The 288,358-nt window shown below is 37.7% G+C and overlaps 3 protein-coding genes, 1 long non-coding RNA gene and 3 pseudogenes across 7 annotated transcripts; 4 read left to right on the top strand and 3 right to left on the bottom strand.

The window, feature by feature from the left end:
• The first annotated feature begins 18,010 nt into the window (after nt 1-18,010).
• Nucleotides 18,011-23,061, top strand: LOC143563258 (protein disulfide-isomerase-like). The gene is made up of 10 exons (XM_077050844.1): nt 18,011-18,165; nt 18,972-19,002; nt 19,103-19,390; nt 20,087-20,275; nt 20,371-20,496; nt 20,998-21,135; nt 21,205-21,324; nt 21,876-21,993; nt 22,075-22,187; nt 22,265-23,061. The coding sequence occupies exons 1-10, from the start codon at nt 18,011-18,013 to the stop codon at nt 22,469-22,471; spliced, it is 1,485 nt and encodes a 494-aa protein (XP_076906959.1). The 3' UTR covers nt 22,472-23,061.
• Nucleotides 23,062-23,229: 168 nt separating this feature from the next.
• LOC143563261 (protein DOG1-like 3) lies at nt 23,230-24,022 on the bottom strand (annotated as a pseudogene).
• Nucleotides 24,023-35,065: 11,043 nt separating this feature from the next.
• Nucleotides 35,066-42,612, bottom strand: LOC143563259 (cyclin-dependent kinase E-1-like; annotated as a pseudogene). Its single transcript, XR_013140636.1, has 17 exons — nt 42,368-42,612; nt 41,609-41,819; nt 40,496-40,606; nt 40,280-40,383; nt 40,157-40,199; nt 39,963-40,061; nt 39,808-39,889; nt 39,637-39,729; nt 39,512-39,545; nt 39,328-39,412; nt 39,171-39,248; nt 39,027-39,074; nt 38,913-38,945; nt 38,190-38,298; nt 35,373-35,597; nt 35,223-35,286; nt 35,066-35,132 (listed from the first exon to the last, which is right to left on the bottom strand). The product of XR_013140636.1 is annotated as a cyclin-dependent kinase E-1-like (transcript).
• A 101,795-nt stretch (nt 42,613-144,407) lies between these two features.
• On the top strand, nt 144,408-281,337 carry LOC143563260 (uncharacterized). 2 transcript variants are annotated; one of them, XM_077050846.1, is made up of 11 exons: nt 144,408-144,414; nt 275,611-275,740; nt 276,116-276,288; nt 276,939-277,342; nt 277,944-277,998; nt 278,079-278,413; nt 278,980-279,308; nt 280,302-280,449; nt 280,572-280,733; nt 280,812-280,900; nt 280,979-281,337. In XM_077050846.1, exons 2-11 carry the CDS (start codon nt 275,628-275,630, stop codon nt 281,127-281,129), a joined length of 1,959 nt encoding a protein of 652 aa, XP_076906961.1. In that variant the 5' UTR covers nt 144,408-144,414; nt 275,611-275,627; the 3' UTR covers nt 281,130-281,337. The 2 variants fall into 2 exon arrangements, with proteins under 2 accessions (XP_076906961.1, XP_076906960.1); XM_077050845.1 differs by lacking the exon at nt 144,408-144,414 and adding an exon at nt 273,082-273,872.
• Nucleotides 197,598-199,303, top strand: LOC143563257 (uncharacterized). The gene is made up of 4 exons (XR_013140635.1): nt 197,598-197,649; nt 197,721-197,988; nt 198,069-198,135; nt 199,198-199,303. It is a non-coding gene; the product is annotated as an uncharacterized LOC143563257 (long non-coding RNA).
• On the top strand, nt 199,625-200,808 carry LOC143563262 (CBS domain-containing protein CBSCBSPB2-like). The gene is made up of 3 exons (XM_077050847.1): nt 199,625-199,715; nt 199,814-199,891; nt 200,626-200,808. Exons 1-3 carry the CDS (start codon nt 199,713-199,715, stop codon nt 200,806-200,808), a joined length of 264 nt encoding a protein of 87 aa, XP_076906962.1. The 5' UTR covers nt 199,625-199,712.
• A 2,000-nt stretch (nt 281,338-283,337) lies between the features above and the next one.
• On the bottom strand, nt 283,338-287,456 carry LOC143563256 (laccase-17-like; annotated as a pseudogene). Its single transcript, XR_013140634.1, has 7 exons — nt 287,146-287,456; nt 286,879-287,030; nt 286,535-286,779; nt 286,328-286,456; nt 285,379-286,249; nt 283,620-283,691; nt 283,338-283,530 (listed from the first exon to the last, which is right to left on the bottom strand). The product of XR_013140634.1 is annotated as a laccase-17-like (transcript).
• Between the last annotated feature and the right edge of the window lie 902 nt (nt 287,457-288,358).

Here is a 288,358-nt window from a genome sequence, read left to right as displayed (position 1 = left end):
GAATTATTTACTCTAATTTAGATTTGCATCCTGATTTTGTAAATTAATAAAAGGTATTCAAACAGTGTCTAAAAATTAAGATTTCGGACTTTCTGAAAACTAGATTCAAAGTACATGTTCATAGAATCAAAAATAGATCAAAAACTCAAACATATCATCAAGTTATCAACAATCCAAATCCGTAACATCTAATCTGCCAATAAACAGTTTTAACCACAATCAACTACAAATCACAACTTTTCTATCCTTTGATTCAACAATCATCAAGAAACATTCTTACCAAATCAAATTGCATGTCTTATTTTTATCCATTTGATTTCATAATAAGAACACAAGTATTTATAAAGGACTCAAAATATTAATCAAATTGATCATCCTCTTTCATGATCCAATCATTTGGATACAAGGTTCATATGAATTAAAAGAAAAATATAAACATAACCATCTACTCACTTGTTTGATCCAAAGGCTTAATCCCTTGTTTACCAAAAATCACCAAGTCTTTTGTTATGAAGATAATACTTGAGAGAGATTGTTTGTATGAAAAAAATGAGGGTATGTGTGTGTGTGTGAGAATCCACGACCAAAGGGAAAGAGAAAAGTCTTGTTAATCAATAGTTTGTAACCTATTTTCCTATTAACAACTCATTATTGTTGATTTAATGAAAGTGATACTTAGGTTATCTTTTATTAATTCATTTGTAACATGCTACATAATTTATAAATATTTTCTATACATCATAACCTAAGGTTCCATTTAAATAACAAACATGTTACATGACATATAATATAACCTATTTAATCATTTAGCTTACTTACAATCACATAATCATGTAATATAACATATTAATCACATAGCACGTTATACTTATCATACGTGTTATATGACATGTTTATTATAACATGCAAGACGAGTTTATTATCCAAGTTATAATTAGTCACTTATCCTTGTTTAAGTCACCAATGACACGTTGACTTAAATATACGCATACATGACATCACATGTACAAGAGTTCATACTCATAGTTAACAGAACTAACTGAGTTTATAGACATAGTCAATAGGATTTAACTGGGTTTAGTTAACAGAGTTAACCTAAAATGCCGGATGTCACATCATCCCCTTGTTGAAAGAATTTTCGTCCCGAAAATTAATGTGATGTCACCACTAGACTGGGACATGAAAGGGATAAAAAAGAAAAATTTTAGGTTTGTCACATCATCCCCTTGTTAAAAGAATTTTCGTCCTAAAAATTTAAATCGTACCTATGGTTTGGCTTCAGGTTTGAATAGGTGCGGATACTTTTCTTTCATCTGGTCTTTGCGCTCCCATGTGAACTCTGGTCCATGCTTAGAGTTCCAACGAACGCGAACGATAGGAGTTTTACTGTGCCTACGGGTCTTTACGTCCTGATCCATGATTTCCACCGGCTCTTCGATGAAACGTAACTGTTCGTCCACTTCTAGTTCCTCCAAAAGAACTATCAAGTTTTCGTCAGCCAAACACTTTTTAAGATTTGATACGTGGAAGACGTTATGTACCCCGCGGAGTTGTTCCGGTAAGTCCAACCTATAAGCCACTGGACCGATTCGTTCCACGATTCCGAATGGCCCTACGTAACGCGGGCTCAACTTTCCTCGTTTTCCGAAACGAATGACACCCTTCCACGGTGCCACTTTTAATAAAACTTTATCCCCGACTTCAAATTCCAAAGGCCTTCTACGCTTATCATCATAACTTTTCTGACGATCACGTGCTGCTGCCATACGGTTTCGGATCTGAACTATCCTCTCCGTCGTTTCATGAACTATTTCAGGGCCAGTTAGTTTGCTCTCACCCACTTCCGCCCAGCAGAGTGGTGATCGGCATTTACGCCCATACGGAGCTTCAAAAGGGGCTGCTTGTATGCTCGTATGGTAACTGTTATTGTAAGAGAACTCAACCAAAGGCAAGTGCATCTCCCAACTGCTCCCAAAATCGATGATGCACGCCCTTAACATATCCTCCAATTTTTGTATTGTTCGCTCGCTCTGACCGTCTGTTTGTGGATGATAAGCCGTGCTCATATCCAGTCGTGTACCCAACGACTTTTGCAACGATTTCCAAAAGTTTGAGGTAAACCTAGCATCACGGTCCGAAATAATCGATATCGGCACACCATGACGGGAAACGATTTCTTTAATGTAAATGCGAGCCAGCCTATCCGTCTTGTCCGCTTCCCGGATGGCTAGAAAATGTGCGGATTTGGTCAATCGATCCACTATGACCCAAATCATGTCACAACCGCTGGGTGTCTTGGGTAGTTTGGATATGAAATCCATGGATATCTGTTCCCATTTCCCCATAGGAATTTCGGGTTGTTGAAGTAATCCCGGCGGTTTCCTATGTTCTGCTTTCACTTTGGCACATGTCAGACACTTAGCCACGTACCCAGCAATTTCCTCTTTCATACTCGGCCACCAGTATAGCTCTTTTAAGTCATGGTACATCTTATCTGATCCCGGATGTACTGAGTATCGGGATTTGTGTGCTTCGTCCATGACCAGTGTTCTTAGATCCCCATAACGCGGGTACCCAAATTCGATCATGGTAATACCGAATGCCATCCGACTTAACCTCTGAGTTCCCGTCTACACCGCGCAAAGATTCGGCATCAAAATTCTCGGCTTTCAGAGCTTCTAACTGGGCATCCCTAATCTTTTCGGGTAGACCAGAGTGAATCGTTAGTTGTAAAGCCCTAACCCTCCTGGGCTTCAAAGTTTCCTTTCGGCTCAAGGCGTCAGCCGCCACGTTGGCTTTACCCGGATGATAGTTAATAGCACATTCATAATCGTTAAGCAACTCGACCAATCGTCTCTGCCTCATGTTCAGTTCTTTCTGCTCGAATATTTGCTGGAGGCTCTTATGGTCAGTGTATATCGTACACTGGGTTCCATAGAGGTAATGCCTCCAGATTTTTAGTGCAAAGATGACGGCTCCAAGTTCTAAGTCATGGATCGTGTAGTTCTTTTCAGCGGTCTTCAGTTGTCGAGAAGCATATGCGATGACCTTTTCCCGTTGCATAAGCACACATCCAATTCCTTGCAGTGAAGCATCGCAGTAAACAACAAAGTCTTCTACTCCTTCGGGCAGTGATAGGATTGGCGCACTACCCAGCTTGTCTTTCAGAGTTTGAAATGCTGTGTCATGTGCCTCGGTCCACTTATACACAATGCCCTTGCGGGTTAAGGATGTGAGTGGTTGAGCAATCTTGGAAAATCCTCCAATAAATCTGCGATAATAACCAGCTAATCCCAGAAATTGACGGATCTCGGTGGGAGTTTTCGGGTTTGGCCAATCCTTGATTGCTTCAATCTTGGACTGGTCCACTTGGATTCCTCCCCACTTACCACGTGGCCCAAAAATTTTACTTCACGCATCCAGAACTCGCACTTCGATAATTTGGCATACAGTTGTTCCTTCATGAGTAGCTCCATCATTAATCGCAAGTGCTCTTCATGTTCCTCCCTTGTCTTCGAATATATCAAGATGTCGTCTATGAACACAATGACGAATTTATCCAAATAAGGCTTACAAACACGATTCATGAGGTCCATGAATACGGCTGGGGCGTTTGTTAACCCAAATAGCATAACGGCGAACTCATAGTGTCCAAAACGAGTACGAAACGTTGTTTTCGCAATGTCTTCTTCCCGAACTCGGAGTTGGTGATAACCCGAACTAAGGTCGACCTTCGAGTAGTAACTGGATCCTTGCAGCTGATCGAACAGATCATCAATACGTGGCAAGGGATACCGGTTCTTGGTCGTCACCTTATTAAGTTCCCGATAGTCGATACACATGCGTAGAGTTCCATCCTTCTTCTTCACGAATAGGACTGGAGCTCCCCACGGGGATGAACTGGGGCGTATGAAACCCTTATCTAGCAGTTCTTGCAACTGATTAGACAGTTCCTCTAACTCCTTCGGAGCAAGGCGATACGGTGCACGAGCAACAGGAACAGCTCCTTGTGTCAGGTCGATTTGGAACTCCACTTGTCTGTGAGGCGGAAGGCCAGGTAGGTCTTCGGGGAAAACCTCAGTAAAGTCTCTAACAATAGGGATCTGGTCGATTGAGACCTCCTCCTCCACAGCCTCGTCAGTACCTTTGTCGGTGATTAGGGCTAAGATCGCAGTATGGCCTTTACGCAGTAACTTCTGCGCCTTCATAAGGGAAATGATCCCAACTGTCGCACTCTCTTTCTCACCATGAACAATGAGAGTTTCTCCCCCAGGGAGAGGTATGCGGACGATCTTCTCATGACAGACAACCTCGGTTCGGTGCTCGGACAACCAATCCATCCCAATAACTAAGTCGAAGCTACCAAGTTCAATCGGCATAAGATCTATGGGAAACAAATGACTAGACAATTCTACAGTACAACCCTTCAAAATATGGGACACTTGGATGGTTTTACCATCTGCTAACTCGATAGTGTACTTAGACTCTAGGGCAGATGGGGTTCTATTAAGCATTTCACAAAATTTAGTTGACACGAAACTTCTATCGGCCCCGGTATCAAATAAAGTTAACGCATAACAGCCATTCAATTTATATTTACCGGTAATAGTTACGGAGTCGTTAGAAGTCTCACCTGAACCACCACCAATAACGAAGGCTCTTTCCCTGCCTTCACCTCCGTTGTTACCATTCCCATTGTTACCATTCTTCCCGTTGCTATTGCCCCTCCGTTACCAGCATTCTTCAGTTTGGGGCAGTTTCTCTATCCAGCGCAGTAAACTGACAGCCCCCTCGGTGCCTTTAAACGCATGGGGTTTACAATCCATGTAGTTCTTAAAGGTGCACCCCGCGGCTCCTAGATTTTTGGTTCACAAAGTAAGTGTTAGTGCCTGAGTTTCGATAGGTCATAATGACAGCAAAGTGTATACTTACCCCCTGCCGCCTGCCCCGGAATCTGGGCGGCTGCAATCGCTGCGGTCACATGCTCGTTGATGAGTACCGCCAGTTCTGCTGGAGTGAGGTTAATGCTACCCCTGCCATGGCCACGTCCACGTCCCGACATAATCCTACGCAGTCGTGAACATAGACCGGATTAATGCCTTAATTCTAGTACCTCAATAACAATCAAACAACTAATTTATGAACATCTCAACACAATTTAAGAAAACAATACTTGAAAAGATAACTTGTAATCCGATTACAATCATTCAATCCAAACATCATAGTTAAAAAATATCCTCTGTTGGATGGGGACAACCCTCCCACCTAGGTTCATAAAAGAAAGAAATCCAAACGGATATCAACTGACGATATCACTCGTCAGATACTCCCGATGACCCGCTCACCTCGGGCTCCTCCTCGGGGTCTTCCTCTGGATCCTCCTCGGGGTCCTCCTCTGGGTCTTCTTCAGGGTCCTCCACTGGGTCCTCTGGAGGTGCCAGCCTGTCCTCCAGATCCCGAATACGGTTACGAGAAATGTTCAGTTCGTTAGTCAGATCTATCACCCTGTCTGCAAGCATCTGCATCTTCTCATATAGCCTCTCAACTTCAAAGGTTAACTTGTAGTGCATCTCTGACCTCCGATGGCAGAGCTCCCTCAAGAAATCCATCTTATGCTTGGCTCCACTCTGTTTCTGCGCTAGCTTAGCAATGTCCGACTTCATACCCTGTTTCCCACACTGCGCCTTATCCAGGCCAGAAACAAGTGCAGCTATCACCTGCTCAGGAGGGCATGGTAGGGCGGGTAGAGTAGGGCAAGAAGGACCTACAACAGCTAGGGGTGGAACCTCCTCCTTCTCAATCATCATGGTCACCACCTCTGGGTACCATTCCCAGTCACACTGAGGCTTAGGAAAGAACGTGTGCTCGGGTGAAGACTCCTCAGCAGTAGATGTGCCAGCATCAGGATGGTCCGCTGCCTCTTCAATCTCGGGGACGCAGGTGGTGTGCTCTCCTCAGCGATGATAGGTGCTTTCTCACGGGCGTGATCAGCTGACGACGAAGACATACTGTGACACAAGGGTTGGGGTTGGGATGAGTGAGTGGTATCTCATGTATATATGTGCAGTGTAACTAATGCATCATGAAAAGCTATAGACCGGACTGCAACCTATATGAAATGGTATGCAACCTGGTTCGCTATAACCAATGGCTCTGATACCAATCTGTCACACCCCCAAATTTCCACTAACGGAGTTTTACCGTAAGGCGGGTGACAAACCAGGATCCGAACACATTAATCACACCAAACGACATCTATATAGTCTTAAAAGTTTTAACAAATCAAAATAAAATGTTCAGAGTACTTAAGTGCTAGTGAGGAAGCTAAACAAAGTGCGGGAGCCATCTCCCAAACAAGTTTAAATAATTCATGGCGCTACAAGCGCAAAACCAATATCAAATAAATGTTTTCAAACTTAAACCAATGCGAGTCCATGCATGCAATGTTATCCTAATCCAAGTGCTTGCTAGTGACCTGAGGAAAACATGCTAAAAAGAGTCAACACATATGGTTGGTGAGTTCACAGGTTTTCAAAGTAAGTTATGCTCTATCAGTTCATAAACATTTATAAATAAAAGTGGCCCATGGTTAACTACACTTAGTTAACTCGTTGCCGCATAGTGTTATGTTTCCATCACGACCGAAGCTGACTAGTTATTGCCTCAAGTCAAGTATTGCCAAAACTTAACAATGTTTGGTCAAAGTTACACCCCGTTCGACCTCCAGTCGAGAATAATGCAGGGTGGGGTTTGTCAAACCCAATAGTACTATTTAAATTTACCAGGCCAGTTAACCTTAGTTAACGGTCCGATGTTCGTGAGGACTTTCCATGGCAAAGAAATACTACGTTATAAGCAACCAAACGGTTGTGTAAAGATTTAGAGCAAGTAAAGTAAAACAGTTTTGCATGTTTCCTCCCCCAAAGGAAAGGTATAAAAGTGGGGCCGTAAACTCACCTTGTTAGTGCTTCGGGTATTACACAAATCCGACCGAAGTAAATGCGTCACGTGCTAAGACCCTAAAAATGCAAGTACGTAAGTAACTTGTGGGATGGTTCCTAGAACCACTAGTATCTAACAATCTCCCATTGTTTTTAAACAGACTTTTGACCAAAGTTTGACTTTTGTTGACTTTGACTAAAGTTGACTTTGACTAAAGTTTTGACATTTGACTAAAATATTGACCTTTGACTAAAATATTGACCTTTGACTAAAAGGTTGGACTTAGAATGTTTGCCTTATAATTCTAGTCACACTTAATTAATCATCAAGTATACACACTTAGCCATATTCCTTGCAATTCTATGATCAATACACTTTCACAACATCACAAGCAAGACTAACTATTTAGTCAACTAGTTCTAAGTTGACTTAAAAAGTCAAAGTTCTAATTTACCACAACTAACATATCACAATTTGCAATTATCTCAATTCAACCAACATCTTTATCACCTTTAACAATTTATACCACATAAACCGATTTTTCTCATCAATCAAAACTCACAATTAAATTACCAAATAAATCACACATGTACACATCAGTATTAGGTTCAACATATATTTTTCTCACAATTTTTGGATTTACCAATTCGTCCAGAATATTCATATACTACAACAACATGATTTATATTTCTACAACAACACAGCAGTAATCAAAAATTTGTCAAAAATTCCATATTTGTCCAATTTATGCAAGACCAATTGGACTAGATTCCTAATTCAATTTACAACATCCTAGAAGTAGAATTATATCCATATCTATTTTTATCATCAAGTTATGAAATTTACAACTCAACTCAGAATTATTTTCTCTAATTTAGATTTGCATCCTAATTTTGTAAATTAATAAAAGGTATTCAAACAGTGTCCAAAAATTAAGATTTCGGACTTTCTGAAAACTAGATTCAAAGTACATGTTCATAGAATCAAAAATAGATCAAAAACTCAAACATATCATCAAGTTATCAACAATCCAAATCCATAACATCTAATCTGCCAATAAACAGTTTTAACCACAATCAACTACAAATCACAACTTTTCTATCCTTTGATTCAACAATCATCAAGAAATATTCTTACCAAATCAAATTGCATGTCTTATTTTTATCCATTTGATTTCATAATAAGAACACAAGTATTTATAAAGGACTCAAAATATTAATCAAGACTCATACAAAAATCCTTTTTATTTGTCAAACTTTGATCATCTCCTTTCATGATCCAATCATTTGGATACAAGGTTCATATGAATTAAAAGAAAAATATAAACATAACCATCTACTCACTTGTTTGATCCAAAGGCTTAATCCCTTGTTTACCAAAAATCACCAAGTCTTTTGTTATGAAGATAATACTTGAGAGAGATTGTTTGTATGAAAAAAATGAGGGTATGTGTGTGTGTGTGAGAATCCACGGCCAAAGGGAAAGAGAAAAGTCTTGTTAATCAATAGTTTGTAACCTATTTTCCTATTAACAACTCATTATTGTTGATTTAATGAAAGTAATACTTAGGTTATCTTTTATTAATTCATTTGTAACATGCTACATAATTTATAAATATTTTCTATACATCATAACCTAAGGTTCCATTTAAATAACAAACATGTTACATGACATATAATATAACCTATTTAATCATTTAGCTTACTTACAATCACATAATCATGTAATATAACATATTAATCACATAGCACGTTATACTTATCATACGTGTTGTATGACATGTTTATTATAACATGCAAGACGAGTTTATTATCCTAGTTATAATTAGTCACTTATCCTTATTTAAGTCACCAATGACACGTTGACTTAAATATACGCATACATGACATCACATGTACAAGAGTTCATACTCATAGTTAACAGAACTAACTAAGTTTATAGACATAGTCAACAGGATTTAACTTGGTTTAGTTAACAGAGTTAACCTAAAAATGCCGGATGTCACACCTTGTTCCGGAAAACTGTCGGAAAAGATTGATTCTCGTCCAGATCTATGTCGATGATATCATCTTTGGATCCACCAGCGCTGAGTTGTGCACGGAATTTGAAGGTGTAATGAAGAAGAGATTTGAGATGAGTTCGTTGGGAGAAATGACAACGTTTTTGGGACTACAGGTTCGCCAAATCTTGACAGGAATTTTACTGCATCAAGGAAAGTATGTTGAAGATATGCTGGAAAAGTTTGAACTTCAAGATTCCAAGAGTGCCAACACTCCCATGGCAGAGAGGCCACTACTGTCATCTGATCCTGAAGGGAGTCCCGTAGATCAAACGTACTATCGATGATGATCGGGTCTCTGATGTACCTCACAGCCAGTCGTCCTGACATCATGTTTGCCGTCTGCCAATGTGCTCGTTTCTAGGCTAATCCTAAACTCTCTCATTTAATTGTTGTTAAAAGTATCTGAAGAGACAACCAAAGTTAGGTCTTTGGTATCCCAAACAATCAGAATTTGATCTTTATGCTTTTGCTGATAGCAATTATGGTGGAGTTGACATAGATAGGAAATCCACGTCAGCTGGTTGCCAGTTCCTAGGAGACCGTCTCATATCATGGTAGTTTAAGAAACAACAGACGGTGTCTACCTCGACCGCCGAAGCGGAGTATGTTGCAGCATCTGCTTGCTGCTCTCAGGTTATGTGGATGCAAAACCAATTGCTGGATTACGGTTTGGAATTTATTGACACTCCTATTTTCTGTGATAATGATGCGGCCATTGCAATTGTGAAAAACCCAGTTCAACACTCTAAAACCAAGCACATCGATATTAAAATTCATTTTATTCGTGACTGTTTCGATCGAAAATTGATTCATCTTGAACAGACCCACACTGACAACAATGTGGCGGACCTATTTACAAAACCGGTCGAAACAGTAAAATTTAATGTGCTTGTGGGTTTTCTTAAAATGCTTCATTTTGAGGATTGATTTTTTTTGGGTATATATTTGTACATATTTGTTTATCTTTGCACAAATTTAGGGGGAGAAAAATCAAAAAGACAAAAATAGTGTGTGTGCGTTGTTTTTATTATTTAAGAAAAATCAAAAAGACAAAAATAGTGTTTGTGCGTTGTTTTTATTGTTTAAGAAAAATCAAAATGTCAAAAACAGTGTGTGTTGCTTTTATTTTGATTCATTTTCGCTCAAAATTATGTCGGTTGCTCAAGTTTGAAGGACATATACTTGTATATAGTTGGTCCACTGTTCTACCTGTAGTTTCACAGGATAGCCATTTACCTAACGAATGAAAGCATCTAGGGAGATCGTGATGTGTTTTATGTTTTGTATTCTTTCACTTAAAATTATGTCGGTAACTCTGAGCTGGAAGAACATGTGTTTTCATGCATGTTTGGTCCGGTTAACCACTTGTGGTCATAATAGATAGCCATTTACCTGAAAGCTTAAAGTGATCGGGGTGACTGAATTCTTAACACGTGTGTTTTATTTAACTCCCTGGGAAGTCATATTACTATTCAGTTAACAGCTTTTTAAAAGCTCCAAAATATTTTCAAATGAGAACTGATCCAACATTTGGAAAGTGATAGATAAATTGTTTTTGTGTGCCTCACAGGTGAAGTTATTAAGCTTAAAAGGCTCTAGAATAGTCATTGATTTGTATGGTAGCTTTCCATGATGCGTAAAAGTTGAGGTGATAGAAACTAAATTTGCTAAACTTAATGTGGAGAGTCATTTTGAAGAAATGTGCATGTCTCCATATACATCTCTCTGAATGATAGGCAGAAAAGCAATTACCCAGTCATACACGAGCCCGTTAGTGTCTTGATCACCAAAATATTGTATTATATTATTCATTAAAAAAATCATGTGAAGAGTTTCCCTTTATCCTATCAATTTAATCTATCAAAATCTATGTTTTTGAAAGCTTAGAGGGTCAAACTAGAACTACGGAGATGGGGGCATAAAAGTAAGTCCTGTCATGTCTCAAATGAAAGGCCTGTACGTCTGGATGGCTTGTAAGTCCAACGTTCAACCTTAAAGCTTAAACTATGTTTACTATCTATAAAATCTTTTGATCAAGCACTAGGGGTTGGAGTCAAATTGGGGTGATCTGAGGAAAGCCAAATACGCTTTGAGAAGAGATAGGAGGCATCACAAATCCATGAGTGATGTCCATCTAAGCTTTATGCCGAACTGAACCTTAATCATATCACTGATACAATGAAAATCATGCTAAGTATGTTATACATGCTATCAACCTGTCTCTTTATGTCATAATAACGCTGAACATGAATCCTAATGACAGCCTCTCAAACGATATGATTTCATGTTCGGATCTTTTCATAAAAAGGGCGGCGATTTTACTAAAACTGAAATTTGATCCCGACTTTATAAAATCAAGGGAGTTCCTGTGTATGTTAATTTTGATTTTTGTGTCTAATTTTTATTTTGTTTTATTTTTTTTCTCGAAACTACTCTCCTCGAAACGTTTGTATAAACTGAGCATATTTTCAATTTGGGCTTCGAAAGTCTTTGGGTTATCGGCTTGTTTGGGCGTGTTTTTGCTTGGGCCGTCTGCTGTTTGAGCCCATTAAGGGTTCTCGGCCCGTTTTGGTTACAGTATAAGTATCCTCAAGCCTAATTTATCACTTTTATTATCTTCAATAATTCAAAAACCTAATTATCTCTCTCAAGCCTTCTAGCCGAATACTAAGCTATCCTAACTAATCATCTATTGGTGTTCATTTGATTGATTCACATGTAATGAACAAGGTCATGTGAGACCTATGTATCGACAGATGCTTGTTTGATGTTATTATGAATTGGTCTCATGGATGGTTTGACAAATTAGAGTGGAATCATGAGTAATTAGGGATTTCGGTGGACATCTTAGGGTTTAATGGAGCTTTTTCGGTTGAATTGTGATATTGTTGCAGGTTTAATGGATGTTTTAATGGAGATCTCGGTGGGTTGAAGATGACTGCACATTTTCCAAGGAAGAACCCAAGGGGTTCTCTGTCCACAGCTGTCAAGGGGTTCTTGGTTGACTTTCGTTGACCGAGAACACCTTGTTTTGACAGAAAACTCACGTTCTCGGTTATAAGCTGACCGAGAACTTCCGTTATCGGTTAAATGTTAACCGACAACTCTGTTCTCGGTTGATTTCCTTGACTTTCGTTGACCGAAAACTCTGGCGTTGACCGAGAACTCACCTCGTTGACCGAGATCTCTCCAGCTGGGATTAAGACTCACTGTTGGGCTTATTCATTATACTGTTTTATCTTTGGGCCAACTTATGTGCCTTGTGGGCCCTCAAATGATTCTTCTTTGGGCCTGTTTTAACTTTATGGCCCAAATCCCTTATAAGTCATGGACTAATTTTGAATATTATCAAATGAATCTATATATCCACTAAAATGATGCGTTTGGTGCAGAAATGGCTGATCAGACTCCATTCTCCATTAAAGTTTGTTGATACGCATAATATTGCTGGTCACTTATTTGATCCACCCTTGACCCACAAGGAATTCAAGTCTATGCTAGTCGGAGTTAACACTTGTAGGATCTCTCATGCACTATGAGAGAAACCTGCCATATGCAAGAAAATGGTCACTGAATTTTGGAACAATGCGTCAATCAATCCACGAGGGCCAGATGGAGTCATGTCTATAGACTCCAAAGTACAAAAGAAGCCAGTTGTTATCTCAGAGGCCATTGTAAGAGAAGTACTTATGTTTGGGGATCAATCTGATTACCCGACAGAATACTTTGCTGCTGAAGTTACTGAGGTTCTCACCAGAATGGGTTATGAAGGCACTTATCCTCCGGAAATCAAGAAATTATTTCACCCGTATTGGAGATACCTAATACGCACATTCTTTACATGTGTCTCGGGGAGGAAGGGAGGATCAGACGAAATCAGCCACACTCAGATGTCTGCTATCATTGCTCAAATCATGGATTGGAATTACAATTATTCCAAGTTTGTTTTAAATGAAATGATGAGAAATTTGAAAGCGAAGAAGAAGGAGATGTTCCTTATGTATCCAAGATTTTTACAGATGATCTTCGATTCTCATTACACCGACCTGGTCAGATCTTTTGATACCTTGGATATGAAATCAATGGGACCCAACACCTTTGGGTTAATGAAACAGTCCAGAAAAGGGTCCAAGGTTGTATATCGGGGCCTAAATGCTCTGGTGAAATTTGGACAATTTGTTGAGATAGAAGCTGAGCCAGTCATAGCTCAGGTTGCTGATGAACATGTGGCACCGGCTCGACCACGTGCTGCAACTTTTGAAATCTCTGATGATAAAGAAGATGAGACCGAACACCGTCAGTCAGATACCGCTCCAAGCTCTGAGAAATTAAGTGCTTTTGAAGCTGCTAAAGCGTTACTACAGTCAACTACGCTGAAACCTCCTCAGACAGTTGCTAAAAACTTTGAAGAAGACGTGAGTGAAGAACCAACTGCTGATCTCATCCCTCGTAAATGGAAAAGGGTTGATCCGAGATCCAGTGAGTTGGACAGTGAAGCCGAAGCAACAATCACAACACCAACACAAACAACAACCACCAGCCCACAACAACAAATTGCTCAACCTGAGTCACATGCTCCAGAAACACAAGTTGAACCAGATACATCTACTGCAGAGCCATCATTTCAAGATCTGTTGTCTAGTGATTTTGTTAGTGAGTTTGATTTTGAAACAGATGTTCCACACACCGGCACTACAGATATTCCCTCCGGTTCATCTGGCCCAGATGTTCAGGGTCAATCAAGCTCAGGTACATCAGACAAGATTGCCCAAATTCTTGCTATGCAAGATACTTACTTTCAAAACAAGGGTAAAGGTGTGGTTCTTGAAGATGCCCCTGTAGACATTCGTGCATTACAACGTCGAGTCTTTGAACTCAAACAAGATTCGGTAGTCAAAGATGTCCGCATTCATGAACTTGAAGCGAGCAACTCAGACAAGGATTCCAAGATTAAAGAGTTGCAGTCTGGAATGGAAGGTTTAACGGCAATGTATCTTGACCTTCAACAAAAGTTATTTCAAAAATTTGGAGATGAGTTTAAAAGCAACGATGATGTGGCATCTCAAACTCCCACTGTTGATCAAGATAAAGGCTCTCCTATTCGTCCAGCCGACAACGTTGATGAGTCAGAATCACTGAAACAATACATGGATGCACCCCCCATCACCAAAGAGAAATCAGACAGAATTTTGAAGAAATGAGTTGAAAAGGGAAAGAAGAAACTGCTGATAATGAAGAACTCAAAAATCAGAATGTTGAATCATCGGATCATCCAGACAGGTTCGTCGTTACTTTTCAAAAGGGGTTCTCTGATAAAAACGGTGATCGATCGGGAGTTCTATCATGGGGTTTTGATGCGGACAAGAATATGTGGTGGGTAAAGAGGAAGTCAGGAACCACCGAGTATTACAAGAAGATGAAAGATTTTGGCTCCTGGACTAAAGTGGATCTGAGTGACTTAATAAATTCTCCTTTCACCAATCCAACGAATGACAAGCGTGGTATAGACTTCTGGAATTTTCTGAGAAGTCAGGTTGATCGAGGCTTTCCAAACATGACAACTGCATAATCGTTTTTAAAGAAAGCCAAAGGAGTCATGGATCCAAAGACAGGAAAAACAATGGTGAATGTAATATGGCCTCCCACAAAGAAGGCTACTTATATTCCTGTACCAGATGCCATCCCCGATGGCACTTTGGACAACATGAGGTTTTGGGTGTATGATAGTGAAACTGCCACTGTGATTGTTAAATTGGAGAAGGGCAAAGGCCAGTATAGATTCGTTGATCCAAGAGATCTGTTGAAATTTGGAGAGAAGGATATCAAGACACTCAGCTTGTTCCAGATAGTAGCTGAACCACTTTTTGAAGCAGCCGCTAAAGAATACACAGCTATGGTTGCCTCTATAATCATATGCAAGTTCTGGGCAGGAAGATTGAAGGATGCTGATATAGACTACATGGAGCATGATTAAATACAAAGCTACAAACCAATGGGGAGATTGTTGGGCCTAGTTTGTATGGTTTGTACTTGGTCTACATGTGTTGGGTTGGGCTACGGGTTTACTATGTAAGCCGAGAACTCTTTAGAGTTCTCGGTGGGCTTTTGGTTCATATGGGCCAGGTGTTTGGTTTCCCTATATATAGTTTATGTAATGTATAGAGTTAAGGTTGTTCATTCACTAGTTATTGTATTGTGTTTTTGGCCGTCTACGTGTTGCTAGACGTGCAAGTATTGTAAGTTCTTAAGCACCCGACGTATCTTAATATACGTGTGTTTTGAAGCAATTCTGTGTTACTCTTTTGTGTTTACTCGTGTTCTTGAATCACCAAGTGTTGGTATTCCGCACCAATACTTGTTGTGTTGATATCATAATTGTAGTGATCCAGATTCGGGACTTACATAAACTGTCAGGGGGATATCACTAGTAGTAATTTTCTTGCCTAAGGAAAGTAATTCGTACGAATCTCAATCAACCGAAGGACCTGTTTACTTACCTGGAGAAACTTACCAACGTGTTATAACCTATTAAGCCAAAGCATGTTATATCAAACGTCACATAAAACCAAGTGTTTTCATTCACAAACAAAGATAAATGATTTCAAGGTTAAGCTTAATAATCATAGCTTAATCAAGAAACACCATTCAAAATATTTATACAAACCTATTATTGTATATGTTAATATCATTCTCAATCAATCAAAGGTTTCAAACGCACCGACGATACAAGTGAATACGTTAACCTTTTCAATCAGTCAAAACATATTTATACTCGATAAGATGAACTGGTGTTTGTCTTAACAGGTCAGTCAATGTTTACATGAGATTACGTGATCTCTAAAACGTTATAATACAACATAGAAAATAAAATCAAATCAGACCGAATACACATGTGTCTGGATCCAAACATAACTATTCAGCCCAATCAGTCAAAGGCTACGTGGCCGCGGGCTAACGATCATGACTAGTTCTCTGTTAAGGGCTACGTGGCTTGGAGAACATAATTGTGTATGTAGGGCAGTGGTACATATACCGGAAGTAGAAATACTTTCGCTGAGTTTGTCAAGAAAACTATGTTTGTATTGTAAATGCCATTCAAATGTTTTATAGAGTCATACGTGTTCAACAACATATAGCTGACGTATTTTTCCAACCCATTGCAGGTAATTAAAAATTAGTAGCTATAGAAAGGATTGGAGTTTTATGAAGATAGAAACGTGTTACAAGATGGCTCTAAGTCGGGGTATGACACAAAACGTGCTGAATTATCTTTGTTTGGATAAACTTTTTCCCGACCCGAATGAACCTATGAGGATGCAAACAAATAGGGTATTCTAAAATTAAATAAGACATAATAATTTTAGCATGGAAAACCTCTCAAGGCGAGAGTAAAAACCATGGGACTACTAAAGCCGCTTCAAATCCACTATTACCAATAATAGAACTACAAACTCTTCTCTAGATAAAAACTATAGTCATACACAAATCATCATATACTTGACACAAACTAACATCAATTGTATGGAATCAAACTACAAAAGAGTACGAGTAAGAGGTATCACCAAAGAGAGAATATATCAATCTCTGAAACCTCTCTTATCTTCACAAAACACCAAAAGCTTGGAGCACAAAACTTCTCGTCGTAATGAATGTTGTCAACAGAAGAAGAATAATAATAAATTTTATTTTGATTTAAATAAAATCTTCGTAGTTAGTTATTTTGATTTGTAACAATAAATTTTATAAAAGGCCTCAAATCATTGTTTCGTTTTTGGCCTTTAAAAAGGTTAAGCCCAACCATGGGTAAACTCTATAAAAATACGTATTTCTAAATTTCATAGGCCCTCTCGGAATTATTGTTGGCTGACGTGTGAGTGATGGATTTATAATTTAAAGAGTGATTTTGGGTGTTATGTTTGAACAGTTCTTGTAGCACCCTTTAATATGTATTGAAAGTGATTGTGAGTGAACGAGAGGGAAAGAAAATGATGATAAAGTTAAAAGGTATTATTTAACTGAAAAGCAAAAAGAAAATATATTACTAATATATATAAAAAACAACTTTGATGCAGCAAATGGCCTATTGGGCAGCACCGTATTGGTTGAGTTTTGGTTTAAAATTTTTTTTAGTTCAGTTACCATAATAAACGTAATGTAAATTGATCAAACGTTAATTTTTTTTGTTCTTGTACCATAACAAATCTGAAACAAACCGACCGAGTTCGTGCGGACTCGCAACTCATTTACAACACATGACCGACAACGCTCGGATTTTACCAATGTGCAAATTTACCGACCCCCCCCCCCCCCTCCCCAAATTGGTCGTTGGTCCACATCAATTTTTATATGTTTTCGATTTAAAATTCCGGTACCATAAAATACATAAACATTTAAACTAAGACGACCAAATTAGTATTAAGTTACCACCTCAATTCTCGGGACCGACACCGTTTGGTTTTACCACCGCCCAGGTTTGCCAACCAAAATAAACACCGTTTTAAATATTTTGTTTTCTTTTATGTTATTTTTTATATGCTAATTTGACGAATTAAACTTTTGGTATTTAATGCTCAAAATTTACCAATGATGTATATATCGTAACGAACGCAGCTGATACCGACCGAATTCGTGTCGACTCATCGTCGTAACGCTCATATTTTACCAACGCCCGAGTTTCAGTGATTGGGTTTTGTCAGCTATCGCGACGCAACGCGTCAGATAGAAAAATTAGTTAATTTCTAATGTAATTTTAGATTAAAGATAATGAAACGAATGAAAATGCTATAAGTTTTTGTTACAAACTAGAGTATGAGAAAAAGCCACGTGGACGTACTAAGATGCGAAAATCTGTAATATATATATATTTTCCATAAAGACGACGTCGTATAAGTTGAAGTACCTATTTATTCACGCCAAATACGTAGTAGGCTACTTATATATAGTCTTGTTGTTGTTGTTGTTGTTGTCTCTCTTTAATTCACATGATAATTATAATTAGAGCTACCTATGGCGTCTTCCACTCTCTTCTTGTATATTTTGACACTACTACTAATCACCTCTTCTGCTACTGAGAAAGAATACGTGGTCACTTTAGACCACTCTAACTTGTCACAAGTTGTCTCCAAACACAACTTCATTGTCGTTGAGTTCTATGCTCCCTGGTACTTACTTACCACCTTCACTTCCTTCAATTCTATATTATATATTATATATGCTGATTTGAAGTTTAAACTATTTATTGTGAATTTGAGGCGTTGCATGTGTTTTTATTATACAGGTTAATTTTGTTTATGAGAAGAAATTTGTTATGTTTGTGTTTGTGTGCGCTTGCATGTGTGTTTGTTGCGAAAACTGTCTGTAAAGTATACCGAAGCAACAAAACGATCCATCGGAATTCTGAATTTGGTTTTTGGTTCGGATATCAACTTTTGGATTTGGAAAATTTGAATTCTATAGAATATTTGAATTCGGTTCGGTTGACAGACACAGACAGAATTCCTAATTCCGATCAGTTTGGACTTTAGACACAGATCTAACTTTGTAGGTGTGATTCATGCAAGGAGATGTGTGATTTAAGAAAATTTTGATAAAGTTATGATTTGGGATTTTTTTTTTATGATATTAACTTCGGTGCCTTTGTTTTAAACATAGTGGATGCTACATGCATTTATCAGATAAGATTTATAAATTCTGTTGAATATATTTGATGCTTCTGGATCTGGCTTTATTTGAAGATGTACAATTGAGTATTATTGACACTTTCCTTTAGTAGTTGTTTTTAGATTTCACAATGTCAAAACAACTATCATAGAAAATGAGTGTCAGTAATTCTTAGTTGTACATGATCAATGGTAAATACATGTTAATAAATTAAATATCTTACTATTTGTTAATATTTCCATAAATTGTTTTATGAAATAGAATCCATTGTAACAATCTAACATTTGTAAATTGTATCCTCTGACAGGTGCGGTCATTGTAAGAATCTTGCTCCGGAGGTACCTGATTGTCATTTAGAAGATAAATTGTTTGTTTTGAAATGCAGCATTTCAAAAACTCAAAAAGTAATGATTTTCACTTTGTATCGTATGCATGCAGTATGAAAAGGCTGCAGCTGTGTTATCAAGCCACGATCCTCCGGTTACTTTGGCAAAGGTCGACGCCAATGCTGAAGAAAACAAAGGACTTGCAGAACAATTTGGGATACAAGGTTTCCCCACAATCAAGATCTTGAAAAACGGAGGAGAAGTCGTTCAAGACTACAAGGGCCCCCGTGAAGCTGACGGTATAGTCGAATACTTAAAGAAGCAAGTCGGTCCTGCATCATTTGAGATCAAAACTCCTGAAGATACAAGCAGCCTTATAGATGACAAGAAGGTCATTGTGGTAAGCCTTTTAAACTCTCTCCCTCGCTACCTTTAAACTTGCTTGCTTTTAGGCCTTTAAACTAACCAAACATTCAGTGTACGGTTCGTGAACCGTTCGGCAGGAAGTTCGTTTATGTTTTTTTATTTAATAAATGAACTAACGTGAACAAAAAAAATTGTTCACTTAGTTAAACGAACGAACGTGAACACACGTTTTGTTCATGCATTTATGTTCATTCATTTAAATTCGCTTATGTTCGTTCATTTATATTTGTTAGTTTAAATTTAATTAAGGTTCATTCATTTACGTTCATTCATATAATAATTTAATGTTTTTTGGCCCATTACAACTTGGTCTAGTTTTAAATTTTTAATAAGTTTTTGGCCCAAGGCATTGTTCTTAACATTACTTTGAATTTTGGCTTAGTTATGTTTATGTTCGTTCATTTACGTTCATGAACCGTTCGATGTTCATTTATACTCTTATATTAACGGACGAACATAAACAAAGACGAACACGTTCATTTTCTAAACAGACGAACAAGAACAACATAAACCTGTTCGCTTGATTGTTCTTATTCAATCGTTTGTTTGATTAAAGTTAAACAAATGGACATAAACATGATCTGTTCGTGTTCGTTCGGTTCATTTACAAGCCTGCTAACTTTGATATGATTAAGAAGTCCTTAAATATTCAATATATCACTGATTGCAGGTAGGAATATTTCCCACATTGTCTGGAGAAGAATTTACAAATTTCACCATGTTAGCCGACAAGCTGCGTTCGGATTATGCCTTTTTTCACACCACAAAAGCTGAACTTCTTCCTCACGGGGAGTCAACTGTGACCGGCCCAACCGTTAGGTTACTGAAGCCATTTGATGAACTGTCTGTTGATTTCCAGGTGGAATTTGTGATTCTTTTTGAACTTTCATTATTGGTTTTATAAAGTATTAAGTCTTGTGATCGATTCGTTAACACTTTGTTGGTGAGTTTCAGAAATTTGATATTGAATCTTTGGAGAAGTTCATTCAAGATTCCAGCATTCCACTTGTGACACTCTTTGACCAAAGTCCAACTAATCAACCATTCCTAGTCAAATACTTTGAAAGTGCCAATGCAAAGGTACATACATGTCCTACTTGTTTTAATTTGAGAAAATTGCACAAATGGTCTTTGTGGTTTGAGCATATTGCAAGTTTGGCCCCCAGATTTAAAAGTTGCAACCTTTGTCCAAAGTTCTGTGAGAGGGTTACACGTTTAGTCCCCACCCGTTAATCCCAGTTAGTTTAACGGAATAGTGATGTAAAGTGCCATTCATGTGAGGCGTATCTGTGTCTTTTCAAATTTGGAACACTGATAAAATATTCTTTCAAATTTGAAAAGACACAAATACCTCTCACATGAATTGCACATGACATCACTTTTCTAGTTAAAAACTAACTGAGATTAACGGTGGGGACTCAACGTCTTACAATGTTTGGACGAAGTTTGCAGTTTTAAAAATCCGAGGACTAAACTTGCAATATGGTCAAACCACAGGTACCGTTTCTGCCATTTTCTCTTTTATTTTCTTCGCGAAGTTTGAAATGTTTTACAATATTTTTGCATGTTTCTTGTGCCTAGGCTATGCTGTTTTTGGATTTCGGTCACGAACATATTGATGCTTTCAAGTCAAAATACACGGATGTTGCTGGTGCATACAAAGGAAAAGCATTAGATTTTCTTCTTGGTGATGTTAAAGCTAGTCAAGCTGCCTTGCAGGTAAAGTTATCTTTCATCATTTAAAGTTTATTTATTTTTTCATAATCCTGAACTTACCTAAATGTACAGTTTTTTGGGCTTAAAGAGGACCAAACGCCTGTTATCGTTGTACAAAACAGTGACGGTCTCAAGTTTATCAACTCAAATGTTGAAGTTGATCAAATCGCTCCTTGGGTCAAGGACTACGTGGTATATATGATTATAATTTTTAAGTACTTTTAAGTATGACTCATTTCAAGCCAAGCTGCTCGCTCGCTACTAGAGATTGGATCGATAAAAAGCTCGAAACGAACTGAGCCTCAAATAAAGCTACTTTAGTTCTCGAGCTCAAGCCTTGTATGGGGAAATGATCTGGCTCGTCGAGCCTTAACAAGCCTTGTGTATTTTTAAAGTTTTAAAACTCTATTGGACTGCTATGTATTAATTTCACTCTGCATAGCCGAGCTCGAGCCTAGCTTTGGCTCGTTTAAGGTACTACAAACGAGCTCAAGCGGAACTTAGGCTCGTTTAAGGTTTCTTTTTTTTCAAAATATATGAAAACAATTAGAAATGCATATGAACTAGTAAATAAAAAACGAGCTGAACTCGAGCTTGAAAAAACGACTCACTAACCAATCTCAAGCTTTAGAAAAATAGCTTGAAACGATCCGAGCTCAGCTCGGCTCGTTTACACCCCTAATATATGACTTTGATCATTTGAATTCTGTAAATAACTAATGTAATAATTTCATACAAACTAGGATGGAAAAGTGAAGCCGTTTATAAAGTCGGAACCTATTCCAGAAACGAACAATGAGCCCGTGAAGGTGGTGGTTGCTGACAGCCTTAAAGACATGGTTTTGGACTCCAAAAAGAACAGTAAGACTTTGTATTTTATCAATATATTACTTTGATTTTTCATAGTTTCCTTAGATTATAATAGTTTAATTGTTTTGACAGTTTTACTAGAGTTCTATGCACCATGGTGTGGCCACTGCAAGAAACTGGCTCCAGTCTTAGACGAAGTTGCGGTCTCATTTGAAAATGATGACGCTGTCATGATTGCAAAACTCGTAAATTCCCGCTTTTAACAATCTATGTGTTTCATAATAATAAAATGAACGATTTGCAACTTGTATGTATGTGCCAGGATGGATCAAACAATGACATTCCAAGTTACATGTTTGAGGTTCAAGGGTACCCGACTTTATACTTCAAATCTTCAAGTGGGAAAGTGGTCGCGTATGAAGGGAATAGGTCGAAGGAGGATATTATTGACTTCATCCAGAAGCATCGTGAGGAGGTGATCATTACTGCAACTGCAACCAACGCTGAACCAGGCAGAGACGAGCTATGAAGGGCCGTCTGTCAGGTTTTAGTTTCGTGCACTCTTTTAAGTTAAGTTTTGGATTTTGTCTTTGTATCGCTTGTACCATCAATCACGCCCACCGCCATCGTGTTGTTTAGAAGTTTTGTAGTGCATGAGATGAATAAATGTTTGGCTAGAATGAAGGAATGAAGATAAATAAATTTGAGGCTCTACATTGCATATGCTCTAACGCCTTTGAACGTTTAATAGCATTTGCAGTCGAGATCTGTCTGCAGACGCCATTAAGCTTCTTTATAGGATGAACATGTTATCGAGTAGCCATACCAAACCAATGCCAGCCAAACATCATCGGAACCAGCACCTGTATTCGTTTTTCTTGTTTTCGGTTACTTACCCTTTGATCCTTCCGTTTCAGTACTTTTCATATTTTCAATGATACTGGTACCGAAAGGACAAAATCAGTACGGTATTCGGTTCATACCTTCCTTGGTTACTTTTCGGATCCATAAGGTCAAACAGGCTCAAAAGAAAGTATTAAAAAAGCCAAACAACCTTTTCCATTAATAGAAAAAAATAAACAAAAATAACAACTCAGTTTGAAACATTGTACATATTATTTTAATAAATAAAACACACTTTGGATTCATCACTAAAAATACTTCCTTTAATAAAATTTAAAATCAAATAAAAAATAGTTAAAAATAGAGGCCAAAATGTGAGATAATTTATGTAATTATACATTAATTATGGCCTAATACCAAATACTACTAGCTAAGTATTATTGATCAAATATATATACTTTGGTCATGCAACATGCAAACCAGTGGCAAGGTTATGAGTTCCACCAGCACTCACAGCCTTGATATCCCTCTTCTTCCCCCACTCATGTAACCGGAGATGCAGCTCCGCGGCCGCGATCAAGAAATGCACGGCCTGTATCGGTGTGAGTATCGAAATAACATGTCTCCAATCTCAAATCATCCGCCATATGCGAAAACTCCTCCATACCCTCCTTCTTCGGCTCCAACGTCGACTCCACTCTCTCATCATTATCGTCCGCATTAATATGATCTCTTTCTTCGTCCCTGATCATCTCCGATACTGCATTGGACAGCTCCACCATCGACCTGTCCGCCACCGACTCCTGTTGTTTCGCCAGCTTCTCGGTTAACACTCATGGATTGTTTTCTTTTGCAATGCGTCTATTCGTTCCATCTGACTTGACCCCAACTCTGCGAGGTCTTCTTCATATCCGCGAATGAGGTCGCCCATTTTAGCCTCCAGCTGTATTCCTGACTTGGAATACAGCAAATGGATGGCTAATCCGCCTATCCATAAAAACGCGTCCTCCAGCTTGGGAGAGAACATGGACATTGTGTCTAGTCTCTCCCACTTGGATTTTGTCTGGTAATACAATTCGTAGTGTCGTACCACCTTCTCGATCAGTGGGATCAAAACTTCTTCTTCTTCGTCGTTGTTGTTGTTGTTTTCGTTGTGATTGTTAGCGGCTGAAACTAGTTCTTGGAGGTACGAGTTCTGTTCGCGGAGCCAGCACTCGAAGAACTTACCGAAGGTTTCGCATCAGCAGTACACATTATTTGAGCCATGATATGATCAATGGTGTAGTGCAGTGTTGTGTTGTGTTAGGCAACGTTGAATAAATAGAGAATGCAAGTTGGAATGAATTGAAAGAGTTGGATTTTGTAGTTAAATAAGTTGGTTCATGTATTTGATTTGTGGGCTGCAACTTGGAACACATGGGAGATAATATAAAAATGTTTGAAATCTTACACTTTACAGATTTTGCCCCTGTTCTTTTTGCATATTATGTTTTCGGTTTTGATTTTGTTTTTATGTAAATAGAAATGGTTTAGAAATGACGTCGATGTAACCCGTTCAATCATATAGCTTATATGTTTTTAGAAAAGAAAAATTAGAAAGATATTATTGTAGCGCATGTAACACAAGAGGCACCTACAACATCCTTTAGAGACATCTAAGGCTAGGGACCTGAAAAGAGGTGATTTGACACAGGGCCGTCTCAGAACCTCTAAAACTTTCACGGCCCAGAGCAAGTAAAAAAATGGATTTGAACCAAAAACCGTTGGTTTCATACACTGTTTCCATCGCACTAAATAGATATTTTGTAATTGTAAACTTTAGTTTTGAAAAATAAATGTACACCCCACCCCCGCGCAGAGATTGTGGTCTGGGCAGTAGCCCACAAGCATCCTCCTCGGCTGATGTGTCTGCCACGTACGTCAAAATACGCCGAATAAGGAAGAGGAGCGGGGGAGATGGAAATGGTGAGCGTTGATGGTAGTGGCCTCCGTCCCCTAGATGTGGTAAGCAATGAGCAACGGTGGTGGTGCACCATACTCCCCGATCTAAGGATGCATTATGATTGACTTTATTGTTTTCTTATATTGGCCTTATGAAGCATAGTTCTTATCATTTGCGATAGATATATGATTTGTATATATCCCTTTTTTAGACCATAATCGTAATTCCACTACGAATGAGAGTTTACCAAGGGTGTATGTTACTATGGGCAAGTATAGAGTATATAAAAAACAATTAAAGTATGAAAATGTATTTGAAATGTGATCCTATTAAAAATGTAAGAGCCGTTGTATTGTATGAACACATTGTGATGTGTTTATGGTATTATTCCAAATTGTATATAGGTGGTCATTTGAACGTATTTAAACAGATGCTATGTTTACATATGAATTCTTTCGTCGTTACATTTCATTTAGGATTTGAAGAGGTAGGTCCCCGCAAAGCCCAGTTGGACCCGCAAGACACACCTTAGAGGTACGTCTGCGCAAAGATCAACTGGTTCTGCAGGACCCACCATGCTCAGAGAGATGAAGACCTTACACGCAGTAAGCGCCTGTTCCCGCAGCTGCGGATACAAGCCATGAGGGAAGGCTACCCGCACAAACAGTAAAGCTACACGCATAAGACACTAACTCTTATACTTCAGTAATGTCACCTGAAGAAGGAATGAGCAAGGCGGGAATATTCCCGCCCAAAAGAGCCAGTCCGTACGCTTCCAGAAGATCTTTTGTACTATACCTACCAGGATATGGACAAATAGACAAGATCTGACTAAAGCGACCCATGAACCAATCACAGGGTGACAGCTCACAGACAATAGTACCAGGAGGAGCACGCTCTAGTACAAAATGTCACTATCAGCCGCTGCCTACCCACCAACTCCCATCGTGGCACGAACATAGCCCGTAGTTGGTGGAAAAGGAATATTATACAGCTGGTCGTACCTGCTTGGAAACCTACCTTCGGCTATAAATACTCCAACACCTTGGAACGGTATCATTATCTTATATCATCTTATCTTCTCTCTAGCTATTTCTCTCAATATACACTTATATTCAGAGCAATCTAGTCTGATTCTCACGCTGGAGGGTGGTCACAAGGAGGAACCCCCCCCCCCCCCTCTCAGTGACGAGCTCACGGTGTCTGTTTTACAGGTCGAGAAGAACAACCATCTTTGCCGGACCTAACCCTCGTGGGAAAAATCTACTTAACCCTAAGATTATCCTTAATCTACCGGGGTCACTTAGTGTTTCTTCATTGGCGCCATCCGTGCATTAAGCTAGAACTAATTCTTCTTTTCTCAGTTTTTTCAAAACTTCTGGAAAGATGGTTAACGTTACTCTGATGCCAAAGCCACCGGGTAACCAAGAAGCCCCGGTAACCACAACCCCAGCCACTGGGAGGAACACCGGCGAATACACAAATGTTACGAACACTACCCCGGTTACCCAAGCCATGGCAAGTGCAGTAAACAACCCTCTCCTGGGATTCATTGATACCCAGGTGGGAAGACAACAGACGAGACTTCCCCGCCAAGCACTAGAACAAGTTAAAGTTTGGGCGGAAGCACGTCAAAAAGAATTCCAAGCCGAGTTGGACGAACGTTTACGTTCACTCCAACAGGCCAATGACAAATTCGGTACTCAAAAGCTCAACATGAGCAATGAGTGCGAGTATGATAAAGATTGGGAAGAATCTGACAGTGACGCAAACCCACGCCATAGGGCGAAAGGGAAGCGTAAAGAAGCAGACTTCCACTCAAGAAGAAATTTTGAAGAAACTTTCAAACCAAAGAACACGGGGGGAAACCCACGTGACTTCACCAAGACTTTCAGACCAACTGTTGCGAATGCGGGAACGTCCAAATTTGCAAGGGACATTGCGGAAGCAATCGCTCCAAAAAGTGCCAAACAGATGTCCAACATAGGCACTTATGACGGCGTATCTGACCCGGACGATCACTTGAACAGATTCATAGCGGGGGCAACCGTCAGTAATTGGACGGAACCCACATGGTGTTACATGTTCCAAATGACGCTCATCGGGGCAGCCAGAGCGTGGTTTGATCGTCTACCGGTCCACCACATCTACGATTGGGCAGATTTCCAGCACAAGTTCAGCCAGCACTTCAGTCAACAAAGAAAATATACTGAAGAGCAATGGACGATCCTCAACTGCATCCGAGAGGAAGATGAGTCTTTGCTAAACTTCATCACGCGCTTCAACTCAAAGAAGCTAAGTCTGGGCACTATTAGCGAAGATCTTGTTCGCGCTGCTTTCATCCAGGGCGCTGAAGACCCAGAGCTCATCCGCACCTTGACGGGTAAAGACGGCATGCCATCCACGTGGGATGCCATCATGACGGCAGCTAAACGCTTTGCGGAAACGGAGAAGCAACTGGGTAGAGATCTTCCCCAGAGCACAAACCTCTACACCCAGAAAACAAGAGAAAATAACGTCCTTACCGCCCGACAAAACAAAAAGAGGAAGCTTGGTATTTGGCAGTCAAGGGTAAACTTTGACACCTCATCCGGCTCTCACCCTCGGTTAGGCGGAAGGGACAACATGCAGTCGAACCGGAATCCCAGATGGACGCCACTCACCAAAAGCGTCACCGAGATATTTGTCACCGAAAGGCTCTTATGGCCAGAGGCTCCAATAATCCGACAGCGTCTAAACGCTGATCAAAGCAAATCCTGTGACTTCCACGGGACAAAAGGCCATACCACGGAGGAATGCATATCCTTGAAGGACGTCGTCGAAGCATTCGTCAGAGATGGGAAACTCACACACCTCGTGGTGTAATGGATGCTGAGCAGGCTAACGCGTGTAGAACCCCAGTTGGGGAAAACATGGGTGAAACTGCAACTTCAATGTCGGAGACTACATACTGCGTAACAACGAGGTTCCGAACCAGGCGCATACCGGCCCGAAAGGCTCGATGGCACCGCCATCCCAAGAACTTGGAATGGACCTCAATTACGCAGATGCCACATGTAGATCAATTCCAAACTTGTAAAGAAAAGGCCTAGAGCCACTTCTAATGGAAATGATTCTCCTTATCACATTGATGTTGATAGCCTTACCTTTATACTTATGAACTGACCACACTGATATGCCGGTATTCACCGCATAAATAAGTGAGGGAGGAAGTAAGTCGTTGCGTGTGGAAAGCGGCAAAACCCGCATAAACACAAACGGTAGAAAATTTCTAAAAAGATGAGGAAAACCTTCACGCAGGTCAGATATAGGTGAAGTTTGGTCATCCTACTAAGTGAAAGTGACGGTCCTACCCGCACAATCATGATAGAGGAAATTGAACATTAACCTATTATCAATCACGCGTCGAAAGGTTAACTTATTCAGAACACTTGGAAAATTTCTAAAGAAAAGATGAGGTAAACCTTCACGCAGGTCAGATATAGGTGAAATTTGGTCATCCTACTAAGTGAAAGTGACGGTCCTACCCGCACAATCATGATAGAGGAAACTGAACATTAACCTACTATCAATCGCGCATCGAAAAGTTAACTTATTCGAAACACTTAGAAAATTGCTAAGTTAAACTAAAATATGCATGAGCAAATCATATAATGTTTACAAGGCAAGGCGTTAACAAAATATTTATATTCACAATAAAAATTCAAACATTACAAGAAGGGCTAGATATCTACCCGCCTACAAAAATACAAATCTATCCTAACGGTTGGAAGGGATCTCAAGGTTCAAGCTTCGGGACCACTCCCTCCAAACCCACTTGAACCCGCACCATCAGTTGGCTGGGGCGGTTCAAGGAAAGCTTTGAGAACAGCTAGCCCGTCATCAGCAGCCGCAATTTCGTTCACCTTCTCCACAACCTGATGCGGGAAGGCAGCATACTGGTTCACAGCTTGGTCGTAGGCAGCTTCAGTGTCTGCATCGTGTAAAGGAAAGTTGGAAGGCGGGATGCCCTTCTCTGCAAATCCTAGACCAAGCAGGAAACCAGCCTTCTCCCCGTCCTCATGAGAAGCGTTGAGGGCTGCACTCATGGCATCGTCATAAGATGTGTTCGCGAAAATCCGATGCACAACCTACAAAAAAAAGAGTATATATAAAGGAACTTTTCTAAGTATAAAGAAAAGCGTAAATAAATTATGAAGCTACGCGTACCTGCGGCAACGCTTCTCGTAGAAGTCATTCCTTAGTGATCAGAGCTTCTTGGAGGGTAGCTTGAGCTTGATCGCGGGCGCGTTCGGCTTCATTCTTGTTGAGGTTGGCAAGCAACACATCCTTAGCAGCAGCCTCTTCAACGCCCTTGAGCTTGCGCTCAGTGCGATCAAGCATACCCTTCTGATCCAGGAGCTCTTGGAGCTTCTTGGCATCTTCTAAAGCCAAAGCATCATGAGCCTGCTGAAGCTTCTCTAGTTTGGCTTTGAGCTCTTCGTTCTCAGTGCGCAGAGGCTCAGCAACGGCTTCAGCTTTGGTGGCCCTCTCGGTCGCATTACGCGCAGTTTCCTTGGCCAACCTAAGCTGTTCGTTAACAGCTTGGGTAGCCTTGGAACGGGCCTCATGCCTGGCCTGAATCTCGACCTCAAGGTCCTTGAAGGCCTTCTCTTTCTCCGCGGCGGTGGCAGCAAGCCTCTTGTTTTCCTCCCGCAACGAACGCGCCTGAGCCACCTCCAGGTTACGCGCCGTCTTTAACTTGTCGTTTTCACGAAAAAGCAACTCGACACGCGGCTGCATCCGGGCAAGAAGGATTCGTAGCTCATTGGACAGCCTACCCTCCTGGTAGCTAGCCATTGCCTCCCCCAACGCACCGCTTGGAGCCGCATGGCGCGCCCAGTCGACACAATCCGCAGCCGTCCTTAGGGTTGTTCTTCGGCGGATATTCCACCTTGGAGCATACACCTCATTGGAATCCGAAACTGCAAAAAACAAACAGTTAGGAAAAAATGATAAGAATAGATAATTGGCGAAAGTAACCCCACGCACCTGTAGGGTCGATAACAGGCCGGTAGCCGCCAAACCCATCACCTGAACCTAGGGGATATCCATCCAAGAGGTCAAGGAGATGGGAAGGAGGCAAAGATTGGCTAGAGGTCCCAACCCCAAACATACCTGAAGAACCGGCCATGGACGAGGTAGTCGCTGACACTGGAGGGGGCATAGTAGAAGACACCGTGGTAGAGACCATCGAAGGTGAACTCATTGGAGATGAACTCACAACCGTGGTCGCCGCTGCGGATGAGCTCGCAGGAAAAGTCACCGCCGGTCCAGTGAAATATGTAGTAAAGATAGCACTTACAACCGGCGGAGATGACGTCATAACCGGAACAGTTGACTCAACAGTATGAGCAACTGAACCAGTACCGGAAACAGGCGCAGGCGCCTGGGTCATCGCCTCGGATAGGTTGACCAAACCTATCGTCGTGGGTCCGGAACTGCTTCCTCCCACACCGCTCTGGAAAGCGGATACGTCCACTCCTGCATAAAGAACAAAACATTAAAAACAATGACGGAAAGAAATGCGGAAAAGGTACACAAAATATACTTACGGGTTTTCTTAATCTTGAAAGACCTGACGGGCGGAGACGAGCCCGATGGAACGGGCCTCTTCACGCCAGTCACCGTCGTAACGCTTGGTTGCTCGGAGGTGACAGTCGTCTCAACCTCCGAGGCAATGGTCTCGCCACCACCAAGGTTCCCCGCCGCCTCCTCGCTTTCAGTCTCGGAATCAGACTGATTTCCCAGGTCGACGACGGAGGTAACTTTCGCCTTGCCCTTCCCGCCAGCAGCCTTCTTCTTCCTCACAAAGAAAGGCCCATCTGCGGATTCCTCATCAGAAGATGACAAAATCAGAGGAATTCCAGCAGAAGTTTGAGCATGAAGAGGACGAGGATTAAAAAACTCCTTACCTGGCCGGGTGGCACTCAAAATTTCGTGGCCCGGCGGGTAGACTTCTACGAATCTATCCGCCGTTTGCTCCAGAATGGTCAACTCGTTCTCATCGAGGTCACGAGTACCCAACCGTGCGGGACCACCAGTCTCCCGAGGATGCAGGAGCGATTGTAAGTCGTTCCCCTCTGAAATAAAAAAGATAACAATGTTAGAAGAAAAACCCTAAACCAACACAAAAAATGGAGCATACCGTAAGGAATAGAGCTCAAACCGTATTCAAGGACGATGGGTATTTGCGGCGTCCCGGACCTGGCATCCTTCCATACGCGGCTCATCCCGAGCATCACCATCCCAGACTCCGCGAAGCGATAAACCGGAGTCTGGATCTGGGAGATCTTAGCGAACCATTCCGTCTCCTGGTAATTGGAGGCGTGAAGGTTGGGAAGTGCCCTCCAGTTCTTGAACGTCATCGCGAGGGGGACGACGCGAGCGAAGATATAGAAAAACTCCCGCTTCCAAGAACGAAGAATGCGCTCAGTAGCGCAAATCTTCAACCCCTTGATCCGAGTGACCAGGGTATACCAACCCTGGATGCACCTCCAGGAGTAGAAGGTCATCAGGCGGTCGACGCGGGGCTCGATTCCCAGAATGCAGCACACCCATTCAAAATGGCGAACCTTAGCAATCGCCATCGGGTGCACCTCCGTCAAGTGTACACCGTGTTTCTCCAAAACACGGTATACGAACTTCGTTAATGGGAATCTGAGATTCCCATATATGAAGAACGAGGCGTAAACCCCTATCTTGCCCTTAGGGGCATCATACACCTTCTGGTGGGGCTCCGGAAACTCAGGCTCATAAGGCTCGAGCATGAACTTCTTGACGATAGTGGTATAAATCGACAGAAAGAGTACACTGACACTCGCCAGCAGTACTCTTATCGTCCTTATCAGACGTGGACGTCGGGTTCTCGAGGTATACATCGGACTCCTCGACGTTTACCTCGGGATCATGAGTAAAAGAAGACATTGTGTAAGTGTTAAAGAAAGCGATTTCAGAAGAATGCTCCCCGGAAAAGATGAGTATTCGCCGGAAATCGCATAAAAGGGAAAGAAGAGTGAAGTGAAGGTATGGGATGAGATGCACCCTCTACCCCCTTATATACTCATCGCAATGAATGCGATGAATTTAATGCGGAGGAAAGAGAGAGCGCAGGTGCAATGAAACGGCGACACGTGTGGATAAAGCAAGCTGGCAACAGGTGTCAGGATGGCGCGTGACATGAAACTGGCGCCCACAGCGCCTGAAAAAGCGTCCTGATTGACCACATGCTATCACGTCGTCATAACTTCCTGCACGTCCTGAAACCGTCAGAAGACGCCAACGTCCCTTCAGCCGTTTGGACTGTCCTTATCCTTTCACCAACTCTTCAAATTTCAGAAAGATTCAAAAAGATTCAAAAATAAGAGGGAATATACCCCCTTACCTTGGAGAACAAGAAACCATAAGACAAGTGCGGGTACAGTGTCAAGGCGAAACCCTTCACATACTCAGCACTTGCAGGGAATTGAAGCCAAGATACCTTGGAAAACAAGGAACCGTAAGACAAGTGCGGGTACAGTGTCAAGGCGAAACCCTTCACATACTCAGCACTTGCAGGGAATTGAACCCAAGAAGGATCTTATGGGCCATGCTTGCGGAAAGAGAAATAACACCTCAGCAGGGCGGGAACGTTGAGAACTAGATTGAAGCTTCAAGGTGGAATTGGTGGTTTAACATAACTGATCACTATGTCCAAAACTACCAAAACCTCGTGAAGAATCTATACAAATGAAACTCAACGCTCCCGACTTGCGAAGAGGTTAAACACCTACCCGCATCATAACCAAAGATCAGGCAGAAAAGTCGGGAATTTCTGCATGTGACATTAGGAAAACTGCGGGAAGAATCCCCACGGAAAACCTTAAAAAACAAAAACCCCTCTTTAAAACCCCTTGCTTAAAGTCCAAAAGTTCACCTCACTTATTAACAATTCATGAGAAGAACAATGGACTGGGGGGACTTGAAGAGGTAGGTCCCCGCAAAGCCCAGTTGGACCCGCAAGACACACCTTAGAGGTACGTCTGCGCAAAGATCAACTGGTTCCGCGGGACCCACCATGCTCAGAGTGATGAAGACCTTACACACAGTAAGCCAGCTGTTCCCGCAGGAAAGCCTCCCAGTGGTACAGTACCCCGCCTGTTCCCGCAGCTGCGGATACAAGCCATGAGGGAAGGCTACCCGCACTAACAGTAAAGCTACACGCATAAGGCACTAACTCTTATACTTCAGTAATGTCACCTGAAGAAGGAATGAGCAAGGCGGGAATATTCCCGCCCAAAAGAGCCAGTCCGTACGCTTCCAGAAGATCTTTTGTACTATACCTACCAGGATATGGACAAATAGACAAGATCTGACTAAAGCGACCCATGAACCAATCACAGGGTGACAGCTCACAGACAATAGTACCAGGAGGAGCATGCTCTAGTACAAAATGTCACTATCAGCCGCTGCCTACCCACCAACTCCCATCGTGGCACGAACATAGCCCGTAGTTGGTGGAAAAGGAATATTATACAGCTGGCCGTACCTGCTTGGAAACCTACCTTCGGCTATAAATACTCCAACACCTTGGAACGGTATCATTATCTTATATCATCTTATCTTCTCTCTAGCTATTTCTCTCAATATACACTTATATTCAGAGCAATCTAGTCTGATTCTCATGCCGGAGGGTGGTCACAAGGAGGAACCCCCCCCCTTCTCAGTGACGAGCTCACGGTGTCTGTTTTGCAGGTCGAGAAGAACAACCATCTTTGCTGAACCTAACCCTCGTGGGAAACATCTACTTAATCCTAAGATTATCCTTAACCTACCGGGGTCACTTAGTGTTTCTTCAGGATTAGGACTTAAAAGTTCTTTGAACAAGTGGTAATAAACATGCAAAGTTCTAAACTTAAATTGTGTTATTGAAAGAAGTATGGAACATGAAGGATTGAAAATGTAAACTCTGGCCAGTTGCATGAAACTTAAGAGAGAAGAGTCAAAACATTTTTGGGTCTCATTATAAGTTTGAAGGAAAAGTTTTTTAACGTTTAGTGCAAGTGGCCCCTCTTTCATTCATGGACCGTTATGTTTCTTGTTTTATCATGGGGAACATATACTTGTTATTATTATTATCAAGTATTAAATTACATATTTTATATATTTAATAATTAATAATAATAACAACTATACTAACAATAAATATTGTTAAATATTACCAAGGGAAAATTCTCGTAATAGTCCTTTTTAAAAGAGAGAAAAAATAAAATAATCCTATATATTTAGATATTCCTAAACTAGCCTATTAAATTTGGACTGAGTCGACGAATAGGGAAAAGATCCGACAAGATTTTTAAGCCAATAGATTTTTGACACGTGTAAAGATTCTGAAAATCCGATCATATTTTTGAAAATATTGAGAGACCCGTCCATATTTCTCACTAAAACTTCTTCTAATAAAACAGTCTTGGCCGACGGTTTAATAATGTTTCCTACCAGATCCCTAATGAATATAACTTTCATTATTTTTCACTTTTTTATATATGTTTCGTCTTCTTCTTCCTCCTTCATACATTGATAAACATTCATCTTTCATGGAATTTGATAATGTTTTCTGTTATGATGGTAAAGGGCAAACCAGTATTGAGAACAAGTGTTTGTTATGTTGTTTCCATGGAATATGATTCAAGAACAAGTGTTAATGAGATGATTGTGAAAGAGAAGGTGAATGATCGAGAAAGATGAGATTCTACATATATTAAAAGTCTATTACATGAAGATACCCCCAAGGCTAGGGCAAATGAAAGGTCAAAGCTAAAGATAATCTATACACTCACTAGAAGTTTATAACCTTAATCAGACGTCTTATATCTCTGATCATGTCTTCATCTAGGTGCAAATGTATATATTTGTCTATAGATTAAAACTTTTCATATTTGGTTATATCATTAACAAAAAAAAACTTACAGGAGTAATTTAGAGAAAAAAAAATGTTAAAAGAACAAAACTTAAAAATTCATATCTTGAAATTAAACAAATTTGCTTCTTCATACTTGTATGAAACAATTTTGGGATGAACTTGAAGATCTTGAAGAAAAGGAAACAATTGAGGTGTAAATAATAAATCTCATTTACCCTCATATGGTAAAGAGTAAATAAATGAAACCAAATGAAAGAATTGAGCCTAAAAGGTGAAAGTGTAGACCTACCTAAAATGCTGAGAAAAAAATAAGATGATCTAAATTATGAACCTAAAAAATCCATTGAGGGTTTTAAAATGACATCTTTACTGATAATTTATGAAGTCTTACAATATACAAGTTACAACTTCTGTAACAGCAACAACATTTACAAGAGTATGCTAATGTGCATATCGTCTTGTTACCTGCATAAACAACACCAAATTAATTTTTTAATATCAACTAATTATGCGACTAAAATTGATTTAATACATTAATAAATATGTGTGAATTACCTCAAAACCGCCTTGATTTCTGTTGTGGATATCCAGGCATCCCCATTCCGTCCTTCCTTCTCAACTGGTTTTATAAATTAAAAAAAAACATAAAAAGTTCTAGGAAAGTGAGGGAAGTAATAAATAATAAAATATTCATTTGAATTAAACCTGGTTCTGCTGTTGTTGCTGTGCAACACCGCGCTGCATTGGAATATTTCCAGGATTCATTGCAGCAGCCTGCGAGGCGATATTATAAGCAGCCAGAGTATTCTGCTGCTGCTGTTGCTGTTGCATCCTTTGCATTCCACCAACCATATGAACTGGTCGTGGAACGTTTCTGTTTCCCATTAAATGTATGCCTCCCATACCCCCCGACATTTGGTTTCCTGATGCCTAATCAAGTAACATTTAAAATACTTAATTGCTAGTCCAAGTATGAAACCTTTAGTCGGACAATTAAAGATTAGAATACCATAGATGCATATGATGTAAACAGTGCATCTACTATTATACATATAGTATTTGGTAGGTACAAGTATTCATTTTTATGGTTTTTGCAGTTGTGATTATTCTTTTTTCTCAACATTCCAGCATAAATTTTGTTCGAAAACGAAGTTGAGCTCAAAATAGAGTTTTTTTTTTGTATAGCAAGTTGCGGTATCGTACCAGTACAATGATGAACCGAACAATTACGCACGCCAATTTTACCGCCGTGACACACACCAACCACCACCTAGACCTTAGCATTTTTTATCGAGTACTGGTACCGTATTGATACCGGCCAAACAACATTCTGGTTCCGGTATTCACTCACATGTTTTTCGGTTTCGGTACCGAACCGGTGTTGTATCACCATAATCGGTTTGTATTTTTATAATAAGAATACACAATTGTATTTTTAAATTTCTTGTCACACCTATGTTCGTTAGGTTGATTTTGACTATATAATACGTGTTACATATCCAACATGTAATTGTTAGTTGAACCCTTTGGGTTGACTCTGACTAGGTAATACGTGTTATTAAGCCAACATGTAATTGTTAATAACTTAATAATATTTAAATGTAATTTTTGTTAGAAAATTAAAATTCTATGTAACTTCCTTTGGGTGAGCGTTGACTGGTCCATATGCTTTTATTCTATTCTTCTAATATACCATCTGACTGTCACATTCAACATTCATTTGCAAAATGTATTCCGATCAATCAAGCTGTTCTTCATCATCAGCGAGGACTACTGTGTCAAGCCGTACGTCATCAGCGCTGTGGACCGTGTCAAGTCGTTCTTCATCATTGGTGAGGACTGCTGTATCAAGTCATTCTTCAGCATTGACGAGGATTACTAAATCAAGTCATTATTCTTCATTTCAAACTAAAAGATATAGTCAAGCACCGTCTGTTGCTCCACGGTTAGCAACTCTATCCCAAGGGTCAACCACCTCCACTCGAAGATATAGTCAACCACCAACGTTGACCTCTATAGCTCGACGAGATGCAACTCTTTCCCACCGATCGACCATTGTCACTGAAAGCTATAGTCAAGCACCGTCACGAGCTGCGATAGCTCGACTAGAAGCAACTTTATCCCAACATCCAAGTACCTTTAATGGAAGATATAGTCAAGCACCGTCGAGAACCGCTATAGGTCGGCCAGAAGCAAGTCTATCCCAACATCCAAGTACAATTAATGGAAGATATAGTCAAGCTCAAGCACCGTCACGAACCGCTATAGCTCGGCCAGGAGCAACTCTATCCCAGCATCCAAGTACCTTCGATGGAAGATATAGTCAAGCACCGACGCTGACCGCTTTAGCTCGACCTAAAGCAAATCAATCTTACAAGCCAACCACCTCAATGGGAAGATATAGTCAAGCACCGGTGCAAACCACTACAGCTCGACCAGAAGCAAATCTGTCTCGCCAGCCAATCATCTTCGGCGGAAAAGATGGTCAAGCACCGATGTTGGCCTCTTTAATTCCACAAGAAGCAACTCAAACCCACTGGCCACCCACCTTCACTGGAAGCAGTCAAGCACCGATGTTAAATGTTGTAGCTCCACAAATAGCATCTCAAACCCACTGGCCGCCCACCTTCACGGGAAGCAGTCACGCACCGATGTTAAATGTAGCTCCACAAAATGCAACTCAAATCCACTGGCCACCCACCTTCACCGGAAGAAGTCAAACATCGACACCAACTCTTGTAGCTCCACAAGAAGCAAAAATCTCTACTGAAAGATACAGTCAGACGACCATAGCCCCCCAAGAAGCAACTCAAACCCACTGGGAAACCACCTTCACCGGAATATATAGTCAAGCCCCGACGCTAACTGTTGTAGCTCCACAAGAAGCAACTCAAACCCATTATCCAACCACCTCTACTGAAAGATCCTCTACCAAAAGATATAGTAAGGCAAGAAAGTTAACGGCTAAATCTCCACAAGAAGCAACTCAAACCCACAGTCCAACCATCTCTACTGAAAGATACAAACAAGCACCGACGTGGAACACTATAGCTCCACGAGTAGCAACTCGTACCCACCGGCCAACCACTTTATTGAAGCCATTATTAGTCATTACTATATTATCTATTTTATCAATTTGTTATGTATTTATTTAGCATTCATGTTTCATTATAACCAACTGTCTATAATATTTGCATTGAATATTGCTGTCTTCATAGTGCTTTTACATCTTTTCTGAAAGAACTTGTACCTCTGTTCTATTTCTATATAAAAATGTCCTCTGAAATTCAAAGTCCATCGTTAAAGGTGTGCTAATGCATTGTATTAGTCTCTACTCTCTCCCTCTCTCTCTATATATATAAATATATATATGTATGTATATCGTATATAACTATACATTTATACACTTTAATATATATGTATGTGTGTATGTATATATCACTAGTAAGAAATATAGCCATATTAGCAATTGAGAGGGAAAATGTGCAAGAACAATATAAAGAAGTGTACAATTAATCATACCTGTTGAACAGGCTGAAGACTTGCAGTGCCCTCAAAATCTGTGTTTGTGTCCACCGGGCGCGTTGGGTAATTCACTATTTTCTCCCCTGGCTGAGGCGGTATCAGTGCACTGCCCATCCAAGTTCAAAATCACCCATCAAATATGATCATATACATGCTTATATGCATGATAAACATTACAGCCACCAAAACTATAAAACGCTTAACCTCAATACAAGTTCAAGGATATAAACAACATTAACATCAGTTCATACCAGAAGTCAGGGCCGGCTCCGAGAAGGCGAAAAAAATTTTGGGCCAAAGGCGAAAATTTTTTTGGGCCTGAAGTAAAAGGAACATTTTGTTGTGTTTAAACAATTTAATTTTAAATGGGCTTACTTGATTATGATTTGAGTTGTGTAAAAATCTTTTGAATAAAAATAAGCTTAAAAATGTCTCAAATAAGATAGGAACCCGCAACCTTTTGGTTAGATGTCATACCCCTTTGCCACTAGACCAAGCTAGTGGTTATGTAATTATGCTGAAACATTGATTATACATGTTTTTTTTCATAAAAATACATATAATTTTTTTAACAAAAAAAATTTCGCGCCTAACGGGGTGTCGGGCATGTGGCTGTCGACTACCCTGCCATACTCTAAGGCCGGCCTTGGCAGAAGTATGTAGCATAATAAATGTATAACATGATATAAAAACAAAATCCTCTTAAGAAAGAAAGTTTACTTGCGTCCTGGTAAAGGTTCTATCCGAAAATACCTGCATACAAAACTCATTATGATAAGAGAATGTACAAGATATGTCAGTGTGTGTGTGTGTTTGTAAAGAGAGAGAACTCACTCGTGATCAAGAGCTTGTGCTGCTGTTATACGTTTTCGAGGATCATATCTGCAATAATAAAAACGAACCAAGAAAATAATAAAACATATTTCAAAAGATTTGTAATCTGAACAAAAAAGCTTCAACTTGAGAGGCAATACATACTCCAACATTTTAGAAAGAAGATCATATGCAGGATGTTTTGAAGGGAGATGAACAACACTGTAAAGACCGGGACTATCACTGTATGGAGCATACACAGCTGACACGTGTTAGATGCTGACCACAAAAACAAAATTCAAAATATAGGAATGAAACCTACTATTTGTGCCCTTGAATGTGCTGCTGATCCGATTGCCAATGTGGCAGATGAGCGAGTGTTGGCCACTTGTCTATAGTTGGATGACCTAAAATTGCGATTGCAGTTAAAGTATATCAGTATACATTAAACCAAAAATGAATAATAAAATAAAAACTATCAAATTAAAATCCATCTTTTTACTTACCTAAAACCTTGAAAATTTTATCTAGCTGATCAAGCTGAACAGATAACAACAAATATTATGACATAATACTATTATGAAGAAATATTAGTAAATTTAATAATATATAATATAGGTAAGATTATCACCTGAAAAGGGTTTGGTGTGGCCTTTACTTCTTGCCCTTGAAATAATGGCTTCAGTCAAAAGCTCCGCGAATATACACCCAACCGCCCACATATCTAATAATAATAAAACATATTGTTTCAAAATTATGATAACAAAAACAATAATTCTAGTTAGGAAGAAATTGTAGCAGCCATGTTTTGTAACAACAGCACTAGTATAGTGCTTTGCCCCAAGAAGCAACTCTGGTGCGCGATACCAAATGGTTACAACAACCTGCCAATAATTATTCACACCATATCAGAACTAGATATTATATATATCATAAGGTAAAATAAAAAGACAATACCCCGTTATCGGACAACGGCTTTAGTGGCGTTTGATATATTCTAGCAAGTCCAAAATCAGCAATCTTAACAACTCCTTGTTCTTCTCCGTCACCCATCACCTGTGATGTGAAGTACACATTTGAAAAATAAATAAATAACTATGCATTGTATTATTAATCAACTAACACTTAGACATCTATGATGATTATCTTACCAAAATATTGGAGGGTTTTAAATCTCGATGCATAATCCAGTTGCTGCATTGGTTTATTATTTATTTATAAGTGTTTTGCAGACGATGATTATGCAATCACAATGAACAGACGATGATTACTACCTGTGAAGATAATTTAACCCATTAAGCAACTGCCATAATATTGACTTTACGGTGTACGGGTTGATAGCTTGGTTAACCTTGTCTCTGTGATGTCTAATAATTTCCTGATGCACACAAATAAGTAACTCAAGGTGTTAACCTAGCATCGGTTAATATGTTCATATAAGATTTACAATATTTAACATAAAAGTTTGCAAAATAATCAGGTAAGCTCACATAGAGGTCGTGTTCGGCATAATCAAAAGCCAGATAGAGTGACATGTCTATATGATTGATGTGCACGTTCACCAGCTTTACCACGTTCTCGTGGGATATTTCCCTAAGCAACTGCACCCACATTGTAACTTGTTAAGCAAAACATGAAAGTATATATATACAAATATAGGATCAAGGGTTGGTTACACATTAATCTATCAACTAGCTAAAGAGAAGAAAATGAAGATAAAAGAGAGAAAAATATGTCATATCTTCAGAGGTTATAACATGAGTTATAAACCAGGAAATGTATTATAGGTTGATTGAGTGTAGGGGTGTGCAACAAACCAAAATAACCTAAAAAAACAAACAGATATAACCGGACTGAAACAAAAACCAACGGTTAGGTTTTATGTTTATGTAAAACCCAAACTTTCGTTTCGGTTTTGGATTTGCGTGGAATTAAAACCAAAAAAAAAAACAAATTGGACCAAAATTATATATTTTTATTAAATACTTTGAATTTTAAGAAATACAAAATAACTTAATATAAAGTTTAACCCGTATATTTTAGCCCAAATGCATATAATCGAATAAATTATTAAGTACCAAAAAAAGCAAGGCCTAAATTCAATATTTTTGGCCTAATTTTTTTTAATCCCAAAGCTTTCAAGCCCAAATGACAAGACCAAAAAAAGCCAAGACCGAACGATTTTTATCAGCCCAAAATCAAACCTACCCACGCACTCCCCTAAATTTGTCTGTATAACAGGGGCTTAAAAAATAAAGTTACACTTGAATACCTTTCAGACGTGATAATCATATAACTAGTCTAATAATAATATTATTAGACAACAGCCCTAAATTTTGCTAATAACAAAATGAAATTTAGACCTAAACTCAAAACGAAAGTTAACGGTTTTTAAGAGCTGAAAAACCAAAATTTCAGTTTTTGATTCAGTTCTAGCCCAAACCTGAACCGACCCATGCCCACCCCTAACTGTGTATATAAATGTTACACTTGAAATGATAATTATGTAACTAGTCTAATCTAACAATAATAATGATATTATTATGGAAAGCAAACAAACAACAACCCTCAAGTGAAATTGAATAATAATAATATAGAAAAACCATGATTTCGCGAATGGCGGTGGGGGAGACGCCATCGCCGTCTTTGGACTGCTTGAATTTCTTGATGGCAATGGACTTGCTCCGGTTGGATTTGATCTTCGCTAAGAACACAAGACCGTAAGTACCCTCACCAATCTTGCCGATCAAATCGTACTGTTGTAGCCATTCAGGCCGATTGCTGTGATTGTTACCTCCTCCTCCTCCTCCTCCTCTGTTTGTTTGTTTGTTTGTTATTATTTCAGAATCTAGTGAGAAGTGGTTTGTTTGTTTATTGTTGGTAAGTTTTGAATAATAGGAGAAATTTGTTCCGTTTGAAGTTTTATGTTTGGGACCAACGATGGTGTTGCTAAACGTACCCCTTTTCTCTAATTTTACTAAACATATCCCCTTCTAGTATTTAGGAAATACAATTCAAACCTCTTGTTTTTCTTTTTATAATGACCCAATTACAAATTTTGTCCTTTAAAATAAGACGAATTACAGTTCGTGTCCTTTTTTTAGTTTCCTTGCAGGCGGTGTACTTTAAACTTTTTTTTTCTACAAGTTTTGTCCTTTACGCTAACTGGGTTAGAAAAAGTCAGTTAAATCCCCTCACGTGAGGTGCATGTGAGGGCATATTGGTCTTTTTGCCTACCCTGCAACTTCTTCTTCTTCTTCATTTTGCAGATCTTTACCTTCCCCTCCTTTCTCTCTTATTTCTCTCTCTACGCCACCACCATCACCATACCACAACCACTCCGCCCATGGATATCCTCAAACACCATCACCACCGCCACCACAGCTCCAGCTCCGACCACTCCTATGACGCAGAAGCCGCCACAGCTCTGCCACCAGCCACTCCGGCCATGAATTAAGATCTGCGATTTCGATTTTTCAGATCTGCGACCACCAACCACAGCTCCGTACACCGCCGCCACCAACCACTCCGGCCACCACCACAGCTCCGCCACCACCGCTCCATCTCCGTCACTGCTTATTCGCCACCACCACAGCTCCGCCACCATTGCTCCAGCTCCGACCACTCCTATGACGCCACTCGATTCCTTATTAATTTATTTTAAAAAGTAATAATGTCTGGCCCCACACGGCCGCTCTCATCCACCGTCACACCTCATTTTCCAATAGCCCACACTACACCCGGTCACCCTTCTTCCACTCGTATTTCAGTGTCTAAATATTATTAATATCATTATTATTGTGTGTCGGTCATTCCATTTCCGTCAACAAATGGCCATCTCTGGTAGCCTTCGGAGATCTCCGACTACCGCCGGTAACAATCGCCGTATTACATTCAACCTATTCGCATCTTCACTCTCCATTGCTGTCATCTTCTTCTTCACAGCCTCCTTCCTGTTCACCTCATCCTCTCACTTCGTAAGATCCTCTTCCATTATTATTATTATTATTATTCATATTTATTCAATTACACATTATTTTCTACTTATTAATAGTGTAATTAATAATGCATCAATTAATTGTGTTTATTGTAGAATCTAGGTTTTAAATTAAGCGCCAACGCAGCTGGAACAACCACTCGTAGATCTATACTTGCTTTGAAATCCAATCCGTTAAAACCTAGATTTGATCAGATCCGTAAGCAAGCAGATGATCACAGATCCTTGGCTCTAGCTTACTCCGCTTACGCGCGTAAACTGAAGCTCGAAAACTAGAGCGGTGGAGTGGTGGATGAGAGCGGCCGAGTGGACCACACAACTCGTGTCGGCGTCATAGGAGTGGTTGGAGCTGGAGCGGTGGTGGCGGAGCTGTGGTGGTGGCGAATAAGCAGTGACGGAGATGGAGCGGTGGTGGCGGAGCTGTGGTGGTGGCCGGAGTGGTTGGTGGCGGCGGTGTACGGAGCTGTGGTTGGTGGTCGCAGATCTGAAAAATCGAAATCGCAGATCTTAATTCATGGCCGGAGTGGCTGGTGGCAGAGCTGTGGCGGCGTCTGCGTCATAGGAGTGGTCGGAGCTGGAGCTGTGGTGGCGGTGGTGATGGTGTTTGAGGATATCCATGGGCGGAGTGGTTGTGGTATGGTGATGGTGGTGGCGTAGAGAGAGAAATAAGAGAGAAAGGAGGGGAAGGTAAAGATCTGCAAAATGAAGAAGAAGAAGAAGAAGAAGAAGAAGAAGTTGCAGGGTAGGCAAAAAGACCAATATGCCCTTACATGCACCTCACGTGAGGGGATTTAACTGACCTTTTCTAACCCAGTTAGCGTAAAGGACAAAACTTGTAGAAAAAAAAAGTTTAAAGTACACCGCCTGCAAGGAAACTAAAAAAAGGACACGAACCGTAATTCGTCTTATTTTAAAGGACAAAATTTGTAATTGGGTCTTTTATAATTTGTATACCATATTAGCTATCTTCACCTTCTACAACCACTTTTTACAAATCATCCCACCAATCCACCATAATACATTTAACTTGATATAAATTTGAAAACCCCTTTAGTCATCTTGGTGATTAGGTATTTTTTTAGTATTAATATTATAAATATTAATGATATATTTTTTTTTAATTTAAATAGTATATATATTTATAATATCCTTATGTTACCTCTTTATCTTTTACAAAATAAACCCTAGCCCTAAACCCTAAACCCTAAACTCTAAACCCGAAACCCGAAAACCTAAACCCTAAACCCTAAACCCTAAACTCTAAACCCGAAACCGGAAACCCGAAAACCTAAACCCGAACCCTAAACCTTAAACCCGAAACCTAAACCCTAAACCCGAAAACCTAAACCCTAAACCCGAACCCTAAACCCTAAACTCTAAACCCTAAACCCGAAACCCGAAAACCTAAACCATAAACCCGAACCCTAAACCCGAAACCTAAACCCTAAACCCGAAAACCTAAACCCTAAACCCTAAACCCGAAACTCGAAATCATAAAAAAAACGCAACTTGTAAAAAAAGATATGAAATTCTTGATTTTGTGCTAATTTGGTAATTATATAATTTCAAGGGGTAATATTAAAGTTGGTTTTTCCAGGGGGGTATGACAAGCAACCAGCGGGGTACATTTAGCCTGACCCGACCAAAAAACATGTTGTCTTGTATTAGGATTTAAATCGGGTATTTTGTGAGTTTGGGTAGAGGTGTATGAATCGGGTATTTTCAAAAACCGCTTCAAATTATGGTTAATAAAAGTTAAAAACCGGGTTGGGTTGGAACCGTATTTGGATATAATCGGATATTTGATCCAGTTTGCTAGTTTTGGTCGGGTCTGGGTTTTGACCGGGTAAATGTGAAACCGGTCCCGCCAGTTTCAAGTCCGGGTACTATTTTCTGAGGAACTAAAACCTGGTTGGTACTTGCGGTTCGGGCATGACCGGTCCGAAACTAGGTTTTTTTTATTTGTTTTCATTTTGTTTCGATGTAATTAGTACTTTTAAATCAATATATTATTTGAGTATAGCTCTACTTGCAAAAAAAATTACTCTAATTGATTCTCACGTTTAGTGTGACATTCGTCAATTCGGGTCTCGTTTGTATTCGTTTTTGTATTCGTTTATCATGTAAACCGACCCATTTTGTAAACCAAAGCTTATGATATAATCAAAATGATGGATTTTATGTTACAATATTGTTTTACACTTGTTGGGTCTTGAAAACATCCCTTTTGGTCTTTAAAACTCCTTAAAAATGACTTAAACCAAACTTTGGGGACTATTATTGTCATTTACCAAAAACATGTTTGACCATTTCAATCCTATTTGTATGAACCATACTCTTACCATTATAAAAGCAAGGCTCCATACACCACTTTGGTTGTTCATCTTCTCCAAAATCTCGATCAATCCAAGTATTCATCTTCAACATTTTGCTATTTTGACTACTTAAGGTCAAACTAAAAGCTAACCTTGTTCTAACTAATTCTTATTACTTGAATATGGTGGTACAACATATATATAATACACACCCCTTGTTACCTTTGGTAGTTACTTCTCCGACTCCGGTTGGTTAAGTTTCGGACCTCGTAAGGCAAGGCTTCATGGAGGACTTCGTGTTCTTGATATATACACACACACATAACTTGTTGCACATATTAATCTTGTTTAATTTATGCTCTCTTTTTAGTTTTTTTTCTTATTTATGAAGTTCCATGGTGGGGGTTTGTAGAGACTAACCTAGGTTTAACCGTAAATAGTCCAAACCGTGAACCGACTTTTGCTTACTAGGTTTGTTAAAATACTTGTTTAAACATGTTTAATGTTAGTTTCGAGTTTCAAAAATCATTTTTACAAGTTCTTTGATATTAAGCATGTGGAATCCATCTATGAACTCGTTGGGAGATGGAAACCGAACCAAACCGAAACTTTTGCTTAAAAGATTTGTTGTAAACTTTTTAGTTGTAAAACTTAAATATTTTTCATTTAAATTATTATACAAGATCAATGATATTTGGGCATGTGGAAACCATCAAGGAACATATTGTGAGATGGAAAACGAACCAATCCGATTTTTTACTCGCTTAAGACACATGAGTGTGTTTTTAGCTATCAAGATTTGTATATTTCTTTAAAAATAGTTAACAAACTGATTTTAATTGTTTTCTTAAGTAATTGGAATTGTTGGATCCAACTTGATCTCATAAAATAGTTTTGACCGACAAAACCGAACACTCGCTTAACGTACGTTGTTAGTTCTAAAACAATATATCTACATAGTTGGTTAAGTCTTACAAAGTTTTATTGAGTTATCTCATAACATTCATTATTTTGGAAAGTTGACTTTGGGTTTGACCAATTATCAAGACCCGAACCAACAACCTGAACACTCGTTAAAGACCCGTTTTAGTGTCTTTGTCCCCAAGGAACTTGCATTTAGCATTTTCTCACCTTATTACTTAACATAAGTTAAGTAAATATTAAGGTTAGATACTTTAACCCGGTTTCGAGCAAACTTACATTTTTAAAGGGTTATTATTATAAATTCTTAAATAGTTACATTATAAATCATGAACTTTAATTGTTTACTTTTTGCAACAATTATTTTATTTAAAGATTTTCAAGACAACCTTTCTAAATCCAAGACTTTCTTTTATTTAGGCTTCATACGTTAACTCGTCGTTCCCGCAAATCTCCAAATAATCAATCTTTCAAGTGTATTACTTGAACGTGAGTAACTTCATACCCCGTTTTCTATCTTTTGTTTTGGGATGACATTTCATACTTATTCAAATCAAATGCTTTATACTTGAGTCTTAAATCACAAACGTTATTGTATACTTTACTTAAATAAATGCTCGATTTGGTGTTCTATGCTTACATGATTATATGCTTATGTGTTTACCGCTTTTGGAAGGTTGATTCATAAATCTGTGAACTATCTGGTATTCTCTTATAGCACGGTGCCGTTAATGTATTTTTATTAACGACCTCATGAAATCCGAATCTATTTGGTATTCTCTTATAGACGGTGCCGCTAATGTATTCTTATTGTAAGGCCCCGAACCCGGTAGCCTTACTTTAGCGTCGGATTTACTCATAAACACAGTTCTTACAAATCAGAGTTCATTAAAACTTTCGCGGAATATAAAAACTTTCATGAAACGTTACAGCAATCCAAAACTTGTCTCAATTAAACATTCTTGTCTTTCAAAATAAACGTCAATTACATTAAAACATCTTGAGTCTTTAGATGCCAGTCTCCTATTCGCCCACCATGTGCCCGCTCAAGCTAGCTGTCTCATTCTACTCACCTGCGTGCATACTAAAAGTCAGCTACGCTGAGTGAGTTCTAGTTAATCATACACTATACAATACACATAAACTTATATTCTTTCATTCATACTTTCATACTTTCTTTTGTATTAACTTACTTTCATATCTTACGTTATAAAGAGCATTACGCCCTACATTCCTCGAGTATTATTAGGGCTCGGTACCCTCCTTCCTCGAGTATTATTAGGGCTTGGTACCCTCCTTCCTCGAGTATTATTAGGGCTCGGTACCTTCTTTCCTAGAGTATTATTAGGGCTCGGTACCCTCTTTCCTCGAATATTAGTAGGGTTCGGTTCCCTAGTTCTCGAATATTAGTAGGGTTCGATTCCCTCTTCGTTACCATACAACCATACATCATACCTCGAGTATTATTAGGGCTCGGTACCCTCCTTCCTCGAGTATTATTAGGGCTCGGTACTCTCTTTCCTCGAGTATTATTAGGGCTCGGTACCCTCTTTCCTCGAATATTAGTAGGGTTCGGTTCCCTAGTTCTCGAATATTAGTAGGGTTCGATTCCCTCTTCATTACCATACAACCATACATCATACCTCGAGTATTATTAGGGCTCGGTACCCTCCTTCCTTGAGTATTATTAGGGCTCGGTACCCTCTTTCCTCGAGTATTATTAGGGCTCGGTACCCTCTTTCCTCGAATATTAGTAGGGTTCGGTTCCCTAGTTCTCGAATATTAGTAGGGTTCGATTCCCTCTTCGTTACCATACAACCATACATCATACCTCGAGTATTATTAGGGCTCGGTACCCTTTTCGTAACCATACAACCATACAACCATCATTTCCTTCTTTTATTAACTTTATCACGTTCATACACATAAGCATACACATCATACTTACCTTATACATAGCGTTACAACCTAACAGTACATGCAATATCCGAAGATCGTTCACGTACCATCAAGCAATCATTCATACATATCACATCATTCACATAAGGCATACACTTATCACTTAGGATAAGTGTATTAACAAACATATAGAGTATGCACACAGCCCCGAAAACATAACACAGAAGTGGGGCTAGAACTCACCTGAACTCTGCTTCTTCCTCCGATAGTTGTAAATCCCTTCTTTAACTGAGCTCGGCTGACTGTATAAGTTACACGTATCAATACTTGCCTGATTTAATCTGGTGGCCTAGTATTAGCTTACTTTTACTTATCGTTTTTAATTTATTTTCTAATCAAACTTGACTTTAGGCGAAGTTAAACCTTAGGCGAACTTAGCTTTAGGCGAAGTTAAACCTTAGGCGAACTTAGCTTTAGGCGAAGTTAAACCTTAGGCGAACTTAGCTTTAGGCGAAGTTAAACCTTAGGCGAACTTAGCTTTGCAGGCGAAGTTGTTATCAGGCGAACTTAGCTTTGCAGGCGAAGTTCATCAGGCGAACTTAGCTTTGCAGGCGAAGTTGTCATCAGGCGAACTTAGCTTTGCAGGCGAAGTTCATCAGGCGAACTTAGCTTTGCAGCGAAGTTGTCATCAGGCGAACTTAGCTTTGCAGCGAAGTTGTCATCAGGCGAACTTAGCTTTGCAGGCGAAGTTCATCAGGCGAACTTAGCTTGCAGGCAAAGTTGTCCAGCTGCAGGTACTGTTCGTCCTTAAATCCCTTAATCATCTTCGTTTCTTAACCAAATAACTCGATTTAGGTATCCACGGAATCGTCTGACCAGCGCCTACAAACCCCAACCATCAAATCGACCTAACATCGATGTTTAAAGGGTGCGATTTAGGCATATAGGTTACGGGTTCTTTTATCAATCGATTAACCTATCAAATCATATCCATTTTCAGTAAGTTTAGCTTTGTTGGATTCGTTTTTACCATACAAACACAGATCTATCATTTCTATACTAATCCAAACCTAAACGAACAAGTTCTCGATATAAACGTACCGTAAATGAGTCGAACTACGAACACGAGCTGGTCTTGTTGCTTTGGTTCGTCACGACGATCTAGCACCAACGAGCTCGGGTCCTCGTCTTTGGATCTTGGTTAGGGTTGTGTGTGTTTTGGAGTGTGTAGAGATTAGGATGGATAAATGGATGGAAGGATTGGGGTTTAAGGGGGTATTTATACTCCCTTAAGCCCATGGACCGAAGGCCCATATTTCCTTTTGGTCCATATCTAATCCCATCTAATTATCCTACTAAGTCTTCATATTTTGCTATTATTATTATTATTATCGTTCCACTAACTCATTTATTTCACCCGACAAAATAATATAATAAATATTACTTTAGAAATTTCGGGATGTTACACTTATTAGCGACCTAATATTATCCAAATTATTGCTATTTATTTGTTGTTGCGTATACAAGATTGTGGCTTTTCTATTATATACATATATGCTCAAAAAGTATGAATTGCTCACCAACCTTTGTGTTGACAAACTTTATTTTATGAAATGTTACAGGTTTGCATTTAGGTTGATTTTGGAGTTCGGTGAAGAAAACGTCACAAATACCGTTAGGATATTAGCAAAAATGAGCAATATTTGATTTGCTATATTTTGTTGTATGTGACTTATGATTATTGTTATGTGACATTTTCGATGTTGTGAAATGAAATGAGTTGTTAAATATTGTCGCTTAAAATCGTGTTATGCGCTTATGGGCAATCGTTACACCTCGGCATGTTCCGCCACCTTTGGTCGGGGTGTGGCATGACCAATTATCAAGACCCGAACCAACAACCCGAACACTCATTAAAGACCCATTTTAGTATATTTGTCCCAAGGAACTTGCATTTAGCATTTTCTCACCTTATTACTTAACATAGGTTAAGTAAATATTAAGGTTAGATACTTTGAGCAAACTTACACTTTTAAAGGGTTATTATTATAAATTCTTAAATAGTTACATTATAAACCTTGAATTTTAATTGTTTACTTTTTGCAACAAAAATTTTATTTAAAGATCTTCAAGACAACCTTTCTAAATCCAAAACTTTCTTTTATTTAGGCTTCATACGTTAATGTGCTAAAAACAGTCAATTAAATATCAACTAAATTAAACAAGAAATAAAAACTAGACCTAAGACTTAACTACACAAAACACCGGCAAGTGAACCGATCGATTGTATTAAAGCTAAGTAAGTCCGGAATATCGAACCCACAGGACTCTATAAATTACGTTAATGAACTAATTAGACTCGACTTACGACACGACTATTTATTATTAATGTTTTAAGGGGGATTTTAAACTAAAATTAAACTAGGAAATTAAATAAACAAGTAAACGAGAAACAAGCAACTAAACACAAGATCGAAACCAATAAGAGAAGGAATCTACCTAGGTAAGAATCCCATGTATCAACAATCATCAAGCAATGGACAAATAACATGATTATGGAAACTGATTTTAAACATATTCATCTAACAAACCCTAAGGACCATTGACTGAATCAAATGAAATCCCAAAGTACAATTATTAGATTATTAAGCAATCAGTATTATTGATTTCCGCAAAGTCATCAATTAGGGTTAATTAATAGTATCATAGGCAAGGAATCTTACGAAATACTAAACCCTAGATAACTTGATAAGCTAACATGACATCATGAACATGGATCAACACAATAAGCAAGAATATTGTCACTATCTATCCTAGCATGCAATTGACCAAGACACATGAACAACTCATCACCTTACAGCTATTGAAATTTAGCAAAGCATTCAAAATCCTAATCAACCATCAACAAGCTTCTATGATCTAATAGGCCTATTTAACCATAATAATCAAAACACCAAGTAAAAGATCTATGTGAAGCAATAGTTAATAATCAATCAAGATAATAAATACTTATACGCATCATGAAAACAAAACCAAGTCTTTTACTATTAAATTAACAAAACCATAATCAAACAATTGTCCAAAGCAAGAATCAAGTCAAAAACATGTTCATCAACCTAGGTAGACATGAAGTCTAGCCTAGAATCATTATTAAAAACAATACTAAACAAGCCTTAAAAACAAAGAGGAAAGACATGACAAATAATGAACAAGGAACGAAAGTTAGAGCGATAAAACCCTTTGAGATTGATCCTTGAACACCCGGATGAAAGCTCTCTCGATCCTCCTTGGTTCCTAGCTTCAATTCACCTTCAAAACCCTTGTTTCCTCTCCAAAATCGGCTGCCAAAAGTTGTAGAATCGGATTGGTTATAAAGATGTATATATAGAACGCATAATGGCCCGGTGGCCGCCTTGGCCCTTTGCCTTAGCGCGGCGCGGCACCCTCCATGGGTGGATTTCGGATTTTTTATTATTTCTTGTTAAATCTCTGCCCAATCTTTGATTGATCTTTCTTAAACTCCAAGTAACACTTAGAATCTTCTAGAACTTGTTTCCTTTGCTTCTCCAAGCCATCATCTACATGACAACAAATACAAACTCTAAGTGAAGCAATCATGTAACTAATGACGAACAAAACGAGCATAAACTTCGCATGAAAAGAGAGAAAGAATTAAGTTTAACGTTCAAGACACCAAAAGAGTTAAAACATGATAATTATATAATACTTGACTCAAAACCTAAATAATAAAAGATAAACAAAACACGAACTAAACCGAACTCGAAACATTAAAGAAACATAACTTTACACGGGATTCAAAATGTATAAATAGACGTATATCAAATATCCCCACACTTACTCTTTTTTCGTCCCTGAAAAAGTCTGATGCAGTTGGATCAGAATCGGAAAATTACAGTCTAACAAACATATAGGTTAATTTTTAAAACTTAGAAGAACGCAAAAACCGCGATCACCGATATTGTTGTCCACTTAAACCCATGCCTTAATCTTTACCGGGACAAATAAGATCCGACAAAAATATTACCCAGTGGTTTACACAATTAAGACCCGCTTATTTTCAGCTTTTACCGGACCAGACCACCCCAACTTGACTTAAACCTCAAAATTAGCAGATTTAAAACTTTTTTTGCTCTATTTTTTTATGAATAGTTAAGACGATCAAGGGTATTGTTTATCCACCTAAGCTTTAGCATCAAAGTCTATCAAGCAGAAAGGTACAATTAATTTATAGCTAGTGTTCCCCACAACATGACATACCCCCGTTATCAAGCAATATACCGAACCATTACCATAGGTGAGTATGCAAAATTTCATATGTAGGGCTTACATGTGGCGTGTCCCTTGTGGTCCGTTTCTTAATGGTAATGAGACGCGAGCAAGGGGACCCCACATGGCTAACAGCGTGGATAATCAAGTCTGTAATGTATTTGTACTTTTTTGTGATCATTTTTAAAGACTTATATGGCAGAAATCTGCGGGTTTGCTCTTTTTTAGCTTAATTTTAAATATTCACAGCCCCATTTGGAATTGTGAATACCCAGATGAATAGTCGGCATACAGACCCATGGTCTCCGGACCCGGGGCATCCCATCAATACAAGATTTAAGGTTATAAAACCATACGCCAATGATGTGTAAAACACTAAAACTAAGCAGTTTAAGATTTATATCACAGGCTACACGGCATACTCTAACGTTAAACCTACCCAAGCATCATATGATAACGTATTCAATTTTTTTAAACTTTATAATATTTTTCACTTTTCATACCAAGAATTGAGGCTTGAGTATGGCTGACCTTTCATTACTTATTTTCTACGGACAAAACGCTTTACCAACAAGAGATTTCCGACCCATTTTATCAAATTTGCCATTTCATTTCAAGGCTGAGCCTACCGACACATCCCGAGTTAAGTGCGCTTTCTTTTATTTATTTCATATTATTAGTAGTTTGAAAAACCAATTTCCGATAAATATCATCATCTCCCACTTTAACGCAAAAAAACTAGATTCAAGAGACATTTTTAAAGCATTTTTTCAAATTCTTTTTTATATTTTTATTTTTTATTATTTTTCAAACAAAAACTCAATTTAAACTACGAATCAAATATCCTATCCCCACACTTAAATTTTGCATTGTCCTCAATACAAGGATAAGGATGACTTAAATAAAAATAAAATTAAAAATAAAGTCGGAGTACAAAAAACTAAAAACTAAAAATTAAAAACAAAAGCAAAATAAAAAGTTAACAAGCTAGATAAATAGAAAAGACTTAGCTGGTAATATGCGAATGAATCACGATGCTAAGGTCTTCTTTCCAAGAATGGCTTCCAACTACGAACGCGCTCAGCAAATGGTAACTCCTTCGCTCTCACACGAACATAAGCGGCAAAACAAAACAAACATATCTAAAAACGTATCTTATCATACATGATAGATATTATGCAATAAAAGTGTTTCAACCGACAAATATATAAAACATGAATAAACAGCAGCAAATAAATAATAAAACATAAAGTATACGGCTCGGCTGCTCCTCCATCCCCACACTTGTCTTTTTCATTAAATTCTTACTTGGGGAATGTCTCTCTAGCTCATTCAATTTTCAAACTTGCAAAACTTAAAAACACAAAACAAAGTCGAACTACAAAAAACTACGTTAGTGACTCAAAGAAAAAGAAAATTGAATAAAAATAAAATAAAATATACAAACTCTACACTTGAGTTTTCACTCAAGAACGCATGTTATGTGAATCACGTGGCAGACCGAGTGGAGCTTCCTCCACCTAGGTAGAACTCCAATGCCCTCAAAGATGTCGAATCACGATCCGACCATTCGTCAACCTTTGTCTTCTTCTTTCTAACTCCACGAACCCTCTCAACCTTACGCTTTCCACCACCCCGTTCTCTAACACATTTTACCATTACCCGAGAACTTGAAACCTTTCGCTCCTTCCCCATACTTAAACTCACCGAACGGGACTCGTCAAGACTTGGATCCATGCCCGAGATAGATGATTCTATCGAGTAAACTAGGTGACATGGATCAATGAGACCGTCTTGATCACTCGGATGCCTCATGGACTTCGCCAAATAAGTGGCACTATCATCACCGGCTCTAAGGGTTATCTTACCTTCAAACACGTCAATGACCGCCCTAGCGGCACGTAAGAATGGACGACCCAAAATAATAGGAACTCTCTCATCGGCCTCCATATCTAAAACAACAAAATCTGCGGGAAAAACCAAATTATCTACCTTAACGAGCAAATTCTCCACAACACCCCTCTGATACTTAACGGAACGATCGGCTAAAGACAACTTCATACGAGTAGGGGTGAGCTCTCCTAGGCCTAGCTTTTCATACAAAGAATATGGCATGAGGTTTATGCTAGGTCCAAGATTGCCAATTCTTGACAAGTCGTATCACTTCCGAAAAGACATGGAATGGTAAAAACGCCGGGGTCGGGTAATTTTTCTGGAACTTTATTAAGCACCACCGCAGAACACTCTCCATTTAATGGGACGGTCGAAAGCTCCTCCAACTTATCCTTTATTTTAGGAAGATCTTTAAAAACTTGGCATATTTAGGCATATGCTGGAGGACTTCGACGAACGGGAGGTTGACATTTAATTGGCTAAATATATTGAGAAAATGCCCGTAATATTTTGTATACTGTTGATGCTTTAGACGAGCGGGATACGGGAAATAAGCAGGGTTAATGATGTGTGGTGGTGACCGAACTCCAACCGGCTTTTTTTCAATTAGTGGCTTAATAATCGGTGTTGTAACTTGTGACTTACCCGGAGCCTCTACCTCTATCTCCTCATCTACCAATTCATCGTCCCCATTTTTCCCAATTTCTTTACTAACTACCTCCGGACCAAAAACCCTACCACTACGAGTGGAGATGGCCTTCAATTGAGTAACCAGATTAGTTTGAGGAATACCCGAAAACTGACCTGGAGACCTTTCTTCTAAACGACGAGCAATATCACCAACAGTTCTTTGAATATCGAGAATAGAAGATTGTTGATTCTTGAAAAGCAAATCGTGCTCGGCAAACTTCTTCTGTGTAACTTGATCTCTCTCCAGGATTTGCTTCATCATCTCTTCCAAACGCCCAATTCCACCGTTCGAATCCTTCACATTATTTTGAACATTAGTATTATTGGTATTATTATCATTAGAATACTGACCTTGTGCTAGATCATAAGAATTTTTAAATCCAGGTGATGCGGCTGACGGACGCCAGTTGGAATTATTCTTATTCGGGTTTTTGTAGGTGTTCCAACTCTGATTATTGTTGCTGTAATTATTGGGAAACCTATTCTGACCAGCAACAAAATCGACTTGTTGATTCATCACCGGGCACTCCAATGTACCATGTCCACCTCTACAAAACTAACACCTGTCCACATTGGCCTTCAGCTCCTTAACCTCTCTAGTTAGTGATTCCAAAGCAGCAGCCACACTAGTACCCAGATTAACCTGGTGTACACCTCGAGCGGATGAGGATGTACTTCTAACGGGATTGGAATTCCCGCGATGTGGCTCTTTGGCATAATCGGATTGAGCAAAACTCTCAAACATCTCGTTACATTTGGTGACATTTTTCTTTGCCAGTAAACTTCCTCCCGCGGCCGTGTCAAACTGAACTTGGGTTTCGTAGTTCAGCCCATTGTAAAATTTCTCCACGAGAGCCCATGGTGTGAGACCATTCTGTGAGCAACGGGCTAGCATGTTCTGAAAACGCTCCCAAGCATGACAATATTTTTCCCTCGGTTCCATGTGAAAAGAATGAATTTGATCACGAAGAACAGCGGCTTTAGCAGGTGAGAAGTACTTTTTGATAAAAGCTGAACGTAACACCTCCCAAGTAGTGAACATGTCAGGTGGTTGAGTGTCAAGCCAAATAGCAGCTTTACCTGCAAGTGAAAACGGAAATAAATGTAAGAAAATAGCATCTTTAGTAGCACCTTGTAATTTAAATGTTTTCAAAATGCGGTAAAGTCGGTTAATGTGAGCTGGTGCATCCTCGTCATTGTTCCCATGAAATTGATTAGTTTGGATGATGTTGTTCATGACGTATGACGGAATCTGCCACGAGTTGGGGTTTTCGATCTGGGGAACGACGATGCATGACTGGTTTCCGGTTAAACCATCAAAGGCTTGAGCAGCAATTGTCCTCTCTTCGGCCATTTGAACTTCTGGTTGACTTTTCGGGCTTTCTGTTGGTGAACTATGCGGAGATGATCTTTGTGACGAACTAGCCTCAGACTTCAACGAAGAAAATTCAAGATCAGCTAGTGGTGGTCCTTGCGAACGATGATGTGGCATAAACATGAAAAACGCAAAAGACCAAATGAGTAGACTCGAAAACTAAAAAATAAATAAATAAAACTAAAACTTAAATTAGACTCCTACGACTCAAACAAAAATAAAACAAATAGCACGTATGTAGCAGATAAGTCCAAGTAAAGCTAATAACGCAATTGATAAGAGTCCCCGGAAACGGCACCAAAAACTTAATGTGCTAAAAACAGTCAATTAAATGTCAACTAAATTAAACAAGTAATAAAAACTAGACCTAAGACTCAACTACACAAAACACCGGCAAGTGAATCGATCGATTGTATTAAAGCTAAGTAAGTCCAAAATATCGAACCCACAGGACCCTATAAATTACGTTAAATAACTAATTAGGCTCGACTAACGACACGACTATTTATTATTAATGTTTTAAGGGGGATTTTAAACTAAAATTAAACTAGGAAATTAAATATACAAGTAAACGAGAAACAAGCAACTAAACACAAGATCGAAACCAATAAGAGAAGGAATCTACCTAGGTAAGAATCCCATGTATCAACAATAATCAAGCAATGAACAAATAACATGATTATGAAAACTGATTTCTAAACATATTCATCTAACAAACCCTTAGGACCCTTGACTGAACCAAATGAAATCCCAAAGTACAATTATTAGATTATTAAGCAATCAGTATTATTGATTTCCGCAAAGTCATCAACTAGGGTTAATTTATAGTATCATAAGCAAGCAATTTTACGAAACACTAAACCTTAGATAACTTGATAAGCTAACATGACATCATGAACATGGATCAACACAATAAGCAAGAATATTGTCACTATCTATCCTAGCATGCAATTGACCAAGACACATGAACAACTCCTTACCTTACAGCTATTGAAATTTAGCAAAGCATTCAAAATCCTTATCAACAATCAACAAGCTTCTATGATCTAATAGGCCTATTTAACCATAATAATCAAAACACCAAGTAAAGATTAGGGGTGTTCAAGAAATCCGAAATCCGAACCGAAATCGAAACCCAAATAAACCGATCCGAATTCTTATTCGGATCGGATCAATCCGAATATCCGAATAACTAATTCGGATTCAGATATGAAAATTTAAAAAATTTGGATTGTTCGGGTTATTCGGATATCTGTTTAATCCGAATAAAAAACATGATTTTAGTGCTATTTTCCGGTTTTGTATATTTATTAGACTATTATTTGAAGTTTAAACTTAAAATTTGTGTTAAGAGTAATTCGTATTTTCCGGTTTATATGTTTATTGTGATTCTAAACTATTAAATGTTAGGAACAAAAAAGTAGAAAATTTTTTTAGGTTTATTTCGGATTATTAGGATAATTTCGGATTATTCGGATATATCCGAATCCGATCCGAATTGAATTCGGATAGATTTAGATCGGATAGGAATATTCCTAATTCGGATCGGATCGGATTTCGGATAGGGTCCAAAAATTTTCAAATCCGAATAACCCGAACCAAATAACCCGAATAATCCGTTATCCGATCCGATGAACACCCCTAGTAAAGATTAAACATAAACCCTAAATCTAAAGAACACAATCAAAAGATAAAAGATCTATGTGAAGCAATAGTTAATAATCAATCAAGATAATAAATACTTATACGCATCATGAAAACAAAACCAAGTCTTTTACTATTAAATTAACAAAACCATAATCAAACAATTGTCCAAAGCAAGAATCAAGTCAAAAACATGTTCATCAAACCTGTCACACCCCGACCAAAGGCGGCGGAACATGCCGAGGTGTAACGATTGCCCATAAGCGCATGACACTATTTAAAGCGACAATATTTAACAAACTCATTTCATTTCGCAACATCGAAAATGTCACATAACCAAATATTCATAAGTCAAATACAACAAAATATAGCAAAATATGGCAAATCAAATATTGTTCATTTTTGCTAATATCCTAACGGTATTTGTGTCATTTTCTTCACCGAACTCCATAATCAACCTAGATGCAAACCTGTAACATTTCATAAAATGAAGTTGTCAACACAAAGGTTGGTGAGCAATTCATAAGTTTGAACAATATATATATAGTATGAAAAGCCACAAAACTAGTATACAAAACCATAAATAATAGATATAAACTTGGATAAATTGACAATCGCTAATAGAATTACGTTAGCGCCACCTAGCTACAAGGGATTGCCAAGTACTCTAGGATTTAATAGAATATCATTAATTGCATTACGTTAACGACACCTTGCTACAAGGGGATGCCAAGTAGTCTAGGATTTATAGATTCCACCAATCGAAAGCGATAAACACATAGGCATATAAGCATAGAACACCAAATCGAGCAATTATTCAAGTAAAGTATACAACAACGTTTGTGGTTTAAGACTCAAGTATAAAGAATTTGATTTGAATAAGTATGAAATGTCACCTCAAAACAAAAGATAGAAAACGGGGTATGAAGTTACTCACGTTCAAGTATAAAACTTGATCGGTAAAAGATGAATAACCGGATGGATGAAGTTTAACGAGCAAGGCCTAAATGACAATAAAATCTTGGATTTAGAATGGTTGTCTTGAAGATCTTTAAATAAAATAATTATTGCAAAAAGTAAAAAATTAAAGTTCAAGGTTTAAAATGTAACTATTTAAGAATTTATAATAACAATCCTTTAAAAATGTAAGTTTGCTCGAAACCAGGTTAAAGTATGTAACCTTAATATTTACTTAACCAATGTTAAGTTATAAGGTGGGAAAAATGCTAAAATGCAAGTTCTTTTGGGACAAAGATACTAAAACGGGTTTTTAACGAGTGTTCGGGTTGTCGATTCGGGTCTTGACAAATGGTCAAACCCAAAGTCAACTTTCTAACATATTAATTGTTATGAGATAACTCATTAAAATATACTAACACTTAACCAAGTATGTAGATCTATTGTTTAGAACTAACAACGCACGTTAAGCGAGTGTTCGGTTTTGTCGGTCCAAACTATGTGATGAGATCAAGTTGGATCCAACAATTCCAAGTACTTAAGAAAATAATTAAAATCAGTTTGTAAACTATTTTTAAAGAAATATACAAGTCTTGATAGTTAAAAACACACTTATGTGTCTTAAGCGAGTAAAATTCGCTATAGTTCGGTTTGGTTCGGTCTCCATCTCACAAATAGTTCATAGATGGTTTCTACATGTCCAAATATCATAGAACTTGTATATTGGTTTATAAATGAAGAAAACTTAAATTTTACAACTAAAAAGTTAACTACAAGTCTTTTAAGCAAAAGTTTCGGTTTAGTTCAGTATCCATCTCCCAACGAGTTCATAGATGGATTCCATATGCTTAATATCAAAGAACTTGTAAAAATGATTTTTGAAACTCAAATCTAGCAATAAACATGTTTAAACAACTATTTTAACAAAACTAGTAAACAAAAGATCGGTTTCCGGTTTGGACTAGTTTCGGTTAAACCGAGGTTAGTCTAATACAAACCCACTCCATGGAACTTGTAAATAAGATGAACAAACTAAAAGGGTTAGAAGTTAGTCATAAGTGATATGTATAATAAGTTATGTGTGTATATATATATCAAGAACACGAAGTCCTCCATGAAGCCTTGCCTTATGACATTCTAAACTTAACCAACCGGAGTCGGTGAAGTAACAAATAAAGGAAACAAGGGATGTGTATTATATATATATGTTGTACCACCATATTCAAATGTTAGTAATATTAGATGAACAAGTTAAAATGAAAGACTATAGTTAGTTGACCTTAAGATATCAAAATAACAAAATGTTGAAGATGAATACTTGGATTTGAGAGAGATTTTGGAGAAGATGAACAACCAAAATGGTGTATGGAGCCTTACTTTTATAATGGTAAGAGTATGGTTCATACAAATAGGGTAAAGATGCATGTGATGGTTGAAATGGTCAAACAAGGTTTGGTAAATGGCAATAATAGTCCCCAAAGTTTGGTTTAAGTCATTTTAAGGAGTTTTAAGGACCAAAAAGAATGTTTTCAAGACCCAACAAGTGTAAAACAATATTGTAACATAAAATCCATCATTTTGATTATATCATAAGCTTTGGTTTACATGATAAACGAATACAAAAACGAATACAAACGAGACCCGAAATTGACGAATGTCACAGTATCCCCTACTTTAGGAAATTTCGTCCCAAAATTAAGATGACGATGATGATGCAAACAAGTGTGGATACTTCTCCTTCATTGTGTCTTCTCGTTCCAAGTGAACTCCGCGCCACGCCGTGATTCCCATCGAACTTTTACTAACCGAATACGACTACGCTTGGTTTTCTTCTCGTTACGATCCAAAATCTCAATGGGTCGTTCAACCATGATCATCAACTCATCGACATGTACTTCGTCGAGAGGTATATGGAGATTACCCTCGGCTAAGCACTTCTTAAGATTTGATACATGAAAAGTCGGATGAACACCGGCAAGTTTTTCCGGTAGTTCGAGTCGATAAGCCACCTTCCCAACACGTTCATGGATTTTAAAAGGACCAACGAAACGAGGAGCTAGTTTACCCTTCTTTCCAAAACGGACTACCCCCTTCCAAGGAGATACTTTTAAAAGGACAATATCGTCAACATTAAATTTGATAGGTTTTCGGCGTATATCGGCGTAACTCTTTTGACGATTTCTATCGGCTAGGAGATTCTTACGGATTTGATTAATGACATCGGTGACTTCTTGGACCATCTCGGGTCCCGTGATTTGAGCTTCACCGATTTCGTTCCAACAAATCGGGGAACGACATTTACGACTGTAAAGAGCTTGAAAAGGAGCCACATCAATGCTAGAGTGGTAGCTATTGTTGTAGGAGAACTCGATGAACGGAAGATGAGAATCCCAATTCCCACCGAAATCAAGAACACAAGCTCGTAGCATATCCTCGAGTGTTTGGATTGTACGTTCAGATTGACCGTCCGTTTGAGGATGATAAGCGGTGCTAAGATCGAGATGTGTTCCCAAAGCTTCTTGAAGAGATCGCCAAAAATGAGAGGTTCAAGTATAAGGAAGGAGAGAGGTTGAAATCAATACTAGAACGTTTTCTAAGTATTGTGAATGAGTTGAGGACAACTGATTATGTAATGACTGACTTTGATTTAAATACAAAGTTACTCAACTCAATGCCAAAAGAATGGTATACTGCTTGCAAGTTCATCCTTCAGAAGCATAATTTGAATGAATTGAAATTGGATGATGTAGTATGCTTTCTTCAGGCTGCAGAACTTGAAATGATAGAGAATGAGATTATTAAGGAAGATAGACCCTGCTTCAATGTTTCAAATGCATTGATTGCACCCATGGGAAATCTGTCTACCAAGAATCAACAACAAATTCCCATTATTGAAGAACCAGCTGAACATAATGTTGTTACTCCAAAATCTTTCATTGGAGATAGCACAAGTAATCAAGGAAATCAGCAGTGGTTCAATGTGCAACTGATTGATGATACTGAAACTGCCTCAATGGCAAGTGGGAATGTGCATCACTCTAGTGGTGTAAATGGTCAAAACAATGAAACAAATGCTTTGCTGTCTATGTTTACTGAGTCATATAATGCATTTGTTGCAAAGAACCTAATTCACACAAGTATGGTACAAGATGATTTAGAGCAAATTGATGCAGATGACTTGGAAGACATGGATTTGAAGTGGCAAGCTGCCATGTTGGGTTTGAGAAGTAAAAGGCTGTATAACAGAACTGGTAGGTCTCTGGTTTCGGGTCCAAATGACAGGATTGGATTTGACAAGTCAAAAACAATCTACTACAATTGTCAGCAACCTGGTCATTTTGCAAGAGAATGCAATCAACCAAGAAAATTTCAAATGAATCAATACCAGAATCAAAAACAGGAAGGTCAGCAGCAATATCAACAAAATCAACCAAGAGGTCAGCAGCATTACCAACAAAGTCAGCTAAGATTCAACAACAACAACAGTCAAATGAATAACTTCAACAACAACAATTACAACAACAACTTCAATCCCAACAACAATTACAACCCCAACTTCAACAACTTTCAGCCTCAAATGAATAATCAACAACAAAGTATGCAACAGACTCAAGGTTTTCAAATGAATAACAATCAAACCCTTCAAGCAGCTCAAAATGTTCCAAACAACACTGTTCCATCAAATCAAAATCAGATCAGAAATCAAGGAAATGTGGCAGTGACTACACAGCATGAAGGAAATTTTGATTGGAGCAATCATGAAGAAGACATTGCAGATGATATCAAGAAAGCAAATGTGGCATTCATGGCCATAACTGAGAAAGAAAAAGGATCATCATCTCAGGTACACTCTGCTCCTACTGTTGATTTAAATGAACTTATCATTGAATTGAGAACAAAAGTAGGCAAGCTGGAAAGTGAGTGTTTTAGAAAACAAAGTATCATCAATGAGTATGAGGCAACTGAGATGATCAGTGAAGAAAAGATTAAAAGACTTGAAGATGATTGCATAATCAATTACAGAACTCAAACCAGATACATCACTGAGATTGATGGATTAAAGAAGATGTTGGTTGAAGAAAAGGTGCAAAACACAAGACTGAAGGTTGAAACTGAATTTCTGAAGAATTTGGTCTCAACAGGCAACATATGTGGTATACTGAACCAGGTGAAGGAACAAGATAAATACAAAGTAGTTCCACCTCCATTCAACAACAACTTCATGCCAAAAGTTGACAAAGAGAAAATAGATGCATACTTGCAACAATTCAGAGATGTCTTTCAAGACAAGGAAGAATTTGTTGATTTGTACAAAAAGGTAGAAGTGAATGAAGAAGGAGAGTTTGTGATTAAGAAAGAAGTAAAAGAGGATAAGTCAATTGGAGTTCAAGTCTCCGAGGATGACTTTGATTCAGTTAAATTGGATCAAGATGAGTTGAGTGATTTGAGTGATCAAATTATTGAAAAGGAAATCCAAGCTGCTGAAAGAGGAAGAAAATATAAGAAACCGGAATCTGTTGATAAACTTCCAAAGTATCCACCAGTCCCACCAAGATTGAAGAAACAGAATGATAAAATGAAAAGAGAACATGTTTCTTTTGACATTTGTGAAAGAGGAAGATAAACTACAATGCAGTCAGACCACCAAGCAAGGCTGTATTGGGTAGGATAAAGCAGAAAAACAAAAAAAAGATGGTGACTGAAAAAGTCGATACAGAAAATTTTATCCCAGTTTATCCAATCTTTTCTAGTCATGAGGTGTTGGATGTTGGAGAAGTGGAAACTATGGAAGAGTATGAGAAAAGACAGTCAAGGGTTAGAGAAAGCAGTGATGAAGAACCTATGATTATTAAAAAAATTGTCTTTGTCAAAAGCAAACTTGAAAGACAAGACATTAAGATTGAGGAGTTTGTGCCATTCTCAATTAACTTTGATAGCTTAAAGAATCAGAAGACTCTAGGAGTCAAGTCACCTAAGCCAAGTGAAAGATTCAAGAAGCCAAAAGAACATGAAATATTGAAAGGCAAGATTTGGTGCAAAAGGTGTGATGAATATGGTCACCACACAGATTTATGTAATGAAAGATTCAAATTCAAACCATTTCATGTACCAGATGGAACAAAGTATGGGCAAGACTTTGTTCTATACAAACAGAAGTATGATATATATCTGGGAAAAGGAAAGGTGTGTGGAAATGAAACTTTGAACAGAGAAGAAAAGAAATTTGCAAAGGAGACAAGGAGTGAGAAGAAAGCTGAAGTAACAACAAAGAAGCAAGTGGCTGAATTAGCAAAAAGAAGTAAATCTCCTAAGAAGCATGAGAAATTGACCAAAATGAACTATCAGTCTTTGAGAATCAAACAAGATACTCAATCAGTCAAATTTGATGGTTCTCAAGGATCATCAAGCAGTGAGAAGACAAGAAGAAAAGATGCACATTCTAGAAATAAACCAACAGAACTCACTGGTGATGAGAAGTTTCTATTAAAACATGGATATGAACCACATGGTTTCCTTTGGAAACCTAAGACTGAGAGTAAGGTTGAGCAAGTTGCTGATGTGAGAGACTACTCTGAGAAGAAGGACTATGTGATAAAGGAGTATGCCACTGACTCAGTTGAATACCAGTGTCCAACCTCACTTGTTAAAACTCCAAGAGAGTGTGGTTATGAAACTGATAATTCATACAACTTAGAATTGACTCATGAAGATCCTAAACCAACAACACTCACTTCCCAAGCTGTGTCTGAAACTGAATCTGATGAGCTACAAGTTGATAAGGCTTGCACTTCATCACTCAACTAATCAAACTTTCTTTGTATGTGCAGGAACAGTCCACTCCTCTAAATGATATATGGTATATGGATAGTGGTTGTTCTAGGCACATGACTTGTGACAAGAGATCTCTTGTCAATTATGAAGAAAAGTATGAAGGTCCAGTAGCTTTTGGGAGTGATGAGAATGGTGGAAAGATTGTTGGAAAAGGAATCTTAACAAATGGGAAAGTCTCATTTGATAATGTATTTCATGTTGAAGGTCTTCAGTACAATCTGCTGAGTATATCACAAATGTGTGATAAGGGTTACAAAGTCAGTTTTGATGATTCACACTGTTTCATTTTAAAACCTGAGTTTGTAATTCCACCTGAAATGATTATGATGATGGCACCAAGAAATGGTAACTTGTATGAATTGAATATGAAAGAAGCTATTTCAAGAGGAGGTGCATGTTTTGTTTCCAAAGCCACTAAAAATGAGTCAAAATTGTGGCATAGGAAATTGTGTCATGTGAACTTGAAGAACATGAATAGACTTGTCAAAGGTGAGCATGTCATAGGCTTACCTACAAGAAAATTCAAGTTGGAAGATCATTGTGATTCATGTCAAAAGGGAAAACAACACAAATCTACTCATAAGTCAAAACTCATCAATTCAATTGATCAAGTACTTGAATTACTTCACATGGATCTCTTTGGTCCTGTGAGTGTACCAAGTAATGGGAAGAAAAGATATTGTCTGGTGATCATTGATGACTATTCAAGATACACTTGGGTTTATTTCCTAAGTACCAAGGATGAGACTGCAGAGTTGATTAAAGGTTGTGTAACAATGATTGAGAACAAGTTGAATAAGACAGTCAAGATGATGAGAAGTGACAATGGCACTAAGTTCAAGAATGGAGTTATGCAAGAATTATGTGAAGCAAAAGGAATACAACAACAATTCTCAGCTCCTAGAACTCCTGAACAAAATGGTGTTGCAGAAAGAAGAAATAGAACTTTGATTGAAGCTGCAAGAACCATATTAGCAGATGCTAATCTGCCTGTCACTTTTTAGGCTGAAGCTATAAATACAGCCTGCTATGTTCAGAACAGGGTACTTGTGAACAAAAGGTATAACAAAACTCCTTATGAAATATTTCACAACAGAAAGCCTTACATCAAGTTTTTCAAGCCCTTTGGATGCAAATGTTTTCTTTTAAATACAAGGGACTATTTGAACAAGTTTCAAACAAAATCCCTGGATTGTTTTTTTGTTGGATATTGTAACGATTCCGGCAAATTCAGGTATACCCTAGCCGGAATATACTATTTACGTGTTATTCAATACTGAATATATGAATTATAATGTGTTTATACGAGTATATAAGATTTACAGTACGAATTATACTCGAATGTACAGTTAGTCGTATTGGAATTACGATTAACCGATGAACGGTTATTGAAACCCGAACGAATCGGGGATTACATTATAGACCAAATATATGATGTTTAGTAAGGTTTACGAAGTATTAAGGCTACGGGATAAGTGAATTATAGCACAGAAAAAGGATTTCGATTTATTAGTACGTCGGTACGATAAACGAAACCTTTAACATCAAACCAAGCAAGAGACGATCGATCAAGCCGAAAAAGATGCACAATTACCGACAATATGATATGTTAAGTCAATAAATGTCATGGTTTAAGTTTTTAAAGTTTTTAAATCGGTTTTATATAAATTTTATTTTTAAGCCGAAAGACGACCGTTTTAGCCTCGTTTTAAGCCGAATTAAGTGTTTAACCGAAAAACGAACTGAACCAGATTATCCACAACATTATCCGGATTACACAATCCAAATGTGTGGCCATGGTTTGAGATGTGGGCCCCCCCACACATACATGGACCGATCGGTCCATGGGTCACACACACACACACACACACACTTCATTTTCTTTTTTTCTACATCCCAACTCTCCAAATCCTCTCAACCCTTTACACATTCAACCAAAACCTTTGATTTTTAAGAAGATCCACAAGGTATAAACGTGTTATTATGGTTTGATCTTGCTTTTTAATTCCGAAATCATGAGAAAATGAGGTTTCAAGTGAAAAATGGGTGAAAACCCGAGATGAAACCGATTCTTGCATGATCAAGTGATGTATACAAGTTATACAAGGGATCTTGGTCCAAGAAAGGAGTTAAAAGAGTCAAAAACGAATTTTTACGGTTAAAACCTTTGTTTTGATGTCTTAACCGAAACCATGAAAGAAATGGCTTGATTGTGGGTATAAATTGCTTGGTGTGGTGTTGTTGTGTTTGTAGGTGTTGTATCTAGTTGCTAGCAAAGGCTAGAAAGCAAGATCTTTGCGATCTAAAGCTAGAAACACAAGGTAGTTCGGTTTTTCGTATGATTTGGACAGATTGTGGTAGACTTAGGGTTGAGTCACGAAATTTCATAGAGATGATCTACACATGAAAATATGAGATCTGTGAAATTTTGGTAATTTTTGGATAAAGGATGAATATTTGGTGAATTTAATGCTTTGTTTTGGCTAAAAATGGTGAAAAATAATAGCTAAACATCATGAAAAATTCTGGAAAAATTCAGATAAGCTTTTTATAACATATAAAACTCACACACAAAATTTCAGGTCCATTGGAGAAGTCTAAGTAGGCTTTTCGGTAAAACGAGTTCTAGGGTTTTCTAGCTCGGTTTTGGTGAAAATGGCATGAAAAATGAGTTTTTGGTTCTGTAAAAATTACTGAGAACTATATGGATGGCAGGAGTCATCTCAGAAAAATTTGGGATTTTTCTAAGGTCATTTGGTATTTTCGACATATTTGGTGTTTAAATGACGTTTAAAAATAGATAAATAAATGTTAAATATAAAAATTAATTCTGGAAATATTTTTATAAAATTCCTTACTGTCAAAAACTGATTTGTGCAAAATTTCAAGATCCGAGACTAAACGGATAATTATTTGTGCTAAATGGAACTTAAAAACAAACTTTTAAAGCTTAAAACGTGTAAACCAGCAAAGTTCGCCTAAGCGAGCTGACTGGTGTATAAAAACCGTAAAAATGGACTATTTTCATGAAACTAAGTTAGTCAAGTAAAAATAAATCATCCGAAAATAATTCGGATGATTTGGGTAATTTTACCCGATTTAGTCGTTTCCGGTATATTAAAGACGGAAACGGGCCCCGCGGCCAAACGGGGTGTCTAAACCGAGCTCTAATTTCACCACTTTAATTAAAATATAAATAACAACTATTTTCGGGTCGTATGTGACCAAACTCGTTTTTGAAAACATAAAGACGGTTAACCGTGCTAGGCACGCAAAACGAGAAAACAAACTAATGGTAGTTTTGACTAAAGAACTCTAAGTGATATCACAATCTAAGTCCTGAGAAGTGTATCGGGGTTAACATTGTCCCCGGATCGCGTACGGTACTGGGTTAACAGTGTCCCCGGACGTACCGGTTAACACGAATTTAAGTTATATTAATAGAAATTGTGTAGTAACGACTTAGGGATCGTATTACAGATCCGGACAGGTAGCCGTGCACGGTATTACACCTCTGCTCACCAAAAAGGTGAGTTTTCACGAGCCCCTTTTTATTGAACTATTTTAAATATTTTCCCGGGGCGGAAAAGCATGTTTTTATCAAAGTGTTTAAGTACATGCCGATCGCATGGAAATGAAGGTATTTATATAATGTTTATTGTACGGGAATCGTACGGTAATGTATTAAGATGGTAATTGTCTGAGTTGCTAATATTGTAAGGCCCGAAACAGTGTTCTGGGTTAACAGTGTCCCCAGAGGTTATTAAATGTATTTCTGGGTTAACAGTGTCCCCAGAGGCTATTAAATGTATTTCTGGGTTAACAGTGTCCCCAGAGGTTATTAAATGTATTTCTGGGTTAACAGTGTCCCCAGAGGTTATTAAATGTGTTTCTGGGTTAACAGTGTCCCCAGAGGTTATTAAATGTGTTTCTGGGTTAACAGAGTTTTCACTTGTAGTCTCAGCATAATTACATCATTAATTTATGATTATTAAAATGATTTGTCATGGTTTATTTAAATTAGTGAAACTCACCAACTATTCGTAGTTGACCCGTTTTCTTTACATGCTTTCTAGGTACACCCAAATTGGAATGAATGATACGTGCTTGATGATGTGTGCTATTTTGTGGAAGATTAAGGATCTATATTTTGCATTAAATATGTTAATGTACTATCGGTAAAACTTATGTGATAACACCTAGATGGTAACGAAACTCGGAACAATGTAATTCATTTAAAGTAATGTAGTGGTGTTTTCTTTATAAGCAATGCTGTTGATATCAGATGTGTCTGTTGCATCCCGTGTACGTTTCCGCTGCGGTTACGGGGTGTTACAGAACTTGGTATCAGAGCCATTGGTTATAAAGAATTAGGATGTCTTTAAAAGATACCTAAAATATAACCAGTAGCTCAAGTATTATAGGATCTGAATATCAACTAATAATTTATTGTGACGAGGTCTGGATGAACTTGGATGGACAAGTGAGTTATTATGGTCCGGAACATAATAACACACTTGTCCGCACGAGGGAATTCAGGGGAAGTCACGGGGGACTTTAATAGGTAAAATTGGCAACATATGTGCAAATATATGATAATATTGTATGTGGTCAAGTTGTATAAGTAAGTGTATATTAATTTGATTATGATTTACACTATGGAAAGAACTATATCTTTGTTAATTTGTGTGCAGGTTAGAATGTCAAGAACACCTAGTGTATCGATGGAGGAGGACCCGGAGGAGGTCAGCTCCGGGAACTCTGGGAGCCTCCCCGTATCATCCAGCTCTGAGCCTAGCGAGGCTAGTGTTAGGAGCTCTAGCCAGTCCTCCCCTGCCAGGATTGCTAGATCTCCTACCCCACCCGCACCACAGGCCGTCCCTATCCCTCCCGGATTCGGACCCCGCCTCACGGCGCGGATCAGTGTTCCTCAGGTCCCACCTACCTCGCCCCCACCCAGACCTGCTACCCGCAGGGGCGAGTCCTCCCGCTCCCAGCCCGAGCCTGTGACTCCACCTGTGTGGGGTCTCCCTAGGCAGGAGAGGGACGCGGCGGCGTGGCTACGAGTGCTCACCGAACAGGTGAATGAGCACTCCGCCGCCTTGACGGTGGGGGTACAGAGGCGGATGTACCTAGGGGACTGCATAATGGACCACCAGTATGCGATTTCGCAGCTGAAGAGGGAGTGCTCATACTCCCAGTGGATGATCGGCCGGATGGAGACGCGGATCCGGGTTATGCTGGCTGTGATGGTGGTGTTGGTGGGTTTGGTATACCACCGTGTTTAGTTGTGTTAGGATGGGAGTAGACATGAACCGCTTTTTGATACTCTATGTAAGCAGTTAGTGGTGATGCTAACATAGAGTGAATCTTGGGTAGTATAATACGACCACTGGCCCTTAGGGGGGTCTCTTTTGGGGTATATCGTTATAGATACTTTTGGGTATCATTCAAGCACTGACCCATTGTGGGTTATGTCGAGATGATGCCGACATAGGCCCTATGTAGGAAAACTTAACTTATGTAATGATGACAGGAAAAAGTATGTGAACTGACAGGGATGTAATATGTACTAATGTTTATTAATGAATGGAATGTTGTTGTGTTTTATGATTGGAATTTGTATTAATTATATATATTTTCTTGATGTTGTGTAGAATGGCACCAAAACGTTCAGCCCAATTGTCGGAAGTGGACGTGAGCCGTTTGATTGCTCAACAGTTAGAGGCGGCGATACCGGATATAGTATCGCGCATCGCCGCCAGTATTAACAATTCGGCCAATCCAACCCCTCCGAGCAATCAAACGACCACCAATAATGATGGGGAACAAAATGTTAATCCTCCACAGAATGATAACACGATTCCGAGTAATGACGCACCGCCTAGGGTGGTCGTTACAGACAGTAATGGCCCTATACCTACGGTAGAGACGAACTGTACTGAACCGATTCGTGCATCCAGGGGATGTTCGATCAAAGACTTTATGTTGTGCAAACCCCTAGAGTTTAGCGGGTCTGAAGGACCAAATGGGTTGGTTAAGTGGATGGAGAAAATAGAATCCGTTGTGAATATCAGCAACTGCCCCGAGGATTGTGTTGTTAAGTATGTTACCTGCACATTCACGGACCATGCCTTGACATGGTGGAACACGATAGTGCAGACCCGGGGTCAGACGGCGATGAACCGCATGACCTGGACAGAGCTCAAGGCTCTTGTACTGGAACATTTCTGCCCGAAAAACGAATTGCAAAAATTAGAAAATGAATTGTGGAACCTGGAGATGCAGGGGGCAGACCATTTGGGTTATACGAACCGGTTTAATGAGTTGTCGCGATTGGTACCATGGTTGGTCACCCCAGAATCGAAGAGGGTTGAGCGTTATATTTGGGGGCTAACTCCAGTTGTAAGGAGTATAGTCAATTCTGGGGGACACCAGACGTATGAGGGTGCGGTGACCCAAGCTGGTATCGTCACGTATGATTTCGTAAGGAGCGGGTCACTGAAGGTGGCGGGAGAGTCCGCTGGGGGAAAGCGGGGTACACATGACCATAGGATCCAGGAAAAGCAGCAAGGTAAACGTGCTAGGCCCACTGCCCAGAACTACGCCATGACTAGTTCAGGCGGAAGGCAAGAACCGCAGAGGGGAACGTTTCCTATGTGTGGGAAATGCGGTTACCACCATGGTGGCATGTGCAAAGAGGTGGTGTGCCACCGGTGCGGCAGGATTGGGCACTACGCACCGAGTTGTAGGACAAACCTGAACAGCTTGAACCGGCAACCGCAACCTATCCGTGCGCAGCCATTTAGGACCCAATCAGCCCGACAACAAAACCCACAAGGAAATCAAGTGATGACCACCAGTCGTGCTTGCTTTGAATGCGGTGGCACAGATCACTTCAAGAGAAACTGTCCGAAGCTGAACCAGGGAGTAAATGTGTGGCAACCCACGGGTCAGGCATCATCGTCCAATCCGGCGCGAGGCCGAGCATTTGTGATGGGGGCGAACGAAGCACGCCAGGACCCCAGTGTAGTGACAGGTACATTCCTCGTCTCTGATCATTACGCTTCTGTATTATTTGATACAGGCGCCGATAGGAGTTTTGTTTCCGTTAAATTCCTGTCGATAGCAAACCTTCCAATTGGTGAGACCATAGAACCTTATACCGTGGAAGTCGCTAACGGTAAAACCATGATAGTTAATCGAATAGTTCGGAATTACCCTTTTATTCTGAACGATCAATCCCTTCCGATTGACTTGTTACCGGTAGAATTGGGTAGTTTTGACGTGATAGTGGGAATGGATTGGTTAGCACGTAACAAAGTAGAAATAAACTGTGAAAAGAAAATCGTCAAGATCCGGGTGTCGGATGACGAAGAGGTATTAGTGCATGGTGAGAAGTCGGGCAATATGATACCGTTTATATCCCACCTCAAGGTGTTAAAATATATACGCCAGGGATGCGTGGCGTATCTAGCGAGCTTGACGGCCACGGATCCTGAGGAAAAACGGGTGGACGATATCCCAGTGGTACGTGAATTTCCACAAGTTTTCCCAGAGGAACTTCCTGGATTACCGCCAACCCGACAGGTCGAATTCAGAATCGACTTATTACCTCAACCTGGCCCTATTGCTAAGGCACCCTACCGACTTGCACCATCAGAGATGCAAGAATTATCCAACCAATTGCAAGAATTGTTGGATAAAGGATTTATACGTCCTAGTTATTCCCCGTGGGGTGCACCGGTACTATTCGTGAAAAAGAAGGACGGAAGCCTTAGAATGTGCATTGATTACAGGGAGCTGAACAAGTTGACAATCAAAAATAGGTATCATCTCCCCCAAATTGATGACCTGTTCGACCAACTGCAAGGTGCGAGCTATTTCTCAAAAATTGATCTTAGATCGGGATACCATCAGGCTAGAATTCAGGAGGAGGATATCCCAAAAACCGCATTCCGGACTCGCTACGGCCATTACGAGTTCTTAGTTATGCCTTTCGGGCTAACAAATGCGCCAGCAGTATTCATGGATCTCATGAATCGAGTCTGTAAACCCTACCTCGATAAATTCGTCATCGTGTTTATTGACGATATTTTGATATACTCGAAGAGTAAAGGAGAGCACGAGCAACACTTAAGATTAATTTTAGAGCTTCTAAATCAGGAGAAGTTGTATGCAAAATTCTCCAAGTGTAACTTCTGGTTACAAGAAGTGCAATTCCTTGGTCACGTTATAAACCATCAAGGAATACACGTTGATCCAAGTAAGGTTGAAGCAGTTAAGAATTGGCAAGCGCCTAAATCGCCAAAGGAAATCCGCCAATTCTTAGGCTTAGCTGGATATTATCGTCGATTTATAGAAAACTTTTCCAGCATTGCCCAACCTTTAACCCTTCTGACCCAAAAAGATCGAAAGTATGAATGGGGTGAAGAGCAGGAAACGGCGTTTCAAACGCTAAAACAAAGATTGTGCCAAGCGCCGATCTTAAGTCTCCCCGACGGAGACGATGGTTTTGTCGTGTATTGTGACGCATCCCGGAGAGGGTTAGGATGCGTGTTGATGCAAAATAATAAGGTCATAGCCTATGCTTCTCGACAGTTAAAAATACACGAGAAAAATTACACCACTCATGACTTAGAACTGGGAGCAGTTATCTTTGCACTTAAAATCTGGAGACATTATCTCTACGGTACAAAGTGCACCATCTTCACCGATCATAAAAGTTTGCAACACATATTCGATCAGAAAGAACTGAATATGAGGCAACGAAGATGGGTCGAGTTATTAAGCGACTATGACTGTGACATCCGTTATCACCCCGGCAAAGCTAACGTCGTAGCCGATGCCCTGAGTAGGAAGGATCGGGTTAAACCATTGCGAGTGCGAGCGTTGGGGATGATAGTCCAGTCGAACCTTTCGGATTTAATTTGAGTCGCTCAACGCGAGGCGTTGAAAGAGGAACAAATGGAAAAAGAAGGACTTTACGGTAACGAGATGAATTTCGAACAGCGCATGGACGAAATTCTCTATTTCAAAAATCGGATTTGGATCCCGACCCTCCATGACCTTCGTGAATTAATCATGGACGAAGCGCATAAATCAAAATATTCCATACATCCGGGATCGGATAAGATGTACAAGGATGTGAAGGAGTTCTACTGGTGGCCGGGTATGAAAAAGGATATAGCCACATACGTCGGCAAGTGTACGACGTGTGCGAGGGTTAAGGCGGAGCACCAGAAACCCTCGGGAATGTTACAACAACCGGAAATTCCTGAATGGAAGTGGGAGGAGATCGCGATGGATTTTGTGACACATCTCCCCAAGACGTCCCGAGGACATGATGCAATTTGGGTAGTCGTTGATCGATTAACCAAATCGGCACATTTTATTCCGATTAGAAATAACTATAACACCGAGAGACTTGCGCAGATTTATATAAATGAAATTGTGTCTCGTCATGGGATACCCATCTCAATCATCTCCGATCGAGATAGCCATTTCACCTCCAATCTTTGGCAAGCTGTACAAGAAGCGCTGGGAACGCGTATTGATCTAAGCACAGCTTACCACCCTCTGACCGATGACCAGTCTGAAAGGACCATCCAAACCCTGGAGGATTTGCTTCGTGCATGCGTACTGGATTTTAAGGGAAATTGGGATCAACATCTCCCACTCGTTGAATTTTCCTATAATAACAGTTACCATAGCAGTATAAAGGCAGCACCTTACGAAGCATTGTATGGACGGAAGTGCCGATCACCACTCTGCTGGACTGAGGTGGGCGACACACAGGTTATTAGATCGGATCTGGTCCAGGAAACGACCAGCAAAATCCTTGAAATTAAGAACAATCTGAAGGCCGCACGGGATCGGCAGAAGAGTTACGCCGATACCCGTAGAAAACCGTTATCATTTGAGAAAGGTGATAAAGTGTATTTGAAAGTATCACCTTGGAAAGGAGTAGTCAGATTTGGAAAGGCGGGGAAGTTGGCCCCTAGATACATTGGACCGTTCGACATTATTGCAAAAATCGGTCCTGTAGCATGCCGATTAGAACTGCCTGATGAACTGAGTGCAGTTCACAACGTGTTTCACGTGTCGAACTTGAAAAGGTGTCTGTCGGATGAAACATCGGTGTTACCTTTAGAGGGTGTCCAAATAAATGATAAGCTCAACATTGTAGAGGAGCCCATAGAAATAGTAGACGGGAAAATCAAGCAACTTAGACACAATAAGATCTCGTTGGTCAAAGTTAGATGGAACTCGCAACGAGGCCCAGAATATACTTGGGAACGAAAGGACGAATTTCGGAAGAAATACCCCCACCTATTTCCGCAAAAGGAAGTAGTTGATGCGTAAAATTTCGAGGACGAAATTTTTGTAACGGGGGGAGAATGTAACGATTCCGGCAAATTCAGGTATACCCTAGCCGGAATCTACTATTTACGTGTTATTCAATACTGAATATATGAATTATAATGTGTTTATACGAGTATATAATATTCACAGTACGAATTATACTCGAATGTACAGTTAGTCGTATTGGAATTACGATTAACCGATGAACGGTTATTGAAACCCGAACGAATCGGGGATTACATTATAGACGAAATATATGATGTTTAGTAAGGTTTACGAAGTATTAAGGCTACGGGATAAGTGAATTATAGCACAGAAAAAGGATTTCGATTTATTAGTACGTCGGTACGATAAACGAAACCTTTAACATCAAACCAAGCAAGAGACGATCGATCAAGCCGAAAAAGATGCACAATTACCGACAATATGATATGTTAAGTCAATAAATGTCATGGTTTAAGTTTTTAAAGTTTTTAAATCGGTTTTATATAAATTTTATTTTTAAGCCGAAAGACGACCGTTTTAGCCTCGTTTTAAGCCGAATTAAGTGTTTAACCGAAAAACGAACTGAACCAGATTATCCACAACATTATCCGGATTACACAATCCAAATGTGTGGCCATGGTTTGAGATGTGGGCCCCCCCACACATACATGGACCGATCGGTCCATGGGTCACACACACACACACACACACTTCATTTTCTTTTTTTCTACATCCCAACTCTCCAAATCCTCTCAACCCTTTACACATTCAACCAAAACCTTTGATTTTTAAGAAGATCCACAAGGTATAAACGTGTTATTATGGTTTGATCTTGCTTTTTAATTCCGAAATCATGAGAAAATGAGGTTTCAAGTGAAAAATGGGTGAAAACCCGAGATGAAACCGATTCTTGCATGATCAAGTGATGTATACAAGTTATACAAGGGATCTTGGTCCAAGAAAGGAGTTAAAAGAGTCAAAAACGAATTTTTACGGTTAAAACCTTTGTTTTGATGTCTTAACCGAAACCATGAAAGAAATGGCTTGATTGTGGGTATAACTTGCTTGGTGTGGTGTTGTTGTGTTTGTAGGTGTTGTATCTAGTTGCTAGCAAAGGCTAGAAAGCAAGATCTTTGCGATCTAAAGCTAGAAACACAAGGTTGTTCGGTTTTTCGTATGATTTGGACATATTGTGGTAGACTTAGGGTTGAGTCACGAAATTTCACAGAGATGATCTACACATGAAAATATGAGATCTGTGAAATTTTGGTAATTTTTGGATAAAGGATGAATATTTGGTGAATTTAATGCTCGGTTTTGGCTAAAAATGGTGAAAAATAATAGCTAAACATCATGAAAAATTCTGGAAAAATTCAGATAAGCTTTTTATAACATATAAAAGTCACACACAAAATTTCAGGTCCATTGGAGAAGTCTAAGTAGGCTTTTCGGTAAAACGAGTTCTAGGGTTTTCTAGCTCGGTTTTGGTGAAAATGGCATGAAAAATGAGTTTTTGGTTCTGTAAAAATTACTGGGAACTATATGGATGGCAGGAGTCATCTCAGAAAAATTTGGGATTTTTCTAAGGTCATTTGGTATTTTCGACATATTTGGTGTTTAAATGACGTTTAAAAATAGATAAATAAATGTTAAATATAAAAATTAATTCTGGAAATATTTTTATAAAATTCCTTACTGTCAAAAACTGATTTGTGCAAAATTTCAAGATCCGAGACTAAACGGATAATTATTTGTGCTAAATGGAACTTAAAAACAAACTTTTAAAGCTTAAAACGTGTAAACCGGCAAAGTTCGCCTAAGCGAGCTGACTGGTGTATAAAAACCGTAAAAATGGACTATTTTCATGAAACTAAGTTAGTCAAGTAAAAATAAATCATCCGAAAATAATTCGGATGATTTGGGTAATTTTACCCGATTTAGTCGTTTCCGGTATATTAAAGACGGAAACGGGCCCCGCGGCCAAACGGGGTGTCTAAACCGAGCTCTAATTTCACCACTTTAATTAAAATATAAATAACAACTATTTTCGGGTCGTATGTGACCAAACTCATTTTTGAAAACATAAAGACGGTTAACCGTGCTAGGCACGCAAAACGAGAAAACAAACTAATGGTAGTTTTGACTAAAGAACTCTAAGTGATATCACAATCTAAGTCCTGAGAAGTGTATCGGGGTTAACATTGTCCCCGGATCGCGTACGGTACTGGGTTAACAGTGTCCCCGGACGTACCGGTTAACACGAATTTAAGTTATATTAATAGAAATTGTGTAGTAACGACTTAGGGATCGTATTACAGATCTGGACAGGTAGCCGTGCACGGTATTACACCTCTGCTCACCAAAAAGGTGAGTTTTCACGAGCCCCTTTTTATTGAACTATTTTAAATATTTTCTCGGGGCGGAAAAGCATGTTTTTATCAAAGTGTTTAAGCACATGCCGATCGCATGGAAATGAAGGTATTTATATAATGTTTATTGTACGGGAATCGTACGGTAATGTATTAAGATGGTAATTGTCTGAGTTGCTAATATTGTAAGGCCCGAAACAGTGTTCTGGGTTAACAGTGTCCCCAGAGGTTATTAAATGTATTTCTGGGTTAACAGTGTCCCCAGAGGCTATTAAATGTATTTCTGGGTTAACAGTGTCCCCAGAGGCTATTAAATGTATTTCTGGGTTAACAGTGTCCCCAGAGGTTATTAAATGTATTTCTGGGTTAACAGTGTCCCCAGAGGTTATTAAATGTGTTTCTGGGTTAACAGTGTCCCCAGAGGTTATTAAATGTGTTTCTGGGTTAACAGAGTTTTCACTTGTAGTCTCAGCATAATTACATCATTAATTTATGATTATTAAAATGATTTGTCATGGTTTATTTAAATTAGTGAAACTCACCAACTATTCGTAGTTGATCTGTTTTCTTTACATGCTTTCTAGGTACACCCAAATTGGAATGAATGATACGTGCTTGATGATGTGTGCTATTTTGTGGAAGATTAAGGATCTATATTTTGCATTAAATATGTTAATGTACTATCGGTAAAACTTATGTGATAACACCTAGATGGTAACGAAACTCGGAACAATGTAATTCATTTAAAGTAATGTAGTGGTGTTTTCTTTATAAGCAATGCTGTTGATATCAGATGTGTCTGTTGCATCCCGTGTACGTTTTCGCTGCGGTTACGGGGTGTTACAGATATTCTACACACTCAAAAGCCTACAGAGTTTATGTGAAAGATCACTTGAGTGTTATAGAATCATCTGACATAAACTTTAATGAGAATCAATTCAATACAGTTAATGGTGCAGCATGGCTGTTTGATCATGAGAAGTTAATAAGGTCTTTCAAGATTTATCCTGAAGACTTTGATGAATCTTTCTACAAGACCAGTGAAATTGAAGAGCAAAAGAAGAAATCATTGGACTTGGAAGAATTATGGAAGAAAGTTGCTAGAAATGAAAAGGAGTATACATTTGTGAAGAATCCCTCATATGACAATGGTCAACATGATCGAGAAAATAATCACAATCCTGAACATGATCATACTAAGAACAATCAAGACAATCAAGATGTACAGGATGATCAAATTCAGAATGAGGGTGACACAAGCAACCAAGCAAGTGGAGAAGAAGCTGCATCTACAACAAGATTTCAAGATCTATTTCAAAGACTGAACTTAGAAAACAATGATGCATCAGAATTTCATGATGCAGAAGCTGATTTAATCATTGAAGAACCAGAGTTCAATGAAACAAATCTTGACACAAATTTGTCTACAGATATGATTGTACAAACTCCTTATGTGGAAAAGAATCATCCTTCTGAAAACATCATTGGTGATTTGCATGAAAGAGTTACAAGAAGTCATTCCGAAATTGCAAACATTTGTCTTTACTCTTGTTTTCTGTCCCAAATTGAACCAAAGAACATAGCATAAGCATTAAAAGATAATAGTTGGGTGGAAGCAATGCAAGAGGAATTGGCACAATTTAGAGACCTGCATGTGTGGGATCTTGTTGATAAGCCATTTGACAGATATGCAATTGGAACCAAATTGGTTTTTAGAAACAAAAGGGATGAAAGGGGTTTGGTGATTAAGAATAAATCTAGACTTGTAGCACTGGGATGTCTTCAAGAAGAAGTAATAGACTTTGAGGAAGTCCTTGCACCGGTTGCAAGACTTGAAGCTATGAGGATTTTTCTTGCATATGCTACCTCAAAAAACATTAGAGTGTTCCAGCTTGATGTTAAGTCTGCATTTCTAAATGGAAAGATTGATGAAGAGGTGTATGTTGCTCAACCTCCAGGTTTTGAGGATCCAATGTATCCAAACAGGGTGTATAAGTTAAACAAAGCCCTTTATGGATTGCATCGGGCTCCTAGAGCATAGTATGATGAGCTGTCAAATCATATTCTTGAAAATGGTTTCAAAAGAGGAGCCATTGACAAGACACTCTTCTACAAAAGAAAGGGATTAGACTTGCTTCTGTTACAAGTATATGTGGATGACATCATCTTTGGTTCTACAAATGAACAAATGTGTATGGAGTTTGAAGGGGTAATGAAGTACAAATATAACATGAGTTCTATGGGAGAAATGAACTTCTTTTTAGGACTGCAAGTTCAACAGAAGGCTGAGGGGATTTACATTCATCAAAACAAATATGTGCAGGACATCTTGAACAAGTTCAACTGTCAAGAGTACAAGACTGCTTCAACTCCAATGGACACCAAAGAAAGGATGATTGCAGATGAAAAGGGGGAGCCTATAGATGAACATGAATATAGAGCCAAAATTGGATCTCTGATGTATCTGACTGCAACAAGACCAGATATCATGTTTGCTGTATGTGTGTGTGCAAGATTCCAATCAAGTCCAAAAGTCTCCCACATGAATTTTGTTAAAAGAATATTCAGATATTTGAAGGGAAGACCAGACTTAGGAATTTGATATCCAAAGAACCAAGCTTTTGATCTGATTGCATATACAGACAGTGATTATGATGGCTGCAACATGAGCAGAAAGTCAACCTCAGGAGGATGTCAATTTTTGGGTGAAAGGCTAGTGTCATGGCAATGTAAAAAGCAAACTACAGTCTCAATCTCTACTGCAGAAGCTGAATATGTTGCTGCATCCGCCTGCTGTGCACAAGTTCTATGGATTCAAAACCAGATGCTAGACTATGGTTTGAATTTCTTGAACACCCCTATTCTTATTGACAATACTGCTGCATATTTTACTGTTAAAAATCCAGCTTAACATTCCAAAACTAAGCACATTGAAATCAGACATCATTTCATCAGAGATTGCAGTGAAAAAGGTTTGATTGAAATGCAAAGGGTTGATACAAGTGATAATTTGGCTGACCTATTCACCAAACCACTTGATAGAACCAGGTTCAACTTTCTTCTGAATGCCCTGGGAATGATCAACTCTGATGAAATTTGATTAAGGATGTGTGCCTGGTTGTGTGTCTCTCTGTGACAACTGATTATTTTGTTAGAGATTACACATATTGAATGTTTAGTGAATATGCTTGATTATGTTACTTAAGTATGATATTTGAATATGCTACCGAATATGTTAACTGTTATGTGCTTTAACTGTGTATGTATGCAAAATTTGACATGTTTGATCTGATTGATAGGTTTGCATGATTATCAGTTGATGTGCATTTGTGATGTTAGAATAAGTGTCTGTGTTATGATTTACTTGTGAGAGTAAGCTTATTTGACATCATTGCTTTAATGCTTGACTATATGTTTTATCTGATCATCTGATGTTGTTAGGATAGGCTTACACATGATTGTTGTTAAATGTTTGCTTGTCCTTATAATGTTGAGTGTCATTCAGATTTAATTATGTACTGCAACTGTTTATGTCAAAATGTGTTTTATGTCAAAATTAAGTGATTTAATGAAATTTCTAATGTATTTTGCATAAATACTTTATTTTGATCAAAACATGAGCATGTTGTTAATGGTGCAGAGATATGATTAGATTATTCAGTTCTTGCTGAAAACTATGTCATTTGCCCAGTTGGAAGGACATGAACTTGTGTATGTTTGGTTCTTAAATCTCTACAGATTCAAAGGATAGCCATTGACCTGAAAACTGAATGCATTTAGGGCAATTATGACTTGTTTCTTATTCCTTCACTTAAAACTATGTCAATAACTCTGACTTTGAAAGGACATATATTCACATGTATGTTTGGTCCTGTTGACCACTTGTGGTCAAACAGGATAGCCATTTACCTGCCAATGAAGAGAAATTGGGGTGATTGAATATTAAACTGTGGTTATATATGGGAAATGATAGTACATTGACTACTTAGCTGATCATATGGAATTAATAGGCTAAACAGACCTTAGTATAGTCATTAACATGTATGGTTGCTTTCCTATGATGATGTAAAATCTAAGGTGATATAAACATAATGAATATGCTAATCTTTATGTGGAGATACATAGTTGTCTTTGCATGTCTCAAGATAAATCTCTCCAAATGATAGGCAGAAAAGTGATTACCCAGTCATACACGAGCCTGTTGTTATTTGGTCAACCAAAAATGAAACATCTTTAAATATGACAAGGAACATACTTTAAGAAAATTTGAGAAAATATCAAAAACAAGGGGAAGAATGAATAAATCAACCAAAAGTTGATAAGTGTTTTAAATATTTTATCAAACAAGAGGGTTACAACAAGAACTACAAAGATGTTGACAAAATCTGTCTCATCTTGAATGAAAGGCATGTTGCTAACTGTAAGTCCAACGTTCAACCTCTGTATATGTTTGAATCTAAAAAATTGCAAAAATACAATAAGTTCTGTCATACAAAAACTATTTTTGACCAAATACAGGAGGTTGGAGTCAAATTGGGGTGATCTGGGGAAAGCCAAATAAGCTTTGAGAAGAGATATGAGGCATCATAGCACAGTGTTGACCATTAATGCATTATCCTTAAATTGAACCTTAATCATATCACCAAAGAAATGAAATTCATGCTAAGTTTATACCTGCTGTTAACCTATCTATGTTGTCATAATAATGCTGAGAGTGAAGTATTGAGATAGCTACTTAGTCAATATGATCCCATTCTTGAGATCTTTTCAGAAAATGGAAGAAACTGTTTTGAAGAGAAATATAACTGAAATTTGATCTCTAAATGCACCATTTGCTCTTAAACTATGATCTGAAAAGAAAAATATAATTTGACAAAGTGGTTTAAGTCAAAAAGTGTTGCATTTTGCCTAAAATAGGCTGAATATGTAAGTTCGGGTAAGGTTTGAAGTTTTATAACCTTTCTGGGCACAAAACAGTTGAATATGTTTGAATATGATATTTCGGGTAAGGTTTAATGATTTACAACCTTTCCGGGTACAAAACAGTTGATTATGTGTGAATATGTTGTTTCGGGTAAGGCTTGATATTTTCCAACCTTTCCGAGTAAGCTTAGTCATTTTTGACTAACTTTATGATTTTCGGGCATGCTTTGAAGTGTTTACACTTTCCAGGTAGAGTACACTGTTGTACTCATTTCCCGAGCAAGCATGAAGTCTTGAGATGATTATGTGTTGTTATAGCTAGCTTTTAACAAAAAATTCTTGTTTCGGGCAAGCTATGAATGTTATATGCTGATTGTTATTCCAAGCAAACTTTGTGAACTTAAGTTAGTACACCGAGTAAGCTTTGTAATTTGTGTGAATATGTTGTTAGGAAAGGTTTGTTAATCTTTCCGGGCATGCTTAGATATTACTATTTAAGTTTGTCATTTTTCGGGTATGGTTTGGCATGTTGAAATCCGTCGGGTAAGGGCATACCTGATGATTGAATGTGTTTATCCTTGCAAGCTTAGTGCTAACATAGGATTTTTGGGCAAGCTCTTTGAAATTTTAGACTATAGCACACTTAAATGTTTATGTGTTTTAATTTCATTCCGAGCATGCTCTGTGATATGTGTGTTTATGATTTCTTTGAAATTACAAGTGTTTTCGGGCAAACTTTGTTTTCCGGGCACACTTTATTTTGGGGTTCACTTTTGTTCCCTCAATATACTTGGTAATTTCAAAACTTAACTTTCCGAGTACACTGTCTGCTAGAATTCCTTTTCCGGGCACACTTTGTACTATATGAAGGTTATTCGAGTATACTTTGCATTAGAAGGTGTTCGGGCACACTATTCTCTTGAATGGTTGCTCGGGCACACTATGTTTTCAAGTATGCTTGATTGAATATGTTAATTAGTATGATAAAATTAATTATGATTCTTATTAGGGTTTATGCTAGATAAGTTTTAATTTGAAATTGAGAAATCTATATGGGTGTCTTGACTGATTCCTAGTAAGGATGTTTATTTGATGATTATACTTGATTATTTGCCTTGTGATTAATTTCTCAAGAAATCTAGTATTTCGGGTAAGCTTTCTTCATTATGTCTTAACTTAAAATTAATTAGCTTGATCGAGCAAGGTTTATAGATAGAAGAATTCGGGCAAACTTTGTATATTCAAAAATGAAAAATTTTCAAGCAAAGTTTGACCGGGTAAGCTTTGTAAGTGGATGTATACTGAGTAGACTTTGAAAAGAATAATTCCGAGTAAGGTTTTATTAACTTAAAAGATAAATATTGTTTTTAATATCAAGTGGATAATGTTACTGTATGACAGCTAATAATTCACAAAATGACAAAGAGCATTTAAAACCCACTTTCAAAAGGTATATAAGAGGGAGTTAGGAAAAATTTTCAACATTATTTTTCCATCTCTCTCCTTCCACTACAAACTGCTTACTCTCAAAGAAACCTAAACCGACTTATCACATTCTATTATTCCTAACCCTAACTTGAATTAGCCCTCTAATTCCGACTCGGTAAGCAACATTAATGTGTTTTTCGACCACGATTGGACTATAATGGGCTTTGATTATGTATCTGATTACTAACACTCTGTTTATGTGTTTAGGTTATAAATTTGTCGAAGAACAGGTTCTTGATGATTTTCTCTTTTTTCTTTCTTCTTCATTTTTATACCTTGAAATTATCCAAAAGTACTGAACTTTATGACTAATTTCACTTTGAATATGTTTGTTTACGTGTTTCGGATATGGCATACGATGAACCCAAGTATGTCTTTGAACCAAAACATAATATGTGTGCACTTCTACAGGTGACACCTGACAATGAGCCGATGGCGAGGATGATAACATGGATGGCACGGTCAAATGTCAGTTTTGCGTTCACCGAAAGCCCTGTCATATATAGAAATCATTCTTTGGATTTCTGGAGATCTGCTGAACTGGTTGAGGACATAAATGGTAAAAGAATCGAGGCAACCGTGGCTAGACAAGAGATACATATTACGGAGAGAATGATAAGAAGATGTCTCCGGTTGAATGATGGTGATCACAACTCAATAAACTTCAGCACACCCCACCTAATGAAAATATTTGAAGAGACAATGGGTTATCAAGGAAATGTTCATGATGGACAGTTTCAGAAGGGCATGTTTCCTATGTTGTACAGATTTCTTATTCACCATTTTATACACGGATTTGCTCCAAAGAAGGGATCGTGGAACTTGATGAGTCACGACTTGGAAAATGCCACAGTTGGGATTATATATGATCTGCCCTTCAATTTCTCTAAGATGATATTTGAAGGATTAGTAGGAAACCTGAAGAAGGCAGAAAAGAAGAGATTTTTACAATATCCAAGGTTCCTACAGATAACCTTTAACAGTGAACTCCAAGATCTACCCACTGTTGGAACTATACACATGTTGCAAAGCCCTGATACATACAGAAGAATCAAGAATACAGGTGTTTCAAATGTGTACAACTCAAATGTCCCATTTGAGATATTGCCATGGTTGTTGAACCATGACTTGGTTGTGATGCCTGTGCCTGAGTTAAGCTTAGAGGAGGAAGGAGGAGATGATGTTGAGAGTGATGATGATGGTTTTGATGATGAGAATGATGATATTGATGGAGATGGAGGAGGAGCTGGGGTAGCTATGAATATTGATGCACCTGTTCAGGGGGAGCATCTTGAGTAACTTGAACAACCTATTCCAACACCACCACAATCACCACCACACATTGACCAACCCATTGTACCTTCACCACCATAAACTCCAACACATCAAACAACTCAATCCCCACCTCAAACCCTAACCATTAGCCAACCTGAAACCTCATCACATACATCACCACCACCACAAACACCACCTACATATAGCCCAACCCACACAGACTCACTCATTCCAAGCCTTGTTCATACACAATCACCACCACCATCCACTTACCAAACTCACACCACAAAACAACCTGAACATGAAACATTCTTCACAACACCACCCACATCACCACTCACTAACACAGACCTGTTCCAGAGAAATTTTGATTTGACGTTAGAGAATGCTGAATTGAAAAGAAGAAATGAGGAGGTGACCAATGAAAATGTGATGCTGTTAGAGAAGTTGGTTCAAGCTAACATGAGAATTCAAGCCCTGGTGCAGGAGGTTGAGAAGACCTCAGCTGCCCCAGAACAGGGGGAGAATGAATCTAGGCCAACTGTCTCAAATGTGAATGTTGAAGAGATTGTAGCAGTTGTTGAGACTGCAGACAGTTTAAAGCTGATTATGAGTATGTATGATGATGGAGAGGAAAACAGTGATGAAAGAAGGATTGATGATGATGAGTATGAAGGAGATATGTCTGAGGGTGCAAAACAAGACTATGATTACATTAATGGAAGAAGTGATGAAGAGACTGTTGAGAAAGTAAATGAAATTGAAAAGATAAATGCTGAAGAGCAGGCTGAGACAGTGGAAAGGATTGAGGAGATAAATACAGAAGAGAATGTGGCTATCACTGATATGGCTACTGATATTCCTACTGACATTGCTACTGATGTCTTGACTGACATACTTACAGAAGTAGACACTGAAGTGATGAATGATGAAGATACTACTATTGAGGAGATTGTGCTCACTGAACCAGAAAATGAACAAGCAGAATGCTCCAAGACATCAGTTACAGAAAGTGAAGAAGATTTAAAGAAAAGGCTGGAAAAGGGAAAAGCCAAAGTTACAGAAGAAGAGCCTGTTAAGGCATATCCAGAAAAGGATATTTTCTTTAGAGAAGATGATGAAGCTGCTGCTGCTGCTCTAAGGGAACAAGAAAACATTTTGAGAGAAACAAGGGACAGAGAAATACTGGCCCAAACTATGGACCCTGTAGAGTTGGCAGAGCAGGAAAACATGATCAATCAAGCCAAATTTGCAAGGGAATTCATTGAAGAAGTGGCTGATCAAGAAGTGATAGAGGCCTTGATTGAGTTGAGAAGAGATGAGGAAGTTGATAACTCCCTAGCTATGGTGGTCAGCATGTTTCAAACTGAAAGTCAACAAGAAACAAAGTCAAATGAGACTGCTGAACTAGTAAATCTGAATACTGATATGATGGCTGAAGAAGAAATTGGTGAGTCCATGGCCTCAATGGCTGCACAGAAATGGGCTCAACAGATCAAATATGACATTAGACAAAATCCTGATGAATGGGAGTATGTGGATGACCCCAAGTATGGAAAGAAGTATTCAAGGAAAAGGGATCGACCAGAAACATTCATGTCAGATGAAGGTACTGAGTATGTAAAGAAAGGGAGATGAGATGAAAAGAACAAATACTATGTTGAGACTCCTGATAATGATAGTGAGAATGATGATAGCCCAATCAGAGCAATTCCTTTGCAGACTTTAAGGCCAGATGAACATGTGCAAGGAGTGCCAAATGTATCAATCCTTGAGAATCCACTATCTGATGAACACAGATTGATGCAATGAATGATCTAACTGAAGGTGAGGATGAGTCTGAAGACTCTGATGATGATGATGATGACCCTGAGAATGATCAGGAAATGAATGTGAAAGCTACTAATGTTGTGTCCCCTCAAGTCACAATGACTGAGGAATAAAGGACAAACATTGAGTTGAGTATGAGGGAGGCTAAAAGGAAAAATCCTTTGGTTGTAAAACTGAGAACATATGGCATAAGTTTTGATTCACTGGCTGATCTTGATGATGATCAGTTGCAGATGAGACTTGAAAAAGAGAGAGATGCCCTGAAGGAAAAGATGGAAAAGAAAATTTGGGAAAGTCAGAAATTCAGGGAATATCTCAGAAGGCACAATCATTCAGAAAAAGATCTGTCTAACCTAAACTTTGACAAACTACAAGATCTGTATAACAGAGAGAGAGAAAGAAGGTGATTGAGAAGTGTGTAAAAGAAAATGAGAAACTTGAAAAGATGGAAAATTTGAAGAAAAAGTTTGGAGGAATGTGTGGATACCTGCTGGAAAGAGGTATGAAGCCTGAGATTGTTGAATATTTATCCAGAGAATCAGTGTTGGACCAATACAACAAGTTGAAAAGAAAAGAAAAATTGAAAAGGGTCCAAACTGAGAGCTCTACCAAACAGACTGAACCAACTGATGAACCCCAAGCTAAGAAAAGAAGAATTCAGACCTTGAGAGAGAATGAAAAAGAACAAATCAGATCAGTTGAAACCCCTACTCCTCAATATGTTAAACCTGAACCTGAGGATTAACCATTTGTTCCATGGGAAAATGAAGAAATGATAAACATACTGAGAAACATAATGATAAACCAAAGGGGAATGAGTGAAGCAGACTTCAATGTCTTGGAAAAGGAGGATTTGAAATACCTCTTTTATATTAAAAGGGATGAATGGGAAAAAGCCCTAAGGGAAGGAGAGAATCCAAGATACTATGCTGATGGTAGGTTTGTACCTGCTGGATTGGCAAGAACTCCTGGCATGGATAAAATGTTAAAAGAACTTAAAGCAGCAGGACACGATGTGGTTGAACTTGCCAATCTACCAACAGAGATGGTAGAGGCTGTATACATTAATGTTTTTAACTTGAGGCCTGCAAAACCAAATAAGTCGATTCCCTTCAGACCTCCTATTTCAAGAAGATTTCCACAAGGAGGAAGAGGTGAATCAAGCAGTTCAGCACAACAAAGAACAAGACCACAATCTAATGTGGATCTACCAAGAGAACTGTACTTTGATTCTGTTACTGGTGTATTAAAAGTGGTTATGGAGAGTAGACGATTGAGAGAAATTGTTGTGAGAAGTGACTTCTATGAATTCAATGAAGAACAATTGAGAAGGATGACCACTCTCAGATTGTATGATTACAGAAACAGAAGCAGATTGGCAGGTAAATATATGAATGATGTGTCAAAATTTTTGTGGGAAGAAGCTGGAAAAGGGTTCAAGTTCTAAAAAGAAAAGAGGAGCTGGAGGTTGATTCAGTCTCACAAGTCAAAAAGGACTGCAAAGCTGAAAAGAATGAACATAGCTGAAAGAGACTTTCAGATGACCTTCAGAGATGAGAATCCATTGTGCAACTTGAATACATGTATAAGTCTGGGAAGAAGAACGAGACGCCCTATTACACAGTACAGAAAAATGGGATTATAGCAGATATTGAATTCAAAGAGAATGATAATCATTTTGAGCTGAGGAATTCGGATGGAAAAATTCTGGGGATCATTAAAAGGGATGATGACTTGACATGCCTGCACAATGAAGATCTAATGGATATAAGGGACTTGGCTATTCCAGAAAGTCACACTCACTACCAAGCCCTTAATATTTTAAAAATGAAAGCTGCTTCAGAGATAATCAATCGAAGACAAGCCATTCATAATGCAAGAAAGAGACAAGATCAATAGAATAGGCTTTGTCTTGTAATGTCTTCGGACAACTTTCTGATTATGTAATTTTGCTTATGTTATTTGAATATGCAATTTTGATTTTTGATTTGATGTGTATTTTTGCTGAGTGTAAGTAACCATAGAAATGTTTTGGGTCAGCTGAGGTGTTCCAATCTAGGGGGAGATTGTTGAGTCAAACAATTGACTTAAGGGGGAGATTGTTGAGTCAAAGATTTGACCAGAATGAAGTATATGGAAGATTGGAATTTTCTCAACCTCCTTAGAATTCGCTAAGTATGGATCCGGGCACACCTTAGACATCCGAGAAAGGTTTTACTTGGCCGGGTACGATATTTTGTCTATCGGGCAAGGTTATCTTCAAGTAGTCTTCTTTAGTGGATATCCGAGCAGGGTTTGCAAATTAGTGCATTGCCGGGTAAGCTACACTAGTTTATGTAAATCCAGGCAAGGTTCACTTTATAAAGCAAGTCTGTTCTTCAGAACCAAGTATATTACTCTTCCGAGTAAGGTTTGGTTGACCAAGTCCAAGATGCCAAGTGATTGGAAGACCGGGCAAGGTATTCATTAATAAGTATGATCCAAGTATGCTTGATAATCTAAAGGAATATCTCTAAGTAATATCGGGCAAGGATCAGCTCAAGCAAGGAACAGTACTCCCGAGTACACTTTGCTAATAAGTTATTTTATAGCAAAGAGCTGAAATGGATCATTGAAGAACAAGGTTGCTCGTAAGGAGTTGTCGGACAAAGTATGGCAAATTCAAGAAGACTGAAGTCTACTCGGTGAGTATTTTACTTGGTGAAATACTCTTTAAGCAAAGTCTACCCGGAAACTGATCCCGAGCACACTTCTATGTTACTAAGTCATGAAGGATGGCAGAGTACACAGCGTACTCGGAAAATGAAGATTTATGAAAAGCCTACCCGGAAGACTTGTTTTACACTTAGTTTATTTTGAATATGTATGATTGTATTTAGGGTTTCTAGAAGGAATGACAGTTGTCCTAGGTTGGCAGGCCTATAAATAGAATGTTTAGGGCACGCCGCCAAGAGAGAGAGGACACGGATTTTGAGCCTTTACACTTTTCGGATAAGAAAGAATATTTCTTGAAAGTGACGGCTGTCTTAGGATTCCTAAAAACCCTAAATCAATTATCCACTTTCTATGATGAAAATTATATAGATGGAAATCTTTTGAGTGAATCCTGTGTGTGCTTTCTACCTTTGATTATTCTTTGCAACCGTATGTTTGTTATTGATTCCGCCTTTAACAAACGGATATCTTTCTAAATATAGCAACCCGTCATTAACTCTCTTGTCAACACATTAATTTGTGTGAGTTATGACATGATTAATTAAGATCCAGCTGAAATCGAGGGGACTGACACGAACCATCCTTCTTTTTCACGAAGAGAACGGGAGCGCCCCAAGGAGAAGAGCTTGGACGAATGAAGCCTTTATCGAAAAGTTCTTCGAGTTGGTTTGATAGTTCTTGCATTTCCGACGGGGCAAGACGATAAGGAGCCTTGGCCACGGGCATCGCTCCGGGCAAAAGATCGATTTGAAATTCAATCGGACGAACGGGAGGAAGACCGGTAACATCATCGGGAAAGACATCAAGGAAATCACGAACAATAGGAATATCTTGGATCTTCCTTTCCTTTTTGTCTTTTATCACAGAGAGAGCTAGAAACGGAACGTACTTTTGGCGTAAGTACTTTTGCGATTGAGCACACGACATAAGGTTTAGCCTTCGTGACGTTGTGTTTCCATAGACCTTAAGAATTTTACCGTTGACGAGTGGGATGCGAATGAATTTATCAAAACAAACGACTTCGGCACGGTGCAAAGATAACCAATCCATGCCTACTATGACATCGAAGCTACCCATTTGCATCGGGATGAGATCGATGGAGAATTTATGCTTAGAAAGAATAAGAGAACAATCGCGGACGATGGAATTGATGGTAATAGAATTGCCATTGGCGACTTCAACAGAGAACGGTCGGGAAAGATTAGTTCGAGGCATCGCAAGTTTCGACTCAAATTTCAACGAAATAAAACTTCTATCGGCACCGGTATCAAATAAAATAGAAGCCAAATGATAGTTCACCAAAAACATACCATTCACAACATCGTTTGCCACTTGAGCTTGATTTGCATTCATCATAAAAGCTCGCCCTTGATTACCATGGTTGACTTGAGGTGCTTGTTGTGGAGGTGGAGGTGGTGCTTGGATTGCTTGGATGGGTTAGATGAGTGGTGCATTGAGTTGGGGAATTTGGGGTTGATAGGTTTGGACTTGGTAAGCTTGGGTTTGGTAGTAAGGTACGGTCATGGTTTGGTTAGCAAAGGTGAGGCGAGGGCAATTGTTGCGGAAATGGTTTGGAACTCCATAATTGTAACAAACTCGGGGTGGTTGGGGTTGGTTTGGTGGGTAGGGTGCATATCGGTTTTGGGAATTTTGGGGAAAAGTTCTTGGTTGGTTTGGTTGGTTAGGATGGTTGGGTTGGGTTCGTTGGGCGGATCGGAAAGTGGTGTTGAGATGGCCAAGTCGGTTACAAATGGTACATTGGCGACAAGGCGAGTTTGTTGGGTGGTGAAATTGGCAAGCGTTACATAGCGGGTAAGGACTGGTATAGGGTCTTCGGTTTTGGGGAGCTTGGGTTTGTTGTTGAGGTTGGGTAACGGCAAAGTTTCGGTAGTTGTTTTTGGGTTTCTTCTTGTTGTTGTTGTTATTGTTGTGTCGGGAGGAGTTTGAGTAGTTTATGGCTTGTGGTGCGGGTTCAACCTTGGCTTGCGGTGCGGGCTCGGGCTTGAATTTCTCACTTGCTTTCTTGAGGGTTAGGGTACCAGCCTTCACGTGATTTTCCGATAGGCAACCGGCTAACGTGATGGCTTCCTCAAGGTTCGCGGGTTTGCTACTCATGACCGAGTCCCGGATTTTCATCGGTAAACCCCCAATATATTTGTCAATTTCACGTTCGGGTGGGGTAACCAAGTGAGGTACAAGAACGCTTAGCTCGTGGAAACGGAGCGAGTAAGCGGCGTTATCACCAATTTCTTGTTTTAGGTTCCAAAATTCTTCCTCAAGCTTTTGGAGCTCGTGTTTGGGACAAAATTTTTTCTTCATAAGTGCTTTGAGCTCGGCCCATGGAAGAGCCATGGCCACATCCGTACCTTGGAGGTGCATAACACTACCCCACCATGTTAGGGCGGTTCCCCTAAACATTCTTGAAGTGAAGTTTGTCTTTTTCACTTCGGGGCATTCGCTGTGTAAAAACACATTCTCCATAGATTCGAACCATTGCAACAAGGTAGTCGCACAGTTGGTTCCAAAGAATTCGGACGGGTTGGCACTGGTAAATTGTTTAAGCAGGTAGGATGCGGGTTTGGGTTCAATAGGTGCAACAACGGGTGCGGGTTGGTTTGCTTGTATTTGGGTCATAAGTTCGGGAATCACCGCGGCCATTTGCTTGGCGACGAGAGCGGCCATACGTCGGGTGGAGTCATATCGCGGTTGGCGTCTTAGAGGAGGCATGATTATAAAGGTGTATAAAATAAAATGAGATTTCGATTTTTGATTTGTGAATCCTAGAGTTAGTATGGAGAAGATGTTAGTGTTAGATAAAATATAAAACTTTGTTTATAAATAACAAAACCGTAAACAAAACGTAAATGATTTTTTTTTGAGATAGTTAAGGCTTGAAAATTTGAGATTTTGAGATTTATAGAGTCGGAAGAATCGCGCAAGAAATCACCATGACTTGATATTCCAACACTAAATAAAAGGTTTTTTAAAACACCACGTTGAAGTCCAAACATATGCACGTAACCACCGCGACTTTTTCATGTTTTAGACTCAAATAACAATGATAACACAATAAATAGAGATACAACGTCATGCCAAAACACTAGTTCACGAAATCACCGTAGCCCTATTGTTTTAACAACGAAAAATTAGGATGGCGACCGGAACGCTCGCATTCGACTACTTAAAGAATTAATATTTATAACACGGTTTATGGCCTAGAAAACGAGCATTATAACTCAACCATCCCAGGTAAGTAAATCACCTTCGATCCTTGGAATCTTTTTGTCAAATGGTCATTTTATAATGTCTCGTTTTCTATGATGGCTACAAACCCGATATAAACGCAACCTTTAAGGGATTTGAAACAACGGGATCCAAGTTAATCTTGTAATCCATAAAACACAATAAAAATCTACTTTTTGCGTTTTAAGGTAAGGATACCTTGGAAATACTATGAAAGTGTGTGTATGTGAACATTTAGGATATTTGTGAATTTTAAACAAGTTCATAAATAAACATGCGATATGAACAATAAAATAGAGTAAACACGTATGAACACACGTATAGGACCCTAAGCATAACAATTCTAGGTCGTTACGTCTTACCACCTGTCTTAATTGTCATGGCTCTGATACCAATCTGTCACACCCCAACCAAAGGCGGCGGAACATGCCGAGGTGTAACGATTGCCCATAAGCGCATGACACTATTTAAAGTGACAATATTTAACAAACTCATTTCATTTCACAACATCGAAAATGTCACATAACCAAATATTCATAAGTCAAATACTTCAAAATATAGCAAAATATAGCAAATCAAATCTTGTTCATTTTTGCTAATATCCTAACGGTGTTTATGTCATTTTCTTCACCGAACTCCATAATCAACCTAGATGCAAACCTGTAACATTTCATAAAATAAAGTTGTCAACACAAAGGTTGGCGAGCAATTCATAAGTTTGAACAATAGATATATAGTATGAAAAGCCACAAAACTAGTATACAAAACCATAAATAATAGCTATAAACTTTGATAAATTGACAATCGCTAATAGAATTACATTAGCGCCACCTAGTTACAAGGGATTGCCAAGTACTCTAGGATTTAATAGAATATCGTTAATTGCATTACGTTAACGACACCTTGCTACAGGGGGATGCCAAGTAGTCTAGGATTTATAGAATCCACCAACTGAAAGCGATAAACACATAGGCATATAAGCATAGAACACCAAAACGAGCAATTATTCAAGTAAAGTATACAACAACGTTTGTGGTTTAAGACTCAAGTATAAAGCATTTGATTTGAATAAGTATGAAATGTCACCCCAAAACAAAAGATAGAAAACGGGGTATGAAGTTACTCACGTTCAAGTATAAAACTTGATCGATAAAAGATGAATAACCGGATGGATGAAGTTTAACGAGCAAGGCCTAAATGACAATAAAATCTTGGATTTTGAATGGTTGTCTTGAAGATCTTTAAATAAAATAATTGTTGCAAAAAGTAAACAATTAAAGTTCAAGGTTTAAAATGTAACTATTTAAGAATTTATAATAACAATCCTTTAAAAATGTAAGTTTGCTCGAAACCGGGTTAAAGTATCTAACCTTAATATTTACTTAACCAATGTTAAGTAATAAGGTGGGAAAAATGCTAAAATGCAAGTTCTTTTGGGACAAAGATACTAAAACGGGTTTTTAACCAGTGTTCGGGTTGTCGATTCCGGTCTTGACAAATGGTCAAACCCAAAGTCAACTTTCCAACATATTAATTTTTATGAGATAACTCATTAAAATATACTAACACTTAACCAAGTATGTAGATCTATTGTTTAGAACTAACAATGCACGTTAAGCGAGTGTTCGGTTTTGTCGGTCCAAACTATGTAATGAGATCAAGTTGGATCCAACAATTCCAAGTACTTAAGAAAATAATTAAAAACAGTTTGTAAACTATTTTTAAAGAAATATACAAGTCTTGATAGCTAAAAACACACTTGTGTGTCTTAAGCGAGAAAAAGTCGGTATAGTTCGGTTTGTTTCTGTCTCCATCTCACAAATAGTTCATAGATGGTTTCTACATGTCCAAATATCATAGAACTTGTATATTGGTTTATAAATGAAGAAAACTTAAATTTTACAACTAAAAAGTTAACTACAAGTCTTTTAAGCAAAAGTTTCGGTTTAGTTCGGTTTCCATCTCCCAACGAGTTCATAGATGGATTCCATATGCTTAATGTCAAAGAACTTGTAAAAATGATTTTTGAAACTCAAATTTAGCAATAAACATGCTTAAACAACTATTTTAACAAAACTAGTAAACAAAAGTTCGGTTTCCGGTTTGGACTAGTTTCGGTTAAATCGAGGTTAGTCTTATACAAACCCACACCATGGAACTTGTAAATAAGATGAACAAACTAAAAGGGTTAGAAGTTAGTCATAAGTGATATGTATAATAAGTTATGTGTGTGTATATATATCAAGAACACGAAGTCCTCCATGAAGCCTTGCCTTATGACATTCGAAACTTAACCAACCGGAGTCGGTGAAGTAACAAATAAACAAGGGGTGTGTATTATATATATGTTGTACCACCATATTCAAGTGTTATTAATATTAGATGAACAAGTTAAAATGAAAGACTATAGTTAGTTGACCTTAAGAAATCAAAATAACAAAATGTTGAAGATGAATACTTGGATTTGAGAGAGATTTTGGAGAAGATGAACAACCAAAATGGTGTATGGAGCCTTGCTTTTATAATGGTAAGAGTATGGTTCATACAAGCAACCGAGCATTATTTCTGAAAATTGGGTATGGAATCATCCATCCCTTGCCCAAGCGGGCTAAATAAGTACTAGTAGAATGTCTTGGCTCCCATGGCCATAAAAAGTATCCAACCAACCAAACAAACAAACAAAAGACAGAAAGTAAATTGTTCAAACAAATAGGGTAAAGATGCATGTGATGTTGAAATGGTCAAACAAGTTTTTGGTAAATGGCAATAATAGTCCCCAAAGTTTGGTTTAAGTCATTTTAAGGAGTTTTAAGGACCAAAAAGAATGTTTTCAAGACCCAACAAGTGTAAAACAATATTGTAACATAAAATCCATCATTTTGATTATATCATAAGCTTTGGTTTACAAAATGGGTCAGTTTACATGATAAACGAATACAAAAACGAATACAAACGAGACCCGAAATTGACGAATGTCACAAAACCTAGGTACATGAAGTCTAGCCTAGAATCATTATTAAAAACAATACTAAACAAGTCTTAAAAACAAAGAGGAAAGACATGACAAATAATGAACAAGGAACGAAAGTTAGAGCGACAAAACCCTTTGCGATTGATCCTTGAACACCTGGATGAAAGCTCTCTCGATCCTCCTTGGTTCCTAGCTTCAATTCACCTTCAAAACCTTTGTTTCCTCTCCAAAATCGGCTACCAAAAGTTGTAGAATCGGATTGGTTATAAAGATGTATATATAGAACTCATAATGGGCTTGGCTTGCAAAATTTGGCAGCCCAGAAGGCCTAGGCGCCCGGTGGCCTCCTTGGCCCTTTGCCTTAGCGCGGCGCGGCGCCCTCCATGGGTGGATTTCGTTATTTCTTGTTAAATCTTTGCCCAATCTTTGATTGATCTTTCTTAAACTCCAAGTAACACTTAGAATCTTCTAGAACTTGTTTCCCTTGCTTCTCCAAGCCATCATCTACATGACAACAAATAAAAACTCTAAGTGAAGCAATCATGTAACTAATGATGAACAAAACGAGCATAAACTTCGCATGAAAAGATAGAGAGAATTAAGTTTAACGTTCAAGAAACCAAAAGATTTAAAACATGATAATTATATAATATATGACTCAAAACCTAAATAATAAAAGATAAACAAAACACGAACTAAACCGAACTCGAAACATTAAAGAAACGTAACTTTACGCGGGATTCAAAATGTATAAATAGACGTATATCATACGTTAACTCGTCGTTCCGGCAAATCTCCAAAGAATCGATCTTTCAAGTTTATTACTTGAACGTGAGTAAATTCATACCCCGTTTTCTATCTTTTGTTTTGGGGGTGACATTTCATCTTATCTAAACTAAATGTTTTATACTTGGGTCTTAAACCACAAACGTTGTTGTATACTTTAGTTGAATAATTGCTCGATTTGGTGTTCTATGCTTATTTGCCTATGTGTTTATCACTTTTGGATGGTGGAACTATAAATCCTAGAACATTTGGCAACCCCTCATGGCAAGGTGTCGTTAACGTAATGCAATTAACGATAACTATAAAATCTTAAACTATTTGGCATCCCCTTATAGTTGGGTTTCGCTAACTTGTAGCGATAACTATTTTATCCAAGTTTATTACTCTTAGTTATTGTTTCGTATACTAGTTTGTGGCTTTTCTTACTATATACTATTGTTGCTCAAATTTAAACAAGTTAGTGTCGCTAACTTGTTTACTTTTATTTTATTTTTACTAATTATTAAACTATATATTTTTAAGGATAGCCTAAGCTTTACTTTAGCTTAATTAACTTATACATTAGTTTAGTTTTAAATAGCTTAGCATAATTTCTTGTTTAACTTCAACTAACCTTTAGTTTTAAATAGTTTAAATTTGATTTAACCCTATGTATGTCCTCTACATTCGAACTTGAGCTTGTTTCTCCAATTTCTGAACCGGAATAACTTTTTCGTCGACGAGCACGTAAACGGACTTTAGATCTGCCGAAACAATCAAAGACGAATCAGTAGACGCCAACACACCAGGAGAAAATCAAACCAAAGAAATGATGGAAGCACATAACAATGAACCAAACATGAGCCAGTATGCAATCCAACTCTCGAAGGCTATGGCAATGGAGTGGCTCCACCCGATATCACCGAACATTTCAAAATCAAATTATCACACCCCGACCAAAGGCAGCGGAACATGCCGGGGTGCAACGTGATTGGACAAATACACAAGACACTATTTAAAGTGACAATATTTATTCAACTCATTTTATTTCATAAATCAATAATCAATACATCTCGTTCACACAAACAAATTGAATACAAGTAACAATTATATTGTTCGTTTTACTAATATCCTAATAGTCTTGGTAACATTTTTCGTCAAATCCTCGAGTCAACAAAATTCAAACATGTAACATTTCATAAAATAAAGTTCGTCAACACAAAGGTTGGTGAGAAATTCACAAGTTTGAGCATATAAGTTTATAATAAGAAAAAGCCACAAAACTTGTATATGAAACGATAAATAAAAGCAATAACTTGGATAAATAGATATCGCTAATAGAATTACGTTAGCAACGCCTAGCTATAAGGGGATGCCAAATAGTCTAGGATTTTATAGTTATCGTTAATTGCATTACGTTAACGACACATTGCTATAAGGGGATGCCAAATAGTCTAGGATTTATAGATCAACCAACCAAAAGCGATAAACACATAGGCATATATAACAAACTACAAAATAAATAAAAGGAAAAAAGTAAGGAAATGAAAGAAGGAAAATTTCATCCCACATTGTTGGAGGAACGGAAAGGAGATGCTTCCACCTTAGTATAAATAGAAGTGTAAGTTTCTTGTCCCACATCGCTAGATTATAAAACTAGTGAGCTCCTTATAAGAAAGAAAATTCATATGTTAATGTTCTTATAAGACATATCACAGCCAGTTGTCCTAGCGGAGGGTGCGAAGCACCCGAACGCGCACACGCACGCGCACGGGCACGGGCGAAGTGCGATGGGCGCAATGTGGCGCTTTGATGGCACACTTTGCACTTCGCAGCGATGCGGTGGAAAATTAAGATTTTTCTTCCCATCGCGATACGCGACAGGTTTGGGTTAGCCTCATCTCGCGTACCGCGATGACGTAGAAATTATCCGATAAGTATTGCGGCGTAGCGATACGCGATGACCTGTCAAGGTAACCCATCGCGTATCGCGACGCGGAAGTTACGCGGATGACACGTTGCATGCCATGTGGCGTGCCACGTAGCATGCCTAGGGCTGACTCAACCAAGCGACGAGATTCTTCGCGATACGCGACGCCCGTTGTGTATGGCCATCGTGTATTGCGACGGGGTCCAAAATCAGCTATAAATAGGAAGCAAACGGGACTTCATTCTTTGCTCAAATTCCTTTTCTCTCTGAATTTACACACACACATAATTATATTAAGAGTATAATACCCGAGTTATCGTAGCGATATCCTATCCGATCGAAAGAAACTTAAATGCGAATCCAAAAGCTCGACATGTTAAGGTATGACATTGTGCCATCGTGTAAAGTTTCAACTCTCGTGATTATCTTTATGATTATTGGTTTTATACTAATCTAGGTATACTAATTGTGTTTATCCTAGGTGCTTAATACCAAGAGGCGTTCTTTAATTATAAACTTGCAAGGTGAGACATTCGAGTTTTTGTACCACTCACATTTATGTGAGACAACTATTTTTCTGACATTTTCATGATGATTTCAAAACTTATAAAACTCATGGCAAATGGTCTAAATGCTTTCAAATATATTTTTAAATTATTTTAAATACATTACAGTGATTAAGTCTCTGTATACTTACGGGATGGTTACTACTGGTATTGTGGGGTTTTGTATACAAGGCTTGCCTACTAGGCTATTACACGTTACTTATTGGACAAGTGTTAGCCAATAAGTAATATGACCACAGTTATAGATACGGTCGAGTGACAAGTACCTTTCGGTAATTTGTAAGCAGGCAAATGTAAAAACATTTTAATGATGTAACTGTAAAATGTGTCATTTACAAATGAATGTACTCACTAGTATTTCTTGCTGATCAAATATTTTAAACATGTTTCAGGTGACATGTTAGAGACAAAGGAATGATGTCTGCGGGCTTCTAGCTTAAATAAGTGGTTTGTCACCAGAATAAATAAACGTGTTTTGTAAATTAGGGTTTAACCCTATAAAACTTATGTTTGTATATAAAGGGATTAAATTCCCGGTTTATCATAATAATAATCATGGTGTTTTTATAACTCTGATCATTTTTCCTAACTACGGTTCTGATGAAATTTTCTGCTGCAAAATAATTTTATAAACACCGATACCACCAATCAATGTTCACGGCTTCCCTCCCGGGGTATAGGGGTCTAGGGCTGTGACAGCTGAAGTGGTATCAGGGCCACTGGTTTAAGAAATATGGGTATTTTAATAATACCTAGTTTTAAAATTAAGAGTTAGGAAATACATGCATTAACCTATGTGTTATCCATACATATAAGATTTTAAACACACATGAAAATAAGTACTATTTTCGTTTGGAGTTCGTTGTTTTATTGTTTTGATTAAACAGCATGAGTGAGCTAGTTGAAGCTTTCGAAAACATATCCGTTAACACCGCGGGTATGGAAGAAGGAGAATCTAGTCAACAACACCCTGAACCCATGGTCTTTCAAGCACAACCTGTAGAAAAACTGAAACCCAAAAGAAGAAGAAGGCTCAAAGGCTGGCAACGGGAGTTGAGAAAAAATAAGAAAGGAAGAACCACACAACCAACTCAACAACAACCAACTCAACAATAAGTAACTCAACCACAACCAACTCAACAACAATCACAACCAATTGAACCACCACCAACTTTACCACCACCCCTGTCAACAATACCAATGGAGGAGCGACTAGGCAGATGCCTAGATGAATGTGAAATCTTTCAACCGATATTCAACGATATGGGTGCAGAAAGTTCCAGCAACCCTAATATGCCATCTCAGGACCCAAATAATACACTGTTCTCTGATGATATTATCAATCAAGCTCAACTAGAAGAATGGTGGACCAATGATTGGCAATATCAAATAATGATGAACAACCCGTATGCACCGTTCCAGGCTGAAACCTCCAACTACCCCAACATGACACTGGAAATGATGGTTGAGCTCCGCCATTACGGGGAAGAATTAATAGATACTGGGAATAGAATAAGAAATATGGGGGAGAACTTAACCTGGAAGTACTACGACCGAGAACCATACATATAAACCATATACATAATATTTATATGTTCATTATCGTAATTTCTTTGGTGTAAAAAAGAAGTGTGTATGTATATAAGAAAAGTGTGTAGTGACGCGTATATATATAGTGTGTAGATGTAAAATATAGTGATGCATATATATATATATATATATATATATATATATATATATAAAGAGTAAATGTCGCAAATATGGACGATTTTGACATATTCTGTGCCTATGTGTTATTTATGCTTATGTGTTATTAATATCTTGCTTACCTTATTATTTGACTACGATATTAATAATTCCTTTCTCATATGTAATTCAGATGTCGAATGAGCACAATCACGAAAATGAGCATAATCGCGAAAATGAGCATAATCGCGAAAACGAGCATAATCGCGAAAACGAGCACAATCGTGAAAATGAGCACAATCACGAAAACGAGCATATTCATGAAATTCATAATGAAGAAACTCATCTGAATATGAATGCTATTGAAAATATGATAGCTCAGAAAATCACTGAATCAATTCCTTTAATTGCTGATGCCATTAAGCAACCCGTGTCTACAATTAGGCATAAGACAGAAAGTAATAAACGAAAGTCTAACACTGAAGCTAGTAATAATGTGAATGGAGGAAATAGCAAACCATTACCCAAAAAGTCAAAAGTTCATGGTTGTACTTACAAGAATTTCTTGGCCTGTAAACCAACCGAATTCTCTAGAAAAGAAGGACCTATTTCAGCACTATGTTGGTTAGCAAAGACATAATCTATTATAAGAATCAGTAAATGTGCTGAAGAAGATAAAATATTATATGCTTCTAACCTCTTTATTAATGAAGCAATGGAATGGTGGAACACGTTCCTCCAGTCAAAAGGAAGTCACATAGTTTATACTATGAGTTGGGAAGAGTTTAAAGAAAAAGTAGAAAGGAAATTTTGTCCTCCTCATGAAAGAGAAAAGATTGCTACTATGTTCTTAAACCACAAGATGGAAGGTGTGAAGTGTCGTGTGTATACAACAAAATTCTTCGAGTATGCAAGAATGGTACCGGCTTTGGCTTCGCCAGAATCAGTACTAATTTCTCGTTATATTTGGGGATTAGTAAGTGAAATCCGCGATCTGGTTATGTAACATCATGAAAATTTCGAGTTCAAAGTATCAACTTTCCAAAGTCTAGGGACTAAAATTGCCAAAATCCAAACCCGAGGGTTGAAAATAAAAATTATGTTTTCTTGACCCATCGCGCTACGCGATGGATCAGAAGAGACTCCCATCACGTACCGCGATGGTGTCTCTGGCAAAGTGTGACACGTGTGCCAAGTGGCACACGGTGGCACTATGTGCTGCCATGTGGCAACACTGCTGCCACGTGTCATCACGTGGCGCGGCGCCTGCCACGTGTCAACACCTGGCAGGTCTACGCAGTGAGTCAGCACACCTATATCGCGGTACGCGATAGGTCTGCTCAGGGACCCATCGCGTACCGCGATGGGGTCCAAAATATCGTCTATCAATAGAAGCCATGGGGTCTCATTCAATCCATCCCACAACTCAGTTCTCACTTCTCTCTAACATCTCTCTAGATTCCGACAATCATATTAACGATCCGCCTCGATAAACATGCCATATTTCCTCGTAAAACGTGTCTCGATCCCTCGTTTATGTACAACTTTTCCTCGAAGTTCGTTCCACCCTCCACCCACATACCAAGAAGGTGTTTTACGTAATGGCGATGAGTCTTGATAAGCGTGCCATCGTGTGTTGAAGATTGGCGTTCGTCGATTTGTGTATCGAGAAAAGAATTGATCGAGAAAAGAAGCGGCGTTGGAGTGCTGCTCGAGTCCCTAGGGTTTCTAAACGCCAACGAGGTTAGGCGTAACGACAAATTCAATATAATATAATATTATATTCAAGACTGAAGCCTTAAGTCGAGATTATACTCGATACCTCGATAAAAGAAAAAGAAAAGAAAACATAACAAAGAAATGAATGAAAGATTGAATATTGGATATTGTTAAATACATATATATGTGTGTAAGCATGTATGTATATTCTTTGTTATGAAAATATTATTTAATGAATAATGAGTATTCTTAAATAATAAAAGAAAATAATTACGTTTCTTAGAGAAGAAGAAACGTCGGGTTTCTATATAAACTAAAGGTTTATAATTTACTTTTAAACTAGAGGTTTTCTAGTAAAAGAAAATGAACTAAAGGTTCCTCAAGGATTGAGTTATAAAATAAGACTAAAGGTCTTAAGCCGGATCGTGTATCCGACTAACAAATATTTATACTCGTACTATAGGTGCGAGATAAATAAAGGGAAAGACCCTTGGACGATGAGTGAAGACGATCCTAAAGAGATAAGGTGAATACGCCCCCAAACATTTAAACTTGTTTTTTTTAAATGAGTCAAACTGTTATATGAAATTGTTTACAAGGAACTATGTGTTCCTAAAACCGTTATAAATAAGGGTATAAACCTAGCCCTCAGGATGTGGTATACGTATATTTGGATCCTTACATAGGTGGTACTATGCGGTGAATGGGCACATCGCACCACCCTTGGTCGTAGGATGCTCTCCTGCAGGGAGTACGACCTTATGTGTATATTTACGAGTACTTAACTAAGTCGAACGCTGCGGTGTTTGCTGAGGTGACCTAGAGTAGAGGCTCATGTTTATAATGTGTTATTTGACTTTGTTATTCCTAAGCCACGTTGGGCCGAGGCAGGCATAGTCTCGAGGGGTAATAAAGTAAAAGAAGTTATTTTTGCGTCAGCGTGTTCACCAGCATTCGTTGCTGACGTATTTTCTTACATTTTGCAGGTGAACAAGATTAGCACTTGGAAGTATCAAAGTGCTATATTAAATCCGATGGCTAGGATCTTTTGTTAAACTTTATTATGTAAATGGTGGTGGTTTTTAGTAATGTAAAACAAGTAATCTTTTTGTACTTCAGTTTGGGAATCTTTTAAAATCCCCACTTTTGTTTATATAAATATTTACATCTTAAATCCAAAAGTTTTTCAAGTCTTCCGCTAATATAACGTAACTCTGATTTATTTACACTTGTGGTACCAACTATTGGTCAGACTTCTAGGCCTAAGATGGGGGTGTGACAGGTTGGTATCAGAGCCATCGATCTTAGCGAATTGGGTATCATAAAACAATACCCAAGCTTCGATCCAAGTATAGGAAATAATTGTTTATTTGTTTTAGGGATAAGAAAGGCTGGTAACCTTTCTTTCCCTCTCTACATTCTAAACCACCTATAATATTAGATGTCATTCAAAGCTCATATAGAGAAATTTGTACACAAGGCCAAGGAAACCGGGATCGCCGAACCTTACCCTGAAGACAATATGAGTGATGTGTACTATGAAGCGTACTTTGACCAAGACGAGGAACGAAACTTGTCCAAACCTTTATATTACCCTGGAAGTAGACACTATCCGATAAATGTTCCCGATAGTCCACCAAAACTAAGTATTGAGCCACCAAGACACTCAAGTTACCATCCACCAACAATGCCGATGTATCATCCTTCCGAAGTACCGACGTATCACCCAACGGAGATCCCCACTTACCAACCCTCGGAGATACCACCATACTACCCTACTGGATTTCCAACTGGATACCTACCACCAAATCCTCATCCATCCTATGCCTTCCTTTCCAACATACCTATCAAGGAAGAACCAAGATCCCCATCCTCTGACTGGATGCAATGCCACTCCGATCCATGTCGATGGTATACTGGAAGCTCCACTTTTAATGAAGTCAGCTCTCAACCAAACAATAATGAAGGGCCATCCCGCAAACCAAAAATGGAAATTATGATGCCTTTTAAGACTTTCCAGATGCCCTCAATAAACATTGAGACTACACAACCCATGGAGGAAGAAGAACCAGAAGAAGAGGAACCAGAAGAAGAGGAGGATATTGAAGAAGAGGAGGACCCCGAAGAAGAGGAGGATCTTGAAGAGGAATCCGACCCGGAAGAAGAGCATCCCGATAATCCCAATGAGATATCAACATCCATGGAGGGATCACTCACTTCCCACAACCCAAGCTATGGTTCTATGGACCCGTATGTCCAATATCTCGAGAAACTCAGAAACCAAGCTTCGTCAAGCTTCCCACCATTCCAAGGAAAAATTCCATCAATCCAAGAGCAAGCCGATGAAGTTCGAGAGCAGAATTGAGCTGCCAAGACATACCTCTACCTGGCGTCCGACAAAACTTACGTTCCGTATCCTGAACCGAGGAATCACTACGAGATGGTGACATTGGGTTACCGCGACCCACCTCCACAATACGGATACCCCAACATAGTCCCACAGTCATATGAAGAACATTTGGACCGCGCTTTGCACGAAACTGATAACTGGAGGAAGAAGGTAGCAGAGGAAGGAAAGAAGAAAAAGAACTAATGAAGGTTGTGAAGAAGTTCATGAAGGACTGAAGATGGTGGCCATGTGAAGTTATGTGTGTAATGTAGATTATCTGTGTTATGTGAAGAATAAAAGAACGTATGAAATGTTCATATGTAATGATAGGGTGATCTATATATATATATATATATATATCGTTGGAACGATATATATATATATATACGTATATGTAATATAAAATATATATATATATATATATCTCATGTGATATATATATGTGTAATAAAATAAGTGTTTAATGAAAGAAATGTTGTTAATTTCAGACTTAATTGAAAAAGAAAAAGAAATATGTCTGAACAAAGTAACAACAACGAAAATGCTCGTAAAGAGAAAGAAATAAAAGGGGAAAGGCCCCGAGAATGTGAATGAACGAGAGGAAGAAATTCCTGAAAAATACATGAACAAAATTCAAATGATGATTAAGAAAGCTGTTAGGGAAGAATCCGAGTTTAGATCTCAATCTAGACAATCCAAACATTCCCGATCTGTTAATCCTTCTATTCATCCCTCTCGAAAATCTGAAAAATCTCGTCCGAACCCGTCTCGTGTCGAGGAAAGTGTGCATGAGTTTAACGCCGATGGTGGAGTTAGACGTGAGTTCAAGAAACTCAAGATAAGTGGGTGTTCGTTTAAATATTTCAAATACTATGGACCAAAAGAGTTCCATGGTGACAAAGGAGCCATCACAACCATGAGATGGCTTGAGGAAATGGAAACAATCGTTATAACAACCAAGTGTTCCGAGGAGGAGAAGATTCAATACTCCGCTCTAATGTTCAAAGGAGAAGCGCGTGAATGGTGTTATGCGTTATTGATGAGTAAAGGAAGAGACGTGATGTATGGCCAGACATGGGATGAGTTTAAGACCATGGTGATGGGGAAGTTTTGTCCCATGCACGAAACCGACCAAATTAAAACTAAATTTCTCAATCATAAGGTCGTGGGGACAAATCTTCGTGAGTACAATACCAAATTCCTTGAGTATTGTCGTCTTGTTCCCTAGCTGGTTAAACCTGAGTCCAGCAAAGTCACAAGATACATATGGGGACTTCCGCGGGAATCCGCGACATGGTGAGGTCTCACTTACCTCAAACCGCTGACTCTGCGATGGAGTTGGATGGTTATCTGATGGGCGGCTTAGTCCGCAACAAAGAGGAGGACAAGAAGGTTACTACTACAACTGCTCAAGGAAGGAATGGAGGAGGTTCCAACTTTAGAGGCAATGGCGTAAACCGAAACAACTCTACGCCATGCAAGACATGTAGGAGGTACCACAAGGGTTGATGCAACTTTGCCCCGCCTCCAAAAGTATGTGAATCATGCAAACGTACGGGTCATGCGGCTGCTGATTGCTGGAAAAAGAAAATGACGTGTTACAACTGCAAAGAGATAGGCCATCTAAGTTTTGAGTGCCCAAAGAACAAACCCGTTGTTAGTGGTGCGGGTGGAAGTGGCCAGAACCAAAAGGGAAATGCTCGAGTCTTCGTGCTCGACACAAAGAAGGCCGCTGATTTTCCGGAAACCATCACCGGTACGTTTCTAGTCAACGACACCTATGCTAGAGGTTTATTTGATTCTGGTGCCAATTTAAGTTTTATAGATTATAGTTTCTGTAGTCTATTAAACGAACCATTAACTAAATTAGATAAAACTCTAAGCGTCGAGACTGCTAGTGGCGAAATCATTAAGATCTCCTAAGTCCTTGAAAACGGAAAAATTCTTTTAGCTTGTTATATTCTGCCTATTTGTTTGTTGCCCATGAGACTAGCTGGTTTTGATATTGTACTTGGTATGGATTGGTTATCCGATAACCAAGCCCGTATCATCTGCAATGGCAAAACCATTGAACTTCAAGCCCCTGATAAACGAACGATTCAAATTGAAGGGGACAAAGACGCTGGCCAAGTTAGTATAATTTCAATAATTAGGGCTAACAAATGTTTGAATCAAGGATGCCTCGCATTCATGGCCTACGCCACTGAAGAATCAAAGCCAAAAGAAATCAAAGACGTTCCTATCGTTTCTGACTTTTCTGATGTCTTTCCTAACGAACTTCCCGGAATTCCTCCTGACCGCGAAGCAGAGTTTATGATCGATCTTATTCATGGTACTGATCCGATCGCCAAAGCTCCGCATCGCTTAGCGCCAACCGAGATGAAGGAGTTAAAGAAACAACTTGATGAGCTGTTGGAGGGTCCATTCGACCGAGTTCGTCACCTAGGGGAGCGCCAATTCTATTCGTTAAGAAGAAGGATGGATCTATGCGAATGTGTATCGATTATATTGCGTTAAACAAAGTCACAATCAAAAACCGATATCCACTCCCTCATATCAATGATCTTTTCGACCAACTTCAAGGTGCTAGCTTCTTTTCAAAAATCAATCTTCGTTCCGGCTATCACCAACTCAAAGTCTAATCCGAAGACATTCCAAATACCGCCTTCTGAACAAGGTATGGACATTATGAGTTCACGGTTATGCCGTTTGGACTTACTAATGTTCCGGCCGCGTTCATGGACATGATGAATCGTATTTACAAACCTTACTTGGATAAATTTGTTATCGTATTCATCGACGACATACTTATTTATTCAAAGTCCAAGGCTGATCATGAAGTCCATCTTCGAAGTTTGCTTGAAATTCTTTGAACCGAGAAGTTGTACGCCAAGTTCTCGAAATGCGAGTTCTGGTTGCACGAGGTGCAATTTCTTGGTCACATCATTAACGTCAATGGTATTCAAGTGGACCCCGCTAAGATTGAAGCTATCTCTAAGTGAGAGGTCCAAAAGTCGCCAACCAAGATTCGAAGTTTCTTGGGTTTGGCTGGCTATTACCGTAGGTTCATTGAAAACTTTTCTCGTATCGCCATTCCCCTAACTTCCTTAACTCGCATGAACATCAAGTATGAATGGGGAACGAAGAAACAAGAGGCATTTGATATACTCAAACAAAAACTCACCCAAGAACCTATCCTGGCTTTGCCAGAAGGTACTGAGGATTTTGTGGTATTTAGTGACGCATCACACTCGGGTTTGGGATGCGTACTAATGTAACGCAGGAAAGTTATCACTTATGCCTCTCGTCAACTAAAAATACACGAAAAGAATTATACGACTCACGATCTAGATTTAGGCGCCATAATCTTTGCACTTAAGATATGGAGACACTATCTCTATGGAGTAAAATTTACCGTCTACACCGATCACAAAAGCTTGAAACATATCTTCGAGCAAAAAGATCTCAATATGCGCCAACGACGTTGGATGGAAACTCTCAACGACTATGATTGTGAGATCGTTTATCACGAAAGTAAGGCCAACATTGTGGCCCATGCCTTGAGTCGTAAAGAACATGAAAAGCCAAAAAGAGTCCGAGTGTTGAGGCTAGAACTTCAAATCGATCTCTTTAAACAAATCAAATCCGCTCAAACTCAAGCGATCAACGAAAATCAAATCTCCGGAGAAAAACATAATGGCACCATTGACTCGTTAGTCAAGGGTGACGACGGTATCCTTAGACTTGGAAATAGGATTTGGGTACCCATCGTTGGAGGTTTGCGTGAGAAAATTTTAAATGAAGCTCATAAATCTAAGTATATGATGCATCCCGGGAGCGAAAAAATGTACCATAACCTTAAAACAAATTATTGGTGGAATGGCATGAAAAGGGATGTCGCTTCGCATGTTGCGAAATGTTTAACATGTTTAAAAGTCAAGGCTGAACACCAAAAGCCTTCGGGATTGCTTCAGCAACCCGAACTTCCCGTATGGAAGTGGGAGTTAAAAACCATGGATTTCATTACCAAACTCCCAAAGACAACTCGACAACACAATGCAATATGGGTAATTGTGGATCGTTGAACGAAGTCCGCACACCTTATACCCATTAATGAGTCGTACTCCATGGATAGATTAGCGCGTATCTATGTAAACACCATTGTCGCTTTGCATGGAGTACCGCTATCTATTACGTCTCACTTTTGGAAAAGCTTCCAACAAGCTCTTGGTACGAAATTGAACCTTAGCACCGCCTATCATCCACAAACCGATGGGCAAAGCGAGAGGACTATTCAAACGTTGGAAGATATGCTCCGTGCGTGTGTGATAGATTTAGGCGAAAGTTGGGATGACCACTTACCCCTAATGGAATTTTCGTACAATAATAGCTATCACACAAGTATTCAAACCGCACCATTCGAGGCGCTATATGGCCGAAAGGGTAGAACGCCCATGTGTTGGTCTGAAACCGGAGACAATCAGTTATCTGGACCCGAGATAGTCCAAGAAACTACCGACAAGCTTCTCCAAATCCGTGAACGACTTAAAACGGCACGTGATCGTCAAAAGAGTTACGCCGATATCCATCGTAAGCCGTTAGAATTTAATGTCGGTGACAAAGTGTTATTAAAAGTCTCGCCTTGGAAAGGCGTTGTTCGCTTCGGTAAGAAAGGAAAGTTAAGTCCACGTTTCGTTGGACTTTTTGAGGTACTCGAACGAATAGGTACTGTTGCATACCGATTGCGACTGCCTGAGGAAATGCAAGGAGTACACGACGTATTCCATGTTTCGAATCTGCGTAAGTGTTTGACCGATGAGTCATTGGCTATGCCATTAAAAGACGTTGAAATAAACAAAAATTTAAAATTTGTAGAACGTCCAATTCAAATTGAAGATTCGAAAACAAAGAAATTAAAAAGAAGGACATTGAAAATAGTGAAAGTAAAATGGGACTCGCGTAGAGGGCCCGAATATACATGGGAACTCGAATCAGAAATGAGAAAGAAATACCCCCACTATTTCTTGTAAAGCAATCTCGAGGACGAGATTTGTTTCAAGGTGGGGAGGATGTAACATCATGAAAATTTCGAGTTCAAAGTATCAACTTTCCAAAGTCTAGGACTAAAATTGCCAAAATCCAAACCCGAGGGTTGAAAATAAAAATTCTGTTTTCTTGACCCATCGCGCTACGCGATGGATCAGAAGAGACTCCCATCGCGTACCGCGATGGTGTCTATGGCAAAGTGTGACAAGTGTGCCAAGTGGCACACGGTGGCACTATGTGCTGCCATGTGGCAACACTGCTGCCACGTGTCATCACGTGGCGCGGCGCCTGCCACGTGTCAACACCTGGCAGGTCTACGCAGTGAGTCAGCACACCTACACCTTAAACTTGTTTTTTTTTAAATGAGTCAAACTGTTATATGAAATTGTTTACAAGGAACTATGTGTTCCTAAAACCGTTATAAATAAGGGTATAAACCTAGCCCTCAGGATGTGGTATACGTATATTTGGATCCTTACATAGGTGGTACTGTGCGGTGAATGGGCACATCGCACCACCCTTGGTCGTAGGATGCTCTCCTGCAGGGAGTACGATCTTATGTGTATATTTACGAGTACTTAATTAAGTCGAACACTGCGGTGTTTGCTGAGGTGACCTAGAGTAGAGGCTCATGTTTATAATGTGTTATTTGACTTTGTTATTCCTAAGCCACGTTGGGCCGAGGCAGGCATAGTCTCGAGGGTAATAAAGTAAAAGAAGTTATTTTTGCATCAGCGTGTTCACCAGCATTCGTTGCTGACGTATTTTCTTACATTTTGCAGATGAACAAGATTAGCACTTGGAAGTATCGAAGTGCTATATTAAATCCGATGGCTCGGATCTTTTGTTAAACTTTATTATGTAAATGGTGGTGGTTTTTAGTAATGTAAAACAAGTAATCTTTTTGTACTTAAGTTCGGGAATCTTTTAAAATCCCAACTTTTGTTTATATAAATATTTACATCTTAAATCCACAAGTTTTTCAAGCCTTCCGCTAATATAACGTAACTCTGATTTATTTACACTTGTGGTACCAACTATTGGTCACACTTCTAGGCCTAAGATGGGGGTGTGACAGGTTAAGTCAGCTAGACCTCAGACTATTGAAGAAACAGTTAAGCTGGCAGACACCATGACAGACGGATTAGTCCGAACTCAGGAAGAAAACAAAAAGAAAGATCTAGCCTAGAAGATTACCTAACAGTTTCAGAAGAAAGGAACAGGGCAATCCTATGCTCATCCTTTCTGTAGAACTTGCAGAAAAAGGCATTCAGGGAGATGCTTTTAAGAAAACCAAGTATTGCAATTATTGCAAAATGGCTGGACATACGGATGAAGAATGTAGAAGAAAGGAAAGTCGTGTTTGCTACAACTGTGGAGAACCTGGCCACATCCGTCCAGAATGTCCAAAGCTGATAAAGGTGCCTTACAACAAAGTAAAGAACACAGATGGATCTAAAAATAATGCACGAGCTTTTCAGCTTATTGCACAAGAAGCAGCAACGATTCCGGACGTCATTGCGGGTACGTTCCTTGTTAATAACGTTTACGCTAAAGTATTGTTTGATTCCGGAGTAAACCAAAGTTTTATAAACACAAAGTTTTGCCTAGCCCTAAATCAACCATTAACCAAACTCCATCAAGTCTGCACAGAAGAAATGGCCGATGGAAATTCCATTCATATTCATGAAGTACTTCAAGAAGAAAATATAAACTTACTAGGCCACAAGTTTAAAGCAAATTTACTCCCAATGAATCTGGCCAGATTCGATGTTATATTAGGAATGGACTGGTTAGCAGCCAATCATGCTCTAATCCTCTGTAACACAAATTCTGTTGAAATTCGCTCGCCAACAAGAAAAATTATTACAATTCAAGGAGATAAGATGCTCAAACCTAGAAAGTTCATATCAGTAACGAAAGCGGCAAGCTATCTAAGGAAACAAGGCGTAGCATATCTGATTTCTGTAATCATTAGCGCCAAAGGAAAAGAGCTAAAAGAAATTCCGGTAGTATCGGAATATCCTGATGTCTCTCCAGAAGATTTACCTGGACAACCGCTTGATCGTGAAGTTGAATTTAGAATCCATATAATACCAGGAATAGCGCCAGTTGCTAAAGCACCATATCGATTAGCACCAATAGAGATGTTAGAATTAAAGAAGCAATTAGATGAATTGCTAGAAAAGAGTTTCATATGACCTAGCTCATCACCCTGGGGAGCACCAGTACTGTTTGTCAAAAAGAAAGATGGGTCGATGCGTATGTGTATCGATTATAGAGAATTGAATAAAGTCATAATTAAGAATCGGTATCCCTTACCGAGAATTGATGATTTATTCGATCAACTCCATGGAGCTCGATATTTTTCTAAAATCGATTTACGCTCAGGATACCATCAATTAAAAGTGCAAGAAGTAGATGTTTTAAAACAGCTTTTCGGACAAGATATGGTCATTATGAGTTTATAGTCAAGCCATTTGGTTTAACCAATGCACCAGCTACATTTATGGATATGATGAACCGAATATGTAAACCATATTTGGATAAATTTGTAATTGTTTTCATAGATGATATACTTATTTATTCCAAAACCAGTAAAGATCATGTGAAACATCTTCATACACTTTTGACACTATTGAGAAAAGAGAAGCTTTATGCTAAATTCTCAAAATGTGAATTTTGGTTGCAAGAAGTATAGCTTCTAGGACACTTGATTAACCATGAAGGTATTCGCGTGGACCCTTCCAAAATAAAAGCTATTACTAATTGGGAAATTCCTAAAACTCCTACAGAAATTCGAAGTTTCTTAGGATTAGCAGGATACTATAGACGCTTCATTCAAAATTTTTCCCGAATAGCAGTTCTGTTAACCAAATTAATGTGAAAGAATGTCAATTCTGAATGGGGACATAAGCAAGAAGAAGCTTTTATAACTTTGAAGCAAAAGTTAACAAATGCCCCAATACTTGCGCTACCAGAAGGAACTGAAGATTTCACAGTTTGTTATGATGCTTCTAAATCAGGATTGGGATGTGTACTAATGCAACGTGATAAATTATTGCTTACGCATCTATACAAATAAAGAAGCATGAAGAGAATTATACAACGCATGATTTAGAATTGGAAGCAATAATTTTTGCCCTAAAGATCTAGAGACACTATCTATATGGTAGTAAGTTTACTGTATTCACAGATCATAAAAGTTTAAACTATATCTTTGGGCAAAAGGAGCTTAACATGAGGCAAAGATGCTGGATGGAAATTCTTAGTGACTATGATTGTGAAATCCTATACCGTGAAGGTAAGACAAATATAGTAGCCAATGCATTAAGCAGAAAAGAGCATGAGAAACCTAAAAGAGTGCAAGCTCTAAGGTTAGAACTTCAAATCAATTTAATTGATGAAGTAAAGAATGCTCAGAAACAAGCAATAGAAGAAAATAATATTGCTAATGAAAAAAGAAATGGTACCATTTATCTACTTGTTAAATAAAATGATGAAATTCTCCGAATGAGGAACAGGATCTGGATACCAATCATAGGAGGATTACGAGGAAAGATTCTCAAAGAATCCTATAACTCCAAATACACAATGCATCCTGGAAGAGATAAAATGTATCAAGATTTGAAGAAAATCTATTGGTGGATAGGAATGAAAAAGGACATAACCAGTTATGTTTCAAAATGCTTAACTTGTTCACAATTTAAAGCCGAACATCAAAAGCCATCGGGATTAGTTCAATAATTGGAAATGCCAGAATGGAAATGGGAATTACTAACAATGGATTTTGTTACCAAATTACCTACCACAAGAAGAGGTAATGATACAATCTGGGTGATTGTGGATAGATTAACAAAATCAGCCCATTTTATACCAATGAAGGAAACTTTCAAAATGGAACAATTAGCTAAGCTGTATGTGGAAAAAGTTGTCTCATTACATGGAGTTCCATTATCCATTGTATCGGATCGGGATAGCCGTTTTACTTCTCATTTTTGGAAAAGTTTCCAAGTAGCTATGGGAACAAAATTAAACTTGAGCACGGCATACCATCCACAGACTGATGGTCAAAGTGAAAGGACCATACAAACATTAGAAGACATGCTAAGATCATGTGTAATAGATTTTGTGGAAATGGGATGACCATTTACCACTAATAGAATTCTCCTATAATAACAGTTATCATACAAGTATTAATGCTGCCCCATTTGAAGCCCTTTATAGGCGAAGGTACAGAACTCCAATGTGTTGGGCAGAAATTGGAGGAAAACAATTATCAGGTCCTGAAACCATACAAGAAAGCACTGATAAGATAAATCAAGTTAAGGAAAGATTAAAAACCGCACGAGATCGTCAGAAAAGTTAAGAGGGTCATCGACGCAAAGCATTGAAATTTCAAGTTGGAGACAAAGTGATACAAAAAGTATCTTCATGGAAAGGAGTAATCCGATTCGGTAAGAGAGGAAAGTTAAGTCCAAGATTTGTTGGACCATTTCAAATTCTCAAACGAATTGGACAAGTAGCCTATCAGCTAGAATTACCAGAAGAAATGTCAGGTATACATGGTGTATTCATGTAAGTAACTTAAGGAAATGTTTAGCTGATAAAACACTAGAAGTAACCCTTCAAGATATAAAGGTAAATGAAAAGTTGAAATTCGTTGAGAAACCTTTGCAAATTGAAGATAGAAAGATCAAGAATCTCAAGCATAAAAAAAATAGTTATGGTTAAAGTGAAGTGGGATTCAAAACGTGGACCAGAATATACTCGGGAATTGGAATCCGAAATGAAACGGAAGTACCCACACTTATTCCAACCAAATATCGAGGACGAGATTCAAAATAAGGAGGGGAGACTATAACAAACCACAAAATAAATAAAAGGAAAAAAGTAAGGAAATGAAAGAAGGAAAATTCCATCCCACATTGGTGGAGGAAAGGAAAGGAGATGCTTCCACCTTAGTATAAATAGGAGTGTAAGTTTCTTGTCCCACATCGCTAGATTATAAAACTAGTGAGCTCTTTATAAGAAAGAAAATTCATATGTTAATGTTCTTATAAGACATATCACACCCAGTGGTCCTAGCGAAGGGTGCAAAGTACCCGAACGCGACACGCACGGGCACGGGCTCGGGCGAAGTGCGATGGGCGCAATGTGGCGCTTTAATGGCGCACTTTGCACTTCGCACGCTCGCATCGACCAAGCTAGGGCTGACTCGACCAAGTAGTAAAATAAATAGAACCCAAATGTCCCCAAAACGGTTAAAAATGAGTTAAAATGGGGAGTGAGATACTCACTTGATCGGATGAAAGAATTATAAATGATGATGTGAAAATGATTAACCCTACGGGATACACCGACAAGGATTCCTAGTTAAATGATAATAATAAGAATTAATTATAAGAGATACAACATGATTAAATAAATTAAGATTTTGATGGTGATTGAGTTATGATTGATATAATAATGTTTATTGAACGGTTGATTGATTTTTTATTATTTGTATTATTGCCAACCATTATTATTGTTATAATTTTAAAGAATTGTTACTTTTATTATTTTATAGAATCACCATTACGTATATTTGATAAAAAAATCATATAATTATACTTATAAATACATAATTTAAATAAATGATTTCAATATAAAGCATACATATAATAATATAAGTAAATAAAATACACTACGTGAATATTGACCTTCAGCCACACATGTGGTCTGGGCGATTTGCCACACTTCGCTTAAATGTGTGGCTAAAAGGTATTTGACCATGTTTGAAAACCTTTTAGAATGTTTTGGCCACACATGTTATTCTTCATGTGACCATTCTATACCTACTCAGGTACTTTTCGCCACACTTTGAAAAAAAACTGTGACAAAAGCTAGCCACATTGTAAAAACGTGTGGCGAAATGTGACCTACAGTCATAGTTTGTTTGATCTTTGATACATGTGACCAAAAACACATGCATTAGCCACAAACTGTGACATTTAACTAGCCACATGATTTAATAGTGTGGCCAAATGTGACGAACGGCTACTGTATTGATAAGAGGTGTGTCTAAAAGGTAAAAGATATAGCCACTTATATTACGTTGTGTGGCCTAATGTCACATTTGTTAGCCACATTTTTAATAATGTGGCGAAATATGACAAACAACCATTATATTATTAGTAATGTGGCTAAAACGCTTAAAATATATAGCCACTTATACGAGGTTGTGTGACCAAAGAGTAGTTTAGTTTTATATGGCTAAAACGCTTTATTTTTCCTAAGTATCATCACCTTCACCTCCTACCAATTACAAACCTAATCCATAAACATCGATTGAAGCTCATTACTCTTCTTCATCACTTTGATTCTTGCTCCAACTTCATCAAACATCCTGCGATCAAATCTAACGGGGGTTTTCAACATGATTAATTAGAACCCTAGAGATGTCAAAAAATGTTAGGGTTTGAGTTTTGTTGAGATCAGTTGGTTGACAGATTCGTTCTCGTTTATTGATTGGTCTGTAACTCGATGTTTAACAACAATTATGTAACCTCCCAAATTTCAAGATTTTTATAAATATGGATTTTAAACCAAAGAGGGGTCAAAGAGGAAATAAAACAAAAGGGTGAGTGATGTATATTTTTGGATGTTCTGGATGTGTGTGTGGACAGGAGAAGAAAACAAGCAAGAAGAAGAGAATGAGCAAGAAGGAGAACAGATGATTTCACTTCTCAAATCGATTATCAAATCTAGCATTAGAAAATACATAATCATCGTCTAGTAGATCGATTATTGGGTAAGTGTTTCTAACCCTAAAGTTGGGGCTTTGTTATCTACACTTCATGCATGATGATCTGGTACGTGTTTTATGTGATTATTGATGAACTGATAGTGATAATATTGATTATGTGATCTATTACTAGTTATAATTGTTGATTCTATCATAGTAGTGTCAAACTGTGTTCAAGAGTATACCATATTTGATGAACACAGTTGATAAATTAGAGATCTTTTATGGATGTGGTTATATGATTATAATTTGTACACATAAGTTGATTGTTGTAATGCATCAAACATAAGAGGTCATTGTTAAAATGTGTGAGCAAATAGGCATTTCAGATCGTGCGTAGAGATTTAAAGTAACGATTTCAAATGAATGCACACAAGGTGTTTGTGAAAATGTCTCAACCAACAAGGAATTATTAGAGTTGTTAAGATGTGAAATTCATATTACTACTGTCAATAAAATTCGTATAAAATCATAGAAAAATCGGGTGAATGTGTATTATACATGCTTGAAAACCTCTTTTGATGTACTAGGCTTCATCTTTGAATACGATAAGCTAATTCAGACTTAAAACAGATCAAAACAGTAGATTAAAATGATGACAGCATGCTGTTTGAAGTTAAATTATGTTGCTGTCCTGTTCTTTGAATAATCATATAAAATAGTATAAAAATCCGAGAAAGATGTATTTTATATTCTTTAAAAGCTTCTTGAGTCTATTACGTTTTATATGTGAACATGAGAAGCTGTTTCGGATGAAATATTGTTCAAAACAGTTAGTTTCTAGAGCAATACAGCAGATTCAGCATACTGTTTTGACATAAAATAAGTTGCTGACCTGTTTTGCTAAAAATCACATATAATAAACCGTAGCTCCGATAAAGGTGAACTTTATATGCTTGGAAACCTATGTGAGTTTAATACATTTTACTTTTGAGCATATTAAGTTAGTTCTGACTTTTAACTGGTCAAAAGTTGAGGTGAATAGGTGCTGCACAAAAGGTGCAGTACTGAAAATAGTTTTTTTCATAATAATAAATGGTATGCGCACTTGTTTAGAAGAGATTATGACATAACTGCTTTAATGTAAATTAATGCCATAATGTATGAAGTTTCTAAGTAGAGCCTAGTCGTATATGTACTGAGTTAACCGTTAAAATGGGGGAAGCGGATAAATGACTTGAAAATGTTTAACTGATAACTTGATGAACACATTGATGATTCTTGGCTTGTTAATTATTCGATATGAATGAGAGTGGTATGAAAATATAAAGAATACTAATGCCGAGTGTCCACATTATGTATTCTAACTTGTTGAAAGTTGACTTTAACAAGCTAGGTATGTTGAAGCTTGGAAGCCAACGAGTCAAATGGACGAAATGTAATCAAGCTCCTACGAACAAAGGTAAGTTTATCTTACATCTATTTTAAGAAGTTACAAGTCTTATTAGTATGTTTTGATTTATTATGAATATCAAATGGATACGGGCCACCCTGACCCATTAATTGAAAGTTGATTCTTTTGACTATACTTAGTGCGTACTGGTTGTTTTAACTCGTTACAGTTTGAAGTTTACCCCTACCAAATGTCTAAGTTGGAATTACTCGTGTCTAGAATATAAATAGTACTAGCATTGTGTAGTACGGTTTGATTTGGGTTTCGGACCAGCTTGTCGATTATAATAATAATATAGTAACTAGATGAAGATTTGACTCGTTGGTGAATATTAAATTAGTAGCATGATTTAATTAGAGAAATGATTCGTTAAGTTGTTTAGACGGGTTGTAAATAATATGTTGAAAAGTTGTAACCATTTCTAAAGTTGAATTTTAGTTGAGACGTGAAATAGCATTAAGATTAATTTAAATGGGTTGTAATCATGTTGATGGGTTTTAATCATGCTGATTAGAAACATGTACGTGAAGCTTATGATCAATCGGGCGAGTTAAGATACATAATAAATTGAATCATTGGAGTTGCATAACGGTAGCCGACATAGACTACGTTGGACCTGGTTTGGCGTAATATTTTGACTAATGTTACTTCGGGTTTAATATCTTATTTATATATAATATTTAAATATTGGCAATAACTAATATTTGGTATTGGATTGCTTTAGGCGAAGCCCACAAATGGAAGCGAAAAGCCGAAGATCAAGTGCTCGGATTTGGACACCAATACACATCAAAGTGCAAGTTTCTAATATTGATAATGAATTGTGAATAAGTTTTAAAATATTTACTATCTTTGATTAAAAGACAAGTTCCTACGGATATTATACGTGATGTTCGGATATTATACGTGATGTGTGGATACATGTTAGGACTTTTGGTACTGTTGACATTACTTATTATCACCAACTATATTTTTTAATTGAGTCGTTCCGACCATGACCTGTTTCGACCCTGACCCATTCCGACCCATAACCCATTTCGACCCAACCCAACCCATTTCGACCCAACCCATTTGCCACCCCTATGTTTAATGTATATTGACGGGTTAGGCGAGTTGTACCTCTTAAGACACAATTTAAAAAAATATTCAAAAATAATAATAAAAAAATCATAAGTCAAATTATAAATAAAAAACAAAAAAAGTAAAAAAACTAAACATTTCCTCCATGTCCTTGTTCAAAAAAAATCGACCCGAAACCCGTTTTGACCCGTTCCAACCTTGACCCATTTTGACCCGGACCCATTATGACCCGAACCTTATGACCCTGTCCCATTCCGATCCGTAACCCGTTTTAACCCAACCCAACCCATTTGCCACCCCTATGTTTAATGTATATTGACGGGTTATGCGAGTTGTACCTCTTAAGACACAATTTAAAATTATATTCATAATGGGCCATTAGAGATTTCAAGGCCCAATATGATCCATTAGGACATGTATGAGTTGTTTTTGTCTATTATGGTCTAATATGACTCCCTATAACACGATATAACCCTTAAATATCTAATGTTACATATCACATGCCATAATAGACCACTAAGAGATTTCAAGCCCTAATATGACCCATTAGAGCGACTATGACATGAAAAAGGCTATAATGGGCCACTAACACCAACAATGCCCAATAAGACCTATGATGAAAGTATCACATGTTATCAGCCATTAACATTTAACTATGACTAATGACATTTCCTATACAACCTTCTTAGAGCAAATATGATGTGATAAATGCTATAATGGGTCACAAACACCAGTTAAGGTCCAATAAGGCCCATTGATGAAAGTAAGACATTTTGTTGGGCGTTAACCAAACTATGACTCACTAAACTCATATTCAACCCTTTTAGAGCAGCTATGATATGATAGAGACTATAATGGGTCACTAACAACAATCAAGGCCCAAGACGGCCCATTAATGCAAAGTATGACGACCAACTATGCATGTGGCTCACTACACTCATATACAACCCTCTTGTAGCAACGGGGACATGATAGATGCTATAATGGCCACTAGTACCATTTAAGGCCCATTGATGAATGTATGACATGTTTTGGGCGTTAACATCTAAATATGACTAATGATAGTCATATACAAACTTCTTAAAGCAGCTATGACGTAACCAAGGGACACTAACATCTAACTATGAGTCTATGACTAATGATAGCCAAATAAGGCCTATTGACGAAAGTATTGTGTGTTTGGGGCGTTAACACCTAACCATGACTAATGATAGCCAAATAAGGCCTATTGACGAAAGTATGGTGTGTTTGGGGCGTTAAAACCTAACCATGACTAATGACACTCCTATACAACTTTTTAGAGCAACTGTGACATGATAGATGCTATAATGAGACACTAACACCGATCAAGAACTAGTATGACCCACTAATAAGCGTATGGTTTATTATTGGGCGTTAACACAGATTACTACACTCTTATACAACTCTTTTAGAGCAACTATAAATATCACTTGTATTTATTTTATATGTTTTTATATTTAAAATACAATTTGTTATATTATTTAAGGTTTAATTAGTTATTATATATATATATACACACACACACACACACACTAACAACTCTTTATTTTAATTAAAAATAAAAATATTTAATTCTATTTATTTCTTATTAATTTTACTTCCCTCAAAATTTCAAATTAAATTCACCCCTCTTTTCTTCAAAAAAATTTGAATTACCGTCTCATTCTTAAATCTAATTTCATATTAACCTACCTTTTTTTCTTTCTCTTCATTACTTCTTATTCTTCTTCTTCTTCATCTCTCTACACCCACCATCTTTCATCTTTAATTCTCTAACTCACTCAATTTTTAACCAAATCCTTTGATTCTGGGCTCTAATCTTATTATTTTTGCGAGAGGAATTCACGTATGGTGTCGGTTTCCATCAATTCTATCTCGATTTTTTCCGGATTCGTGTTGAGTGTGAAGAACCCTAAGAACCAAGTTTGGGGATTTTCAAATTTAAGTGTTATTTCTTGTAATTGAAGCTTAGTACATCTTCTTTCATCGCTAAAAAGGTATGTATTTCACTTGTAATTGAAGCTTAGTACATCTTCTTTCATTGCTGGCAGATTCATTTTTGTTTATTTATTGGTATGTAACTTGATGTTAAACGATGATTATTGAACGATTGTTGATTCTAGGATATAGTACTATGAGTCTAGTTTCCAGAAAAGTAAAGTTTGTAATTTTTGGACGAGTTTTGAATAGTTTTTTTATAATTTTACAAAAACACTAGTCAAAGCGGATTTGTGAATTATATTCTGGTCTGTCTTTCCAACACCATAACTCCCTAATGACAAAATCAAACGGGTTGGTTCCAGTTCTGAAAATTAGTATTATGAGCTTTGAAGACAACCCAATTGGTCTTGCACAATTTGGATTAATGAGTTGATAGAACTATTAATCAAGTGTTTGTTGTGCAATCTGCTGAATTGTTGGTACATATCTTTAATGCTTGAATTATTGTGAGTTTTGTATGCATGAGAAAAATATAATAATTTTTTTTTTGAGAAACCTAATTCAAATATCCTACTGTGGTAAATTTTGTAGAATTTATACTTCATCTTTTCATAGTGAATAAAATAAGTTTGTACATGTTATAATCTGTCTCGTGAACTAAGTGATCATAAGTTAAGTTATATGATGAATGTTTGGTTGATTTGCCATGATACGATGTGTGAATACATGTTAGGGCTTTTTAGTACAGTTGTCTAATGTGATTGTGCGTGAAGGTCGTTGTGCTATGCGTCGATTCAAGTTTTTATTTTTATATTTTTTACCCTATATATGTATCATATATTTTTCTCTCTTTATAGGGTTGGAACACAGAAAAATGGTTAAAGAAGTCCGCTAGCGGGAGAGACAACGATGCAGTATATCTCAGCATACGGGCAGTTCAATAGGGTTTGATGAGCATCGTATCCGCTTGGTAAGCTAGTTTTATTTGTAAATTCAATCTTAAAAAATTAGGTCAAAAATTATAATTGTTTGTGCTTTAACGTTTATTACATTACTTCTTATTAGGAAAAAGAACATGACCGAAAAGTTAAATGGATTGAAGTATTCTTAGATACCCACCTCAGCAAAGAAAGCAAGAAAAGGTATTGGGTGGGCGAGCTCAACATTAATAGCCTTGTTGGATTTGATTTTTGTATGGAAAAGTCAGAACATGCATTTGTAAGTTATCTTTATCATTTTTCGTTTTGTTATATAATTAGGTATAACATATCAACCAGGGGCGAGCAAATGAAATAGACCGTTTCATATTTCATATACATGTGGTAACATAAAAACTGATAACACTATAATTTAATATACATGTGGTATACTTATAAACGGGTTGGTTCGGTTTATAACTAAAAATTTAAATGAAAATTACATACTGATTTTGTGGGTGTAATATATAAACGGGTTGGTTCGGGTTCAGGTCCATGAAACCAAACCGGAACCAAACGGTTAGTAACGGTTTGGTTTGGTTTGGTTCGGTTTAAAAGTTATACGGTTTGGTTTTGGTTTACATAAATTAAAAACCGTTACCAACGGTTTGGTTTATCGTTTGACGAAAAACCGCGAAAACCGGACCGTGAACACCCCTACTTGGCTTTGAGGTTTCGCCTTACATTAACCCTTTATTAGTTATGATGGTAATATTTCTAACAATTTTAGGTTCAAAAAGTTAGAGCCGAAATGGAAAAAGAACTAGAAAATGAAAGGAAGTCAAGAAACGAGTTGGAAGAACGAGCAACGAATGGAACAAATGGAAAAAGAACGTAAGGAAAATGAAGAAATAAAGAAAAAACAATCTGATGAGCTTATGAGAAATTTTGAGGTCGGTAGTAATTAGTAGTAGTTTCAAATATTTTGAATTTATAACTTATTAGTGAAGGTTTGGTAATGTAAACCTGTTTTGAATTTATGTTGTTGGGTTTGTTAAACTTATGAAAAAACATGTTTTGAATTTATGCTAATGTGTTTAGTTACATTTTTAGCCACATTAACAATAACTTCCAGTGTCTATATGATATGATTGGCCATACAATACATCACTATGTGTGACGAAAAGTTTGACATTAGCCACACTTTAAATTAGGAAAAACATTATGTGTGACAAACTGTAAGACAATAGACACACCACAAACTACAAAAGAGTGTTTGACTGGCAAGTTCACATTTTTTGCCACATTGACAATAACCTCCAATGTCTATAAGATATGATTAGCCACACAGTACCTCACTATGTGTGACGAAAAGTTTGACAATAGCCACACTTTAAATTACGAATAGCATTATTGTGACAAACGGTAAGACAATGGCCACACCACAAACTACAAAAGTGTTTTTGACTAGCAAGTTCACATTTTTAGCCACATTGACAATAACCTCCAGTGTCTATATGATATGATTAGCCACACAATACTTCACTATGTGTGACAAAAAGTTTGACAATAGCCACACTTTAAATTAAGAAAAGCATTATGTGTGACAAACGGTAAGACAATAGCCACACTATAATCTACAAAGGAGTGTTTGAGTGGCAAGTAAACATATTTAGCCACTTTTAATGTAATATCCAGTGTCTATATAATATAATTAGCCACACTATTATTAAATTTAAGTGGCCATTGCTTTGCTATATCCACACGGTATAGGTCACAATGCACGCTTAACACAACCCTATTGGCCACATTATTATAAAATTCATGTGGCTGAAACATTAATTCATGTGGCTCTATACGTGCAATGGTCACTCATAGTAAATAGTCATGTGGCCATTTTCTACCGTTTGGCCACACTTATTGGAGAGGCTTCTTGATGGCCAGCAACTAATGCCTGTACCCTTTAGCCACACTTATTACCACATAAGGCCACTAAAAACTGTGTGTGGCTATATCATACCCACGGTGTCGCGACCTCTGGCCACATATGACCTGAACAAAATGTGTGTGGCTAAAGGCCTACGGCCACACTTTTTTCGTGTGGCTGAAGGTCAATATTCACGTAGTGATACTAATGTATAAATAAGTAAATGATCATAGTAATAATGTGTTATTAATTAAATATAATATATAGTAGTATATACATAAATATTTCGTTTAAATCTTTTATATAAAATCTATTTAATACGTTTAGTATATATATATATAATAGATATCTAACTATACTATTAAAGCAATAAGCTTTAAGTCCATATACCCCCTTCTTATTGGTTGATACTCATACTTTTCATTTATATCAATGTCTTCTCTAATTTTCAAGTTAATAAAATAAATCAATAATATATTAAATTAAGATTAATCAATGCTATTAAATTATTATATTTCCTCTTTCCTTTAATCTTTAATTTTTCATTTTTAATACTTAAATAATAATGTAATAATGTAATATTTTAATATTACATTTAGCTAAAAGTGTAAATTTAGATTAATTAAATAAGAAGATAAAATATTCTAATTAATGTAATATTTTAAAATCGTAGCTATAGTTTGAATACGAAATATTCAAAATTTCTTTTTGAAAATTTTATTATTTTTGGTTTATTTCATTCACCACCTTTGTTATTTTTTGTTTGATTTCATTCACCACCTGTATTAATTTTATAGATAATATATACTAAATAATTTAATTAATTATTTGTTATTATATCAATAGAAAAGATTACGGATTTAATATAGAGATTAAAATATTACATTAATTAGAATATATAGAGATACCGATTTAAAATATTATTATTCTGTTAAAATATTATATTATTTAAATTAAATTTGTCTAATTCGTAAGGAAATTAATGAAATTAGGAAAGGATGACCCATTTTATTAAGGAAAAGTTTAATTACGGATTTGTAAATTTGTAAATTTGATATTCCCCCCTTCCTATTTGAATTTGAATTAATTATTGTTCAAATTATGGTCTAAATTTGAATGTAAAGCAATAAGCTTTATATTTTAATATTACATTTAGCTAAAAGTGTAAATTTAGATTAATTAAAATAACAAGACAAAATATTCTAATAAATGTAATATTTTAAAATCGTAGCTATAGTTTGAATACGAAATATTCAAAATTTATTTTTGAAAATTTTATTGTTTTTGGTTGATTTCATTCACCACCTTTGTTATTTTTGGTTTGATTTCGTTCACCACCTGTGTAATTTTATAGATAATATATACTAAATAATTTAATTAATTATTTGTTATTTTATCAATAGAAGAGATTACGAATTTAATATAAAGATTAGGGATAATATATATATATCTATATATATATATATATATATATATAATATAGAGATACTGATTTAAAATATTATTATTTTAAATCAAATATTATATTATTTAAATTAAATTTGTCAAATTTGTAAGGAAATTAAGGAAATTAGGAAATGATGACCCATTTTATTAAGGAAAGGTTTAATTACGGATTTAAAAATTTGTAATTTTGATATTCCCCTCTTCCTATTTGAATTAATTATTGTCTAAATTATGGTCTAAATTTAAATATAAATTTTATTTAATTAACAATCATTAAGTTTTACTATAATTACGTTAGTTGACACATTGACTCATTGACTCACTGATTTAATTACGGTCATTTAGTTTTAAGAATTAGTATACAAATCCATTGACTTATTATTGTTTAACACAATAACAATTGAGTTACAAATCCATTGTTGCCCCTATTCACCCATTCACATATTATTGAAAACATTCACTTAGAATTACAATTTACTAATTAACAATTGAGTTACATATATATAACAAATTTAGTAACTTTTTATTCTCACATATATATAATTAGTATGTTACATTTTTACATTATGTAACATTGCATTTTACAGAACTACCATTACATAAAATTCAAAAATTTGGAAATATATTATTTGAATTTCGAATCTAATTATGTAACATTGCATATTATTTGAAAATCTATTAATTATGATATCAATTCTATTCCTTCTTACTATAATTTTTTTCAAATTTTTTGAAATTTCCTAAATTTATGTTTCTAATCAATTACATTTATACCTTCATTCTATATTTTACTCAACCCTAATTCATTTCGTATAAATATGTACATTTGATAGGCTAATTCTTACACCATCAATGCCTCTTTAGTAAAAACGAGTAGCTTTGTGCCAAGGTTTTTAGTTTTTGTTGTTTATATATCTTCCATTTTCATATTTCATTTTCGAGGCTTAAAAGTGTTATTGTTATTTAATTTTAAGTTTTTTGTGTTTTTGTTTAATTTTTCTAGCAAGATGGAGCCAACAAATATCAACAGGTTACTACACGGGTTAGTAACCTATATCTGCATAAATGACGATTTATGACGACTTTCATATGAACATTCAAATGTCTTCATTTATGACGCTTTGCTTGTAGTTGTGTCCGTTTATCAATGGGAATAATATAATATAAACCCTAAATCGTGTTTATTACGTATTTAGGTAGTAATAGATTAACAAGAAAGAGCCAATTGATGAGATCTATCACTTTGTTATTTTAATGTTGTTGTACACGACATTATAGTTTTGGTTCGGGCTGCTGTGGAAGTTGTCATTCACAAGATTAAGCTGCTAAAGGTTCAATGCTACAACCTCTAAGTGATTATTTGGTTTTTATAATTTGGTCCGAGTCAAATTTGAACTTAAAGAAGGTTATTAGTGAGCATATTGAAGGTTATCCAATGAAAGTTCACCGTAAGTCCAAATTGGTTGTTGCATTCTCTGATATGGATGAATGTTTTTCCATGAAAATTTTGTAAATTTAAAATCATCAAATTTGATTAATTAATGTTTATATTTTGCATTTGCCACTATTTTTAGGTACTTAAGAGAAGTGGCCACACTCGCTCCATTGCAGCACCAACACGCTCTCTGTTACTATCAGGTAAGTTTCTATGATTTCTTTTTTCCTATTCACAACATATATTAGACTTAGTAATATGGATAACTTTTTGCTACAGTTCTGGTCATTTTTCAAAGGTCATGAACAAATTAATTAGACCTATTATTTACTGCTTTATTAATAGCTTCCTAATTAATTAGTCAAATCAACGTGTAAAACTGCTTAATTAATTAACAACTTTTTAAATTAACAACTTTTCGATCGAAACAGTCCAAATCTTTTAATTAAACGTCAATCAATTTGTAAAACTGTTTGACATTTCCATAAATAATAAAATTTATATTAATGCTTTTTAAACCATAATTATTTTAATTTAGTATAGTCAATTCTAATTGATATCAGACAATTAATATATTAAAAATTCTAAATTTAATACACCCATTTTTAGGTATTGCATATTAATAATTTCATAATTGGTTTCTCATTCATACCAATTACAGAACTGCCTTTGAAGATTACATTGAACCACTTAAGTTATACTTGAGCAGATACATGGAGATAGCTTTTGAGAAGGAATAATATTTTAACTTATTAAAATAATTTATTGATTTTTAAACACCTTTTTTCGCCTTATCATTTTTCTATTGTGGTTGTCAGTATCAGTTGAATGGTTGAAGCAAGGCATGGTGTATGGAGAACTTACCTTTGATTAACTATAGCTATATCACAAATGTGAGTTTTCAATTATATATTTAGTACGTTCTTAAATATATAATATGCAGTGGCGGAAACTTAAACTTTTTTACATGGATCGGATATTTTACAGGTTGGTTGTCTATCGTTGAACGTTAAAATAAAAATCAGTGTCTTCAGGGTGGGCTGTGTAACATTAAAAAAGATAAAGCAAAATTACATCAATTAGAAAGAGTATTGTGGCAACAAGGTCTTCAGTAGATGCAATGCACACCGACTTACATATGCGATAAAAATATGAATAATATATATATATATATATATAGATATATATATATATATATATTATATATATATAAAACAGCTATTTAGCCAAGAATATTTAGCTTATATATAAACTTTATATGTTTATAAAATTTTAAAAATATGCGTAATCAGTTTTTGTTTAGCTAAACAAAATTGATTTATTCAAAAAAAAAAAAATAGTTGAGTATTTCTCGGTAAACAAAACTAATTAATTCAAAAAATATGTTAAGTTTATTCAGATTATTTATATATTATTGATATAAAAAAACAAAAAAAAGGCATATTGAAAAGTGTGCATACATAACTTCTCCCCAAGACTTCCCGATGCAACTCCCACTCGTGAATTTTCTTCGGCAATATTGTTTTCTCCTCCGTTATTTCTTTTCTCCTACTTTTTTCAAAGGGGTCGGTGTCAAAAATTTTTACAGGGACTGATCAGGGTTTTCTTGTATATTTAACACTTATATTTTTTATAGGGTAGGGCCGACCCTGTGGTCAAAGCGTAGGTCCGCCTGTGATATATGCCTACAATAGATGACTTCATGGAAGGAGTTGGCAACATTGAACTCATTAAGTGATGTTTGCAGCTGTCGAAAATTATATAACCTAAAGATGCATCAATCATCATAAAGGAAGACACCTTTCGTTGTGTTAAAGCTTCTTACAAAGTTAATGGTGGAGAAAAATTGTCATTTTTAATCTACTTTATAAATTACTTTATTTATTCTAAAGTTTGGTTGAAAATATTGTCGTTGTTGAGAAGGTGACTCTACCCCCGCATTTGATTTGGCCCCTATCCAGGTTTGCATAATAATCTGATTTTGAACAAATTAGTTATGGCTTAAAAGGTTATATATGGCATATTAACTATTTTGAATAATCTTATTATTTGACATCGCCTAGAATTTGGCATTTGTAAATGGACAAACTATCCGATCTGAATTCATGGATGGCGTTCCCTCCAAAAATGAGTAGGAACATACAATAGTAAGAGTTTGTAGTATATGTCTTCTAAGTTTCATGTTTCTCTAAGGTTGAACCATTATGATGACATTGCACTTCAGGTTTTGAGTTAATTACTGTTTTGTCCCACAAGATAACTGGTTTTGTAATAAATATCATATAGATGAGCCGTTTTTGGCTATGTAACCGCCACTACTTTTATTTATTATGTGGTTTTACATTTTATTTTAAACATTCTATGTGATGTAATTTTTTAAGCATGTCTTTCAATATCATGTTTTTGTTTGAATAACACGTGCAATATCATGTTCCCGTCTTAACAAACACTAAAATATATGTTGTTTAAAATTATGTGTGTTTAGTGAACGATTTCTATATTTCTACCCGTGTCGTACACAGATCAATAACCAAGTAAGTTTATAAAGATGTTCAATGATTACGAAGCGTGAATCAAAATGTCGGGTTTTATATAAAAAGAATTAGGTTTTCTATTATTATTAAAATATACTTATAATTATAAATACATCAATATTTCAATAAATAAATATAATATGTTATATAATAATATTAAAAACTATTTATCTTGAGTCTTTCACCAATTTCTAATGAAAATCATGTATTTAACATATCTAATTAAAATTATGTTTCTTTTATATATTTGCTAAAAATAAATATCTTATATCTATATATATATACATATACACATATATATAGAAAAAAAATGCTCAACGACGAGAAAATGTTAACTTAGAGGTGTCGGCTACGTAAAAAATATCATTCGTTTATTATTAATATGAATTATAATAATTAAATCATCCAAAATATATTTTAAAAAAATAATAACAACAAAACTGAGTCAGGGGGATTCGAACCCGCGCCCCCTGACCGGTACACAGTGACTAAGCCAACATGGACAAGCCATACGAGCCAGCGGCTCATATGGTTAAATATTGAAGCCATAAATTTATAACCAAATGCCCAGATTTAACCCCAAATTGATATAAACCCTAATTATCCAATCGATCAATCTGCTAAGTAATTGCATAATAAGTGTTAGGGTTAATGTTTACTGGATCAAAATGACTTGTATGCACTTAACAATTGCATAATAAGTGAACGGCCAATACATAGCCGCGACTGTTCTTGAGCTCGTGGAGGGCTCGACGGCAACATTGGGTGTAATTGATAAAGGTTTTGGGGTCGATGGGTCTTGATGATGGTGTAGGTACATTTGATTGTGATAAAATCCACTGTAATTGTATATACCCCATTCTAATAATGACGGTTTGATTATATTAGTAATTACGTATCGTTTTGATTATGATTTCCTAATTATTTAGGTCTATTAGTGTAACATCACGGGAATTCCGGGTCAAAAAGGTCAAGTTTCAAAAGTCAAGTGACCAAATTCGTCAATTTTCAAACTCAAGGGGCTAAATTATAAATTCTGAATTTCCTGACCCATCGCGCTACGCGATGGATCAGAAAGAAGCCCCATCGCGTACCGCGATGGGGTATCTAATACAACGTGCCACGTGGCACACGGTGGCAACGTCTGCCGCCACGTGTCACCACGTGGCAACACGTTCACCACGTGGAGCGGCGCCTGCCACGTGTCGCCACGTGGCAGGTCTAGTGTATGACTGGCCAGGCCTACGTCGCGGTACGCGACGGGCCAGCTAAGGGACCCATCGCGTACCGCGATGGGGTCCAAAACTTGGCTATAAATAAAGGGCCACAGGTTCAGTTGTTCTCACACCAAAAACACACACATTACTCTCTCACTACTCTCTCTACACCTCGAAGTACGTGCCATCGATCCATCTCGTTTTGCGTGCCCGATTCCTCGTTTTCCGTGCATATACCTCGATATTCGTGCCACCTCCCGATGATGTTAAGCAAGAAGATAATATTGGAGTGATGTCCCGACAAGTTACCTTGTAAAGTGTGCCGCCGTAGAAGATTGTCTCGAGAAGCGTGCCGAAGTTAAGTGTTGATCAATGTAAGCGTTGAAAAGCAAGTGGCGTTGAAGTGTTGCCCAATTGTAGAGGGTATATTAAGCCAGCAAAGGTAGGCATGATGCTCGATCAAAATAATAATAAAATATTATCAAGGCTTAATACCTTGAGTCGAGATTATACTCGATGTCTCGATAAACAGAAAGAAATATATAACAAAGAAAATAAAGAAAAGAAAAATAAAATATATATGTGAGTATATATATATATATATATATATATATATATATATATGATTATTCTTTGTTATGAAAGATATTATTTAAGGGTAATGAGTATACTTAAATGATAAAGAAAGAATACGTTTCTTAAAGAAGAAGAAACGTCGGGTTTTATAAATAAACTAAAGGTTTATAAAGATTACTTTTTAACTAAAGGTTTTAAAGTAAAAGAGATACTGAACTAAAGGTTCATCGAGATAAATAAGACAAAAGGTCTTAAGCCGGATCATGTATCCGACAAACAAAAGTTATACTCGTACTATTAGTGCGAGATAGCAAGAGAAAGACTCACGGACGGTGTTGGAAGCCGATCCCATTGAAAAGGTGAATACGCCCCACTTTTTACAAACTTGTTTTCAAACAAACAAACGTGTTATGTGTAAAACTTTACATGAGACTAAGTGTCTCTAAAAACATTGTAAATAAGAGTATAAACCTAGCCCTCAGGCTGTGGTATACGATTTTCTGGATCCTTACATATGTGAAACGCGGTGGGCACATCGCACCACGCCTGGTCATGACCTCCAGCCACCATGGGCCGAACCAAAGTATGTTCGAGTGAGAATGACCTTGTGTATATTTATGGTACCTAAGTACGTCGAAACGCTGCGGTGTTTTGATGAGGTGACCTAGTGTAGAGACTCGAGTTTATAATGATTGTTTAACTTGATTATTCCTAAGCCAAGATGGGCCGAGACTTACGTGTTCTTGAGGGGTCGTTAAGTAAAAGAAAATATTTTAGCGTCAGCATATTCACCAGCATCCGTTGCTGACGTATTTTTAATATTTTGCAGGTAATTAAGATTAGAGCTTGAAAGACGAAGAGCTCAAGAATCCGATGGCTCGGATAATTTTGTGTAAATATTAAAATATGGTTGTTTTGTAAAACTTTTAAACAAGTAAACTTAAACGAGAATTTCGTCTCGTATTTTGTAATGTAAATATTTATAATATCGATCCTTATGTTTTTATAAGTCTTCCTCATTAACCCGCTACTCTGATTTATTTACAAATGTGGTACCAACTATAGATCACACGCCTAGGCCTAAAATGGGGGTGTGATAGGTTGGTATCAGAGCCATCGATCTTAGCGAATTGGGTATCGTAAAACAATACCCAAGCTTCGATCCAAGCATAGGAAATATTTATTTGTTTATTTGAATAGGGATAAGATTGGTTGGTAACCCTTTCTTTCCGTCTCCACATTCTAAACCACCTATCAAGATGTCTTACGAGAAGTTAATAGAGTATTATGATAATGAAGCAAGAAGAGCAAGGAAGTATTATAAATTTCCAAGAGGCATCATGAGTAAGGACTACTTTGAATCATTCTTCAACGAAGAACATAACCAAAACCCCAATCCGAGTCCAATTTACCACTTAGATAATACTCCACATCAAACATATCAAGCACCAAGACACTCCAGCTATCATCCCACAAGTCTACCAATGTATCAACCTTCCGAGATCCCGACTTATCAGCCATCAGAAATTCCGCCATACTACCCATCAAATGTTCCAACATACTTACTACCAAATCCGTATCCTTCGTATCCTTTCCTCTCCAATTTACCAATCAAGGAGGAACCTAAATCTTCTTCATCCGACTGGATGCAATGCCACTCCGATCAACGAAGGTGGCATCCCGGCACTTCAACTATGGATTCTATCGATTCTCGTATCAAAAAGGAAGGGCCATCTCACAAGCCCAAGATGAGAGTAACAATGCCATACAAGAAGATTCACATGCCGGCAATGACCGAGGAGAAACCAGAAGAAGAATCAGAAGAGGAACCAGAGGAAGAAACTGATCCGGAAGAAGAATATCCGGACAACCCGAATGAAGTGACCACACCCGAGGAAGAACAACATTCAACCCCAAGCTTATCCGTATATGCAATTCCTTCATGAACTCAAGGGTAAGGCGTCATCAAGCATTCAACCATACCAAGGAAAGATTCCATCCATTGAAGAACAGGCCAATGAAATCCGTGAACAGAATGAAGCAGTCGATGCATTCTTCAACTATCCCTCCGATGTGACAATGTCTCCGTATCCAAACCCGAAGAACCACTATGACATTGTGATGATGGGTTAGCGTGACCCACCTCCAAGATACGGATATCCTACAGACATACCTAAGTCCCAGGAGGAGCATTTGAATCGAGCCTTGCAGGAAACGGATGAGTTGAGGAAGAAGATTGATGTTGATGAAAAGAAAAAGAAGAAGATAGGAGACAAGCTTCTTCACAAATGCAACAAGCTTACCAAAGTTGTGAAGAAGTTTATGAAGGATTAAGAAGATGTTGATGGCATGACTGTGTGTGTTAAAATAGTTTGTGTAATATGTGTAAAATACAATAAGGATATGAATTATATATCGTTTTTAAAACGATATATAAGTATGTTGTAAAAAAAATAATATACATATTATGTTGTGATATGTATATATATATGAAATAAATAAAAGTTTTGTTTTAAGAAAAGAAAATATGTTTAATTTCAGATAAAAGAAAAAAGAATGAAAGATAAAATATGTCTCGACAAAGTGATAATCGATAGGCCTCCCGAAAGGAAGCCGAAAGACGTGAGGAAAGAGGGAAAGGTCCCGAAAATGAAAGAGATGAAGAGATTCCCGAGAAGTATACGAATAAAATCCAACAAATGATTAAAAAGGCTGTTAGGGAAGAATCTGAATTTCGATCCCAATCTAGACAGACAAAACATTCTCAATCTGCTAACCCTTCCCAAAAATCTGTTAAGTCTCGTCTGAAACCATCTCATCTAGACGAAAGCCTTCATGAGTCGAATGCCGATGGTGGCGTTAGACAAGAATTTAAGAAACTTAAAATTGGTGGGTGTTCGTTTAAAGACTTTAAGTATTATGGACCAAAAGAGTTGCACGGCGACAAGGGAGCTATCACAACCGTTAGGTGGCTCGAAGAGATGGAGACAATCGTCATTACAAGCAAGTGTTCGGACGAAGAAAAGATTCAATAATCTGCCCTGATGCTAAAAGGCGAAGCGCTAGAATGGTGGAACACGTTGATGATGGGTAAGGGAAGGGATGTGATGTATAGTTTGACTTGGAATGAGTTCAAGGAGTTGACGATGTCGAAATTCTGTCCGATACACGAAACGGACCAAATTCAAACCAAATTCTTGGCTCACAAGGTTGTTGGAATGAACCTTCGTGAGTACAACACGAAAATTCACGAATACTGTCGATTAGTTCCCCAGCTGGTTACCCCGGAGTCCAGCAAAGTTAATCGTTATATTTGGGGACTACCACGAGAGATTCGTGACATGGTGAGGTCGCACTTGCCACAAACCGCTGACTCCGCGATGGAGTTGGCTGGGTACCTGATGGGCGGAATGATCCGCAACAAAGAAGAAGACAAGAGAGTCGTGACAACACAAGACTCAAGGAAGGAAGGAAATACCCGATTAAAGGGTAAGGGAGTCGATCAACGACGATCTGGCTTTAACCCCGGCATCCCACAATGCAAGATTTGCAAGAAATATCATAGGGGTAAATGTCATTTGACTCCACGTCTTTGTGAATCATGTCATAAACCTGGCCACGCTACGGCCGATTGTTGGAAGAAGAAGATGACCTGCTATAATTGTAAGGAGATGGGACATCTTAGCTTTGAGTGCCCCAAGAATAAGCCCGCGACTGGTGGTGCGGGTGGTAGCGGTCAAAAGAATGAGCCCAAGAAGGGCAATGCAAGAGTCTTCGTCCTTGATACGAAGAAATCGGCCGACACACCGGAAACCATTACCGGTACGTTCCTCGTTAACAACGCTTATGCTAGAGTCTTGTTTGATTCAGGATCCAACTTAAGTTTTATAGATTATAACTTTTGTAGTCTATTAAACGAACCTTTAATCAAACTTAATAAAACTCTAAGCGTCGAGACCGCTAATGGCGAAACTGTTAAAATTACCGAAGCCTTAGAAAACGGAACAATCTTATTAGCCGGTTATGTTTTGCCTATTCAATTGCTACCAATGACTCTTGCTGGTTTTGATGTTGTATTGGGTATGGATTGCTTATCCAAAAATCATGCTCATATCCTCTGCAATAGCAAGACCGTTGAACTTCGGGCCCCTGATAAACGAACTATTCGAATTGAAGGGGATAAAAACGCTGGCCGAGTTACCCTAATCGCTCTTATAAGGGCTAACAAATGTTTGAATCAAGGATGCTTAGAATTCATGGCCTATGTCACTGAAGAATCTAAACCCAAAGAAATCCAAGACGTTCCTGTTGTTTCTGACTATACCGATGTCTTTCCCGACGAACTTCCTGACATTCCTCCCGATCATGAAGTAGAGTTTAGGATCGATCTTATTCCTGGAACTGCTCCGATCGCCAAGGCTCCTTATCGTCTCGCGCCAACCAAGATGAAGGAACTGAAGAAACAATTGGACGAACTTCTCGAGAAAGGCTTTATTCGACCAAGTTCATCACCGTGGGGAGCTCTGATACTATTCGTAAAGAAAAAAGTTGGGTCAATGCGTATGTGTATCGACTACCGATCCCTCAACAAAGTCACAATCAAGAACCGTTATCCACTTCCTCGAATCGATGATCTGTTCGATCAACTTCAAGGTGCTAGCTTCTTTTCTAAAATCAATCTTCGTTCCGGCTATCACCAACTCAAAGTTCATTCTGAAGATATTCCGAAAACCGCCTTCCGAACAAGGTATGGCCATTATGAGTTCACCGTTATGCTATTCGGACTTACTAATGCGCAAGCTGCGTTCATGGATATGATGAACCGAATCTATAAGCCTTACTTGGATAAGTTTGTTATCGTCTTCATCGACGACATACTTATTTATTCAAAGTCTAAGGATGATCATGAAAATCACCTTCAAACCTTACTTGAAATCCATAGGACCAAGAAACTGTATGCCAAGTTATCAAAATGCGAGTTCTGGTTGCACGAGGTGCAATTTCTTGGTCACGTCATCAATGTCAATCGTATTCAAGTGGACCCCGCTAAGATTGAAGCTATTTCTAAGTGGGAGATCCCAAAGTCGCCAACCGAGATTCGAAGTTTCTTGGGATTGGCCGGCTACTATCGAAGGTTCATTGAAAACTTCTCTCGAATCGTTGTTTCCCTAACTTCATTAACTCGTAAAGATATCAAATATGAATGGGGAGCAAAGCAACAAGAGGCGTTCGATATACTTAAACAAAAGCTTACCCAAGCACCTATACTGGCCTTGCCAGAGGGTACTGAAGATTTCGTTGTCTTTAGTGATGCGTCTCATTCTGGCTTGGGATGTGTGCTAATGCAACGAAAGAAAGTAATCGCCTACACCTCTCGTCAACTCAAGGTGCACGAAAAGAACTATACGACTCACGATCTAGAGTTAGGCGCCATAATCTTTGCACTTAAGATATGGAGGCACTATCTCTATGGAGTAATATTTATCGTGTACACCGATCATAAAAGCTTGAAACACATTTCCGATCAAAAAGATCTTAACATGCGCCAACGACGCTGGATGGAAACTCTAAACGACTATGACTGCGAAATCGTTTATCATGAAGGCAAAGCCAACGTTGTGGCCGACGCCTTAAGTCGTAAAGAGCACGAAAAGCCAAAAAGAGTCCGAGCATTAAGGCTAGAACTTCAAATCGATCTTATTGAACAAATCAAATCCGCTAAAATTCAAGCGATTAATGAAAACAAGATCTCCGATGAAAAACGTAATGGCACCATTGACTCGCTTGTCAAAGGTGACGATGGTATCCTTAGAATGGGAAACCGGATTTGGGTACCGATCGTTGGAGACTTGCGTGAGAAAATCATGAATGAAGCCCATAAGACCAAATACACGATGCACCCCGGTAGTGACAAAATGTATCAAAACCTTAAGTTGAACTACTGGTGGAATGGGATGAAAAAGGACATCGCTTCGCACGTCGCGAAATGTCTAACTTGTTTGAAAGTCAAGGCTGAACACCAAAAACCTTCGGGATTGCTTCAGCAACCCGAACTTCCCGTATGAAAGTGGGAGTTAATAACCATGGATTTCATAACCAAAATCCCAAGGATGACTCGACAACATAATGCTATTTGGGTGATCGTCGATAGATTAACCAAATCCGTACATTTCATACCTATCAATGAGTCATATTCAATGGATAGATTAGCACGTATTTATGTGAACAACATTGTTGCTTTGCATGGAGTACCGCTATCTATAATCTCTGATTGAGACAGTCGCTTTACGTCTCATTTCTGGAAAAGCTTCCAACAAGCACTTGGTACAAAGTTAAACCTTAGCACCGCCTATCATCCACAAACTGATGGGCAAAGCGAAAGGACAATTCAAACGTCGGAAGATATGCTCTGCGCTTGTGTGATAGACTTAGGAGGAAGTTGGGATGACCACTTACCCCTAATGGAATTTTCGTATAACAATAGTTATCACGCGAGCATTCAAACCGCACCATTCGAGGCGTTATATGGTTAAAAATGTAGGACGCCCGTATGCTGGTCTGAAACCAGAGATAATCAATTATCTGGACCCGAAATAGTCCAAGAAACCACCGACAAAGTTCTTCAAATCCGAGAACGACTTAAGACGGCACGTGATCGCCAAAAGAGTTATGCTGATGTCCATCGTAAGCCGTTAGAATTCAATGTTAGTGATAAAGTCTTGTTGAAAGTCTCGCCATGGAAAGGCGTAGTTCGCTTCGGCAAGAAAGGCAAATTAAGTCCTCGATTCGTTGGACCCTTCGAGGTACTCGAACGAATTGGAGCAGTTGTATATCGATTGCGATTACCCGAGGAAATGCAAGGGATACACGACGTATTCCATATCTCGAATCTGCGTGTCTAGCTGACGAATCTCTTTCGATGCCACTAAAAGATGTAGAGATAAATGAAAAATTAAAATTCATCGAGAGACCAATACAAATAGAAAATTCGAAAAAAAAGAAACTTAAAAGACGAACATTGAAAATAGTGAAAGTGAAATGGTATTCCCGACGAGGACCCGAGTATACATGGGAACTCGAGTCCGAAATGAGAAAGAAATACCCCCACTTACTCTCGTAAGCAATCTCGAAGACGAGATTTATTTCAAGGTGGGGAGGATGTAACATCACGGGAATTCTGGGCCAAAAATGTCAAGTTTCAAAAGTCAAGGGACCAAATTCGTCAATTTTCAAACACAAGGGGCTAAAATATAAATTTGAATTCCCTAACCCATCGCGCTACGCGATTGATCAGAAAGAAGCCCCATCGCGTACCGCGATAGGGTATCTGACACAACGTGACACGTGTGCCACGTGGCACACGGTGGCAACGTCTGCCGCCACGTGTCACCATGGGGCGACACGTTCGCCACGTGTCAACACGTGGAGCGGCGCCTGCCACGTGTCACCACGTGGCAGGTCTAGTGTATGACTGGCCAGGCCTACGTCGCGGTACGCAACGGGCCAGCCAAGGGATCCATCGCGTACCGAGATGGGGTCCAAAACTTGGCTATAAATAGAAGGCCACGGGTTCAGTTGTTCTCACAAAAAAAACACACACATTACACTCTCACTACTCTCTCTCTACACCTCGAAGTACGTGCCATCGATCCATCTCGGTTTCCGTGCCCGATTCCTCGTTTTCCGTGCCTATACCTCGATATTCGTGCCACCTCCCGATGATGTTAAGCAAGAAGATAATATTGGAGTGACATCCCGGCAAGTTACCTTGTAAAGTGTGCCGCCATAGAAGATTGTCTCGAGAAGTGTGCCGAAGTGAAGTGTTGATCAAAGTAAGCGTTGAAAAGCAAGTGGCGTTGAAGTGCTGCCCAAGTGTAGAGGGTATATTAAGCCAACAAAGGTAGGCATGATGCTCGACCAAAATAATAATAAAATATTATCAAGGCTTAATACCCTAAGTCGAGATTATACTCGATGTCTCGATAAACAGAAAGAAATATATAACAAATAAAATAAAGAAAAGAAAATTAAAATATATATGTGAGTATATATATATATATATGATTATTCTTTGTTATGAGAGATATTATTTAAGTGCAATGAGTATTCTTAAATGATAAAGAAAGAATACGTTTCTTAAAGTAGAAGAAACGTCGGGTTTTATAAATAAACTAAAGGTTTATAAAGATTACTTTTTAACTAAAGGTTTTAAAGTAAAAGAGATACTGAACTAAAGGTTCATCGAGATAAATAAGACTAAAGGTCTTAAGCCGGATCATGTATCCGACTAACAAAAGTTATACTTGTACTATAGGTGCGAGATAGCAAAAGAAAGACTCACGGACGGTGTTGGAAGCCGATCCCATTTAAAAGGTGAATACGCCCCACTTTTTACAAACTTGTTTTCAAACAAACAAACGTGTTATGTGTAAAACTTTACATGAGACTAAGTGTCTCTAAAAACATTGTAAATAAGAGTATAAACCTAGCCCTCAGGCTGTGCTATACGTTTGTCTGGATCCTTACATATGTGGAACGCGGTGGGCACATCGCACCACGCCTGGTCACGACCTTCAGCCACGATGGGCCGAACCAAAGTATGTTCGAGTGAAAATGACCTTGTGTATATTTATGGTACCTAAGTACGTCGAAATGATGCGGTGTTTTGCTGAGGTGACCTAGTGTAGAGACTCGAGTTTATAATGATTTTTTAACTTGATTATTCCTAAGCCAAGATGGGCCGAGACTTACGTGGTCTCGAGGGGTAGTTAAGTAAAAGAAAATATTTTAGCGTCAGCATATTCACCAGCATTCGTTGCTGGCGTATTTTTAATATTTTGCAGGTAATCAAGATTAGAGCTTGAAAGACGAAGAGCTCAAGAATCTGATGGCTCGGATAATTTTGTGTAAATATTAAAATATGGTGGTTTTGTAAAATTTTAGACAAGTAAACTTAAACGAGACTTTTGTCTCGTATTTTGTAATGTTAATATTTATAATATCGATCCTTATGTTTTTATAAGTCTTCCGGATTAACCCGCTACTCTGATTTATTTACAAATGTGGTACCAACAATAGATCACACGCCTAGGCCTAAAATGGGGGTGTGATAGTTAGGCCGAAAATATATGAGGATCAATAATCCCAACAAATTTCCAAATTAAACGCGAAGATTTAGCTTCAAGAAATTAAATGGTTCATCGGGTACGGGTTTAAGGGTCGGATAACGGGTTAAGGAATCCAGGTTTGGATCCTGAATATTATAACCTTTAAATTAAATTTTCATATTGGTCCTTGAAGTTATGAGGTGGAAATAAACAAAGATTAAAGTTTAGTGTATGGTAAGAATTGCATATAGACTAAAGTTATCATATATATATATATAATAAACCATTATTAATAAAATATTATTACCCCGAATAATGCGATATAAAAGCGTGTCGGTTGACGAATATATAAATATTAGTTTAAAACCGAGTTGTTACACGACCACTGTTACCTCACCAACTTCAGAACCAGTTATGGAGAAGGAAATTCCTGACAAAACACAAGAGCTACTAGTTCCAGCAGGCACCGTACAACCCAAGAAACCAGTCCGAACTTATGTTCCACCTATTCCATACGTTGGACGGCTGAAACAAGAGAGATTGGAAGCTCAGTACGGGAAGTTTTTTGAACTCTTCAAACAACTCCACATCAACATCCCTTTCGTCGAAGCCATTGCTCAAATGCCAGAATATGCAAAGTTTCTCAAAGAAGTGCTGACAAACAAAAGGAAGCTGGAGGAGCTTTCACATGTCAACCTGAGTGAAGAATGTTCAGCTTTCCTCCATAACAAGCTGCCACCAAAGATGACCGATCCAGGGAGCTTTACTATCCCTTGTCTCATAGGAAATTTTTATGTTAGCAATGCCCTGGCTGACCTAGGAGCTAGTATTAACTTAATGCCTTATGCGGTTTTTGCAAAACTAGGGATAGGAGAACCAAAGCCCACCAGCATGAGCATTTAGTTAGCTGACCGACCGTTAAATACCCTCGGGGCATTGTTGAAAACATGCTTGTCAAAATTGACAAATTTGTTTTCCCAGTAGATTTTGTGATTCTATACATGGAGGAAGACAAAAGTGTACCTCTGATTTTAGGAAGACCATTTTTAGCCACTGCAAAAGCTATCATTAATGTTTTCACCGGCAAGCTCACTCTCAAGGTCAATGACGAGGCAATCACTTTTGACATAGGAAAATCTATGCAACATCCGCAACATCACAATAACACATTATATTGTTTTGATATCATCGATTCTATCGTGAGTTGCTATGTGCGAGATTCCTCCATCACTAACACACTAGAAACATAAATCTTAACTGACACCATTACCATATCCATTTTAGAAAACAAAAATCTCAATACTATCAATAACTATCAGGAAGCATCAGAAGTAGTATGTGAGATCACAGAATGCAATGAAAAATCAAAACCATCAATCGAAGAACCACCAGCCTTAGAGTTAAAAGAATTACCAAACCATCTCGAATACGCCTTTCTAGAAAAAAGACTCTTAACTCCCAGTATTTATTTCATCTCACCTTTCTAAAGAAGAGAAAGACGAACTTCTTAAGGTTCTCAAGAACCATAAGAAGGCTATCGCATGGAAGATCAGGGATATCAAGGGCATCAGTCCTTCCTCTTGTACTCACAAAATCCTCATGGAGGAAGAATACAAACCCGTGTTCCAACATCAAAGACATCTTAATCCCAACATGCAAGATGTGGTGAAGAAGGAAGTAATCAAAGTCCTTGATACCGGATTAATCTACCCAATCTCAGATTCACCTTGGATTAGTCCAGTTCAAGTAGTACCCAAAAAGAGAGGAATGACGGTTGTAATGAACGAGAAAGGACGAGCTAATACCAATGAGGAACATCACAGGCTAGCGAGTTTGCATTGATTACCGGAAGCTTAATGACGCCACAAGAAAAGATCATTTTTCACTTCCTTTTATCGACCAAATGCTGGAACGTTTATCTAGAAAAATGTTCTACTGATTTCTTGATGGATTCTCCGGATACTTTCAAATTTCAATTGCTCCTGAGGATCAGGAGAAGACCACCTTTACATGAATGTATGGAATCTTCGCCTACCGAAGAATGCCATTTGGAATATGTAATGCTCCGGCCACCTTCCAACGTTGCATGGTGGCCATATTTCATGAAATGATCGAACACTCTATGGAAGTTTTCATGGACGACTTCTATGTCTTTGGAGGCTCCTTCGATCATTGTCTGAAAAACTTATACAAAATGTTGGCTAAGTGTGAAGAAGTAAACTTAGTACTCAACTGGGAGAAATGCCACTTTATTGTCAAAGATGGCATTGTTCTCGGTCACAAAATATCCAAAGCAGGACTAGAAGTTGATAGGGCAAAAATCAAAACCATATCCAAACATCCGCCACCAACTTCAGTCAAAGTCATTAGAAGATTTCTAGGTCACACAGGATTCTATCGTCGTTTCATAAAAGACTTCTCCAAAATTACTAGATCTATGACCAAACTTCTAGAGAAAGATGCGCCATTTGTCTTCTCGGAAGAATGTGTTGAATCATTCAACATATTGAAAGACAAAATTGTCAACGCACCAATCATGACTACACCCGATTGGACCCTTCCATTCAAAATCATGTGCGATGCAAGTGACTTTGCTGTTGGAGGCGTACTCGGACAACGCAAAGAAAAACATTTTTACGCAATTTACTATGCTGGTAAAACTCTTAATGATGCACAAGAAAATTATACCACAATAGAAGAAGAGTTATTAACAGTTTTTTTTGCCTTTGAAAAATTTAGATCCTACCTAGTTCTTTCCAAAACCATAGTTTACACCAACCATGCCGCCATACCATACCTCTTCAACAAGCAGGATGCCAAACCTAGACTTATCCGATGAATTCTCTTACTCCAAGAGTTCGACATAGAAGTCAAGGACAAGAAAGGAGAAGAGAATATAGCCGCAGACTATCTTTCACGCTTAGAATGCCCAACTTCAAAAGAACATCATGAGGAAATTATCAATGATAATTTTCCACATGAAGTTCTCATGCATATCCAAGCAGTCATGAAGGAGGAAGATGAAAGTACTTGGTTTGCCGAATTCACAAACTATTTAGCCTGTAGAATCCTAAGAAAAGGACTAGCTCATCAACAGCGGAAGAAATTCTTCTCTGACCTTAAGTTCTATTTTTGAGAAGATCCGTACTTGTTTAGGATAGGTGTCGATCAGGTTGTGCATAGGTGTGTATCAGAAAAAGAAGTCTTAGATATTCTCAAACACTGCCATGAAGGACCTACTGGTGGGCACCATAGTAGCGCCACTACAGTCAGGAAAGTGTTTGATGCAAGGTTTTTCTGGCCCACCATATATAAAGACACACATGCTTTGATCCAAGCATGCGATGCTTGTCAAAGAACCGGAAACATCTCAGCCAAAAATGATATGGCTCAAAATGGCATTCAAATATGTGAAGTCTTTGATATATGGGGAGTAGATTTCATGGGCCCAATTCCTAACTCATTCAGGAATACGTACATCCTTGTAGCAGTCGACTACATGTCTAAATGGGTTGAAGCACAAGCTCTTCCCACTAATGATGCTCGGGTAGTTGTACGATTTCTGAAAAAGTTATTTTCACGATTCGGTACACCAAAAGCCCTAATCAACTACAGAGGTACCCACTTCTGCAATACATTGATGGACAAAGTAATCGCACGGTATGGAGTTTACCACCGACTGGCAACACCATATCACCCTCAGACTAGTGGGTAAGTAGAGGTCTCGAATCGAGGAATTAAAAGAATTCTAGAAAAACTATAGGAATTAATCGCAAAAATTGGGCAGAAAAGCTAAATGACGCTTTATGGGCCCTTAGGACAGCCTACAAAACCCCCCATAGGAACAACACCTTTCAAACTTGTTCATGGAAATGCATGTCATCTAACCATAGAACTAATACACAAAGCTTACTAGGCTCTTAGAGCAGTAAATTTTGATCTAACATCCGCCGGTAAAACCGAGAAGATCAAATTCACGAGCTCGAAGAACTAAGAGCAATGGCCTATTAAAACTCCTGGTCTTACAAAGAGAAGAATAAACATCTACACGACGCCCATTTAAAAGGAAACAAGAAATTTCAAGTTGGCAATCGTGTACTGTTATATAACACACGTTTACGTCTTTTCCCAGGAAAATTGAACTCTCGTTGGATACGTCCATACATAGTTGAATCAGTTTTTGACTATGAGATGGTCGAAATTTCAAATTCTGGCGGCCACAAGTTCAAAGATAATGGGCATCGATTAAAACCATATATCGATGGGCCATTCGAAGATGTTTTGGAGGTGGTAATCCTCCGTCAAAACCGATAAACATATAAGAAGAAGGGTCTGGCCAAGACCCTCGTTAAACTAGGCCTTCTAAATATTTTATTCAAAAAAAATGTATTAGTGTCTCAAACACAGGGGTGTGTTCTTAGAAGCACGGTCCTTTGCCACAAAGTGCGAGCCGGAATCTTCGTTGCAAAAATCTCAGTCAGACTGGTTTTTAACAGAATTTTCAGGCCAAAAGCACAGGGTCGTGCCTGACAACTGGTTGGCTATAAAAGGCACCTCTTGCCAATGCATTTCTTGCACCAACCCAAACACAAACACTCTTCCCTGAGATTACAACATGCCTACTGAGATGAGCGAAGCTATCCTCATTCCTCGTCAACCGAGGAATGAAACCCGGCACGTTTCCAAAACCGAGCTTCTAATGAAACTTCAAGAACTCGTCAAGGAACTTACCGAGATGAACCTCCTTGCAGAGATGCATCTCGTCCAACTCACCGAATCGGTGGAGAACATGAAAATGGAGCGTCGAGACATCAACGAACAACTCCAATTTCAAGTCCTTCACTTCACGTACTTCCCTCCACCCGGACCATTCGACGGAGGAGAACCTTTTGCTGGAATATAGAGATATTAGTTTTTATGTTTTCATGTGTAAACAAGTGCAATAGGCACAATGTTTTAGGACCCTTGGGCTTAAGCCGAGCAAAATATGTGTTTTTAGGAAAACCGGGCTTATCCCTTAATTGTTTCTAGGACTTTTAATTTATCGAAAAGTAATTTAGGATAATCAGACTGTTCAATTAACATGTTAAACATCATTCCAAGAATTCTGGCCCTCGCGTTTTGTTGAAATATCAAAGAAAAATTTATGTGACAAAAAGCATGGGGCCGTGCTTTTTGAAGCACGGGGGCGTGGTCACCCTAGAATCTTCAGCATGATACGCGCTGACTCCGTACACTTCTCTGAATCAATAACATTTATTCCCCTAGCTGCACGGGGCCGTGTTTCCACAAGCACTGGGACGTGCTCGACGTTACAGTCTCTATATAATGCTTGCAAAACTCACTTTCCATTCATACCAAACAAAGTTTAATGAAATTGAAAACAAAAGGATGGAATGGAGACCAGTGAGAAGGAGCAAGAATGGTGATTCTTCCTCAAACCTTGAGGAAGAAGTCATTAGGCTCCAAAGCATCGTTAGAGACCAAGTCGAAAGTAACATCCAGGCTGAAGCTCGTCTAATCGAGCTCACCAACAAAGTCAAACTGCTGAGATTTGAGAATTTCCACATCGTCGAAAGTCATAACAAAGATGTGGACTTTAAGCTCAATTATCTTAACCGGGAGATCGCAAAGCTCGACAAGAAGCTCTTCGAGCTCTTGGAATCCAAACGAGCCCCGCCACACATTCAAGACTTATTTGGGAATGGTGGTCGTTAAAAGTTCGGACTTTGTCTTGAAAGGATTTATTCTTGCTAGTTTCATGTTTTTAATGTTCGGGATTGTTATTTTGTGTAACAACTCGGTGTTACCATTTTAAGATAAACCAAAACCCGCTACCTATATTTGTACCCGTAAACCCGTGCCCATTTGATTTCTTGTACCCTAATCTATGAAGTATAAACAAAATTGATTCTATAAGATCGTTTATATGATTTAAGGTTAACAAACCGACCTATCAATTAGGTAAAAAGATTCTATATTGATCGTATACCAAAATTTGAGTAAAACTTGTCTATAGTCATTCGTATTTAGCTTCCTAAACTCAACAATAATCCAATTAAACGCATATACACCCTCTCCATAGCCCGACGCTCAAAACCCCTAAAGTTAATTTCATTTATTTCTTCCGTAGACCCTTCTGTTCGTTGCGTCCTAGTCGTCGGGTTTTGTTTATGGTTCACCAACAATCCAGCAATGTATTAGGTAATTAGTTTAGGCATTAATATAGTCTAAATCAGTATTACAATAGCCCTAACATTAAATCAACAAACTTGACCGGATTTCATCAATTGCAGTTCTAGGGTTTTATATTAATTTTGGGGCATCTGACTGTTTCTGTATATAATATATCGATTATGATTAAAACCCAACAGACTTGTTAGAACAGTTGGTTTGTGTGTGTTTGTTAAGATCTTGTGGTCGCGGGTTCGAACCCAGCCACCCGATTTTTAAGGGTTTTTATTTTCTTTATTAGTTTTATTCGTTAATTATTCTAATTAATTTTAATAAATGATAAATTAATATTAATTATTAAATAAATTTTATTTTACTAAACCGACATTTTGGAGTATATATTTTGGTCAAATCTCGTTAATATATTTCGTTGTGTGTATATATACACACACACACACACGTATATGTATGTATTATAAGTGTATTTTAATAATAATAAATCATCGTTATTTTATTTGAACCCGACACCATTATTGGTGTTTTCTTTTCATTGAACGTCTTTATAAACTTGTTTATATTAATTTTAGATAAATAAATATATATATATGTATATTTATCGTTCTTTAAAAAATGTACCAACTGCATATTAAACGTATTAATTGCATTTGTAAATTTGATTTTCGTTAAATAGTCCAAGATATATATCGTATGATATATATATATATTTTTTCGTTTATCTTAAATTAATTAATATATTACAAGTTATATTTATATATGTACACATGTATAATTGCATTATATTTAATTAAATATTATTTAAATAACCATATAATTATTCAACTCATATTTATTTAATTAAACTAATAATAATGATTTCACAATAACAAATAATCCGCAGAGATCAATCGTTTAAATCCATAATATTATAATCCTAATCATAACTCAAATCACACTGAAATCTTAATTTATTAAATCATGTTATACCATTTATAACTAAAGCTTGAATAATATTGTTTAACTAGGAATCCTTGACGGTATATCCCAAAGGGTTCATCTTTCTCATCATCATCCTCATTTGTATTTCGTTCCTCTAATAAGGTGAGTGCCACATTCCCTTCTTTTTACTCGTTTTATACTGTTTTGGGGACATATGCGTAAATTATATTTCTCATATATACTTATACACAAACTGCAACTATTGTCTTTTGTGTTAACAACTTATACCTTACTTGTTTATGTGCTTACTTACTTTATGTGAACCACATTCGGAGATGTCCAACATAATCTCATAATAGTATGATCATACGCCAGTCGTTATAGTTTTGTGCTTTTAGACGTCTCATTTATCTTTGCTCATTGGTTAAATTGCTTATCTCATTTGACTTGTTGCACAACATATTTTTTATATATACTATATGTACAATTAAACTGGTGTGTTGCTCACTCAGCAGTGTTTTGACAAAACTATCTTATTTTCAACGCATATGCATGTTACCGTGTAATGTGAAGAAATGGAAGTTAGAAGATCACTTAAGGATTTATGTTAGAAGAAAATTAAACGAGACAATATTAATTATGATTTTATATTTGTTTGATGTTTTATTTGTTTTTGGGATATTGTAATAGATATTTGTTTCGTTTGAAATTAATTTATTAGATATTGAAAGTTATAATGTGCATGATAGTAACCTTGAGAGCTGTGACAATCAGTTCACGCCCCGTCATTTCCGTCGTAGGTTGGGTGTGACATTTTGTCTTTCTTTCTATGATGTTTAATTACTTTTTATGTTTAATGAAGATTAGGACTTTCTATTGATATCTTAACCTTAATACTTAAATAAAATCAGTTAAAAATCAAACCAGCACGTTAAATAAATAACAAACAAAGAAAAACCTGACTGCTGCATGCAGCACGGTACCGTGCTTCCAAAAGCACGGGGTCATGCCCCACGCTACAGTACAGTTACGTATTTTTCTAATAAAATAACATTTTCCAACCACTTAACCCTAAAACCACTTCGTCCAAATGTTGGTGCATAAATGTCAGTAGTTCATATGTCTAATGTCTGTAATCGAGTCTGTAATATTGTTTATGTATTTGTTTGTTTAAAGCGAAGTTGTTGACAAGTTCGCTTAGGCGAACTTGTTAACCAAGCGAAGTTGTTGACAAGTTCGCCTAGGCGAACTTGTTGAACAAGCGAAGTTATGGACAACTTCGCCTGAGGCGAAGTTGTCGTGTATTTATATAGGTTACGGTTGTTCGTTTTAAGTTGGTTAAGTTACGTGTAATTCAGTGAGTCAAGTGACGTGAGGTCGAGAGTCTGTAAGTATCACGTGTTGAGTTATTAATATAACGTGTTTTTGTTCGTATCGTATTCGTGTGTTTGTGTGCTTGTGTTCTACGTCCGTAACGATCTACACAGGGATTCCGCACCTGTGTATATCGGGATATCTCGTGTGATCCGTCCAGGGAACCTACAATTGGTATCAGAGCTTTTGCTTGATTGTGTGGTTCGGGATATTCACGCGGGTGTAGAATTTGTCCCGTTTCGACTATTCACGGGACGAGTTTTTGGTGTTTTTGCTCATTCTAGCCTCCCCTAACTCAGCGAAGTTCTCCTCAAGTTCGCCTAGCTCAGCGAATTTTTCTTCAAGTTCGCCTACTTTCTAAGTTCGCTTACCCTAAGCGAAGTTATTCTCAACTTCGCCCAGTCACGCGAATTTAAGAAAGATCCAGCGAAGTTAGTACTTAAGCGAAGTTATCCTTAACTTCGCCTACAGTACTGTTCAGAGGAAATTTTTTAACTTCGCCTACTCAGAATTTTTCGGGTTTCTTAGTCTTCAAGAAGGATGTCGTCGATCAACATTTCGGAGCTTGTAAAGATGGAAGTTGAAGCGGGGTCAGCTACAAAGGCCCCAAGGTTGCTGAAGGGAACCGATTTTGTCGCGTGGAAGGATCGGTTCATACAATACGTTAAGTACCAGGATGCGAAAATGTGGGTATGCATCCAAGATGGGTATATTCCACCAGTTATGGAGTATGAGGGTCGAGACCAAATCAAGAAATACAGTAAAATGGAAGAGGATGAGAAAAAGATGTATGAAGCCGAGAGCAAGGCTCATGCTGCAATCACAATGGCTCTTCCACAGGAGATCCTCCATACGTTCAGAAAGTATACATCAGCTAGAGAGCTTTGGGAAGCTCTTGAGAACAGATTTGAGGGGAATGTAGGTATTCGGGCTTCAAAGATAAAGTTGCTCAAAACTCAATTTTCAGTCTTTAAGTACTTAAAGAACGAATCTCTTGATGATATTATCACTCGATATTATCATCTAATGACTGAATTGAGTAACTACTCCATTTCCTACCGAGAAGAAGAGATTGTGGAAAAGCTTCTCGATGCCCTCCCACCAAAATGGGAGATGTATACTGTACTGATGAGGGAAGACAAGGACTTCCCTACTTATGATCTTGAAACCACTGTCAACAAGCTCAGAACTTTTGAGCTTAATATGGTAAGAAAAGAAACATCTATGGATCAGGTTCAAGATCCAGGCATGTACGGTGCTAAAGTAAACTCCAATACAAGTTCAAAGACTGATTCTGCCGCCTACTACTCGAAGGGTGAGTCGGGTGCCAATTCTTCACAGGAGGGGCATGTGTCAGTAAACTCAAATGGGGATGTTTGCTTTGTTGCGGGTGGATCAAGTGGTACTCAACAGACAGCAAGCAAGAGTAGTGGATCTTCAAGTTCCTCAAGCAATAATTACTCTAAGATGCCAATGAGCGTCAAATCTGCTGAAGAGCAGTTTGGCCTCTATGTGTCACACCCCGGTCGTAATGGCGGAAAACCGAGGCGTGGCGACTAGGTCGTGATTGATTGAGCACAATAGTATAAAAGTCTAAATGCATAAACATAACCAAACTGTCAAATATTACATCATCCAGGTAACATGAAACAAATTGTTTTAATACAAAATATCAAGTTTCCAAACAACTCCTAGCCTAGCCTTCATCTCTCTAAGGCCTCTATCAGCTATTAGCTACTTCCTGCTTCATTTCCTGAAAACATGTAATAAAACGTCAACTACAAAAAGTAGATGAGTGAATTCATAGGTTAACTAATACTGTAGTGATAAGCCCTACACAAGCATACTAGGCTAAGTTGTAGGGGTTTATATATAGGGTGTACCATCGGCTAACCCACCACTCCTACAACTTATCCTACTATGCTTGGTATGCTTATCATCTCAACTGAATCTGCAAGAGTTTCGTATAAAGATTCCAATTATTGTTTCCATGCATGCAGGAGGAACGGTATCAAGGATATATGTATAAGATACCCAAGAATCATATGTAACCATGCCATGATGAAAAATGATAATGATGCATAATGATCACACAAGACCTGACATCGACCCCACACAAGACCACACTATGCTACTTGATTTCCTTGATGGTAACCCAAATCGATCACTTTGGGTACCATGAGAGAATTCTAAAGCGTACTTTAGTATCTCTTGGATTTCCTAATCGATCACTTAGGAGATCCTTCGGATCCTTCATCGAACACTTAAGAGATCCTTCGGATTCTTAATCGAACACTTAAGAACCCCATAGGTCACGTGTATTCTAAATCGATCACTTTAGAATCCCACATCTAGTGACGGCCTGTCTACCAATCGACCACTTGGAGATCAAACCTATGCACTATTGTGACCTATATTGCCACTGTTCACACGATCACAAGACTGACCAATGAATAATGTGTTTTCATGATAAAGTATAACGGGTACATGACTTTGATTTCCAAACGTCCAATGTTCCCTAAACGCTGAGTGATTCCCATATTTACTCCTGAATATTTGATTATGCATACACAACTTCCGAGAAAGTTAAGGTACGCGTAACCTGCCATGATTACTTGTTTTCCCAATGTTCATTGTTTGCAAAAGATTTGTCAAGTGTTTATGATAAGTAATGTTTGAATAAATGTGTTTTGTCAAAACGTGTACATTTACCATGTTTTCACCCCCAATGATTTGAAAGGCTTTAAAAGAAAAATGGGGGCTATGAACTCACCTTGTTGACTAGGTGTGGTTGCTAGGGCGGTCGGGTGCTGTCAAACGTCGATCCTCTAAGTCTAGACAAGGACATAATAAGTTAACAACGCAGTTTAAGTCTAAGAGTGTAAGCCTTACACGATCTCGAGCAAAAACTAGGTTTTAAAGACGAAACAGCTTGGTTCTGACCTGATTCGATCGAATAGGAACACATTCGATCGAATAGAAACACATTCGATCGAATAGACACACATTCGATCGAATAGAAACACATTCGATCGAATAGACACTCATTCGATCGAATAGACAGACGTTCGATCGAATACGAAGCTCATTCGGTCGAATGAGTTGGAGACCATTCGGTTGCTTTCCTATTCGGTCGACTGGACTGGTTCGATCGACACATTCGATCGAATGAACTGATTCGATCGACTGGTTCGATCGACTGGACTGATTCGATCGACTGGTTCGATCGAATGAGTCTGATTCGATTCCTTCAAGCTGGGCGACGGAGATACCCACGGGTTTTCCAGATTTTCCAGATTTTTGACCCAAAATCGAAGTTTTTGACATGGAAATGCTCGGGATTGAAAGGGGTATCGATTCCTAGTACTTTTAAACACAAAAGCTTGCATTTTGACACCAAAAATGACGGTTTTTGACCAAGAACACACTTGACACAAAAGTCGGAGTTTTTGCTCGATTCGGGGCGGGTTTTGGTTGTAAAAACGTATGATTTTCAAGAAGATCTTACCGACAACAACGATAAACAGATTGGTGGACTCGAATCTTAGATTGGATGACTTTCTCTCACTACTCTCTCTCTAGAAATGGGAGTGTTTGGGTGGGAAGTGTTGGTGGAAATGAAAGAGATGGTGTAAGAATACTTGATTTTCCGCTTAAATACTCGGGTGACTCGGGTTCGGGTTTAGGCTACCGACGGGTCAAGACTAGTCGAGTTCATAAGTTTTTAAACAAACTAAAACTTTTTCAGCAAAACTTTTATAAACCATTTTCCGAATAATTATTTAAAATCTTTTTTTTTTTTTTTTTTTTTTTTTTTTTTTTTTAAATAAGAACATTTTATTTTTCAAAAGCATAAAAATTAATATTTTCCAGGCGTAAATGTCGTTTTATAAAATAAACATTTCAAATGATAAAAGCAGATTTCTCCAATGATATGGGTTCCGAACTTATCGTCCAGAACCCCAAAGTGTATAGTTTCCGATGATTCCTTGATTTTTGTCTACCAGTCAAATTCCAGGGCGTTACATCCTCCCCAACTTAGGGGAATTTCGTCCCGAAATTTAGCTTTTTAGTATACTTGATGCATCGATGATTAAGATTACATGATCCCATGATGACCACTATGCGCCACCACTTCTAATATTCGTCTCAGGCACCACCCAAATCAAGCCGAAGGGGCTTATATATAGGGTGTACCAGCGGCTAACCCACCACTCCTTCAACCTTACTTGGGTGTTTCCTTCGACTCCTATTAGATCAATGACACACAGGACGACACACTATTTTCCACTACAAGGCATCATCCTCAAGCTTTACATCAGACATATTCATTTCGGATTGAAGGGGTTTATATATAGGGTGTACCAGCGGCTAACCCACCACTCCTTCAATCTTCCGCGAATATTACCCTCGGTAATTCTTGAATTCAATGTCTCACAGCTGCCACGCTAACTATAAGTCCCTAATTCCAGGTTTCGCTTCAGACATATTCAACTCGTGCCGAAGAGGTTTATATATAGGGTGTACCAGCGGCTAACCCACCACTTCTTCAACCTTTGTCGAATATTTCTCTACACGAACCTTGAGTTCACGACTTCTAGTTACACAATAGCATATTGCTTATACACATATACACCTGTGACCTTGATGTAATTATATTCCGGACTATAATTACGAGCTCACCTTGTATCAATGTATAAGCTCTATTGTGTGCGGCTAGAAAATTTGACACGACACCACACACATACACACAACCATGCTCCATGAATGCAAGAATGAATGACAAATTTTTGGCTTAAATAATGTATAAATTTCCCCAAAATTCATATGATTGAGTAGATATGACTTGTGCTCCCAGCATGAGCCCTGAGTAGCCAAATTTGTGGATGCAAATAAAAGAATACTTATAAGCATAATAAGGCAACACGATATTCATTGAATAACACAATTATTTGATACATGCTGCAAATGTTATATTGACTTCTAGACAATAGATTACAAGAATAGAGACTAAGAGAACAGATGAGGGTATTTCTCCTTCATTTGATCTTCGCGTTCCCATGTAAACTCGGGTCCGCGTTTGTTATTCCATCGAACATTCACAAGCGGTATGCGGCTACGCTTGGTCTTCTTGACCTCGCGATCCAAGATTTCGACGGGTTCTTCAACAAAAAGCAGATTGTCGTTAATTCGAACCTCGTCGACGGGAATGAGAAGGGCCTCGTCAACAAGACACTTCTTTAACTGCGAAACATGAAAAACATTGTGAACTCTACCGAGTTCCGGCGGCAGCTCAAGACGATAGGCAACTGGTCCGATCCTTTCAAGGATTTTGAATGGTCCAACATACCTAGGAGCGAACTTTCCCTTCTTCCCGAAACGGACTACGCCCTTCCAGGGGGAAACTTTCAGCAGAACACGGTCACCAACTTGAAACTCGAGTGGCTTGCGTCGTTTGTCTGCGTAGTACTTATGCCGACAACGGGCGTCTTTGAGTCGCTGTTGAATGATAGCGATTTGATCGGTTGTTTCCTGTATTAGTTCCGGGCCGATGATCTGTGAATCCCCGGTCTCGGACCAGCACAAGGGTGAGCGACACTTGCGACCGTAAAGAGCTTCAAACGGCGCGCATTTAATAGAAGAGTGGTAACTATTGTTGTAAGAAAATTCTGCCAGCGGCAGATGAGCTTCCCAACTATTACCGAATTCAAGGATACAAGCTCTCAACATGTCCTCTAGGGTTTGCATGGTCCTCTCGCTCTGCCCATCAGTTTCTGGATGATAGGAAGAGCTAAGCTTCACACTTGTCCCAAAGGCCTTTTGCAAAGATTTCCAGAACCTGGAAGAAAAACTGCTGTCGCGATCAGACGTAATGCCCTTAGGCACACCATGACGGGAAACGATCTCACGAATGAATATCCGCGCCAACTTTTCCGTAGTGTAGTCCTCACGAACCGGGATAAAGTGAGCGGATTTAGTTAGAATGTCCACAATAACCCAAATTGAGTCATGACCGCTAGGCGTCCGCGGTAGCTTGGTGATGAAATCCATAGCTAACTCTTCCCACTTCCACTGAGGAATAATAGGTTGCTGAAGCAGCCCAGACGGCCTTCGATGCTCTGTCTTGACTCGCGAACAAGTCAAACATCTCATCACGTATAAAGCGATGTCTTTCTTCATCCCGGGCCACCAATAATGAGGTTTAAGATCTTGATACATTTTGCTGCTGCCGGGATGAATCGAGTATCTGGACTTGTGGGCTTCACTTAGAATAAGCGTTCGAAGAGGCTCAGAGTTTGGGATCCATGCTCGATCAAGAAAATAGAGGATGCCGTCCAACTTGGTTTCGAATTTCTGTTCGGCTCCACACGACAAAACGCCCTTGAGATCTCCATTCACAAGCGCCTGATTCTGAGCTTCGCGAATTAAGGAGGGAAGATTGGATTGAATTCGAATAGAGTGCAGCTGGGTCCTTTCTTTACGACTCAATACGTCAGCCACCACATTAGCCTTTCCCGGGTGGTAGCGGATTTCACAATCGTAATCGCTGAGAAGTTCGACCCAGCGTCGCTGCCTCATGTTCAACTCTTTCTGATGGAGGATGAGCTGTAAGCTCTAGTGGTCGGTATAGATGACACACTTCGTGCCGTACAGGTAGTGTCTCCAGATTTTTAAGGCAAACACCACAGCACCCAACTCGAGGTCATGCGTGGCGTAGTTCATTTCGTGCACCTTGAGTTGTCGAGAAGCGTAAGCGATGACCTTCCCTCGTTGCATTAAAACGCAACCGAGGCCTTGATTTGAAGCATCGCAATAAACGGTAAAGTCATCGTCACCTTCCGGAAGCGATAGAATCGGTGCACGGCAAAGTTTATTCTTCAGAGTTTGGAAGGCTTCCTCTTGATCTCGTCCCCACACGAAGGGTTCTCCCTTCTGAGTCAGAGTGGTCAAAGGCAAGGCAATCCTGGAGAAGTTTGAGATAAATCGGCGGTAGTAACCAGCCAATCCAAGAAATGAACGGATTTCGGTAGGTGTTTTAGGCGCTACCCAATTTCTGATGGCTTCTACCTTGGCAGGGTCGACGTGTATGCCGTCGACATTGATAACATGTCCCAAGAATTGAACTTCCTTTAGCCAAAATTCGCACTTGGAGAGCTTGGCATATAGTTGTTCCTTCCTGAGAAGCTCCAAAATAAGCCTGAGATGAAGCTCATGATCGGTCCTCGAACGAGAATAAATGAGAATATCGTCTATGAAAACAATGACAAACTGGTCGAGATATGGACGGCAAACGCGATTCATCAGATCCATGAAAATGGCGGGGGCATTGGTCATTCCAAAAGGCATAACCATGAACCCGTAATGACCGTAACGAGTTCGGAACGCAGATCGATCTTAGAGAAAAACGTAGCACCCTGAAGCTGATCAAAGAGATCATCAATTCTCGGTAACGGGTACCGGTTTTTGATGGTCAGTTTATTAAGCTCCCGATAGTCAATGCACATACGGAAAGTCCCATCCTTCTTTTTGACGAAGAGTACTGGGGCTCCCCATGGAGACGAGCTAGGGCGAATGAATCCCTTGCCAAGAAGTTCTTGAAGCTGATTCGATAATTCTTGAAGTTCCAGCGGAGCTAGACGATAAGGAGACTTAGCAACAGGGAGAGCACCAGGAATGAGATCGATACGAAATTCCACCTGCCTGCTAGGAGGAAGTCCAGGCAGCTCATAGGGAAAAACATCAGAAAATTCACGCACGACAGGGAAGTCCTGCAGTCTCTTGACTTTGGATTCCTTGAGAGTAACACGGGCTAGAAATGCGGGATACTTCTTTTGAAGGTACCGACTGGCTTTTAAGCAAGAAACGATTCTTAGGCATCCACCCGACCTATCCCCTTGAATGGTTAGAATTTCACCAGAAGACAGAGGGATACGAATAAGTTTCTCGGCGCAGATTACTTCCGCGCGATTGCTAGACAGCCAGTCCATTCCCACAACTAGATCGAAGCTTCCAAGACGAAAAGGTATAAGGTCAATACTGAACGATGTGGTGACAAGAGTAAGGGTGCAATATCGAATGACAGACCTCACTTGTGTGGACTCTCCACTAGCAAGTTCAACAACCAAGGCAGGTTCCAACTCGGAAATTTTTAATTTCAGCAAAGGAACCAATTCGCAAGAGACAAAACTCCTATCAGCTCCTGTATCAAATAGGACAGACACCCAATTGTTGTTAAGAGTAAACGTACCAGTAATAACATCGGGGTTTTGGCGTGCTTCGGCAGCTCCAATGGTGAAGGCCCTCCCGCGAGCCGGAGGAACGTTGGTGACGCGAGGGCATCGATTTCTGTAATGGTCCATCGCGCCACACTCGAAGCAGCCTCGAGCAGGGTTAGGCTGAGGGTTAGCATTCCCCACAGCCAATTGGTTGCCAGGACTCCTGCAGCGCTCCACCAGGTGTCCGAATCGTCCACAATTTGTGCACTTGCGGCACAACTCACTTGTTGGGTGATGATAAGAACATAAGTTGCACTTGGGATGCGGCCCAGTATATTCCTTTCTCGGTCTTCCCTGAACTGTTGCGGCTGAAACGGGGGCCATGGAGTTGATAGGCGTAGCACCAGTGATCGCAGTTAAGTAGGTCGCTTTCCGCTTCCTATTGTTCCCCTTTTTCGCTTTCCCATCGGAAGATTTGCCCTTATCCTGATGCAAAACACCGGACCTGAGCTGTTCCCTGGTCAAACGGGCAGTGAGATCGATCACTGCCTTAAGTGTAGTGGGGTCAACTGCAACCGCAATGCCCCTCATAGAGTCCGGAAGACCGCTGATGTATTGCTCGACAGCGCGTGAAGCTGGGGTAACCATGTGGGGCACCAATAGGGAGAGTTCATGAAATCTCTCCGTGTACTTCATGTGATCGGCGCCCTTCATCGTGTGCGCCCTAAACTCAGCCTCCAATTTCTGGAGTTCGGTTCTCGGAACGAACTCCTGCGTGACTAGCTCAACAAACTCGGCCCAGGGCAAGGCTAAGACCGCGTCTCGCCCCCTGGTTCTAATCTCGATATTCCACCACGTGAGAGCCCGTTTGTGGAACATACTCGCCGCGAATTTGACCCTGAGTTCATCCGGGCAAGAGCACATGTTGAATGAAGCTTCGACTTTCTCGAACCACTGGAGAAGACCAGCAGCTCCCTCGGATCCTTTAAAGCTCGTAGGCCCAGTGTTAGTAAAAGCCTTATAGAGCCTGTCGGCCTGAAGAGTAGGATTCGGTTCTGGGGCTTGTGGCGCACCCGAGGTTCCTTCTTGCCTTAGGTTGTTAACCAGACCCGGAAGAACTGCTGCAATTTGCTGCGCTATGATGGCAGCGAGGTCAGCAGGGTCAGCATTAACGGACGAGCGACGAGGAGGCATTCAGAAAAAGAAAAAGAACGCGCAAGAATGATACCGGGAATAAGAATAACAGGATAAGGAATAGCCAAAGAATACATCGCTACGATAGACACAATTAAAGATGCAGCACATAAGCACATAGCAAGCACATAAGTGTGGGCGTGTGATAGTGATGCATGAATTATCTAGAGTTAAGGGTCCTAGGTTATAGTCTAGGTCGGTTTCCTAATTCCCTATAACCATTGGCTCTGATACCAATCTGTCACACCCCGGTCGTAATGGCGGAAAACCGAGGCGTGGCGACTAGGTCGTGATTGATTGAGCACAATAGTATAAAAGTCTAAATGCATAAACATAACCAAACTGTCAAATATTACATCATCCAGGTAACATGAAACAAATTGTTTTAATACAAAATATCAAGTTTCCAAACAACTCCTAGCCTAGCCTTCATCTCTCTAAGGCCTCTATCAGCTATTAGCTACTTCCTGCTTCATTTCCTGAAAACATGTAATAAAACGTCAACTACAAAAAGTAGATGAGTGAATTCATAGGTTAACTAATACTGTAGTGATAAGCCCTACACAAGCATACTAGGCTAAGTTGTAGGGGTTTATATATAGGGTGTACCATCGGCTAACCCACCACTCCTACAACTTATCCTACTATGCTTGGTATGCTTATCATCTCAACTGAATCTGCAAGAGTTTCGTATAAAGATTCCAATTATTGTTTCCATGCATGCAGGAGGAACGGTATCAAGGATATATGTATAAGATACCCAAGAATCATATGTAACCATGCCATGATGAAAAATGATAATGATGCATAATGATCACACAAGACCTGACATCGACCCCACACAAGACCACACTATGCTACTTGATTTCCTTGATGGTAACCCAAATCGATCACTTTGGGTACCATGAGAGAATTCTAAAGCGTACTTTAGTATCTCTTGGATTTCCTAATCGATCACTTAGGAGATCCTTCGGATCCTTCATCGAACACTTAAGAGATCCTTCGGATTCTTAATCGAACACTTAAGAACCCCATAGGTCACGTGTATTCTAAATCGATCACTTTAGAATCCCACATCTAGTGACGGCCTGTCTACCAATCGACCACTTGGAGATCAAACCTATGCACTATTGTGACCTATATTGCCACTGTTCACACGATCACAAGACTGACCAATGAATAATGTGTTTTCATGATAAAGTATAACGGGTACATGACTTTGATTTCCAAACGTCCAATGTTCCCTAAACGCTGAGTGATTCCCATATTTACTCCTGAATATTTGATTATGCATACACAACTTCCGAGAAAGTTAAGGTACGCGTAACCTGCCATGATTACTTGTTTTCCCAATGTTCATTGTTTGCAAAAGATTTGTCAAGTGTTTATGATAAGTAATGTTTGAATAAATGTGTTTTGTCAAAACGTGTACATTTACCATGTTTTCACCCCCAATGATTTGAAAGGCTTTAAAAGAAAAATGGGGGCTATGAACTCACCTTGTTGACTAGGTGTGGTTGCTAGGGCGGTCGGGTGCTGTCAAACGTCGATCCTCTAAGTCTAGACAAGGACATAATAAGTTAACAACGCAGTTTAAGTCTAAGAGTGTAAGCCTTACACGATCTCGAGCAAAAACTAGGTTTTAAAGACGAAACAGCTTGGTTCTGACCTGATTCGATCGAATAGGAACACATTCGATCGAATAGAAACACATTCGATCGAATAGACACACATTCGATCGAATAGAAACACATTCGATCGAATAGACACTCATTCGATCGAATAGACAGACGTTCGATCGAATACGAAGCTCATTCGGTCGAATGAGTTGGAGACCATTCGGTTGCTTTCCTATTCGGTCGACTGGACTGGTTCGATCGACACATTCGATCGAATGAACTGATTCGATCGACTGGTTCGATCGACTGGACTGATTCGATCGACTGGTTCGATCGAATGAGTCTGATTCGATTCCTTCAAGCTGGGCGACGGAGATACCCACGGGTTTTCCAGATTTTCCAGATTTTTGACCCAAAATCGAAGTTTTTGACATGGAAATGCTCGGGATTGAAAGGGGTATCGATTCCTAGTACTTTTAAACACAAAAGCTTGCATTTTGACACCAAAAATGACGGTTTTTGACCAAGAACACACTTGACACAAAAGTCGGAGTTTTTGCTCGATTCGGGGCGGGTTTTGGTTGTAAAAACGTATGATTTTCAAGAAGATCTTACCGACAACAACGATAAACAGATTGGTGGACTCGAATCTTAGATTGGATGACTTTCTCTCACTACTCTCTCTCTAGAAATGGGAGTGTTTGGGTGGGAAGTGTTGGTGGAAATGAAAGAGATGGTGTAAGAATACTTGATTTTCCGCTTAAATACTCGGGTGACTCGGGTTCGGGTTTAGGCTACCGACGGGTCAAGACTAGTCGAGTTCATAAGTTTTTAAACAAACTAAAACTTTTTCAGCAAAACTTTTATAAACCATTTTCCGAATAATTATTTAAAATCTTTTTTTTTTTTTTTTTTTTTTTTTTTTAAATAAGAACATTTTATTTTTCAAAAGCATAAAAATTAATATTTTCCAGGCGTAAATGTCGTTTTATAAAATAAACATTTCAAATGATAAAAGCAGATTTCTCCAATGATATGGGTTCCGAACTTATCGTCCAGAACCCCAAAGTGTATAGTTTCCGATGATTCCTTGATTTTTGTCTACCAGTCAAATTCCAGGGCGTTACACTATGCTTCGTTTATTGCTTCATATGAAAACTATATTCAAGGAAAGGTGGTTGATCCAGCGATGCTGGATGAAGACTATGACCAGATCGATGCTGATGATCTGGAGGAAATGGATTTACAATGGCAGATGGCCATGATAGTGAGGAGAGTGAAGAAGTTTATGAGAAAGACGGGGAGAAAGTTTGTTGGTGGCAGGCCAGGGTTCGATAAGTCTAAGGTGAGGTGCTATAACTGTCAACAAAACGGGCACTTTGCCAAAGAGTGCAGAAACGAGCGAGTTGAACGTGGTCTAGGCCGGTCTGCACAGCACACTGGGAGTAGTAAAGAAGTCAATGCCATGATGTCCAGAGAAGCAGGTGAATACAACTGGAACCTGCATTAGAATGAAACTAGTGAGCAGGCAAATATGGCTAAGGTTGAGAATGAAGAATGTGAGAAGATTACCGGAGAAGAGAAAGCTACTGGTAAGGAAAAAGCTTTCATGGCAGATAACGAGGATCAACTCTCCGATGTAAGTTCTAAACCTATTTGTACTAAATGTGAGAATTTGTCTGAGCAACTTGCTACCATAACTGATCAGTATGTTCGTTTAGATGCTGAATTTAAAACTCTTAAAGAAGATCATCACTTTATGAAAGCAAGAGAAAACAGTTACAAAGTTAAAATAAAAGCGTGTGAAAAAGATGTTAAAAGCTTAAAAACAAAACTTGCTGAAAAAATTGAAGTAATTGATCTAAGTTATGAGGTTTTAGAAGAAAAGACTAAACTGATTGCTGAACGAGAAAAGCAGATTGCTGACCACCAGGTGAAAGTGGTGGAACTGAACCGAAAACTTGAGCAGTTCAGAAATTCCTCAGCTATTCTTGATCACCTTGTTAGTGATCAAGGTACCTCTACGAAGAGAGGAGGAATTGGTTATCACGAGGTTCCACCACCTTATAACCACAATTACACTTTTAACCCTAGTGTTCAGAAATCAGTTGATTTTGAAGTTCCTCAGACAGTTCCAATCAAGGTTACGAGTAAAGAACCAAGTGTTAGTAGTGGCGAAACGAGTTCGCCTGTTTCAAGTGTGAAAATTTCTGTTACGAGTCCAGTCTCATCAGATTCGGATAAGTTGTCCGAATCGGGTAAGACAAAAGAGAAGGTAGTGTTACCCACTGGTGGAGAAAAAGATAAAACCTATAAAAAGAGTACTCCACTCAACCCGTACGTCCCACCTTATGTGAGACGAACGGCCGGTAACACAGCCTCGACATCCAAAACAACCTTTGAAAAGAAAATGGAGCATAGGTGTTGTTTTAGGTGTAATAAGTTAGGACATCTTGTTGCAGATTGCCCTCTGACACCGAAATTCAGAGGTGTGAGGCCTATTAAAACTGAGCGTAAGCCAAATGGTAATTTTAATACTGCTAAAAATGAAAACCCTTCAAAGTTCCGAAATGTAACTAATTCAGGTTTTCACAGAAACAAACCTCAGTTTAACAATGCTATTAACCAAACCGTGAGATATAATACTTTCAATATACATAGGTTTGGAAGGCCTCACACTCAATTTCCAAGGAGATTTCCTAATAGGACTGACAGGAATTATCCAGATGCTAACTTTGGAAAGCAGAAGTACGGGATATATAGATCCAAGACCAATTGGTCTTGGGTCCCTAGATTCTAATCCTTTGCTTTATTGTGCAGGAACAGTTGAACAGGGCTGCCCACAGTCTTTGGATTGTAGATAGCGGCTGTTCCCGGCACATGACGGGTAACAAATACTTGTTGCACGACTTAAAACCTGTTCAAGGAGCGAGAGTTAGCTTTGCCGGTGAAAGTGGAGGCAGAATTACTGGAAGAGGAACGGTGTCCAATGGAAAAATGACTCTTGAGAATGTGAACTTTGTAGAAGAGTTGAAGCACAATCTGCTGAGTGTGTCGCAGATTTGTGATAAGGAGTACACTGTTCATTTCACGAAGAATGAGGCGATCGTGTTGAAGCCTGGTTTTCAGATACCAGACGAGTGGATAGTGATGAAAGCTCCACGTGATACAAATACTTATGTGATGGATATGAGGTCTACTGAAATGGCCACGGAAGAATCATGTTTAATGACGAAAGCAAGCGAATCGGAATCCGAACTGTGGCACAGGAGGATGGGGCACATTCATCTTCGGAAGATGAACCACATTGTCAGGAATGGACTTGTGATGGGCGTTCCCTTGAAAAGTTTTAACTTTGAAGACAAATGTATTGCATGCAAGAAGGGAAAGCAACACAAGAAATCCCATCTCACCAAGAAGGTCAACTCTATTGCCAGTACTCTAGAACTGCTTCACATGGATCTCTTCGGTCCCGTGAATGTAAAAAGTCTAGGAGGTACTTCTTACTGCTTGGTGATCACTGATGACTACTCGCGATATTCGTGGGTATATTTTCTGAAATCGAAAGATGAGACGGCTCAAATGGTGAAGAATTTGATTACCAAAGTTGAGAACGTCATGGGTAAAACAGTGAAGTTCATCAGAAGTGACAATGGAACGGAGTTCAAGAATTTTGAAATGGAGATCTTCTGTCTTCAGAAAGGAATTGAACACCAATACAGCGCTCCGTATACTCCGCAACAGAATGGAGTGGCTGAAAGGAAGAACCGAACTTTAATTGAAGGAGCCAGAACTATGCTAGCAGATTCGAAGCTTCCTGTGATGTTCTGGGCTGAAGCAGTTGCTACAGCCTGCTATGTTCTGAATAGAGTGTTAACCGTTAAGAGACTTGGTAAAACGTGTTACGAGCTTATGCATGGAAGGAAGCCCAACTTGAGTGGTCTTGAACCATTCGGGTCCCCTTGTTCGATCTTGAAGACAAATTCTAAATTTGGCGAAGTAGCCGATGAAGGAATCTTAGTCGGTTATGTTGTTGGTACTCCCAACAGACGTGTCTTCAATACTTCGACCTGCAAGGTGGAGGTGGTGTGTAACACCGACATCACAAGTTACCAACCGCCAAAACCAAGCAATGGACCTGCTGAGCTTTTCGACTATGTTAAGCTTTTTAAGTCTTTTAACATACCGGAGTTGGAAATTTCTGAAGAAGAAGAAGAAAGTGTTGCGACGAAGATGATACTCGATGAGGAAGAAAATCTATTGCAAAGACAGCTGATTGATAAATGTCAACCTTCCTCATCAAACACTATCGGTACCCCTGCTGCCTCAGCTGAAGAAGAATTTATCAATCCTTTTCACTCTCAGCATGAAACAACCATTGACGAGATCTCTTCTAATTTGGAAGATAATTTGCATGTCGGTTCTGTTCCGACCACGAGAATTCATAAAGATCACCCTTTGGATAATGTGATTGGTGATGTGTCCTCAGGTGTACAAACGAGAAGTAGCTTGAATGAACACACCTGTGTTTATACAAGCATTAAGGAGACAGGAATAATCAATGAATGCCTGTACACCTGCTTTATAAGCCAGATTGAACCGAAGAATTATCAAATGGCTTTAAAGGACAGCTCGTGGGTCGAGGCCATGCAAGAAGAGTTGGCTCAATTCGAGAAGATGGAAGTTTGGACTTTGGTTGAGAAACCAAAGAATGTGCATGCGATAGGCACAAAATGGGTGTTTAAGTGCAAGAGAGATGATAAGGGGATTATTATAAGAAAGAAGGCGAGGCTAGTCGTTAAAGGTTTTAATCAACAAGAGGGGATTGATTATAACGAAGTGTTCGCTCCTGTCGCCAGGTTGGAAGACATAAGATTGTTTTTAGCGTTTGCTGCTTATGAAAAGATGAAGGTGTTTCAGCTAGATGTGAAGAGTGCGTTTTTGAATGGGAAAGTTGATGAGGTTGTGTATGTTGAGCAACCTCCGGGTTTTCCTGACCCAGACTTTCCAGATCACGTGTACAGGTTGAGCAAGGCGTTGTATGGATTACATCAGGCACCTCGTGCCTGGTATTCAACTTTATCGGATTACTTGCTCGAGAATGGTTTTGAAAGAGGGAAAATTGATAGCACGTTGTTCTTCAAAAGAGATGGAAGCGACTTCCTGCTGGTACAAGTCTACGTGGATGACATTATATTTGCTGCGTCAAAAGTCTCCATGTGTCAAGAGTTTGAAGCCGTCATGAAGAAAATGTTTGAAATGAGTGCTATGGGTGAACTAACTTTCTTTCTAGGATTGCAGGTTGATCAGAAGAAGGACGGGATGTTCATTCATCAGACGAAGTATGTTCAGGATGTGCTCAAGCGCTTCAAGATGGAGGACAGTTCTCCATATGATACTCCAATCTGCGTCAATCACAAATTGGGTGCTGAAGTAGACGGTGATGCAGATGTGGACCCAACTCAATATCGGGCAATAATAGGTTCTATAATGTACTTAACTGCATCTAGGCCTGATATAATGTTTGCTGTTTGTCTTTGTGCACGTTTTCAGGCAAATCCAAAAGAATCTCATTTGAAAGGTGCAAAGAGGATACTGCGGTATCTCAAGGGCAAGCCGAAGCTGGGGTTGTGGTACCCGAGAGGAGGAGACTTGGAGCTAGTCGCTTACACAGATTCTGATTATGGAGGGTGCAATCAGAGTCGGAAGTCAACAACTGGAGGATGTCAGTTTCTTGGTGGCAGATTGGTGTCGTGGCAGTGCAAGAAGCAGACTTTAGTCGCAATTTCAACCTGTGAGGCAGAATACATGGCAGCATCCAACTGCTGCTCTCAGGTTCTTTGGATACAACAACAGTTGCGCGACTATGGTCTGAATTTCTTACTTACTCCTATTTGCATTGATAACACAGCTGCTATCTCAGTAACTAACAATCCCGTGAAACATAGTAAAACTAAACATATTGACATACGTCATCATTATATACGGGATTGTGCTGAGAAGAAATTGATTGTGCTTGAAAAGGTGGATACGCTTGATAATTTCGCTGATTTATATACTAAAGCGTTTGACAAATCCAGATTTCAAAACCTTATTGAACTGAATGGGATGATCAATCCCGAGTAACCATGCTTTTCTTGTGATATTTAAAAAAAAAAAAAACAAAAAAAAACAAAACAATGTCACTAATCGCTTAAAAATATGTCGGTTACATCAGTTTGAAGGACTTGTCTTCGGATATGTTTTGGTCCTCATTTTCTACTTGTAGATTTTGAGGATAGCCATTAACCAGATTACTGATAGTGACCGGGGCGGTTTATGATGAGTTTTTCATTCTTTCGCTTAAAATTAGTCGATCATACTTAGTTAGAAGGACACATACTAGTATGTGGTCAGTCCAGCTGATCCATTGGATCTTCGGGATAGCCGTTTACCTGGAGACTTTGTTTTGGTCGGGGCGATTAATGTTAAAATTTTGAAAGAAAGGGGAAATGAAATTATTTTTCAAGTCTGTTACTTCGTAAGAAGTTCGTTAGCTATGTTTAACAGAAAATTGATCCAACCTTGGAAAATGATAGATATACTAACTTTGTGTGCTTAACTAGTGAAGTTATTAGGCTTAAAAAGCTTTAGGACAGTCATTGTATGTCAAGGTAACTTTTTATGGTGCGTAAAAGTAGACGTGATACAAACTAAATCTACTTGATTTTACGTGGAAACTCCTTAAGAGTTTTGCATGTCTTCATATATATCTTTCCGAATGATAGGCAGAAAAGCGATTACCCAGTCATACACGAGCCCATGTGTGTTCTGATTCCCGTGAAGATAGCGTCTCAAGATACTGCAGTGATCCAGATTCGGGACTTGCAGTTAATTTCTACTTTGAAGTCTATGTTTATTCGAAAAATATATATATATATATATATATATATATATATATATATATATATATATTTGGAGTTATTGAAACATTTTAGAGATGACAAAATATCAAGACTTCTCAATCTTAGAGTAAGAAGAAGAACGGGAACCAGAAGAAGAGTACTTACAACTTAATCAGACACTATGGGTCGAGGTCAATTCGGGGTGACTTGGGGAAAGCCAAATACGCTTTGAGGATAGATAGGAGGCATCAATATTTCTGAGTTGTTGCCCACTTAAATTTTGAGGCTTAATTGAATCTAACTCGTATCACAGAAACGATGAAAACCATCTTAAGTTATTTACCTGCTTACAACCTGTCTCTTTATGTCATAATACAGCTAAACACGGATCTATGTGACAGTCACATACTTAGTATGATTCCTGTTCGGATCTTTTCTAAAACGTAGAAGTCCCTATTGAGACTGAAATTTGATCCCTTATACTTTAAACTTTAAACTTTTTGTACTTAGATAGTTTTATGATTTTTTAACTGGTTACTTAGAATTGATCATGTCATTTATTTCTTAAAGGGAAGTTTTAAAGAGTTAATTGAAAAATGTTCAAATTATAAGGTTTGATTTGGTAAATATAGGCGATGTTGTTAAACAGGCGAAGTTGTAAATAACTTCGCCTAGGCGAAGTTATCCGTAACTTCGCCTGTATAACCCAGACCCTATATAAGGATGTTCAATCGTCAAACTGTTCATCACTTTTCAAAAAAACAGCGAACTTATCCGGCGAACTTACTTGATTATCCGGCGAACTTATCATCATTCAGTTTACTTGTTCTTATTTCCCAGTTTCCGTTACGTTTCAAGGTTCGTGATGCCATTACATCGTATATTCATTGTTCTTCAATGATAATCAGTGGTCGTTTCGACCCGATTATGAACCTCGAACCGTCGGACCTTCAAATCGGTCTTTCAAAACTTGCTGTTACGTGTTAATAACTATACTGATCGTCAACATGTCTTAAAAAGCTTGGTTTAAGGGTCCTTAATCGTCTAAACTAGCCGAAACATCAGATTTACGATGTTTGCATTAACCTTACTGTCGCCGTTTCAGATTCAGGCGAAGTTAGGGTTTAGGCGAAGTTATCCGTAACTTCGCCTGAAGCTTAAGTTCGCCTGAGGCGAAGTTATCCGTAACTTCGCCTGAAACTTAAATTCGCCTGAGGCGATGTTGTGATGAGGCGAAGTTAACATTAACTTCGCCTAGATCATTTTTACTTAATATTAATTAGACGAACTTAAAGCTGACGCGAAGTTGTTCCCAACTTCGCCTCATCTTTAACTTCGCCTATACAGAGTTTATCACAACTTCGCTCATGGTAACCAGCGAACTTGTGTTATTCATTAACGTTTATCTAACTTGGTTAGTTTGTTGCAGATATGGCTGCGGTAGCTGGTGCTGGAGGTGCAGGAGGAGACGATGGTGATAACCAACGTCAATTTTTTCCGGGTCACAATATGTACATCACCCTTGACCCGGAAGCGAGCGGCGTTGAGGATTACCGCGAGATTATTACTTTCCTCATACCCTCGAGGATTTTTCATGCCATCACAAACACTCTGCCGATATCCTTACCAAATATCGAAGACTTTTGGCAGACGGTCGAATACGACTGTCGTGTTGAGCCCCCGGTCATGCGAGCGACTGTGAACAATCAACAAGTTCAGTTCAATTCTGAACAGATTCGGGTGGCATTACGGTTTGGAGAAGAGACGAGGGACGACCCAACTGAGTTTGTGGCTCCGTTTCGTGATGGAGCGTTTCTCCGAATGGGCTATTCTTATCCATTAGGCGATTCACAGAGACGGAAGGGTTTTCTACTTGGTCAGTGGTGCTTCCTTATGCACGTCATGATAGTTTGCATGTCAGGAAGGAAGGCGGGCAGTGACGGTATGGGTGCGACCATGCAGTCCGCAATGACTGCACTGACTTACAATAAACGCTATAGTTTTAGTCAGATGGTCTTTTACGAGATTGACAGACAGAGAAGGGCGATGGCTCGGGAGCGGTTCATTATGTACCCACGTTTTATCCAGATGATATTGAACCATGTGGCTCCGAATCTACCTCAGAGACGCCCGATCAGATACGTGGAATCTGTGAGCAAACGTATCTTTGCTCAATGCCGCACTTCGAGTGCGAGGAGCAACCCTGAACGTCGTCCAAGGCATACTCCACTGTTTGGGTTTTTAATCAACCCAGAGTATGTTCCTGCTGGTGGGGACGAGTTCAGAGATCCTCAACCGCGACAGGCAAGAGCAACTCAAGCTGCACCTGCTGTACCTGTTGTGTCGGCTGCAAAGGATATAGATCTTGATGCTGTTTTTGGAGGTCAAGGTTATTTCGAAATGGATCAAGTTGAAGAGGTGCAGGTCTCTGCTGCACAGAGTTCGGGTGTGAGTGTTACTAGAGCAGCAACGTCGATGGCTGACTCAGATTTGGATGAGATCATGAATGAGGGGAGACGGTTGATGGTGTCTCGAGAGAGAACGTTTGGGAAGAGAAAGAGAACGGAGGATGATGATGAGTCAGAAGAGGAAGAAGATATACATAAGCTGATAAGAAGATCAAGACGGGAAAGGACATGTGCTGGTATGGGAGCTGGAGAGACTTCAAGGATGGTACGTTTTGCTCCGGCCTCACTGTCTGGTATGTCTATCGTTCCTACTTCTGTACAGGTTACAAGTACAAGCGCTGCGGATGTTCCCGTGGTGGCTACATCATCTGCTGGCATTCCATCTACCACTACCATCCAGACGTCGACTCCGGAGATTGTGTCTCTACCACCTCAAACGCTTACTCAGTCGGTGGTAGCTGCACGATTTGTAGAGTCAACGGTCGTCACTACTGCAGGGTTATCAGGTATGGTACCACCTGCGGTTACGCCTGCTTCTGATGTCTCGCCTACGCCTATGTCTGATTCAGAGAGAATAGCTTCACTAGAGCGGATCGTGGCAGAGCAATCGAAGACTATTCAACGCCTAGTAGAAGCAAATCAACTACAGTCATCCCTCCTGGTTGAGCATGGGAAAATTATAGATGCCTTGAAGGAGTTCTTGGCATCTCAGGGAGAGATGAGCTGTAAGGGCGACGAGCTAAGGACGAAAAGAAGAAATGACCGAGACGATGATCCCAATGCATCGAAAGATGCAGGTGGTGAGCTGCCAAGAACTTCTCAAGCTCTTGGTACTTCCACAGCTGAGGGGGAGTCTGCCGACGCGGCTGGTGGTTCTGGTGGTGATGATGTGGTGTTGGTTGATGATGACGTGATTGATGCGTTGAGGGAACTTGACGATGATATGTTCAGCGACGATGTGTTGTTTGATGAAGATGTGATGCCGAGTGATGTGATTGAGAAGATCGGTGAGCAGATTGAGATTGAGAATAGAGGAAAACGTCGAACATGACATTCCAGAAGTTGAGAAGGCCGATATGGGTGATCAGACGGAAGTTGAAGATACTGAATGGGAAGTGCAACCGAGGTGGAAGGAAGGATACGCTCAATGGTTCGTCAAAACGAAGAAACCGGCAGTCCCTACCATGTTCAAAAAGAGTTACAATATTAAGGGCTATGCTGAAGCAAAGAAAGGGATTATATGCTGGATTTATGATGAGCAGTTGCGGCTCTTCGTGATTAAACGATATGATGGAGTTCAGTACCTCAGAAGAATGTTGAGATCGTTAAACACACTGCCTGAGTGCGAGGTTAAAGACTTAGCCAGATTGGGGTTGATCAATCGAAGTGACGATAATATGGCTAGAGTCATAGGGAAAATCGTATGGAAAGAGAGCATAAAGGAAAAGAAGTTTGAGTTGCTGAAACCACAGAAAGGGAAACTTGTTGAAGACAAGGATAGAGGTTTGAGAGCTGATGGAAAGCCTTGGATGGTTATGAAGTATAAACCAATCTGATGCCTTAAAGAAGTACCGATGAAGCTTATGCCCAAGGATGTGCTCAAAGACCTAAAGTGGTGGTTCGTTGATTGTGAGACAGCGGAGGCAGTGATGGAAGATGAGGATGAACAAGAGATCCTTAGAGTTTACGATCCGATGCATCTTGTTAACTTATCGCAAGCTGATCTGAAGGTGCTTAACGAGAAAAAGATCTTTTATATTCCAGCTTGGAAGGACGAAGCAAGAAAGTATCAACGAGTTGTGTCGGTGTGTGTTAGAGAAGGAGTGCACGCGTGAAGATACAGGATTACGAGACAAGAGCTGAAAGATCAAGATATGAAGCTACTGTCAAGGGGGAGTCTGTTGGTGCATAAATGTCAGTAGTTCATATGTCTAATGTCTGTAATCGAGTCTGTAATATTGTTTATGTATTTGTTTGTTTAAAGCGAAGTTGTTGACAAGTTCGCTTAGGCGAACTTGTTAACCAAGCGAAGTTGTTGACAAGTTCGCATAGGCGAACTTGTTGAACAAGCGAAGTTATGGACAACTTCGCCTGAGGCGAAGTTGTCGTGTATTTATATAGGTTACGGTTGTTCGTTTTAAGTTGGTTAAGTTACGTGTAATTCAGTGAGTCAAGTGACGTGAGGTCGAGAGTCTGTAAGTATCACGTGTTGAGTTATTAATATAACGTGTTTTTGTTCGTATCATATTCGTGTGTTTGTGTGCTTGTGTTCTACGTCCGTAACGATCTACACAGGGATTCCGCACCTGTGTATATCGGGATATCTCGTGTGATCCGTCCAGGGAACCTACACCAAAGCCAAAAACCGGCGTCTCTTTACCAATTTCTCAAATCTTTGCCTCAAATCCTCGATTTCCAACCAAATGTATGTTAATTTGACAAATCTATTGCTCAAATTCATCATTCTAGATCTAAAATAAACCCCAAATCTCACCAATTAATAAAATCGGGTTTAAACCCAAGAATTAGATGGGTTGATTGTTTAAATCTAGGATATTGATTTATTAGATAGATTTGCAATTAAGTTTTGTTAAGAAAAAACATTCGGGTTTGGATCTTAGATGATCCATATAACAAATCAAACCCAGATATAACCGGTTGGAATCACAAGTTCGAGTCTTGAATATTGTAGAATTAGGATTAAAAACACGAGCTATGCTTTGAAAAACACGATTCGTGGTCAACTGCAGGTCAACAAAAGTCAAAATCAGAACTGGTCAAACTGCCAAACACCCGCAGCATGGGGTCGTGCTTCAAGAAGCCCGACACCGTAGTTTTTGCTTCTGTTCCAGGTTTTCATCAATATTTTTAAAATTAAACTAATCTGAGTAAAAATTAGAGATGACTAAGTACAGAGAAGATGAATGTCACACCCTAACCTGCGACGAAAATGCCGGGGTGTGAACTGATTATTTAAGAGTTTTATAATATAAATTAGTTGATTAAATAAGTTAATATAACAGTTTAATTATTTTTTTCTAAAATGAAATGTAAACGCGCTGGGGGTGGCTGGAAACCGCGCCCCCAGCCTTGACGAGTCTTAACGCACCCCCTAGCCAACTAGGCTAGGGGGTGAGATGGTTAACAGATAGAACGTGATTTATAAACAAACAAATAGTGGCAGATTAACACAAGAACCCTAGATAGGTCAATGGATTAAACCCGCAGATGTTTAATCAATTAACCATAGGGTAATTGTAGAAGATTCAAAGACGTTCAAAACCATATATAGAAATACCTGTAAAGATGTTTATACGAGGATTAATTGGTCAAACAGTCGCCGGCCATGACGTGCTCAAGGACAACATCAAAACAGCAGCGATGATTCAATTGATTAAAGGGGTTAGGTAGGCGATAGCATAAAGAAGATGCGTGTAAGTTTAATTGAATTCTAATGACCATCTCAATGTTTAATCATAAACGGGTTTAGGCGGTTTAGGTTAATTAATCAATACGAATAGTAGGTGATCTTGTTTCCTAATCGCGATTGTTGGTGAAGCCGAACAAGGAATGATCGATATAAAATTGATTCAAATTCCATAATGAACGCAAAGATTATGGTCCAAGCTATACCAAGTATAAACGGTTTCTAAATACTGGTTAGAATCTGGGTCAGATCTTGGGTAAATGGGTCCAATATGGGTTTTAAAATAATAATTATGACAGATATTGCAGTATGGTCCCTGAAGATAGAATGTGGAAACACAATAGGGTAATAGTTTATGTCTGTGTTAAAATTGCCACAATTAGAAAGTTCTAAATATGTTTTATATAATTAATTACATAATAATATAAATATAATTAATTTACTCGATAGATGCGGTAAAATATCTCGAACAACGAGATGGGTCGGGTTTTAATGTTAATATTAAATCTTGGAAAGTCCGAGTTGTTACAGTCTCCCATACTTTAGAGAATTTCGTCCCAATATTAGAGTATGCTATAATAAAACCATTAGTGTTTGAGGAAAAGAAAATTTAAACTAAAATTTAAAAATTTATCATAGTACAGAACTTTGAATGGTCAAAATAACGCTCCAAATGTAAATCCGATAAGGGCACTTATATATAGGATGTACCAGCGGCGTATCCACCATTTCTTTATCATCTTTACATTTGTACCGTTATTCCAACCACTTTCAATTCTATGTTATAACACACAACTTTACGCTTCATGATTTCCATGCGAGAACTTCGATAATTATGTTTCGGACCATAATTATTTTCATCGTCAGATGGTCCACATGATTCGTCCCATCGTGTGGATTTACAAAACGTTTAATTAAAACATGACTTTAAGAAAACAAAAGTTTCAAGGAGTTTTTTTTTATTTTTTTATTAGAACACTAGAAAGTCACCAATGTATAATTTCAAAAGTTATAATGGATTTTAATAAAGTAAGAAATTTTCTAAAACATCGCAAAAATATAAGTATTTAAAGTTAAAAAAAGGATAACTTATTACTAGTTAAGGGTAAGATAGAAGTAAACTTTAATAAACAATCTATTAAACAAAAGGGACTTTATTCATAAGGTAGAAGATAAATAAACGGTGAAATAATTCAAGGCCGTAAAGAGGCTTTACAATACGTGATTAAAAAAAAGACAAAATATGGTAAGATAGATAAAGGGAACAGGAAAGCTCTTCATGATCGTTGAGTAGCTTAATTAGCGTAACTTGAGGCACCATTAGGAGTTGTAGGAGTAGGAGCAGTAGAGGTAGATTGATTCGGCATTGCTAGGAAAAATGGAGCTTGAACGATTTGCAAGAGAGTTGTTTGGTGGAAATATATCTAGTAAACTTGAACTTGCGGGTGCGGGGTCTGGTAAAGTTGGGTTTTGTAAGGTTGACCTGGATTGATAGGAGGAGCTTGCAGGACATGAGGTGGTTGAGTTTGAACTTGGTGAGCATGGGTAAGTTGAGGGCACGCATTATGGAGGTTATTTGGGTTTCCACAATGGTAGCAAGAAGGGGATTGGGAACACTGGGTTGAGCATGAGGGGTAGGTTGTTGCGTAACAGCTTGTGCAGTAGGCGGGACATGGCAGGTGTTAGCAAGATGGCCATAACGATTACATTGGGTGCAGCGACGACATAGGGATTCAACCGAGTGATGATAGTTACAAATGGAGCATGACGGAAAAGGACCGAGGTAAGGTTTCTTGTTTGAGGAGACTTGCGGGTGGGTAGGATTTGTTGCAGCAAGGTTCTTACGTTTCTTGTTGTAAGGATGAGTGGAGGTAGATGGTTCGTAGTCACTAGCAGAGGTATTAGTGGGAGAAGTTGAATCGGTTGCACTGATGTTCTGAATCTACGTCACTATCCTAGGTATCACAGCAGCTATCTCTTTGGCGTTACAGGCAGCCATACGGTGGTCACGAGAACTAGACGATTGATGTTGAGGACGACGATGATTTCTTAAATGAGACATTGTACGAGGACCAAAAATAAAGATTTATAAAATGAATGATAAGTTGAGGAAAACATTATGATAATAAATGTTTAATTATTTAGAAAACTTATAATAACGTTGCCTTAAGAAGTAAGGGGAATTGTGTCATGAGGATTAAAAGGAAAAGTTTATAAGATGAGGGGGGGGGGTACATTGCGTAAATAGTAATTAGACGATGTAGTCAATAAGGTTAATGTGTGATGACTATATGAGGAGTTAAGTCAGTTTAAAATTTAGATTATTAAGTTTACAATAAACTAACAAAATATAAATTGTGGATGTTGGCTTCCCATGAGCTTTCCATGGCAATTTTAATGACCCAATGAACTAACGAAAAACAACAGAGTTGGACAGCCCATGAGCGTTACATGGAAATTTGATTTTCCCAACTAATTAACGAATTAACAATGCAATGAAGTTTGTTGGCCCAATGAGCGTTACACGGCGTTTTAACCGACCAAACTAAATAACGAACTATCGAAATAAATATGGGTAGTCGGAGTATATTGTGAATCAGCACGTTTGATTACTCCAACAAAAATACGAAAACAAGTTAAGAAATGGATAGTAGAAGTGCCCATGGGTTCCATGGATTTTTCACCCAACTAACCATTTAAATAACAGAACACAATAATCGGGAAAACCGAGTTTAGCCATGAACCATCGTGAATCGGTTTAATTATAGGGATGCAACCACAAATGTGGTCACTGTTGATAGCGTAGGGTGTCGGTCATATGGAATTTTTGGGTCTCGCTCGGGTCCATAGGCTCGAGTATTGTGGTCAGGTTATTACCTAGGTAAGGAATAGCGTCTTACCTTTGGTTCTTGGAACCGTTTTGCCAGTGCCCAACTCACAGTTTCTCTCCCCTTTTCATTTGTGATAAGGACATGCCATATAGCCTAACCCAAAGGTGTACAAGCGAAAACAACAGGTGAGAATTTTTAAGGAATTTCCTGAAAAATAAAAAGCAATCTAATTTTGAAAAGTTTTCTTTGAATGTTGAGGCATAGCCTCAGAGTTTGTGTGTGTGTGCATAACAATACAATAATTAATAAATAATTATCTAGAAAAGCTGGAAACAATTAAAAATTGAACACATAAAGGCAAACAGATAGACACGTATAGGGCTCCTAAACATGTGTCTAAGGCAATTTCTAACGACCTATCTTAAACCTTCGGCTCTGATACCAATCCATCACACCCCAACCTACCGCAGAAATGTTGGGGCGCGAACTGATTATTTAAGAGTTTTATAATATAAATTAGTTGATTAAATAAGTTAATATAACAATTTAATTTTTTTTTCAAAAATAAAATGTAAACACGCTGGAGGTGGCTCGAACCCACGCCCCCAGCCTTGATGAGTATTAACACACGCCCCCTAGCCAACTGGGCTAGGGGGTTAGATGGTTAACAGATAGAACGTGATTTATAAACAAACAGATAGTGGTAGATTAACACAAGAACCCTAGGTAGATTAATCGATTAAACCTGCGGATGTTTAATCAATTAACCATAGGGTAATTGAAGACGATTCAAAGACGATCAAAACCATATATAGAAATACCTATAAAGATGTTTATACGAGGATTAATTGGTCAAACAGTCTCTGACCATTACGTGCTCAAGGAAAACATCAAAACAACAGCGATGATTCAATTGATTAAAGGGGTTAGGTAGGCGATAGCATAAAGAAGATGCGTGTAAGTTTAATTGAATTCTAATGACCGTCTCAATGTTTAATCATAAACGGGTTTAGGCGGTTTAGGTTAACTAATCAATACGAATAGTAGGTGATCTTGTTTCCTAATCGCGATTGTCGGTGAAGCCGAACAAGGAATGATCGATATAAAATTGATTCAATTTCCATAATGAACGCAAAGATTATGGTCCAAGCTATACCAAGTATAAACGGTTTCTAAATACGGGTTAGGATATGGGTCAGATCTTGGGTAAACGGGTCCAGGATGGGTTTTAATATAATAATTATAACAGATATTGCACTATGGTCCCTGAAGATTGAATGTGGAAACACAATAGGGTAATAGTTTATGTTTGGGTTAAAATTGCCACAATTAGAAAGTTATAAATAAGTTTTATATAATTAATTAAATAATAATATAAATATAATTAGTTTACTCGATAGATGCGGTAAAATATCTCGAACATAGAGATGGGCCGGGTTTTAATATAAATATTAAATCTTGGAAAGTCCGAGTTGTTACAATGAACACGCTTTCTTGATCTTCCATGAAGACACCGAAAGAGATGAACAGGCCCACAATGAATGGTCTACCTTAACAATCGTCTTCTGGAATCAAATTTCTATGCTTGCAAGGAAACGTTGATGAAAGTAAACCAATGGAGAAGATACGAGTAGTTTTTCAAGGGGCCATGGACACGTGTTTTGAATCAAAAGGGTAAAGTAGTAATCGAACTGACCAAGGAGTTTTTTGCCTCCTTCTCTTTCAAGACGAGGAATCTGTCTATGTGGGATGAGAATGCCGTTGAGTTTAGGTGTGGGGGAGAGTGGTACAAGACATCAGACACCCAGCTCGGGATCGATTTGGGTATTTACACAAGTGATGAACCGACAGACCCATCTGGTACGAGTCCATGACTACATTTGGAGATGAAGATACTAATGATGAAGCAGAGGCCGGTGATACCATAGTACATGCATGGCAACAATTGAGTTACGGGGATGAAACCTACTATGCCAGCAGCACAAAAAGCACCGCCCTACGCAACCCACTGATGAGATACATTCGCCGACGATTGAGCCACACGGTTACCGCACGCGGTCAGAGTGAGGGGGTTGTGAACTTGAGGGATTTATGGGGTCTTTATTGCACAAAGAATGACACACCTTGCAACATCACTTATCTGTTTTGTCAGTTGCTTAGAACCAATGCAAATGCAAAGAGCCCAAACACCCTGATCTTTGGTGGTCCGTGGATATATAAGCTTTACAAGGATTACTGTGCAGACACAAAAGGAACCCGAAGCCCAGACCCGATTGCTCTTGACCTCAGTTTCTGTATCAGCATACAAATGGTCCAACAGATCAGCAGAAACTCGGACATATGGAGGTGTCCGGATAACCTGAACCAGATTTGGGATCCTGAGGACCCGGCTGATATGATGATCCAGGATGTACCAGAGAGGAGAGGAGGATCACCACCCCGACAGACCCGCCGCCGAACTTACTCTCAGCAGGGAGGCCCGTCATCATCAGGAGTCGGCCCTAGCTCGTCGTACCACAGCCAATATTCATTTGAGGGCCTATACGGGCTCATTGACCAGTTCCAGACTCACACTACCGCCTCTTTTGACAGTTTATCAGGAGATATTGCTATCTCCAACGCACAGCGAGCAGCAGAGTAGGCAGCAACGAGGCGGGAGATCAACCGTTTGGGTGAGCGCATGGACAGGCAGTGGGGGCCGTTCGACCCGAACACGGGTAACTGACGAGCAGCAACACTGGTAGGTCTGGTATGGGCATGGGTTTGGGTGGTAGTACTTTTATGCCATTATTATCATGTGTATTTCAAACAATTTACATTATGTCGTTTGGTTGTTTGATTGTTTGGATACTTATTATGGCCGTGGGTGCCAAGACACTTTATTAATTACTTAATTAGCCCGTGTGGGCAGGATGTGGATGATTTCATACCCAATTTTTAGTAGTATTATGCTTGGTTGTTTGTGGTTGTTTCTGTTTTTATTATCTATGTACAAAACAGGAAAACGGAATAAAAGCAGGGGACGCTCTGTCGAAATTTCGTTAACCCGTAGGGGTTCCTTTCCATTTTACCCACCATACTTCATTCAAATCTTAATCTTTTAATGAATCTTTTCACATTGAGTACAATGTGAGATTGCCGTTATCCATCATTTCCGATAGAGACAGTCGTTTTACCTCAAACTTTTGGTCAAGTTTTCAAAAAGCCATTGGGACTCGATTGAACTTAAGTACTGCATATCATCCCCAAACAGATGGACAAAGTGAAAGAACTATTCAAACTTTTGAAGATATGCTTCATGCATGTGTCATCGATTTAGGAGGAAGTTGGGATACTCACCTTGCTCTAATGGAATTCTCATACAATAATAGTTATCATACGAGTATCCAAATGGCCCATTTGAAGCATTGTATGGACGGAAGTGTAGAACACATATATGTTGGTCGGAAACTGGTGATAATCAATTGTCAAGACCCGAAATTGTTCAAAGAACTACCGATCAAGTAATTCAAATCCTCGAACGCTTGAAAGTGGCAAGAGATAGACAAAAGCTATGTGGACATCCGCCGTAAGCCATTGGAATTTTAAAAAGGCGATACAGTCCTACTTAAGGTGTCACCATGGAAAGATGTAGTACGATTCAGGAAGAAAGGGAAATCGAGTCTGCGTTTTGTCGGACCATTCAAAATACTTGAAAGAATTGGACCTGTTTCTTACCGATTAGTGTTACTTGAAGAAATGAAAGGCATTCACGATGTATTTCATGTATCGAATCTACGCAAGTGTTTAGCTGACGAAACTCTTGCAAAGCCGTTAAAGGATGTCAAAATCAACGAGAAGCTTAAATTTGTGGAACAACCGATTCAAATAGAAGATAGCATGATTAAATTCCTCAAGCACAAGCGACTCAAGCTCGTGAAACTTAAATGGGATTCAAGACGAGGACCCGAGTATACATGGGAGCTCGAGCCAGAAATGAAGAAGAAGTATACACATCTATTCCAATAAATCTCGAGGACGAGATTATTCAAAAGGTGGGGAGGATGTAACACCGCATAATTCACCCTCATAGAATCTAGCCAATTATACTAACTTTTATAAGTTTAAGGACTAAAATAGAAATTCTGAAAATCTTCATCCATCGCTATACGCGACGGGTTATGTATAAAGCCCATCGTGTAGCGCTATAGACTTGCACAAAGACCCAGATTTGGGCGGCGTAACGATACGTGATGGCTAAAACATATAGGACCATCGTGTAGCGCGATATCCACATTAAGTAACCACGAGTCAACACGTGACACGATATGACAAGCCACGTGTCACCATATGGTAAGGTAGCGTCATTTTTTCGGCGTCGCGATACGCGACAGGGTAAAGGGACACCCATCGCGTATCGCGATGGGTCGCTGATTTCGCCTATAGAAGGGGGTGACGGGTATGAGGCTTTCTCATCCCAAATTCACTTCCATTTTCACACACTTAATTTAGGAAAGCGTGCCCGATTGCCGTGACGAGCTGACGTTTCGTTTCTCGTAATTTGTGCAAGTCAACGAAGTTATAATCAAGTAGCAATCACATAAGCGAGTAGATCAAGATCCTACCATCAAGTCCTTACTCTTTTCTTTGTATTATCATTCCAAGTGTTCGTGCTAAGGTAGGAGTTACGTTTAAGGTAATCAAATTATAAGCTTAAACATCAATCGAGGCTATGGCCTTTAACCTTGAAAGTATTTTAAACATTCATAAACAAGTTTTCATAATTGTTACTTCATGATGAAGTAATGTTAAACAAAAGATATATTCTTACGGGCATGTAGTAACTGTAAGGGTAATATTACTAGTAGTAAGTTTCTTGCCTAAGGAAAAGTAATTCGTACAAATCCCAATCAACCGAGGGACCCGTTTACTTACCTGGATAAACTCACTAACGTGTTAGAACCTATTAAGCCAAAGCATGCTATATCAAACGTCACATAAACAAGTGTTTTCAATCAAAGATATAGTTAATAACTTTTATCAAGGTTAAGATTGAGAGTCATAGCTTAATCAAGAAACATCATTCAAATATTAATACAAACTTATTTATGTATATGTTAAATATCATTCATACAATCAAAGAAAGGTTTCAAACGCACCGACGGTACAGGTGAATACGTTAACATTTTCCAATCAAAGAATTTATACTCTTTAAGATGAACGGGTTGTTTATCTTCAAAGAGTCAGTCAAAAGATTACACAAAGATTTAAAGTGTTATAATACAAAATAGACAATAAAAGAAACTCAGACCGATTACACATGTGTCAGGATCCAAACATAACTGATCAAGCAACATGCTAAAATCAGTCATAACCAGTTCTCAAGTGGGCAATAGCTCCCAGAGAACTCTTGAATTGTGTGTGTATGGCAGTGGTACAAAATCCCGTAAATAATGGATATTTCTGCTGAGATTGTGCAGAAAACTATGATTGTATTGTAACTATATTTTTAGAGTCATACGTGTTCACGGGCATATATCTGATGTATTTTTCCAACCCATTGCATGTAACTAAGCATTAGCAAGGATTGGAGTCTGTATGAAGATAGAAGCGCGTTACAAGATGGCTTCATTTTTGTTAATGTCACACCCCCATCTTAACGTTGGGCGTGCGACCAACAGTTGGCACCATATTTGTAAATAAATCAGAGTTAGCGGATTAAAGTGGAAATATATTTTGTGTGATTATAATATTTACATATATTCAAAAGACGGGATTTTAAAAGTTCTCGTTTAATGTTTACAAAATATTACTTGTTTCCATACAAACCACCATTTCATTTTAAAGTTTTACAAAAATAATCCGAGCCATCGGATATCTTAAACACTTTGTCATCCCAAGCTCCTATTCCTGATTACCTACAAAATGTTTAGAAAATACGTCAGCAACACATGCTGGTGAATATGCTAACACAAAAATATTTTTCTTTTACTTAATTACCCCTCGAGACATAGTTATGTCCGGCCCATCGTGGCTTAGGAATAGTCAAGCTTTAAAATAACACAATTATAAATAAAGTTCACACAAAACACTCCAGCAAACATCGCAGCGTTCGACACTAGTTAGGTACCATGCGTATACACATGGGCATGCTCCCCTCATGGAAAGCGTCATATGACCAGGTATGGCGCGGTGTGCCTATCGCCTTTTTACCACATATGTAAGGATCCAGACAAACGTACATGACAGCCTGAGGGCTAGCTCTTACTTTTGTTTATAACGTTTTCGATACACGTAGTCACACGTAATTCTTTTCATTTAATTCTTTTGACTCGATTTAAACAAGTTTGTAAAGTTGGAGCGTATTCACCTTTTTCTTTGGATCACCTTCAATACACTGTCCGAGGGTCTTTCCCTTTGCTATCTCGCACCTATAGTACGAGTATAACTTTTTTTTAGTCGGATATGCAATCCGGCTTAAGACCTTTAGTCGTTTTTTATAATCTTTACCTCGATTATTTTGTCTTTACTTTAAAACCTTTAGTTAAAAAGTATTATTTCTTTCTTTTCTTTTATAAGTTAAAACTCTTTCTTTCTTTTTAATTAATTTTTATTTTCTTTTCTTTTATAAGATAAAGCTTTAGTTAATCTTATTTTACTTATCTTTAAGACCCTACGTTTCTTCTTCTCTAGGAAACGTATATTTCTCGTTTATTATTTAAGAATAAAGATAATAACTTAAATAATATTTCATAACAAAGAATCATATAATAACCACATTGATATTATATTTATATTCCTTTCTTTTCTTTTCTTTTCTTTGTCATGTTTTCTTTTTATTTATCGAGATATTGTTGGTACATGATATCAGTAGTTCAGTATCTAGTGTCTGTAATCGCGTTAGTTTGTTTTGGTTTTGGTTTGTAAAGGTTGTCCCACAAGTTCGCCTGTTATAAGCGAACTTGTGGAACAAGCGAAGTTATTGACAACTTCGCCTAGCATGTTAGGCGAATTTGTCGAAAGGTATATATGTTTGGCTACGGCTTGTTTTGTAAGGTGTGGTTCAGTACGTGTAATTGTGATTTGGCTATCACGTGTTAAAGGAGTTGCAATACAACGTGTCGTTTGAGTACTGTCACGTGTCATTGTACTTGGTTTTAACGTATATCACGTCTAACACTCGTATCGTATTAAGTAGGGATTCCGCACCTACGTAATACGAGATATTTCCGTGTAGATCCGGCTGGGAACCTACAATTGGTATCAGAGCATTTGCTCGTGATTGTGTGGTTCGGGATTATCACACGAGTGTAGAAATCATTCCGTTCGACTATTCGCGGGACGAGTTTACGTTGAAATACCGAGTTTTTGTGTCCTACCCATCTCCCAATATCAAATATAACCCATTACACCTTCGCATACCTCGAAATACGTCAAATTAAAACCTACAAAAACCGTTTGTTCATCAGGCGAAGTTGCCGCCACTATTTGTAGGGTTTAGGCGAAGATATAAGTTTAAGCGAAGTTATCATTAACTTCGCCTGTCTCACAAGTTCGCTTGAATTAAGCGAAGTTGTCATTAAGCGAAGTTGTCATTAAGCGAAGTTAACATCAGGCGAAGTTAAGAAGTAAGCGAAGTTAAGGTTTTAGCGAAGTTGAGTATAAGCGAAGTTAAGCTTAAGCGAAGTTAAGCATAACTTCGCCTACTGGGTACTGTTCAGAATAATAAAATATTATTTTATTTTTGGGTTTCTTTGTGTTTTCGAGTCGTATTTTCAAAGATGACTTCTATAAACATTACGGAACTGGTGAAAATGGAGGTGGAAGCAGGTTCAGCTACTAAGGCTCCGAAAATGCTTAAGGGTACCGATTTTGTTGCTTGGAAAGATCGGTTTGAGCAGTATGTTAAATACCAAGATGCTAAGATGTGGGTGTGCATACAAGATAGATACATTCCACCAACGGCCTTGTTTGAGTGTCGTGATCAAATAAAGAAGTACAGTAAGATGGATGAGGAGGAGAGAAAAATGTATGAGGCAGAGAGTAACGCTCATGCGGCGATCACCATGGCTCTTCCACAAGAGATTCTTCACACCTTCAGGAAATACAAAACCGCTAGAGAGCTATGGGAAGCGCTAGAAAATCGATATGAAGGTAATGTGGGGATACGTGTATCCAAAATTAAGCTACTAAAAACCCAATTCTCGATGTTCAAATATTTGAAAAATGAATCACTTGATGATATCATCACAAGATATTATCACCTAATGACCGAACTCAGCAATTACTCCATTGTATACAAAGAAGAGGAGATAGTAGAGAAACTCCTTGATGCTCTTCCACCGAAATGGGAAATGTACACGGTTTTGATGAGAGAAGATAAAGAGTTTGCCGATTTTGATTTGGAAACAACAGTCAATAAATTACGAACTTTTGAACTTAACATGGTTCGGAAAGAGACACCAACTGATCAGGTTCAGGATCCGGGTATGTACGGTGCAAAAGTTAGTTCAAGTTCAAGCTCAAGATCAGAATCATCTGCTTACTACTCAAAGGGAGACTCAAGCTCAAACTCAACTCATGATGGTCATGTGACTCTCAACATGGATGGTGATGTATGTTTTGTAGCTGGAGGAAGTAATTCTTCAAAACCTCAAGCCACAACTGGTAACTTTTCATCAAATGCTCAAACCAACAAATACTCACAGATGCCCATGAGTGTTAAATCAGCTGAACAGACGTTTGCCCTCTATGCATCTTTCATTGCATCTTATGAAAATTACATCAAAGGTAAAATAGTCGATCCCGTAACTTTGGATGAAGACTATGATCAGATTGATGCTGATGATCTGGAAGAGATGGATCTGCAGTGGCAGATGGCGATGATAGTAAGAAGAGTTAAAAGGTTCATGAAGAAAACGGGTAGAAAGTTCGTTGGTGAAAGACCAGGGTTTGACAAGTCAAAGGTTCGATGCTATAACTGTCAACAAAATGGTCATTTGCCTAGGAATGTACAAATGAGATAGTCGAACGCAGCCAGACTAGGCCTGCACAACAGAAGGGGGAAACGAGTTTCGGGATCCGGCACCGTTACAGGCTGTTGTCACTCAACCACCACTTGTGGTACAGCAAGCATTGCCTGCTGCTCCTGTTGTGGCGCCGGAGGATCAAGTAGACCTTGAAGTTGCTTTTGGTGGCCAAGGATTTTTTGACATGGAACGTGTTGACCCTGAGGCAGAGGTTCAGATCTCAGTTGCAGAGGTATCTGGTGTTGAAGTGTCTTTGGTAGCTACGTCGGTAGCTGATTCTGAAAGAACCGATTCTGACTCCTCAGCTGATGATGTTGCTGAAGGAAGACAAATTCTGGTTGCCCAAGAAAGAATACACGGAAAGAGAAAGAAAGATACTGATGACAGTGAATCTGATTATGAGGAGGAGTTAGATTGGTTGGTTCGTCGATCGAAACGGGTAAGAACGGGTGAAGGATCGGGAGCTGGTGAAAGCTCGAGGGTGGTACGCTTCTCTCCGCCCGCTCTATTTGGTATGACTATGGTCCCTGCATCGTTGCCTGTGACAAGACCGATCACCTCAGGTGCCCCCGTTTTGACTACATCATCTTCTTTTGGCATTCCACCTACCACATTTCAGCTTTCGACTCCAGAAATTGTGTCCTTGCCACCTCCTACACTTACTCCATCGGAGGTTGTTGCAAGATTCGTTGAGTCGACGCTGGTTGCCACCGTAGGGTTATCTGTTACAATACCACCTGCGGTTACGTTTTAACCTGTTTCTGATGTCCCGACTACTTTGGGGATCCCTTCACCGTATGCTCAAGACACCTCTCATATGAGTTTTGATTTTGATGCAACCTTATCTGACTCGGACAGAATAGCAGCTCTTGAAAGGGTCGTGGCGGAACAGTCAAGAATAAATCTGATCCATACTCACGCTATTCAGCGCCTTGTTGCAAAGAATCAGATTCAGTCGTCCCTCCTGATTGAGCACGGTAAACTTTATGATGCTTTGAAACAGTTCTTGGCATCTCAGAGGGAGACGAGCTGCAAAGGCGATGAGTTGAGGACGAAGAAGAGGAATGATCGAGACGATGATCCCAATGCATCGAAAGGTGCAGGTGGTGAGTTGCTAAGAACTGAACAAGCTCTTGGGACTTCCACATCTCAGGGGGAGTCTACTGGTGCAACTGGTGAATCGGGGGGTGATGACGTGGTGGTAGTGGATGATGAGGAGATGGTGGATGTTGATATTGAAGGTGACGACGATGTGTTACCGATTGAAGAGATTGAGAAGATAGGGGCTGAGATTGTGATTGACAGTAAGGTTGAAGAGGGAGAGATTGTGGAGGATAACATTGAGCATGAAATTCCAGAAGCTGATAAGTCAAATTTGGGTCAAGATACGGGAAGCGAGGAGACTGAATGGGAATAGCAGCCAAGATGGAAAGAAGGCTATGCTAAATGGTTTGTAAAGACAAAGAAACCAGCGGTCCCAACTATGTTTAAGAAGAGTTACAACATCAAAGGGTATGCTGAATCGAAGAAGGGGATTATATGCTGGTTATACGATGAGCAGTTGAGGCTGTTTGTGATTAAACATTTTGATGGAGTTCGGTATTTCAAGAGATTGTTGAAATCGTTTAATACCTTGCCGGAGTGTGAGGTGAAGGACTTAGCCAAGTTGGGGTTGATAAACAGGAGTGATGATAATATGGCTAGGATTATTGGGAAGATCGTTTGGAAAGAAAGTATAAAAGATAAAAAGTTCGAGTTATTAAAGCCGCAGAAAGGAAAGCTCGTTGAAGATAAAGACAGAGGTATGAGAGCTGATGGCAAACCTTGGATGATAATGAAGTATAAGCCGATCCGGTGTTTAAAAGAAGTGCCGATGAAACAAATGCCCAAGGATGTCTTAAAGAATCTGAAATGGTGGTATGTTGATAGTGAAACAGCTGAAGCGGTGATGGAGGATGAAGATGAACAAGAGTTGCTGAGAGTGTATGATCCAATGCACTTGGTGAATTTGTCTCAAGCTGACTTGCAGGTGCTGAACGAGAAAAAGATATTCTATATTCCGGCATGGAAAGAAGAAGGCAAGAAATATCAGAGAGTAGTTTCCGTTTGTGTCAGAGAAGGAGTTCATGCTTGAAGATGGGTGACTCGAATTTTGGGATTACAAGACACATGATTGAAGTTAGAGATATGAAGCTACTGCCAAGGGGGAGTCTGTTGGTACATGATGTCAGTAGTTCAGTATCTAGTGTCTGTAATCGCGTTAGTTTGTTTTGGTTTTGGTTTGTAAAGGTTGTCCCACAAGTTCGCCTGTTATAAGCGAACTTGTGGAACAAGCGAAGTTATTGACAACTTCGCCTAGCATGTTAGGCGAAGTTGTCGAAAGGTATATATGTTTGGCTACGGCTTGTTTTGTAAGGTGTGGTTCAGTACGTGTAATTGTGATTTGGCTATCACGTGTTAAAGGAGTTGCAATACAACGTGTCTTTTGAGCACTGTCACGTGTCATTGTACTTGGGTTTAACGTATATCGCGTCTAACACTCGCATCGTATTAAGTAGGGATTCCGCACCTACGTAATACGAGATATTTTCGTGTAGATCCGGCTGGGAACCTACAGATATCGAGTATTTCCTCGACTTTGGTTTTTAAGCCTTTTAATAATTTATTATTATTTTATTCGGGCATTATACCTACCTTGGTCGGCTTATAAAACTCTTAGAAAATCGAGCAGGACTTCGACGCCGTCTCATTTCTCGAACTTCTTGATCAACACTTTTGCATGCTTATCGAGGTACACCAAATCTTCGTTTCATGATCGGTACGCACTTCAAGGTGGTTCATCGGGTCTTCTCGTTTTGGCACGCACTTTGAGGTAATGCCGTTGGTGACTTGGAATAACTTTGGGTTGGCACGAATAACGAGGTTTTTGGGCACGGAAATCGAGGTGGTCATGGGCATGCTTTATGAGGTTTCTAGATAGATGCTAGAGAGGGATGAGTGAGCTGATTTTGGTGTGAAGAAATGAGAATCCGAGCTTGCTATTTATAGACATAATCTGGTGACCCATCACGATACGCGATGGATCTTGCAAAGGATCCATCGCGTAGCGCGATGGATCATCAGATCATTTAATTAGTATTTAATTCCATCGCGATACGCAATAAGCCTAAGGAACGGTCGTCGCATATCGCGACTAGGCTTGATGACGCATATAGTAGCTTTGTCACATGGCGACACGTGGCAGACGCTGTGCCACGTGTAGACACGTGTCGGGACACGTGTCAACGCTTGTCAGACCACGTCGTTGTGGTACACGATGACGTTGGGTTTTTGGTATATCGCGTAATGCGTCAACACCTATTCTTGGGTTCATAACCATGCCCATCGCGATACGCGATGGGCTTGTCCTCTGATCCATCGTGTAGCGCGATGGGTCAGGAAAACAGAATTTTACACTTTTGGTCCTTGGACTTTGGAACATGGTATTTTTGGATCCGAAGCTTTCACGATGTTACAGTTAAACTAAATCCTTGTAATATAAAACACATATTTTGTAAACTAATACTTGGGTACTTAATTTCTAAGTAAATTTTTAATGTAAATTAATATTATAATCAACCTAAAAGTCTTCTGCTAAAATTAATCCACAAACTCTAATATATTTACAAAACAGGTACCAACTAATGGTCACACACCTAGGCCCTAAGTGGGGAGGTGACATTTCGCAAAACCTAGGTTGCCTCCAGAACTTAGGGAGATAATCTTTCTCTTTAGCAATGAGGTGAAGAAAAAGTGGCGCCAAGACGAACAAAGGCCACCATTTTGGGGAGTTTCCAAAAGCGTAATGAAAATAAGAGCAAAAAGATACGAACGATGCTTAGGATGCGAAAACTGGTCTCACGAAGGAAGATATAGAAAAAGTCAAAATCAGTCTCAACATGAATATACCGAACTAATGAGGGTGGGGGCTATTAGGCTCAAAGCCGAACGATCCATTAGAGTTGGGAGTTATGTTTAGAGCAGGATTGAGGAAGAAGTGATCCACATCCTCAACAAAACTGGTCTTGACGATCTGACCTTAAAAGAGTCACTAGGTTTGTGAAAAAAAAAATCATCGTGAGAAAAAAGCTAGCCATTGAAGACATCTTAAGACTCCCGACAATCAGTAGAATTTGTATTTACCATTCTCATAAACCTAAACCCTTGAACCGCCACAAAATACCAAAATTCCTACTCACACAAAACCAACCCATATTACTTTCTGATCTATGCAACCATTCACAAAGGTGGAGATTTGAACTTGCTACAAGCTTATTTATCACATGCTACATCTTGGCTAAGAGTGTTCACATGCATACATCACATGTATGATCAGATATTAAACCGAGTGTGAGTAAACATTATGAGAACGTTACGTTTTGCATAAACAGAAGCTCATTAAAACAAGTCACCTTTTTATATATCACTACGTATATTCCTATGATTTAAGGTTGGTTATTTTGTTCCCATTTTTTTGGAACTCTTTTGGGGATATTTAAGCTATGGTCCTGACTTGCTATTTTTTAGAGAATATTTATAAGTAGCTTGCTTGAGGTCAAGCAAGGTTCAAGTGTGGGGATGTTTGATGTATATAAAATTATACATCTTTTTAACATCAAATAACCTTTAAAAACTGCAACTTCTATCAAATAATATAGCTCAGAAGGCTACTTATCACATTAAAATGCAATTTTAGGTAAACCCAAGCCTTAAATGAAGAAACAAGAGAAACCAAGAAAACCCCTAACCACGCCCCCGTGCCTCCCTAAACACGCCCCCATGCTTCTGAACACAAGAAAAGAAAAAAAAATCTGCAAGAAAGGACAAATACTTGACACAGAAGCATGGGGCCGTGCTTTAGCAACCATAGGGTCGTTGTCACCTTTCAGGAGAGACAAAAGAATTATCACATGTCATAAAAAAGCATAGGCTCGTGCCTCAGGAAGCACACCCCCCCCCCCCCCTGCTGAGTCATCATGTACGATCTGACATAGCATTTAATGCAACTGGACACCTGGACACGGGGGCATGCCTCTAGAAGCACGGAGGCGTGCCTCTAGAAGCACGGGGCCGTGCCAACTTCCCCAGACTGCCTATAAATAGAGGCTCATGTTGTATTGATCAAGTGTGCTTGAAGAAAATCTCTAAACAAGTTTATCTTATAAAAACACCCACATTACACTCATATTGAAGATCTTGTGGAGAGATTGAAGGCTTGGAGGTTACCATTGTCATCCATCATTACCATCATCATTATCATCCATCATCATCATTAAGAAGGAAGATTCACCCATATTTGATTAGATTATTCTAGTTTAATCATGTGTTTGTTATCTTCATCTCTTTTTATGTTCATAATCATGCTCATTATGAGCTAAACTCCATTTACCATCTAAAATCTATGAAGAAGCTTTATTTTACTTAATAATTATATTTAACATGTGATTTAGTTTGGTAAAGTATATGGTTATTTTGCAATTATCCTTTGATGAAGAAATGTTTTATCACCTTAATTCAATACATCAAGGTTGACGATTAAAAATCATACATGTTAACTCATGTTCTTGGAAACTAGAAATGGTAAAAAAGAATACCTTGGTAACTTATTCAAGATAAAACATGGATCCCTATGTTGTACTTAGAAATGATGAGATATAGGTTATGATCTATTTCTCTAGTTTTGATAATTCTAAAATAACATTGTTAACACGATTGCTTAGGTTATCATGCTAGTTAAAGAAATCATATGTGTTAGTACATGGTTTTGCGTCTCGAGTCTTTGTATTTATCATTTTGTATTTATCGTTTATTAATGTAAAAGTTATTTATATTATATTAAGGTAGTTCGTTAGAGAAACAGTCTAGTTCGTTAAGGATGTTTAACGAACTAGACCTTAAGTTAAGTTTCTTCCTGATTCGTTAAGGATGTTTAACAAATCAGGAGGCGGTTCATTATTGTTTAATATTTAATGTAATGTAACGAAGCAGGTGTCTAGTTCGTTACAGAATGTGTAACGAACTAGACCTGTCTTCTATATATAGTGGGTTCGTCCATTGTTTAATTTAAGTTTTGAGTTAACCTTATTGAATTGTTGTCCAAGTTTGCTCTCATTCAAAGCTTCTTATAATTATCCAATCTATAGTATATACACCTACAATACAACTAATACTAATATATACATACATAACATATAATCGTTTAGAGCAACAATAAACTAGATCCGTTAATAGTTATTAAGCTTTAAATATGAGATCTGAGATCTGTTAGGCTTTCATAATATGTTAATGGAATGTGTAACTATAATCTACATAAATTAACCAAGGGAAGGTTGTGTGACTAAACTATAACCACCGAAGTTGTTAGAATTGGTATTTGAGAAATCGAAGTTACTCCTAATCTTTCTCCTTTACTAAACTACTTGTCAACTCAAATTGGCATTCTTGTGGTAGCATGACATTAGGAAAGAGTTGACTTTAAAATGTGCATGCTACTTTCTTTTATGTCATAGGATATGCTCACTTAGAAATGAGGGGCAATTCTATCATGCATTATTACGGCAAGTTTATCACATGTTCACTTAATAATCATCAAGGAAGAATGGAGTGGATTCTTGATCTTAGACGGTAACCTTTATATATTTGAATTACCCACTTAGAATTTCTCTTCTTGCCACCTATATATTGTATATAAGTATTTCTATTTTATAAAAAAGTTTGAAAATCAAAATGATTAAACCCTCTGATTAAAGTAAGACGAAGATTCATTATTAGAAACATTTGTGTCCACGGATCGATACTTGGTTCTTACCAATACTATTCTACATATACGATAGGTACACTTGCCTATTTTGTGTGTGTTTAGTCTTAATAGAAATCACTTTTATAAATTTAAAACACGATCTTGTGCAAAAGCTAAATCTCCAATTCGTTACATTTTAAGCACACGCACGAGCAAACATCACTAACGCCGTGTTCTTGAGTTTATTTAAAGGAGGAAATGAAAGGAAAACTAAGGATAGTTAAAAAATGGGTGTTTTTGAGTTTTTTTAGGATGGAAAGGAAAGTAGTATAAGGAGTTAGGAAGGATTAAATTAATGCATTTTCCCAATAAGTTATCCTCCCAAAAATGGGATGATTACTAAGGATAATTATTTTTTCATAGTTATCCTTTTCTTTCCTCTAATTTACTTCCAACTCAAAAACACACCTAATTAAAAAAAATTTCCTTCCCTTCCCTTTCTTATCCTTCCCTCTCCTTTCATTTTCTTTCCTTGGTTAAAAAACTCAAGAACAAGGCGTAACTCTAACTGAGAAATATTAGGTAAGTCTCCATACCTCATAACCTTTTCAAATTATTACAATAGCTTCAATTTTCTTAATGACTAATGATGACTTCCAGAAAGGGTATACTAAGTTAGATCTAACAACCAAATTCAATTTATATAACCAAATCAATCATTCGAGAAGGATATCTTTGGGCCTAAAAACTAAGCAACATATTCCAATTATCTGACTAGGATACCAATATAGAAAAATATAACAATGTACATACATTTACCTGGAAACCGGGCCTTAAATACCTTCCAAAATCGTCAAAAACCGACTTTACGCTTCCGGTAGGCTGTAAGCTACGGCCCCAACGTAAGGGGCCGTAACTTACGGTGGTCATCAGTAATCTACAACCTTCAAGTTCTACCTTACGGCTCCACTTACGCCCAGCCACCGTCGTAAGGTCATAGCTTACGGCCTGCCATGCACTTGATTGCTCCATTTTCATATTTGTCTCGTCGAGAAACCCAAAAGTCATATATTATAGGTCCCACAACTCGTTTTCTAGCCCCAGATTGTCCGTTTTACTTTTAAACGCACGCGAATCACTTTCAAACTCCCCCATACTTCCAATTATGCATGCAAAAGCCTCTAATTAGTATCTTTAATGCTCCAATTAGATCATTTAAGCTCCGAACACCTACATGCATAAAACCAATCAAAGTAATCGTGTTGGATATATATATATAAATAACTAAATAGACGACATTAAACATTATAAGCACGTTATTCCACCCACACATCATAAACCCAAGTCAATCTACTAACATCATTAGTGAATATAAGAAATAACCTGTTAGGCTGTTACCTCCTAGTTATTGAATATGGGCATTGCCCCACATACATCACCGGATGAGAAAGAGGATTCGATTTATCCTAGACACATGTTGAGGAAATGTGTCATGAGGCTTCTTTCCTTACACACAATCTTCATACACGTTCCAACTTTTCACATTTAGCAGCCTATGTATCATCTCTTTGCTACTTTGCAGGCTTCTTTCATTTAAATGGCCATACCTTAGATATCAAATAAGAGTTTCTTCACTAACTAATAGACCAACATGACTAGTGTTTGCAACTTCAAGAGGGCACGTATTGTTGCAAGACATTGGGATTGTGCAAACAACTTTGTTGGTCTTCTTGTAGGTAATGGTACACACAACATTATCAAATAACAACTTATGACCCATTGTCGTCAGCTGTCCCACACTAAAGAGATTATAATCCAATTCAGGAGCATATTAGACATTTCTAATGATCTCGTGTCTTCCATGCATAGCTTCAAGCTTAATAGCTCCATTCCCTTCAACTTATATCTTTTCCCATTACCCATTCATACTTGTACCTTCTTTGTCAAATTCATATATTTGGACAAGGCTTTTTTCCTCTGTCATGTGATTTGAATTAGGGGTGTTCAAAAGTATCCGAATCCATATCCGAATTATCCGATAATTCGTATCCGAACTATCTGAAAATTTAGATATCCAAACCCCATATATCCAAAAATTTGGATTCAGATTCGGATAGTAAATTTAGGATTTTTGGATAGTTTGGACATCCGAACTATCCGAAATATTAAATTTAATAAATTTTTTATTTTAATATATATGCATTATACCTTCATCAACCCTAATTTCTTCTAAACAAACACACGCCACACTGTTTTAAAGCTTTTCCCTAATCCTCCCTCCAATCCAATTCAATCATTCATCATCACCACCACCTCTACTCCAAACAGTTTTCGTCACCGGTCCGCCGCCGCTGCACCATCAGTCACCAGTCACCATCTTCGTCTTCCGTCTGCCGCTACCGTCACTGTCAATAGTCACCATCGTCGTTCTCTATTCACCGCTGCACTATCCTTCACCAGTCACCACTTTCATCCTCTGGCGCCGCTATCACGCTTCCGTATGCACCAAATCCACCGCGGATCCACCTTGAACAATGGATTGTGTGTTTGTTGCTTGCTTGTTTGTATTTAGAACAATTTGTATTTAGGTTGTTAGGTTGAAAAAATTGGATGTTGTGACTTGTAAGTTGAATTGTAAAACAGGTTGTTGGTTTTATTTTTCCAGATTTTCTTTCGGATATCCGAAACACTATCCGATTGGATATCCAAAGTTTCGGATATCCGAACTTCAGATTTCTGAAATTTCGGATTCGGATACGGATAGTGAAATCCACTATCCGAAAGGTCCGGATATCCGGTTTTAAACACCCTTAATTTGAATAGCCGCTATCTAGGAACCATATATCTTTTCCCTTTTAACTAACCTTAGACTGAGCCATAAAGGCGTTTGTGTCTTTGATCGTGTCATCACAATTAATCGCCATGTACACCTGACCTTCTTCTTCATTATCTTCACTATCTACCACAACACAAGCTTCAGGTTCATTCCAACAAACACGACTTATGTGGCCCATTTTGTTGCAATTATAACATTGCGCACTTCCCTTTCTTCGTCTAGGTCCACGTCCACGACCTCTATATGGTGCATGGCCCCTTCTTTGTGCAAACAGGTCAGTGTTCCCTTTCTCTTCCTCCTTTCACTTGGAGCACATGTTCCTTATCAAGAACCTATACACCTCAATTAACCCATGAATGATGAAACTGTAACGACCCTATTAATTGGTCATATGACAGCATGCTAAGATTTTTGGACTCTTCGTTGCAACAACTACATGGTCATATCTCACTGGTAAACTTCGAAGGACCTTTCCCACCACCATCTAATCCGCTGCAGGTTCACCCTCTTTCATAACATTGGATAAAGTTCGCTACAGGTTCACCTCTTTCATTTGAACAGTTTCAAACTCTCTTTGGATCCCTTGTAACTTAACCATCTTAACCTTAGAATCACCTCCGTGCTTGTTTTGAATGAGGGTCCATACTTGCTTGGACGTTGTGGCTCCTTCAATTCTAGAGAATATTTCATCATGCACAACAGACTGGATTAGTGATAGTGCCTTAGCATATTTCTTTCTTTCTGTTTCTTGTAACCTAGTATGATCACCATTAACATCATTGCATCCCACTCCCACAAGATCTCATAGATAATGAAAAATGAAAATCGTCTTCATGCGAATCTTCAAAAATTCATAAACACCGCCTTTAAAAATTGGAAGAGGGGTGAAGGGAATACCACTATTGTTAGACATCATCAGAAATAAGTAATACACCGACAATGCTTTGACGTAACTTGCTACTAGAATAAAGATGAAACGGGTTGGATTGATTGTAAACAAAACCTAGTTAAACGTAGATACCAATTTGTTGAATCTGGTTGATATATAAAATAGGATTGAATGATTAAAAGTGGATACGTCTCATAAAATAAGTAAAGCCTTATATAAGTTGATTACAACAGAATTAAAAAATAATAAACCATTCTATTGAATAGGTAAACAAAATGTGCAGAAATCAAAACACAAAATAAAGGGTAAAGACCAGAACTCATTTATTGACTTGATATACGTCATCTTGAATCACCAACATTCGCAATTCAACAATTATCCATTGTTTGAATTAGCTTTAACATGCACATAGTTCTAATGTGTTTGTGGGAACCCAATATAAAACAAACTGAGTGGTCGTTAAGGTGGTTTAAGCGGTGTTGTTAGTTCTTGAAGCGTTGTGATGATATAGGTTAAAATCCTTTTTGTTGCATTCCTTTTTTGTTTTTGTTTTTAATATATATAACTTCATTTATTTAGCAACTTTAATCACCTAGGTTTAACACTTGTATTAAATAAATGTTCAATAAAAATAATAATTAACTTTGATTTTTTTTCTTACCGTAACAAATTAAACAAATACCGATCGAATTCCCACTGCGTCTCCACCGTAAAACATGAGTTTGACCGAGTTCTCGCCACATCGTCCAGAAGATGAAAAATACAATTCTATAGAATGAAGAGAGCGTGTGGCATGAACATGTTGTAGCAGATGGAAATCTTGATTAGAAGATAATGGTGGAGGGAGGCGTAGGTAAGAGAGATTGGCGAAGTAGAGTGATATCTGTATGAGGGTAGGAGAGAGGGTGTGTGTAACCCTCATAAGCTGCTGCTGCTGCTGCTTCTAGAACATTTTATAACATTGAAGACTTTTAAGGATCACGATCCCTTTAAAAGCTTGTTAGCATATACAAAAACAATATAGTATATAGCTAAACTGTTGTGTTAGAATATTTTTAATAGATAAATAAAAGTTCACGATAAATTTTTATACTTAAGTTACATAATATGAATGAAAAATCAAATTAGACACACATTTACCCTAGTGACAATTACTACGAAAGTGTTTTAAGCACTAATTTTGCATTATATCAAAGTTTAAATTCTCGTGTTTATTTCAATCACACAAAATCATCAGTCACTAAAACCACAAAGAAAATTGAGGGGTTTTTTAACGGTCTTTGAATTATTCAGATGGGCTACAGGCTAAATTCATCATATCAGGATACACTCGTCTTCTGATTTGATGAAAACCTTCACCTAAGGCCAACACCTGTGAACAATCGCTCGAAGACACGACATCATGGTGTTCAGTTTAAGAATCCAATTAGTAAAACGTCACATACTCGCCTTGTCTCCCATAATAATCTGGTATCGCGAATGCATGTTGTATCGTATTAACATTAAAAAAATCTAGGAATTGTTCAACATAATTACCGGAATTTTAGTTATTAATTTTGATTTTTTTTTTTGTTGTTATTGTTGGGCTAGCCCACTTGATAGAAACACTTGTCTTTTAGAAGGGAAGTCCAAGATTCAAACTTAGGCAAGGGAGAAGTTTAGGTTTATTGGTGTAATAGAGTAGGAGTAATATTTACTATTAAAAACAACAATATCTTTTTTTATTTTCATACTTAATAAGCTATTTGACAATTAATTGTTAAGTTAATAAAACGTATGACTAATTAAGGAATAGGCTCTGAATCATTTAACATGTCTATTAAACTTGACTATTAATAGACTATCGGAATTATTTAATATGTCCATTAAACTTAGCTATTAATAGATTACATGTGAATATAACTTTATCGGGAGAGATGAAGGTGTTTTAAGTTGTAAAGAGGTGTTTTTGTTTCATTCGAGAGGTGAAGTGTAGGTAATATGTTTTGGTTGTTTAATATGGTTTTGTTTCTTTTAAGTAAATTAAAATGAGTGAAATGGAGTAATAAGTAAGAAACAAAAACAATGAAAACAAGGTATGCATTGAGTTGACTAATATGTAGAAAAAAGTAAAGTATTTGAAAGTCAATGATCAATGAGGAAACTGTCATCCACGCAAACATCAACTACCAATCCACTCAAATCATCTTTGCCTACTCCCTCCTCGTAAGTCCAGTCCAATCAATAATATTAGATACATTTCTCACCTCACCACTCCATTTTCCAACAATATCTTTCTATTTCTATATCAACTTGCTATCTTTTTCTTTTAAATCTCTTTTGCTTGCTTTAAACACAGAGGACGTTATTCTAATATGTGTATGTATGCTGTTTTTACTCTTGGTCAGTGCTGAAAGGACTGTCAAGAAGCTTAGGTTATCAGAGGGGACCACTGTTTTATTGACTGATTCTAATGGTTTGCTTTCTGGAATAGTCACTGACAAGGTTTTATCTATAAACTGGAAGACATACCCTTATAAACTGGACCACTGTGTCTATATGATGCTATTTCTAGAATGGAAAATTGCTGCAGCGGTTGAGGGTGTTGAACGCCAATGGGGAAACAATTTTAATGGTGACTCATTTCATAATTTCTTTGTGACCTGTTACTTGCTTTGACTGAAAATGGTTTATTATCATTTTCAGCGCCTTCTGCTTTTATAGAGACACTTAGAGATCGAATGTTCAAGCCCTCTTTGTCAACCATCATTTCTGAAAATTCTAGGTACTTGTTTTGCCTTGTGTAAGTGCAAGTTCATGTCAAAAACACGCCTCTCAATTTTGTAGTTTTAATTCATTGCAGGATTGCAACTGTTGTAGCATAGGATCTTCTCTTGCGTGTTAAAAAGATGCAAGAACTTCGTGTTAATTCTGTTATTATTATGGCTGGAAATAATATGCAGGGCATATTAACGTAAGATTATTGTTTATGGTTGATTAATAATATTGTTTGTGATGTTTGATACCCTATAATAGTGTTGTTTTTGTTTTCAGTTCAAAGGATCTTCTCTTGCGTGTTGTCGCACTAAATCTTCCTCCTGAGTTAACACTCATTGAAAAGGTTCTTTTTCTACAACTTCTACATATTATTACAGGATGCTTTTTTTTTTTATATAATATACGCTTCTCCGTGATCTTATATGGTAGCGTTTGGATGTGCTCTTTCTAGGACTATCTAGTTATTGTGACTACTGGCTACAAGGCTTAATAGTTAGTTTCTAGTGTCCCGGTTAGGAGTGAGCAGTTCATGGGTATGACCTGTCAAACCTGTGAAGTCCCATCTTGCTAGACCAATCCGTTTTCTTTCAATGGGACGGTTCTTGGTTTCTTAATTTAGTTGTAACCAGTTCTGATCTGTTAGGGGCTTTAGTCATAGGGAAGGTTAAAAATTTGTCTGCCCATTTATTTAATCGATGCACTAAAGGGGTAAACCGGTTTTCAAGCGTCCCACGATTACAACATGTAATTGGACCGGACGATTAATTTAATGAACCGAGAACCGCCCTAGTAAAAGTATACGGGTTTAGGGATGAGATCCGTACCAACCGCTACTGATCCCGAATTTCCCAAAAACTTGGTACCGGTTCCGTACGCAAGAATTTGGTAATACCGGTATCGTACCGACGAGTGCTGATCTTGATTTTCTTAGAAACTTGGTATCGGTTCAATACCGGTAACCGATACCATCTGCTCATCCCGCTGTGGGTTGGGCTAGTAGGATGGATTACACGGGTTTAACGTGCCATAAACTAATAAACCCTACTGATAAGTAATATTAATTATATTTAACACAGTAACTATATTTGCTTATGATTATATGGTCTTTTTACTTTTTAGAGGTCAAATAGTTATGTGTACAATTATTAAAGACCAAGTAAAACTACTTGTATGATTATCAAAGGGTGAGCAGAATTACTGACATGCCCTTATTTTATCTATTACTTTTTTAAATAAACATAATTTGCATAACACCCAACACTACCAAAAAGAGCAGAAGCACATGTGAGCAATATTGCAAATAGCATTATAGTTCCTTTGTTTGATTCTGATCAGTTAGTATAAGTTTTTTTTGACACACATTCATATACATTTATGATCTAATTGATATTTGTTATCGGTTAAGGTTATGACACCGAATCCTGAATTTGCAACAGTGGACACAACAATCCTTGAAGCGTTGCATATAATGCATGATGGAAAATTTTTACATCTTCCTGTTGTAGACAAAGGTGAATATTTTTCTTTATCAAATCTTAATATAAACTTGCTAATAATAAATACATAAAGTGTTATTGGAAAGACATTCACCAGGTTCCGTTGAAATATGTCATCACTTTCCCTTCTTCAGATTTTTATGTGATTAAAAATAGTAATAATAATGACATCAGAGAACTAAGATACTAAGTGGAACATGGATAAAAACTAAATTTCTATCTTCTTCTGCTACCTAGAGAACTAAGATTTGTTTATCCTTTCCAGGCCGAAAGTAATTCTGGTGCTGATGTGGCGAACACGGTGATGTAAATGTAACATAACATAACATAACATTGCATTGTTACAGGCACAGAAAATCTGGGTGAGCTAGTTTCTGCTGTTACTCAAAGGATCGGTGGTGGTGATCAAAATAGCTTCCAACTTATGGTATAAACATGATTATTTGAATTTGAATTTCTTGTCTGCTTCTTTTGTTAATCAAGTCATATTTATATTTTATTTATTAATTTTTCACTTTATTGTAGTATGATGACGATGAGGGGGATAGAGTTTTGCTTACTACAGTTGGTGCTGTTAGTCATGCCAGGTTAGCTGGTCAAAAGGTAAACCACACCTCATAATTTTTATTTTTATTTTTTATCAGTTCCTCGTTCACATTACTTGAATCTGTTTCTTCATTTTTGTTTTTGTTGTCATATTCTCTTCATCCCATTATATTATCCCTAAAATTCTCAGATTCAAAATAACACCATCAAATTATTAAAGCGTAAATTACACCTTTCGTTTCTTAGGTATATAGCAAATTTCGGGTTTCATCCTTAAACTAAGGAATTAACAGGAATTTTCCTTTATGTTCACATTTTGTCAAACTTTTCGTTCTTTCCACTAGCTGGCGCTAGTTTTTTCTGTTAAGTCCAGTCATGGGCAAGCCACATGAGGGTATTTTGATCATTTATTCTCACAAAAGACTACTTTTGTGATCTAATAGAACAATAACAAAAATGAAAATTGATAGAAAAGGAAACAAAAATATATACTCCTCTTTCCTCACAAAGACTAGTCATGCGCAAGCCACATGAGGGTATTTTGGTCATATAGTGATCGTTAATGGATAAGACAAAACGTGTAAACAAATTTGAAAATAAAGGGTATTTCTGTTATTTCTTTTGTTTAAGGACGAAAAAGTGTAATTTGTTTAATTAGTTATACATTTTTTTTTCTGGAGATGCACTAAATTGTTTTAAAATATATTTTTTCCCACCATTATGTTTTAGGGTGGTGCTTGTGTACAATTACTAGTAGTATTTTTTTTCTTAATTTTATATCCATTTTTCAGGTGTTGAGATTGCATTTAGACTACTCTGATTTTGGTCAACCGAAACGAGAATCTCAATTAGGTACGGTTATGGAAGAACGGACAATAGAGACCCCAAAATCGAACCATCTGCAAACTGGGATTTTGGCAAGTGCAGCAGTTATTGCAGGTGTCGCTTGTATCGTCTACTTAAAACATGTATAAATTAATGTCTTTTAGCATGTTTCATTTTTTTTTTACTTTCTTATTTGAGTATTTATATTAAAATAACATTTAGAAGCATAAAATCAGAATACTTTATAAACTTGACATTGATAAATTCCTTTTTTAAATTAATAAGTAAATAGATTTTGAACATAATTTTGGTGCTTGTCCTTTTGTTTAATTTTACAATTTTTGAAAATAAATAATTAATGTTACTTTTTCGTGTAAACCATAAACACTTTCAATCCCAGTTAATGAATTTTTTCCGTATTTGGAACTTGAAATATTAACACACATTTAGCATTTTATATTCAAAATATGTCACGTATCCTTCCTGTTCAAGAATATAAATTAATTTATCCATTTCATTAAGAATAATAATAATAATAATAATAATAATAATAATAATAATAATAATAATAATTTTTCTCCTCCTATTCTCCATACCTCTCTTCACTTTCCTATGTATACCTCTATTCTTTCTCACCATTGGTGTTCTTAATTTTCCATTTCTTCTTCCTGTTGTTCTCCCTTTTATTCTCGTTATCATTCTCACGATTCTCATCTTGATTATTATTATCGGGATCATATGAGCATATCCTTAATGGCGCGCTATTGTTAGTTAGTGTACACAATATGTATTTTACACCACGAAAGAGATTGGCTCGATCATGTAGTCAGTTTTGCCTTGAACAAAGAGTAGAACAATGCACCATGCTCGTTTCGCGAGGGGAGGATGACCAAAGCCATTTGACATAAATTACATGCAATATCCTCTTTGAATGTTTGTATATTTACAATACAATATTTGGTAGATAAATGGTCGTGGCAGGCGTGTTTGTTTTAAGTGTAAACACATACATATACTAGTTTGTTGTAGTTATGAATTTTCAACCATAATATTTTTCTTTTCACATATCATCCTTAAAATTGAAACTAGTTACACTTTCATCTTCAAATTATGTATGGTCATTAAAGTTAAACCCTAATAAAGATCGACCATAAATTGTTTCTAAAACTTAATACTAACCATAACAAAATCAGGACCCTAAAAAATGTTTGTGTTTGTGTTTGTGTTTGAGGTCTTATAAATAAATGTCACCCCTTCTAATAGATAAAGATCTTTCACATTAGTATTCACACAAAAGATTTCTAGCTTGAAATTATGAATTATGGTATTTTAGATAGTCAAAAGCTATCTATGATAGTTTTTTATAACTCTGATTCTCATTCCATCAAATAGGTTACATATGCACCAATCCTAACAAACAAAGAGCTAACTAAGAAAACGGAATAATTACACTAATTTGGTGTGTATGATTGTTTTGTGAGTGTTTGTAGATGGTTTGGGACGCTGCATGAATTGGTATTGATATACAAGCCTGGAAGCATGCTCAATACACACTTGACACGTTATGGCACGTGCAATTTTGTTGCCGAGTTAGCTTTATGACGGACCATCACATGATGAGACGGCCCGTCTCTGTTGAAAAAATGGTCGGTTCAGGTCAAGTCAACACGGGCCGACCCGATTGTGACCCAGTAAGAGTTACACCGAGAATAACGAACACCGAGCCCACTTAAGTTGTTAACTGGGCTAGACACGATTGAATAAGGCTAACGGTGATTATAGGCTTTTTAGTTTTGTGCTTTGGGCTCTAAGCCCATTGGGTTTAATATTGATTAAACCCTAATTATATATATATATATATATATATATAGAATAATAATATTTATATGATTATTCAATTATCATCATCACCAACTAAAAACCCTAGCATCTTTAACACCTCCAGCCGCCGCCAGCCGTTTTTCCGGCCACCGGAAAACCGTCGCCATCTTCTGCAGCCCTCAACAACTCGCCGGAACACCACCCTCGTTTGTCCGGTCACCGGAATAACAACATCAGCTGCTGTTATGCAGTTGCTGCTATTACTGTTGTTGACTGCCAAGCACCACCAAGCGCCGCCTAGCTCCGGCCACCGCTGCTGCCGTTTTTCGGCCGTTGTTGCTGTCCGCAGCTGCCACCGGTGTCTGCTGCTGCTCCAGCCACCATTACCGTGAAGCGCTGTGCTGCTGCCTTGCCGGAATCGCTGCTGCGCCGCCATCTGTCGCCGCAGCTCCGTTGTCCGCCACCACCTTCCGCCACCGGAATTCTTGGTGCTTGTTTGTGTCGATCCTAGCTCGTTTCGTTATCACTCGGTGTCTCACCCGATTTCGATAACCGAGGTATAATAACTAAAACTAGATCTATGGTTTGATTTATTTATTTATCATACTCGTGCAACGTTGTAATCGGATCCGGGTCTTGGGTTTCGGTTTTGGTTCGTTTAATCGTCCGCTGCGTTTTTATAGTTCGTTTATAAGTTTGTATATTAATATTGATTAATATCTATCGAAACGAAATTATTAACTAAAACGGGTTTAAAATTACTTGACCGTTTTCGTTCCGAACCACCGTTGAAACCCAACAGTGGTATCAGAGCCGCGGTTACAACGTACGAGTCGATCCCGTTTCGCTTTAACCAGATCTACATCTTATACTTTAAATCGTTTAAAGTTTTGATCTAGATTTATTTTTTTGGTGATTTTGATTTGGTCAAAATTTTGTTTATTTTATTTGACCAAGTCAAAACGACCCGAAATTTTATTTATTTTGAATATGTAAATCCAGCCCCGACCTATGTTTGTTTGGTTGTGTTTGGTTGTTGAGCTTGTTTTTGGCCATATGGATGGTTTAAAAGTTGTAAACGGTTATTATTTATTTTTCGGTTTTCTTTTGGCCATAAAGATGGTTCAAATTTGTAATAGGGCAAATTATTGTTAGTTTATAAATTTGTAATTAAGAAGACGCGAAGATAACCGAGGACGAGCTCAAGGATTTCTTGGAGTTAGTAGGAGTTCGGGCAAGATGACGGGATGCACGAAGAAGTCCATCCTTGTGGTTGTTTTGCGTTGTGAACCCCTTGACCCGATCGGTCTCCCTAATTAGCTCTAGCGAGACCGATCACCTTTTGGCCATAAGGATTTACATATTATTATTTGCTATTGTGGTTGCTTGGATTATTTATAATAGGATTATAATATCACCGACCTAATACCAAATAAATTTGAAAAAAAAACATTTTTATTCACCAATTATGTTTTGCAAATTAAAAACGTTTTGATTTCCAAAACTAATAACTTAATAGATTTTCTATTGACTTAAAATTGGTTAGCCGTATCGCGACAAACTTAGTTTTAATAGGTTTTTTAAAATTAAGTGTCCTGAGAGATGAAAGGGTTCATCAATTCGTCCCGATAATAAATACAGTAAAATTTGACTTTTACTCTATTTGGTAATTTTAAATTTAATCCCAATTTAAAACCAATAGTTTATGCCAATCCTATTACAAGTCACACTTGAGGCGTACTGCGAAATTTCGAGTGTTTGAAGCTACAACACCGCACTTGTTTTCTAGCCTATCCCATCAAGGTGAAAGCGTTTCGTTGACACATCCGGCCCTTTCACACGTCACGGTACTAGGACAACTATTACTTTACTCTCATGTTACGTGATAAAGCTGTCTGGAGACTTAAAGTGAGAAAAGATGAGGCTAAACGTATCTATACAGACAATCGTTGTCTCTATAGGCCTAATAACCGAGAGTTGTGTCCTATTCACAATTGGCAATCGTTGTCAGTCTGCCTAACCACTTATTAATGTTGTGTGCTACATTTGCCTTTAATAACTGGAAGCCGGATTCTCATGCTCCTATTTCATTAATGTTATTTGGTCATTAATAATGGGACTACAACGTCGAAAATACTAATTAAATTTACTTTTGCTTAATTAATCAGATGTCTTCAAACGAAAACTCACCCTACGCCCTTAAGACTATCCTTGAGAAGGATAAACTGAACGGTACCAACTTCATCGAATGGCACCGCAACTTGACACTTGTTCTCACCATGGCAAAGCGCCTGTATGTTCTCGATGAACCTGTTCCAACCGAGCCTAAAAACAACACAGCCGCTACTCGAAAAGTTCTTGAGAAGCATAAGGATGACTCGGCTGATGTCTCCTGCATTATGCTAGCCACCATGACTTCTGAGCTTGCTAAAGGCTTGGAAGACTTTGGTGCCTATGAGATGCTTGAGCAACTCAAGGGTATGTTCCAGAAACAAGCCCGTCAAGAACGTTTCGATACCATGAAACAACTCATTAGTTGCAAGATGGGAGAAGGGTCTCCCGTCAGTGCGCATGTTCTTAAAATGAAGGGGCACATCGATCAGCTCAAGAAACTTGATTATCCCCTGCCCGATGAGATGCCAGCTGATTTCATCCTCAACTCTCTCCCCAGCTCATACGACCAGTTCGTAATGAATTTCAACATGAATGGTTGGGTGAAGACAGTGCAGGAGCTTCATAACATGCTCAAGACGGCTGAGATGAACATTCCTTCTAGGACCAATCAAGTTCTGATGATTCGATCTGCTGGTGTCAAGAAGCATAATCCCAAGAACCGGGGTTATAAGGGTAAAGGCAAGAAGAATGTTACCATTGATGCCCCTCGTGCCACCAATGCTAACAAAGGGGTTCCAAAGATACCGCCGCCACCCCCTGAGGAGCGCCAGTGCTACCGATGCAACCAAATGGGACACTGGATGCGAAACTGCCCCGAATACCTTGCTGAGATCAAGATGAAGAGAGCCAATGGTGAATGCTCTTCTCGAGGTATTTCCATATACGTTATTGAACTTTTCACTGTCTCTAGCAACACATGGGTATTTGATACCGGATGTGGTTTCCACATCGTTAATGTCTTGCAGGAGCCTGAGAAGTGGAGGAAACTGAATAAAGGCAGTATGAAACTCATCATTGGAGATGGAAAGAGAGTATCAGTTCTGACAACTGGAGTATTTCATTATACTTGTCCATCTAGCCTAGTTTTTCTTTTGAATAATTATTTGTATGCTCCTGGTTTGACCAGCAACATCGTTTCAGTTTCTTTACTGTTTGAACAAGGTTTTAAGTACGTGTTTTAATGGCCTGGCTATTACTACTTACTTAAATGATATATTTTATTTTGAGGCTAAATCTTGAAATGATATATATGAGATTGATGTTCAAACTAATAATAAAGTATATATAATCTTTCAAAACGTATCAGATCTAGTATCAATGATACATTTCAATGGCATTGCCGACTTATCCACATAAGCAACGCAAGAGTTAAAAGACTCCAATCCGAAGGGATTATTGAATCCACAGGGCCGGACTCTTTTGACAATTATGAGTCTTGCTTTGCTGGCAAACTCGCCAAAGACTCCTTCACTCATAAAAGTGAACGAGAAAGAGATCTGTTAGGACTCATACATACTGATGTATGTGGACCTTTCAGAACCATGTCTAGAAACCAAGAAAGATACTTCGTTTCTTTTATTAACGATTATAGTCGATATTCTTATGTGTATCTTATGAAACACGAGCATGAAACTTTTGAAATGTTCAAAGAGTTTCAAAACGAAGTGGAAAACCAACTTGGTTAAACCATTAAGATACTTCGATCAGATCGAGGTGGAGAGTATCTCAGCTCTGAGTTCACCACTCATCTAAAAGAGCATGGAATTATTTCACAGCTCACTCCACCTGTCACACCCTAACATAATGGCGTGAGTGAGAGGAGGAATCGAACCTTGCAAAACATGGTTCGAACGATGATATGTAGAACTAACTTGCCTCACTCTTTTTGGAGTTTCGCCCTTATAACCGCCTCTCGCATTCGTCAAATACTACTACCAAAGCTATTATTACTTCTTTCATCCTGATACAAATATGATTTCTATCAAGAGGAAAGGCCACTTCCTCGAGAAAGAATTTCTCGATCGAGGAACTGGAGATAACATTGTCGATCTTGAAGAAATTCAAGAACCACAATCAACCGCTGAGGAAGTTGGAGCGTCTGATCAACAAGTTGTTGTTGCTAATACATCAGACATGAACACGAGCGTTCGCAGAATTAGTAGAACTCCCGCACCAAATCCAAGATACCTATGGCATCTGGATGGTCCAGAAGTCTTATTAGTAGCCGAGTCTGGCGACGAACCTGCTAACTACAAAACTGCAATCTTGGATCCGGAATCTAAGAAAAGGCGTGAAGCCATGAACGCCGAGATGCAATCTATTCATGACAATCAAGTCTGGAACTTAACTGAGCTAGCCCCCGAAGGTAGGGCAATAGGGAGCAAATGAATTTTCATACGAGCATCTCGTAGCTGGAATCTACATTTTGATGCAAAAATCAAAGAGTTTGATTTTATCAAAAATAAAGATGAGCCTTGTGTTTACATAAAGGCTAGTGGGAGCACTATATCATTCCTCATCCTTTATCTGGATGATATACTGATTCTTGGAAACAACATTCCTATGCTTAAGGGAGTTAAGCACTGGTTGGAATCTTGTTTTGTAATGAAGGATCTTGGAGAAGCTGCTTGTATTCTAGAAACCAAGATCTACCGAGATAGATCTTGGCAGCTTCTAGGGCTAAGTCAAAGTACATACATAAGTAAAGTCATGACACGCTTCTCAATGGACAACTTCAAGATAGGGGCTGTTCTATTGCTAAAGGAACCGCTTTAGCAAATCGCAACATCCGGCAACGAACATGCAAGAAATTCCATATGCTTCATCGATTGGCTCTGTCATATACGCTATATTATGCACTAGACCTGACGTCTCGTATGCGTGTTTGGAGGAGTGGAAGAGGAGCTCACTGTAAGATGTTACACTGACGTTAACTTCCAAAATGACCGAGATGTTTCTCACTCATAATCTGCTTGAATGAAGAAATTCATTGCCAACCTCGACCTGGTTCCAAATTTAGGATATTGATCGACGTGATATGTGATTACACAGGTGCTATTGCTCAAGCCAAAGAGCCCAATTTTCATCACATGGCCAAGCACATTTATAGTTCCACTATGTATGATAATTACTGGAACATAAAGATATCATGATAAGCAAAGTAAACACAGATCAAAAACTAGCTGACTCGTTCACTAAGCCAATAACTCAGGACAAGCATAGAGATGCTATCGGGCTTAGACTTGCTAGTAATTTATTTTGATTTAGTATTTGTATGTATGAACATTCAAACAGTTGTACTTCTCTGTTCACTTTTGATTTAATGGTTAAATGCAAACGTTGAATTATACAACTGTGTTCATTTTAATACGTTTAATCCGTGAATATTGTATTCTAAATTATCCGTAGTCGGTCAGACTCGTGGGAAAGATTCTGAATTAAGACTATTCTGACTTTGGACTCAAGCAGTTGACTTCCAAACTCACAGACCTCATTGTGAATGATGTTGGATGTAACTCGCATCAAATCATCTTCATGGATCTTGATCATAAGATGTTTTGATAATAGTATGCTCATTCAGTATCCTTAGACCCGAGATACATATTGGAACTTTAGTTTACCGAGGGATATTCTTTGATCATGTTAATAGCTGTTGCGTAACTGCCAGCCATAAAGGCATTGATTGGGAATGTTCTAAAGTTCAGTGGGAGTTGTATATAGTCAATATGGGATTCTGTACTCTTACATTAAAATGTAACAGTTAGACATATTGGCGCCATCGTTGATTCAAACTGGTAAAGTGTGAGGCCTCACCCAAACGTACTGTGTGTTTGATTGGACCACTTTGACTCTATATCGAAAACTACAATAATTGAACACTATATGAGATTGATTTAATCCATGTCTCATTGTTCAATTGATGTCTTATACAGAAAGGATAGATGACAACGATTACTATAAATTCATTAGCTTGCAATAAGGTATTCCAAGATATTTTGGTTATGAATTTAAAAATGTCATAATTGGTTGGGGACACCTATGTGTAGCTAGAACGCCTCTAGCTGTCAGCGTTGTGCTACTTGATCCAAATCCATCCAAGTGGGAGACTGTTGGAAAAATGGTCGGTTCGGGTCAAGTCAACGCGGGCCGACCCGATTGTGACCCGGTAAGAGTTACACCAAGAATAACGAACACCGAGCCCACTTAAGTTGTTAACTGGGCTAGACACGATTGAATAAGGCTAACGGTGATTATAGGCTTTTTAGTTTGGTGCTTCGGGCTCTAAGCCCATTGGGTTTAATATTGATTAAACCCTAATTATATATATATATATATATAGAATAATAATATTTATATGATTATTCAATTATCATCATCACCAACTAAAAACCCTAGCATCTTTAACACCTCCAGCCCCCGCCGGCCGTTTTTTCGGCCACCGGAAAACCGCCGCCATCTTCTGCAGCCCTCAACAACTCGCCGGAACACCACCCTCGTTTTTCCGGTCACCGGAATAACAACAGCAGCTGCTGTTATACAGTTGCTGCTGTTACTATTGTTGACTGCCGAGCACCACCAAGCGCCGCTTAGATCCGGCCATCGCTGCTGCCGTTTTTCGGCCATTGTTGCTGTCAGCAGCTGCCACCGGCGTCTGCTGCTGCTCCGGCCACCATTACCGTGAAGCGCTGCTGGTGCTGCCTTGTCGGAATCGCTGCTGCGCCGCCAGCTGTCGCCATAGCTCCGCTATCCGCCATTACCTGCCGCCACCGGAATTCTTGGTGCTTGTTTGTGTCGATCCTAGCTCGTTTCGTTATCACTCGGTGTCTCACCCGGTTTTGATAACCGAGGTATAATAACTAAAACTAGATCTATGGTTTGATTTATTTATTTATCGTACTCGTGCAACGTTGTAATCGGATCCGGGGCTTGGGTTTGGGTTTTGGTTCGTTTAATCGTATAATTGTCCGCTGCGTTTTTATAGTTCGTTTATAAGTTTGTATATTAATATTGATTAATATCTATCGAAACGAAATTATTAACTAAAACGGGTTTAAAATTACTTGACCGTTTTCGTTCCGAACCACCGTTGAAACCCAACAGTCTCGCCAAACTTGTGGATAAGTTTGCCCTGAGACAGGGGGTGTCTCAACTAGTAGGAGGGTTAGACGGCCCGTATCATAGCCCCTTTTTCCTTTTAACGTTGAAATTATTTATTTTTCAACAATCTTTTAAGCTAACTAGGCTAATCGTTGTTTTTCGGTTAAAGTAATATATGGTACTATGGTAGTTATTATAAGTAGACATGTGTTTGATAAATACTTAGTTTTATGTTGTTGCAATACATATAAATTTTTGAAGGATGTTTGGTTCATGGAATTTTATTTAAAGGGATTGGAAATGAGTTGGAATTAGAATTTGAATGGAGGTGTTTGAGATTTCTTATCAAAACTCTTCATGTTTTCAATAAGTTATAAAAGTGTAACTTATTAAGTTTTCTTTCTCAACAAAAACAGTCCCAAATATCATATAATTTTTAAAAAGGTTAATAAGTTATAAGTTGACTAAAAATTAAAATTGATAACGGAATTTGAATGTTTAAAAGGTTAAATAATGAAATTACCGATGTAACCAAAATTTCTCCACCTTCCCCATCTAATCTGCCATATCCTTTTCCTTTTTCTAATGGACATATCATTCACCATGAAACAAAAAACTAGAGTTTATTCGTCTTCTTTTGATTTAATTTTTTGGAATAAATGTTTTAGATTATAACACTGTGATTGAATCGATTGAAAATATGAAACAATGATTTATTTGGTTTATTTAAATGAATTGGGTGATTAGGAATAAACATTAAGAATACATATATGTGGGTTAAGTTATTCTACAAAAGGTAACAAAAATGAGAAGTGTGAGAAGCTATAAATAATTGACATGTGTTAAGTAGGGATCAAAAGAAAAAGGGTATAGAGGTAATTGTAAACATTTCCTCTCTCCACATGCAAGACACATGTTAATACCTCCATTATTTTAGAACGTTTATAACTTTTTCGTATAATATTATTTTTTAAAACAAATTCATCATAATAACAAGCGTTTTTTTATCTTTAATATGAGTATGATTTTTGTTATATAAAATTTTAAAAAAAAATCACGTCATTGTGTCTTTTCGCACACCATTGTGTCTTTTTTTCGTCATTATGTCTTTTCGCACACCATTGTGTCTTTTTGCTTATCATTGTGTCTTTTTTCGTCATTGTGTCTTTTCGCCACCCCATCCGGCAACTCTGGCCACTTTTTTTATTCTCGGGTTTTGTAAAAGTCAGTGATTTTTATCCCATCAAGATTAAGATTTATGTACCTGATTTATGTGGGAGAAGATCCGTTTTCAGGATCTAGGGTTTCGGCACTGTAACTCAAAATCTCTTTCAAAACCCCAATTTGTTCTTTATAAACATGATTTTTTTAAATAATTTCTCAAAAAATGGCACCAAGTTGGTGGCGGCTTACGACGGTGGTCAGGGCACGGTGGTGTTCTTTGTAAACTGCAATATTACTTGTACATAGAGAGAGTATAAGAGCAGTGGTGCTAGAAAGATTGTGACTGCAATTGGATCGAACTCAGATCGGTACGCCGTACGCGTCGTCAGAGAGGACGATCTAGTTGTCGGCAAGAATGATCTGAGGGAAGCTTTGGGTTTTGTGAGAGAGATAGGAAAAGTTAATTGTCGTTGAAAGTTACAGGCGTCATCGGAGAAGATGATCTGAGGTTAGGTGGTGAGGCTATGAACTGATTGACTGATGAAGGTGGGGATGATGGTGATTTATATGTATATAATAATTTAAAGGACAAATAAATTAGAAAAAAAAACAGCTTGTCAACTTAAGTATATCACTAATTTTAAATTTTATATATCAATCCACATCATCAATAAAAAAACATTTAAAATATAAAAATTGACATGTTAGCATGTAACCTATTGATAGGTAAAAAATATATGATTGGAACATTAAATTAAATTTAAATGATCTAATTGAGACAAAGAAAAGAATGAGTGACCTAATTAGAACAGTGGTGAAACTTGGTTACTATTATATGAGATATTCTCTTTAATAAAATATAAAAGTTGAGTGACTAAATTGAAACACTTTTAAAACTCGATTACTATTATATATATATATATATATATAGGGAGATGATCATGAGAGAACTTCATTTTATGGAGAGAACTAGAGAACTAATAATGAATTATTTTTAATTTAATTAAAAAAAAAAATTTTAAAATTTTTTTCTTTCATCCTTCTTATATGTTGTTATTCTTCACCACAAAAAAATATAAAAATTAAAAAAATAAAAAAAAATTAACGAGTAATGCATATATGCAATACACCGACTTTTTTTATAATGCATATGTGCAATAGTGTGCATTTTAATATTTGAAATAGTGTTGAATAGCATATATATATAGTTGTTTGTATTGTTTATTTGCAATAGTGTTATATTATGTACAAAAATTTAAAAAATCGATATAGTGCATATGTGCATTAGTGTTGTATTACATATATGCGATAATGTGTTTTGCATACAATTATTAGTGTCGTATTTGCATATATTCAATAGCGTGTATTGGATAATGTGTTGTATTATATGCAATAAAACACTATTATATATATGCAATAGGCATTAGTGCACATATGCACTACAGTACTACACCGACAAGTTTTTTTTTTTTAAGTATCAATAGCATCTTATTAGAAGGAGGAAAGAAAAAAAAGTCACAAAATAATTTTTTTTTAAAATAGTTCAAAATAATTCTTTACTAGTTTTCTAGTTCTCTCTTTAAGAGGAGTTCTCTCTAGATCCCACCCATATATATATATATATATATATATAAGGTTTGGATCAAATAGAAATGAAATTAACATGCTAAACGTGAGAATCAAGTAGAGTACTTATATACAAAAGTAAAGCAATTATGTAATTACTCTATGATATTTACTCTATAATGTAATCACATAATTACTATACTTGTATATATAATTACTCTACTTGATTCTCTTGTTTAGTATGTTAATTTCATTTGTACGTTAGCCATCCCCTATATATATACATGATTGATTTATTTTGAGAACCACTTTGAGTTTTAAGAATTCGAAAGAACTCAACATAACAATTTTTTTTTGAATTTTTTTTACACATATGTAATACGTAAGTGTAAGTAACGTAAAAAAATTACAGTATTTTTTTACACACCGAATCGACTTATTACACATTTGTAACTAACATTTAAACTAGTTTAATCATCAAAAATCTTTATTCTCTCTCCTGATTACTTTTATAATCAGATTTATTATCAGCCACATAATCCATACACATTTAATTAAATTTTGTAAGGCCCCATTCACGGTAGCCCTACTTTAGCGTCGGATTTACTCATAAACGCGGTTCTTACAAATCAGAGTTAATTAAAACATTTCGCGGAACATAAAACATCGATCATTCTTTACAAACATTACAAATTCGTATTTAAATCATAACATAAAACATCGTGTTAAAACATTATTCTTCCATCCTCAGATGTCAGCCGTTCAGCCCATGCCGTGTGTCACCCTCATGCCATCTCGATAAACATATATACCTGCGTGCATACTAAAAGTCAGCTACGCTGTGTGAGTTCTAGTTAATCAAGCAACTTGTCATACAACCACTTCATGCATTTATATATGTGTCCGAAGACACATAGCCGTCAATCTATCCTGCTCACCTTACCACTTAACCACTTGTCTGTCCCCTACATCTTAGCCACTTGTTTACGGAAGCACATAGAGGCTTGCCCTCTCACCTGCTCACGTTATGCCACTTAATAACGGAGGCACATATATGCTTTCCCTACCACACACTCACGTTATGCCACTTTAATAACGAAGGCACGCATAGGCTTGCCCTACCACGTACTATCGTCATGCCACTAACACCCTTACTAGACCTCTTACCACTTCTATCACACTCTAACTCTACTTTTCTACAACACACTTTCTATAATTACATCATTTACATAATAACCAAGTTACATAATAACATTTACACACACTAATAACCACTTGAAGATCATTCCCATTGGCGGTACGTGCAATATCCAAAGATCGTTCACGCACCGACAAACATTTATTCATAACATCATACATACTATCACATCAATCATTATAGCATACACTTACCACTTAAGGCAAGTGTATTCACACTTCACATCGAGTATGCACACAGCTCCGAAAACATAACAAGGAAATGGGGCTAGAAACTCACCTGAACTCGATTACGTTCACCGTTAATTGTTATTCCTTTCTTGAGCTGTGCACGGCTAACTGTATAAAAATTACATGTATCAATTACTATTACTAATCGTATCGTCTTTCTAGTCTCAATTATTACCCACGACGAACGGGGGTTCGGGGGAAGCGCCCCTTACAGCCGGGTTCTAGGGGCGGCAGCCCCTAGCAGGGTCCAAGGGGCAGAGCCCCTGGCTGGGGTCGAGCTGCCAGGTCAGCTTAGAAAAATTTTATTTCTAATAGTTGTCTTATCACATTTTCCATAAGCATTTTAAATTATTATCTAATTCTCCATCTCAATCGCTTTAACGAATTAAGCCTAATTCGTTATCAAAACATAGCCTAATTCGTTATCCTGCACATGATCTGATTCGTTAACCAGCTTAATTCGTTATCTTAGTTCGTTAACCCATTTGCTATAACGAATTAAGCCCGATTCGTCAACTTGTTCGTTAGCTAATTTGCTACCTTTCTGATTCGCTAGCTGATTCGTTATCTGGGCATAACGAATGGGTGATCTAATTCGTTATCTTGCCAGAACGAATTGGCTAATCAATTCATTACTTTTACTTAACGAATCACATCAGTCTTATCTAGACTTTGACCCTGAGGTCAAGGTCAAAATCGATATGAACACAGAACAGTCAAACTACATTAGATCTGCGATTAAACCTTCATTCCTTCACGAAATATCATGATTTAGGTATCAATGAAATCTTCTATGCAGCGCCTACAAACCCTAACCATTCAATAGTTCATACATCGGGTTCTAAAGGTGCGATTCGAGCATCTATATTATGGGTCTTTTTAGGGTAACGGTTAACCTATCAAACTGTAATGGATTTCAGTGAGGTTTGCTTTGTTAGGTTCGTTTTTATCATATGTATACAGATCTAAGACTACCTAAATGAATCCGGATCTAAAGGAACGATTTCTAGTTATAAACGTACCTTAAACGAGTCAGTTTACGAACACGGTTAAGCCTTGACGTTGTTTTGGTTCTTCACGACGATCTAGCACCAACGGGTTCGGGTTTCCACCTTCGAATCTTGGCTCGGGTTATAGGATGGTGTTTGTGTGTGTTTATCAAGGTGTAGGCTATGGTGTAGATTTGGATAAAAATGGAAAGGATTAGGGTTAAAGGGGTATTTATACTTCCTTAAGCCCATGGACCTAAGGCCCATCTTCCCATTTTGGTCCATAATTCATTCCATCTAAAAACCTACTTAAACCATCTTTATTATTCTATTACTTCTCTACTAAATCTTGTAAACTTTCCCACAATAATTAAATAATATAGTTAATGTTATTTTTAGAAATTTAGGGATGTTATAAATTTGTGGACCATATTGAGTTCTTAAAGTTTTTACAACTCATCAAGTTCTCAAAATATCTCTCCCCTATATATATATATATATATATATATATATGAAGAGGATCAAGAGAAAAATCATACTTATAGAGAAAACTTAAAAACTCTTAAAGAATTATGTTTAATTAAAAATAAAAAAATATTTTCAAATTTTTGATTTTTCCATTATTCTTATATTTTGTTACTCTTCACACGAAAAAATAAAAAAAAATAAAAAATACATAAAGTAAAAAAGACGTAATGCACAAACTTATTATTGTGCGATACTGTTGTATTACACATGTATATTACTATGTAGTTTTATGTTAAACAGTGTTTAATTGCATATATTCAATACTTGTGCATCGTATATGTGTAGTAGTTTTGTATTATATGCAAAAAAGATAAAAAAAATAAAAATAAAAGTCGATGTAGTGCGCATATGCATTAATGTTGTGTTACATACGTACTAATGTGTATTCACTGTGTGTATTAGTTGTAACAACTCGGGTTTTCAAACTTATACTTTTACCCGACTCGGTTCGACGTTCGGGTTATTTTTACTAAAAATATTGTGTTTATCGAGTTAGTTTGAATATTTTATTAATATTAAATTGTTTATAATTAAATCTTTATTGTTATTACATTAGCCCCAAATTATATATTTTTATCTCAATTGTGTCCATATTCAAACTCTAGGGTCCAAACTGAAAATATTTATATAACCCATATGATAAACTGGATACCCATTTACCAAACCTGACCCATATTAGTTTTCTGGTACCCGAAATCGTTATCTATTGACTTAAACTTGAATCTCAGACTGCTCGTTGTAGTTGATCTCGTGATTATCATAAATAACATATTTTCGGCCTAATAAACATTATAAACGTGTTTAATAATTCAAGTCGTTCATCATATCCCGTATTAAACGAACCGAAACCCTAAAAAATCAATTATTATATAAACGAAAGTCAATTAAAAGCACACTCAGCACCTTAAGCCTGTCGCCAACAATATCCTTATAAATAATTATACTAATTTGGTTGTATAACCGTGTGTTCATCATTTTCCTTGGCAGGCTAGAGCGGTTCTTAATTAACCATCACAGATCTTTAACGAGGTAATTGTTTATAGCATTAGGATTGCGTTTATGCGAGGATCAAAAGCCCTATGATTAATTATCACGGGATTAATCGAATCGATTCTAAGGTTTATGTAATAAACCTGTTTGATCTGATTTTGTATGTAAATAACGGAAATTGGATTCCTACGCACATTGCTGGTTAGCTCAGCTGGTTAAAACAGATGAGTCATGGGGGGCAGGTCGCGGGTTCGACCCCCTGCCACCCCGGATTTTTTGCACTTTTTCGATTATTTTTCTTTTTAATTATTTAATAAACATATTATTAATAATAATAACTAATTAAAATTATTTTAATGAAAACCGACTTTAAAATACGTATATGTAAGCATATATATGTGTGTGTATATATATATCAAGTAAACTATATATATATATAACTATATTTATAAAACTAAAAATAATATTTTCAAAATATGTTTTTATAATCAAACTAATTATTTTATATAAATCTTTACATATAATATTATATCATTATAATATTAACTTAGTATTGGTTATTGAGTCTTTAAATCGATCTTGTACATTTACCTAGCATATTCGTACTTCTCTTTATTCTTTATTAGGCTTTAACGTCAATGCGTGACTTCTCGCATTCTTAATATTCTCATTCACCTTGTTCGTCTATTGAGGTGAGTACCACATTCCCCTATTTTACTTCTTTTCCCACGTTTTTGGGGACATATACGTAAATTGTACTTCTCATATATACTTATACACAAAACTGCAACTATTTTCTTATGTGCTAACGAATTGTATACCATACTTGTTTATGTGCTTACATGCTTTACGTGAACCGCATTCAGAGAGGTCCAACATAATCTCAAAATAGTATGATCATACGTCTGTCGTTATAGCTTTGTGCTTCTCGACATCTCATTTATACTTGCTCATTTGGTTAACTTGTTATTCTCATATGACTTGTTGCAATTACTTGTTTTTATATATACTATATGTACACCTAAACTGGTGTGTTGCTCACTCAACCTTATGTTGACAAAACTACTTTATTTTAAACGCATATGCAGGTAATCGTGTGTTGTGAAGTAGTTCAAGTTTGGAAGATCAATTAAGGAATAATAGTAAGGTATTAAATGAGACAATTGCTTATGGTTTTTGTTGGTTTAATGCACTACCTGTTTTTTTGGACATTGTAATGAATATTTTTTTAAATTGAATTTATTAAATAGATATTGAAATTTATAACGTTGCCTGATAGTAACTCGATACTTGTAGCAATCAGTTCACGCCAAGACATTTCCGTCATAGGTTGGGGTGTGACATTAGTCTTATATTGCATATATAGTGTATCAAATATGTGTAAGGAATAGTGTTGTATTATATGCAATACACCATTCTTGCATATATGCAACGCACACTATTTCACATGTGCGCTGTCACACCCCAACCTACGGCGGAAATGTCGGGGCGTGAACTGATTACCCACAACTCTCAAGGTACTATCATGCAATATTATAAATTTTAGTATCTGTTTAATAAATTCAAATAAAACAAATATTCAATACAATAACAAGTAGTGCATTAAACAAACAAAAACCATAAACAATTGTCTAATTTAGTTTCAATAACATTATTCCTTAAGTGATCTTCCAACTTCAACTACTTCACATCACACGATGACCTGCATATACGTTGAAAATAAAGTAGATTTGTCAACGCAAAGTTGAGTGAGCAACACACTAGTTTAGTGTACATATAATATATCAAAATAAGTAGTGTAACAAGTCATATGAGAATAACAAATTAACCAATGAGCAAAGATAAATGAGATATCGAGAAGCACGATGGCTATAACGACTGGCGTATGATCATACTATTGTGAGATTATGTTGGACCTCTCTGAATGCGATTCACAATGAGCACATAACAAATATGGTATAAAATTGTTAACACATAAGACAATAGTTACAGTTTGAGTATATGTATAAATAAGAGAAAATATTTTGACGCGTATGTCCCCAAAATGTAGAAAACAAGTAAAATAGGGGAATGTGGTACTCACCTCAATAGACGAACAAAGTGATTGTGATATTAAGAATGAGGGAATCACGCATGAATGTTAAAGCCTCGAACAACGATCGGAAGTGGGTTAATTAGACTCAACAGTGGCTGGCGATGAAGGTGCATGAATTAACGAGATATTCATAAAATTAACCTAATTAAATAGAGGGTTAAGGTAGGCCACAATATAAAGATCGTATATGAGTAATTAATTACAATATTATTGAAGATTTCGTGATCAATAAGGTTATTAGGTTGTTGGTCATGGTTAAGAACGAAAAACGAATCAAACTGATATAATTAACATATTTGGTTGTCGGTTTAGGCCGAAATTAACAATATTAGACGATTCATGAGATCAATTAAAACTTACAAACGAAATTTTAGGTCCAAAGAATCATTTTATGAATTCGGGTCCAAGAAATAGAAAATGAATCCGGGTTTGGTTTATGGGTATCCAATTGGGTGATATTGGTTATATCAATATTTACAATCTGGACCCTGGGGTTTGAGTATGGACACAAATGAGATAAAACTATATATTTTGGGCTAAATGTGTAAAAACACTAAAAATTTAATTATAAATAACTAAATATTAATAATATAATTAAACTAACTCGATAAATGCGGAAATATTATTAAAAATAACCCGAACATTGAACCAAGTCGGGTAAAAGTATATGTTAGAAAACCCGAGTTGTTACAGTCTCCCCTAATTTAGAGAGTTTCGTCCCGAAATTAAGGAATACTATAATAACACCGTTATATAAAATACATAATTCAGAACTTTAAATAGTTGAAGTAAAGCTCCAAATTAAAATCCGATAAGGGCACTTATATATAGGATGTACCCGCGCTGTATCCACCATGTCCTTATCATCTTTACATTTGTACCGTTATCTCAACTACTTCCGGTTCTTCATTATGACACACAACTATTCGGATCATGATTTCCATGTGAGGACTTTGGTAATTACATATGCATCCATAATTACTTAGATTGTCGGATGGTCCAGATAACTCGTCCCATTTTGTGGGTTACAAAACGTTTAAGTAAAACATGATTTTGAGGAAACAAAAATTTTAAGGAGTTTTAATTAGAAAATCGAAAATAAAATAATTCCAATTGCAGTGGATTTTACTAAAGAAAAGAAATTTCCAATACATCGTAAAAATATAAGTATTTAAAGTTGAAGAAGAGATCAGTTATTAACAGTTAAGGTAAAAAAAATAAGATAAAAGTAGACTTTAATAAACAATCTATTTAAACAAAAAGGAACTTTATTCATAAGGTAGAAGATAAATAGTTCAAATACAGAATTAATCCAAGGCCATAAAGAGGCGTTACAATACGTAATTAAGAAATGACAAAATAAATTAAGATAGATAAAGAAAACGGCAAAAGTCTTCACATTCATTGAGTAGCTTAATTGACGTGACTTGAGGAACCATGAGGAGTTACATTCATAGAAGTAGGAGCTGTTGAGGTAGAGTGACTTGGGATAGCTTGAATGAGTTAAGCTTGCATAACAGGGGCTTTAGTAGAGTAGGCTTGGTACACATGAGCTTTCTGATGCGGGGTCTGATAAAGCTGGGGTAGGTAAGGTTGACCTTGGTTGTTGGGTGGATCTTGAAGGATATGGGGTTGATGGATTTGAACTTGGTGAGCATGGGTCAAGTAGTCGGGTGTAGTCATGGTTTGGGCTTGATTGGAATGGATAAATTGAGGGAACATATTACAAAGATGATTTGGGTCTCCACAATGATAGAAAGCCCGAGTATTAGGAACACCAGCTTGAGTATGAGGGGTAACTTGTGAATTAGGTGGGGCACGTTAAGTGTTAGAAAAGTGACCGCAATAATTGCACTGAGTGCACAGTCAGCAACAGGATTGAGCAGGATGGTGTCGGTTACACTTGGCACAAAGGGGATGAGGACCAAAGTAAGTTTTCTTGTTTGGGGTATTATGGTCATTAGGGGTTTGGTTGTTGGGTTGGTTGACGAAGTAGTTTTGGACGTTGGTCTTACGTTTGTGGTAGTGTAGGCAGGCTTGGTTTCGGCTTTGGTTTCAGTGGAGGAGTCGGTCTTAGTGTTGTCGGGTGTAGGCTTGGAGTCCATGCGAGACAAGGTTCCATCACAAACATGACTATCGGTGAGAGAGGAAGCTAGGTCCATCGCCTCACCAATAGATAACGGGTCACGACTGACCATGGCATCACGAAAGTTGATCGAAAGACCACATATGCACTTCTGGATACAGCGAGTATCGGGGGTTACCAAATGGGGCATAATACGGCTAAGCTCGTGAAACCGGTTAGAGTAGGTGGAGTTATCCCCACCAATCTGCATAAGCTCCCATAATTCAGTCTCCGATCTCTGCAGTTCATTTTCTAGGCAAAATTCTTTCTTCATCGCCTCCTTAAGTTCCTCCAAAGGCATAGATACGACCAAAACAGACCCTTGGTCATTTCTCAGGGCATTCCACTAGATGAAAGCTCGACCTCGAATCGGCTTGAGGAGAACTTGGTCCATTTGGCATCCGGACATTCGCAGTGGATGAAGATGTTTTCTGTCACACCCTCAATATTCACATGCGAGGTTTTACCGCGAGGCGCGTGACAAGCAAGTATCTCAATAATTAGTTACAACAAACAACATCTAAATATTTTAAAATACTTTATTGTCCCATATTTGGGAAAACCATTCAGAGTTAATGTCTTAATGTTTTAATATGCGGAAACATAACATAACGGGAAACATCCCTAAATAAAACCAAATAGTCTAAGGCGCCCAAAACACGCGCAGGCCATAACATTATTAAGTAAAAAGATTCCAACTTATGATGCAATGTCTATTGGTGATCATGAATGCAACTCCTACCCTTGCACTATCAGCGACTTGAGAAAGACATGCTAAAACGGGTCAACACGACGGTTGGTGAGTTCACAGTTTGAGTTTAAAAGCATGTTTGTCGAACAAACCATGTAGTAAGTAAACATTGTAAGGAGTAAAGCATGGATAATGTATGCATTAGTAATACCGCTAGTTAATTAGGCTAGCAATCATGTTACATTAGTGTAGGTTCCATTATGACCGAGGCTGACTTGTTAGTTTGTTTGCCACCCACAGAGTCTAATGTAAGACTAGTGTGTTTCTAGTAAATGAGACGTCCGGCGACTTGTAACATCCTATTTTGTGGATACAAATAAAATATTTGAAATCTATATTTCAAATATTAGTAGACGAGTATGTAGCGAGTAAAATGACTCATGGAGATATGAGGTTTTAATTTAAACGAGCGTTCGACGTAAATCGAATATCGTTTAAAATAAAATAGAAAAGGAATATAATAAAGTTATTATTATAAATTATAATAATAATAAAAAGAAAGTGCCCGTGTGTGTGTGATTTCTATGTTTGTTTTGTATAAGTATTATTATTTAAACTCATGTAGTGGGATTTAGAAATAATAATATTGAGGATATAGTAAATGAATGGATATGAAACGAGTGGTACGTAACCTTATCAAACAAGTAAACTTACTAGTGATATATTCTATAAAATATTGTAAACCCACCGTATTAAGCATTCTAGATTTTATCTATTTTATATTTGAAAACTTCTTGGTGAAGACTCCTTAATGGTCAAGAAAACTTTGTGTATATAAACTCATCATACAAGAGTTTTAAAAGAAAGCAAAAAAACAGTAAACTATAAACGAGTCAACTGGTGAGTAGGTGCATGTGAGTCTAAGAAACTGAGCAAGAGAAAACATGAGCTATGGCATATTTTGGAAAATGTTTCGACCATAATAATTAGCAACTTTTCATCTGACTCGAGTTACTTACATCGATAGGTAAGTACACGGACCATAATCATTTTATTTTTACAAGCGTTTTATATATGTTTATTTTGATATACATATATATGATTATTTGAGAAATGATTGTGGGTCCAAGTATGTGAATTAATGTGTGGCTTAAAAAGAGGCTATAGTTTTAAAATAAATATGGTGGTATGCCTCTAATAAAAATACGGGTTACGAGTCCCGAGGATTTCGGTAGTTGAAACCCCAAAATCTAAATACTATATATATAAGATTTCGGGAGTTGAAATCTTAAGAGGTTCGGGTGTTAAACCTCAAATATAAAAGGGGGAGTTAATAACCTCATGGGTTAAAAATGAGCTCAAAAGGAATTCGGGTGTTGAATTCCCAAGAATATTGAGGAGTAAAATTAAGGATTTCGAGTGTTGAAATCCCAAGGAATTCGGGTGTTGAATTCCCAAAGAATAATGTGGAGTAAATATAAGGATTTCAGGTGTTGAAATCCCAAGGAATTTGGTTGTTAAATTCCAAATAAAAATAAAACATATTTTTATAAGATGGTGTACTTACTTAGCGAAAGCTAATAAAAATATGTTTTAAAATATTTTCAGGAAAAGCACCTATAGATGGTTAAAGCTTCACGGACGGGACTGGACTGACAAGAGAACCATGCTCTCGTGTTTAATAGTTTGTATAATAAAGTTTGTATTAAACATATATCTTTTCTTGTATAATATATATTTTTATAAAATAAAACGTCACCACGAGTGACAGGTTTTGGATGTAAACTGGGACCTACTCTGATATATTTTATGAAACTATTATTTATATACAAAAAAAATTAAAAAAAAAATTAGGGTGTTTCAAGTTGGTATCAGAGCACGGTTCGAGAGATTTAAGTATTCAAGATAAATACTTAGACTCGAACCATAAGTGCTCTTGATAAATAAATGAGAGGGTTCAGTCCGGAAATTGTCCATGGAAGCTACAAAGAGGAGTTTTGTATGGGTGCATGAATGAAATTAAGAGACAAAATATGTGAAAACTGAAATTTGTATGTTAAAAGACAATATAGTAGTTGGGAGATCAAGATGAGTATAATATATTTCTTTCATACCTGGCCAGTATGAGAGCAAATGTATCATACCGTCATGAATTCTCAATAATTATATTGTGTTGGAAACAACAAAGATTAATTTGAGGAGAAATAAATATGCATGAAATGATTTGCGTGTTTATAATTATTGCATCATATGTGCATATACGGTGTTTTGTGTTTTATGGCCTTAGATAAATTGTTAGAATTAACAATAGATTGAGGAGTATAAAGGCCTTAGATAAAGTACCTTAGAAGGGATAAGATTATGGAATGAAAATAATAATAAATAAATTATTCGTCACAGTAAAAAAAAAAGAAATGGCGGAGGAAGAAGGAAATATTGTACACGGTGATGGAAGCCGTAATGTAGAAAAGCATGTAGATAATGCTTCAGAAAGATCTGTGTCTTCACCACATTAAGACAATGCTACAAAAATTGTACCTGATGAAATTCGTAAGCAAATTGCTATTGAGGTGGGGAAAGCGTTCGAAGCCAATATTCCATTTCTTCTGGCCAAAATGCAAAATTCTATAGGAATTATGCTGGAAGAAAATCTAAAAAAGATGAATCGAATATGGAAAAGCCTCTCGAGCACATGGGAGCAGCACCAAGAGTAGAGGTAGAAACACATCGATGTGCGTATAGAAATTTCATGGCTTGTAAACCGTCACAATTTAAGGGAGAAATAGACCCCTTGATAAGCCAAAGGTGGATTACAGCTATGGAGACTATTTTTGATACGTGTCACTGCGACGCGGCTGATGAAGTGATGTTTGCAACGAACCAATTAGTTGAACGAGCTAAAGACTGGTGGGATATGGTCAAAAAGGAAAAAGTAGGGAAGCGATAAGAAATTTGTCTTGGGAAGAGTTTAAACTAATCTTCCTAAAACATTTCAGTCCCCATGTTGCAATTGATCGTATCACCGAAGAACTTCTTCATATGCGTCAAGGCAATGAAACGGTGGATGAAATATTTGGAATTTTCTATGATAAACCAAAGTTTTGCCCTTCTCTTTTCACTAGTGAGGAAGCGTGGATGACTCGTTTCCATCTTATCCTTAAAATGGAAATAAAATAATTTATTTCTCCATCAAAATGTGGAAGTCTCGAGGAGCTTCCTAATTGGGCTCGTGAACGAGAGGTAGAGCTAAAAAGACAAGTTGAAAGAGATGGGAAACGAAAGCTAGATGTTGAAATTCCTGCAGTACCAGCAAAGAAAGCGAAAATTTTTAAGCCTACAAAAGTATCTAGCTTTAAGAAGGAATCTAGTACTTGCCAGTTCTGTGGAAAGAGGCATTTAGGGGAATGTCGTTATAAGAATCCAACTTGTTATTAGTGTGGGAGACTTGGGCATACGGCACCAGAGTGTACTAGTCCAGTGAACTTATGTTATAACTGCTATAAACCGGGCCACATGAAAAATGATTGCCCAGAGTTGAAGGCAAGGAATGGAAAGGCGACAGAAGGATCCAGAACTGCAGAGAACGTGAAGAAGTTGGAAGCTCCAAAACCCCGAGGCAGGGCTTTTCAAATCACTGCAGAGGAGGCGAAGGTTACACCTGATGTCGTAACAGGTACCTCTATCGTAAACTCCCTCCCTGCCTACGTTTTATTTGATTCTGGATCTAGTAGATCCTTCGTATCGAAAAACTTTTGCTTGCCATAGTTATTTTAGTAGAAGTAAATTAATAAATTCATTAGACGTCGAAATCGCTAGTGATAAGAGCTTTGTCTTCTCCGAAGTCTGTCGAAATTGTAAAATAATTATTCAAGGAGTAGAATATTCTATCGAATTAATTCCTATTACACTAAGGGAATTTGATGTAATTATTGGAATGGAATGGTTATCCCAACATCAGGCGTCGATAGTTTGTAATAAAAAGATCGTCCAATTTCTATCACCAACTGGAAAACAAGTTTGTGTTTATAGATAAAGGAAGAATGATATTATATATGCTCAATGGCAAAGGTGAGGAGTTATATGAAGCATGGTCATCAGACATTTCTCGCCTACGTGATTGATACAAAAGAAAAGGGAAAGGAACTTGATCAAGTCCCTGTTGTTAATGAATTCCCTGACGTTTGGTTGCCGGGAGTTCCACAGGAAAGGTAAGTCGAGTTTAAAATTGATCTAGTTCCAGGAGCTAAACCTGTGGCTAAATCGCCATATCGGCTGGCACCAAACGAGATGACGGAGTTGATGTCCCAACTCTAAGATCTGTTGGATGAAGGCTTTATTCGCCCAAGTGTTTCACCTTGGGGCACACCTATTTTGTTCGTTAAAAAGAAAGACGGTAGCATGTGAATGTGTATTGATTACCATGAACTGAATAAATTGGCCATCAAGAATAGGTATCCTTTGCCTAGAATTGATGATCTTTTTGATTAACTACAAGGTGCAAGTTGGTTCTCAAAAATCGATCTAAGGTTAGGATATCATCAAGTAAAGGTACGGGAAGAAGATGTACCTAAGACGGGTTTTCGTACTCGTTATGGGCATTATGAATTCGTTGTGATGCCATTCGGCTTAACGAATGCCCCAGCAGTTTTCATGGATCTTATTAATCGAATATGTAAGCCAATGCTTGATCGTTCCGTTATCGTGTTAATCGATGACATTCTCATATATTCCCGAACCGAAAAAGATCATGCTCAACATCTTCGCGAGGTTCTTAATACCTTAAGAAGATAAAAGCTATACGCAAAGTTTTCTAAATGTGCGTTCTGGCTTAGAGAAGTTCAATTCTTGGGTCACGTCGTGAACGAGGAGGGTATCTTAGTGGATCCCGCCAAGATAGAGTCTATTATGCAATGGTCTCCTCCAAAGACCCCAACGGAAGTTAGAAGTTTTCTTGGTTTAGCCGGTTATTATCGGCGTTTCATTCAGGATTTTTCGAAAATAGCCTCCTCGTTAACAAAGCTAACTCGAAAGAATTCCAAATTTGAATGGAACTCATAACACGAAGAGGAGTTTCAAATCTTGAAAGAAAAGCTAACTAGAGCTCCGATACTAGCTTTACCAGAAGGAACAAAGGACTTTGTAGTTTATTCTGACACCTCACGTATTGGATTGGGTTGTGTTCTTATGCAAAGAGGGAAAGTGATAGCATATGCCTCACGACAATTGAAGTCACATGAAGCAAACTACCCGACCCATGATCTCGAATTAGCAGCAGTAGTATTTGCGTTAAAGATCTGGAGGCACTATTTATATGGAACAAAATGCACTATCTATACTGATCATAAAAGTCTGAAGTATTTCTTTGATCAGAAAGAGTTGAACATGAGACAACGTCGATGGTTGGAATTAGTCAAAGAATATGACTGTAAAATTCTCTACCACCCAGGTAAAGCCAACGTTGTGGCTGATGCTCTGAGCCGAAAAGAGAATTATTCTCCGATTAAGGTACAATCATATAAACTGATTGTAAATTCGGATTTATTTGACCAAATTAAAATTGCGCAAAAGGAAGCACTAAAAGAAGAAAAATTAAAGCGCAAAAGAATTGTTGGTCAAGTTCGATATTTTGAAGAAAATGACAAAGGAGTTAAGATTCGATTTGGACGTATTTGGATTCCTAAGTCTTGTGCAATTAAAACGATCATTCTAGATGAGGCACATAAATCAAAGTATTCAATTCATCCAGGTGCTACCAAAATGTACAATGACTTGAAGAAAAATTATTGGTGGCCTGGTATGAAAAGAGATATTATTAAATGTGTGGAAAGGTGTTTGACTTGTTTACAAGTTAATGCTGAACACCAGAAACCATATAGAAAGATGCAACCTCTAGAGATTCCATTATGGAAGTGGGAACACATTACGATGGACTTAATAACGAAACTTCCAAAAACAGCCAAAGGACATGATACGATATGGGTATTTGTCGATCGTTTGCACACTTTATACCCATTCATGAAAAATATACTTCAGAACGAATGGCAGAAGTTTATATTAATGAGGTGGTGTCAAGACACGGAGTGCCAGTATCTATCGTGCCAGTATCTATCGTGTCAGATAGAGACACGCGTTTTACCTCAAGATTTTGGAGAAAATTTCAGGAGGAAATGGGCACCAAATGATTGATCAGTACGGCATATCATCTTCAGACCGATGGGCAAAGAGAAAGAATAATTCAAACTCTCGAGGATATGTTTCGTGCTTGTATTATTGATTTTGGTGGCAGTTGGGACAAGTATTTGCCCTTGGCAGAGTTCTCTTATAATAATAGTTACCACTCAAGAATTGGAATGCCCCCATTTGAAATGCTTTATGGTAGAAAATTTCGCACCCTAGTGTGTTGGGGAGAGGTTGGTCAAAGAGAACTCGCAAACAAAGAAGTGGTAAATGAAACGAACGAAAAGATTAATCAAGTCAGAGCACATTTGAAAGTAGCTCAGGATAGACAAAAGTCATATGCTGATAAACGGAGACACCCGATTGAATTTCAAGTAGGAGACTATGTTATGTTAAAAGTCTCTCCATAGAAAAGAGTGATTCGTTTCCGTAAACGTGGTAATCTAAGTCCACGATTCATTGGTCCGTTTAAGATAATTGCCCGTGCGGGGCAAGTGGCTTATCGACTAGATTTACCTAAAGAACTAAACAGAATCCATAACACATTTAATGTGTCATATTTACGAAAATGTTTAGCCGATGAAACGTCATGTATGCCATTAAATGATATCGAAGTGGATGATAAGCTTAACTATATAGAAAAGCCAGTAACAATTCTTGATCATAAAGTTAAACAACTGAGAAATAAATAAGTCCAGTAAAAGTACAGTGAAAACATCGGCGAGGTTCGGATACCACGTGGGAAGTCGAAGAGGAAATGAGAAAATATTACCCTAACTTATTTAAGGTATGAGCAGGTTTCGGGGACGAAACCTATTTAAGAGGAGGAGATTTGTAACATCCTATTTTGTGGATACAAATAAAATATTTGAAATCTATATTTCAAATAATAGTAGACGAGTATGTAGCGAGTAAAATGACTCATGGAGATATGAGGTTTTAATATAAACGAGCGTTCGACGTAAATCGAATATCGTTTAAAATAAAATAGAAAAGGAATATAATAAAGTTATTATTATAAATTATAATAATGATAAAAAGAAAGTGCCCATGTGTGTGTGATTTCTGTGTTTGTTTTGTATAAGTATTATTATTTAAACTCATGTAGTGGGATTTAGAAATAATAATATTGAGGATATAGTAAATGAATGAATATGAAACGAGTGGTACGTAACCTTATCAAACAAGTAAACTTACTAGTGATATATTCCATAAAATATTGTAAACCCACCGTATTAAGCATTCTAGATTTTATATATTTTATATTTGAAAACTTCTTGGTGAAGACTCCTTAATGGCCAAGAAAACTTTGTGTATATAAACTCATCATACAAGAGTTTTAAAAGAAAGCAAAACAACAGTAAACTATAAACGAGTCAACTGGTGAGTAGGTGCATGTGAGTCTAAGAAACTGAGCAAGAGAAAACAGGAGCTATGGTATATTTTGGAAAATGTTTCGACCATAGTAATTAGCGAGTTGTCATCTGACTCGAGTTACTTACATCGATAGGTAAGTACACGGACCATAATCATGTTATTTTTACAAGCGTTTTATATATGTTTATTTTGATATGCATATATATGATTATTTGAGAAATGATTGTGGGTCCAAGTATGTGAATTAATGTGTGGCTTAAAAAGAGGCTATAGTTTTAAAATAAATATGGTGGTATGCCTCTAATAAAAATACGGGTTACGAGTCCCGAGGATTTCGGTAGTTGAAACCCCAAAATCTAAATACTATATATATAAGATTTCGGGAGTTGAAATCTTAAGAGGTTCGGGTGTTAAACCTCAAATATAAAAGGGGGAGTTAATAACCTCATGGGTTAAAAATGAGCTCAAAAGGAATTCGGGTGTTGAATTCCCAAGAATATTGAGGAGTAAAATTAAGGATTTCGGGTGTTGAAATCCCAAGGAATTCGGGTGTTGAATTCTTAGAGAATAATGTGGAGTAAATATAAGGATTTCGGGTGTTGAAATCCCAAGGAATTTGGTTGTTAAATTCCAAATAAAAATAAAATATATTTTTATAAGATGGTGTACTTAGTTAGCGAATGCTAATAAAAATATGTTTTAAAATATTTTCAGGAAAGCACCCATAGATGGTTAAAGCTTAATGGACGGGACTGGACTGACAAGAGAACCATGCTCTCGTGTTTAATAGTTTGTATAATAAAGTTTGTATTAAACATATATGTTTTCTTGTATTATATATATTTTTATAAAATAAAACGTCACCACGAGTGACAGGTTTTGGATGAAATTATTATTTATATACAAAAAAAAATTAGGGTGTTTCACGACTCCCTCAACCGAGAGCCCCGAGGGGGTTCGTCAAACCCAGTAGTACTACCTTTCATTACTCAGCCAATATACAATTGTTAACGGTCCAATGTGCATGGGGGACTTTAGTTTAAGTGCACTATGTACACATGAGGTATTAAGAAGTCTACAATTATCCAAAAAGTTTGTATGTTGCATGCTTCCCCCCAAAAGAAGTAAGTAAAAAGTCGGGTAGTGAAACTCACCTCGAATGCGGTTCAAATTGAAAGTCAACTGCTTAAGTCAAAGTTGTTCCAGTGCCTAAATCATACAAGCACTATAAGTATTTGCTAAACGATTCCTAGAACCCTTGGTATCCAAACAATTCCCTTGTTTATTTGAAGTTTGACCAAAGTTTTGACTTTTTGTTGACTTTGATCAAAGTTTGAATTTTGTTGACTTTGACCAAAGTTTGACTTTACATTTGACTTTTGACCAAAAGGTCCAAGTTGTTGACCGTAGACTAAAAGTCAAATCTCGATGACCGAAGACTAAAAATTGAGTTTTGTTGACCGTTGACCAAAATGTTGACATTTGACCAAAATGTTGACCGACTGCCCGTTGGTGACTTTTGACTAATTTGATAGACTTAGAATGATTACATGATGTTCCTAGTAACAATTTAATAATAATCAAGTAATGTGCACTTAGCCACTTTTCATACAATCCTATGACTAAGTCTAACTTCTACCATTTTCAACACTTCACAAGTAAGACTAACCACTTAGTCAAATAATTCTAAGTTGACCCATAAATTCAAAATCCAATTTATCACAATCATTCTATTACAAACTACAATTATTTTTACTAACCAATATGTTAATCATCCTTAACAAGTTTTCAATCATCAAAACTGATTTTTCCAACCAACCAAAACTTGTTATTAAATTACCAAATAATTCACACATATTCTTACAAGTATTAGGTATAACATATATTTTTCTTATAATTTTCCAATTCACCCAAACATACAGAATATTCACATTCTACAACATCCTAATTTCAGTCTCTATTTTAACACATCATCATCATCATCATCGTACTTAGTATATCCAACCAATAGGAAAGCTATGGTAGGGTATGAGGAGGGTAAGATGTAGACTGCCTTACCTCTACCCCATAGGGATAGAGAGGCTGCTTCCGGTGAGACCCCCGGCTCTATTTTAACACAGCAGTACAAAAATATTTGCCAAAAATTCTATATTTTTCCAATTGATGCAAGACCAGTTGAGTTAGATTCCTACTTAAATTTATAACATTCCAGAATTGGAATGACATCCAAATCTATTTTTAATATAAAGTTATGCAATTTATAACACAGCTCAGAAAATTCCCCTTTCGATCAAGATTGCAACCCGAATTTGTAAATTAATAAACACTAGTCAAACAAAGTCCAAAAATTATGATTCTGGACTTTTTGAAAACTAGATTCAATTTACTTAATCATAGTATCAAAACTTAATTAGAAACACCAAATTATCATCAAGTTATTCAATCTGCAATCTAAAACACAGAATCTGTCAACAAGCAGATGCAAACCAAAAGACACAAAAATCATGATTCTTATATACTTATGATCTTTAATCATCAAGGAACATTTTTATACAATAAAATATCATGTCTTTCATTATTTTACTGATTCATAAAATAACATTTAGTTATAAAAAGGTTTCCATCCTTTCTTTCATAACAAAACACAAAATTTCTTTTAACAATCAACCTTGATTATTCTTAGTTCATTTTCATAAATTCGATTATTTGGATACTAGGTTTCATGACCCAAAATCAAAGTATGAATAAGAATATGTACTAAACCATATTTACCTATTGCTTGGTCCAAGAACTCTACACCCTTGCTTCTAAAAATCACCAAGTTGTTTATGGTATTTGAGAGAATTTTTAAAAAATACAAAGTGTGTGTGTGTGAAATAGACGGCCCAAGGAAGAAAAGAAAAGAAAAGTTTTAACCTTAATTGTTATTTACTCATCATTACACCCTCATTAAGTCATCATCAATGTGATTAAACTTTAGATAACTTTATTTTATTTAATTTGTGACATGTTACATTTTATTAAAACATTTCCTAGTAACTATATGTTGTGCACTTCTCTTTTGTTACTTACCATGTAATATATTATATGTTATGTTATTTAATTGTTCAATCTCTTACAACATATGGGCATGTAACAACTAATCATGTAACATCTTAAGCGTGCAACACAATTACATCTACCACATATAATACATGTAACATATCATGTGTGACAAGTTTATTATAACATATAGCATGTGTGACAAGTTTATTATTCTAGTTATCAATAACTAGTCACCCTCACTTAGGTCACCAACGACACGACTAACTCAATGTATGCATACATGACACTACATGTATAAGAGTTCATTAACCTAGTTAACATAACTAACTGAGTTTACAGACATAGTCAACAAGATTTAACTATGTTTAGTTAACAGAGTTAACCTGAAAATTGGCAATTGTCACATTTTCCAATTTCTTGAACCATTGAAGCAAGCGGTGGCATTTTCCTCAATACGAAAGTGTCACACCCCGACCAAAGGCGGCGGAACATGCTGGGGTGCAACGTGATTGGACAAATACACAAGACACTATTTAAAGTGACAATATTTAATCAACTCATTTGATTTCATAAATTAATAAAAAACACATCTCGTTCATACAAACAAATTGAATACAAGTAAACAAATATGTTGTTCGTTTTACTAATATCCTAATAGTCTTGGTAACATTTTTCCGCAAGTTCTCGAGTCAACAAAAGTCAAACCTGTAACATTTCATAAAATAAAGTTTATCAACACAAAGGTTGGTGAGAAATTCATAAGTTTGAGCATATAAGTAGATAGTAATAAAAAGCTACAAATCTTGTATACGAAACAATAAATAAAAGCAATAACTTGGATAAATAGATATCACTAATAGAATTACGTTAGAGACACCTAGCTATAAGGAGATGCCAAATAGTCTAGGATTTTATAGTTATCGATAATTGCATTACGTTAACGACACCTTGCTATAAGGGGATGCCAAATAGACTAGGATTTTATAATTCCACCAACCAAAAGCGATAAACACATAGGCATATAATCATAGATGTCACAACCCCATCTTAGGCCTAGGAGTATGACTAACAGTTGGTACCATAATTGTAAATAAACTAGAGTTGCGTGTGTTGCGGAAGACTTATAAAACTTTAAGGATCAAAAGTGTAACATTTATATATACATTCAAAAGACGGGATCATTAAATACCCGTTTGAGATAACAAAATATTTACTTGTTTATAATTACAAACCATCATAATATGTTAAGTTTACAAAAGAAATCTGAGCCATCGGATATATATAAGTAGCACCTCGATACTCCAAGTACTAAACTTGTTCACCTGCAAAATGTAAGAAAATACGTCAGCAACGAATGCTGGTGAACACGCTGACGTAAAATAATTCCTTTTACTTTATTACTCCTTGAGACTACGCCTGCCTCGGCCCATCGTGGCTTAGGAATAACAAAGTTAAATAACACATTATATCGAGCCTCTACTCTAGGACACCCCAGCAAACACCGCAGCGTTCGACTTAGTTAAGTACCCGTAAATATACACAACAGTCGTACTCCCTGCAGGAGAGCGTCCTACGATCAAGGGTGGTGCGATGTGCCCATTCATCACGTAGTACCACCTATGTAAGGATCCAAACACACGTATACCATAGCCTGAGGGCTAGGTTTATACCCTTCTTTATAACGGTTTTAGGAACACGTAGTTCCTTGTAAACAATTGCACATAACATGTTTGATTTGTTTGGAAACAAGTTTATAAAAGTTTGGGGGCGTATTCACCTTATCACTTTAGGATCGGCTTCACTCACCGTCCAAGGGTCTTTCCCTTCTTTATCTTGCACCTATAGTACGAGTATAAATATTTGTTAGTCGGATATACAATCCGGCTTAAGACCTTTAGTCTTATTTTATAACTCAATCCTCGATGTACCTTTAGTTCATTTTCTTTTACTTGAAAACCTTTAGTTTAAAAGTAATTTAATAAACCTTTAGTTTATTCATAAAACTCGATGTTTCTTCTTCTCCAAGAAACGTATTCTTTTTCTTTTATTATTTAAGAATACTCATTATTCATTAAATAATATTTTCATAACAAAGAATATTCATATATTCTTACAAACATATATACGTATTCATATTCAATATCTTATCTTCCATTCATTTCTTTGTTATGTTTATTTCTCTTTTATCGAGGTATCGAGTATAACCTCGACTTAAGGCTTAAGCCTTTAATAAAATATTATATTATATTGATTTGTCGTAACGCCTAACCTTATTGGCGTATTGGAAACCCTAGATACTTGAGCAGCACTCCAACGCCGCTTGATCTCCTTGGTCGTTAAACGCTAACGCCAAACTTCAACACTCATCGACACGCTTTACGAGATTCTTCACCATGATAACAACACCTTCTTGGTTGTATGTGGGTGGAGGGTGGCACGTATTTCGAGTAAACGTCGATACACAAACGAGGGATCGGGGCACGCTTATCGAGGAGGATCGTTAATATGAACTTGGAATCCTAGTGAGATGTTAGAGTGGGAGAGAAGTACTGATTTTGTGGTGTAATGAGAACCCGGACCTTCCTATTTATAGACAAAATTTTGGACCCCATCGCGGTACGCGATGGGTCCCTGGGCTGACCTATCGCGTATCGCGATATAGGTATGTTGAGTCACATGGTAGGTCTGCCACGTGGCGACACGTGGTAGCCGTTGCGCCACGTGGCGACACGTGGCAGCGGTGTTGCCACGTGGTGACACGTGGCAGTAGGTGATGCCATCGTGTGCCACATGGCACACGTGTCACGTTGTGTCAGAAGCTCCATCGCGGTACGTGATGGGCTTATCCTTTTGTCCATCACGTATCACAATAGGACAAGAATTCAGAATTTTCATTTTAAACCCTAAGGTTTGGAATTTGGCATTTTCAGTCCCTTGACTTTGGAACAAATCTCGTCCTCGAGATTGCTTTACAAGAACAAGTGGGGGTATTTATTTCTCATTTCCGATTCGAGTTCCCATGTATATTCGGGCCCTCTACGCGAGTCCCATTTTACTTTCACAATTTTCAAAGTTCGTCTGTTTAATTTCTTTGTTTTCGAATCTTCTATTTGAATTGGTTTTTCAACAGATTTTAAGTTTTCATTAATTTCCACATCTTTTAACGGTATAGCTAACGATTCATCAGCTAAGCATTTACGCAGATTCGAAAAATGAAATACATCGTGTATCCCTTGCCTTTCCTTAGGCAGTTGCAAACGGTATGTAAAAGTGCCGATTCGTTCGAGTACCTCAAAAGGTCCAACGAATCGAGGACTTAACTTTCCTTTCTTACCGAAGTGAACAACGCCTCTCTAAGGCGAGACTTTCAATAACACCTTGTCACCAACATTAAATTCTAACGGCTTACGACGAACATCGGCGTAACTCTTTTGGCGATCACGTGCCGTCTTAAGTCGTTCACGGATTTGGAGAACCTTGTCGGTAGTTTCTTGGACTATCTCGGGGCCAGATAACTGATTGTCTTCGGTTTCGGACCAACACACGGGCGTCCTACACTTTCGACCATATAACGCCTCGAATGGTGCGGTTTGAATACTTGTGTGATACTATTATTGTACGAAAATTCCATTAAGGGTAAGTGGTCATCCCAACTTCCACCTAAGTCTATCACACATGCTCGGAGCATATCTTCCAACGTTTGAATCGTCCTTTCGCTTTGGCCATTGGTTTGTGGATGATAGGCAGTGCTAAGGTTAAGTTTCGTACCAAGAGCTTGTTGGAAGCTTTTCCAAAATGAGACGTAAAACGACTGTCTCGATCAGATATTATAGACAGCGGTACTCCATGCAGAGCGACAATGGTGTTTACATAAATACACGCTAATCTATCCATAGAGTATGACTCATTGATGGGTATAAAATGTGCAGATTTCGTCAATCGATCCACAATCACCCAAATAACATTGTGTTGTCGAGTCTTCTTCGGGAGTTTGGTAATGAAATCCATAGTGATTAACTCCCACTTCCAAATGGGAAGTTCGGATTGTTGAAGCAATCCCGAAGGCTTTTGATATTCAGCCTTGACTTTCAAACAAGTTAAGCATTTCGCAACATGCGAAGCGACATCCTTTTTCATCCCATTCCACCAATAGTTTGCTTTGAGGTTATGTTACATTTTGTCACTTTCGGGATGCATCATATATTTCGACTTATGGGCTTCATTCAAGATTTTCTCACGCAATCCTCCAACGATTGGTACCCAAATCCTATTACCGAGTCTAAGGATACCATCGTCACCCTTGACTAATGAGTCAATGGTTCCATTACGTTTTTCTTCAGAGATTTGGTTTTCATTGATCGCTTGAGTTTGAGCGGATTTGATTTGTTCGATGAGATCAATTTGAAGTTCTAAACGCAACGCTCGGACTCTTTTGGGTTTCTCATGTTCTTTGCGACTTAAGGCATCAGCCACGACGTTGGCTTTACCTTCATGGTAAACAATCTCGCAATCATAGTCATTGCGTGTTTCCATCCATCGCCGTTGGCGCATGTTGAGCTCTTTTTGATCGAAAATGTGTTTCAAGCTCTTATGATCAGTGTACACGGTAAATCTTACTCCATAGAGATAGTACCTCCATATCTTAAGTGCAAAGATTATGGCGCCCAACTCTAGATCGTGAGTCGTGTAGTTCTTTTCGTGTACTTTGAGTTGACGAGAGGCGTAAGCGATAACTTCTTGCGTTGCATTAGTACACATCCCAAGCCAGAGTGAGATGCATCACTAAAGATGACAAAATCCTCAGTACCTTCTGGCAAGGCCAGTATCGGTGCTTGAGTGAGCTTTTGTTTAAGTATATTGAACGCCTATTGTTGCTTCGTCCCCCATTCATACTTAATGTTCTTACGAGTTAAGGAAGTTAAGGGAACGGCGATACGAGAAAAGTTCTCGATGAATCTACGGTAATAACCGGCCAAACCTTAAAAACTTCGGATCTCGGTTGGCGATTTTGGGATCTCCCACTTCGAGATAGCTTCAATCTTAGTGGGATAGACTTGAATACCGTTGACATTAATGATGTGACCAAGAAATTGTACTTCATGCAACCAGAACTCGCATTTCGAGAACTTGGCGTACAACTTCTCGGTTCTGTGAATTTCAAGCAAAGTTCGGAGGTGGACTTCATGATCAGTCTTGGACTTCGAATAAATAAGTATATCGTCGATGAATAAGATAACAAATTTATCCAAGTAAGGCTTGCAAATACGATTCATCATGTCCATGAACGCAGCCGGCTCATTAGTAAGTCCAAATGGCATAACGGTGAACACATAATGGCCGTACCTTGTTCAAAACGCGATTTTCAGAATATCCTCGGATTGGACTTTAAGTTGGTGATAGCCGGAACGAAGATCGATTTTAGAAAAGAAGCTATCACCTTGAAGTTGGTCAAAGAGATCATCGATACGAGGGAGTGGATAACGATTCTTGATTGTGACTTTGTTCAATGCACGATAATCGATAAAAATCCTCATGGAACCATCCTTCTTCTTGACAAACAGAATAGGCGCTCCCCAAGGTGACGAGCTCAGTCGAATGAAACCTTTCTCCAGAAGCTCATCGAGTTGTTTCTTCAACTCCTTCATTTCGGTTGGCGCTAAGCGATACGGAGCTTTGGCGATCGGAGCAGTACCAGGAATAAGATCGATCCTAAAATCTACTTCACGATCGGGAGGGATTCCGAGAAGTTTATCAAGAAAGACATCAGAAAAAATCGGAAACGATAGGAACGTCCTTGATTTCTTTTGGCTTGGACTCTTCAGAGACGTAGGCCATGAATGCGAGGCATCCTTGATTTAAACATTTGTTAGCCCTAATCATAGAGATTATGCTAATTTGGCCAGCGTCTTTGTCCCCTTCAATTCGAATCGTTCGTTTATCGGGGGCTTGAAGTTCAACAATTTTGCTATTGCAGATGATACGAGCATGGTTATCGGATACCAATCCATACCAAGTACAATATCAAAACCAGCCAGACTCATGGGCAATAAACAAATAGGCAGAATATAACCAGCTAGAAGTATTTTTCCGTTTTCAAGGGCTTCGGAGATTTTTAACGATTTCGCCACTAGCAGTCTCGACGCCTAGAGTTTTATCTAATTTTGTTAATGGTTCGTTTAATAGACTACAGAAACTATAATCTATAAAACTTAAATTTGCACCCGAATCAAACAAAACTCTAGCATAGGTGTCGTTGACTAGAAACGTACCGGTGATGGTTTTCGGTAAGTCAGCGGCTTTCTTTGTGTCGAGCACGAAGACTCGAGCGTTTCCTTTCTTATCCTTGCCACTTCCACCCGCACCTCCAACAGCGGGTTTGTTCTTTGGGCACTCAAAACTTAGATGGCCCATTTCCTTGCAGTTGTAGCAAGTCATTTTCTTTTTCCAGCAATCAGCAGCCGCATGACCCGTACGGTTGCATGACTCACACACTTTGGGAGGCGGGGCGAAATTGCATCGACCCTTGTGATACCTCCTACAGGTCTTTCATGGCATAGAGTTATTTCGGTTTACGCCTTTGCCTTTGAAGTTGGAACCTCCACCACTTGTTCTCCCTTGAGTTGTTGTTGTCGGAACTTTCTTGTCTTCCTCCTTGTTGCGGACCAAGCCACCCATCAAATAACCAGCTAACTCCATCGCAGAGTCAGCGGTTTGGGGTAAGTGTGACCTTACCATGTCGCGAATTTCCCTCGGCAGTCCCCAAATGTATCGGTTGACATTGCTGGATTCGGGATTTACCAGCTAAGGAACTAATCGACAATACTCAAGGAATTTAGTATTATACTCTCGAAGATTTGTCCCCATGACCTTATGATTGAGGAATTTCATTTGGATTTGGTCGGTTTCATGAATGGGACAAAACTTTCCCATCAACAGAGCCTTAAACTCATCCCACGTTAGACTGTACATCACATCTCTCCCTTTACTCATTAACAAGGCATTTCACCACTCGAGCGCTTCTCCTTTGAACATGAGCGACGAATATTGAATATTTTCTTCATTGGAGCATTTGCTTGTTATCACTATTGTCTCCATCTCCTCAAGCCACCTCATGGTTGAAATGGCTCATTTGTCACCATGGAACTCTTTCGGTCCATAGTATTTGAAGTCTTTGAATGAACACCCACTTATTTTGAGTTTCTTGAACTCACGTCTAACTCCACCATCGGCGTTAGACTCATGAATACTCTCCTCAACACGAGATTGTTTCGGACGGGATTTAACAGATTTGGAAGGATTAACAGATTGAGAATTTCTAGATTGTCTAGAATGGGTTCTATTCATTGATTCTTCCCTAACCGCATCTTTTATCATCTTTTGAATTTTATTCATATATTTTTAGGGAATTTCTTCCTCTCGTTCGTTCTCGGGGCCTTTCCCCTTTTCTTTTTTCTCTTTCTCTTTTCGAGCATTCTCAATTTTGTTACTTTGTTCAAACATTTTTCTTTTTATCTTTTCACTTAAGTCTGAAATTTTTAACAACGTTTCTTTTATTAAATACATATCTTTATTTCACATTAATATATATATATCACAATGATATATATATTTTATTATACAACACATATATATATATCGTTTTGACGGAAATATATATATTGAGTATCCTATCATTACATAAGAACATTTCAGACGTTCTTTATTATTCATACAACATATAACACATAGGATTATACTATACACATAATCTTCACTTTGTACTCTTCTCCACCATCTTCAGTCCTTCAAGAACTTCTTCACAACCTTTGTTAATTTGTTGCATTTGTGAAGATGCTTTTCTCCCATCTTTTTCTTCTTCTTTCCTTCATCAGCTACCTTCTTCCTCCAATCGTCGGTTTCGTGCAAAGCGCGATCCAGATGTTCTTCATACGACTGCGGGACTACGTTGAGGTATCCATATTGTGGTGTTGGGTCGCGGTAACCCAACGTCACCATCTCATAGTGATTCCTTGGTTCTGGATACGGGCCGTAAGTCATGTCGGATGCAAGATAGAGGTATGTCTTGGCAGCTTGGTTTTGCTCTCGGGTCTCATCGGCTTGTTCTTGAATTGAAGGAATTTCTCCTTGGAATGGTGGGAAGCTTGACGAAGCTTGGTTCTTGAATTTCTCAAGGTATTGGACATAAGGGTCCACAGAACCATAGCTCGGGTTTTGGGAAGTGAGTGATCCTTCCATTGGACTTGATATCTCGTTGGGGTTTTCAGGATGCTCTTCTTCCGATTCTTCCTCGGACTCTTCCTTAAGGTCCTCATTTTCTTCGGGGTCCTCTTCTTCAGGATCCTCCTCCTCTTCTGGTTCTTCTTCTTCCGGTTCATCTTCCTCCATGGGTTATGTAAGTTCATTATTTATTGGGGGCATCTGTAAAATTTCACAGGGCATCATTACCCTCATTCTTGGTTTGCGGGATGATCCTTCACCATTGTTTGGTTGGGAGTTGACTTCCTTGAAAGTGGAACTTCCGGTATGCCATCGTCGTTGATCAGAGTGACATTGCATCCAGTCAGAGGATGGGGATTTTGGTTCTTCCTTAATAGGTATGTTGGAAAGGAAGGCATAGGATGGATGAGGATTCGGTGGTAGGTATCCAGTTGGAAATTCAGTAGGGTAGTATGGTGGTATCTCCGAGGGTTGGTAAGTGGGAATCTCCGTTGGATGGTACGTCGGTATTTCGGAGGGATGATACATTGATATTGTTGGTGGATGGTAACTTGAGTGTCTTGGTGGCTCAATTCCTTGTTTTGGTGGACTATCGGGAACATCTATTGGGTAGTGTCTACTTCCGGGGTAGTATACAAGTTTAGTCAAATCATGTTCCACATCTTGGTTGAAATATGCCTCATAATATCCATCACTCATGTTATCCTCGGGGTAAGGTTCGGCGATTCCGGCCTCTTTTACCTTGCGCACAAATTTTTCGGTATAAGCTTTGAATGACATCTAATATTATGGGTGGTTTAGAATGTGAAGAAGGAAAGAAAGGTTATCAGCCTATCTTATCCCTAAATCAAATAAAAAATTATTTCCTAAACTTGGATCGAAGCTTGGGTATTGTTTTATGATACCCAATTCGCTAAGATCGATGGCTCTGATACCAACCTGTCACACCCCCATCTTAGGCCTAGGAGTATGACTAACAGTTGGTACTGTAATTGTAAATAAATCAGAGTTGTGTTAGTTGTGGAAGACTTATAAAACTTTAAGGATCAAAAGTGTAACATTTATATATACATTCAAAAGAAGGGATCATAAAATACCCGTTTGAGTTAACAAAACATTTACTTGTTTATAATTACAAACCATCATAATATGTTAAGTTTACAAAAGAAATCCAAGCCATCGGATATATATAAGTAGCACCACGATACTCCAAGTGCTAAACTTGTTCACCTGCAAAATGTAAGAAAATACGTCAACAACGAATGCTGGTGAACACGCTGATGCAAAATAATTTCTTTTATTTTATTACTCCTCGAGACTACGCCTGCCTCGGCCCATCGTGGCTTAAGAATAACAAAGTTAAATAACATATTATAAATTCTAGCCTCTACTCTAGGACACCTCAGCAAACACCGCAGCGTTCGACTTAGTTAAGTACCCGTAAATATACACAACGGTCGTACTCCCAGCAGGAGAGCGTCCTACGACCAAGGGTGGTGCGATGCCCATTCATCGCGTAGTACCACCTATGTAAGGATCCAAACACACGTATACCACAGCCTGAGGGCTAGGTTTATACCCTTATTTATAACGGTTTTAGGAACACGTATTTCCTTGTAAAAAATTTCACATAACATGTTTGATTTGTTTGGAAACAAGTTTATAAAAGTTTGTGGGCGTACTCACCTTATCGCTTTAGGATCTGCTTCACACACCGTCCAAGGGTCTTTCCCTTCTTTATCTCGCACCTATAGTACGAGTATAAATATTTGTTAGTCGGATATACAATCCGGCTTAAGACATTTAGTCTTATTTAATAACTCAATCCTCGATGAACCTTTAGTTCATTTTCTTTTACTTGAAAACCTTTAGTTTAAAAGTAATTTAATAAACCTTTAGTTTATTCATAAAACCCGACGTTTCTTTTTCTCCAAGAAAAGTATTATTTTTCTTTTATTATTTAAGAATACTCATTATTCATTAAATAATATTTTCATACCAAAGAATATACATATATACTTACACACATATATACGTATTAATATTCAATATTTTATCTTCCATTCATTTCTTTGTTATGTTTATTTCTCTTTTATCGAGGTATCGAGTATAACCTCGACTTAAGGCTTAAGCCTTTAATATTATATTATACAATAACGTTTGTGGGTTTAATATTCAAGTATAAAGAATTTAGTTGAATAAGTATGAAATGTCACCCCAAAATAAAAGATGGAAAACGGTGTATGAAAGTACTCACATTTAAGTAAGAAACTTGATTGGTAAAAGTTGCAAAAACGGAAGGACGAGTCTAACGAGCAAAGCCTAAATAAAAGTAAAAGTCTTGAATTAGAAAGGTTGTGTTGGAAGTCTTTCAAAAATTAAATGCTTGAGAAATGTAAATAATTAAAGTTCAAGGTTTAAAATGTAACTATTTAAGAAACTATAATAATAACTCTTTAAAAATGTAAGTTTGCTCAAAACCGGGTTAAAGTATCTAACCTTAATATTTACTTAACCTACGTTAAGTAATAAGGTGGGTAAATATGCAAGAATGCAAGTCCCATTGGAATAAAGATACTAAAACGGGTCTTTAATGAGTGTTTAGGTTGTCGGTTCGGGTCTTAATAATTGGTCAAACCCAAGTCAACTTTTCAAAATATTAAATGTTATGAGATAACTCAATAAAACTTAATAAGACTTAACCAAGTATGTAATTCTATTGTTTTAGAACTAACAACGTACGTTAAGCGAGTGTTCAGTTTTGTCGGTCCAAACTTTTTTATGAGATCAAGTTGGATCCAACATTTCCAAGTACTTAAGAAAATAATTAAAATCAGTTTGTAAACTATTTTTAAATAAATATACAAGTCTTGATAGCTAAAAACAAACTTGTGTGTCTTAAGCGAGTGAAAATCGGTTTAGTTCGGTTTGGTTTGGTTTCCATCTCACAATAAGTTCTTAGATGGTTTACACATGCCCAAATATCAAAGAACTTGAATAATAATTTATATATGATGATACTTAAGTTTTACAACCAAAAAGTTAACAACAAAGTCTTTAAATGAAAGTTCGGTTTGGTTCGGTTTGGTTCGGTTTCCATCTCACAATAAGTTCCTTGATGGTTTCCACATGCCCAAATATTAAAGAAACTTGTAAAATGACTTTAGAAACTTAAATCTAACATAAAGCATGTTTAAAACAAGTATTTAACAAAAACTAGTAAACAAAGTCGGTTTATGGTCTAGAGCTATTTACGGTTAAACTGAGGCTAGACTCTTAGAACCCATAACCATGAGAACTAGTAAAATGACAAACAAACTAAAATGAGCAGAATTTAAGCAAGATTAATATGTATAAACAAGTTATATAGATATATATATATATATATATATATATATATATATATATATATATATATATATATATATATATATCAAGGACACAAAGTCTTCCATGAAGCCTTGCCTTACAAGGTCCGAAACCTCACCGACCGGAATTGGAGAAGTAACTACCAAAGGTAACAAGGGGTATTATATTATATATATGTTGTACCACCAAAAAAAAGTATTAATAAGACCATATTAACTAATTAGAATGAAAGATTAAATTCAGTTTGACTTTTGGAAGTCAAACACTCAAGAACACTAAAAATAACAACCTTGAATCTTTGATGTTTGAGAAAGTTTGTGGAGCATGAGCAGGTGTAAAATGAAGGGGATTGTGATGTATATATAGGGTAATGTTGGTGGTCAAATATAGGTGTGAAACACAATAGTTTTCATGCAAAAAGGGTCAAGACAAGACACAAGACAACAAAAATCGTCAAAAAAACGTGCAGACCACTCTAGGCGCCACCCGACCACCTCCCTTAACCTGGCCGCGCCGCGCGGCGTGCCCAAGGAGGGTGGGGTTGGCCCAGCTCGTCTAGTATGGTTCGTTATGCGTCCGGAAGTTCGTTTTTGATGTATTTTGATCGTTTTAAAGGCGTTTTCGAATCCGTAAAACGGGTTTTTCAAATTGAACACGTGAGAATGATTTAGTAACATAAAATCCAACATTTTGTATATTTGAAATGTTCGGAATATAAATCAGGTCGGTTTACGTGGTAAACGAATACCAATCGAATATAAATAGATTCCGAAATTGACGAATGTCACAGAAAGGATGGAGGTTTGGTGCTCAAAAAGTTACGGAAGTCATGGTTATTCGGTGCGGCCGAGGTGGCTAAACTGTTTGATTTAAGGCTCTGGATCTGTGTGACAATTGTGGGCATTGCAGCTGATGTGCTAAAAGTAGTTTAATATTTATTAACTATAAATAAGCTAATATAGATACTAAGTAATAATTCTAGACTCTTAACTTAACTTAAACTACTAACCGGCAAGTGAACCCGTCGACTCTAATACAGCTAAATAAGTCCGGATATCGAACCCACGAGACTCTTTAAATTACGTATATTAACTAACTAATTAGACTCGACTAACTGGCACGACTATTTATTTATTATTGAACGGGGGATTTTACTAAAAGCTAATATTAAACTAATAAATAAAACTAAAGATGACTTAAATCTAGACTTAATTCAGATGATAACGAACAACCACCTAGGCTAGAATCCCTAATGCATCAATTATCAAATGGTTGGAAAATGCTAAGTTATGGAACCGGGATTTTAAACTATTCACTTAATGGGAAACCGAACAGGACCCTTGACCCTTTTCAAGAAGACACCTATGGAATCCTATTAAGCTATTAAAATTTCCGGTTTAATTAGACTCGCTTATGGTTGCTAATTTATTTTATGACAAGTACCTCTATAAGAAATCCTACCTTACAGCGTGGAAATCAAAGGTAGTTTAAATAGTTCACTCAACTAGATAGACAAAGCTGATAAATCAAACCTAGACGGACTCCTTACGCAGAACTAAATCTAGCAATCTTAATCAACAAAGACCTATCAAATAATCTATCACCTTACAGCTATTTAGATTAGCAGCTCACTTAGGTCTACTTGATTTATTAATATTGTCCCTATGGTATTATTGCAAATCAACTATAAACTAGTCAAAAACACATAGTAGATGGCATAACAGAATCCTATCATATGACAAACAATCACCAAGAAAACTGTGAAACAATAAAACTCGCCAAACAAGCCTAAACACACATATGCATTGAATGAATAACAATAAACCTCTTAGTTAATCATAAACCATAACAAAAGCAAAATCCAAACCAAAATCCAACGTCAACAAAAGTTCATCATAACCTAGGCGTTATAAAGGGTTTAGCCAACAACCATACTCAAGAACAAAAGAAAATAAATTGGTTCAAATAATGAATTCATAAAGATAATAATAAATTCTAACAAATAATAATGATGTTTAGATGAGTAGGTATTGAACCCAAAATCTCTATGCTCAAACTAACGACTTACTTTCTCCTTTTCTCTTTCTTACAGCTGCCTTGGTCTCCCCTCAACTTCTGTTTACAGCTCCAAAATAAATAATAATAAAATATTTTTGCAAGCCTTCCAACTATATAAACCTCTTTGACTTGCGTCCAAAATAATCCCCTAATTGCCGACACCCAACTCGTTAAACTTCCCTCTTTAATTTAAATTTGATGTGGACTCCATTATTCTTTTAGTAGGCTCGTGGGCTCCATTTAATTATGTTAATTTGATCCATACTAGCTTATTCTTCCAGCCCAAATATTCCACTACCCTCCATAACCTGTGGTGTTGTGTTTATAAAGATCAACAAATAAGTTCAACTTAAAACCAATATAGATAATATGTTACTATGCTTAGCTTTCACTTGTTATATGACATAATTACATTATTTGAAAGCTCGCGTGGCAACTTTATATAACTTTCTTTCAAGTTCATAAATATCTAACATTGTTAATAAATTAAATGTACTATAGCTAATAATCTCTTAAAAGTCTTATAATTCAAATATGAACCAACTAGAACACGTATTTATTAAAAATGAACTCAAAAACTATTAAAAGTGTAGGAGATATTTATATAATATATATATGTATAATTAAGACCACATCAGCAACAGCGAATTCTTTTGTGATCCTAGCAGCCAAGCAGCGATCGCGTGAACCAGATGAACGTTGGTGACGACGGTGATTTCTGAATGACTACATTCTACGAGAAAATAAGAGTAAAGATTTATGAGTTGAGGGAGCATATGTGTAAATAATCATGAGTTGACGCAACTAATGAGGTTAATGTGAGATAACTAGAATGAGGATATGTGATGTGTTCTAAAATATACTTATTATTATATATATATTTCCTACATTTTGAATTACTTTTGACCCATATTTTTGTTGAACAATAATTCTAATTGGTTCACATTTGGATTTCACGGTGTTCAAAAAACAACGAGCTAAATTAGAGTAATTTTCATAAACTTAAAATCAACAAGTGAAAATTCAAAAGAATAAAAGTAAAGGGTTTTGTTTATTTTGATAATCAGGTCTTTAAAAATTAAAAAATAGTTAAAGATTGATTATTAATTTAAAGTTATTTATTTAAATGAAAGAAAAAAAATACGAAATAAAGTAATGTGAATTCAATTATTGTACGTCAACTTTGATGAAATTCACTATCTCATATTTGTTTAATATTTTTTATCAATACAGTTATATATTGACTTTGGTGGGGTAGTTGAGAATGAGGATATCCATATCACCATTGACGGGCAAGTGGTCTCGCAGGTAACGACGTTCAAGTATTTAGGATCATTTGTTCTGAGTGATGGGGAATTAGACAGTGATGTGGCTCATCGAGTTCAGGTAGGATGGTGTAGGTGGAGAGCAGCCACGGGCATATTGTGTGACAAGAGATTCCGATCTAAACTAAAGGGAAAATTTTACAGGGTGGCTGTCAGACCCCCAATGTTATATGAAACAGAATGTTGGGCCATCAAGAAGACACAAGTACGGAAAATGGAGGTAGCATAGATGAGAATGCTACGCTGGATGTGTGGACACACAAGGTTAGACCGAATAAGAAACGGTGTGTTCCGGGAGAGATTAGAGGTAGCTAACATATCCGACAAGATAAGAGAGTGGAGACTGAGATGGTTTGGTCACGTGAAGAGAAGACAGACGACGAATCCTGTTAGAATCGTAGAAAACATTACTATAGAGGGGAGGAGGGGTAGAGGCCGACCTAGATTGACTTGGGAGGAGAGGATTAGGTAGGATTTGATAGACCTAAACCTTTCAGGGGACATGGTTGATGATAGGAGTTCTTGGAGACGTAGAATTAAAGCTAAGGATTTTTAGGGCGATATGAATTATTAAGGGAGCTACTGTTTACCTTATTTTGGTCACACACCATTATGCTATTTTAATGTCATATATTATATAGTTTTTTTATTAGTAGTTTTAATTCTATTACGGGCTATTACTAATTATATTAATGTTAAACCTTAATTTCCTTCTATATTCCCTCAAACATATGTTTTTAGAGCCGAGGGTCTCCCTGGAAGCCACCTCTCTATCCCATCTGGATAGAGGTACGGTGTGCCAACATCCCACCCTTCCCAGACCCTACTTATAGCTTGCTATTGGTGGGATCCCACTAGGTATGGTTGATTGATTGATTGATTGATATCAAATACAGTTATAACTCAACAAGTGGACCGGGTTTGATGTAACTGGGTTTACATATGAGTTAACGGACTAGGCCGGCCCAAGTGGAAGAAAATGTAGTGTCGGTTAGCAACAAGTAAATGTAGTGTCGGTTATATACACATTCATGTAACCGACTACAACATAATTACATGGAGGGTTTTGGTAATTAAATAAAAGGAGAAACCCTACAACCATAAATAAAAGAGAGGGGGCGTGGAGTTCTTGGACAAACAGAAAGTTGACAGACAGTAGCCGCAAGGAGGGTAGAAGCAAGTCAGAGAGGGAAGCAAACATTATTTTTTGGGTTCTATCGTATTAATTTTATTATGAACTCAATTATTGAACCAGATAATTTTGCTTTGTTTATTGTTATTATGGGTAGCTAAACCTTTTAGAACTACCAAGGTTGAGATGAATATTGATTTTGTTTGATGGTTTATTTGCTTTTGATTAGTCACATAACGTATTATTATTGAAAAGCTTTATATAATTCGATATTTGATGTGTTAGTTATTGTTTTTATATAATTTTTGCATGTGATTCTCCTTATTGCCTTGATTGATTGATTTTGTATCGTCTAGTTAGGGTTCTAAGTTTATGTCATAGACTTGGTGCTTTTGATCTATTTGTGGTTAGTGCGACCATATGAATCTTGAGTGTGATTAATTATTAAAATTCAATAGGTTCACCTTCCTTGCGACCGAGAGGTAATAGGGAGTCGGTTTGTCTCGCGTCTTTATTCGGTTAGGTTGGAATTGCGCGAGAGCGAGTTTTGGTCTTATCCGGTTTAGTTTTGCGTGCAAATATGTGTCTTAGATCAAGTTAAATATTGTTACATCTTTATCCCTATAATTGCTAGTACCAATTTTAAGCGGGTTTTGTGTCGTTGAGTCCGAGAGGAGATGCGTTATTAGGGTACCTTAGTAATCTTTTTACCGGTGCGTTTATTCAATTTTCTTAGATTTGTGAGGGTTAGTTGGTGAGACTGAGAGGTAATCTAGCGAACTTTAATGAGCCTTAGTTGATTATTTTAAGATCTCGGTGTCGTGTGATTATTTAATTCCATTAGCCGTTGAACTGTCAATATGATTCTTGCCTAGGTAGTCGTTTCGCCATATTCATTAAAACCCGTTAGTGCCGTTAATTTTTCCAGTTAGTTTCAGTAAGTTTCGTTAAGTTAAGTTACTTAAATTAATTAAAATAAAATAAAATAAAATCAATTAAATATTTTTAGGTAGGACTTGGAGTAGGGTTTATAATCTGAGTCGTTCTCACGTGTCTTCGAGTTCGATATCCGGACTTTCCTTTTCTTTGCTATACGCGACCGGTACACTTGCCGTTTGTGTGAACTAGGATAGATTGTTTGGTTTTAAAGCTTAGTTGCGATTCGTGTTTTATTTATATATATATTTTCGCACATCAATATGGGGTTAGTAAAAAAATGTTTTTAAGTGTTGCTGGTTAAGTTAGCTTCACAATAACTAATGAAATATATATTTGGATGTTGTCCTCCCATGAGCTTTCCATGGCAATCTGAATGGCCCAAAAAAATAACATAACACCAATTTGCAAGTTGGGCCGCCCATGAGCGTTACATGGCATTTTAAATGGCCCAACAAAATAATGAATTAACATAGTTGAGTTGGACCGCCCATGAGCGTTACATGACATTTTAAATGGTCCAAAAAATTAACGAATTATGAATGCAAGAGAGTTGAACCGCCCATGAGCGTTACATGGCATTTTAAATGGTTCAACAAAATAACAAACTAAAGAAATAAAAATATGGGTAGTTGAAGCATCTCGTGAATCACCACATTGATTACTCCAACAAAATACGAAAACAAGTTGAGAAATTGATAGTTGGGATTCCCCACTAACCATTTAAAATAACGTAAAACCATAATCGGAATGTTACCGAATTTAAGCTACGAATCACTATGAATTTGGTTTAAAAATATTACAGGAATGCAACCACTAATGTGGTTACGGGTGACAGCCTAGGGTATCGGTCATATGGCGTTTGTGGGCCTCGCTCGGGTCCATAGGGTCGAGTATTATGGTCAGGTTATCCTCCAGGTAAGGAATAGCGTCTTACTTTTGGTTCTTGGAACTGTTTTGCCAAGGCCCAACTCACAGTTTCTCTCCCTTTTTTATTTATTACCGGCACATGCCACATAACCTTGCCCTAAGGTGAACGAGCAAAAACAACATGTGGGAATTCTTAAGAAATTTCCCGAAAATAAAAGCAATCTAATTTTTTACTTTAAATTTAGATAAAAATTTAAGTTTTGAGGCATAGCCTCAGAGCAGTGCGTGCGTGCATGACAATAATATAATAAAGTAGTTATTAACTAAGGAAAACAGTTTACAATTAGTTAGAACACGTAAGGTAGACAGATAAGCATGTATAGGGCTCCTAAGCATGTGTCTAAGGCAATCTCTAAACGACCTATCTTAAACATTCATCTCTGATACCAATCTGTCACACCCCAACCTATGGCGGAAATGTCGGGGCGTGAACTGATTGTGCACAGCTCTCAATGTTATTATCATGCAACATTATAAATTTCAATATCTAATTAATAAATTTCAAATAAAACAAATATTCATTCCAATATCCAAACAAAACAAATAGTGCATCAAACAAATAAAAACCATAAAACAATTGTCTTATTTAAATTCTCTATCTTTATTCCTTATTCCTTAGGTGATCTTCCAAACTTGAACTATATCACATCACACGATGACCTGCATATGCGTTGAAAATAAAGTAGATTTGTCAACACAAGGTTGAGTGAGCAACACACCAGTTTAGTGTACATATAATATATCAAAATAAGTAGTGCAACAAGTCATATGAGAAGAACAAATTAAACAATGAGTAAAGATAAATGAGATGTCGATAAGCACAATGGCTATAACGACTGGCGTATGATCATACTGTTATGAGATTATGTTGGACCTCTCCGAATGCGATTCACAATGAGCACATAAGCACATAAAAAGTATGGTATAAAATTCGTTAGCATATAAGACAATAGTTTTTGTTTGAGTATAAGTATATATAGGAAAAATATGCTTACGCATATGTCCCCAAAACGTGAAAAAATGAGTAAAATACAGGGAATGTGGTACTCACATCAATAGACGAACAAGGTGATTGGGATATTAAGAATGCGGAAACCACGCATGGACGTTAAAGCCTAATAAAGAACAAAGTGAAGGACAGATACGCTAAGTGTCACACAAGATTGATTATGAAGACTCGATAACCATTATTAAGTTAATATTATAATAATATAATATTATATAAAGATTTATTATTTAAAATAATTAGTTTGGTCATAAAAACATATCTTGAAAATATTACTTTTAGTTATATATATATATATATATATATATATATATATATATATATATATATTAGTTTTTAAGTTATTATATACATATATGTATATATACATATATGCTTACATATACATATATACACGAACGAAAACGTGAGTTATACAAGTATTATAGAGTCGGTTTTCACTAAAATAATTTTAATTAGTTATTATTATTATTAATATAATTATTAAATGATTAAAAAGATGATTTAACTAAAAATACAAAAAATTCGGGGTGGCAGGGGGTCGAACCCTCAACCTGCCCCCCCCCCCCCCCCCCCGGTGATGCATGATGTTTAACCAACTGGGCTACCAGTGACATGCATTCATTACTTATTTCAATTAAATATAAACACAAGCAGAAACAATTAGTTTTATAATATAAACCCTAACAATTGATTTGATCAAATTTGATATGTTTGATCAAATCAACCATTGGCTATTGATGAGCATGAAATCGCGATCATATCTATGTATTTAATTATCTCGAACAACGATCTAAAGTGGGTTAATTAGACACAACAGTGACCGGCGGTGAAGGTGTATGAATGAACGAGTAATTGATCAAATTAATCCAATTAAATAGAGGGTTAAGGTAGGCCACAATATAAAGATCGTATCTGAGTAATTAATTGCAATATTATTGAAGATTTCATGATCAATATAAATATTATGTTGTCGATCATGGCTAAGAAGGAAAAACGAATCAAATTGATATAATTAACATATTTTGTTGTCGGTTTTGGCCGAAATTAACAATATTAGACGATTCATGAGATCAATTACAACTTACAAACGAAATTTAAGGTCCAAGTAATCATTATATGAATTTGGGTCCAAGAAATAGAAAGTGGATCTGGGTTTGGTTTATGGATATCCAATTAGGTAATATGGGTAATAAAAATAGTTACAATATGGACCCTGGGGTTTGAGTAAGGACACAAATGAGATAAACTTTATATTTTGGCTAAATGTGTAAAAACACTAAAGATTTAATTATAAATAATAAATATTAATAAAATAATCAAACTAACTCAATAAATGCGGCATTATTATTAATGAGCAAGCCCGGACCCGTAAATGGGTCGGGTAATGGTTACAGATGATATGTGGTAAAACCCGAATTGTTACATGAGGTGGGATGTGCGTACACTAGCCAATAAACTATTCATGAACCATGGAGAAAACCAAATGGCGGATTGGTTCTATAGACTATAGGCATATTTTGCATGAGGTAAAGTATGGGTTTAAGTTCTTCAAGCCGCAAGTGTTGACACAGAAGTATGTGGATGAAATATATCCGAACACTGGGTAGAGGAAGCTTGTACTTAAAGTAAAGCCATCGCGGACGTTAAAGAAGGTTTCTACAAAGACCTTTCCCCAAAGTCTTTATAAGAAATTCAACAGGTGGTACTACGACAACAAAACCGACAATGTAACATTTGTCATTTTTGGTTTAAATTCGTATTTGTATTGTAAACCCGACCTATTTTGTCTTTAGGATCCTTTGTTATTAATATAATATTGGGTTTTATGTTTCAATTGTGTTTTACGATTGTCGAATCAAGATAACACCCTTTATGGTATCTTAAAACACTCTTTTATTGATAAAAACAACTTAAAACGAAATTCGGGGACTAAACTCGCCAAAGAACAAAAGCTGGAGACCAACCCACCTCCATGGCAAGCCATTCCGCATAGCCATGAGGGGGTAGGATGGTCTTGGGTGGCAACCACGTAGCTGCAATAGATTCCCACTCATTTTTGATATTTTAACTTGATTTTAAACCCACCAATAAACCAAAATGCATGTAATTCTGTTAGTGTAGACTTTTGGTAATACCCTAACCATTCCTCTATAAATACTAACTCATGTCCACCCTTTTCCAATTGCTCACACTTCAAACTCTCTCTCAAATTAGAGTTATAAGCTTCATTCCCATGTTCATGACAGTTTGACTTTTTGAAGTCAAACATAAGCTAAACTTTGATTTGAATCCGTTTTTGGTAATTAAAACTTGTATTGTAGTTTTTTATGTTACAATACTTTACTTCTTTGTCTTCCTTTCTTCAATGATGGTTGAAATAGGTGTTTATGTCATCCTAAGGCAAGTTTACATGAAAGGGCTATTTTAGTCCATTTCAACATTTTAATTTGTTTAAGCTTACTGTTTCGTTTAAGATCCAAGTTTTCTAAGTTTTGTATTAGTTCTATGGTATTGAGTATGTGGTAACCAACCTCGGTCTCATACCGAGTTATGGACCGAACGGAAACCGAACTCTTGTTTTACTCTTTATTTAATTGTTTTAAAACAAGTTGTATGTAAGATTTAAGTGTTTAAGTTCTTTTATGTACTTTTTTCATTTGTTGTTATGATATGGATTTGTTGGATCCAAACTTGGTCATATACCAACCAAATCAAACAAACCGAACTAAACCAAGTTCACTCGCTTAAAACACACTAGTTGTGTTTCGGGCCACCGAATCTCAAATTTTCTTTTAAGAGCTTTTTATAAACTGATTATAATTGTTGTATGTCGGAACCAACTTGATCTTATAATAAGCCTGGACCGACAAAATCGAACACCCGTTTAACATTGACGTTGAACTTCTAACTTAGTTAACCTTTTGTTTTAAATAAGTTATCTCATCATATTTATCACTTTGAAATATCGGGTTCGGAATTGACAATTTATCAAGACCCGAAACGACTAAACCGAACACTCGTTAAAATCCCGTTTTGGTATTTATCTAACAAGGGGTCGTACACTAGTGCATTAAACCAATCCCCTCATATTTACTTAACAAAGTTTAAGTAAAACCAATGGATAGAACACCATGACTCGATTTCGGGTTAACTTACTTTTCAAACCGTCACTTTAATTACTTAAGTTTTTACACTTTAAACCCCAAAACTTTGTTTACTTATTTTGTTTGTCATTTATTTTACTTTAAATATTCTCAAGACATCCTACTAACTTAAGAATCTTTTTAACCTAGGACTCGCACGTTAACTCATTGAGCTTGTTTTCTCGAAGCTTTCTCTTGAACAAATTCTTCACCAAAGTCATTTATCCCAAGTGAGTAATCACACTCCCCCTTTTTACTTTTTTATACTTTCGGAGGTGGCATGCGTACCATATTCAAACTTACATGTTTTAAGACCTCATTACTAAATCCACAATTCTACATTATGTCTTTATAAGAATATTTGCTCGATCTTTTGTTTATGCCTCAAATTGATTACGTGCACGATTGTTTATTTTAATGTTGTTGTGGAACCTCAATAAGTATGATCATACGCTCCCCTAACTATTTTAGCCTTGTGCTAGTAGAATAGGGCCTCATTATCCGAGTATTTTGGTTGCTACCAAATAGAAAGGATCCTCAGTTATTTACCTTACATTTACAATGGTTGTTGCATTATTCTATTTACACACATGAATTGTGATTTTGCCTCATTATGTATATACAACAAAAAATAGTGTATTGCTCACCAACCTTCGTGTTGATTAAATCTATTTTTATGCATGCTATATGTTTTGCTTTTAGATTGCTTATGAAGATTGAAGACTCATCACTTAGATTACACCTCTAGGATATTTTTATGAATTAAGTATTGTTGTAATTGTTTGTATTTTATCTTTGAATAAGTTGTATTTGAGTTATTGAATGAAATAAATGAGTTAAGTAAATATTGTCACTTTAATAGTGTTATTGTGTTCTTAAGCAATCCGTCATGCCCCAGCATGTTCCGCCGCCTTTTGTGGGGTTGTGACAGGCAAGGCCGTGACTGTTTTGGGTTTAGGTTTGAAGATGGAGTTCATAGGAGTTCGACCTGATGTGGTTGGTTAACTTATATGAGTCTGACAATTAAGTTATGTACAAGAACCAGATCATGTGGGCAGACGTCAGAGATAATGAACAAGCTATGCAATTCCAACGTGTTGTACATGTTTGCTATGCTTTTGGAATTCGTAGTTGTGCTGATTGGAAGACCGAGAGATTCAAGCTTTGAAGACAAAGAGCTCGAGACGAGGGGAGTTTGTTGATACACGTCTTTGCGTCTCGGTCTTTGTATAACATATTTGGTCTTTTGTTATAATGAATAAGTGTATTTTGGTAAATAATGTAAGGTTCATTCGTTAGGTCCGTCTAACGAATGAGACCAGTTTAGTAAGCCTCATTCGTTATCTATGTTAACGAATGTGTGCTAACGTATAAGGTTCATTCGTTAGGGAATGTTAACAAATTAACATAACATATGATAACGAATGAGAGACTCATTCGTTAGGCCTGTCTAACGAATGAGCTCGTCTTCTATATATATGTAACACCCTAACTTTATTCTTTTATATAACAAATTTGCGAAGCGGAAAATAGTCCCAAATTCTTATATTTTTATAATATAAATGAAAAACTGCATGAGGTTTCCAAAATATATCATGTTTATTAAGAAAAAAAAACATAAACAAAACATACTTTAACATATTTGGCCCACATGCGGTTTTGAAAGTGATTAATTGACATTTACAAAAGACGTCTTTGTTCATCCGATCCGAGACCTTAACACGAGTCTTCCTACTACGAAGCTTTACCTTTGATACTTGCACTAAATGTGAACATACTTAAATACTTCATCCCTTCCATCATCTCATTTACTTGTCCACCAAACATCATCTCATCCAAGATCTTGTCTTTTTTTTATATATATTTAGCTTCATACTCGATCCACTCCAATAGGAGATACAAGTTTTACCTAAGACATTGCACATTATGGTTAGCTTTAATATTACATGAAATGTAAATAAACCAAAATATTAAGCAAAACTAGCAATTTATCAAAATGCCGAGCTCAAACCGGGCCAGCATATCATATGTCGAGATCAGCATAGCACATGCTGGTTCAACGTATCAACCAACATACACATAACTATCTCAACGTAGCACCTCTCTGGTTACATTTGTGCAACCCGCACCTCCTTTTTCTACACTTTGGCTCGCCCATTTGATTCTGAGTTTCGCGTACCTCGTCTCTAATTGTCATAAACATAATTCAAACATATAAACATGTATTTTGACATAGGAACTCCATCTTTATACTAATCCAACTAACTATCGCTTCAACATAATAATTATTATAACCAGAAACTCATGATGTATAGATATATCATATATCTATATATACTTTTACTACCATACTAGTCATACGTTTTATAAATCAATCTGTTGACAAGTATCTATACTAACTAATCATGATAAAACGTTTACCGATTACCAACATTAGCAAATCCTTTATTTTTGCACAATGACAACATAGGAATCTTTAACTCGTCTAATGGTCGTTTTTGCTTCTTTTATTTCAAAACAGCAAACATAACATATCAAGCCATCAAGGTTTAGAACCTTATTTAATGCACGACAAACGAAGGCTTAAGTGGTTTACTATTATATTATGAGCATCAAAATATCACTGTTTTGAAACAGCTTTGCGCAGCTGTACTAAATGGAACTTTTCCTTCACTTACTGTGGGGATTTCACTTTAGACTTGGAATATTAAGAAAATAGACACAGAGAGCTTTCCGGCAATATATTACACGCCCTAAACCGACATAGGGTTGATTTTATGTGATTATTTGAAAACCGGCAAGAATCTGGATAAATGCTGAAAATTCAGTATTGAAATCCTTACGCCGTGTTACTATATTTCACTCATTTTTGCATGATTTTTGCCAAATTAAAAACCATCAAATTCCATAGACTTGGCAACCTAAACCATAATCATTCAATCACGTAAATCTACACTTTTGTACTTTGATCAAAACCCATTCTAGTTACGAGCAAATTTAAGTCCTAACTAATGAGTGAAATAAAGAACATATTTAATCATGCATAGTAGTTATATCAAGAGCTACTTACCTCATGCTTTGTCGCATCATAAACTCCAACTCTTTTGATGGATTCTTTATGATTCATGTGCCACCTTGTCCCCCAATCATTGATTTAAAATCCTATAGCAACCATCATTCACAAACATGCATTTGGGTTAATTAATTTTTGAGTCAATACTTGTAAACATTGAATGGCCTCCAAATCATTTAGGCTCATCATCATATCCAGTGTTCAATATAAATATCATATAGATTCATCTTTGACCCGCTAGATCATTTATGAACGTTTAAGTTCATAAAAATTCACGTTTTGCCCAATTTCCTCATTTTAGGTTAACTATTCTTCTTTAAGGCATTTTATCAAACACCTAGTGTGCATCAAACTTGTTTAACATGACTAACATCATTCAATCTAACAATATTCCATCAAATTCATAACATGCATGATATTTGATTCACCCATATAATGTATCATCATTAATAAGATTTCTTACTATAATCAAGTACCAAAAACCCGAGTCACATGTTTAGAACCATAAATGATACCAAACCTAACTAATGATTTATTCTATCAAAACTTAGAGAATTACTTCCCATAAGCCATAAAATCAAGAAAGGATAGAATAATCAAGGCTTTAGTCTTCCAATTTGCCAATTAACTCCGTGAAATCGATCCCCTTGCTGGTTTTTACCCCCAAATTTCCCAAGATACAATATTTACATATAACATTTGGCTTAACCAATTATAATCCTCCTTGACTATTATTTAATGAGATAAGCAAACATATTTTTATAACGTTCTAAGTCTCGACGTATTAACATATAAACAATATATTTAATAAAAATTAACTTACTTGAGGTATTAATTTATTTAAAAATATACTTTAAATTCTCCCTAAGAGAATTTGGGATGTTACAAATTCACCCCCCTTAAACAGGTTTCGTCCCCGAAACCGCACGACACGCCAAGATAAGGTATTACCTCTTCCTATCTCATATTAATACTGTATTTTATAAATTCAGATCTTAACATTATAGTTTTGCCTCCAAGTTAAGATTTAGTTGATCTAAAAGACGTGATGCATATCATGCGAGCTTCAATTCATCTTGAGTGTAATGGAACTCTACCATGGAAAACTCACATATTGTCATTGGTACATGTATTTTGAAGTAAGCACATTCTTTTGGCAACCCTCCTTACTGTTCACATCTTTGAAGGATTAAATAGTTTATAAAGTGCATTTATATATCCTCGTTCATATCTCGTCATTGTTCACATATTATCTCGTGATTTTTATTTTATGGATTTGTTAAGGTCTTACCTTAGTTCTTAATAATCCTATGTAATATATATAACATTCATTATTCAATGCCCCCATACACAATGATTGCACAAAATCTTGACCAAACATGTAAAATCACCTAGAATCTCAATTTATTTATACAAAGTCACTTAGTTTACGATATCAAGCGTGGCAACAATAGTTTTTGTGATATTTATTATTATTCACTTGCACATAAGTTTTCAAGTGCTAACTTTTAACTAATCATAATATGTGATACCACAAATTATTAATAACAAATCACATACCATTGCAGCCAAAGTGAACGCACGTCTCCTGGCATCATACATGTTTTCCCACATATCTGTGTCAGTATATCATTTTCTTGAAAATTCCCTACATCCTCGTGACTGGAGTACATATCATTTCACACCTTCAATCATTTCAACAATGTTGTGACGCCACTATATATATATATATATATTAAGTTAAATAAAAAAACCAGGTTTGCATCAAGTTACACGAATCTCTCGAACCGAGGATTCTGTAGACACTTTTATAACTTATAGTGTAAGACAATCACAAAAACTTGTAATTTATTCTAACTAAAATTACGTGTCACAATATAAAATAAATCATTTCAATGATTACCTTTCAACGATCATGTCAGATTAATGGCAACGCCAAATCTTGGATCAATGTGAAATGTATTTCGTTAACAAAACAATCCTCATATATTCTATGGAGTTTTATGCAATCATTTAATATTTATATCCTCATCATTGACTAAGCATATCATGAGACCACATTATAATTTACAACTCAACAATCTGATTTCATGGGTAATCTTAATGAGTTATCAATAATTGTGATTCAAATTTATTTATTGTCACATATCTACACAAGAACACACAACGACTTCACATTAGTGAATCTCAATAACATACTTAATCTTGATTACTATTCCTTGATCCATTTTATAAAACACATATAGTCTACCAACGCATTTTGCACTTCATTTCTATTCCCATTATTATAGTGACGAGAAGGTACATTAGCACCATATGTTGGTTCATTTCACTCGCGAGGTGAAATGATCAACGCACTATCCTAATATAACTTCTTGTTACTACAACATGTTTCAAGTTGTGAAGTTTAAAATTTAGTGCTCACTTTACGACTCTTTGTTTAAACCGAGTCTCCGCTTTAAGTTCATCAAAATTGTTCATAAAATTTTAATGAACTCAACGTCACTTCATATTCAAGATAACAATTTAGCAATTTAACACACAATTGTTTTCCCATATTACACATCAAGTTTAAAATTGTTTACCATTTGTACATGTACCCGCTTTCAAAAAGTCACTTATCATGTCATCAATTTTTATAGAAACAAACAATGTTAGGGACCTCAACTCATCCGTTGACAAACTTAAGTGTGGGTTATGTTTTGTCTTGACACTCCTTACATGCACATTCTAATGGAATAATTCAATGCTTTGGCATATGACAACACATCATTAAACTATATTGCACACATTTCAATTTAAGGAATTTACTAACTTACTTGCAAGACTCATGACCCACATCGTGTCGAACTTGGTCATTATAGCTCATCATATTTAATCTTTCTCGTGCCACCAATCCCACTTCATAGTTAGAATTTAAGATGTCTCATGCTTATCGAAAGCAATCTTCCCGAATCACTCCATCACCTACAGATTATCAAAACTTAGAGAATTACTTACCATAAGCCATAAAATCGAGCAAGGATAGAATAATCAAGGCTTTAGTCTTCCAATTTGCCAATTAACTCCGTGAAATCGATCCCCCGGTTCTGGTCACCGTCGACCCCTTTCTCTCTTTCCGGATTTCATCAGGTTTTTCCCAAGATAACATTTGGTTTAACCAGTTATAATCCTCCTTGATTTTAAGCTTGCTACAAATACCCTTAACTTTCATGACTCAAGAAATTGAACCCTTGACTATTATTTAATGAGTTAAGCAAACATATTTTTATAACATTCTAAGTCTCTTTTAAATGAACCTTTTGTAGTATTAACATATAAACAATATATTTAATAAAAATTAACTTACTTGAGGTATTAATTTATTTAAAAATGTATTTTAAATTCTCCCTAAGAGAATTTGGGATGTTACAATATACCCTGTAATTATTCATTTTCTATAACACTTCAGATTATTTACATTCAAGTGTCGTTACTGTTGGGTGTAGATTTTCTATTCTCGGGATGAGCTACGATTCAAGTATTTTGAGCTATCCTGTCAACGCTAATATTCCGAGGATGGTATTTGACTAATTAAATTGTCCTATATTATTTTTATTTGTTTTGCAGATAAGATCATGTGTTAAATATGCTAATACGAACGTGGACTTACAACGGCTAATGCTTGAACTTCGTCAAATGGAACGTGGGCAAGCAACGGATTATGGAGAAAATAGTCTAGGTTTCCGGTTATTTCAGGATAGCAGTTGTAATCCTTTATTATATATATGAGCTGATAATATCATTAGGCCACACACTCATTCACTTACTTAGCTACTAGCATACTCTGTAACACTTAGCATTCGATCACTTATCAGCTCCACCACTTGTAATCACCAATTTTCGTTATTAATAAAGTCGACGGTGATAGTTTTCACCTTCCGGAGTTTTTTGTGCCGGAGATTACCATAATCATATACGAATCCGACCAAAAATTACGTTCTTAATCTTTGACCGAAGTAATTAGACCAAAGATTACGTTGTTAATTCTTGACCGACGTAAGATTATTGTGATCAAGGTTTTTTTTCCTCGTAATCATATCGTTGTGTTCGATCTTATCATCAACAAGCACTTCACCTCACGCACTAATTTGATTAAAAGTTGCTTTGCCAATTTTTGACCGAAACAATTTGGCGCCCACCGTGGGATGAACTGTGCTTTGATCATTATTCACTCTCAAACTAAACCCTAATCTCAATATCCACAACATGTTTTCCCAACCCAAGATTGTTTCCTCTTCTGCCGCAGCACATAATCCTCAGCGAGGCCGCCTATGCCTCTCCCTCCTGCTGGAGGTATCCCAAAGAAGCCTGACAATGCTCAGAAGAAACCTGCTACTCCTGTGTTCTCAGGTTCGAGGCCATCTCCCCAGGATCCCGTCATGGTGTCCAACAACAACCTTCTGTCTCTGTATAGACGTCTACAAGAACAGATGGATCGCCAGAACAAGACCAACCAGATGCTCGTGAGGGAATTGGAAGATTTCAAGAAAAGCCAAGAAGCCGGCGGAAGAATTCACACCACTAATCCCGAGATCTCTAGATTTCACTCCTCCAGGATCCTCAGGATTGGTGTATCCAGGGCCGACCAAGGCTTACAACTATGGACCCCCATCTTTCCAGCATTTGGGGTCTGCGGGATTGCACTTATCTGGATCTCAAGGGTACCCGCATTCGTCATCTGCTGGGCCTTTCCAACATGCAGGATCCTCAGGATTGTCACAGCCGGGAGGACCCTCCGGATTGTTCCAACAATCTGGATCCTCAGGATTGTTCCAACAGTATGGATCCTCAAGGTTATTCCTACAGTCTGGATCCTCAGGATTGTTTCAACAGTACGGGTCCTCAGAATTGTTCCATCAGGCTGGTCCTTATCAGCAGGCGGTGTCTTCAGGATTAGCTCAAGCTCAGCAGCCCTCAGGATCCTCTGATGTGCATCAGGGAGACTTTATCCCGATGCAGGCCAATGCTCCAACTGCTCCGTTTACCACCCCTGGAAATATTATGTTTGGAAATACGAGCTACAATGCCCAGACTGCTCCTCAGAATGTTAATCAGGGTAACTCTTTCAATACGATTCCATTTAATACTAATCAAGGATTTTTGCAGGATGCAGGCATAAGTTCGAATTTATCTCGAGAATTGCAGAAACTTAAGGACATGATATCGAATGTCCCCGGCATAATCCATCCCATAGCTGAAGTTCCCACAGATAGTCACAGGATATCCCGGTTTGTGCCATCAGTAAGGGACATACAGATCCCAAAACAGTTTCAAACCCCAAATATGAAATTATATGATGGCTCAACGGATCCTGAGGAACACGTCGCACAATATAGGGAACGTATGGAGATCAATCCAATCCCAATGGAAATCAAAGAGGCATGTCTTTGCAAAGGGTTTGAGTCTACCTTGACCGGAGCAGCCATGAAATGGCTACTGAGTATTCCTCCCAACACTATCAATTCTTTTTCTCATTTAGTTAACATATTTAATAACCAGTTTTCTTGCAGTAGAACTTTTGAGAAAATGACAGGTGATCTTTATAGGGTTACCCAGAATCCTGGGGAATCCTTGAGAGATTTTATTACCAGGTTTAGTAAGGAGTCGCTGGAAATTCTGAATCTAAACCCAGCTTCAGCAGTGGAAGCTCTCAAGTTGGGATTAGAAAAAGGCTCTTCTTTCTATGATGATCTCGTTATGACTCCGTGCAGGTCATTAGACGAAGCAAGAAGCAGAGCTCTGAGGTTTATCAGGCTAGAAGATGACAAGAAAAATTCTAAGGTCGATATCCCGAAGTATGATCAGACGAACAGGAAATCCGAATTCCCGGGAAAATCATATCGAGCAAAGCCTTACTACAAGCCTGATAACCCCAAGATTAATGCAGTAGATGAGGAAAATGATGAAGAATATCCTAAGATCTCTGAATATTGTTTTTCTGTTGATATGGGTGGATTAATGTGTGCCATGCAGGATTTAGGTGAAAAAGGCAGGTGGCCAAGGAAAGTGGAGAGACCAGGAGCCTGGAAAGACAAATCAAAATGGTGTGCCTTCCACGAAGACTTTGGGCACTTGACTGATGATTGCATTGCACTCAGAAGGGAGATCAGCTATATTCTCAGCAAGGGCCACTTGAAAGAGCTACTTGGCAGGAAGAAGGGAAGAGAGCAGGATCCCGAGAAAATTCCTGAAAAGCCGAATCCTCAACCAACAGATGCAAGAACAATCATGTTCATATCCGGAGGATCCAACATCTGTGGAACCTCCTATTCTGCTTCAAAGAGAAATGCTGACCAAAGAAAGTTAGAAGTGGCTGACAGGCTAACAAAGACGTCTGTTCTCACTCAAGAGAGGATTATATCCTTCTATGAAAGTGATAGAGTCGATGTTCAGGATCCTCATCATGATAGTTTGGTAATAACTTTATATGTGGCTAACCATTATCTTCGTAGGATCCTCATAGATGGCAGAAGCTCTGTCAACATTATTCAATTAGACGTGCTGAAAAAGATGAATATTCCTGAGGATGAGATCACCCCAGTTCCTCAGTATTGGTTGGATTCAGTGGAGAAACTAAGAACACTATTGGAGAGATTAAGCTCCCAATATATGTCGAAGGGGTAAATAAAATGCAAAAATTTTGTGTTATTGACTGTTTATCTTGTGGCAATATTATATTAGGCAGGCCCTGGATACACGACATGAAAACGATACCCTCCACTTATCACCAATGCGTGAAACTCCCAAGTTCGTGGGGAGTTATCAAAATAATCAGTGACCAACAAGACGCGAAGAATTGCTACACCTCTTCCATGAAGTATACTGCCAAACCCCAGCAGGCGTAGCAATTACAGAAGCCAGCACGAGACGTAATGGAGGCCAGGGAAAAAGATATTAAAGAAGTACCTCTTTATCCCGAGGATCCTGAAGTCAAAGTGATGATAGGAACGAGTATTACTGAGGATATTGAGTCAAATCTGCTCGATTTCCTCAAGACAAGGCTGTCAACATTCGCATGGAAACATGAAGATATGACAGGTATTTCCAAAAATATTATAACACTTAAACTTGGAATTGATAACTCTTTCTGGCCAATCCATCAAAAGAGAAGAAAGTTTGCACCTGAAAGAAACATAATCATTCAAGAGGAACTAGAAAGACTCTTGAAGGCAAATATGATCAGGGAAGTTCAATATCCCTGATGGTTAGCAAATGTGGTGGTTGTACAGAAAAAGAATGGCAAATGGAGAGTTTGTGTAGATTTCACATACTTGAATAAAGCTTGTCCTAAAGATCCATTCCCTCTACCATACATCGATTCGATGGTAGATGCTACAGCCGGCCACGAGATGCTGACATTCATGGACGCATCCTCAGGATTTCAGCAAATCTAGATGGAGCCCTCAGATCAAGAAGATACGGCCTTCATGACTCCCACAGGTATTTATTGTTATATTGCTATGCCCTTTGGACTTAGAAATGCAGGTGCGACCTATCAGAGGTTGGTTAACATGATGTTCAAAGAGCAACTGGGGGACACGATGGAAGTCTATATTGATGATATGGTGGTGAAGTCCAAGAAAGCTGAGGATCACCTCCAAGATCTCAATACCGCATTCGATATCCTCGACAAATATAACATGAAGCTGAACCCTTCAAAGTGCCATTTCGGAGTGAAGGCTGGCAAATTCTTAGGATACATGGTCACCAAAAGGGGGATAGAGGTGAGTTCGGAGCAGATAAAAGCTATCCTGAACCTGAGATCCCCAACATCAGTCAAGGATGTTCAAAGGCTAACTAGCAGGATAGCGGCACTCAACAGATTCATATCCAAATCCTCAGAAAAGTGCAAAGAATTTTACGATATCCTGAGGAAAAACAAAAGGTTCGAGTGGACCAGTAAACACGAGGAAGCTTTAGCATCCTTAAAAGTTTATCTTTCTACTGCTCCTCTACTGGTAAAACCCGAGGAAGGTGAATCTCTATCTCTATATCTAGCTGTATCAAATAATGCTATAAGTGCAGTTTTGGCTAAGGATCTCGAAGGTCAACAACATCCCATATATTATGTAAGTAAAAGTCTTTTGGATGCTGAAACCAGGTATTCTTATCTTGAAAAATTAATTTTAGCACTTATTATGGCATCTACAAAACTTAGACACTATTTTGAAACTCACCCTATATGTGTTAAAACCAATTATCCTATTAAGTCTGTTTTGAGAAAACCAGAAATATCAGGTAGAATGGCAAAATGGGCAGTAAAGCTAAGTGCATATGATATAACATATGAACCTAGGACTGCCATCAAATCCCAGGCATTAGCAGACTTTGTGGCTGATTTCACCAGTGAACTTAAAGAAAAGGCAGACTTGGAAGTCCAACAACTTGAAGAAACCAAGATAAGTGGACTCTGTACACTGATGGTGCTTCAAATGTTAGAGGAACAGGTCTCGGGATTCTGCTGAAATCGCCACAGGGGGACATTATACCTCAATCCATATCCTGCGGATTTCAAGCCACAAATAATAAGGCAGAATATGAAGCTTTGATAGCAGGATTACAACTAGCAATCGACATGAAAATCAGGTTTATTCAAGTACATGTGATTCATTATTATTAACTAATCATTTTAATGGTTCATACACTGTTAGAGGAGAAAGACTAATGAAATATCTAGAGCTAGTCAAAAAACTAGCAAAGTGTTTCGAAATGTTTGATATTTCACAGGTACCTAGAGAATAGAATGTTGAAGCAGATACCCTAGCATATTTAGCTTCATCCTTCAGGATACCGGAAGGTGTCAAGATCCCTATCATACATATCCTGAGCCCAGCAATAGAAGAACAAGGTGTCAATGAAATATCAGAAGATGGTAGAGATATGGGAGTCACGAATCCTGAGGATAATGAAGATTCTTGGATTATCCCGATTAGGAGATATATTCAGGATGGAGTTATCCCCAAGGATGAAAACCCAAGAGCTTTTCGCACAAAGGTAATCCCATATACTATAATGAATGATATATTATACAAAAAATCTCTTGCAGGACCATATCTTAGGTGCTTGGAGAAGGCGGAAGCTCAAGAAGTTCTTCAGGATATCCATGATGGAGATTGTGGGAATCACACTGGGGGCAGAGCACTATTCTCCAAGATCCTTAGGACGGGGTATTTCTGGCCAACGATGAAGAGGGATGCTATGGATTATTCTCAGAAATGTGATGCATGTCAGAGACACAACAACATTTTGCACCAGCCAGCAGAACCATTATATCCTATTATATCCCCTTGGCCTTTCATGAAGTGGGGGATGGATATCGTGGGGAAATTACCAAGAGCCCCATGAGGAAAAGTCTTTATGTTGGCTATGACGGATTATTTCTCGAAGTGGATCGAAGCGGAAGCCTTTGTTCAAGTCAGAGAGAAAGAAGTTATCTCATTCATCAAGCGCAATATCCTGACAAGATTTGGGATCCCGATAGAGATAGTGTGTGACAATTGCTCGCAATTCATCGGCAAGAGAACAACTAACTTCTGTGCCAGTTGGGGAATCAAGATGATCACATCAACACCTGTCCACCCTCAGGCTAATGGACAGGCTGAATCTAGCAACAAAATCATTATCAATAACCTGAAGAAAAAGTTGGGGTCTAAGAAAAGAAAGTGGGCCGAAGAACTACCTTTTGTTCTTTGGGCAGATAGAACCACTTCGAAGAATACTACTGGTCAGACTCCTTTCTCATTAGTATTCGGATCTGAAGCAGTTATCCCCACAGAGATGGTTATCCCGACGGCTAGAGTCAGTCATCAAAATCCCGAATATAATACTTGAAGTCTACTTGAAGATCTAGATGCGGTAGAAGAACTCCGGGATTTGGCAAAGATCAGAATGGCGTCTTATCAACAGAAGATAGCAAAGTCCTACAACAAGAATATTAGAGTTCGAAGGTTTCAAGAAGGGGATTTGGTTCTCCGAAAAGCTTTTCAGAATACTACCAATCCTAAGGATGGAAAGCTTGCACCAAAGTGGGAAGGTCGTTACTTGATTGATTCAGAGGCAGGAAAGGGGGCATACAAATTGTCTACCTTAGATGGTGACTTACTACCAAGGGCTTGGAATGCTATACACCTCAAAAAATATTTCATGTAAGACTTCTATCCTGAGGATAACTGTTATACTAAACAGTCAAGGTATGTATTCGAATTTATACTTTTATTTATTTTCAATATTATTATTCTTCAAACAAGGTACTGACTTAAGCATCGGAGGGGTGTTAGCAAGGCTAACACCCACCCCTCACTTAGAGTTGACTGTTTTGTAGATATGAGGGACTCTCATATGGAATAAGGTTAACTTGGGCCTTCGACGCCAGTTTATAACGGCTGTGTCGCCAGCTTAATCTTAAGGTATAAGGGGTTTTCACCTCTTCTAAGGTTTAGGGGATTTTCATCTCTTCTTAAGATCGCCTGTAGCGCACATTTATTCAGCCTTAGTTCGAGAGGCGACGCCAGCACATGAAATATAGTGACTTGTTACCTCGTTATCCTCGGCTATTGGTATGAATCTTGAGGTTTAAGGGGTTTTCACCTCTTCTTAAAGTCGCCTGTAGCGCTTGTTTGTTCGGCCTTAGTTCGAGAGGCGGGGCCAGCACATGAAATATAGTGACTTGTTACCTCGTTATCCTCGGCTATCGGTTTGAACCTCAAGTTTATGGTAGACGTACCATAATCTAAGGTTTAGGAGATTTTCATCTCTTCTAAAAGGGCCTCGTCGCCAGTTCATTCTTAAGGTTTAAGAGATTTTCATCTCTTCTAAAAGGCCTTGTCGCAAGTTTGTTTCTAATGGTTTAAGAGATTTTTCATCTCTTCTAAGGGGCCTTGTCGCCATAATTTCTAAAGGTATTAGTAGGATAATACTAATATTACAATTCTACCGCTATATCCCCAGGATCAGAAGAACATCCTAAAACAATGGTCTTGTCACAGGATAAGATGGTCTACACAATATTCAGGTCAATTGACGTACGGTTCTGGTATGATTTACTATTTGTAAATATTTTATCTGTCGTATTATTTACAAGATGAAGTTTATGACTTGATGTTGGTTTATTGAGTAAAACTTAAACTATAACTAAGAAGTTTTTCATTTCTAACAAATTTAAGTTTTTCTCTAAAAACGAAAAAATACCAATATAAGTCATAAAAAGTTGTACTAATATTATAATGCAGGAAAAGATAGTCCGGGTTTCACTCAAAACGGAGCCCATCCACCCGAGCTATCATAATTGTTCTAAAGCAGAAAATAAAAGACGGTTGGGTTTCGTCCTAAACCAGGATCCCTCCACCCAAACCATTATCCTAAGTCTACTACATTATCCTTACATAACCAAAATACAAATTGTTCAAAACAACCATTGAAAACACATAAAAACAACCTGGAGACCAGGTTCAAACCTTTACACATTCAACATTGTCACCTTCCTTCTTCTCCAAATCCGTCGCCTCCCCAACCTTAGTCTCCTTCACCTCTTCATCAGCACCAGAATCCTTGATCACCTCAGAAGTACTCGCCATCTCATCTTCTTCAAGCTTCTCCCCCCTCAGCATCTTCAGTTTCTTCTTCCAAGCCACATTATTCCAGGAGTCCATCACATGACCTTTTGCTTGCGCTTCCTCTGACATCTTGATCATCGACTCCAAGATACTGGCGGCTGCACACTTCTCAAAGAACTCAGTCTTCTCCCAACTCAAATGAGGCTTTGAGATCCGAAATCTCTTTGTCCTTCTTTTTTAGCAGCTTGTCCTTTGTGTCAACAGCCTATAGAATATCGGCCAGCTTGGCTTCAGCCTCTCTCTTGGACAATTCAACATCTTGGGACATCTGACGGTAACTTTCAGTTTTCTGTTATCCCCAAATTAACATTAGTTTTTTTGTAGATTACTATTTTCAGGATAAACAAAGATACTTACTGTTCCGAGAAAGTTAGCAAGAGCTTGAGGCTTCTCCACAGCATCGGTAGTGGTCATGTCAGCAAAGGGCTCGGTCTCGGCCGAAGTGGTGGCTTTCCTCTTCTTCTGTACAGCACTTTTCTGGCGAGTCGTTGGAACTCATACCGACGGAGAAAGTGTCTTGGAATGTTCTTGTTTCACCACCGTCCTATCCTCATTGAGACCGTCCAGATCAACTAATCTAAAAGACTTTGGCTTCGGCATCCCTATACAATGGTTTATTAAGTTATTTTCAAGATAACAAAATCCCTAGAAAACCTAAAATCCCCAAAATACTTACCAGAAGTCATACTCTCAGCGGGTTTCGCAGCGATCACACTTGTTTCTCCTGTTTCTTCCTCTAACCAAAACTCCCACTCCTCTGCTGGAACCTTGAACAATGCCTTAAGCCTTTTCTTCGTATCCTTCTTAAACTTTATAAAATCCTCAAACACAACTGTCAAAAAACAAACCATGCTAAGATGAATCGTTTGCAAAAAGAAATTATATCCTACAGATTTCCTACCCTTATGAACCCATTTAATAGGCAAGTTCATCCCATTGGGAATAGAGTCTCGACGGACGAAAAAGAAATGTTTTTTCCAATCGGGGTCGCTACTGGACACCTTGGGAACCATGTAAAGATGGCTAGATTTAGATTGAAGACAATAGCGAAAAGATCCGTGAGTTTGGAGGTTATAAGTTGCAGCTATCTCGGGCACGCCTATGGACAACCCATGGGTTTTGTTCAGACGATCTACTGTAGCCAAAACCCTCCACACCATTTGCATGACTTGCGAGTACGAGAATCCAGTCACGTCAAAGAACTCCTGGATGAGCGGGGAAAATGGATATGAAAGGTCGATCGAAAAAGGATAATAAAAGAAACACACCCAGGTTTTGGAAGAAAAGTCAGCCTTGGCTTTAGGGTCGTAAGGTCTAATGATGGCTTCGGCAGGTAACAAGCCTGAATCTTTCAAGAATCTAATGTCAAGATCCTTAAAGAGACACTGGTCTTCATCGGTAGCCGGAATAAGAGTCTGATCAACAAAATCATCTGAGGTTGCAAAGGAGAAAGGATTGGGCACGCGAGGGGTTCTCTTTCTCATTATCGTTTGATCAGAAGAAAAATTTCAAGAAATTAAAGAAGACAAGAAAGGGAAACTGACCTGATTGTGAATCGATGGAAGAAGTATTAACTCGAGATTGGGAAATGGTTTGATTATAACCTGGAAGGACAGTTATAGGCTCTCCTCAATCCGCGTGCACGTCCTTTCAGTTGGCAGAAGATATTTTGCTTTTCGAAATTTGAAATTTTTACAGCTGTCGCGCCTTATCTGTAAAAATTGGGGGCAATTGTTGGGTGTAGATTTTCTATTCTCGGGATGAGCTACAATTCAAGGATTTTGAGCTATCCTGTCAACGCTAATATTCCGAGGATGGTATTTGACTAATTAAATTGTCCTATATTATTTTTATTTGTTTTGCAGATAAGATCACGTGTTAAATATGCTAATACGAACGTGGACTTACAACGGCTAATGCTTGAACTTCGTCAAATGGAACGTGGGCAAGCAACAGATTATGGAAGAAATAGTCTAGGGTTTCCGGTTATTTCGGGATAGCAGTTGTAATCCTTTATTATATATATGAGCTGATAATATCTTTAGGCCACACACTCATTCACTTACTTAGCTACCAGCATACTCTGTAACACTTAGCATTTGATCACTTATCAGCTCCACCACTTGTAATCACCAATTTTCGTTATTAATAAAGTCGACGGTGATAGTTTTCACCGTCCGGGGGTTTTTTGTGCCGGAGATTACCATAATCATATACGAATCCGACCAAAAATTACGTTCTTAATCTTTGACCGAAGTAATTCGACCAAAGATTACGTTGTTAATTCTTGACCGACGTAAGATTATTGTGATCAAGGGTTTTTTCCCTCGTAATCATATCGTTGTGTTCGATCTTATCATCAACAAGCACTTCCCCTCACGCACTAATTTGATCAAAAGTTGCTTTGCCAATTTTTGACCGAAACAGTTACTATGTCCAATTGCTCTCTCAACACACACAGTTAACGTAAGGAGCAATTTCATAGAATAGTAACGAAGTTTCAAAAGTATTTCAATTAAGTCACTCAACTTTAACAAATGTTCCAATTAAGTCATTAAACTTTCATATTTTATTAAGTTAAAGGTTCTAACATGTTTTTTTCGCGTTTTCTTTTTTGTTTCACATAAGAACTCTTTTTATCTGTTTTTTTATGTTGACGTTGGGTGGTGATATGGATTTTATTTATGAATTTTAATATAATTAACGTTTTTAATTTTTTTAAAATATAAATACATATATTGCAAAATCCAACCCCCATGTCTTATCCTCCATTTCTTTCTTGACACACAAAAAAATCGACGAGACTCGTTTGAAGATTTAGTGACTCGATTTGAGAAAAATATGCATGAGTGATCTAATTGGAACACTTTTGAAAGTTGGTTACTATTCTGTGATATATTCCTTTAACCGTAATTCACACACAGTTAATGTAACCCTAAACATCATTCATATCAAAGACTAGATCATATATGTATTGAATCAGATCAGATGGATTCTCATTATAAACTTTTTGAAAAGTTAACAAGGTGTATAAGTTGTTTAGCAAACTATAAGGCCTTATGAGAATTAAATTATGGAGAATGCAAAATAAAGGGGTTTTGAAAATTTAGAAATTTGTAACTTATTAACTTAATGGGTTTGATTTACCTATTACACCCCTCTAACCCTCAAAACACGTAACATCATTTTTTAAAAAGAGTATCATTTTTAGTCATTTTGGTTTTCCCTAACACATAAGCTAATCCAAACATTTTTTAAAAAACTTCTTATAAAAAATTCATAAGTTAATAAGTCATTTAAACAAAAAGGCCTATCTCTCTTAAATAAACAATCCCAAACACATCCTTAAGTTCTGTTTTTTTAGTGATGAATTCATGGGTTAGGTTTAGAGATTTAAGTTCTATTTTAGCTTATTAGTGTATAGTTTATCTTGCGTATAGTTTATCATTTGATTTTTGTTTGCGCTTCTGATATACCTAATGGTCATTGAACTATTAATGAAAGTTATGAGCTCTTGGAGATTATAAAGTGGGTTAATGTTTAAATCTGATTAAAATACAATACATTTGAGTTAAAACTATTTACTTTGGTGCGTATAAGTCATTAGATAATGATTAGTGGTGATTTGGTTATTTTTGAGAAATTAAAATATGAGGTAGCACTTATGATGTTTTTTTATAAAAGATTACACATGTTGAAACTTATAAAAGAAAAATATAATATGCATTTGTTAAAGTCAAATCATTTGGTATAACATGTGTCGCGCTCCTAGTGGTGTGATAGTAAAGACATTGATGTTATCCAGCAAAAACTGGGGTTCGAGCCTCATAAGATGCATAAGGCAAAGAATACAAAAATTAGTTAAATTTTTTTTTGGTATAACAAGTAAAAACAATAAACTCACTGGATAAAAATATCAATACATTAAGCAAGCAAATATTAATAACACAAATAGTTCATTTGATTATAACACTTGTATGACTTTAAAAACTTATGTGTTTTAGAGATCTCTTATTTTCAAAATTTAACACATTCTGAATGACTTAAAAAAAACAGTCCACTTTGTGCACGTCTCGAAAGCTAAAATCTGTAACACAACCTTTTAAAGTTATACCTCCAAAGTGTCAATTCCACCAAACCACATGGACTATTAGCATAACAAACTCTAAACGCAAGCAGGAGGAACTTAATGTAACAACTCCACAACAATTAAATATGAATAAACAAAACCATCGACATGACACGTGCAAGAACCAATGACATTGTGACACATGTACTTTCAATTAAAAAAATCCCAACACAACAAGAGCAATAACCAATGGCACAACGACACGCGCACCTTGTGAAACGATCCTAAATAAAGAAGAGGGACCTCTTAGTCTTTCTTTCATAGCTAAAGGACTAGTTATGTGACTGAATCCATTTAACTTTGATATAATTCCACTTACGCCCATACTTTAAAAAGTTGTGTGATTGAGACCTTTTATTTTCAACTTTTAACATGTTCTAAATAACTCAAAAGATAAAATAAAAAAAAAGAAAAACAATCCACTTCACGCACACCCTTTTCTTCTTTGCACGCACCGGCTATGATTCATGGTTTATAGCGAATAAAGAACAACGATTAAGATCTAAAACACACAACCTTTCAAAGTTGTACCTCCAAAACGTCAATTCTAGCAAACCACACGGACTATTAGCGTAATCAACTCTAAACGCAAACGGAGGGTGCTTAACGTAACAACTCCTCAACAATAAAAATACAAATAAGAAAAACCCTCTCCGTGGCACGTGCAAGAACCAATGACATTGCGCCAGATGTCCTTCCAATTAAAAAATCCTCAACGCAGCACCCAATAACCAATGATGTAACGACACGTAAGCAAGGTGCGTCTAGTCTTTGTTGAAAACCCAAAAGGACTAGTTTATATAATACCAAGATCTACTCTACTAAACTTTTGATATATATTTGGCTCCCGAGAACAAAGGAAGGAAGAGTCTCTCAAAAAGACTATTAACCGGCGCGTAGAGAAACCAAATCAAATAAAATCAATCGCCACCGTCAAAACCCACCGGACCAACCAACCAACTAACCGCCGGTAAATCGTTTTATTTCACTTTACTCTTACTGCTTTACTCGACGGATTATGTACGGTTTTCAATCAAATTGTGGCGGGAACTGGTGTAATATTATTTGCATTTTGTTTCTTTTGATTGAATCTCGCTTGCGGCTTGCAGTTAGGGTTTTCGACATGTAATTAGGGTTTGCTTACGTCATCATTGAAATCACTATGTTAGTTTGTTTATTTGTGAGATTGTTTGTTTGCTTGGAATTAGTTGAGGAAATGGTGTTTTAGGGTTTGGAATGGCGTGTGGCATTTTGGTCATTTTTTGCTTTTATTTGTTTGTGCAGATGAGGTGTTTGATGAAATGTCGTGACTACTTAATAGTTTTGTTAGTTTGGTTACTGTCAGATTGTTTCGTTGAACTTGAAATTAGTTGACAAAACAGAGTTTTAGGGTTTATTTAGGTCGTCATTTGTTGTTTATGTAGATAGCTCCTACAGGGTGTTGTTTATGTAGATAGCTCCTACAGTTTGTTGGTTAGGCAATTCTTTTGTTGAAATCAGTTGAGAAAACAGCGTTTTAGGGTTTAGAAATGGTGTGTGGCATTTTGGTAATTTTTTGTAGGATTTTGTTTGATTTGTGTGGATGGTTGTTTGTGTAGGTGAGATGTTTGATGAAATGTGAAGTTTTGTTAGTTTGGTTATTGTGAGGTTGTTTTGTTGAAATTAGTTGAGAAAATGGTGTCTTAGGGTTTAGAAATGGCGTGTGGCAGTTTGGTATTTTTGAGGCATTTTGGTTATTTGTGCAGGTGAGTTGTTTGATGAAATGCTATTGCTTAAATGTTTTCTTAGTTTGTTGATTGTGAGATTGTTTTGTTCAAATTAATTGAGGAAACATCGTTTTAGGGTTTAGAAATGGTGTGTGGCTGTTTGTTATTTTTTTTTGGCATTTTGTGCAGGTGAGGTGTTTGATGAAATGCCATTATTTGATAGTTTTGTTAGTTTCGTTAGTTTTGTTATTGTGAGATTGTTTCGTTGGAATTAGTTGAGAAAACTGCTTTTTAGGGTTTAGAAATTGGGTGTGGTGTTTTGGTAATTTTGTTTGGTCTTTTGGTTATTTGTGCATGTGAGTTGTTTGATGAAATGCTAGTGCTTAAAAGTTTTTTTTAGTTTTGTGAGATTGTTCCGTTGAAATTAGTTGAGAAAATCATGTTTTAGGGTTTTGAAATGGCGTGTGGCAGTTTGGTAAATTTTTTAGGCGTTTTGGTTATTGTGCAGGTGAGGTGTTTGATGAAATTCTATTGCTTAAAAGTTTTGTTAGTTTGGTTATTGTGAGATTGTTCCGTTGAAATTAATTTAGAAGACAGTTTTAGGGTTTAGAAAAAAGGTGTGTGTCACATTTTTGTTATATGTGTATATGAGTTGTTTGATGAAATGCCATTACTTAATTGTTGTGTAAGTTTGGTTATTGTGAGATTGTTTTGTTGAAATTAATTGAGAAAGCAGAGTTTTAAGGTTTAGAAATGGCGTGTGGCATTTTGGTAATTTTTTGTAGGTTTTTGGTTGATTTTATGTGGATGTTTGTTTGTGCATTTGAGTTGTTTGATGAAGTGCCGTTAAAACTTAAAAGTTTTGTCAGTTTGGTCATTCCTAGATTGTTTTGTTGGAATTAGTTGCAAAACAAAGTTTTAGGGTTTAGAAACGGTCTGTGGCATTTTGGTAGTTTTATTGTAGGATATTGTTTGATTTGTTTTGGATGTTTGTATGTGCAGGTGAGGTGTTTGATGAAATGCCATTGCTTAAAAGGAAGCCGTTCTCTCTTTTGGAGAGACCTGATGATTTGATGCCTGAGGAGTTGGTGTTTCAAATTCGCTTTACTAAAGAGATTTTTCGTGATTATGGGTAATTTTTTTTTTGGTCATTACTTATGATTTAGAAGGAGAATGCATCTGCGTTATTAAGTTAAAAGTAATTTTGATTTAAAAGATCTTAAAACAGATTTTTGCCCTAAAGTTTGAGCGATGGATGAAAGATCTTTGTGTGGATATACACCTCTGTAATATACTTTTGTGAAATGCATTGCAAATTTATATGCATTTTTTTCCATCTTTTTACCCTACACACGGGTGACAATGTAGGTTAACTAGTTGTTGTTTGTTACTAGAGCAGTAAGAAAAATAAAATTTATGCTTTCTTTGTACTAATGTAAAAATCTACTTGAAAGATGGAGGTTATATGCTCTATCTTTGATTGAAATGATATGTTTCTGGTTAATAGTGAATACTTGGAACGGATAAACCTGTATCGTGAAAGGGTATGGACTTGCAAGAGCACTGGAAAAACCAACTTGACTTATGAAGAAGCACTAGTTTCAGAAAAACAGACGAATGAGAAGGTTCAGCAGTTTCCCAAAGAACTGATGGAGCCTGTGCTGCGTGATGTTCAATTCAGTAATCACTCTTCCTATCTTATTGTGTTGTTTTTTATAGTTGATGGCGAGTTAGTTTATTCTCAGGTTATGCTTTCAGTTACATTACCTGCCTTTATGTGTTAGTCAATATTTTCTGTTAGGGTATACATTACCTGCCTTTATCTCTTCCAAAAACTAACAGATTAATTTATGTGTTAAGAGTTTTGAGTTATATGTTTTTGCTGGAATTAAGTTGTGGTTGTTTAACCAACTCATGTTGTCCTTTTATATTATTCCAGATTAGTGATCCTGTGATCTTTGTTCTAAGTTCAGCTTAGACAGATCATTGAAGTGAACAATGATACTATCAAATGTTTTGAACTATCTTTTCTTTGCTTCATTCTTTAACTAGAGTTATAAGACTATGACTCTTAGTGGTTGACACCTGTTAATTTCTACTTAAAAGACTAGCATCAATTTTTTTAGGTGGCTGATCCTTTAAAGTTTAAAGTTCAATGCAGTTTCTGGTACTAATTTGAATGTTGGATAAGCGTGTCGTGATAGATACATTCTTTTTCTACCTTATTATTCTTTATTGAGGTTTAATGTTCTGTGTTGAGTTCTTTTAGTACATAAAGAAGTGTTTGTCTGATGTTACAGTTTGAGTTAAGCTGTATCTGGTTTTTGCAGGCATGCTCTCTTTAAGAGATCTTGTGGCTGGTATTGCCACAAATTTAAGAGAGCGTTTGCCAGAAGGCAGTGAGATATATGGGAGGAAAAACAACCGTATCTATCCCTGCAAAATAGTGAAAGTAATTGATGAGGAAGTTGAAAAGACACGGTACCAGGTAGCGTGGCTTGATAAAGATAAGAAAGTAACTGAAAGTGCTGTTGTAAGTGGAGATGATTTGATCAAGAAAAAGTTGCCATTTAGTAGAGATGTTTTGAAATCTTTTATTAGAGAGTCTACATATAGGAGTGCTCCTTGGGTGCTTCATGATAAGTTGGCAGATAAATATGGGATCTCAACTATTTTTCCAGAGGAGTTGAGGGACAAGATTGCACCCAAGAGAAAACTTTCTAAGAAAGACAAGGTAACATTTTTGTTTTATGAGCTCTCTTGGTATAAAATGATAAAGACTTGAGAGATGTTGGGACCAAGGTGCATGTGCTGATCTTAGTAGAGTATATAAATTATATATCATGTTTCCTATACATCAAGTAGTTGAATGTTATAGCTATAAATTTTTTTAAGTCTCGCCAATACCATTAGGCTTTTGCTTCAGTTTATAAATCAAAGCTCTGGCTATAATATCTGATAATGAATCTCTAAGAGTATTTGAAATTTGAAGGAAAAAAAGAGAAAACATGAAAACATGAGACAAAAATGGAATGAAGGAAAGTTATATCAATTAGAGATAGAAAAATGGGCAGGTTGGGTAGTTTTATGTACAGGTTGGGTGGTTTATGTACAGGCTGGGTGCCCTTTACACACTTATGTACACTTAATGGCCACACAATCATATTTACTGAAGTTTATTGCATCAAAAGGTTACTTTGGCTAATTTTTGCTTTATTTTACTCGTTTCCTTATAGTTTTCCATTATTACATTCCATTCGTTTACTCGGTTAGACATATAATTTAACCTTAATCTCAAAACGGTTCCTTGTAATAAACTATTTGTTTCTTTCCAGGAGGCGAATAATGGAGAACGTAAGCGAACGAAACTGAACGATGACAAGGAGATTGGTATAATCTTGTACTACTTAAATATCTTGCACTCTACTAAATATATTTTTAACAATTTTTGATGTATCTAAACATAACAGAAGATGCTGTGCCTATCAAATATCCAATTGATGATTTGTTGGTGCGTCCTGCTGCTGATGATCCTGTATTTACTACCCGTCCTCCACCAACCAGAGATTTTAAAGTACCAATGGAGTGTGTTGGTGATCTTTTGATGACTTGGGATTTTTGTTGTTCTTACAGTAAACTATTGAACTTGTTGCCATTTTCATTGGATGATTTTGAAAATGCGATTTGCTACAAAGAAAGCAATGTAGTCCTCATTGTGGAGTCTTATTCTGCTCTTCTTCGTTTGCTTATAAAGGACGAGGGTGATTATTTCATAGCTCTACAGAAGAAAAAACGAAAGCTTAAGGTACGGCTCATGGTTTCTTAAATTACAAATGCATTTTGTTTGCTCAAATAGATGGGTCGATATCAGGTCAAAACCGGTAACCTTAATTAATGTGGTTCAAGTTAACTCGACAACACTTTTATTTTTTTTATTTTACCAGTTTTTATAATCTATTTTTTTAATAATTGTTTTATGAGGTGGTAAACATTTAAAAACCAAATGGGCTATTTTTACCTGTTATTTTTGGGTGAAGTCTTTTAAACTTTACTCATTTGGTCTTTTATTTAATCGGACGGGTTGGTATCTGGTAAAATCTAAAACGGGGTAATTTCAGTGCAGGTCAAAACTTTACCCGACCACAATTTTAGTATTTTTCCATTTTATAACAGTTTAGATTTTTAAATAAATTGGTGGTATACGTTTAAATTCCATGTGACCTATTGTTACATGTTATATACTTGTAATGCTTTAAAAACAAATTCATTTGACCTGCTAAAGACAAAATAATATCCATATTTTGTTAAAAGGGCAAAATCGTACCTGTGAAAATAATTTTGCTCTATTTATTAATATGTCATTTGATGCAGATTTCGTTGGTCACATGGAGGGATTACATGTGTGATTTCTTGGAATTAGAGGGCAATGAGGAACTATCTACTCACATAAGTACCATTAGGCGGGGTCATTATGGTCTTTTAGATATTCATGCAAAGCTAGCTATCTTTGCTCAATTAATTAGTGTAGTCCTTGCAAGCGACATAATGAGAGAAAAGCTGGATGAATATATTGAAGAGCGAAAGGCACTGGCAGCAGAAAAACGAGGTGAAGCACTGGAACAAGGAAGAATGAGGAGAGAGATAAAAGAAATGGTGAAGGCTGCTTCAAATGGAAATGATGCTCACATTTCTGAGAACAGGTTAGTATTGGTTGTGTAGAGGTGGTAATTTTAAACAGTTTACTTATGAATGGGTCGTTTCGGGTCAAACTGATAACATAAAAAAATTGTAAATTGGAATATGCTATATAAATACCCTTCAGGTGAAAGTCACCTGAAGGGTATTTATATAGCATTTAACCTCTGTTGGCAAGTCAGTCAAATTCAAAAATCTATTGGTGCAAACGAGTCGAGTTGCTCGCTAGCTACTCGAGATTGGCTCGTGAAAAAGCTCGATCGAGCCAGGCTTAAATGAGCCTGAGCCTAAAAATAAGCTTGTTTAATAAGCGAGCCTAAAATATATAAAAAAACTTATAAATATATAAAAGTTAATTAAGAAATAGTAAACGAGCCGAGCTCAAGCTTTAGAAGTAGAGCTCGAAACGAGCCGAGCTCGAGCTGTGTAAATTAAACGAGCCGAGCACGAGCCTAGTCGAGCTTGGGCTCGGCTCATTTGCACCCATAATAAAAATTACACATTTTTTGGAATATTTTCTAAACTATCTAAAACAAAGGTAATATAAACGGAAAAACGAAAGATTTCCTAAGTTACTGACATAAGAAAAGGCACTCAAACCTTAACGCCTATTTACTAAAAGTAATGTTAAATTGTTTCTTAATTATCAGCAACTGAAAACAGAAACTGAAGTGTTTGAATATGCCCTGAATTCATGCTTTGACCAGTTGACTTCTCACACACATTCTTGGTCTGATCCAACAACCTCCAAATTCATTTAAAAAGTATATTATATGTGAAATAGTATGGTCTTTGTACTCATATTATCGCATTAAAAAGTTGAAATTTTTGAACAAAAACCGTGTTTTGAGTTTACCCAAAAGAGACCAAAAATAAATGAAAGAAGAAAAATAATGTTTTGACTCACGCGTTTTGCCACCTCTACGTTTTTCTATTTGATGATAAATTTTGCGGTTGAAAGATTGTTGAGAATGGATGGTGTTAATGTTGGAGTATAGTGGGAAGAAACAAGGCAAGTCGTCCGAGAAGGATGCGAAGAAGGTAAAGTTAGATACAGAAGTCAAAGATTCAAAAGCAAAGGGGTCGAAGAAATTGATGGATGCTGAGAAAAACAAGACAGATGATATAACAAATATAGAACACAGAGTAAGATCTCTCTTTTTTTTCTATGTTTTGTATGCACACACACACACGTATATATGTATGTATATGCTACATATATTCTACCTCTGTTAAATTGCTTTTTATTTTTATTATTGTATCTGCAGAAAGAATATCTGCAGCGAGAAATGGAGAAGAGATTCATACGCACCAATCCGTTAGGTAAAGACAGGGATTTTAACAGGTACTGGTATTTCCGCAAGGAGGCACGAATATTTGTTGAAAGCTGCGATAACAAACAGTGGGGTTACTATTCAACTAAACCAGAGGTATAAGATAGCTCTACATGTACATACACATTTACGAATCTTTCTCATTTTCTTGACTTGTAATTTTTGTAACTGCAGCTTGATGATTTGTTGGGGTCACTGAATGAAAAAGGTGAGCGGGAAAAGGCTCTTAAAAAGCAGCTGGAGAAACGTTACAACAAAATATCGTAAGATTCGTTAACTTATTTTTTTTTTTTTAGAAGTTATGTTGATGTGTTTATTAAGAGACTGTTTTTTGTTTGCAGAGGTGAACTGCAGAAGAAGTCAAAGGAGGCTCAGAGGATCAAAATGGAAGAAGAGGCTGAACTGAGGAGGTCGAGCCGTGTACGTGCACCGCCAAGAGAGAATCCGGCTCGTGCGTTTCTCAAGTATGTCAATAAGCTCAAAGAAGACTAACTTTTTACTAATGAATTTTGTCCTCCAAACTAGTATTTTGTTTTTTTTGGAGGGAGTGAAATCCTGAAAATTAGCTTCATTACAAGACTTAGAGATTTAATTTTAAGCTAGAAAAATGGGATTTTTTTTGTTTTTGGTATGTCTGGTTGTTTGACAGGCATATGTTGTCAAGAGATCTCTTTTTCCGACTTTATAAAATTCTGGAATTATGATCGATTGTTTTCTCAATGACATGCCATTTATAAGTACCTTGTCTTTGGTATCTACGTTTTATTCATCAAATTTCTCATTGTGGCTCGTTTTAGTCGATTAGAGTTGCAAAATTTACGACGCTTGTTTATGTGATATGATTAGACAGAGTTAATTGAGTTAGCGTTTGAGTCAAACGGTTAGGGTTATAAACGAGCTGACGGGTTCGGTCATGGACAGGCTGACATGTTAATCACTAAAAATGTGTCTACAGTGTCTAGCCATTTTATGACCTAAACAACACAAGTGTGCATGGGGCAATTTTGGGCTAAAACCAAAACAAAAATTGAAGTTTTAGTTTTTGGAATTTTGAAACCGTTTGGCTGCGATTGTTTCATTTTCAGTTTTTTGATTTATGTTATTTGAACTTAAAGATTTTAGGCCAAAAATTGTGAATTTAGGTCTAAATAGTTTTGTTAGTTATTAACTGATTATTATATATTTGGCAAAAAGTATTTGAATTATATAATTTTTAAGGTCTTATAAATTACTTATAATAAAAAATAAAAACGAGAATGTTGGGACTTATATTTTAGACCGACGCATCGAATTAATCTTTGGGTGAAAAATGTATTATTCGGTCTCAACCAAGGGTGGATGGCTTGAAGACCAAGTAATGCTAGGCTAGTATAAATAGATGTTTTTATTCATTTGTCTAGCATTAGTGACTGTATTGTGTATGTGTGAGAATTAGGGTTTTATCCCTTTGAGAGAGTCTCTGCCTCCAGGATGAGCTCTCCTGGTGGCGGCTGAGATATTTCTTAATTGATTGTATGTATGAGTGTTTCATCTTAATGAGAATCATTCGGCTAATATTTCATACTACCGTTTCTATCTTGTTTGTGTTTTGATTACAATTGTTCATCCTACTTTATTGTTGATTGTTAATCAAATCAGGCTCTCTCCCAATACACCTCATCCGTCCAACTAACATCATTCAAGAGTGAATACGAGTGAGATTCGATCCTAACCCTAGTTCCGAGCTCCACTGTCGTTAATAACACCGAATATTCATGCTTCCGCACCGGGGCTCGGACCTGTCAGAGAAATTATGTTCAGTACTGTTTTTTCGGTTTTTATTACATCCAAAGCCAAAACCGAATCATAATTTTGGTTTTTACAAAAATTTGAAATTAAACCGTTGGTTTTTGGTTTAGTTTGGTTTTTTAGGTTTTTCGGTTTCTTACACGCCTCACCCCTAGTAACACATAACTAATTGTGTTAAATGGGTGAACAAGTTGACATGCTTTGTTTATTATTTATAAATATAAATACAAATATAGTATATTTGGTATCGTAAGCTATATGAATACCAATATTATTTTGGTATGCCACGTCTTATTTCTTTTTGGGTTTTTGTCTTTCATTTGCCATAATGAGTGTGTGGGTACCTAAGTATTATGTAGTTAATAAAAGTATCAAATTGTGTTATTTAGCGTAACCTAAGTGTAGACGGTTATGCTTGTACCGTCACGTTGGATTGAGAGGGGTTTCACAACCCGGGAATCCTATAAGCACCCTGCAAATCATCTCATTTGTAATGAGAACGATCCTAAATCAATAAACGAATAATGTCAGTAACTTGTAGATACCAATTGCTAGAAGTTGCAAAGCTTCCAAACTTTATAAACTTATACAAGGCTAGAGAGTATATGATTGTGCTGATTCTCATATGTTTAATTTCGTTTTTGGCACTTGTAAATTGTGTCTCTTCGAGTCATATAGTGGACGATGAGTAATCCAGGAGTAATATTAAAAGGGACGTGCTAGAATTGAAAAAAGAAAAAAACAAATGTTACGCTTACGTATGAATGTCGGGTCTAAACATAACATTCACCAGCACAAAATAAAAATTAGCATACGGTTGAAAGAAGAATATATTTTACTAAGAATGTTTCCCAACATACATAAAATTCGGAAATTGAAAACTATAATGCCAAAATGAAAGCTAGTTACAAATCCGATAAAACTGAATGCTAAAAGAATTGATGTGAATTGAGTTGAAGCAGCCAAAAGAAGTTTCAACATTTTGGAAGATCAGCCGGTGGAGGTAAAAGCTTCTGGTTGGGAAGTTTTCCATCCAAGACGAGCCAGGCCATCTTCAACCCCCAACTTGTATGAACTTCCAAATGACAATGCATGAACCATACACCTAGCAAAAACAAAAACACGTCAATGACGAATTCGAATACATCTTGTGCCGTAAGAAACAACAGTGATAGAGCATATGTAGAAACAAACCTGGGTTATCCGCAAGAAATCGTATAGCGACCCACCCGCCAGAAGGGACACCAACCGTGTTTCTTTCAATAGTGTAGGGGTATGCATGCGCGCTCAACTCCGCCATGCATGCGCGCTCAACCCCGCCATGCATGCGCGCTCAACCCCGCCATGCATGCGCGCTCAACTCCCCGCCATGCATGCGCGCTCAACCCCGCCATGCATGCGCGCTCAACTCTCCGCCATGCATGCGCGCTCAACCCCGCCATGCATGCGCGCTCAACCCCGCCTCGCATGCGCGTTCAACCCTTCGCCATGCATGCGCGCTCAACTCCCGCCATGCATGCGCGCTCAACTCCCCGCCATGCATGCGCGCTCAACCCTCCGCCATGCATGCACCGAAAGCTCTCGCATAACGTATGTTAGCCTAATATATCCCAAACGGCCACGCGCCAAACATAAAGGTCGGGAGCCTAATAATATCCCAAACGGCCACGCGCCAAACATAAAGGTCGGGAGCCCAATAATATCCCAAACGGCCACGCGCCAAACATAAAGGTCGGGAGCCCAATAATATCCCACATGGCCACGCGCCAAACATAAAGGTCGGGAGCCTAATAATATCCCACATGGCCACGCGCCAAACATAAAGGTCGGGAGCCTAATAATATCCCACATGGCCACGCGCCAAACATAAAGGTCGGGAGCCTAATAATATCCCAAACGGCCACGCGCCAACGTAGGTTGGGCACACCTCATAATTTGCCCGAGGATGGGAACCTTGTAGTACATCCACTTTTAGTTGATATGTTTTTGCAGGTTCGGCTACGAGTCGCACAAGCACATATGACATTATTATTATTATCTGGCCGTTTGTGCCTCCATTATTATTTTGAAGACAAGCCGGGATAGTCATCCTGCGTAGAAGAGGCCCTTGTGGGCCAGTCATTATCATCATATTATAGCTCATAAGCCGCAACTCGCGCATGCTTCGTTATTTTATAGCTCGTAAGTCGCCTCGCGCGCAAGCTTCATTATTTTTATAGCTCGTAAGCTGCCTCGCGCGCAAGTTGCATTACATTATTATCGAGATGCGCACTCTATCTTTTATCAGGCCCCGCGCCACTACTGTTATGATGCGTGCTATATCTTATTCATGCCAGTGCACCATTATTATCATAAGGATCACAACATGTCACCATCATGGAGGAAACCTCTCAAAACTCAAAGACAATAAAGACGAGGCCGAAGAAAAAGGAAAAAACCGCCTCATATCCTAACACACCTTATGAAGTCCAGCGCTCCACCTAAACGCTTGCACGCCTAGGAGCAACACTGGACTTGGGGGGCTTGTAGGGGTATGGTACTTGTAGGGGTATGGTACTAAACCCGGCTTACGACCTTAATTTATTATGTCTGGCTTATTTTATTATATGGACTAATACAATATTATTGGGCTGAGGGGGTTTTGTGGAGGTAACCCTAACTGGGCTAGGCCCATTAGGGTACCATGATGGTGACCATGAGGCTCCCTATATAAGGAGGTCTCCACCTCCTTATTAAGGGTTGGTTGTTCTCAATAAGAGCCACCACCATAACCATTTTTGTGTCTGTAAACAAGAGATCCTTGAAATTTCTTAGCAGTCACCTCCACACCCCCAAAAACCATTGCAGATCTTAAGCTACCGGAGAAGAAGATCGAGTCGTGGTTCGTTCATCTCGAAGACCGGGGAACATCGTCATGGATCAGGTCAGATTCATTTCATGTTTCTACAAATAGGGTCCCCAAGATTGAAGTTCTTAGGGTCCTTGTTAGGATCATAGTTTCCAAACCCTTGACCGACAACAAAGAAATTGAAGCCATGAAGGTGAAGCGGGTGGCTTTCGACGCCAAGAATGCTGGTATCTTGCATGACTAACTCGACGCTGGTATTAAACGGAAGAACCATAAGCTTTGTACCATTGCTCACAAAGGTATTATTCGGAGGAGTCCCGGTATAGTTAAACCAATGTAAGGGGCTGATGGGGAAATAAGGAGTGTAAACACCCTTTGACTGATCGGAATAATGCGAATGGAGAAGGGCGACGCTTGGCTGTACAAAGGACACATTGTTGATGGATGCAGCAAACCTAGTTCCATTTGGACCTTGGCAAGTTTTATTTGCTTCGCAAGGACTCGTACCAAGTCCTACAGTGAAAAAGAGATGTTTGTCGATCTTCTGTGGGACATTAGCTGGAAACTGAGCACTTGCCAAGCTTCGAAGTCTATTTGAAAACCGTGTCACGAATGAAGTGTCATTCAAAGATGGCAATGGCGCTTTAAAGAGTGGCAGGGTTTTCATTCGAATGGACGACTCGTATTCGATTACACCAGCAACTGTTGAATTGTCAAAGGTTCCTTGTCCTGTAACATATGGTCTAGCAGACATAAGAAAGTTGGCACCGGGAAATTTGGGTATGGTCTTAAGGAGGACGTTGGTGGTTTGACCAGGAGCTAGTATAAGCGTTTCAGTGTCGAAAGTAAATGGCATCAGCTTCAACGACTGTGAGGGTGTGGTTTGCTATGCTAAAAAAGAGTTCATCGTTGAGTGCTGCGTTGATCAGTCGAAGCAGGTATGTCTTCCCGGGCTTCACCTTCATTTTGAACGCATCTGCCAGCCAGCAAACATGCATGCATATTAAATAAATAATCTAGTTAGGCTGAAAACACATATATATTAACAAAGTACCTTCAGCAGAACAGTTATGCAAAGGACCAGGAAGGCCATTGAAGGTATAGGCGTCCGAAACATTTGGACCTCCACCGGTTTGTGTTGCTTGGGCAATTATAGCTTCTGGGTCCGTATTAAACCATTCTCCTGCAGGCGACGGCATAATTATTTGTACCTCAAAAAACTTTAAAAAATTGATTGATTTTAGATGCAGAAAGTATTTACCGAAGATGATGGGAACTTCTTTATAAGGCTTTGTAAATGGGTACGGGACATTAAGCTTCGGGAGAATAATAAGAGGACTGTACACACTCGCTCGTAGCCATGATGTATGTGCATGCCAAAACAAAGTTCCTCTTTGTTCAGCGACCGTATAGTTGTACACATAACTCTGTCCTGTTTGTATGGGGCATTGTGTTATGTACGCTGGCCCGTCTGCCCATCCACTCCGCAGCTGACGAATACCGTGCCTGGAGAAACATAGAAAGATATTTCTTGTAATTACATGGAATACGCGAATCTAATTAGTTAATTTCGTGTTAGAATCACAAAATACGCATGCATGGTACCAATGGATTGTAATATTATTGGAGACATGGTTAGTAACTTTGATAAGCAAGCGGTCACCCTCCCTAGCTACAATTCGTGGACCTGGATATTTCCCGTTCACTGTCACCACGCTCCTCGTGTGGCAAAGCCGTGTCACATTTTGCAGCTGGATCTGCGGAAATTAATTAACGTATATAATATACGGACATATGTTACCTTACTACATAAAAATACACTTATTATAACATGTTAGATATAGATATGTAGTATCAAATGCAGCATCATACATTAAACGCATAGTTCCTTGTAATGCCAGCAGCCGAGTACACCGAAAGAAGTAAGGTTATTGCAACTAATATTATTCTCACAAAACCACCCATCTCTCTTTCTCGTTCAAGAATAAGCTGGAAGCTTTTGTTATTAATTACTGCATATGAACCATGCAATGAATTTTGAATATATATATATATATATATATATATATAAGGTTAGGTCAAAGCTTTAAAGACATTTTATGATTAGCCACCTACTTTTGTTGCAATGCATCTTTTGAGTGCTAAGAAAGAGAGAACTTCCACCTGTTTCCCTTTGTCGTAAGGATATGCTAATTCATTTATTATTATTATTATTATTATGAGTGCTATGTGTCTTATGTCCAAGGCTTGATGCAAAACTACTATCGAGTCGGGGGTCTTACCGGAAGCAGCCTTTCTATCCCTATGGGGTAGAGGTAAGGCTGTCTACATCTTACCCTCCTCAGACCCTACCATAGGTGGGATATACTGAGTACGATGATGATGATGATTATTATTATTATTATTATTATTATTATTATAAAATTGATCACCTACTGTTGCATTTGAACAAGACATTATTGAAGGAATCAACTTTCTTGTATTCAAGTTCTTCATAGCAATATTCCTTGAGTTCAATCTTGTACTGTAAGTAAAACATACTAAATTACCATAATATCCAACATATTGCAACAAATTAAATTAGTTACCACAATACTCAACATAACAACATTGCATATGTAATAGATGTAGGTTTTATTGATTTTGTACCGCTCGTATAGCTTTCTAAATGTAATTTTCAGAAAATGTAAAGTTCTATTCTATAAAATTAATATGTGAATTCGATGTATTAGAACAAGATAAGATGATTCATTATATAGGGGTTCAAGCATCGAAAAGTTTTAGTTGATGGCATATAATCATCATTGATGAACTATTAATATGTCAAGTTGCATTTAGTTAATTAGTTATTATCAAAACATCTGATTTAATTAAAGTTTAAATAATTGTATTCTCAACACTATATGGTAGCAAATAGATGTGTCTTACATATTGTCAGACAGGTTTAAGGTTTAAGTGGTCGCTAAATTGTTTGGCGATCTCCATGCTTGTAGGCCACCTGACCCATTTTCACGTGCATTGTCCAAAATTTTGAAGAAAAGGTGGTTGTCAAACTGTTTGGCGACCCGCCAATAATACAAGAAAA

This window comes from Bidens hawaiensis, unplaced genomic scaffold (genome assembly GCF_021521415.1).
Source record: "Bidens hawaiensis isolate Kalapana, Puna unplaced genomic scaffold, B.hawaiensis_p1.1 tig00021346_1, whole genome shotgun sequence".
NCBI lineage: Eukaryota > Viridiplantae > Streptophyta > Magnoliopsida > Asterales > Asteraceae > Bidens > Bidens hawaiensis.
Note: the sequence above shows the minus strand (reverse complement) of the source record. Positions and strands in the feature narration are given on the sequence as shown.

What these genes read in the sequence shown, in the direction of transcription:
- LOC143563258 (XM_077050844.1), top strand. Translation starts at nt 18,011, where the DNA reads ATGGCGTCTTCCACTCTCTTCTTGTATATTTTGACACTACTACTAATC. An exon ending in CTAGTCAAGCTGCCTTGCAG is followed by an intron (nt 21,136 to 21,204) that starts GTAAAGTTATCT and finishes CTAAATGTACAG; the next exon opens with TTTTTTGGGCTTAAAGAGGA. An exon ending in CTTGGGTCAAGGACTACGTG is followed by an intron (nt 21,325 to 21,875) that starts GTATATATGATT and finishes CATACAAACTAG; the next exon opens with GATGGAAAAGTGAAGCCGTT.
- LOC143563262 (XM_077050847.1), top strand. An exon ending in CCAGGTTAGCTGGTCAAAAG is followed by an intron (nt 199,892 to 200,625) that starts GTAAACCACACC and finishes TCCATTTTTCAG; the next exon opens with GTGTTGAGATTGCATTTAGA.
- LOC143563260 (XM_077050846.1), top strand. Translation starts at nt 275,628, where the DNA reads ATGCCATTGCTTAAAAGGAAGCCGTTCTCTCTTTTGGAGAGACCTGAT. An exon ending in GCTGCGTGATGTTCAATTCA is followed by an intron (nt 276,289 to 276,938) that starts GTAATCACTCTT and finishes TGGTTTTTGCAG; the next exon opens with GCATGCTCTCTTTAAGAGAT. An exon ending in AACTTTCTAAGAAAGACAAG is followed by an intron (nt 277,343 to 277,943) that starts GTAACATTTTTG and finishes GTTTCTTTCCAG; the next exon opens with GAGGCGAATAATGGAGAACG.